General features: G+C 47.1%; 3 protein-coding genes across 25 annotated transcripts in view; all 3 read left to right on the top strand.

The window, feature by feature from the left end:
* Positions 1-3,225: 3,225 nt before the first annotated feature.
* Positions 3,226-10,880, top strand: ARRDC1 (arrestin domain containing 1). Its single transcript, XM_044778237.2, has 8 exons — positions 3,226-3,405; positions 8,472-8,582; positions 9,020-9,070; positions 9,175-9,329; positions 9,557-9,739; positions 9,837-10,013; positions 10,090-10,525; positions 10,599-10,880. Exons 1-8 carry the CDS (start codon positions 3,288-3,290, stop codon positions 10,664-10,666), a joined length of 1,299 nt encoding a protein of 432 aa, XP_044634172.1. The 5' UTR covers positions 3,226-3,287; the 3' UTR covers positions 10,667-10,880.
* Positions 10,881-14,353: 3,473 nt separating this feature from the next.
* EHMT1 (euchromatic histone lysine methyltransferase 1) lies at positions 14,354-211,384 on the top strand. Of its 15 annotated transcripts, XM_070518208.1 has the most exons (29): positions 14,385-14,438; positions 55,132-56,389; positions 59,757-59,941; positions 116,771-116,837; positions 126,646-127,202; positions 134,979-135,156; positions 138,967-139,103; positions 139,442-139,630; positions 144,905-144,982; positions 146,944-147,064; positions 150,671-150,802; positions 154,127-154,272; positions 162,156-162,299; positions 163,386-163,612; positions 164,800-164,973; positions 166,236-166,318; positions 167,574-167,680; positions 174,356-174,478; positions 182,097-182,198; positions 183,897-184,001; positions 190,037-190,191; positions 191,093-191,260; positions 191,478-191,622; positions 192,307-192,384; positions 193,684-193,799; positions 195,141-195,227; positions 195,724-195,802; positions 209,647-209,822; positions 210,059-211,384. In XM_070518208.1, exons 4-29 carry the CDS (start codon positions 116,810-116,812, stop codon positions 210,234-210,236), a joined length of 3,813 nt encoding a protein of 1,270 aa, XP_070374309.1. In that variant the 5' UTR covers positions 14,385-14,438; positions 55,132-56,389; positions 59,757-59,941; positions 116,771-116,809; the 3' UTR covers positions 210,237-211,384. The 15 variants fall into 15 exon arrangements, with proteins under 15 accessions (XP_014683588.3, XP_014683587.3, XP_070374303.1 ...); XM_070518209.1 differs by lacking the exon at positions 55,132-56,389 and having other exon boundaries at positions 14,378-14,438; XM_070518203.1 differs by lacking the exon at positions 59,757-59,941 and having other exon boundaries at positions 14,399-14,438.
* Positions 211,385-239,467: 28,083 nt separating this feature from the next.
* The window catches only part of CACNA1B (calcium voltage-gated channel subunit alpha1 B), a 198,276-nt gene continuing 194,421 nt past the window's right edge, over positions 239,468-243,322 (top strand). For all 9 annotated transcript variants that reach the window (XM_070518200.1, XM_070518198.1, XM_044778229.2 and 6 more), the window contains exons 1-2: positions 239,468-239,892; positions 240,820-240,925. In XM_070518200.1, the coding sequence (XP_070374301.1) occupies positions 239,609-239,892; positions 240,820-240,925 (390 nt within the window). In that variant the 5' untranslated portion in view covers positions 239,468-239,608. The remainder of the gene's footprint in view (positions 239,893-240,819; positions 240,926-243,322) is intronic.

Here is a 243,322-nt window from a genome sequence, read left to right as displayed (position 1 = left end):
TATTTTAGAATTTTGGAATGGCAGTGCCTCACTTCTAAGTACCAATGTCTGTTGCAGTTATTTATTGCTGCATAATAAACCACCCCAAAACTTAGTGGCTTAAAACAAAAGCTATTTATTTTCTCATGATTCTGTAACCTAGATTGGGCTCAGATGGTTGGTTCTGCTGTTGTTGGCTGGTGTGGTAGGTTCTCACATTGATACCATCAATCCTTCCCTCCCTGTGTGTGTGATGCTCCACCCACAGCAATCCTGTGACTGTTTTGATGCATTTAAGGTGGTAGAAAGTTCCGGGACTCCTGAGCCCAGGCCCGAGGACTGGCAGCCTCACCTTCCTCTCTCTTGGGGGCATGCTGCCAGGTAATCAGTATCACTCTCTGGAGACCATCATGCTGTGCAGAAGACCAAACTAACCTTGTGGAGAGGCCTTGTGGAAGAGATACCTCCAGCCAAGGTGGCAGATGTATAAGCAAAAAAGACACCTTGGACATTCTATCCCCAGCAGACAACACACAGAGCAGAACCTCCCAGCTGAGTGCAGTCTAGTTTTCATAATAAGTAGGGAGTTGGGGTGGTTTGTTATGCATTGACGGACAGCTGAAACAGCCAGGGTCACTTGTGCAGCCACAGACACCGGGTGTGTGATTGAGGCAGGAAGTTCGAGGTGGTTTCACTCACGTGTCCAGGCATTCTCTCTCTCTGTGTGATCGCTCCAGCAGGGTAACCAGATATTTTTACCTGGCAGCTCAGGACTCCAAGGGAATGAAAACAGAGGCTGCCAGGCCTCCTAAGAACCTGCAACTGGTATAGCATGTCTGTTGCCGCAGTTCTACCAGTTAAAGCAAGTCCCGGGGCCAACCCAGATTCAACGGGAGGGGATGGAGCCGCCTTTTGACAGAGGAACAGTGCGAATGTAGAGGAATGGGACAAGTTGTTGGCAGACATCTTTGCAGACAAAGGAAGCCACAGGAGGGAGCTGCTCAAGTCAGCTGGAGAAGCTTCTTTGAGAGGAGGCACAGGAATGAGAGCTGTTTGGTCATGATTTTTATTTTCTGTATCTTATGATGCTTTGAAATCTTGGTGGCCTTGCTAGCTGGGGAGAGACTGCCTTCCCCAGGGCTAGCTAATTCCTAGAGATCGCAAACGACTTGCCTGTGAACATACTTTTCACATACAAACCAACCAATCCAGAGCCCACACTGCCAACCACCTTCTTTACCTAACTCACGCACCAAGTCAATATTCCCCTGTCCTAAATCACTGCAGGGCCAGGTGTGGAGCAGATTCTGGGGACATCTTAAGACAGAGGCCAGGAGCTTGGAAGGATGACCTGTGTGGCTTTTGAAGTCAGGGAGAGTTCCTGCGAGGGTGGTACTGATGGGAATCACAGTGAATCAGGAGCTTGGGCCTGCCCTGCCTTTTGGAGTGCAGTGGATTATGATTCTGAGAAAATGAGAGTTAAAGCTGGGAGCTTTTTTTGAGGGGAGGGATGGTCTAGAAGCGGTGATAAGGAACCAGACCCAGAGGTACAGGGTTGTGTGAAAGTAAATATCCAGGGGAAGCCAGGTTACATGGGAGCAGAAAGAGGAAAGGGATGTTTAGAAATAAAAGCAGCAGGGCATGTGCGCTGATGGTGGTTATGAGGGCACAGCAGCAGTTTCCAGAACATGTGATGCCTGCGCAAGGGGGTCGGAATAAAGGACGTGCAGAGCGGTGTAGGGGTCCGATTGTGGGAGATGAAAGGTGATGTGGGATAAAGGCCACACATTTTCTGTCCTCATTTACTCCATCTCAGCAGCAGCAGCACAATCTCTCTCCCTACTTCCGGAAACACTTCCTTCTTGACTTCTGTGTGGAAGATGACATTTGGCATTTTTGGGCCGCTCACAATCCTCCCCCTTCCCACGGGCACCCTGAACTCCTCGTTCAGGAATTCCCCCATTTGTGTACTTTTGCCAGGAAAGTGTCTTAAGCCTGGCCGATCGGAACCTCCCTCCCAGAGCAGCAGATGCCCAGGAGCCTGGTGAGGCCTGGGGCTGCCCATTCCCCTGGCCGTCCCTTTCCTCAGCCTGGCCCGGCGGAGCCCTGCCGCCTCTCAGTTCCTTCTCCTGCTGGAGGGCTAGATTAGGTTTCTGTGGCTTTCGCCCCAAACTCTGACGTCATCAGCACCTTGACTTGAGTTACCATCCACCAGCAAGGGTTTCACAAATCTCCAGTGTCCCGAGACACGCGTAGAAGAGCCTAGTCCGCTCGCGTGCCGAAAGGGCGTCTCGGACTCTGCTGGTCACCACTTTCTCCCATCCTCAAAGCAGCCTGTACCACGGCCAGGCCTCTCCAGCACGAAACGCCACCCCATTCGCCCAGCTGTCTGGACCAACGCCTGGCCTCCCCTGGCGCCCACCTCGGGCGCCCGCGGCCGCTTCTCCCAGCCGCGCGCCCCTGCCGCCTCCCAGGCACCTCACGCTGCGCGCGCGCGCGCGCCCCGGGTACTGAAGCCGCACGCCCCGGAGCTCTCTCCCCACCGAACGCGAAGTCGGCGTGCGCCCCGTCTCGGAGCCCTGCACACCCCGCCCCGTGGCGTCCGCCCTGCGCTCCTCCCGTGCGCTGCGGCGGCAGCGGGGCTCCGCGACGCCCCGCCGCGGCCGGGGGGATCCGCACTCTCGGCTCCGGCGCCCGGGCCGCGTCGCTCCCCTGGGACCCCGTCCGAGCGCCAGCACGGCGCCCGCGGCGAGCAGAAGGAAGCGACGCCGAGACCCGGCGGGGCCTCCAGGGGCCTCGCGCCCCCGCCCGGACACCGGCCCACCCCTCGTGACGTCCTTCCGTGCCGCGATGCGGGGCGCGGGAGACCCGGGGCGGGCCGGCCGGCCGGAGTGCACCCTCCCCGCGAGCCCGCCGCGCCCAGGGCGGAGAGTGAGCAGCGGGCGCCGTCCCGGCCAGCCCCCCGGCCCCTCGGCAGGTGAGCCGGCCGCGCTCCCCGGGCAGCAGGGGGCGCTCGTGCGCCGGGTTCCCGCGAGCGCGCCCGCCCTCCCCGCTGCGGGCCGGGCGGGGCGGGGCCGAGGGCTGGGGGCGGGACTGGGTGAGATGGGCGGGGGCCGAGGGCTGGGGGCGGGACTGGGTGAGATGGGCGGGGCCGAGGCCTGGGGGCGGGGCTGGCTAGGATGGGCGGGGCCGAGGGCTAGGGGCGGGACCGGCCCTGGTGGGCGGGGCCGGCCGTGGGCGGGGCGGGCCGGACGGGGAGCGCGCCGGCGGGCGGGGGCCAGTGCTGGGCCGCCCGGCCAGGGCGCGGCATGGGGCGGGTGCAGCTCTTCGAGGTCCGCCTGAGGCACGGCCGCGTCGTCTACAGCCCGGGGGAGCCGCTGGCGGGGGCCGTGCGCGTGCGCCTGGGGGCGGCGCTGCCCTTCCGAGGTGGGCGCGGGGTCCCAGCGGGGGAGGGCCGGTGGGGCGCGCTCAGGTGGCCGGGCCCGCACCTGCGGCGGGGCCGGGGCTCCCGGAAGCAGCTGCTGGTGGCCGCCGGCCGCCCTTTTCTGCCCCTGCTCCGGCCGGGGGCGCCTGGGCTCCGCTCGGCCCCGCCGACTGCGGGCGGGTCGGGGTGGGGCAGGCCGGGCGGCGCAGACCCGCCGCGGGGAGGCAGGCGGCGGTCGGGGCGGAGCGGGAGGCCCGGCTAGCCCAGTCCTTCCGCATCTGCCCTTCCTGCCCTCTCTGCCTCGCGGCGGTCGGAGCCGGGAGCGAGGGCTTAGATCTTTCCCACCTGCTGAAGACCCCTCTGACCTGGACACTCGCGCGCCTCCGACCTTCCCTGTCGCTCCAGAATCCGCTGCGCCCAGCGCCTGCTAGGTCCCCACCTGGGGCCTGGCCCACGCCGGGCTTTCTCTGTCACACACCCAGGCTCCTGGCGAGGCCCTCGCTCTTCACAGACAGTCCGCCGAGAGTGCTGGTCCCCAGTAGAGCCCACCGGGCACCTGCTTACTAAACCCAGCCTAAGCTCGTCCTCGCCGCCCTGGCCCAGCGGACATTTAGGAGCTGAACCTGAGCCTCCTCTGGCTCAGTCCCTCTGCTGGTGCAGACATCTGGGACTTCGGGATTGGGGATCGGGTTGCTGGCAGCTCTTGCTAGGGCTCTCCGCAGGTGCTGGCCTCATCTGCCCACTGAGATGTGAACAGGGATCTGGACGGGACTTCACGGCCCGGCGCACAAGAAGGGTGGGCAAAGTGCAGCCCAGGGCCTCTCTGCTTGATCACTGGCTCCAGGTTTGAGGTTGTATGGCACGTCCCTTCTGGGGCGCTTCTCCACCTTGGGGTGCTTGGCCCTTACCACAGCTGCCGGCCCGGCTTCCCTCTGGACCGGGCCTCTCCTGGCCCCTGCGTATTTCATGGCTCAGTGCTTTTGGTGCCCACTGAGGATTGAGGGCCACTGTCCTCCTCTCTGGGTAGCCTCTGCCTTGTCCGGGATGGGTCTCACCCCCGACCTTGCCACTGTTTGAGACTGCAGGGGTCTAGGAAGAAGCTGAGTGTAGGTGCCTCTTGTCAGGCGTCTGGCCTTGTGGAGCCTTCTCCCGGTAACTCTGTCACCTCCTTTCCTGTCTCCCTAGTTGGCGTTGGGTGGGGGTAGGTGCAGCTGTGGCAGGGTGCATGGCAGGGCAGTGCAGCTGTTCTATGGGGCACGAGCCAGAGCTGAGAGGTGACCTGATGCTAGAAGGCTCCTGGCTGAGGGGAGAGCGAGATGCAGGGGCACAGGAAGGAGGGGCAGGCTCGTGGCTGGTGGGACAAACAGCCGTGACAGAGACCCCACATAAGGCTCACCACCTGGCTCATCTTCCCTGTTGCCCTGCTGTAGCTGGGACCCAGGGTGAGCAGGCCACTGCTGACCACAGTGAAGGGATGGCCCAAGCTGTGCGTAACTGGCCTGGGCAGAGCTCCCCGGCCTCCATGTGGCAGATGGGATATAGATGCATGGATAGCTGGGCCATAGGAGGCCAAGGGAGCCCCCGCTATGGTCCCAACTATAAGAGTGCTAGCCGGGACCCTGAGTAGGGGAGGAGAGGGTGCCGTGGGCTGGGGAGCAGATGGACGACCAGCTGGGCCAGAGAGGGTGTTATTCAGGTTGCCTCCAGGGGTAGAGGGGATGTGGGTGCTGGGGCCGTGCTGGGGCTTCCTCCAGCCCTGCCTGGCTGTGGGAGAGGAAACACCATGGGTTTTTTGTTTCTTCTTTCATTCAAAAGATACTTTTTGAGCTCCCACTACCAGCCAGTGATGCAAGGGGGAGGCTCTCCACCCCACAGGAGGACAGAGAAGAAGGGAGAACAGCAGGCCTGCCCTGCGGGGCTCCCAGTCTTGCCTACTCAATACCTGTCTGGGGGGTGACAGTGGTATCTGCACTCAGCCGTGAGGGCTCTGTCTGCCTCTGGAGCTGATGCGGAAGAAATCTGGGGAAGGAGCCATTTCCTGGAGCCCAGGTCCAGCCCAGCCTGGGGCTGGGGGTCAGGCAGTCCTGCCCTGTGTTCTGCTCTCAAGGTGAACGACAAGGCAGGGTGATGCCCCGACAACAGCAGCAGCCGGCCGCCAGCTCTGCCAGCTCCCTGAGCTCTCATCGTGGGCCAGGTGCCATTCTCCCCAAGTCCCATGAACCAACTCCATGAATCCTCATAGCGACCGTGGGAGGTGGGCGCTGTTCTTATTCTCTTGTTACAGATCTAGGAATAGGACAAAGGGAAGTGGCTTGCAGGCCAGAGCTTCACTGGGAGGATATGGCAAAGGCCAGGCTGCCCCAGGTTTGTGGGCATTGGCTGAAGGTGGTCCAGGTGAGAGACTTTTGGAGCCAGCAGAGGTCTTCCCCGTCAGACAGCAGGTGCAAGGGAGGAGGGCTGCTGAACAGGTGGGAGTGCTGGCTCGAGAGGAAATTTCCAGAAGTCATCTGGAACACAATCCACATGATGATTTTCTTTAGAGAACGGGGCAGCCCCAGATCTCCAAAGATGAATGTCTGTCAGTTCAGTGCCTGCCTTTCGTTATGCATCTGGACACTGTTACAACTAACACTCGTTTTAAACCTAGATGGCACAGCATGGTATGTTGTTTTGCAGCCTGTACTTGGTGCTGTGCAGTAGGTGGAGGCTGCACCTGCCAGAATGCACTTACCCCGTCCTGTGGCCAGGCCACAGGGCGTGCATGCTGGTGCCATGGTCATGCTCACCTCTAGGAGCAGATACCCCCCTGCCAGGGGTAGGAGGGACAGGCCCACTGTGTGTGCCCAACCCCTGTGCCTCCATTGTTCCCCAGTGGAGGAGAGAGTGGACAGGAATGGGATGGTTTGACTCCAAGATGGTGATTGGAGGCTGCTTGTTGAGGCAGGGTCCCGGAAGGGGCTTCAGCATGTGTGCAAAAAGGGGCTCTTTGCATGGGCATTGGGAAGGTCACAGAGCTTGGGCCCCTCTGGGATAACCCAAGGATCGGTTTGACAGTGTTTGTTTTTCTGGGGTCAGGTGCCCGATGGCTTGTTCACCTGAGTTCTGGGGGCCAGATCCAGGCTGGGTGGGTCACTGTTTTAGCCGCCCTGCTGTTGGACACGTCTGCTATGCCTCAACTGTTTGATGTTATGAGAAGTGTTGCTCGAGGCTCCTGGGTGAAGAGGGTGACATTCTCAGGAGAGCTGCTGGGTGCCCTGGTGTTGTGTGTAAAACTGCAGCAGATCTGCCTCCTTCTCCAGGCCCCGTATCAGCCCACAGTTTGAGCACCATAAGGGAGTGTCTCTTTTTCCACCTTCTCACCAAACATGTCAAAATATTTAATATTTGCCAGTCTGATGGGTTAAAATGGTAAGTCATCAGAGTTTCCCTGATTCCTAGTGAGGTTGGACACCTGTTCCTGTTATCTGCTGCAACGTAGGTCAACCCTAAGTAACAAATCACCCTTCAACTAAGTGGTTTAAAACAACTATTTCATTGTGTCTCACACTGTCGTGGGTTGAGAATTCAGGCAGAGGTGGGCAGGGCGATTCTTCAGCTCCATGTCCCATCCACTGGGGTCACTTGACAGCATCGGCTGGCACTGGACCTGTCTGGGGACCACCACTGTGCCCCTTCTGACATTCTCTGTAGGTCCCGGCGTTCACAGGGCAGCCGATTCTGGGGGTGTGCGCCCTCCCCACAGAGACTCTTAAAGTGGTGTGGCACCTGGAATCTCCCAGACGTCCTTTCGTTGGTTCACAGTCACGTCCCCTTGTCTGCCTGTTCTCTCTCCTGTTTCTCTTGGGTTGTGTTGGTCTGTAGGAGAACCACTGGTGTCCCAGATTTCTGGGGTAGGAGCAACTCCAGTTCTGGCCCTGGGAGGGGATGGCTGACACAACATGGATTAGAAATAGGGGCTGAGGTCTGGGTGGTGTGGCTGGTCTGGGACCAAGGCTGAGGGCCGGACACTGGCAGTGCCAACAGAGGTAGAAGACCAGCCAACGGTTTGTGGGCAGGGATGCCCGGTGCACTGTGTGACCATCAGGAGGTGTGCGTCAGCAAGGTGGGGCCAGCCTGGGGAAACCAGGACATGGCTGGTGTGGCTGACCCCGGCCATGGGCACTTGGGACACAGCTTCTTCCTGCCTGGCGGCTCTGTCAGGAGCTCATCAGATGCTGAGTCATCTGTCCCTCACCTGACCGTCAAGTCCGAGGAGGGCAAAGAGGGGCTGGGCAGGAGCTGGTCTTTGGCTTTGACTCAGCCCTGCAGGGAGAGGAGGGGTGGAGCCGCAGGGCTACCTGTCACTGAGCTCCCACCTCCTCCCTACTTGGGTCTCCAGCTGTGGTCCCCTCCCTGGTTGTCCAGCCACGGCCTTCTGACCATAGTGGGCTCTAGGCACACATCTGCTGGACTAAAGAATTCGAGTTCCTGACCACAGAACAGTGGCAGCAACCTCTGCTGTAAATGGTTCCTGGTCTGGGGAGTGAGGGAGAGGACTCAGAAAATCAGCCCTCTTGGGCAGTACTGGCCCAGGAAGTCAAGGGTGTCCCCACCCTCCAGTGTACCACACGGTTGGATACCTTATCTGCTCAGGCGGGTCTGACCACATTCCTGCAGCGTGAGGACTAGCAGTTAGCTTCCTGGAGTGGGAAGGGCTGCCTCCCAGCCTGACTGACTGGCCTGTGAGGCAGCACAAAGATGGGGTCGGAGGTCAGCTGCCCCATAGGTCTCTGTTCATCATCGATGTCCCAAGGATCTCCTATAGGGAACTGGGTTTTCACAGGTCTGCTGGGCCCAGGGGTAGCTGGGAGCCAAGGTTATCAGTTGGGGGTTGCCCAGGGGTAATCTGGGTGACCACAGGGGCCCTCTTGTTATGAACTGCAGGATGGATGTAACTCTGTGCCTCACCATCCTGGCTCCCTGGGAGTACCCCAGGGTGCTGCTGGCCCTGCCTGAATCCCTGTGCTGGGGTCAGGGACAGACCCAGGCCAGCAACTGGCTGGAACTCACACCACCCCCACCTTTGCAGCCATCCGAGTGACCTGCACAGGTTCCTGCAGGGTCTCCACCAAGGCCAATGATGCGTCATGGGTGGTGGAGGAGGGCTACTCGAACAGCGCTCTGTCGCTGGCCGACAAGGGTGAGTCCAGGAGCCTGCCCTCGCCTCACCCCACACAGTGACCCCTTGCTTGAGTGGGACCTGTCTGTCTACCCCACCTCCCCATCTGTACTGGCCCATCCTCTCCCAGGGCTGTGCACCTGATGGATCTCTCTCCCTGGCAGGCACAGGGCATCACCTGATAGGGGCTGGGTGGCCCAAGGGGGCCCGCTTCCCCTAGTGCTGGATTTGGGTTGGAACAGCCCTGCCCCCCTGCCCCTCTTTGGGCAAAGCTCTTGTCCCGTCCTTTGCTCAGGCCACAGCCCGGTGCTGCTGTGGTGCTGGAGTCAGAGGCTGGGAGACCCAGCAGCCAGACACAGTGTAAGCTTGTAAGGTTGGCTGCAGTGCCTGCTCCTGTCCTGGGCCCTGTGGTGCTCCGGAGGTCCCCTCTCCACCACACCTCCCTCCTATCTCTGCAGGGAGCCTGCCTGCTGGAGAACACAACTTCCCATTCCAGTTCCTGCTTCCTGGTAAGAGCCCAGCCTGGCCGGGCCTGGTGGGGACAGTTGGTGGGGTGGTGAGTGGGAGGTAGGGGCGGGTGGCAGTTAGGTACCAGTCTCTGGTCTCTCTCCAGCTGCAGCGCCCACGTCCTTTGAGGGCCCCTTTGGGAAGATTGTGTACCAGGTGCGGGCCACTATCGACACGCCGCGTTTTTCCAAGGATCACCAGTGTAGCCGCGTGTTCTACATCTTGAGCCCCCTGAACCTGAACAGCATCCCAGACATCGAGGTGAGGATGGGGCCGTAGCCTCCTGGATGGCCTGCACCTTTGCCCTGATGCCCCATCTCCAGCCAGGGTGAGGTGGCCAGGGTCTGGAATAGCAGCAGTCTGTCTGTCCTGAGCTGACTGTGCTGTGTCCAGGGGCAGTGTGTGGCAGGGCTGTGTGGGCTTGTCCAGCGGCTTCAGGGACCCAGCCTCCCACACCCACCAACTCCCTTCCTGGTTTTTCCCCTAAGCAACCCAACGTAGCCTCCACCACCAAGAAGTTCTCCTACAAGCTGGTGAAGACGGGCACCGTGGTCCTCACTGCCAGCACTGACCTCCGTGGCTATGTGGTGGGGCAGGTGCTGCGGCTGCAGGCTGACATCGAGAACCAGTCAGGCAAGGACACCAGCCCTGTGGTGGCCAGTCTGCTGCAGGTCAGAGTCCCCTCTGGCTGCCCAGGCGTGTCCTCACGGGGCTGGAGGAGAGGTAAGGGGCTGGCTTTCCCAGGCTCACAGGCTGGCCCTTCCCCAGAAAGTGTCCTATAAGGCCAAGCGCTGGATCTACGATGTGCGGACCATCGCAGAGGTGGAGGGGGTGGGCGTCAAGGCCTGGAGGCGGGCACAGTGGCAAGAGCAGATCCTGGTGCCTGCCCTGCCCCAGTCGGCCCTGCCCGGCTGCAGCCTCATCCACGTGGACTACTTCTTGCAGGTGCTCAGGGTAGAGGGAGAGGTGTGGGGGGGTGGGGGGTGCACTGGCCTGGCCACTCACGCCTCCTCCTCCCCAGGTCTCCCTGAAGGTGCCTGAAGCCACAGTGACCCTCCCGGTCTTCATCGGCAATATTCCTGTGAATCACGCTCCGCTGAGCCCCCAGCCAGGCCCAAGTCCTCCTCCTGGGGCCCTGTCCCGGGTGGTGCCCTCGGCACCCCCCCAGGAGGAGGATGAGGCCATGGCCAGTGGCCCCCACCTTGAGGACCCCATCTCCCTCTTCACCAAGAGCCACTCGCAGCAGCAGCCACCACAGGCCGCCTTCGGCTCTGTGCCTGGCGCCCCTGAACTCCGTCCTCAGGATGGCAGCCCTGCTGCCCACCCTTTGCCCCCTCCCTTGTGCATCTCCACAGGTGCCACCATCCCCTACTTTGCAGAGGGCTCAGGGGGCCCGGTGCCCACCACCAGTACCTTGATCCTCCCGCCAGAGTACAGCTCCTGGGGCTACCCCTGTGGTGAGTGGGGGTCTGGGGCCTGGGGGGCAGGGAGTGCTGCGGGCTCCATGCAGACCTCGCTCTCTCCTCGCAGAGGCCCCGCCGTCCTATGAACAGAGCTGCGGCGGCGGTGCGGACCCTGGTCTGACCCCTGGGAGCTGACCCCTGGGAGCTGGCTCCATGCTGCCTTCTCTGTGCGGGCGGACCTCTGCCCTGGGATCGGGCGCCCAGGGCCTCGTGCCTTTGCTCCCGGCCTGGCCCGGCCCACTCAGGACCCTCCGTTGCCGGGCCACTGGCCCCCCCAACCCCTCCTGCAGTCAGCCTCGCCCCAGGGGCCTGGAGAGACGCCATGTAAATAAAGCGCTTCGTTTGTAAAGCTGGGCACAGGCCGGCTTCTCGGGAGCCCTCCTCCTGGTGGGTGCGCAACAGGCCGAGCCTGGGGGCCTATCCTCGCCCGGCTCCCCTCCTGGGCGCGCGCACCCCCTCCGCGGCCCCCTCTCCCCCTCTCCCCTCCCGGATGCGCGCACCCCCTCCCCAGCCCCCTCTCCCCTCCCGGACGCGCGCACCCCCTCCTCGGCTCTGGGCCCCTACTCTTTGGAGGTGTCTTGGGCAGGAAGGCGGGCCTGCTGCGGGCGCGCACAGGGCTGGGAAGTTGCGCATGTCGGTTCCCTTTAACCCAGGGCCAGGGCTGGAACTTGGTCTTCTGGTTCTGATTAAGGATAAGCCCTGGGAGCCCAGCTTGCATGTCTGGAGCCTCGGTGTTAATTTAAAATGTATTTCTGACATGAGGAGAAGAGAGCCCCCCCTCCCCCGACCCCCAAATCCATTTCCTGAACGCACACCTTGGGCTGGCCCGTCCCGCATCGGTAGTTCTGGGCAGCACAGTTTAGACCTTCTGCCCAGAGGAAATCCCGTGGGGGTGAGGGGGAGGGCTTGCTGAAGTCCCCTCCACCTGTGGAATTCCCTTACCCTTACCCTCGAGTCTCAGGTCCCTGCTGGCATCACTGCCACGTCTGGCCCTGAGGGATGCTACTTCTTGTCTCCCCTCCAAGTGCCAACACACAAGCCCGCTCCTGACTTCTCCTGTATTTCGAAAGACTGTCGTCAAGGACCCAAGAGCCAATAAAAAGTCCAGGTTCTGCACAGCAATGATTCCCAAAGGGACATCCTGCATGTGTTCCAGTGCAGGGGAGGGCCCGTAAACGCCCAGCGGGGCCAGTGATCCTGGAACCTGCTTTGGGAAACACTGGAATTGGGGTTAAGATAAGACTTTGGGTTCAAATTCCAGCTCTGCCATATGGTGAAAGAGTGACCTTGGGTAGGTGTCTCAGTTACCTTAATCTATAAGAAGCTCATGTGACTATGAGGGAACAGGTCAAGGTCCCCTCCCACCAGTAACATGATAAGTTTATTTCTTGTACGTTTAACAGTCCAGAGGTGGAAGATTTGGGTCTCGTGGCATAGCTGTCATTCTTAAGTTGAGGCTTCCACCTCTGGGTCCAGGGTGGCTGTTCCAATTCACCATCACCCAGCTTATTCAGCCTGCACCTCCCAACTTTTTGGGGGACAGACTGGGAAGTAGGTTGTATCACTTTTGCACACATCCCACTGGCCACTCCTTACAGTTGGAAACGTGCTCTTTAGCCAGGCAACCATGTACCTAGAACCTGTAGCCTCATTGTTGAACGGAAAATCTGCCTGGGTTCGAATCTTGTCTCTGCCTCTTGACAGCTGTGTGTTCTTGAAGGCACTCCCTTGCTTCAGTTTGCTCAGGTACAGAATGTGGATAAAAACAGTGTCCGCCTCTCAGGACTGAGCTGATGATGCTAACAGAGTTAACACGTCATGCTAAGAACAGCACCTGACGTGAGTGATCAGTGATCACACAAGGGTAGGGTGAGTTAGGCTGATGATGCACAATGAGGGCGTAGCCTACTTCTGACACATTCACTTATGGTTGCTATTTGCCTGTTAAACAATTTTTCTCCACATCTAAACTCATTTATTCATTCAACAAATACTTATTGTGTCTCCTCCACGCCAAGATTGTTCTACACACAAGGGAACACAAAACAAAACCCCCTTACATCCTAGTGGGGAAGACAGACACCACTACCATGGAGGATCATGGAGTAAAACAAAGAGGTTCTGGGGTGCAGCATCCTTTTAAAGGAGGTAGGAAGGAAAGTCTTTCTGTGAAGAAGTGGTATTTAAGATCCAAGGACAGTGGAGAAGTGAGCCACACAGATACCTGAGAGAAAAGGGACAGACTAGGGCCCAAGGCAGGAGTGGAGAGGAGAGGATGGTGCCAGAGAGGTAGGCGTGGGTGAAAGCAGGTCAGGTTGGGCTGTGCAGGCCACAGAAGTCGATTGCTCCTGAGCCTCCTGTCCCGAGGCTCCAGACAGAGCTTGGGGTCCCTAGCCTGTCATCAACTGACTTTGGTTGCCCCAAAGAAACCTGGGAAGGTTTCCTTGGTACCCAGGGTAGTCCATTCCCTCCTCTGCACCTGTGTGGATCATCAATGCCCAAGTCAGTGGAATAATTTTCCTAGAGTCTGTCTCCCATGAGACTGAGCACTTGTGGGGAGGGGAGCGGTTCACAGATTATCCTTTGAGTCAAGGCCTCTTCAGCTCTTCTTGTGAACATTGGCTAGAGAACCCCAACTCCCAGGGTATGGGAGAAACAGGTCTGGCAGTGTGGAGCGGGTGGCCTAAGCCAGTTTATGTGCTGCTGTCCAGTGAAGGCTGCATGGTCTGCAGGAAAGGTTTTGCCCTGTGCATAACTGGCTGGCAGGCAGGGAGCTTGGGGCGCTCAGGGAGGCCGCCCAGCACCCCACAATGGGGGCAATCCTCCCATTGGGACATTCCCCACCCCACCCTCGGCCTTCCCAGTCAGGACACTGTCCCCAGCCAGGGCACACCCTCCTAGTGAGGCACCTTCCCTGATCAGGGCATCCTCTCCCACAATCTGGACATGCCTCCTGGCTGGAGGATTCCCGACCTGGGGCATTCCCCCTAATAGGGGCAGATCCCTACCCGGAGCACTCCCAATGGAGGCAACCCTTCCCCTTGACACATCCTCCCAAGCTGGGGCAGTCCTCCCCATTGGGACATTACCCTCGCCCTCCTTAGGGCAGCCTTTTCCGTCAGGACATTGTCCCCAGCAGGCACGACCCCCGCCCCCAGCTGGAGCAACCCTCAGTTATGGCATTCCCCTAACCGGAGCACCCTCAGCTACCGCTGTCTCCCTAACTGGGCACCCCCATAACTGGAGCAACCCCCAGCTAGGGCATTCCCCCTAACGGCACCCTCATAACTGGAGCACCCCCCCGCCCAGCCGAGCACTCACACAACCGGAGCAACCCCCAGCTTGGGCGTTCCCCCCAACTGGGCACCCCCATAACCAGACCACTCCCGTAGCCGCGCACCCCCAAACCGGGGCAACCCCCTCGCTGGGCACCCCCGTAACCGGAGCGCCGCGTCCCCCGCCGGGCACTCCCCCCAACCGAGGCACCGCCCTCGGACGCAAGTCAGGGTCCGCCTTCCGCGAAGGCCGAGGAATCGATGTGTGTCCGGGGTTAGAGGTCAGGGGTCCTTCTCCACCCCGGCCAGCCCACCAGAGTGCCTATGGAGAACGAGAGGACGTTGACGAAAGCCCGAGGACTACGTCCGGCCGCCGCTACGGCTCCGGAAGGCCGCCCCTCCCGGCCCTGCCCCTCACCCAGCCGGCGGCGCACCCGCTTCCGGCCGGCGCAGGCCCGCCCGCGGACGCTGCACGTCCGGCTGCAGCGCGCAGGCGCGGGCGCGGGCGCAGGCGCAGACGCGCGCGGCCGGCCCCGCCCCGCCCTGGGCCGCGAGGCGCGGGCGGGGCGATGGCGCGCGGGAGGGGCGGGGCCACGCTGCGGGCCCGGGCCATGGCCGCCGCCGACGCCGAGGTGAGCAGCGGGCCGGCGGCCGCGGGCGGGGGCGGCGGGGGCGCGGGCCGGCGCGGCGGGGGGCGCGCGCCGGGCGGGAGGGGCGCCGGGCGGCGGGGCGCGGGCCGGCCTCCTCCCCCGCCTCCCCCGCCGACGCCTCAGGCCGAGGCCGGGCCGAGGCCGCCGGGCGTCCGGGCCGCGCTGCGCCGGGCGCGCTTTGTGCGGGGCGGGCGGGCGAGGCCGGCGGGGAGGACCAGCCGCCCGCGCCGGCCCGCGCCCCGCGCCGGCCCGCGGAGCGCGGAGGACAAAAGGGAAAGTGGGGCGCGCCGGCCAACTTGGGGCGCCGCGGCGGCGAGGCTGCGGTCCCGGCCGCTCCCGGCCCGCTGACCTTCCGCTCTGCTGCGAGCGGGATGGCCCCGTCTTGCCGGAAAGTTGGCGGGCCCGGCGCGCTGCTGCCCGGCGGTGCCGCCCGGCCCGGCCGCTGTCAGGGCGGGAATGCGCGACTCGGGCTCTTGCCGCCCAGCCCGCTCGCGCGGCTTCGGGTGTGAAAGTTCGCGTTCTTTTGTTAGTGCTCGTGGCCTTCGCCCGCCGCCTGTCCGGGGACAGTTTGTTTCCTTGCTGTGGCAGCGCAGGAACCGAACTCCTCTGAGCCGGACCGCGAGCGGGAGGCGCGTGCCCGGGAGGGCAGCAGTCGTGCGGTCTTGGGGCTGACATAGGGACCAGTTTGGGAAAAAGTGATGACCCAGCAGTTTTCTCGGAAATTGCTCCATGTGTCCTAGTATCGGCAGGGGCTGCTAACGGTGGGAAACCTGAGACGTGGTAAAGAGCTCTTACGGTAACCTGGTGCGTAGACTTAACACTGTATTTTAACCCACGTAACGTACAGTCTTTTATTTCTTTCTCTTTGTCTCTTTTTGGGAGTGTTGATATCAGTAAACTGGGAAGGTGCAGGGGAGTTCTTAAACCCACTGCAAGGAGTATTTATTGAGTACTTACAACATTCGAGGGACATCTTAGGCTCTGGGCACAAAAAGGTAAGTTAGGTAACCCCAAGTCCCTTCCAGGCTTGTGGGAGAGATGTGTGGTGAATGATGAGGTCGCTTGCTGAGCACCCACGGTGTCCGGGGCACCGGGTGAGCCCTGTAGAGAAGTCCTCTCGCTGAGCTCTCTGCCCTGTGGAGCAGGTACTATTTCCTGCTTAGCAGAGGAGGAAGACGAGACTCGGAAGAGACTGAATGACTTGGCCTAGTCAGTTACAGGACTAGCACTTGTCCTGTGTCTGGCAAATAGTAGGTTTTTAGTGTAAATAATTGGTGAGCAGATGGCCCCAGTTGTCTGTGATTCCGTAGGAGCCTTGAATAGGGGCTTGACTGAGCCGATGATGACATTCTGTGCTTCCTAAGCCCTTACCTGTGTCCAACCTGCCGACCTGCCGTAGCGCTTTCTGCGAATTCACTCAGTAAAGCCTGACAGCAGTCTCACGAGGAGGTAGGTGCTGTTAAATCCTCATTTGCGGATGAGGGGCTAGGCACAGTGAGGCCCAGCGTTACAGAACTTGTGGCTGAGAAGATGGGTGCACGTGGTCTGGCTCCAGAGCCTGCGCCCTAGCAACACGTGCTGTTAATGAAAGCTCCGGGTTTAGGCTTGTGATTCTAAGTATTATGGACGCAATTGATAGGGTGAGGGGCCTCCTGGACAGTGGGAAGGCATGGGGTCATCTGTCGCCAGTACATCTGGGAAATGGTTACTGGGCTCACTAACTTCCGAGTGATTAAACCAGCGAAGTAGACGCTTCACCCTTACCTAATTGCATATTTGTTATTCTTTTTGTTGACCTAGAAAGATAGTCACCACTTTTCACACTAAAGAGAATTACTTGGGTAGTGGAATACATCTCCCACCACCATTTTGTGGCTCGAGGCTTTCGAGCCAGAAAATGTCACCTTTCAGCAGAGGCTTTTCCCAGCCAAATTCTGTGCTTTGCTAGCAGGGTGGCTACTGTGTATCTTTTTCTTTAAGCTTATTTTTTGTTTCTTGGAATAATACATGCACGTGCATATAGATTAAAAAGTCGAATTGTGCTAAAAGATGTTAAAAGAAGGCTGCCATCCTCTCCTGCCTTTCCAGAGAGGCAGCAGCCACTTGATGCTCTGTTGTGTACTTCACATTTCTAAATAATATGCCTCTGCTGTCCTGTCTTCATTCAGCAATTTTAGGGGTTATATGTTGGCTGCCACTAGTAGTAGATGACAATTTCAGTTCTTATTCTTTCTTAGGTAGATTACTCACAGTTTTGGTTAAATCCATATCCAGAATCTGTCAGTCTATTCAGGGCATTATTATGCCATGCTGAGCTGGATGGTAAACTACAATTGTTTTCTTTTTTGTACAACCTTTTTTTCTTTCCTGAAGTTAATAATTGCCTTGTTTTTCACTTACCTGGTTTCCTTTGAAGCTCAGAATAATGTTCTTGTACCTTTCATTCTGTAAAATGATTCCCAGTTGAAATTTTCGTCCTTCAACCCTGCCAGCACACCAGTTGCCTCCTCGGTCCCCGGCCTGGGTCAGGAGGCCTGTTCTCTTGGCCTGGTGCACATGGCATGCTGAGAGTTCTCCCCACCTTTCTCGAGGGCTGAGCACCGTCCTTGCGTCTAATGGCTCCCCTCTGTGTTTACTTGTTCGTGGTGGTGAAACCCATTCTCCAGTAGCTTCCCAGTAGTTTGCTGGGAGGCAAACTTTTGGGACTTGCACGTCGAAAAATGTGTTCATGCTGTCACCACACTTAAAGAGTAAGTTTGGCTGCACTCAGCATTCCAGAGTGAAAGTGATTTGGGTTGTCACTCCAGTATCTTGTGGTTTTCACTGTTGCTGTTGGCAAGTCCAGTTTGATTCTTAATCCTTAGTAAGCATTATTCTCCCATCAAACTTTTAGGATCATTGTGTCCTTGATTTTCCTAATTTTCGTGATATGCCTCGTGGTAGCCTTCTTCATTTATCAGTCAGGTTACTGAGTCGCCTGAAATCTGGGGATGGAGGCCTTTTCGTTATAGAGAGTTTGTTCTCTATTATTTTCTCTGTGTTCTCCTTTTCCAGTTCCTTTAGTTGAACGTTGGACTTCCTGTACTCAGTATTCTAATTTTAAAATCTTTCTCCTTGTCATCTCTTGATCTTTTTGTTCTACTTTTTGGGAGCATTTTTGACTATTTTCCAATTTTTTTACTGAATTTTTAACTTTTGCTTTCACATTTTCATGTTCTTTACTGTTCTCTTGTTACTTTTTAAATGCCTCCTGTTCTTGTTTTATGTGTACAGTATCTTTGCTTATATCTTACTTTCAGCTAAATATTTAAGATTACAGTTAAGATGTTTAAAAAATTATTAAAAAAATTTTGTTTCCTGCATTTTTTCTGTTTCCCCTGCATCCCTCTTTGCTGTTGTATTTTTTAGTCTCTTTCTTTCATGCTGGAAACCTTCCACTGTGTGGTGATCCTTGGCTTTTTATACACCTTGAAGAATAAAGTACTAAAAATGGAAAGCTGAGTGTTTCGGGGGCTGGTTTACTTGTTGCTGTCACTAGGGGGTGATGACTAATGTTTTTTTTGTTGGCTCTCCTCCAAATGTTACTGGTTTGGTTTCCTTGGAGAAGGATCTTTTGGTCTCTTGCTTTGTGGTGTAAGCTAGATGTTCTGGAGCTAGTTTAAGGGACAGAGGGAAGAGGTGGGTCTTCCCATGGTTGGATAGGTAGCGTTTTTACCTGATCTCCCTGTTTTACTCCTGTTTTCCCTTGTGCCCGCCGTCCCCAAGTGCGGTACGTTTCTGGTGGAGCCTTTACAGAGCAAGCCCTCTGGTCTCCTGTGGCTCAGAAGAGGAGGCTCGCCCCACTGTGCAGGAGGGGCCTGGGGACCTGACAGTCCAGTGTTCCTTGCGAGGACTTTCAGCTCCAACTCCTGAGCCTTTCCATGGTTTTGTGGGGTCAGTCAGCCTGCTTCTCCGTACTAACTCCCTTATTTAGTTGCTGCTTCCTCTGCTCTGTGGGGTGATTTGGCTTTCCTCCATCCGCCATCTTCCTCTTCATGTTCTGTGTACGGCCTCTGCTGTCTCCTACTTGAGTCTATGTTTCTCTTTCCTGTTCCTGTCTTTGGTTGATATTTGATATGAGAAAGAGGTGGAAAGTCGCTTCTGCCATCTAGAAATCAGAAGCATTTACTGTAAATGTTGAGAAGTGGATTTTCACCTACCCTAAAAGCACAGCTTTCCTGTGGAAAAGGGCTGCTGGTCTTGGGATCTTTCTGTGTGGTGTGTGGTTCTGGAGTCACAGCAACGGTTATCAAGGGCAGTAAATGTACCTCAGCCCTCATGTGCTTTTGGAGACGTTGGAGACCCCACATGTGGTCAGTGCCAGAGTGGGGGCTGGAGCCCTATTTCCTGCTTCTGGTTTCTGTCATAGCACAAACCAGTTTGTATGTTTAATCACATTTCATTGAGTTTGTCTTTGAAAATAATTTATCTTATAAGAACCGTGTTTTGGGCTCTTCTCTTTAGGAACTTTAAGTTCTCTGTCATTTCATCGGACCTCCCGTGTTTGATGGATGCCCTTATCTTACTGTAGGTGGCCATTTTGGTTTCAGCTTCTGTTGCTTGCTCAGCAAATCACGCAGGGAATAGTTATTGGAGCCCAGTTATTTCGGCCTACTGCAAGTGTGATGCAAAAAGCATCAGTTCCAGAATTGAGAAGTCTTCCCATTTACTTTACGTAACTTTTGGTATTTTCATTTATTAGAAAAAAATCTCTTTGAAGGTTTTGGATTTTGAAAAACAAAAGTTGAAGTGGTTCTTTTAACTCTTCAAAGGTAATATTTCCTTTGAAAGAGTGTCTTTCTAGATAGGAGCTTTTCCCAACAACGTCACTGTCAGTTGATATTTTATTTTGGAAGAGTTTTTGGACTGCTTTCTGCATCCCACTTTTAATAGGTTTATAAGTTCCTGGTCAGAGAATATTAAAAATGCTCTTTCCAAGGGGTCTATAAGCGTTTAATTGAGCACCTTCTGTTTTTGAGGTGTTATTCTAGATATTGTGTAGAGGATATACAAGTTTTTGAGATTAGTACCTGATTTCATAAAGTTTAAGAGTGTAATAGAGCAAACATTACCAAGCAGGACATGAGACGGAATCAGTTAAAAGTGAGCAAGATCAGGCTTGTTTTGTTGCACAAATTGCTGCAGCCAGACTATTTGGGGAGAGGCTCCTTGAGGAAGATTAGTTAGTCCAGGCCTTAAAGGAGGTGAGGCGTGAATTGGCATGGCTAGGTATGGTATGTACTTTTCAAAAAAGGAAAAAAATAGGCATTTTAGCAAATTTAGAAAATTGAAACCTAGAAACCTAAGAATGCCAAATATTTGTCCTCAGTTTTTTTCTGATGCTTATAGAGTGTGCATGTTCATGTTTTTAAGTGGCTGTAATCAGTGAGTATGTGCTATTTGCACTCTTCTCTTTCACTATCTCATGTGCATCTGTGCCTTTGACATTTTTAATAGCCACATGGTGTTTGTTATGTAGATGTCCCCGTGTCCTTGGTTATGAATTGGGTGAGTCTGTATCCTTTGGTACACGGTGAAATTACTAAGTCAAAAGGGGCAAGTGAGCCAGCCCTGATGGCCTAGTGGTTAAAGTTTGGTGCACTCTGCTTCGATGGCCTGGGTTTGGTTCCCAAGTGCAGAACCATACCACTCGTCTGTCAGTAGCTGTGTTGTGGTGGCGGCTCACATAGACGAGCTAGAAGGACTTACAACTGTACACAACTATGTACTGGGGCTTTGGGGAGAAAAAAAAAAGAGAGGGAGAGGAAGATTGGCAACAGATGTTAGCTCAGGGTGAATCTTTCCCAGACAAAAAAGAAAAGGGGGCAAGTGGCATGAGGTGAAGCTGGAGAGGTGGGGCCAGGTCACATAGGGCCTTGTTGCTGTGGTGAGGAGGTTAGGCACGGAGTGGGTGCTGCTGTGTGGAGAGTGGATTGAAGGGATACCGGTGTGGAAGCGGGGAGACCAGTGAATAGGTTTCGGCCCATGGCATGATGGGGATGCAGAGAGGTCAGGGGATTGAGTCAAGGTATATTTGTTTAAATTTAATTTTTTGAGTAGATGAGACAGTTACGTGGTTCAAAATTCAAAAAGTATAAAAGAGTATAAAGTGAAACCTCTCCCTCCTTTGTCCCCTCGCCACTCAGTTCTTCTCTGGGCAGGCCACCACTGCTATAATCATTGAGCATATGCAAGCAAACGCTTTGTAGATGTTTTATTATCAGACTTTTTCAAACATACTCAGAAGTAGATATGGTGGTAGACTGAGCCCCAAGTACCTCTCCCTGGCATCAACAGTTATTTCCTCATGGCCAGTCCCCACACCATCCTCAGTGATTTTGAAGCAGTTATCAGACGTGTTTCATCTGTGAATATTTCAGTTAATCTGAATATTTCAGTCAATAGATATCCAGTCACTGTTTAGATTTCTTATTTCATTTCACATTAGGAAGAAATATGGTTTATTTATTGCTCTTGATAGACATCTCTTAAATCTCAGTATATTGATTTCTATGTCTTTATTTTTCTCTTGCTTTTAAGTTTTGAAGATAATGGTTCATTTGTCCCAAAGTTTCCCATAATCTTGATTTTGCTGGTTGCATTCTTATGATGTTGTTTGACATGTTCCTCTGTGTTTCCTGTCATTGATGTTTAAGAGCTAGAGCTGCTGCTTTCCAGAATGATGGCCGGTAGGCACATGTGCTCTTGGGCGGTTGAAATGTGGTTAGTGTGAATTGAGATGTGCTGTAAGTGCAAAATACACACAGGTTTTCAAAGAGTAAGTGCAAAAAAGAGGATGTAAAGTATTACATTAATACTTTGAAAAAATGTTGATTGCATGTCGAAATGTAATATTTTGGAGATATTGGGTTTAATAAAATATTACTAAAAGTAATTTGTGTTTCTAATTCCTTTTTTTAAATGTGGTTACAAGAAAATTTAAAATTACATACATGGCTGACATCTTTTGGTTGGACAGCACTGGGCTAGGAGCTCCATCACATGTAGGTTTGTCTTTAAAAAAATTTTTTTTAGCAAGAGTGTGTCTTACCTGGTATTGAGGTCTTTTTGTCAGGCATAGTAAGTCTGATTAGCTTGCTTTGTGATGATCACAATCATTGATACTCATTGCTTAGAACATTAACCCATTAGGGGTTGTAAAGTGGCAGTCTGGCTTCGTTTATTAACTCGGGTACTTCTACAAAGAAAAACTGCTTGGTTCCTATGAAGTACAACTCCCATGGGAAAGGAGGGACGGAGTCTTGATGCTGTATGGAAAGCACCTGACACCCAGAAGCTCCAGGGAGCGCTCGCTGGAGAAAGGCTTAGAGGGCTGGCTGTCCCGTGTAATCTGAAAGTTGTCTGCTCAGCTGGTGAAGAGGAATTCTGTTCTTGGAGTCTTGGTCCTCTCCTCCTCGTCAGATGCCATGGCTAGTGTTTAGACTTAGAGAGTCTTGGTTGCTTCCTCCTCCTTGCAGGTTGCCTATGTTCTGTGAACTCCTTGAACTCTAGGGTGAAACAAAATGCCAGTCATCTGGGTCAGTGAATGGTCAAGTGTTCCACTGCCTCCGGCTCAGTCAGCCCTTCTATTTTCCTTCCCTGATGGAAGCAGTCTGCTAGAATCTGTCTTTACCGTTTTATAGTATCTGTCTCCATACCATAACCAGATTCAGTAACAGTAAGACATTTAACTAAAGCATGAAGACTGTATTTTTTTGTAAATTTTATTAAGGTATGACACAAATGCAGAAAAATGCACGTTATGTGTGTATTTTCATACATGTCCCCAGTACCTAGATCAAGCAGGGAATATTACCAGAACTGCTGAAGCATCTTTGTGCCCCTTCCAGTCTCACTGTTCCCCAAGGGTGACTGCTTCCCAGACTTCTGATACCTTGATTAGTTTTGCCTGATTCTGAACTTTATGTCGGGGACGTTGTGCAGTGTGTACTCCTGTCTGTCTTCTTTTAATCAACATGATGTTTCTAAGATTCATCTGTGTTCTTGCAGACTATGGAAGTGTGTTTATTCTCATTACTGTAGAATATCCCATTGTCTGTTTCTTTATTGATTGTACTATCCATGGACATCTGAATTGTTTCCAGTTTTGGGATATTCAGATAAAGATGATGTGAGCATACTTGTATGTGTTTTTTGGTGAACGTGGGTACACATTTCAGTTGGTGTATACCTAGGAATGGGAACATCGAGTCGTGGTATGTGCAAGTATAGCCAAATTGGTTGTACTCAATGACAAGTGTAAGAAAGCACCAGATGCTCCATATCCTGACCAACACTTGGTATTGTTTGTCCTTTTCTTTTTATCCATTCTGGTAGGTGCGTAGCAGGTCATATTGTGGTTTAATTTACATTTTCCCAATGACTAGTAATGTTAAGTGCCAGTATGCTTTTTCGTTATTTTGTTTAGCCACTTTTGGGATGTGCATATTTAAACTTCTGTATCTTTTTGGGGAGGGGGGGATTATTTTATTCCTTTATATAGGTGAGTAATATTCCATTGTATGGATATACTGCATTTTGTTTATCCACTTATCGGTTGTTTCCCTTTTTTGGCTATTATGACTAATGCTGCTATGAACATTCATGGACAAGTATTGTATAGACATATGTTTTCATTTCTCTTGGGTATATACCTAGGAGTAGAATTGCTGGGCATATGGGCATAGAGTCAGAGTTAGAAGACTGCCAAACTGTTTTTCACAGCAGCTATGGCATTTTGTGTTCCTACCAGCAGTGTATGAGGATTCCAGTTTCTCCATATTCTTGCCAACACTTGCTGTTAGCTGTCTTTTTGATTATAGCCATTCTGTTGGATGTGAAACAGCATTTTGTTGTGGTTTTTCCCCCCAGTTATTTTATTGCGGTCACATTGGTTGTGTAATTTCAGGTGTACATTATTATATATCAGTTTCTGTATAGACTGCATTGTGCTCACCACCAGTAGTCTAGTTTTTATCTGTCGCCATACATATGTGCCCCTTTACCCCTTTTGCCCACTCCTAAGCTCCTTGTCCTCTGGTAACCACTAATCTGTTCTCTTTGTCTATGTGTTTATTTTTCACATATAAATGAAATCATATGGTGTTTGTCTTTCTCTGTCTGGCTTATTTCGCTTAACATAATACCGTTAAAGACCATCCATGTTGCAAATGGGATGATTTTATGGGTTTTTTTTATGGCTGCATAGTATTCCATTGTATTTATATGTACCACATCGTTTTTATGAAGTCATCAGTGGATGGGCATTTGTATTGCATCCACATCTTGACTATTGTGAATAATGCTGCAGTGAACACAGGGGTGCATAAATCTCTTTGTATTGTTGATTTCAAGTTGTCTGGATAGATACCCAGTAGTGAGATAGCTGGATCATATGGTATTTCTATTTTTAATTTTTTGAGAAACCTCCATACTGTTTTCTATAGTGGCTGCACCAGTTTGCATTCCCACTGGCAGTGTATGAGAGTTCCCTTTTGTTCACATCCTCTCCAACGTTTTTTTCTTTTTTGTCTTGTTAATTATAGCCATTCTGACAGGTGTGAGGTGATATCTCATTGTAGTTTTGGTTTGCATTTCCCTAATGATTAGTGAGGTTGAACATCTTTTGCTGTGCCTGTTGGCCATCCGTATATCTTCTTTGGAAAAATGTCTGTTAATATCCTCTGCCCATTTTTTGATCGGGTTATTTGTCTGTTTGTTGTTGAGTTGTGTGAGTTCTTTACATATTTTAGAAATTAACCCCTTTTGGATATATGACTTACAAATATTTTCTCCAAGTTGGTGGCTTGTCTTTTCATTTTGTTGATGGTTCCCTTTGCTGTGCAGCAACTTTTTAGTCTGATGTAGTCCCATTTGTGTATTTTTTCTTTTGTCTCCCTTGACTGAGTAGACATGGTATTTGAAAAGATGCTGCTAAGATCGATGTCAAAGGGTGTACTGCTTATCTTTCCTTCTGGGAGTTTTATGGTTTCAGGTCTTACGTTCAAGTCTTTAATCCATTTTCGGTTAATTTTTTTTTTAAAATATTTTTTATTTTTTTCCTTTTTCTCCCCAAAGCTCCCCAGTATGTAGTTGTATATTCTTCGTTGTGGGTCCTTCTAGCCGTGGCATGTGGGTTGCTGCCTCAGTGTGGCTTGATGAGTGGTGCCATGTCTGCACCCCAGACTTGAACCAACAAAACACTGGGCCGCCTGCAGCGGAGCGTGTGAACTTAACCATTTGGCCATGGGGCCAGCCCCCATTTTGAGTTAATTTTTGTGTATAGTGTAAGATAATGGTGTAATTTTGTTCTTTTGTGTGTGACTGACCAGTGTTCACAACACCGTTTATTGAAGAGACTTTCCTTTTTCCATTTGATGTTCTTGGCTCCTTTGTCGAAGATTAGCTGTCCGTAGATGTGTGGTTTTATTTCTGGGCTTTCAGTTCTGTTCCATTGATCTATGTGTCATGTTTTTGTGCCAGTACCATGCTTTCTTTGTTTTTCTTTTGAGGAAGGTTAGCCCTGGGCTAATACCTGCTCCCAATCCTCTTTTCTTTTTGCTGAGGAAGACTGGCCCTGGGCTAACATCCGTGCCCATCTTCCTCCACTTTATATGTGGGACGCCTTCCACAGCTTGGCTTGCCATGCGGTGTGTAGGTCTGCACCCGGGATCCGAACTGTCAAACCCCAGGCCACCGAAGCAGAACGTGCAAACTTAACTGCTGCGCCACCAGGCCGACACCTTGATTTCAGCCTTTTTTTTTTTTTTTTAAAGAAGATTAGTCTTGAGCTAACATCTGCTGCCAGTCCTCCTCTTTTTGCTGAGGAAGAGTGGCCCTGAGCTAACATCCATGCCCATCTTCCTCTACTTTATGCATGGGACGCCTGCCACAGCATGGCTTGCCATGCGGTGCCATGTCCGCACCTGGGATCCAAACTGGCAAACCCTGGGCCGCTGAAGCCGAACGTACACACTTAACTACTGAGCCACCAGGCCAGCCCCATGTAGTATATTTTGAAGTCAGGGATTGTGATGTCTCCAGTTTTGTAATTTTTTCTCCAGATTGCTTTGGCAATTAGGGGTCTTTTGTTGTTCCATATAAACTTTAGGATTCTTTGTTCTCTTTTCATGAAGAATGTCATTGGGGTTCTGGTCGGGATTGCATTGAGTCTGTAGATTGCTTTAGGTAATATGGACATTTTAACTATGTTTATTCTTCCAATCCATGAGCGTGGGATATTTTCCCATTTCTTTATATCTTCTTCAATTCCTTTCAAGAATGTCTTGCAGTTTTCAGTGCATAGGTCTTTCGTCTCCTTGGTTAAATTTATCCCTAGATGTTTTATTCTTTTTGTTGTGCTTGTAAGTGGGATTGTATTCTTGAGGTCTCTTTGTGCTAGTTTGTTATTAGTGTATAGAAATGAACTGATTTTTTGTAAGTTGATATTGTACCCTGCAATTCTGCTATAGTTGTTGATTATTTCTAATAGCTTTCTAGTGGATTCTGTAGGGTTTTCTATATATAGAATCATGTCTTCCATGAACAGCGAGAGTTTCACTTCTTCCTTTACAATTTGGATACCTTTTTTTTGTTTTTCTTGCCTAATTGGCCTGGCCAAAACCTCCAGTATTGTGTTGAATAGGAGTGGTGAGAGTGGGCACCTTGTCTTGTTCCTGTTCTCAGAGGGATGGCTGTCAGTTTTTCACTGTTAAGTATGATGTTGACTGTGGGTTTATTATATATGGCCTTTGTTATGTTGAGATGCTTTCCTTCTGTACTCATTTTATTGAAAGTTTTTATCATGAATGAGTGCTGGATCTGGTGAAATGCTTCTTTATCTATTGAGATGACCATGTGATTTTTACCCCTCGTTTTGTTGATGTGGTGTATCACATTGATTTATTTGTGGATGTTGAACCATCCCTGTGTCCCTGATATAAATCCCACTTGATCATGGTGTATCATCCTTTTAATGTATTGCTGTATTCGATTTGGCAATATCGTGTTGAGGATTTTTGTGTGTATGTTCATCAGCGATTTTGGGCTGCGATTTTCCTTCTTGTGTTGTCCTTGTCTGGTTTTGGTATCAGGGTAGTGTTGGCCTCATAGAATGAATTAGGAATTGTTCCATCTTCTTCAATTTTTTGGAATAGTTTGAGAAGGATAGGTATTAAATCTTTGAATGTTTGGTAGAATTTTCCAGAGAAGCCATCTGGTCCTGGACTTTAGTTTTTTGGGACGTTTTTGATTACTGTTTCAATCTCTTGTGATTGGTCTATTCACATTCTTCATTTCTTCTTGATTCAGTTTTGGGAAGTTGCATGAATCTAAGAATTTATCCCACTTCTAGGTTGTCCAATTTGTTGGCATATAGTTTTTCATAGTATTCTTTTACAATTCTTTGTATTTTTGTAGCATCTGTTGTAATTTCTCCTCTTTCATTTTTACTTTTATTTATTTGAGCCTTCTCTCTTTTTTCTTAGTGAGTCTGCCTATGGGTTTGTCCATTTTATTTATCTTCTCAAAGAACCAGCTCTTAGTTTTATTGCTCCTTTCTATTGTTTTCTAAGGCTCTATTTCATTTCTTTCTGCTCTAATTTTTATTATTTCTCTCCGTCTGCTGACTTTGGGCATGGTTTGTTCTTCTTTTTCTAGTTAGGTGTCATTTAAGATTACTTATTTGAGATTTTTTTTGTTGCGGTCAGCCTGTATTCCTACACATTCCCCTCTTAGCACCACTTTGCTGCATCCCATAGGAATTGGTATGTTGTCTTTTCATTTTCATTTGCCTCCAGGTATTTTTGTTTCCTCTTTTGATTTCGTCAGTTATCCAATGGTCGTTCAGTAGCATGTTTAGTATCCACGTATTTGTGACTTTCTCAGCCTTTTCTTGTAGTTGATTTCTAGTTTCATAGCATTGTGGAAAATATGCTTGATATGATTTCAGTCTTAAAATTTATTGAGGCTTGCCTTATTTCCCAACATATAGTTTCTCTTTGAGACTGTTTATGTACACTTGAGAAGAGGGTGTATCCTGTTATTTTTTTATGGAATGTTCTCTATACATCGATTAAGTCCACCTGGTCTAGTGTTTCATTTAAGGCCACTGTTTCCTTGTTGACTTTTTGTCTGGATGATGTATCCATTGATGTGTGATGTTGAGGTCCCCTGCTATTATTGTGTAGCTGTCAATTTCTTCCTTTAGGTCTTTTAATAATTGCTTTATATACTTTGGTGCACCTGTGTTGTGTGCATATATAAGTGTTATGTCCTCTTCGTGAAATGTCTGTTTTATCATTATATACTGTTCCTCTTTGTCTTTAATTGCCTTTTTTATCTTGAAGTCTGGTTGTCTGATATGAGTATTGGCAATACCTTTCTTTTGCTTGCCATTTGCTTGGAGTATTGTCTTCCATCCCTTTACTCTGAGCCTATGTTTGTCTTTAGAGCTGAGATGTGTTTCCTGGAGGCAGCATATTGTTGGATCTTGTTTTTTATTCCATCCAGTCATTCTGTGTCTTTTGATTGGAGAATTCAGTCCATTTACATCGAGTGATTATTCGTATATGAGGACTTAATACTGCCATTTTATCTTGTGTTTTATGGTTGTTCTCTATTTCCATATTTTTCATTTCCCTTGTATTTCTAACTGCCATTTCAGTTTGGTCGTTTTCTGTAATAGTTTTCTCAGCTTTTTCTTTTTCTTTTTTTTTTTTTTTAAGGATTTTATGTTTTCTTTTTCTCCCCAAAGCCCCGTGGTACATAGTTGTGTATTTTTAGTTGTGGGTCCTTCTAGTTGTGGCATGTGGGATGCCGCCTCAGCATGGCTTGATGAGCAGTGCCATGTCCACATCCAGGATTTGAACTGGCGAAACCCTTGTTCACCAAAGCAGGGGGCACAAACTTAACCACTTGGCCGTGGGGCCAGCCCCCTCAGCTTTTTCTTTATGATTTTCTTTATGATTTGTGGCTCAGCTTTGAGTTTTTGTTTAGTGGTTACCATGAGGTTTGTATAAAAGATCTCATAGGTGAGATAGTCTATTTTCTGATAGCCTTTTATCTCCTTAGCCTAAGCAGGTTCCTTCCCTTCTCTCTTCTCCTGCTGAGTTATTGTTGTCACAAATTTTTCTTTTCTGTGTTGTGAGTTAGTGGCTAAATTAAAGTGTTAATTGTTATTTTTTATACTTTCTTTTCCTTTGTGTTTTGTGTTATAATTAAGTGTTTACTGACCTGATATAGAGCTGCAATTTTCTGATTCTTTCTGTTTATCTCCTTGCTCAAGGTGTTGTACACTTCTGCCTTTTTGTTACAGGTAGGAAGGCTGCCTTCATAATTTCTTGCAAGGGAGATCTAGTGGCTTTTATTTATATGGGGTGGCTTTTATTTCTCCATCGTATTTGATGGATAATTGCACTGGATAGAATATTCTTAGCTGAAAGTTTTTGTCTTCCAGAATTTTGAGTATATCATTCCATTCTCTCCTATCTGGTGAGGTTTCTGCTGAAAGCCTGATAGGATCTCCTTTGTAGGTTATTTTCTTCTGCCTTACTGCCATTAATATTTTTTCTTTGTCGTTGCCTTTTGCCAGTTTTAATATTGTAAGCCTTGGAGAAGGTGTCTTTGCATTGATGTCATTAGGAATTCTGTTTACTTCAAGTACTTGTAAGTCCACTTCTTTCCCCAAGTTTGGGAAGTTCTAAGCTGTTGTTTCTTTGAACAAGCACTCTGCTCCCTTCTTGATTATTCTCTCTGAAATACTTATAATCCTTATGTTTCTTTTTCTAATTGAGTTGGATATTTCTTGAACAATTTTTAAATTTTTTTAAAATTTTAGTTCTCTCTCCTCTTCCACTTGAGCATTTCTCTATTTCTGTCCTCTAAATTAGTAATTCTGTTCTCCAGAATGTCAGCTCTATTTTTTATGGGTTTTAGATTATTTTTATCTCACTAATTGTATTCTTTGTATCCAGAATTTCTGTTTGGTTTTTTCTTTTAGAGCTTCAGTCTCTTTGGTGAAGTATTTCTTCTGCTCATTGATTTTGTTCCCGGGCTCATTGAACTGTCTTTCTGAATTTTGCTGTAAATCACTGAGTTTCCTTATGATAACTGTTTTGAATTTTCTTTTATTTGGATTGTGAATTTCAGTGACTTGAGGATTGGTTTCTGTTGACTGGTCATTTTTCTTCTGCTCTGAAGTGTTGCTGCATTTTTTCATAGTGTTTGAAGTGATCCTTTTCTGGTGCCTTTGTGGTACTATTAGGTTGAGGGGCATCAGGAGCTGTGGTTTCTGATCCTGCTCGGTCTGCTGTAAGTTGTGGGTAGTGCTGCTCTGCCTTTGCTTGCACTATCTGCAGTGGCTCTCTAGCTTTTGCTTTGCTTATGTGGGCAGGGCCTCTCTACTGGGCAGGTGGGTTGACCACCGTAGGCAGGGCCTCTGTGCTCGGCAGGGGACTGGATGAGCTGCTGTGCACTAGGCGAGAAGGGCACCCACGCAGGGGCTGAGCTGCCACGTGGTGGGACCTGTGGGCTGCTGTGCTCCATGGGTGGGGTACTTTCTTGCCTGTGCTGCACTAGAGGAGATGGGCACCCACATGGGGATTGAGCTGCCACTTGGTGGATCCCGCAGGCTGTTGTGCTGTGCAGCTGGGTGTGCCTTTTGAGTGGGAAGGGCACCTTCTCACCTGCGCTGCGCTCAGCAGGCGGGCGCCCATGTAGGGGCTGAGCTGCTGCCACTTGGTGTAGAGTGTTCCTGCTGGTGGGGTCCTGCAGCACAGTGGGTGCTCCTGTGGACTGGGCAGCAAGTCCAGAAGGGTTTGTGCAGGCCGGGCTGTCCCTGCCTCCTCGTACAGTTGTGCTGGCCACTATGTGAGGATCTGTGATGTGGCTTGCTGCTACTGGGGAGGGAGAGTGGTGTGCTCATCTATTTCCATTGCCTCCTGGTGATCCAGTCCTACGACCTTCAGGTATGTAGCTGCATTGATCTCTCATGTCCTGTTGTGCTGTTCAAGGAATCTTCTGCTGGTTAATGAATGTCCATTTAGCTGTAACTCAAAGGGGAGACTAAGGGAACAAGTCATTCCGCCATGATGCTGATGTCACTTGGACCCTTGTGGTTTTGATTTGGATTTCCCTAGTAAGCAAGGATGTTGAGCACTTTTTTGTGCTTATCAGCCATTTGTGTATCTTCTTTCAGAAATGTCTGTAGTAGTCCTTTGCCCATTTCAATTGGGTGTTTTGTCTTTTTGTCATTAAGTTGTAAAAGTTTTTTAAATATTGAAGCTTATAGATACAAGTCTTTTATAGATATATGACTAGCAAATATTTCCTCTCATTCTGTAGGTTGTCTTTTCACTTTTTTGATAGTGTTCTTTGAAGTGCAATTGCTTTTAATTTTGATGAAGCCCAATTTATTTTTTTCTTTTGTTGCTTGTCCTTTTGGTATCACATCTAAGAGTCCGTTGCCAGATCCAGTGTCAGGAAGTTACCCTATGTTTTTTTCTAAGAGTTTTATTGTTTTAGCTCTCAGACTTTGGTCTGGGATTCATTTGACTTAGTCTTTATATACGGTGTGATGTAGGAGGCCAACTTTATTCTTCTGTGTGTGGAAATCCAGCTCTTCCAGCACCATTGGTTGAAAAACTGTTCTTTCCCCTTTGAGCTGTCTTGACACCTTTGTTATAAGTCATCAACCAATTGACCATAGATTTTAGGGCTCATTTCTAGGCTCAGTTCCCGTACATTGATTTATTTGTTTGTCCTTATGCTAGCACCACATTGCCTTGCGTACTGTAGCTTTGTAGTAAGTTTCAACATTGTGAAGTGTGAGTTCACCAACTTTGTTTTGCTCTTCTGTGTCCCTTGCAATTCCATATGAATTTTAGGATTAACTTGTCCATAGCTGCAAAAAAGCCTTTTAGGATTTTGATGGGGATTGCATTGAATTTGTAGATCACTTTGGGGAGTAGTATCACCTTAATGACATGAAGTCATCTGATCCATGAACCTGGGATGTCTTTCCATCTATTTAGGTTTTCTCTGCTTTCTTTTAGCGTCTTTTTTTCTCACTTGGTTTAGCTAAAATTTTGTTTTGTTATCTCTCCAAAGAATCAACTTTTGTTGATATTCTCTGTTTTTTGCTTCTCTATTTCACTTACTTCTGCCCTAATCTTTATTAATTCTGCTTGCTTTGGGTTTAGTTGCACTTTCTGGAATCACTTTTTCCATGAGTCGTATGAGGTGTGCGGATCAGGATTCATTATCTTCTGTATGGATCTGCACTTGAACCAGCATCGCTTACCAAAAAGGCCATCTTTTACCCACTGCGCTGCAGTGTCACTTTTGCTGTAAACAAGAAAAGCACATATGTGGGCCTCTAAAAGACTGTTTTTTTTGTAGTAACTCCTTAATATCTTTTGCTATTAGCATTCATCAACAGGTAGAAATTTCTCAGTAGTTTGAAGTCTGGTGAAGTTTTCTTCAGGCTTGAAGATTTCTTCAGTCCATCTGCACAAGCTGTTTTCCAATGTACGAGGTGATGAAGGGGCAAAGGAAAGTGGATGAGGTGTCTTGTAGCCCGTGCCTTGATAACATCATAGTTGTTAGCCTTAGAAGTTAAAGCAGGTGTCATGGAGAGATCATGGGCCGTTGGCCAGACAGTTGGAGTTCATCTGCTAGCCTCACCATTTACTTTCAGCACATCACACAGCTTCTCTTAGTCTTCTCCCTGTCACACGGGACAGTCATCCATTTCTCATGGACTCATGGTGACAACACGTGCCAGGTGCCTGGCTCAGATCATCATGTCCTCTTCCTCCTCCAATCTTGTCTTCTACAAACCTCATTTGGCTACCTGTGATGTGCATGGCATAGTGTTAGGACTTGTGGGGGACATGCTGGCAGAGAGAGGGCTGGGGCTGAAATGACTGTGGCTGATGCTGTGGGAGAAGCACACCTGGAATTAGCACCATGGGCGCCTACAGAAGGGAGGCTTGGCCAAGCAGGTAGTGTTGGGCACATGGGTGGGGTGAGGAGGTGGAGTGTGCACTGCTAGTGGAAGCCCTGGTGGAGTGTTGGGAACGGTGATCCAGCCGTGTTGTGCTTTGTTGTGAGACAATTAGAAATTTTGGGATGTGCTTGGAAGTTTTAGCAATGGATTTTTTTCTGTAGACCTGTTGAATGGTGGAGTGGCTTAGAAGAGTCATGTCAGGTTCTGCTCCCTGCAGCCTGTCTCAGGTGCCATCAGTAGATGGACAAGTTCAGTTGTTTTCCAGGAACGAGTCTTCTGTGGTTGCGTGACTCCCATCCTTGGCCCCTGCAAGGATCCTTTTATTCATGTCGTTGCACTTTTACTTTTTACTTTTTAAAAAGGCTTTTTTAAGGGACCCAGGAGCGTCATAATTACAATAATATCTAGTCACTTTTTTTCCCATTGCATATCGTGAGTCAGTTGCTAAGTGATTTATATGGAGTCTTTCACTTAATGCTTATAACAAGCCTGTCAGGTAGGGTTACTATCTCAATTTCTCCATTTCACAGAAGAGGAAAAGGAGGTGTTATGGTGTCTTGCCAGTGTTTTTAGACAGGTAGTCTGAGGTTTGAACCACAAAATAGCAAAAAAGTAAAACCACCTTAAAAGTCAGAGAAGCAGTTAAATTCAAGCTTCCTACACATAGACTGTCTTAGCTGCAAACCAGGGACGGTAGGAGGAGACACAGTTGTTCGTGAGTGCACTAGTGACGTGTCGTCTCACAGAAGTGCACTCAGTTCAGTTTGTGGAGCGGGCGGGTCGCGCCTAGGCGCTGGAGTCCTCTGCCTCCCCTTGCACAGCGTATTCCTGGGAAAATCAGGCAGCTCAACAGGGAGCATGTGACCCAATTGCTTGCTTGTTTTTTCGCTCCTCTCATTTCTGTCTCCATTTTTTTTTCCTGTTTGCTGTAAACTATTTGATCATCATGCAAAGCAATGCCTAGTACTTGGTGTGGTCGAGATGCACGTTAAGATTAAGCAGGTTAGATACAGGTGGGCTTGACCCTTATTCTTTATGTTTCCAGTTTCTGTTGTTTCTGATCATTTAATTTTGCTTTATAAGGTTGGTGTGTGTATGACAGGAACAGGTGAGCTACTAGCCTCCTTCTCATCTCTGTCCCCTCTCCCTCACTCTTCTGTGTGGCAGAGGTTTCTGCTGAGTGCCAGCTTTGGGAAGACAGCCTGGGTCTCACTCTCAAGGAACCCACTGTGGTGATGGACATCGCTGTATCATTATTTTTACTTATTTATTTTTTTTGTGAGGAGGATTGGCCATAAGCTAACATCTGTCACCAATCTTCCTCTATTTCTGTATGTGGGATGCTGCCACAGCATGGTTTGATGAGCCATGTGTAGATCCACCGCGTGGCTTGATGAACGGTGTGTATGTCTACACCCGGGATCTGAACCCATAAATCCTGGGCTGCCAAAGGGGAGCACGTGAACTTAACCACTGTGCCACTGGGCCGGCCCCCAGTTGTGTCTTTAGAGAAGCTGTCAGAGTCTCTCACGTGCTTGGCATTTGTTGTCTGCATGTGTGGGGAAGTAAGACAGGACAGCAGTGACCTTGGGGTGTGTGCAGAGGCCCAGTCAGAAACCCTTATTTGAGGATAATGCCCACCCTTGTGGCCATTCCGCTGTTCTGTTCTGTTTGTGCTGCTGTGTGGACTGACTTTCTCCCTGGTCTCAGGTTCAGACTTCTCTTCTCCAGGTGTGCAGTCCTCTCCTTTAGTTTCGTCAGCTATCCTTAAGCATGCTGAACTAAGATTTGGGGCAGCCTCCCCTTCCTGGTTCAGATCTCTGGGGCCAAGGTGCGTGAGTCAGTTTGACACCACCTGTGTGCACTGGCACCTCAGGATGGAGCAGCACAGCAGGTGTTCCAGAAGGTTCGGGAGACAGGAATCACGTCTATTGTCATGCTATCTGGAGGTGCTGGACACTGGGGTTGAAGGGGGAGGCTGTCTGTCTGAGGGGTGAGTGAGGACTTCGCCAAGAGATGCTGTTTGGGTAGGACGTGAAAGAATACATACATTTGCTGGGCAGAGAACTAGGGTGTTTGAGGTCCTTGGGGGCCAGGACTGAGGCTGCCCCCAGTAAGCAGTGGGACGGGGCTCCCTTGTCTGGAAGTGTAGTGGAGGCCAGTGGGTCCCAGATGATCCCTGTGTTGTGGTTCTGGAGACCCAGCAGGACACAGAAGTAAAGGAAGGGCTCACTTTCTCTCCTACTGCCCAGAGGAAGGCAGGGCCTGCTCTGTTTACCACTGAAGTTTCAAGGGTGGGTCAGCAAGAAGGGAGGACAGACGTAAGCTGGCTGGACATTATTAACCAAACACACCTACCTAGTCTTGTTTTTTAGGGTGAAATTTGTGACAATAGAGTATTTGTCTAGTGTGTGAAAATACTCTGTGGCAATCTTGTCATAAGACTGTTTATAAGTGGCAGAGCCTTCATTTGGTAGGCCTTCACTGCTTGAGTTATTTTAAGGAGTTGCCTTGTACTGATTTCTTTTATTTTATGAGCAATTAGCTGGTGAGTGCAAACTCTTGGATGGTACAGTGGAGTGAGGACTTTTTGGCATGGATTATAGAATCAGGATCAGAACTTTGAGATCCTGACGTTCTGGAACAGTTCACCCACATCCCAGAATGTGTTGAGGGAATCACTCCCCTTGTAGTTATCACATGTACGTTTTCTTGGTATACTGCTTTTGTGTTTGCTCTTCTTTGCTCTTGTATGATGTTCAGGATTGTTAAGACTTTGCAAGAAATGATGCCATCTGTTAGTTCAAGAGAAGACTGCAGCTAGGTAGCTTGTACTTTGAAATGAAGCAGAGGCTCTTCCCTAGTTACAGAACGTTTTCTCACCCTGTGGTGGGCGTCCTGTGCGCGCTTTACCTGTTTTCATTTGTTTACTTGTCAAGTAGGCCTTCCAAGCAGGAACTGTTAACCCAGCCTTACAGGTGAGACTGAGGCCAGAGAGGTGAGTCACTGGTTCACTGGAGAAGGCGGGGCACTGTGGCCTAGTGGAGATGTGGTGGACAGCAGGAGCGGCAGGCCATGTAATGCCTCATCCTTTGAGTGGACAGGCAGCCGCCAGAGGGGTTTGGGTGGAAGGGTGAACTCCTCTGGCTGTGTATGGGGCAGGGATGGGCACAGAAAGATGTTCAGGAGACAGTGAGGGAGTCCCGGTGAGAGATGGGAGCTTGGACGAGGGTGTTAACTGCTGAGGTGCTAGGAATAGGTCAGACTCTCCATGTCTGTGTGCAGGAAGAGCAAAAAATGAGTGAAGAAATGAGCACCTGGAAGAATGCTGTTGTAGTTTATTGAGATGGGGAAGACTGGAGGTGCCAATCAGACTTTCAGGTGTAAATGTTTGAATAGGAAGATGGATCCACAGAGTTCAGAAGAGAGGCCAGGGGTGCACCTGGTACAGAAGAGGGCTGTGGAGGCCGGACCCCCAAGATCACACTATGGCGGCCAGGGAAGCCAGCAGGAGAGACTGAAATGGCAGGAGACCTTGCGCAAGAATGTGAAGGAAGTGTTGTGTGAAGAAGGGAGCGAGCAGTGGGTGGTGCTGAGAGCCTGTGAGATGAAAACTGAGCACTGATCCTTGCTTGTGACAATGTGGAACTTATTGGAACCTTGGGAAGCGCTGTTATGCATTATCTAACTTATTGTTAGTATCACCTATATGAGGTAGATAAGATCATGCTTTCTAGATGTTTGGTGACTTCCTCATATGGCTGGTAAGTGTGAGAGCCAGTTTTGCTTGGACCTACGCAGGCAACGAGCTAGCTGAGGTAGCTGATAGAGTGATCAGAGGCCATGCTGAGGATTCCTGTCCTTTCTTAAGGTAGGGGGAGGGTTTTAGGGAGGGGAGTGATGTGATCAGATTTCCACTGCTCCTGTATGAGGGATGGATTATAGAGCAACTGCAGTCCTCAAGAAGGTGAGTGATGTCCCTTCCCTGTGTCGGCCGGTTTATGTGGCAGATGAGGAAGGGGATTGGGATGACTCTTTGGGAGCAGGCCTGGGCCAGATGCTGAGTTCTGCATGAACAAAAGAGTGATGGTTGTGTCATTCCTCAGACAGGGACAGACATGTACAGCTCAGCTCTGGGGATGGTTTGTTTCAGAGGTGGCACATTTTTTCTGCAAAGGTCACATAGTAAATATGTTAGGCTTTGTGCACCAGGAAGCAAAATCAAGGATGATTTCACAATATTTTATTGACAGAGGTCAAAATATAATATTAATAATTTACTGCTTTTTTTTCTTGGTAATATAGATCTAATCGGAAAAATGGGAATTTTGGAGGGATAAGTTTTGCTTACTTGGGGTTCAAAGTGAGTGTTCCCTCTTGTCAAAATCTGTTGGAAATGTTCATCTCTTAATGCTTATCTTTGATACAGTTTTCCCTGTTTTATCTTTGAAAATGTGTTCACACTGATAGGTATTGCCAAATTCCAATATCAGTCCAGGAGCATATGATCTTTTAAAAAATTCAGATATAGTTCACATACCATAAAATTCTCATTTTTAAGTGTACAATTTGATATTTTTTCCCTATATTCACAGAGTTGTGCAGCCATCACGACTATCTGATTCCAGAAAATTTCTTTCATCTTGAAAAGAAACCCTGTGCCCATTAGCCCTATTCTTACTTCCCTCCAGCCCCTGGCAACCACTGATTCTACTTTCTGTCTCTGTGGATTTGCCTGTTCTGGCTATGTCATATAAATGGAATCATACCGTAAGTGGCCTTTTGTGATTGTCTTCTTTCATTTACCGTACTGTGTGCACAGTGCATCCATGTTGTAGCTTGTGTCAGTACCTTGTTCTTTTTATGGACAAGTAACGTTTCGTTGTATGGGTACAGCACATTTCGTTGTATGGGTATAGCACATTTTGTTGTATGGGTACAGCACATTTTGTTTTTGTTTGTCTGTAGATGGACATTTGGGTTGATTTCACTTATTGCCTGTTATGAATAATGCTGCTGTGAATATTCGTTTTTGAATATTGTGAACATTCGAAGTTTTTGTGTGGATCTCTGTTTTCAGTTCTCTTGGGTATTTACCTAGCATTGGAATTGCTGGGTCATATGATAACTCTGTGTTTAACTGTTTGAGTAATTACCGCACTTTTCCACAAGTAACTGCACTATTTGACGTTCCTACCAGCAGGTGTGTGAGAGTTCCAATTCCTCCACATCCTTGTCAACGCTCATTATTGTCCATGTTTTGTAGTAGCCATCCTACTATTTCGCATTTTGATGATGAGCTTTTTAGGCATTCATATATCTTTTTTGTAGGATTGACTATTCAATTTTTTTGCCAGTTTTTAATTTGGTTGTCTTTTTATTTTTGAGTTGTAAGAGATCTTTATATATTCTGGATACAAATTTCTTGTTAGGTAAATGATTTTCAAATACTTTTCCCCATTCTGTGGGTGGTCTTTTCACTTTCCAATTTTTATTTATTGAAGCACAAAAGTTTTTTTTTTGGGGGGGGGGGGAAGATTAGCCCTGAGCTAACATTTGCTGCCAATCTTCCTCTTTTTGCTGAGGAAGACTGGCCCTGAGCTAGCAGGCGTGCCCATCTTCCTCTACTTTATATGTGGGACGCCTACCACAGCATGGCTTGCCAAGCAGTGCCATGTCCGCACCCGGGATCTGAACGGGTGAACCCCGGGCCGCCAAGAAGTGGAACGTGCGAACTTAACTGCTGCGCCACTGGGCTAGCCCCAGGAGCACAAAAGTTTTTAATTTTTGTGAAGTCAGGTTTTTCTGTTCTTTTTCTTTGGTTGTTTGGGCTTTTGGTGTTGTATGTAATTATCCAATCCAAGTCACGAAGTTTATGTTTCCTTCTAAGGATTTTATAACTTAGGTCTTTACTCTATTTTGAGTTAATTTTTGTGTATGGTATGAGGTAGCTATACCTTTCTTTTGCATGTGCTGTCCTCTTGGCCCACCACTATTTGTTGAAAAGACTGATCTTTCCCCATTGAATAATCTTGGCATCCTTGTTGAAAATTAATTGACCATAAATGATAAGATTCTCCAATCGATTCCATTGACAGATATGTCTATCTTTATATCAGTGCCACCTTCTCGTCATTATTTTAGCTATGTAGTAATTAAAAAAACAAAGGAGGGAAGCATGAGTCCTCCAACTTTGTTGTTGTTTTTCCAGATTGCTTAGGCTCCTCTGGGTCCGTTGCGTTTCCTTATGCCTTTTAGGATCAGGTTGTTAATATCTGCAGATGAGCTCTCTGGGGGTTTGACGGGGATCGTGTTGAATGTGTCGATCAGTTTGGGGCATCGCCATCTCAACAGTGAGTCTTCCAGTCCGTGGAGTGCAGGGTGTGCTTCCATTTCTTTAACTCTTGAATGTCTTTCAACAATGTTTTCGTGTACAAATCTTGTAATTCTTTTGTTAAATATATCTCTGAGTATTCTTTCTGATGCTTTCGTAATGAAATTGTTTTCTTAATTTCATTTTTAGGTTGTTCATTGCTAGTGTATAGAAATACAGTTGATTTTGTATTTTGCAAACTTGCTGAAGTTGTTTGTTAGCTCTACTGGTTTTTTGTAGATTCCTTTGGATTTTCTGTATACTAGGTCACGTCATCTGGGAATACAGATAGTTTTACTTCTTACTTCCAAGTCTGGATGCTTTCTGTTTCTTTTCCTTGACTGATTGCTCTAATTAGAACCTCCAGTAAAATGTTGCGTAGAAGTTGTGAAAGTGGCCATTCCTGACTTTGGGAGAAAACTTTCAGTCTTTCACTGTTAAGTATGATGTTAGCCTTGAGTTTTCATAGATGCCCTTTATCAGGTTGAGGAATTGCCCTTCTATTCCTAATTTGTTGAGTGTTTTTATCAGGTAGCGGTATTGGGTTTTGTTAAATGCTTTTTCTGCATCTGTTGAGATGATCATATGGGTTCGTCCTTTCTTCCGTTAATATGATACAGTACATTGATTTTCATATGTTGAACCAATTCTGCATTCTGCAGTAAATCCATTTTGTCATGGTATCTAATCCTTTTTACATCTTTCTACTTTTGGTTTGTTAGTATTTTGTTGAGGATTTTTATATCTATATTCATAAGGGATATCATATTGGTCTATAGTTTTCTTTTTTTGTGTATGTGATGTCTTTGTGTGGTTGGTGTCAGGGTAATACCAGCTTCATAGAATGAATTGGAAAGTGTATTCTCTTCTACTTTTTGCAAGTGTTTATGAAGGATTGGTGGTGGTCTTAAATGTTTGGAAGAATTTACCTGTGAAGCCGTTTGCTTCTGGGCTTTTCTTTGCTGGAAGTTTTTTGGTTATTAATTAACCTCTTGTTATAGGTGTTCAGGTTTTCTGTTTATTCTCGAGTCATTTTGATGTTTTGTGTCTTCCTAGGAATTTGTTTCATCTAGGGTATCTACCTTGTTGGCATACAGTGGCTTATAGTATTCCTTTATAATTCTTTTTAATTTTTAGAGAGTTGATAGAAATATTCCCTCTTTGATTCCTGATTTTAGTAATTCGAGCCTTTGCTCTTTTTCTTGGTCAGTCTTGCCAAAAGTTTGTGAGTTATGTTGAAGTTTCAAAGAAATAAGATTTGATTTTGTTGATATTCTTTGTTGTTTTTCTATTTGCTATTTCAGTTATTTCCACTCTAACCTTTATTTCCTTTCTTTTGCTTGCTTCATGTTTAGTTTGCTCTTTGTCTAGTTTCTAAAGGTGGAAACTTAGGATCTTGGTTTGAGTTCTTCTTTTCTGATATAGAATTTAAAGCTATACATTTCCCTCATAGTGCTTCTTTAGCTGTGTCATAGGTTGAATTGTGTCCCCCCAAAAGATAATATTGAAGTCCCACCCTCCCATTACCTTAGAATGTGACATTATTTGGAAATTGGGTCGTTGCAGATGAGTTTGGATGAGGTTGTCCTTGAGTTAGGGTGGGCCCCTAATTCACAATGATTGGTATCAGCGTAAGAGAAGAGGATGCCTGGTGAGCACAGACATGCAGAGAGGGAAGACGCTGTGAAGAGACACCGGGAGAAGATGGACATATGACTGGAGCGATGTGTCTACAAGCCAGGGAATGCTAAGGATTGCTGGCAAACACCAGAAACTGGAGAGGCAGGAAGAAGGCTCCCCTAGAGCCATCAGAGAGAGCATGGTCCATCTGGCACCTTGATTTTGGAGTTCTGGCTTCCAGAACTGTGAGACAATGAGTTTCTGTTGTTTTAATTTACCTTGTTTATGGTACTCTCTTATTGCAGCCCTAGAAAGCTAAGACAAACTGCCTCCTATAAATTTTCTTTTAAATTTTATTTTATTGAGGTCATAATAGTTTATAACATTGTGAAATTTCACTTGTACATTATTATTGGTCAGTCATCATATAAATGTGCCCCTTCACCCCTTGTGCCCACCCCAACTCCCTTCCCCTCTGGTAACCACTAAAGTGTTCTCTTTGTCCAACGTGTTAGTTTATCTTCCACATATGAGTGAAATCATATGGTGTTTTTCTTTCTCTGGCTTATTTCGCTTAACATAATACCCTCAAGGTCCATCCATGTTGTTGCAAATGGGAACCAAGATTTTTGTCTCTCTTTCTGGCTGAGTAGTATTCCATTGTATGTACATACCACATCTTCTTTATCCAGTCCTCAGTGGTTGAGCACCTGGGTCACTTCCACGTCTTGGCTATTGTGAATAATGCTGTAATGAACATAGTGGTGCATAAGTCTCTTTGAATTGTTGGTTTCAAGTTGTTTCAATAAATACCCAGTAGTGGGATAGCTGGGTCTTATGGTAGTTCTGTTTTTAATCTTTTGAGACATTTCCGTACTGTTTTTTCCATAGTGACAGTACCAGTTTGCATTCCCACCAGCAGTGTATAAGGGTTCCCATTTGTTTCTTTTTTCTTTTTTTTCCAAGAAGAAGATTAGCCCTGAGCTAACATCTGCTGCCAAGCCTCCTCTTTTTGCTGAGGAAGACTGGCCCTGAGCTATGATCCGTGCCATCTTCCTCTACTTTATATGTAGGATGACCACCACAGCATGGCTTGACAAGCGATGCGTAGGTCTGCACCTGGGATCCGAACTGGTAAACCTGGGGCTGCTGCAGCAGAACATGCAAACTTAACTACTGTGCCACTGTGCTGGCCATTAGGGTTCCCGTTTCTCCACGTATTCTCCAACATTTGGTATTTTTTGTCTTGGTGATTATAGCCCTTAGTATAGTTTTGATTTGCATTTCCCTGATGATTAGTGATGTTGAACATCTTTTCATGTGCCTGTTGGCCGTCTGTCTGTCTTCTTTGGAAAAATGTCTGTTCATATCCTCTGCCCAGTTTTTAATTGGGTTGTTTGGTTTTTGTCTTTCAGTTGTGTGAATTATTTATATATTTTGGAGATCAATCCCTTGTCAGATATGTGATTTGCAAATATTTTTTCCCAGTTGGTAGGTTTTTTCATTTTCTTCCTGGTTTCCTTTGCCGTGCAGAAGCTCTTTAGTCTGATGAAGTCCCACTTGTTTATTTTTCTTTTCTTTTCCTTGTCTGAGTAGACATGGTATTTGAAAAGATCCTTCTAAGACCGATGTCAGAGAACATACTGCCTGTATTTTCTTCTAGGAGTTTTATGGTTTCAGGTCTTACCTTCAAGTCTTTGATTCATTTTGAGTTAGTTTTTCTGTATGGCCTAAGGTAATGGTGTACTTTCATTCTTTTGTGTGTGACTGTCCAGTTTTCACAACACTGTTCAAGAGACTTTCCTTTGGCCATTTTATGTTCTTAGCTCCTTTATTGAAGATTAGCTGTCTGTAGATGTGTGGTTTTATTTCTGGGCTTTCAATTCTGTTCCATTGATCTGTGTGCCTGTTTTTGTACCAGTACCATGGTGTTTTGGTTACTATAGCTTTGTCCTGTATTTTGAAGTCAGGGATTGTGATGCCTCCAGTTTTGTTCTTTTTTCTCAGGAGTGCTTTAGCTATTTGGGGTCTTTTGTTGCCCCATAGGAATTTTAGGATTCCGTGAAGAATGTCATTGGGATTCTGATTGGAATTGCATTGAATCTGTAGATTGCTTTAGGTAGTATGGACATTTTAACTATGTTTATTTTTCCAGTCCATGTGCATGGAGTATCCTTCCATCTCTTTATGTCATCATCAGTTTCTTTCAATAATGTCTTATAGTTTTCAATGTATGGGTCTTTTACCTCCTTGGTTAAATTTATCCCTAGATATTGTATTCTTTTTGCCGCGATTGTAAATGGGTTTGCATTCTTGAGTTCTCTTTGTGTTAGTTCATTATTACAGTATAGAAATGCAACTACTTTTTGTGAGTTGATTTTGGACACTGCAGCTTTGCTGTAGTTGTTGATTATTTCTAATAGTTTTCTGATGGATTCTTTAGGGTTTTCAATATATAAAATCATGTCATCAGCAAACAGCAACAGTTTCACTTCTTCATTGCCTATTTGGATTCATTTACTTATTTTTTTGCCTAGTTCCTCTGACCAAAACCTCCAGTACTATATTGAATAAGAGTGGCAAGAGTGGGCATCCTTGTCTTGTTCCTGTTCTCAGAGGGATGGCGTTCACTTTTTCCCTGTTGACTCTGATGTTGGCTGTCAGTTTCTCATATAGGTCTTTTATTATGTTGAGGTACTTTCCTTCTATACCCATTTTGTTGAGAGTTTTTATCATAAATGGATGTTGGAACATGTCGGGTTCTTTCTCTGCATCTATTGAGATGATCATGTGGTTATTATTCCTCATTTTGTTAATGTGGTGTATCACATTGATTGATTTGTTGATGCTGAACCATTCCTGTGTCCCTGGTATAAATCCCACTTGATCATGGTGTATGATCTTTTTAATGTATTGCTGATTTGGTTTGCCAATATTTTGAGGATTTTTGTGTCTATATTCATCAGCGATATTGGCCTGTAATTTTCCTGCTTTGTCTTGTCCCTGTCTGGCTTTGGGATCAGGGTGATGGTGGCCTCGTAGAATGTGTTAGGAAGTGTTCCGTCTTCCTTGACTTTTGGAATAGTTTGAGAAGGATAGGTATTAAATCTTCTTTGAATGTTTGGTAGAATTTTCCAGAGAAGCCTTCTGGTCCTGGACTTTTATTTTTTGGGGAGGTTTTTGCTTGCTGTTTCAAACTCTTTACTTGTGCTTGGTCATTCAGATTCTCTCTTTCTCCTTGGTTCAGTGGTAGGAGGTTGTATGAGTCTAAGAATTTATCCATTTCTTCTAGGTTGTCCACTTAGTTGGCATGTAGTTTTTCATAGTGTTCTCTTATAATCCTTTGTATTTCAGTGGTATCTCCTTATTCATTTCTAATTTTATTTATTTGGGCCTTCTCTGTCTTTTTTTTAGTGAGTTTGGCTAAGGGTTCCTCTATCTTGTTTATCTTCTCAATGAAGCAGCTCTTTGTTTCATTGATCCTTTCTACTATTTTTGTTTGTTTCATTTCTGTCTGCTCTAATTTTTATGATTTCCCTCCTTCTACTGACTTCATGCTTTGTTTATTCTTTTTCTGATTCTGTTAGGTGTAGTTTAACATTGCTTATTTGAGATTTTTCTTGTTTGTTAAGGTGGGCCTGTACTGCTATGAATTTCCCTTCTTAGGACCACTTTTACTGCATGCCACAGGAGTTGGTATGGTGTATATTCATTTTCATTTGTCTCCAGATTTTTTTTTTTTTAAGATTTTATTTTTCCTTCTTCTCCCCAAAGCTCCCCAGTACATAGCTGTATATATTTTAGTTGTGGGTCCTTCTAGTTGTGGTATGTGGGACGCTGCCTCAGCATGGCCTGATGAGCGGTGCTAGGTCTGCGCCCGGGATTCGCACTGGTGAAACCCCGGACCGCCAAAGCAGAGTGCGTGAACTGAACCACTTGGCCATGGGGCCAGCCCCTACAGACTGCTTTTTTTTTTTAAAGATTTTATTTTTTCCTTTTTTTCCCCAAAGCCCCCCGGTACATAGTTGTATATTTTAGTTGTGGATCCTTCTAGTTGTGGCATGTGGGACGCTGCCTCAGCGTGGTTTGATGAGCAGTGCCATGTCCGCGCCCAGGATTCGAACCAACGAAACACTGGCCGCCTGCAACGGAGCGCGCGAACTTAACCACTCGGCCACGGGGCCAGCCCCAACCCCAGATTTATTCTTATAGTTGATTTCTACTTGCATAGCATCGTGGTCAGAAAAGGTACTTGATATGATTTCAGTCTTCTTAAGTTTATTGAGGTTTGCCTTGTGTCCCAACATATGGTGCACACTTGAAAATGTTCCATGTGCCCTTCAAAGAATGTGGTCTGCTTTTTTGGATGGCGTGTTCTGTGTATATCTATTAAGTCCATCTGGTCTAGGTTTTCATTTGAGTCCACTATTTCCTGTTGACTTTTGTCTGGATGATCTATCCATCAATGTAACTGAAGTGTCAAGGTCCTCTACTATTGTTGTGGTGTTTGTTGTCAATATCTCCTTTGAGGTTTGATCACAGTTGCTGTATGCACTTCGGTGCTTCTGTGTTGGGTGCATATATATTTATAAGTGTTATGGCTTCCTGGTGGAATGTCCCTTTTATGATTACGTACTGCCCCGCTTTGTCTCTCATTGCCCGTTTTCTCTTGACGTCTACTTTGTCTGATGGCAGCACCTGCTTTCTTTTGTTTGCCATTAGCTTGGAGTATCGATAGTCTTCCATGCCTTCACTCTGAGCCTGTGTTTATCTTTAGAGCTGAGGTGTGTTTCCTGGAGGGAGCATGTTGTTGGGTCTTGTTTTTTAGTCCATCCCTCCACTCTGTGTCTTTTGATTGGAGAATTCAATCCATTGATATTTAGTGTGATTATTGATATATGAGAGCTTAATGCTGCCACTTTATTGCTTGTTTTCTGGTTAGTCTGTATTTCCCTTTTTTCTTGTCCCAAGTATTCTGTATTCCCAAGTATTCCCAAGTATACACCAATTCAGTTTAGTAGTTCTCCATGATGGTTTTCTTAATTTTCTCTTTATTTATCATTTGCGTCTCTTTTCTGATTATTTGTTTAGTAATTACCATGAGGTTTGTAAAAAAAAAAAATCTCGTAGATGAGATAGTCCATTTTCTGATATCCTCTTATTTCCTTGGATTAAGCTGATTCCATGCCTTCCCTCTTCCCCTCTTAAGTTGTTATTGTCACGACTTATTCCATCTTGTGTTGTGAGTTTGTGGTTACGATGATGAGATTATGTTTACTTCTGGTGTTTTCCTTCCCTTTATCTGTATTCTGATAGCTGCAATTTTCTGATTTTGTCTACCTCTTTATCTCCTTGCTCAAGGCTTTGTAAGCCCTTTCTTTTTTTTCAGGTATGAGGGCCTTCCTGAGTACTTCTTGCGGCGGGGGCGGGGGGGGGGGTCTTGTGGCTACGAACTCCCTTAGCTTTTGTTTATCTGGGAAAGTTTTTATTTCTCCATCATATCTGAAGGATATTTTCTCTGGATAGAGTATTCTTGGCTGAAAGTTTTTGTTCTTCATAGATTTGAATATGTCGTTCCACTCTCTCCTAGCCTGTAAAGTTTCTGCTGAGAAACCTGCTGAAACCCTGACAGGGGTTCCTTTGTAGGTTACTGTCTTCTGCCTTGCTGCCCTTAATGTTTTTTCTTTGTCATTGACTTTTGCCAGCTTTACTACTGTATGCCTTGGAGTTGGTCTTTTTACGTTGATGTAATTAGGAGATCTTTTGGCTTCTTCTTCATGGATTTCCAACTCCTTCCCCAGGTTTGGGAAGTTCTCAGCTATTATTTCTTTGAACAAGCTTTCTGCTCCATTCTCCTTCTCTTCTTCCTCTGGAATGCTTAGAATCCTTATGTTGCATTTCCTAATTGAGTCAGATATTTCCCAGAGAGCTTTTTTGTTTCTTTTCAGTCTTAGCATTTCTATCTATCTGTCCTCCAGACTGCTGATTCTCTTGTCCATAACACCAGTCTGTTATTCAGAGAGTCCAGATGTTTTTTTAGCACATATATTGTGTTTTTCATCTCCAACATTTCTGCTTCGTTTTGCTTTATAGTTTCCATCTCTTTTGTGAAGAAGTTCCTGATTTCGTTGAACTCTCTTATCTGTATTTTCTTGTAACTCGTTGAGTTTTTTTATGATAGCTATTTTGAATTCTCTGTCGTTTAGATTATAAATTTCTGTGCCTTCAGTATTGATTTCTGGGTGCTTGTCATTTTCCTTCTGTTCTGGAGTATTAGTATATTTCTTCATACTGTTTGATGGTGTGGATTTGTGCCTCCGCATAGTGATAGCATTTGATTGTAGCTTCTGCCTGCCGACAGTGGGTAGGGGTCAAGAGCTGTGTACTCTGAGCCTACCGTGACATCTGGCTCACTGGCTTATGGCTGTTGCTTTTCTGACATATTTGTGGGCGCTCTGGACAACTGGCCGAGCCGGAGCGCCAGGCAGTGGGAGGGGTTTGTTGTCTTTGGACTGCGTGATCCTGGTGTCGTTCTCTCTCTGCCCTCTTTATCTGCTCTCCTGGGGTGCTGGCTTGATGAAGAGCACCCCACAATAGCTTTGCTGCCTCCGTGTGGGCCTTTCCCATGGCTTGAGAGGGAGCTTGGAGAGCGAATGTGTTCCTGCAGAGGGCCGCCCCACCACCCTCCTCTCAGAGCCGCGCACAGTACCGCCCCCTGTTTTGCTGACGTTGGGGGAGGGAGAGGAGATCCCCTTACCTCCTTCCACTTCGTCTGGGGAGTCCAGCACCTCCTCCTTCAGACATGGCTGTGTGCGTCTCTCAGACGACTTTTGTGTTGTGTGACTGTCCTCTGTTGGTTTATGAATGTCCTTTCTAATGTCTCTTAGCGGGGAGAGTCTGAGGGAAGCGCTCACTCTGCCATGATGCTGAATGCATCTTATAAATTTTGATATGTTGTGTTTTCATATTTTTTTCAGTTCAAAATACTTTCTATTTGCTCTTCTGATTTTTTTGACCCTTAGCTTATTTAGAAGTATGTTGTTTAATTTGTAAGTGTTTCGGTATTTCCTAGATTTCCCTGTGTTGTTGATTTTTAAAATAATGCCATTATGGTCCCAGGACCTGATCTGTTTAATTTCCGTTCGTTAAATGTTTTTCCATGACTCAGACTATGTTCTGTCTGGGAGAGTGTTGCAGGAGCCCCTGCACAGAACCACGTGTCCCGTGCTGCTGTTGGGTGGTCTGTTTCCTCTGGGTCTGATAGAGTTGCCCTGTGGTACTGAGTCTTCATTAATCTTACTCATTTTCTTTGTAGTGGTTTTTTTCAACTATTGTCAAGTTTTTCTTTCCCTTTCAGTTTTGCCTTTTTTTGCTTCATGTATTTTGAGGCTCTGTTGTTAGTTGTGCATATTCATAGTTGTTATGTCTGCCTGTTATTTTGACCCTTTTATCATTGTGAAATATCCCTTTTTTGTCTTTAGTCATGTTTCATGTTTTAAAGTCTGTTTTGTCTGATATCAGTATAGCCCTTTCTCTTATGGTTTCCCTTTGCATTGTATATCTTTTTCTGGCTGTTAATCTCTCTGTGTCTTTTAGTCTAAGGTGTGTCTCTTGTACACAACATGCATTTTGATCATATTCTTTTATTCATTTATTCAGTGTCTGCTTCTTAATTGGAACAGTTAATCCATTTAAATTTAACATAATTCCTGAAAGATAGAATTTACATTTTTAGTTTGGTGTTTGTTTTCCATGTCTTATGTCTTTTTGTTTCTCTCTTCCTGTTTTACTTTCTTCTTTTGTGTTAAGTAGATATTTTCTAATGTACCTTTTAATTCCCTTGTTGTTTGATTATACTTTTTATTTGTTTCCCTGCGGATTACCATTTAATATTTTAGTTTATAACAGTCTAGCTTGTATTAATGCCAGTTTTATTAAAATAGTGTGCAGGAACAGGCTCAGTGACACAACGGTTACTTTCACACATTCCGTTTTGGTGTCCTGGGGTTCGCCAGTTCACATCTCAGGTGCAGACCTACAGACCACTTGTCAAGCCATGCTGTGCCAGGTGTCCCACATATAAAGTGGAGGAAGATGTTAACTCAGGGCCCGTCTACCTTGGCAAAAAAGAGGAAGATGGGTGGCAGATGTTAGCTCAGGGCTAATCTTCCTCAAAAAAAAAAAAAAAAAATAGTGTGAAAAAAGTTGGCTTCTATGTACTTCCATTTCTTTTCTCCTTCTTGTGTTGTTATTGTCATACAAATTCTATCTTCGTGTGTTGTATTCTTGTCTGCACCTAGTGACGATTGTTGCTTTAGGTGGTCTTGTGAAAATCGTATAAGTGTAGAAAAGAGTTACAACTAAAAATATATTTACGTTGTTTTTTATATTTACCTGTGCAGTGCCTTTTATTTGGTGTTGTGTATCTCTTCACGTGGATTTGAGTTACTGTCTAGTGTCCTTTCATTTAGTCTAAAGGATTTCCTTAATATTTCTTGTAGGGTAGGTGTGCCAGTGACAAATTCTCTCTTTTGTTTATCTGGGAATGTTTTAATTTCTCCTTCATTTATGAAGATATTTTGATGTATATAGAGTTCTTGGTTGACAGTCTTTTTCTTGTAACACTTTGTGTGCCATCCCAGTGCCTTCTGGCCCTCATGGTTTCTGGTGAGAAATTGGTTGTTAATCTTATTGAGGGTCTCTTGTACATGAAAAGTTGTTTCTCTTGCTGCATTAAAGATCCTCGGGGGCCGGCCTGGTGGCACAGCGGTTAAGTTTGCACGTTCCACTTCTTGGTGGCCCGGGCTTCGCCGGTTCGGATCCCGGGTGCGGACATGTCACCACTTGGCATGCCATGCTGTGGTAGGCGTCCCACATATAAAGGAGAAGAAGATGGGCATGGATGTTAGCTCAGGGCCAGGCTTCCTCAGCAAAAAGAGGAGGACTGGCAGTAGTTAGCTCAGGGCTAACCTTCCTCAAAAAAACCCACAGCATCCTCTGCCTTTAGCTTTCATCAGTTAGATTATGTGTCTAGGTAAAGATCTTTTTGAGTTTATGTTACTTGGAGTTTGTTGAGCTTCTTGGAATTTTCTGATTTTTGCTTTTCTGTGAGTTGTGAACTTTGTGATGAGTGCTTTGTCGTAATATTGATGTATATTGTCATCTTTTACCCTAGCTAAAGTGCTTTGCATGATAAACACAGTGCTTTGCCGTCTTAGTCATTAATGCAGTAATCCGTGGATTAAAGGCACCTCATTAAGTATTCAGAGTCCACTGTTCTCTTCTCTTGTTTTTAAGTCACGGCTGTGCACTGGTTACAGCGACAGAAGGTCCAGTGCAGTGTGGTGATAAGGCGGCACTCGGTGCAGGTGTGTTTGCCTGGCTTTGTTTGTAGCACGAAAGCAGATCACAGACCATGCGTGGATAGGTGAACCTGGCTGTGTGCTGCTGGAGGTATGGCTACTGGACTCGAAATTCAGATGAATTTTACATGTATTTAAAAACATGGAATCATCCTTGGCTTTCTGGCTGTACAGAAACAGGTGGTGGGCCATGGTTTGCTGACCTCTGATGGAGATGTCAGAATACTTGTGTTTTAATCACTCATTTCTTTATATATAGATATTTTTATTATTGTCTCAATGACTAGACTGTAAAGTCTTTGAAGGTGGAGCTTTTGCTGTTATTAGTATCCCAACACCTTGACTATTACCTGGCACGTTAAGTGATCTACAGATGCCGTATAACTTAATGTACAAGGGGATGGAACCAGAATTGGCTTATGGATTTTCTCTTTTGGTTGTTGCCTAGGGTGAATCCTTTTGTAATTAACTGGCTTCCGAGTGTAGACAGGAACTATTTATTCATTCGTTTGTTCATTTTTGTAACAAACTTATAATGACTTCCGTGTGTCAGGTTCCAAACTGGGAGCCGGATGAGAAACATGTGGTGCCTGTCTTTATGGAGGTCCTTGTGTTCTAGTTTTGAGGACATGCAGTTACACAGTTTAATAAGTGTTATTAAGAGAAGTAAACAAAGTGTTACAGAAGCAGCAAAGAGGAGATGCTTAACCACTTGGGGTGGTTAAAGGAAGGCTTCCTGTGTGTTCATTTCTGCTGCAGACTGAGACCCCAGGGGTCTTTGCTCAGGATTCCAAATGGAATCTTGGAGAAAGGTTGGCTTCTGCACATGTGCAGACTGGAGTGGAGAGGTGGCTGCCGTCTCCAGCAGGCTGGCCACAGCCCCTGTGGTTTTTGAACACTTCAAATATGGCCACACCAAACTGAGATGTGCTTGAAGTCTGAAAATTTCAGAAACTTACTGAGATATTTGGTATTATTTTTTTGGTACTAATTATTTTATATTGCTTACATGTTGAAATGATAATATTTTGGACATGTATCGGGTTAAATAAAATTTATTAAAATTAATTACTCCTATTTCTCCTTTTATAATGTGTCTGCTGGAAAATTTAAAATTACACTTGTGGCTCATACTGTGTATTCTATTGGACAGTGCTGCCCTTGCCTGAAGAGCATTTCTATTTTGTGTTAACTTTGGGCCATCTAGGATGAGAATCCTGTAATTTAGCAGAGAAGATGAGAGATTAATTATCCTTAAAAGAGGCTAAGGAGGAAGAGGACTGAATGAAAGGCTGGAGGAATGCTCCCACTTTGTGGATGAGAGAAGTGAGGGCGTAGAAAGACTAGTCAGCCGCTGGAAAGCAGGCTCGTAGGGCTGCCCAGACTTGGAGCTTGAGTGTAGATGCACATGTGTGGGTCAGAGCCGCCAGAAAGCAGAGCAGTTGTGGGCTCATGTTGCAGTTCTCTTGTCTTTGTGTCGGCAGTCCTGCAAGGTGTGTGTGGGAAGGAGCTCTGGCTTAGCTGGAGGTCTGAGTCTTGGTCCAGCTTTGCCACTGACCTCTTGAGCATAGAGATGGCTGGAGCATCAGATGTCTTAGCTGCTTTTCTACTTGAACATTCTCTCAGCCTGGCTTTGAAAACGTGGGGTGTTTTTGTTCGCATGCTTCCTTACTTTTCTGTAAATTGAATCCCAGTTACTGAGACCTCCTTCTGCCTTTGCTGTGTCCAGGACTTGCGAAGCCTGCCCTTTCCCCTTGTCTTTGGTGTTGCCAAATCCACTGGGTAGTTTTTAGCCTCCTTACTAGACCTTTCGACAGCATTTGACATAGTAATTCAGGAAAAAAGGAGTGATTTCCTACCTCATTGGGCCTTTCTTCTCTGTGTTGTTTGCAGAACCCTCCTCTTGAGCCTGACTTGTAGATACTGAAGCGCCCCAGGGCCCTGTCTTGCTCCCCCTGTTCTGTGAGTCCTTATTCTGTGTGACCTTAGCCAGTGCTGTGTTGACCTCAGCCTCACCTTTGCCTGGCCTCCAGGTTTAGGGATGGATTGACTGCTTGGAGGGCTGTTGGCCACCTTCAAGCCAGTGTGAAACCTGTGCTCTCACTTGACCTCTGAGCCTGCTTCCTATGGCCACTCGTCCTGCAGTGGCAGCACCGTCTGTAGAATGTGTTCCTCAGGAGATGTTCTTGGCTCTACCTTTAGAGTACGTCCTCCACCAGGGTTGTCGCTGGGGACGAAGCCTGCCTCTTCTCCCTGCTTCACCATGGCCCCTGTGCTCTGCCAGGAGCCTGGGCGTCTGTGAAGTGTTTCCTTGCTGCGTGCAGACTCCCTGTAGCTTCCCAGCTCTTCACCATGGCCGACAGGCCTTGGGTGGCATCTGGCCCTGGGCTCACTACCGTCTTTTCCTGCTACTTCCCTAGTCTTGCTGCCCTCCAGGCTCGGTGGCCTCCTGGCTGTTTTCAGATGAACCGGCCTGCACTCTGCCTCTGCCTGGAGGGCTCTTTGCCCATGCCTCCAGGAGTGTATGTGGATGCACCCTCCTCTCCTGCTTTCTTTTCTTAGCAGCTCTCCCCCTTTGTATTTGCTGTGTGCTGGGAAACCAAGTCTCCATGCCTGGTAAAGTTGTGGGTTGACGAGACCATCTGGTGCTTGTGAAGACCTGAGGGCTGTCCCGTGGGATTTTGTTCTTGGACTTTGCAGTGACCATTTTGGCCCTATGAGTCTTTTATTAGATTCCTTGACTTGTTTTGCTTGTTGGTTAGAGACTGTGTCCTGAAGGCTGTTTGCAGAAATGGGACTAATTGAGAAATTTCCGTGCTGACAGTTCTGTTGTAGTAGTTTCTATAAGAGGACTTAATCTGGTTTGTTTGTTGTTAGCTTTTCAGCCTTTATCACCTGACCTGCTGAATCTGTTGATTAAAAACGAAGGTAATCTTTTTTCACAGTGAAGTATTTCATTATTTACTTTAGCTTTTTTAACAAGAAAGTAACTTAAAGTTCTGAATGTAAACTTGGATGATGAAAAGCTGAAAATTAAATTGTACGTCATAGTAGTAACTCTAAAGATTTTTTACCAACTTATTTTGAAAAATTTCAAACCTTTGCAAAATGTCAAAGAATATTCAGTGAGCAGTCATATACCCTTCACCTAGATTCATCAGTTACTTTATTCATGCTTCTCTCTCTCTGTGATGTGTTGTTAGGATATTAATGAACCATTAGAGAGTAAGTTGGAGATGTCATGACCGTTCACTCTTAAGTTTTTCAGTGTCTGTCTCCTAAGAACAAGGAAATTCTCACATAACCAGCACAGTAACTAAATCTAGGAAATTTAATATTGATACAGTACTGTTAACAATCTATACAATAGAGTATATTGTTCAAGTTCAGATTTCCCTGTGTCCTTTATTGACTTAAAAATAAGTCACAAGTAACATGTAGCATTTGATTGACCTGTTCCTTTCATCCTCTGTAGTCTAGAACAGGGCCCCAGCCCCTCTGCCCATTAAATCTTTCACGACACAGACATTTTTGAAGAGTCTAGGCCATTTGCTCTGTAAAGTGACCTGCAATCTGGATCTCTCTGCTTCGTTTCTTCATGATTAGAGTCAGCTTAAGCAATTTTGACAAGGATACTATGCAGGTCGTCTTGTGGGCTTTTTCATTACATCAGGAGTCACTTGTCAGTTTGTCCCAATATTTTTGAGCCACAGTTGGGTCAGCTGGTTAAGATGGTGTCTGCTAGATCTTTCCATTGTGCAGGTGCCTTTCCCACTTTATAATCAATAAAGTAATTCTGTCATTCCTTCTCATTTATTAGCTGTCTCTCTTCTTCTTCTTTTTTTTTTTTTTTGAGGAAGATTAGCCCTGAGCTAACTACTGCCAGTCCTTCTCTTTTTTGCTGAGGAAGCCTGGCCCTGAGCTAACACCCGTGCCCATCTTCCTCTCCTTTATATGTGGGACGCCTACCACAGCGTGGCGTGCCAAGCAGTGCCATGTCCACACCCGGGATCCGAACCAGTGAACCCTGGACCACTGAGAAGCGGAACGTGCGAACTTAACCACTGCACCATTGGGCCGGCCCCTGACACTCTTCTTTAAAGAACTTTCTTTTGCCCTTTTTCCCCTTCACTTTTTTGGTATTACTGTAGAATGAATTATTATTTATTAAATGTGTTACGACCTGGTTTCACCATTTTTCTTTTTGATGCTCTAGTTATCCCAAATTTGGCTAATTGGAGTCCTTCAAGCAAAATTCTGTCTGTTTGACCTGTCCCCATTAGTCACTGAGTACCTTCTTGCTTTGTGGAATAACAAAATTTAAGAGACTATTTTGTACAGTTCTTGGCAAATAAATGTGAAAACCTAGATGAAATGGAGACTTTCCTAGGAACACATAGCTTGCTAAAATATACTTTTGTATATTTTATCTGTTGCTGTGTAATAAATTCCCTGAAATTTAACAACTTAACAAACAACAGACATTTATTACCTCATGGTTTCTGTGGTCAGAACCCCAGGCTGGGCCCTCTCGGTCAGAGTCTCTTAAAGAAGGCTCCAGTCAGGATGTCACTGTGGCTGCAGTTGTCTCAAGATTCAGCTGGGGCCAGATCTTCTTCCAAGCTTGCAGTCTGTCTTACATATCCATCCTACCCATCTATCTTACTCCTCTCTTCTTCCTCCCTGCCTTTCTTTCTCTACCTGTCTCTCTCTCTCTCTCTCTGTCTGTGGGGAAACCCTGGAGGCATTTCCACCAATGTCTGTAACAAAGTTAGACTGCTTTTCATCTCCACTAATCTCTAACATTTTATTGGTGGAGTTAAGCAATTTAACAGACAAGAGAACTATTAAAGACAAAAGAATTAGAAAATAGGTAGTAAAACTATTTGCAAGTGAGATAAGATACCTGGAGAACCTGAGAGTCAGTGTTAAAATGCAGACAATGAAATCACTCAGTTAAGGAACTGGATGTAAAATTGTCGTATAAAAATCAATCGGCTTTGTATCTACAAAACAGTAACTGCGTTTACAACAACAACACAAAAGATAAAGAATACTCTGAAATGAGTTTAATAATGTGCAAAACCTATATGATGAATGGTGTAAAACACTCCTGAAACAAAAGACCTGAACCGTGGAAAGACACTGCTTGTTCTTGGACATCATAAAGATGTTAGTTCTCCCAAAGTAATATAAAAATTTACCTTTATCCTTGTAAAAATGCTGGCAAGGAATTATTCATATTCTACTCTTTTTCTCACATCTCACATTCAGTCAGTCCATCAGAAAATCCCGTTGGCTGTGGCCTCAGAACATCTCATTTATCTCACCACTTGCATCTCGGCCAGGAAGTACTACTTTACTACTGAGGGAAGACTTCTCTCCTACGGGGCAACAGCCCAGCCAATCAGAAATGCTGCAGCACAGCCAATCAGCAACTCCGCAGCCCAGCCAATCAGAAATGCTGCAGCACAGCCAATCAGCAACTCCGCAGCCCAGCCAATCAGAAATGCTGCAGCACAGCCAATCAGCAACTCTGCAGCCCAGCCAATCAGAAATGCTGCAGCCCAGCCAATGAAGAGACGTTCCTGCCCTGATGTGTTCCTCTCCCCTAATGGACTTTCCTTTAGAGCAGCCCCTCACTCTTCTCCTTTTCTCTATAAAGGCAGCTCCCTCCTGTGTTTTCCGGATTTGCCTGTGGTGTAAGTAGCAGGTACATCCTGAATTGGGATTCTTTTGGCTGTTCCTGAATGAGCTCACTTTGAGGCTTTTTGGATCAACAGCATCCATGTCAGTTCAGTATCCTGGTTATGATATTATACTATAGTTTTGCAAAATGTTACCATTGGGAAAAACTGGATATTGATAGATTGAATATCATCCTCCCAAATTCGTGTTCATCTGGAACCCTGGAATGTGACCTTATTTGGACATGGGATCTCTGCTGATGTAATTTATTGGGGATCTGGAGATGAAATCATCTTGGATTTAGGTTGGGTCCTCAATCCAGTCACTGGTGTCCGTATAAGAAGAGGAGAGGACAGAGACACAGGAAAGAAGGACATGTGACAACAGAGGCAGAGATTGGAGCACTGCATCTGTAAGCCGAGGAGTGTCAAGGATTGCCACAGCCACCAGAAGCCAGAGGAGGCAAGGAGTGATTCTTTCCTAGAGCCTTCACAGGGAGCATGGCCCTGCCAGCACCTTGATTTTGGACTTCCCGCCTCCAGAACTGTGAAAAGATAAGACAAGCTTATTTTGTTGTAAGCCATCCAGTTTGTGGTGTTTTGTTACGGCAACCCTGGGAAACTAAGACACTGGGCAAAGTGTCCCAGGGCCTCTCTGTGTTATATCTTACTTTATGTGAATCCACAGTTGTCTCAAGAAGAGCGAGCCGTTTGAAGAACTGCCAAAATGTCTTCCACAGTGACTGCACTGTTTTACATTCCCATCAACAATGGACGGGGGCTCCAATTTCGCTGTACCATCACCAGCACTTGTCATGGCACATCTTTTGATTATAGTCATCCCAGTGAGTGTGAAGTGCTATCTCATTGTGGTTTTGATTTGCATTTCCTTAATGGCTAATGATGTTGAACATTTTTTCTTGTGCTTGTAGGTCATTTTCATGTTGGAGAAATTTCTATTCCGATCCTTTTCCCATTTTAAAATGTTTTATTGAATTGTGTGTGATTCTTATATATTATAGATGCAGGTTCCTTATCAGATATATGACTTGTAAATATTTTTTCCCTTTTTGTGGATTGTGTTTTCACTTTCTTGATAGTATTCTTTAAAGCACAAACATTTTTAATTTTTGTACAGTCCAGTTTATTTTTATTTTATTGCTTATGGTTTTGGTGTCATATAAGAAGCAATTGCCAAATCCTAGGTCATGAAGATTTATGCCTATGTCTTCTTCTGAGAGTATTTTTTTACCTCTTATATTTAGATCTTTGATCCATTTTAAGTAATTTTTGTATGTGGTGTCAGATAGGGGTCCAACTCGATCCTTTTGCATGTTGCTGTCCAGTTGTCCTAGCACCATTTGTTGAAAAGACTCTTGTTTCACTATTGAATGGTTTTGGTGTCTTTGTTGAAAATCAGTTGACCATAGATATATGAGTTTATTTTCCTGGACTCTGTTATGTTCCATTGATCAGATAACTGTCTTTATGCCAGTACCACGTTATCTTGATTACTGTAGCTTTGTAGTAAGTTTTGAAATGGGGAAGTGTGAGTTCTTCAACTTTGTTCTTTTTCAAGGTTATTTTGGTTATTCTGAGTCTCTTAAGTTTCCATCTGAATTTTAGAGTGAGCCTGGGAATTTCTACAAAGAAGTCATCTGAGATTCTGATAGAGATTGTGCTAGGTATTCTTTTAAATACAGTTGTTGGATGGACACTCACCAGGAGATGTTTTTGTAGTTGGAAAGTGTAGGGAATGTGCACATGGGGCTGAGCCCACAGGGTGGTCAGAGTCTTGGCTGGGTGGCGGGATGCATCTGAATTGGATGGTGACGATGATGGTTCATACAAGCTGGTAGTGGGGAGGGCACAGAAGAAGGTGTCAGGGACCCTCGGTGTGAGGGAATGCAGCCTGAAGGAACTAGCGTTAATTTTTTGAGCACTGGGCTGGCCACCTTGGCACGGGAGGCTGGTCAAAAAGACCAAAAACTATTGTTAGCCACGGACCCAGGAATCTTATTTATGGGGCTTTACCTAAAGAGAGGACACTGCTTTGCATGTATTAGGTGGTGTTGAATATTCAATATTGTTGAATAATGAATGGATGAGTTCATAGTAATTATCACTTATGAAGATGTTAATAGTGTTTTGTAAAGTCATGATGAATTGAAAAATCACAGATGATCAGTGATAGGAAAATCCTTAAATGCTTTATGGTATAGCAACTTGATGGAATATTATATTGCTGTTAATGTAATTGGGAAGGCTGTAGAGACACAATGGAATGTTTAAAGGAAAAGTTATTGATACAGCTCACAATCATGTAAAATTTATACGTATGAAGAGAAACTGGAAGGAAATGAAAATTTTTGAGTTAAGGTGGTTATACTTGTTTTGAAATTTCCCTTTAATATGTCCTCCCTGTGCTTATCTGTAGGGGCGTACTCAGACTCGACTTTGCTTTTTGTGACTGCCTTAGCCCCAGGCTGGGCCCAGAGGATGGGCTGGAATCACACTGTTAGGCAGGGGGAGTAGGAAGGGGCCCTGCTGAGCCTCTGGTCACTGTTCCCACGTGGTCTGCACGTCCTCTGCCTCCAGAGTCTCAGTCAGCAGGTGCTTACAGGGTGCCTTCCTCATGCTGTTCCTGGGACATAGTGAGCCAAATGGACAGGAGCTTGTATCCCAGCAGACGATGCAGACAAGGAAGAGCAAACAGAAACGGGTGTGGGAAGGTGGGTGGCGTTGCAGTCTTGGAGAGCCAGCAGGGAGGCCTGCGTTGCTGCAGTGGTGTGAGGGTTCAGAGGTCAGAGGTCGGCCTCTCTGGGTGAGATGGAAAGTCCTGACTTATATTTGAATAGGGGCCATTGGCTGAAGGGAACAAGGGTGCAAGCAGATGCAATGAAAGGCTGCTGCATAGTTCAGGTGACAGAGATGTGGCTTGGTAAGGCAGTGAGAAAAAACGTCAGACTCGGAATCTGTTTTAAAGATGGAACATGCAAGATTTAAAAATAAATTGCATGTGCACATGGGAAGTGAGAGAAGTTGAGGACAATGTCTTGAGAAGTGATCAGATTATAGAAATATTTAGAAGTTAGAGCCAAAAGGTTTGCTAATGGATCAGGTGTGGTTTGTGACATGGTGTAGGATGTGTTAAGGTTAAGGTATCTAATAGTCATCGAAGTGGAGATGTTCAGGTGGAAGGAGATCTGAGCTGGAAATACAAATGTGGAAGTCTCCATATTCTATAGAGTAAATTAAACCAGGAGATGGCATGAGTCACCAAGGACGGCGTCTAGAGCAAGTTTCTCAGCTGTGCATTATGGTATCAACAGTGTGGCCCTGGCCATTCTTTGTTGTAGGGCTACCTGTGCAGTGTAGAATGTTTAGCAGCATCCCTGGTTTCTTCCCACTAGATGCCAGTCACTCTCCCCCACAACCTCGTCATGACATTGAAAAATATCTTGAGGGAGCAAATTGCTCCTGATTGAGAACCACCTGTCTAGAGAGAATGTAGCAGGAATCTGACCCCTTCATTCGGCTTGATGCAGGGTACACCCTCAGGCTTGGGACCGTTGCAGGATTCTGGTTACTCACTCTTGCCGGTAAGATTCATTCTCTACCAGGAATCCAGAGGGATCCTTAAACACTAGAACAAACAAAAAACACTCTCAGGTTGCTCCCCTCCCTCCATTCACATCACTGGGCCTATCAGAAAGTGCAGACCACTGTTCTTCAAGGCCACTGGAATGGCCTCTCCCTGGATGCACAGCCCCCTCTCCCTGACCTGAGCTCTTCCTGTCCTTATGCTCACAGCTTTCTAGTTCAGAGACGCTTTTCCTGAGCATCGCATCTAAGGTGGCTGCCCCCTGCTTCTCTGTCCCTTTACCTTGCCTTATTTATCTAAACTTACCTTTTGTTTTTTCATGTTTTTGGGGGGTTTCAACGTCCTGTCCTCTTCCCTTTAGAATGTATGCACTTTGAAGGCAGGCTCTTTCTGTGTCTTGTCTGCCTGCTGCAGCCTCAATGTCTGTCCTCTAGTAGGGATTCACTCTCGAATAGGACTGACTCCATCTAGACTTTTCTGCATCTCTACATGCATATGCATATGTAGATGTGTATTATGATATTACAAATTTTACATATAAATGTTAGTATCCAGTACGTATTTTTTTTTTTTTAAAGATTTTATTTTTTTCCTTTTTCTCCCCAAAGCCCCCCGGTACATAGTTGTATATTCTTCGTTGTGGGTCCTTCTAGTTGTGGCATGTGGGACGCAGCCTCAGCGTGGTTTGATGAGCAGTGCCATGTCCGCGCCCAGGATTCGAACCAATGAAACACTGGGCCGCCTGCTGCGGAGCGCGCGAACTTAACCACTCGGCCACGGGGCCAGCCCCCCAGTATGTATATTTTTAACTGGCTTTTTTTCATTCTTCTCATTGTTTTCTAAAAATTGTTTTACTTTTCTAACATAGGGTTTTATCAAGTTCTAAATACAAAGCCTTCTTAATGGTGCTTTTTAGCATTTACAAATTTTAATGTCCCAGTACTTTCTTGAAAATTGAGGCCTAACAAGTTTGTCATTGAATTGAAACAAAGTATATGATTTTTTTCACATAAAACAAATGTTTTAATTATAAATATTTGAATGAATGTTCAGAAAGTGACATGTGGGTTTTTATAAATAAGATTGCATAAAAGAAATCTCAAAGTGATTCAAAAAATATAGATATTTAAGTGGCAGTTTTTATAAATATTAGTACAAAGAAAATGGCTCATAATTTCATCACCCAGGTAACATCTGTTGACACGTTTAAAAAATGTACACTGACATGCACATATGCATCTGTTTGGAAGATTCAGTCGTCCTGAATCTTATGTTCCTCATACTCTTCTTTTTACACAGTTTCATTGTACATGCATTTCTAAAAAGTACATATTTTTATTTTAATAGTTTTTAACTTGATAAAGAGAGTATCATGCTATAAGTAATATATTCTGGAATTTCCTTTTTTACTTAATGTGATATGCTAAGATTCATTCATATTACAAGTTGCTGTAATTGATTTATTTTGTCTCCTTTCTAATCTTTCACTGTGTGAAAACACCCCAATGTTTTATCCACTGTCCTATTGAGGGACATTGCAGTTGTTTCCAGGATTCCCCCCTTTAAAAACTTGTGTATGCTGCTGGGAGCGTTTCTGTGCTCTTCTCTTTCTTGAGTGTAAACCTAGGTGTGGCATTGCTGAGTCACTGGGTGTGCAAATGTTCAGCTTCAGGGAGACTGCAAAGCCTTTTCCAGATGCTGTGTTGATGGACTCTCACCAGCAGTGTGTGGAGACCGTGTGTCCACATCCTCCTTCCAGTGTCAATGCTGTTTTTGGTCATTTGAATGTGTGTAAAATGGCATCTCATTATCATCTTAATTGGTATTTCCTTTATCTCTAATAATGCTGAACATATCTCATGTCTTTATTGGCTGAATGTATTTCCTTTTTGTGAAATGTCTGTAGATGCCATTTGTCCATTTTTTGGTGCTTTGTGCTTTTCTTATTATTTTGCAGTTCTTTGTATATTCTTAATACTAATTCTTTGTTAGTGTGTGTATTGTAAATATATTTTCCTGTATTTCCTATATATCCTATATTTCCGCTTAATCGTTTTTGCATTTTAAGAAACCTACCTTTATCTCGCAGTCTAAAATATATTTACTTAGGTTTTGAAGTCGTAGCTTAAGTTTTGTTTTTGATGTTTAATTCCTTACTTCTTCTGGAGTTGGCTTTTTTCTTGTATTTAAATTTTTTTTTAAATAAATGGTGTCAATAGAGATTCAATGTCATCTTTTTTTCGTATGTTTATTCATTTTTTCCTAGATTTAGGCATTGAATAAGCCTTTCTTTCTCTACAAATCTGGCACCCACATCCCAGAGTTCACGTGTACGTGGAATCTCTTTCTTGATTTATGCCTTTCCTCCGCTTGTCTCTACTACGCTTCTTAAGTACCTAGTTTCATCATGAATCCTGGAAACTGGTAGGACAAGCCTCTCCTCTAACCTCCTCTACTTCAGAAGCATTCTGGATAATTTTGACCATTTATTCTTCAATATAAACTTCAGAATCATCAAATTTCATGAAAAATGCTGTTGGGATGTTAATTGGAATTGCATTGAATCTGTAGATGATGAGAATTGATGTCTTCCCAGTATTATGCCTTCCTATTCACAAATATAGTCTCTCTCTCTCTGTTCATCTAGTTTTTTTTAAAAAAAACTCAATGGAATTGTATTTTTCCTGTAAAGGTCTTGCCATCTTTTGTGGGATTATTCCTAGAAAACTGATGATTCTCTCTAATGCCGTTGTAAACGTTGTCTTCTCTTTCATTACCATGTCTGGTTGTTCACTGCTGGTATACAGCAAGGCATCTAGCTGAAGATTGCACCTTAGGTACAGTCACCTTGCTAAGCTCTCCTCTTATTCCTAGTAGTTTGTAGGTCATGTAATGTGCAAATAACAGTTTTATCTCTTCCTTTTTGATCCTCAGGCCACAAATTTGTTGTCTAATTGTGCTGGTTAGGACTTCTAGTACATTGTTGAATGGAAGTGATACTGGTGGACATCCTTGTTCTTGGTTTTATTTATTTTTATTATTTTATTAACTTTCCAGTTTGAGATAATTTAAAACTTAGAAAATCTTGCAAAAGTAATACACAGAATTTCCGTCTGCCCTTTACCTAGATGCCCCAAGTATTAACAATTTACCACATATGCGCTTATCATTCTCTGTCTAGTTTGTATTTGCTTTTCACGATCATTCTTGATTTTGAAGGGAATGCTTCCAATATTTCCCCATTTAGGATTATGTTTATTAGTTTTTTAATACTCTCTATCAGAGTAACAAAAATCCTCTTCTATTCCCTAGTTTTCTGACTTTTAAAATCATGCTTGGATATTGAGTACCAAAAACTTTTTCTACATCTTTAAAAAAATCTATCAATGTGGTGAATTACATTTATGAAATTTTCTTAAGTTAAATCGTAGCTGCATACCTGGGAACACCCAATAGTACCTCGTAGTTTTTCTATACTGTTGAATTCAAGTTGCTGATACTTTGTTTAGAAGTTTTCATCTATATTTATAATAGAAATTTCCACTCATTTAATTGTTTCCTTCCTTTTCCTTTGGATTTGTTTTGTTGTTTATTTGTACCTTCTGTAGATGGATCTGTTGTTAGCCCATTAATTTAGGGACTTTTTTCATGAACCTGCAGCCCACAGGTTCTGTTTTGAGAGTTACTTTGGTTGTGAAGAGGCAGAGAGATCGTGTGGCTGGTTAGGTATAGCTTATTGTCAAGATCCTAGTTTTGTTGTGGCTGGTGGGTTAATGGGTCCTTATTACATGATTAAAAGTAATTGAGGGGGCTGGCCAGGTGGTGTAGTGGTTAAGTTCGCATACTCTGCTTTGGTGGTCTGGGGTTTGCAGGTTCGGATCCCGGGTGTGGACCTATATACCACTCATCAAGCCATGCTGTGACAGCATCCCACCTACAAAATAGAGGAAGATTGGCATAGATGTTAGCTCAGGCCCACTCTTCCTCAAGTGAAAATAAAAAGTAATTGACTAAGTGAAGAGAAGCATGGTCCAGTGGGGCGAGTGCATCAAGTACAGAGTGGGATTGGTCACAATTCTTAGTATACCTGAGATCGAAAAGAAGGAAGAAAGAGAAAGAAACAAAGTTAAATAGTAAGACAAGGTGCATGTTGCAGAGTAACTTTCTACCTCCCTTTCTGCTCTTAATCTTACTTAGAAAGGTCATGCTATTAATAATTTATTACAATTCCTTCCAAAAAGATTTTTATGCACATGCTAGCACTTCTGTGTTCTTATAGGGATCTTACGGACCCCCCATTCTGTACCTTACCTTTGGCTTGTCTCCATGGCTTTCCTACAGTAGCACAGCAGCTGTTTCTTACACTTCTCAAGAGCTTTTTAGTATTTCTTTGTAGGGATATAATAATTTCTGTAACTATTTGGTGGATACTTGGATTGTCTAATCGAGAAAGAAGGCTGAGTGAATGTCTTTGTTAGGTTTGATTTGGAGGACTTTTGTAAGGATATCTTAGAATAAAGTAAAAGTTAGAATTGCTCTGCCAAGGGGTATGTATCTTTTAAATTTTTATAGATATTGCCAAGTTGCCCCCAAAGAGGTTTCATTAGTTTTGTTACACCAGCAGCATATGTGAGAATTGTCTCTTTATCCGTATTCTCATGTCAACAGGCTTTAAAATTTTTTGCCAATCTGATAGGTGGAAAATGGTATCTTTGTTGCTTTAAGTGCATTTTCTTAATACTGAGTGGTTATATTTATTTTTATTAGCATATGCATTCATTTCTCTTTAGTCTGCCTTTTCTTTCCTTTGTATGGTTGGGGAGAGGGAGCTGGGCAGGGGCAGGACTGTCTTACGTGCTCTGTGTGAGCTGCAGGTGGGTTTGTAAATGGCTGTGGATCTGTTGACACTGTGTTTTGACATGGGAGCTTCTAGTCTCGTCTGTGTATTCGTTGTTTGCTCTTGGCTGAGTGAAATTTGGGTATTTAAAGAGGAACAACTTGTCATTCATTTTTCTGACTTGTCGATGGTCTTTGACTTTACCTCCTCCCTGTGATGGTTCTAGGGTTCAGCCACAGCCCACTGGCCCAAGTCAACACCAGCACCCAACCAGAGAGACAGCAGGGCAGGGGGGTGGTTTACAGAGAGCATTTATAAAGAAAAGTTAGTATTGTTTACTTTCGTATAACCTTAAAAATAGGAAATAATAATTGGTTTTATTTTGCAGTTTACATGAAATCTGAATACTGTATTTTTAAGATGTTACTTCCTTTTAAAAAAAGAACTTCAAATATTTCTTGTTTTGTGTTAACTACAACTTGGACTTGATTGGAGGGCTGGCACAGCTGTAAAAGGGTCTCTTCCCTAAAGGGGAAGTTTTGGGAGTGAGGGGTGGGTGGAGATGTTTGGGAGGAGGCCAGCTGCCCTAGAATCTGCTCTGTGTACATGATCGGGGCCGGAGGGCGGGGGGGGGGCGGGCGGCTTTTTCCTCGTGGTGGGCTCCGGGCCTGAGACCCACCCTGGGGCACGCCCGCAGTGGGAGGACAGCACAGCGGGGAGGGTCTGCTGTGTGTGGTGTGCTGCAGGTTTGCTTCTCTGTGATTCCAGCATGTGGGCTCTTGGCTCTGGAGGCACCTCTCCAAGGTGAGTTCCTTCTGAGAGGGCTGGTAAAGTGACTCTTGTTCCTTTAGACTTGACCTTAGGTTCCTTGCCTAGGTTTTTATTTGTTAATATCTTGTAAGCAAAGTTGATACCTAGACACCCTCAGAGGAGTGATTTGTATATGTGTGTGTGGGATGAGCTATATTGATGGTTTCTGTAGAAGGACCCTTCACCATTTTTAAGGTGAAGACAATACATGTACAAACGGTTTCCTTCTGAGAAAACTCAGGTTATTTAAAAATGTTTGTTAATCTGAGGGTTTCAGGTGCTCTGTGGGCCTGCAGCTCCAGAATGCTCTTTGCCTGGAGCTGCCTCCATTTCACGAAATGGTTGCGCTGCCGGAAAAGGCCACTGAGCATGCCCAAGGACAGCCCTGTGCAGCCAGAGTAAAGCTACTGTAATTTCTCTGCAGTGGCTGCAGCCAACAACTGCACTAAGCAGGAGGGGAAATTGATAGAGGTCCATGCAGGGAACATGGTTTTGAATGTTTTTCTTCCCTTGTTTAACCCCATTCTTTCCCTGGGTGCACCTAGGCTGGGATCAGGGCCTCAGAGTTAGGGGGTATCTATTGTGCTGGTGGGGTCACGTCCTCATCCACCTCACCCACCCCCATCCCCACTCCCTGCAAAATAACCCTGTTTGGATGTCTTGCCGCCGGACTTGTGCGTTTTTTTGGGAGTAGGGGTGGGAGGTCCTCCCAAAGCTTTGGGTATTGAAAACCAGGTAAGGCCTGTTCTCTTTTGGCACGAAAAAGCTCATAACTTTTCAGTTATGCTGATGATAAACCAGTATTTTTACTCTTGCTCAGTTGTGTATAAAGAGTACTGGAACTTTCTTGCTGACTAATGATGTTTCCTTGTTTTCTCCTTCCTCGCCCCCATGGTAGCCTGGGTGGTGATGGGGAGTGAGGCTGGGAGGGCCTGAGTGAGAGAGAGACTGGTTGGGGTTGTGCAGGAAGAGCTGGCCATGTTACTGTGCAGTTTGCTCATTTTCCACGCGGGCAGCAGAAAAAGAAGTCTCTGAGTTCTGGGCATGAGATGGCAACTACCACTCACCAGGACTGCCTCTTGGAAGGCCATGCCTTGCCTAACAGGAGCTGTCTGGGGCACATGTTGAAGCTATGGGGTGACCTGTCTGCCTTGACGATTGGGAAACTCCATTTTTCTTGGAATGACAGAGGAAGGAGGCTGCAGAGAGATGCAGAGACCCAAAGCAGCAGAGTTTCTGCTTGGGTTTTCTAAGCGATTCCGTAGAACAACAAGACAGTGTATAAGCAAGTACTAGACATGTCTTGGGGATGACCTAGTCGGGGGCTGTGATTTTATTATTGTAAATAGCAGAATTAGAACAGGCTGGTTCATAGGCTGCCTGTTCTAGAACTGTTTTCTTGGAACAAAGGGGTGGGGGAGGGTAGGTAGGCTGCTCTCCTAGATCTGAGGAAACTCCAGCTCAGCTAGTGGAATGAGGGAGAGGGGACAGTAGGGACAGCTCCTTTGTGCCTGCCCTGGAACGCAGGGCTCCTGAGCCCCTGCCTAGCACGCTGGGAAATGGCGCTGTTGTGGGTGGTAGTCCCGAGAGGAACCGTTTAACCAGGTGTGCAAACACGCTTTGAACACCTCTTCTCGTCTTTTCTGAGTAAAAAATGTGCTTTTAGAGATGTTTCCCTGGGCCACGTTGAGGTCCTGCCCTGTGCATCCGCAGGTTCTGGCCTCCCGCCCTCCTCTCCCTCCCCTTCTCTTCTTTCTTCCATCCCCTCCCCACATCCCCTCTCCCACTCCTCCCCCTGCTCAGATGAGGGGTCCCTCTGTGGAAGGGTGGACTCGGGGAGACCATTGGCAGGCGCAGGCTGCAGCCTGGAGGTGAGGCAGAGGCTCGGTGTGTGGGGAAGGGCAGGGCCCGGGGTGGGGGGGGCTTCTGCTTAGGTGGACATTTGCTTTTCATTTTACGGGAATCTCGAGATGGAGGTGTTTTTTGGCATTAGAAGATTTTTATCTTTTCTTGGACCAGTATGAATTGTCTCAATCATGGCATTAAGAGAAAAAGAACCATATGACCAAAGGGAAAAGCTTATTTAAGTGAAGGAAAAGTTTGGTGGCTTTTTAAAATTAAAAATATATTCGGTCATTTTGTCTTCTCTTTAGAGAACTAGGGAAGGAGAGGTTATGCTGTTTATCACAATGGTCCAGCCTTTTTGGCATCTGAAATCTTGTAGGAATTTGTCTTCTGTATATTGTATGATGCTTGATGGGTTTCACGGAATCCAGAAAAGAGCCTATCCAAACAATCTCATCTTTAGGATAAGCCACTTTCTAGAACTGTAACAGATGGCTTGTGGAACCTCTTATAGGTCCATTTCCTCTAACGCATTTCTGTTTCATAGACTTGTTTTTAAAAAGAAAAGTGAGAGAGTGCTGTGAAGGAGAGCTCGTATCCACTTTATAGACTTTTGAAGAACACGTTTCTTTTTTTCTGCCTTGGAGAAGAGGTGGGGCCGGTGGGGATGCAGCCAAGCAGGGGAAGGAAGACCAAAGGAAGAAGGGGTGTCGACAGGAGAGAGGGCTTTGGGTGCCCTGATGTACACCTCTAGGAGCCTGATTGACATGGGACTTCCAGGCTCCCTCTAGAAGAGGAATATCCCTCCCTCCCTCTCTTGACCCATCCATCCACCCATCCTCCTACTCACCCGTCCTTCCATCCACCCACCCATCCATCACATAGTAACTACCCGTTATATACCAGAATTACTAGTGTGGAAACGAGTATGTCAATGAACAGAGCACAGAAAATCCAGAACATTTTCATCATCCCAAAAAGAAACCTTGTACCATCAGCAGTCACTCCCCATTTCCTCCTCTCCCTAACTCCTGGCAACCACTAATCTACATTTTGTCTCTGTACATTTGCGTATTCTGGACATTTCATGTAAATGGAATCATAGAATATGTGATCTTTTGTGACTGGCTTCTTTGACTTGTCTTATTGTTTTCAAGGTTCATCCAGTTCATTTCGTTCCTTTTTATAGTTAAATCATAGTTTATGGTGTGGATAGACCTCACTGTTTATCCATTCATCAGCTGATTGACATTTGGATTATTTCCACTTTTTTGTCTATTATGAATAATGCCAATATTATTTTTCATAATATTGATATGAAAAAATACTATTTTTTCCCATTTTTGGGTTGACTTTTCACTTTCTTCAGAGTGTCCTTTGAAGCAGGAAAGTTTTTTGTTTTGATAAAAGTCCAATTTATATACTCTTTTTGTTCCTGATGTGAAAGTGATACTTGATCAAAGTAGTAAAGGAGGTAAGGGAGTGAGTTCTGGGAAGAGAGAAAACCCAGCGCAAAGGCCCTGTGATGGGAGCCTGCCTGATGTGTTCGAGGAGTCCTGGATGGTTGAAGGGGTCAGCTGTTGGAAATGGGTTGAGAGAGTAACAGGCCCTTTGACTGGAACTGGAGTGAGGGTTTGAGCAGGCTTCTGGGTCCCTGGCTGCTGTCCTGTGAGAGGGTTATAGGAACCAGGGAGACCAGTTAAGAGGCAGTGAGGAATCAGAACAAGGGATGAAGGTGACTGGAGCTGGGTGGGAGGAGGTAGGTTCTTATGTGTCCCTCATGCCTTTTATTCTCTGTCACACCCTCAGTGTTGCCTCTCCCCTGCTCACTGTCCACCAGGACCTTGTTTCCTCCTCCCCTGAGAAATTGGGGCCAGCAGGAGAGAAGCGGATCCCAGCACGTGCATGTGTGCTTGCCTGCTCCGCCCACACCTGCAGGCAGGTGTTCAAGGCTCTGCCTCAGGTGGTCCTTCTGTGTTTGCTGCTCAAACAGATCTCTGTCCCTCCCTGTCCCCTCACCTCCCCTCCCCATCCCCTGTCCCCCCTAACCGCTCCTCTTTCCCCCCACCTCCGCTCTCCCCCTCCCTCCCCTTCACTGTTTTGCTCTCTTGGGAAAACTTCCATCAGCACACAAACATGCTGACCCCACCATTGTTAAGACAACTTTTCTTTATTCTGCTTCCCCACCAGCTCCCACACCACTTCTCTGCTTTTGTTGCACCAGACGCCTGCAGAGATCTGTGTTCATGGTGTCTGTGCGAGTCCTCTCCTGCTGTCTCTTATATCCTCCATCAGACATTGCGTCCCCCACCCCCCAAGTCTGACAGAACCCCCGCACGTCAGGGCCCCTGGCCCTCCCTGCGGGGCCCCCTACTGGCCTTCTCTACCCCAAGTCTGGGGCTCTCAGCGCCCGCCCAGTGCTGCTGATGCCCAGTGTCTATCAACAACCTACAACTTGCATGCTCACCACCCCTCACGGACACCCTTTCCTTCCACAGGGAAACCTCATGCCCTGTGGCGTCTCCTTCTCCTTCCCCTTCCAGAGCTCCTGCCGTCTGACTGGTCTCCTAATCGCTGACCGGGTGCCCCACCTTGGTCTGCTGAGGGCAGGCACTCCGGACTGCTGGCCTCCCTCTTCACCTGCGGTCACCCTGCCTCAGGGCCCAGGGACCTCAGGGCCCAGGGAGGGGAGAGTCGTCCTTCCATGCTCATATTTGCTGCTCTCTTCCTTCCCAGGGCTTCTCTGGGGTGCGGGTGGGCCTCCCTGAGCCTTCTTGGCATCCACATGGCTGGACTGCCAGGGCTGGATTGAGGCAGGCACTACAGCCTGGCTGGTAGCTCCTCTCTTGCCTTGTCCTCAGCCACTGTTGGTAACTCTGTTCCAGAGCCGGTGCTGGTACACGTAGCTGGGTGCTGTGGGGACAGCTCCGTCCGGTGCACGATGTTTCCCGCATTCAGTCAGAGCTCTTGCAGGGCCCACCATGTGTTTGCACGGGGGATTGCTTGTAGAGTTTAAATAATGCATGAGTGAGGGTTTCCTGTCTATAATTATTCTCTTAGCACCTGTATACTTTAGAAATGAGCTTACGTTTTAGATATTTCCTATTAAGTTTAGGAAAAAAACAGGGAAATATACCAGTGGTTAACTTGAGTATTCTGGATTGTGGGATTGACAGTAATTTTTGTTAAATTTTTTGGAATATAATAAGTTTTTAAATAATGAGCATGTATTAGTTTTACAGTAAAATAGGTTACTAGAAACTCTCATTGATTGATTGATTGATTACTGTAGATGGAGTGCAGGAGCCGTGAGCACCCAGCTCTGTTTAAGCCAAAAAAGATAATTGCAAACATGTAATAGTACTGTTTGTCTCTTTTTTAAATGTCTAGTGTTATTTTTAAAAGAAGTGACAGTGCTTTTAAGGTTTTCTTAGTTTTAATCTCTAACATGGTAAATATCAACAGCTGTAACCTATAGGGACAAAAACTCTTTGGGGTGCTCAGTAATCTTGAGTGCTTAACGTGGTCCTGGGACTGGAAAGTTCGAGAACTACGGTTTATTGTGAACTGAAAGACTTGGTAGGACAGTAATGAACCAAATTCCCATTTCTCAGAGAGCTTCCATTACTATGGAGGATCCATTTCACATTTTTATGTCACCTGCTTCAAAATATTCAACTCCTGTGGTTTACTGTCTTTACTATGCTCACTCTTTGTCGCAATGGGGGTTTTGAATGAAATTCAGCTATAAATTTGTTTTTCCCCATGTTATTTCCATCCTATTACAAAGCAGTATTGTGGAAAGATGAAAAAAATTTCCAATGTGATTAGGAATGTAGTCTTCTTCCAAGAACCTTTCTGATTATAAGCGAAAATCTTTGAGTATATTTCTGTGGCTTTCTGCATGTAACTGCACTTACTCTGTTAACCACCAGATGGTGCCATGTCCTAAAAAGCCAGAACGCCAGCTCCGTTTGGAGATTTCCTGGGAATGAGGCACTGTGGTTCTACGTGGACTGTGTTTTTGCCAATTTAGGGTGACCCCTTTTAAGTCACAGTGCTTAGCAAGGGTGCGCCTGCCTTTCAGGTCAGTGCAGTCTCACGTACTACAGAGTGACATGCTGGGAGGAGCAGAGCTCTTCCCCCAGACATAGACTGAGCTCCGCTGTGTGCTCGTCCTTGGGTGGGTGTTTGGTGACCAGCAGACATGCAGTGTGCTCTCATGGCTTTACAGTCTCTCACCCCTTTCTGCTGCTGCTTTTATATTTGTGGTGTTTCAGCTAGGATTGCTGCTCGAGTTCCTCTTCTGATCTCAAGAAAGGAACAGGCCTCTCTCTTTTCTTGGTGTGTAAATGCTATCCAGCCTTACGTTCACCTCCCACATTCTTCAGAAGAGAGGAATGCCCTCAGAGGAGAGCTGCGCTGTGTAAGCTGCACTGTGGTGGGTGGTAGAGCTGGGGCTGGGTTTAGCTCTGGCCCTGAGGATGTGCCCAGGGACTGCCCTCATGTTGTGGTCAGTTACTATTGTCCCTCCCTCAGGCTAGTGTTCTTAGACTGTGCACGTGACCTCCTAATGCTGTGGGGTCTCTTCAGAGAAAGTGGACACCAGACAGCTCCGATTAAACTGGGCTGCTGCCCTGCCGGGGCTGAGGGCTGGTGAGCTTCAGGACCTGGAGAGGCACACGTCCTGCCCTCAGGGAGTTTGTATCAGAGACTGCCAGTGTTTTCAGTTATTAAAAACTTTTCTCATGTCAAAAAAATTTCAAGGCTCTTCATCTCATGGCGGTAATTGTGAGAAGTATGTATTAATTGAGATGATAAAAATGACAAAATTACTATGAATCTAGTAACACTACCTACATGAAAAAATAGCTTCTATATATGGTGACATATTGTTTACTTAGCCCACAGCCAGTCGTGGGAGTGGCTGTGAATTTGTGGGTCCTTTCTGGCGACTCCACTGTTCTCAGGAGCCGGCAGTTGAAACCATTGATCTAGGGCAGAACCATCTTTTGTCCTGGAATAGAGCCCACAGTCTGACCAACCCAGGGGCTGTGATATGGGTAGTGACCAGGTAAAGCTGCTTTATCCTCACTATCTTTGACATATAATTAGAAGAAATGGACGATAGGGAGATGGAGGGGCCTGGCAGGGAGAATTTCTAAAACACCCAGTCATTTCTCACAAGGATATGGATCTTAGTCCTGGAGCATAGAGGGCTAACAACATTAGCCACCATTTATGGGACAGTAGCAGAAGCCATGATGAAAACTGTCCATCTGTAACTCGTGTAAATCCCAGGGCTTCATGAGTACCAGTCTCTTCGTAGAGCCATTTTAAGTAGCAAATTTTAGGAGCCAAAGGAAATTAAACAGGACTACAGTGTTTACTGGCCTCTATCAAAGAACATTGAGTTGATAGAAATTAAACCCCACAGTAAATCTCCAAGCTCCCCCTCCTTCCAGTTCTCTCACTGAAGCCTAACTCGGAATCGTACTTGGCAGACAGCCCAGCGTGCTTCCTGACTCTCAGCTCTAGAGCTTTGTCTGGTGGTCTCTTTGTTTTTCTGTCCAGTGTTAGAGAGCAAATTTGATCAACAGTGGCACCTCATGTGCATTGCTTTGTGCAGTCTTTCCATGATTGCGTGACTTATCTCTTGATGTTAGAGGCCTGCGTTTTATATTGAATCATCATTTTAAAATGTATTCTTCAAAGATTCGTGGAATACATATTATGTGCCAAGTCGTATGCTAGGTGTCAGGGTTGCAGAGATGAATAAACAAAAGCCTGTGTTTCTTAGGGCTTTGCTTCCAATGAGGAGACAGACATGTGCAGGCAGTCCTGGTGTAGAATGTGGTAAGCTGGAAGAGCCATGGGGCCTGGCAGTGTTGGATCTTCAAGGATGAAAGCTGGGAGAAAGACAAGCGCAGTGGCCAAAGACTCAAGGGCACTCTTCAAGGAATGCTTTTTTAAGTTTTATGTATGTATGTATGTATGTATGTATCTATGTATCTATGTATGTATGTATTTGCCAGTCCTCTATTTTGTATGTGGGTCGCTGCCACAGCATGGCCACTGACGAGTGGTGTAGGTCCACAGCTGGGTACTGAATTTGGGCTGCCAAAGTGGAGCGTGCTGAACTTAACCACTAGGCCACAGTGCCAGCCCCTCTTCAAAGAATTCTAAGTAGCTTGATGTGGTTGGCATATAAGGATGTTTGACAGCCAGTTTTTTGGACCTGAAAATTGTTGGGCTAGGTTAAAAGTCAACAGACGTTTTCTGTAAAGGACCAGGTGTGCAGGCCACATATGAATGAATATTCTTTTTTGTTTTTATAACTTAAAAAAATTTACAAAAACCATTCTTAGCTTGTGGGAAGTACAAAAAAGGATGTGGACTAGATTTGGCCAGTGGGCCATAGTTTGTGGACCCCTGGCCTAGATTGTTGTAGTTCCCTCTGTGCTGTGTTATGAAGTGTGAACTTGAGCTTATGGACAGTGGGAAATACTGGATGTTTTAAGAAGATTATAGTAAGATCAAAATTCTGGAAAGATAATTTTAACTGCAGAATAGATGTTAGACTGAAAAGGAGAGAGACTGGAGTTAGAAAAATGAGTTAATACACTATTCCTACTCCCAGTGACTTAAGGGATGATATGGCTTAAAATAAGAAGGTAGCAGTCGAGTTTCGTGGAAAATGTAGGAGGTGTAGAACTTGGTGACTGCACAAGGAGTGAAGCTTGACTGAAAATTCTTAATTAAGGGTGTGCACAGTTAGCCACAGTGGTGTTTATAACAGCTAAAAAGAGTCAGTTGTGACTATACAATACAACACTATGCATATCTTAAAATTAATGTTGTAAATATCTTTATTATCAAGTTGAGTGAAAAACAGATTAAAACCCCAGTGTATTATATAATCCATTAATGTGAAAACCCTGTAAGAGATATACTAAGGTTTTTGCTGTTGGTGGCAGGATTATGGGCAATTTTTATTTTTTCTTACTTGTATTGACACACACGTCCCCCTCCCCCACTGCACTGGCTGGAGCCCCCAGTGCCTCATTGCAGTGTTGAATGGAAGCAGCAAGAGTGGACCTCCTGGACTTGTTCTGATCTTAGGGGAAAGCATTAAGGCTTTCACAGTTAAGTATGGTGTTAGCTAAGAGTTTTTCTTAGAGGTCCTTTATCAGATTGAGAGTTTTTATCTTGAAAGAATTTTGTCAAATGCTTTTTCTGCATCTATTAAAATGATCATTGTAGTTTTTTTTTTTTTGAGGTCATAATAGTTTATAACATTGTGAAATTTCAGTAGTACGTTACTATTGGTCAGTCACCATGTAAATGTGCCCCTTCACTCCTTGTGCCCACCTCCAACCCTTTCCCCCCCTGGTAACCACTAAACCGTTCTCTTTGTCCACGTGCTAGTTTATCTTCCACATATGAGTGAAATCATACGGTGTTTGTCTTCTCTGTCTGGCTTATTTTGCTTAACATAACACCATCAAGGTCCATCCATTTTGTTGCAAATGAGACAGTTTTTTGTCTTTTTTATGGCTGAGTAGTATTCCATTGTATGTACATACCACATCTTCTTTATCCAGTCCTCAGTGGTTGAGCACCTGGGTCACTTCCACGTCTTGACTGTCGTGAATAAGGCTGCAGTGAATATAGGGGTGCATGAGTCTCTTTGAATTGTTGATCTCAAGTTCTTTGGATAAATACCCAGTAGTGGGATAGCTGGGTCGTATGGTATTTCTATTTTTAGTTTTTTGAGGAATCTCCATACTCTTTTCCATAGTGGCTGCACCAGTTTGCATTCCCACCAGCAGTGTATGAGGGTTCCTTTTTCTCCACATCTTCTCCAATATTTGTTATTTTTTGTCTTGTGATTAGCCATTCTAATGGGTGATATCTTAGTGTAGTTTTGATTTGCATTTTCTTGACAATTAGTGATGTTGAACCTCTTTTCATATGCCTGTTGGCCATCTGTGTCTCTTCTTTGGAAAAATGTTCATATCCTCTGCCCACTTTTTGATTGAGTTGTTTTTTCTTTTGTTGTTGAGTTGTGTGAGTTCTTTATATATTTTGGAGGTTAACCACTTGTCAGATATATGATTTGCAAATATTTTCTCTTAGTTGGTGGGTTGTCTTTTTGTTTTGTTCCTGGTTTCCCTTGCCTTGCAGAAGCTCTTTAGTCTGATGAAGTCCCACTTGTTTGTTTTTCTTTTGTTTCCCTTGCCTGAGTAGACATGGTATTCAAAAAGATCCTTCTAAGACTGATGTCAAAGGGTGTATTGCGTATATTTTCTTCTAGGAGTTTTATGATTTCAGGTCTTACCTTCAAGTCTTTGATCCATTTTCAGTTAGTTTGTATCTATCTGTATGGCATAAGATAACATAACAGTATACTTCTTTTGCATGCGGGCGTCCATTTTTCACAACACTGTTTATTGAAGAGACTATCTTTTCTCCATTGTATGTTCTTGGCACCTTTGTCAAAGATTAGCTGTCCATAGATGTGTGGTTTTATTTCTGGGCTTTCAGTTCTGTTCCATTGATATATGTGTCTGTTTTTGTACCAGTACCATGGTGTTTTGATTACTATAGCTTTGTCGTATATTTTGAAGTCAGGGATTGTGATGCCTCCAGCTTTGTTCTTTTTTCTCAAGATTGCTTTAGCTGTTCAGGGTCTTTTGTTACCCCATAGGAATTTTAGGGTTCTTTGTTCTAATTCTGTGAAGAATGTCATTGGAATTGCGTTGAATTTGTAGATTGCTTTAGGTAGTATGGACATTTTAACTATGTTTATTCTTCCAATCCATGTGCATGAAATATCTTTCCATTTCTTTATGTCATCATCAGTTTCTTTCAATAATGTCTTATAGTTTTCAGTGTATATGTCTTTCACCTCCTTAAATTTATTCCTAGATATTTTATTCTTTCACCTCCTTAAATTTATTCCTAGATATTTTATTCTTTTTGTCACAGTTGTAAATTAGTTTGCATTCTTGAGTTCTCTTTGTGTTAGTTCATTATTACAGTATAGAAATGCAACTGCTCTGTGTGAGTTGATTTTGTACCCTGCAATTTTGCTGTAGTTGATTATTTCTAATAGTTTTCTGATGGATTCTTTAGAGTTTTCTATATACAAAATCATGTCATCTGCAAACAGCGACAGTTTCACTTCTTGATTGTCTATTTGGACTCCTTTTATTTATTTTTCTTGCCTAATTGCTCTGGCTAAAACCTCCAGTACTATGTTGAATAAGAGTGGCAAGGGGCCGGCCCAGTGGCGCAGCAGTTAAGTTCGCACGTTCCGCTTCTTGGCGGCCCAGGGTTCGCTGGTTCGGATCCCGGGTGCAGACATGGCACCGCTTGGCAAAAGCCATGCTGTGGTTGGCGTCCCACGTTTAAAGTAGAGGAAGATGGGCATGGATGTTAGCTCATGGCCGGTCTTCCTCAGCAAAAAGAGGAGGATTGGCAGTAGTTAGCTCAGGGCTAATCTTCCTCAAAAAACAAAAAGAGTGGCAAGAGTAGGCACCCTTGTTTTTTACTTTATTTTGTTTTTTAGTTTTTATTATTTATGTATTTATTTATGAGTAAGATTGGCCCTGAGGTAACATCTGTTGCCAGTTGAACCCTTTTTGTTTTAGGAAGATTGTCATTGAGCTAACATCTGTGCTAATCTTCATGTACTTCATGTGGGATGCCGCCACAGTGTGACTTGATGAGCAGTGCTACTTCTGCATCTGGGATCTGAACTCCCGAACCCTGGGCCACTGAAGTGGAACGTGCGGGTATAACCAATACCTCATTGGGCCAGCCCCTATTTTTAGTTTTTAAATTTTATTTTATTTTTTTCTGAGGAAGATTGGCCCAAGCTAACATCTGTTTCTGATCTTCCTCTTTTTGCTTGAGGAAGATTTTCGCTGAGCTAACATCTGTGCCAGTCTTCCTCTACTTTATGTGGGATGTTTGCACAGTGTGGCTTGACAAGCAGTGCTAGGTCTGCATCAGGGATCTGAACCTGTGAACCCCATGCTGCCAAAGTGGAGTGTGGACTTAACCACTATGCTACTGGGCTGGCCCTGAGGCACCCTTGTCTTGTTTCTGTTCTCAGAAGGATGGTGTTCAGTTTTTCCCTGTTGAGTCTTACATTGGCTGTGAGTTTGTCATATAGGGCCTTTATTATGTTGAGGTACTTTCCTTCTGTACCCATTTTATTGAGAGTTTTTATCATAAATGTGTGTTGGGTCATGTCAGATGCTTTCTCTGCGTCTGTTGAGATGATCATGTGGTTATTATTCCTCATTTTGTTAAGGTGGTGTATCACACTGATTGATCTGTGGATGTTGAACCATCCCTGAGTCCCTGGTATAAATCCCACTTGATCATGGTGTATCATCTTTTAATGTTTTGCTGTATTCGGTTTGCCAATATTTTGAGGATTTTTCTGTCTATGTTCATCAGCAATATTGGCCTGTAATTTTCCTTCTTTGTGTTGTCCTTGTCTGGGTTTGGGATCAGGGTGATGTGGTTGGCCTCATAGAATGTGTTAGGAAGTGTTCCGTCTTCCTTAACTTTTTGGAATAGTTTGAGAAGGATAGGTATTAAATCTTTGAATGTTTGGTAGAATTTTCCAGAGAAGCTTTCTGGTCCTGGACTTTTATTTTTTGGGAGGATTTTGATTACTGTTTCAAACTCTTTACTTGTGATTGGTCTATTCAGATTCTCTATTTCTCCTTGGTTCAGTTTTGGGAGGTTGTATGAGTCTAAGAATTTATCCGTTTCTTCTAGATTGTCCAATTTGTTGGCATATAGTTTTTCAGAGTGTTCTCTTATAATCCTTTGTATTTTTATGGTATCTACTTTAATTTCTCCTCTTTCATTTCTAATTTTATTTATTTGAGACTTTTTATTTAGTGAGTCTGGCTAAGGGTTTGTCAATTTTGTTTATCTTCTCAAATTACCAGCTCTTTGTTTCATTGATCCTTTCTAGTGTTTTGTTTGTTTCAATTTCATTTCTTCTATAATTTTTATTATTTCTCTCCTCCTGACTTTGGGCTTTGTTTATTGTTTTTCTAATTCTGTTAGTTGTTGTTTAAGATTCCTTTTTTGAGATTTTTCTTGTTTGTTAAGATGAGCCTGTATTACTGTGAATTTCCCTCTTAGGACTGCTTTTGCTGCATGCCATAGGGGTTGGTATGGTGTATTTTCATTTTCATTTGTCTCTAGATATTTTTTGATATCTCTTTTAATTTCTTCAGTGATCCATTCGTTGTTCACTAGCATGTTGTTTAGTCTCTACATGTTGTCACTTTCCAAGCTTTTTTCTTGTAGTTGATTTCTAGTTTTGTAACATTATGGTCAGAAAAGGGACTTGATATGATTTCACTCCTCTCAATTTATTGTGGCTTGCCTCGTCTCCCTACATATGGTGTAAACTTGAGAATATTCCATGTGCACTTGAGAAGAATGTGTATTCTGCTGGTTTTGGATGCAGTGTTTTAAATCTATATCTCTTGAGTCCATCTTGCCAAGTTTTTCATTTGAGTCCACTATCTCCTTGTTGACTTTTGTCTGGATGATCTATCCATCAATGTAACTGAAGTGTCAAGGTCCTCTACTATTGTTGTGGTGTTTGTTGTCAATATCTCCTTTGAGGTTTGATCACAGTTGCTGTATGCACTTCGGTGCTTCTGTGTTGGGTGCATATATATTTATAAGTGTTATGGCTTCCTGGTGGAATGTCCCTTTTATGATTACGTACTGCCCCGCTTTGTCTCTCATTGCCCGTTTTCTCTTGACGTCTACTTTGTCTGATGGCAGCACCTGCTTTCTTTTGTTTGCCATTAGCTTGGAGTATCGATAGTCTTCCATGCCTTCACTCTGAGCCTGTGTTTATCTTTAGAGCTGAGGTGTGTTTCCTGGAGGGAGCATGTTGTTGGGTCTTGTTTTTTAGTCCATCCCTCCACTCTGTGTCTTTTGATTGGAGAATTCAATCCATTGATATTTAGTGTGATTATTGATATATGAGAGCTTAATGCTGCCACTTTATTGCTTGTTTTCTGGTTAGTCTGTATTTCCCTTTTTTCTTGTCCCAAGTATTCTGTATTCCCAAGTATTCCCAAGTATACACCAATTCAGTTTAGTAGTTCTCCATGATGGTTTTCTTAATTTTCTCTTTATTTATCATTTGCGTCTCTTTTCTGATTATTTGTTTAGTAATTACCATGAGGTTTGTAAAAAAAAAAAATCTCGTAGATGAGATAGTCCATTTTCTGATATCCTCTTATTTCCTTGGATTAAGCTGATTCCATGCCTTCCCTCTTCCCCTCTTAAGTTGTTATTGTCACGACTTATTCCATCTTGTGTTGTGAGTTTGTGGTTACGATGATGAGATTATGTTTACTTCTGGTGTTTTCCTTCCCTTTATCTGTATTCTGATAGCTGCAATTTTCTGATTTTGTCTACCTCTTTATCTCCTTGCTCAAGGCTTTGTAAGCCCTTTCTTTTTTTTCAGGTATGAGGGCCTTCCTGAGTACTTCTTGCGGCGGGGGCGGGGGGGGGGGTCTTGTGGCTACGAACTCCCTTAGCTTTTGTTTATCTGGGAAAGTTTTTATTTCTCCATCATATCTGAAGGATATTTTCTCTGGATAGAGTATTCTTGGCTGAAAGTTTTTGTTCTTCATAGATTTGAATATGTCGTTCCACTCTCTCCTAGCCTGTAAAGTTTCTGCTGAGAAACCTGCTGAAACCCTGACAGGGGTTCCTTTGTAGGTTACTGTCTTCTGCCTTGCTGCCCTTAATGTTTTTTCTTTGTCATTGACTTTTGCCAGCTTTACTACTGTATGCCTTGGAGTTGGTCTTTTTACGTTGATGTAATTAGGAGATCTTTTGGCTTCTTCTTCATGGATTTCCAACTCCTTCCCCAGGTTTGGGAAGTTCTCAGCTATTATTTCTTTGAACAAGCTTTCTGCTCCATTCTCCTTCTCTTCTTCCTCTGGAATGCTTAGAATCCTTATGTTGCATTTCCTAATTGAGTCAGATATTTCCCAGAGAGCTTTTTTGTTTCTTTTCAGTCTTAGCATTTCTATCTATCTGTCCTCCAGACTGCTGATTCTCTTGTCCATAACACCAGTCTGTTATTCAGAGAGTCCAGATGTTTTTTTAGCACATATATTGTGTTTTTCATCTCCAACATTTCTGCTTCGTTTTGCTTTATAGTTTCCATCTCTTTTGTGAAGAAGTTCCTGATTTCGTTGAACTCTCTTATCTGTATTTTCTTGTAACTCGTTGAGTTTTTTTATGATAGCTATTTTGAATTCTCTGTCGTTTAGATTATAAATTTCTGTGCCTTCAGTATTGATTTCTGGGTGCTTGTCATTTTCCTTCTGTTCTGGAGTATTAGTATATTTCTTCATACTGTTTGATGGTGTGGATTTGTGCCTCCGCATAGTGATAGCATTTGATTGTAGCTTCTGCCTGCCGACAGTGGGTAGGGGTCAAGAGCTGTGTACTCTGAGCCTACCGTGACATCTGGCTCACTGGCTTATGGCTGTTGCTTTTCTGACATATTTGTGGGCGCTCTGGACAACTGGCCGAGCCGGAGCGCCAGGCAGTGGGAGGGGTTTGTTGTCTTTGGACTGCGTGATCCTGGTGTCGTTCTCTCTCTGCCCTCTTTATCTGCTCTCCTGGGGTGCTGGCTTGATGAAGAGCACCCCACAATAGCTTTGCTGCCTCCGTGTGGGCCTTTCCCATGGCTTGAGAGGGAGCTTGGAGAGCGAATGTGTTCCTGCAGAGGGCCGCCCCACCACCCTCCTCTCAGAGCCGCGCACAGTACCGCCCCCTGTTTTGCTGACGTTGGGGGAGGGAGAGGAGATCCCCTTACCTCCTTCCACTTCGTCTGGGGAGTCCAGCACCTCCTCCTTCAGACATGGCTGTGTGCGTCTCTCAGACGACTTTTGTGTTGTGTGACTGTCCTCTGTTGGTTTATGAATGTCCTTTCTAATGTCTCTTAGCGGGGAGAGTCTGAGGGAAGCGCTCACTCTGCCATGATGCTGACGTCACTGATCATTGTGGTTTTTGTCATATATCCTATTAATGTTTGTTACATTAATTGATTTTTAGATGTTAAGCCAAGCTTCCATTCTTGGGATAAATCCCATTGGGTCAACTATATAAACATGTATAATTGTTTTTACAATTTGTTGGATTCATTTCCTAATTTTTGTTAAGGATTATTGCATCTCTGTTTATGAGAGGAGTGATCTCTGGTGGTCGTCAATCTTCGACTTCCTTTGTTTTCTTTGTAATCCTGTTCTCAAAGAATGAGTTGTTAAGTGTTTACACCTCTCCTTACCCGTCCACTATTACTAATGAGGTGGAATATCTTTCTATAAATATCTAATTCTTTTCCCCAGTTTATTTTGTTGGTTGTATTTTTTTTTCTTTTTTTATTAATGTTATGATAGATTACAATCTTGTGAGATTTCAGTTGTACATTTTTGTTAGTCATGTTGTGGGTACACCACTTCCCCCTTTGTGCCCTCCCCCCACCCCCCCTTTTCCCTGGTAACCACCGATCTGATCTCCTTATCAATATACTAACTTCCACCTATGAGTGGAGTCATATAGAGTTCGTCTTTCTCTGACTGGCTTATTTCGCTTAACATAATACCCTCGAGGTCCATGCACGTTGTTATGAATGGGCCAATTTTGTCTTTTTTTATGGCCGAGTAGTATTCCATTGTGTATATATACCACATCTTCTTTATCCAATCATCAGTTTCTGGGCATGTAGGCTGGTTCCACGTCTTGGCTATTGTAAATAATGCTGCGATGAACATAGGGGTGCAACGGACTCTTGAGATTTCTGATGTCAGGTTCTTAGGATAGATACCCAGTAATGGGATAGCTGGGTCATAGGGTATTGCTATTTTTAACTTTTTGAGAAATCTCCATACTATTTTCCATAGTGGCTGTACCAGTTTGCATTCCCACCAACAGTTATGAGGGTTCCTTTTTCTCCACAACCTCTCCAACATTTGTCGCTCTTGGTTTTGGATGTTTTTGCCAATCTAACGGGTGTAAGGTGATATCTTAGTGTAGTTTTGATTTGCATTTCCCTGATGATTAGCGATGATGAACATCTTTTCATCTGTCTATTGGCCATATTCATATCTTCTTTTGAGAAATGTCTGTTCATGTCCTCTGCCCATTTTTTGATCGGGTTGTTTGTTTTTTTGTTGTTAAGCTGTGTGAGTTCTTTGTATATTATGGAGATTAAACCTTTGTCAGATAAGTGGCTTGTAAATATATTTTCTCAATTAGTGAGCTGTTCTTTTGTTTCTGTTGGCTGTATTTTTTTAAAGTAATTGATTTGTAGTTATTATTTATCTCTTCTGTCTAAAGTTGAGTAATATTAAAGCTATTATATTTAGCCACATATGTTGCATATATTTTCTTTGTCTTTTAAAGTATATTTATTTATTTTGCCACATAAATGTTTAAAATATTTTGGTAGTTAAATGAATGAAGCATTTCTTTTGTGATTCCCATTCTTAGTGTTATGCCTAGGATCAAGATTTCCTCATTTCAGTGTTATCAAGCATTTTCTCCTAGTGCTTTTCTGATTTTATTGTTTTGTTTTTAATCACTTCATTTATTGATTTATGTTTATGATAACCTTTTCCCCAGTGGTTAGCCAGTTGTCTCAATGACCATTTTATTAATTCTTCTCTCTTCCTACTGATTTTAAATGCCCGTTTATTCTGTATTGTATTGCTATCTTCATATGTGATTGTTTGTAGTGCTGTGTTAAATATATTTAATGGAAAATTTAAGAATTTCCATAGGCGGTAGTAGGTTTTCTTACACAGAATCGTGTCATGACTGATCAATATACTTATCATCTGTCCTACCAGATGTTTAAAAGTCTTAACTTGTGAGGATTTGTGTTGCTTACAGTGTAAAAAGCATGAAGCGGATCACCATTTGTGTGGATGTGCCAGAAAGAATAGTCCATTAAGAAAGGCGGAAATTACACTGTTCGCACTCTACATGAGATATCGGTGTGCTTAATCAGTACCATTTCTCCATCATGAGATTATTCATCATCCAGTTTTCTTAGCCACCGTGGTAGATGATAGATAGAAGTTATGACCTGACAAGTTACAGAGAACCCTCAATGTGAGGAACATGTGAAATTTTGTCTTTCTAGTCAGAATCATGCCACAGTTTCATTGTTTTTGCCAGACGTATACCCAGCATCCCAGTGTCTAGGCATCAAATTGGAATCCTGAGAACTGTATTCAGCCTGAAGCTTCAGGATTTTGCTAAAATTTTGTAGTATCTGCATTTTACATCATAGAAATTCTTTTGTCCTATAAATAATTGGTCTTCCTAAGGAACTGTATTTTGACTTAATATATTTTGGATATAAAATAGTATAAAACTGCTTCTACTTAAGTTTCTTCATTATCTGTGGTAGCAAAAAACTACCAGCTTTTTCTCCAAAAAGTCAGGATCGTAATCTACCTTGCTGTTCATTAATCCCCCTTCTTAGCCAGGCCATCGGTTTGATTCTTGCATGTCCACAGCTTTCCTGTCCCTGGGAAGCTTCCTCATCTGCTTGCTTTTCTGTCCTTGGTCTCCCTTCAGCCTCCTAGCCTTGGAGCGAGGTTAACCGCTGTGTTCTGCTTTCCCTACAGGATTGTGAGCAACCAACCCTGACTTCTGCTATTTGTGACCACAACGGCTTTTGGAGAGTGCGACGTTGTGCTCATTCAGTCCCCAAAAAGTTTATAGTGCAAGTCTGGGATTAAGTGTGACCCCAGTGGCTGGCCTGTGTTTGTGCCAGCCCCTGTGTTTGTGCTGCAAGAAGCTGTCAAAACAGTAGAAACCATCTTCCTTTAAAGTAGTCGCAGTGAGCTTCAATCAAAGAAGGTAATTTATCACCTCACATAACCAGGAACTTGGAGGTTAGGGTCTAGTTGGTAGTGAGAACGCTGCCTTCCTTGAGTGCCATTGCTTCCTTTCTTAGGCAGTCAGTGGCCTCTAGCAGCTGCAAGCTGTCCATGGGGAGATGGCTTGAGGTCAGTGGACTGGTGTGGTAGGTTCAGGGCGCCACTCCAATTCCCAAACCCCAGGCCTGGAGAGTGTCCAGGGGTGTGGTTTCTGGGCAGCTTAGAACAATAGGTTCATAGTTGAAAGGAGGGCCACCCTACGTGGGTGATGCCCCCAAACTAGTGCATGAGTCATTTTCCCTCATTGCACTGACAGAAATACCGATCACAAATGAAAGGCTCTAAATGTGAATTTTCTATATTTTCTCATGCCACTTTTCTTTCATTTTCAGTTCTATACTGCAACTAGATACAGTTATATTAATAAGCATAAAAGCCATAGTCATGTTTCTGTTGCATTGGTTTACTTTTACATGAATTAGTGAACTCATCATTTGACAGGCATTCTCCTTTAATAGACTTTATTAAAATTAGAGCAGTAAAGCTGTTACTGTGGGTTACAAGCTGGGATATAGAATATGTTACATTAATTTGAATAGTTAAAATAGCATTTGTAGAAAGAGATAGTCTCTGTAGAAAGGGCTGACATTCCTTCTGCCTGGAGCTGCAGTGAAGCCAGACAGCAGTGAGGGAGCGTGTGTGGAGCTCCAGGGCACTTGGGTTGTCAGATGCTGGCCATCCTCATCATAGTAGGAAGGGATGTTGTGGCTAATGGCGTGTCACATAGATGTCTTTTTGGTAATGAAACCTACTTGGCTAGAGTTTGGACTTCAGAAAACAGATCTCGTTTCTATAAATCAGAGTTGTATAGTGCTGCATGTCAGTTAGCTGACCCCTGGAACCGGGGAAAACAGTGGAGGTTCATGTGCCTTTGTGTTCTTCTCACTTACCTTGTGAAATTAAGAATCAACTCAGTAGCTACTTTATTATGTAGTCTAAAAACAGGTAACATTCAGTGATGTGAATGATGCGAATTTAGCTAGGAGCGAGGACTTCTCTATCAGTTTTGTGGTTCATGTCTTTACCTGCTTCAGCTCTAGTGTCAGCTCCTTAGGTGTGTGATGCAGCCTGCAAGACCAAAGGCAGGGTCATGCAGTGTGGCCTCACTGCAGTTGTTTCTTAGGCCTGGGGGCTCCTGCCCCTGGGAAAAAGTGGGGCTGGGTCAGGGGAAAGTTTCTTTTCTTTTGGAGTTGAAGTTGAATCCTGATTAATGGATTTAGCATGAATCAACATGAAAAGGATCTGGAGTTATTTTTCCAAAATGATTTTAAGGTGGTTCAGTCTTCAAAAAGAAGGAGGAGGAAAAAACCCTCTGTTTAGGACCCCTGCCGAGACGTATGACACACCATTTGTGTAAGGGAGAGGATAGCTTTATCTTCTAGTTTATCCTTTATTTTATAGCTATTTCCTAGAGAAATTTACAGAGAACTACATACAAATGAGTGTATTAAATGCAGATGTTCACTTCAAGGTTGTTTATAACATTGAGTTGTCGTAAATGCCCTGGGTGTCTTCAATGAGGTCCTGTGAAGGGGTATCTCATGGTGGACACTGTGTGCCTCCACAGTGGGGGCTCTGCAGCCTGTGATGAGGTTGGTTCATCTGCTTGTGTTGGTTAAGGGGAAAATGGTTACCTAACTATGTGTCGTATCCCATTTATATAGTCAATTATACATTTATGAATGTGTTTGCACAAAAATGGAAGGTTATACACAAAAGTTAAAGTAGTTAGCTTATGGGTAGTTTTCACTTTTAATTTTTCCCAGTTTCCTTTACTTAAAACAATTACAATTATATAATAATATATGAATTTTTCTTTTGAAAATCACATCCTTTTCAGGCAGAATCTACTCCTCTCACACTCCATCCCCACAACTTCTGTATGTGTAGCCGTCCAGAGCTTTCCCTTGAGTTGCTTGTTTGCTTTTTTGAGGGAGATTAGCCCTCAGCTAACATTCGCCACCAATCCTCCTCTTTTTGCTGAGGAAAATTGGCCCTGAGCTAACGTCTGTGCCCATCTTCCTGTATTTTATATGTGGGACGCCTGCCACAGTGTGGTTTGACATGTGGTGTCTAGGTCTGTGCCCAGGATCTGAACCGGTGAACCTGGGGCCGTCGCAGTAGAGCACATGAACTTAGTGCTGCACCACTGCGCTGGCCCCTCCCTTTACTTTCATAGAGATGTATTTGAACCCACCAAAAGTATACAGTTTTGTTCTGTATATTTTATCTTCTTCTGTCGATAAAGCTGTTTTTCTTTTAAAATATTTTCAAACTTAATAGAGAAGTTGGAAGCATGAGAGAGTTTTTTTAATGAACCATTTGAGATTAAGTTGCCTCCTAGATACCTCATGGGAGATGAGTTAGAGAAACCTCAACTACGCTGTGCAGGGAGGCCTGCAGGGCAGCCCCGGCCCCAGCACATCCTCGGTTACTCCAAACCGGAAGTACAACCACTTTACCTCTGAGGGAAGACGTCTCTCCCACCCGGGCAACAGCCCAGCCAATCAGAAACGCTGCAGCCCAGCCAATCAGAAATGCAACAGCCCAGCCAATCAGAAACACTGCAGCCCAGCCAATAAGAAACACCGCAGCCCAGCCCGGGAGGCTTTCCCGCCCTGATCTCTTCCTCTCCCTAGTGGACTTTCCTTTAGGTAAAGCAGCCCCTGTCTCTCCCCTTTTCTCTATAAAAGCAGCTCCCTCCTGTATTCTCTGAATTTGCTTATGGTTCATGATAGTATGCACATCCAAAATGGCAATTCTTATGTCTGTTTCTGAATAAACTCATTTTGATGGTAAAATAACTATTGAATTTGCTTAAGTTGACACCTATCACTCCTAACTGTTAATGTCTATTTCCTACAAAGATGTTCTTTTCTTGAACATAATATATGCGTCAACGCCAAGAAATTTGTATCTTTAAACATATGTCTATATGATGTCATGTTGTTAGCACTATTATCTATGTACTATTTCTTTAGCATACAAAATATTGTTTTCTGATTTGTATTGTTGCATATATGTGTCTCCTTTTAAAGGAGTTCTTTCTAATACTCTTGTTTCATTAAAGAAGTTCATGATTGCATAAGGCTGTTGCCCTAAAAAATAAAACCACCAGTTATTTTACAAGCGAAATGGGTTTATTTGGAATAGCAGAAGAATCCCAACGTAGGACAAGCAAGCTATAGCAAACACCATAGGTAAGAACAGCAAACAAAAGAGAGGAATGTTACTTTATAGAGAAAAAGAAGCAAGTGGGGAGGGGTTGTTTTGAAAGAAAGTTCATTGGAGCAAAGGCAGAGTTCAGAGTAGTGACAGTTTCTTACAGGCTGGGCTTGTTGGACAAGGAGAATTTTTCCTGTTGGGGTCTGTAATTGATGTCAGATGGCAATGTGTGAGGGTTCTCTTTTCTAGCTTCCTGACTCCATTTTAAATGAAGTCTCCTTTACTGTTTTTCACATTTTCTCCTTTTGATCAAGATTTTTTTTTTTCTCTGAAAGCATCACTGATCAAGAGTCAGGACTTCCATATTTATCAGCCTTTGTTTCTTGCTTTCCTGGGTGTGTTGGGTCCCATGTCAGGGGGAAAGTGCACAGAGTGGAAACCTGTTGAGATCACATTCAAGTAACGAGGTGTAGGAGGGAGAACTCTCAGACATTCCCATCTAATGTCTGTATCTTATCAGGGTCGTCAGCGTGGGAGATCATCTTGAAGTGTTGAACCAGCATCACCTTATTTGGTACAGTGTTTTATAAAGGATTGGCAGGCACCAGATACAAAACTTAAAAAGCTTAATGGATCAAAAGGCCATGAATCATTAGGTGAAATCTGTTGTAGCCAGTGTTCTTGTTTTCTAATTTTATGCAATTGAGTTTCTATTTCTCCAGAGGAGTTAGAAAATAGAACAGTGAATACAGCAAGAGCACACCCCAACTGAAAGAATTGACTGAATGCATTGGGAAGACACAGTGCAAGAATAAACACGAAGCAATAGCTGGTGAACTTCTTGCAAAAGTAGCAAAACTTCAAACAGCATTCTTACCTCACAAGACTTGTTTGGAACTAATTGTGTATTCCAGTAATTTAGCCTGTAAGGGTGCAAATTCAAAAGCCATGAATTTCATAAGAATCCAATTAGTTAATAGTTCAGAGGAAAGAAAGACTGAATTCTGAACCTTCTAACCCTTCAGGAAAAGCAAGTAAAAGGATTGATTTGTTATAGGGTCACAATGAGGGTGTACCTGGAAGGCCATAGTTGGAAGAATAGGTTTCCCCTTTTGTCAAGGGATTGGGAAATGTAGACAAGAGTGTTGCGTCCAAGGAAGAGAGGGACAAAATGAAGTAAGAAGCAACAGGGAGAAAAGGGTATACAGGCCTGGCCCAGACATCTTGGGAAAGCTGTCTCATCAGATGTTGTTTGTTTCAGTTCTGGGAAATCTTTGTTTTGAGGCCACCAGATGGTGTGCAGGTCCAGTCAGGCTTGGTGTTTTCTTTAGACATGATACGTGAATCCAAGAGTCTACTCCCTGGAGTTTGGTGGCACAAGGGTTGGTTAGAAGTATGTGATAGGGGCCTTTCCAGTGAGTTTGTGGTCTTTCTGAAGGTGTCTTTTCCAATAGATGAAATCTCCAGGTTGTAAGTTGTGATGCTTAAGGTCTTCAGCTCCTAGGAGTGCACTGTGAAAAACTACTGTCCTAAAGCAAGGTTATTTTCAACAGAAGCAGTCACACCTTTGCAACATTGAGGTATATCTCCTCCTATCAGCTGCAGAGCAAAAGAGGTAGAGGCCAGGAGCATTGGATGTCTTCTGAATGTCTCAAAGGGTGAGAGCTTAGGAATTTTCAGAGGAGGTGGATCTGAGATTTAGAAGGACCAACGGGGATGCTTTTGGCCAAGGTGTTTGGGGAGTTTCTACAAATTTTGTCAGTTGAGTCTTAATAGTGCCATTAGTGCATTCGACTAACCCTGAGGATTGAGGGTGGTAAGCACAGTGAAAGTCTTGTAAAGGTGGCCAAACAGCACAGATTTGTCAAAGTACCTGACTGGCACAATGGATTCCCCGATCACTATGAAGTTTGAGAGGAGTTCCCCAGGTGGGATAATCTTTTCTGAAAGGACGTCAGCCACAGAAGAGCAGTAGCCTGTCTGCAAGGGAAGGCTTCAGTCCAGTGAGAAAACATGCAGACCAGGACTAAAACATATTCATCTCCATGAGATGAGGAGGGTGTATGAAATCCATTTGCCAAACCTCGTATGGCACGTTAAGCAATTCAAAGTATCTGAGAGCAAAGGATCTGTGAACAGGTTTCCCTGGATTGTATTTTAGACAGGTGGGATGAGTGAAGTAGGCACTTTCGTGGCCTTATTAGTATTTTCCCACCAATATTTGTTCATGAATGCTGTCATTTTGTCAGTAAATCAGTGGGTTAATGCATGTACAATGGTCAGTAGTGGGCATTTCAGAATTTCTGGTAAGAGTGGATTATTCTTTGGCCCAAATCAGAGTTCTCTTTTTTTATCAAGCCAACAATTATTAGATTTCCAATATTGTTTTTCCTTTTCTGGGGCCAATTGTTTGGCATCTTTAGTAGTCAGTTTTTCCAAATTATCCTATGGGGAAACAGCCTTTTGGACCATGACAGAGGCTTGGCTATTGGTTTCCTCGAGAGCAGCATTTTGGGCAGAAATGTCAGTGAGGTGGCTTCCTTTAGTGTCTAAGCTGTCAAGTTTCAATGCCTAGAGATCTTAATAATAGCCAAGGTGGCTGGAAAGAGTATGGCATCTAAAAGATTTTGGATATAAGAGCCGTTTTTAATCTTTTCACCATTAGAGGTAAGGAAACCTCGCTGTTTCTGTGGCATCCCAAAGTTGAAAGGCATACCGACTACTGAGTGTTGGTATGAATGTTTGTGGTTTTGTCCTTGGCTAAAGTACAAGCCCAAGTATGAGTGCACAGTTCAGCTTGCTGGGCTGCGGCAGCCAGAGGTAAAGGTGCTGCCTGATGACTTCAAAAGCAGTGGCCAAAGCACACCAAGCACGACTTTTGCCACTGTCATCCTTTGAATACAAACCGCCAGCAAGCTGTGAAAAATCTGCCTTGGCTAGGGGAATTTCCTTTAAGTTACTACAGGGAGTCAAGAGGTGAGCTGTCAGCGTTAAGCAGTTGTGAGGGGTTTGTCACTGAACGAGGGCAGAAGAATAGCAGGGTTGAGGTTATTACAGTGAGAAAGAGTTATGTGAGGACAGTTAACAAAGGGATTTCACAGGAGGTGAGATGACTGACTGAAAGGTGTTGAGTATGATGAGAACTTAGAAGGGCCTCTCCTGCATGGGGTACAAAGATGGTTAAGGGGGATCTCATGCCTGTTTGTTTGGTGGCCTTAGCCAGAAGGACAGTGGCAGGAATGGCTCTAAGACAAGGGAATATCCTTGTGCCACAGGATCCAGTTGTTGGCTCTAATATGCTGTGAGTTGGGGTGGTCCCCATGTTTTTGGGTGAATACCCCAAGGGCATTCTCATGCTTCTCACATACCAAAAGAAAAAAGGGAAGGGCATCATCTAAATCAGCTTTTTTTTTCTTTTTTTTGAGGAAGATTAGCCCTGAGCTAACATCTGCCACCAATCCTCCTCTTTTTGCTGAGGAAGACTGGCTCTGAGCTGACATCTGTGCCCATCTTCCTCTATTTTATATGGGCGACGCCTGCCACAGCACAGCTTGATAAGTGGTGCATAGGTCTGTGCCCAGGATCCGAACCGGCGAACCCCAGGCCACTCAAATGGAGTGCGCGAACTTAACCACTACACCACTGGTTCAGCCCCCCAAATCAGCTTTTAAGGTTTGTCAAAAGTAAGAGGGACTTTTCTGTGAAGCCCTGAGGCATTGCTGTCTAGGTATATTGCCAGTCTTCCCAAGTGAAGGCAAAAAGATACGGCCAGCCTTATCAGCTGGAATACTTAAAGAATGCACTACACAGATCAATTACAGTGACAACTTTGCTTTCAGTGGGAATGGATATCAGTAGCACATGGGCATTAGGAACAACAGGGTGCCGAGGGATAACAATAGTGTTTATTGCTTGGAGGTCCTGGACAAACCTCCATCCCTGGTCATTGGGTTTTCTCACAGGTAAAATAGAGGTATTACAGGGACTAGTAGAGGGGGTAATGAGGCCCTGAGCCTTGTAAACTTGTGTTATAGGCTTGATGCCTTGAAGGGCTCCTTTATTTACAGGGTATTGATTAATTCTGGGGAGAGGTTTTAAGGGATCTATTTGAATCTTGATGGGAGGTGCACTGTGGATTCTGCCAATGTCAGTTGAAGATTTTGCCCATAAAGAGGGTGGTGGCTGATCCAATAGGGACAAATGATCAGAGTCCCCAGAGTCAACTATAGTGCAATTGGAGACAGCAAATAAAAGATGTTGAAGGGTCATTTAACTCACCTGGTTGGTATTTTGGTTACTAGTGTCAAATTCTAGAATTGTTTCCCCCTTTTGGGAGAAAGAAATTTCAGCATGATACCTTTCTAAGAAGTCTTGGCCTAAAAATTGAATAGGGGCAGAGGAACTAAGATGTGTCAACTTAAAAAGCAAATTCGCCTGTTATTTTACCCTCAAAATGAGTTCATTTGAGAATAGCCAAAAGAATTGCTATGGGAGAAAGTATCAGTTCAGGGAGGCAGCTGCTTCTCATTGGCTGAGCTGCTTCATTTATCATTGGCTGGATGGGGAGAGAAATCTTTCTTCACTGTTAAAGATGCAAGCATATGTCTCTTCCTGCAATTGATGATGTGTGATAGGGCGTGAGGGCTGTCCAATTTACTTGAGGTTTCTCTTGTTCATTTAACATTTACCCCTTTTGATCAAGATGTTTCTCTGAAAGCATCACTGATCAGCAGTCAGGTTCTCTGCTTGTAGTGGTCTTGTCCCTTGGTGCCAGGAAGGACCCTTCCTGGGTGTCGTGTCCGTGTTGGAGATAAAGTACATAGTGGTTGGAGACCATTTAGGCCACGTTTGAGTAACAAGGAAGGTTAGGAGGGAGAACTCTCAGGCATTTCCCATACGAAGTCTATATTTCTCCAAGGTCATAGGTGATGGAGATTATCTCGAAGTGCCTTATTGGGCATGTCAGTTTTACAGAGGTTCGACAGGCAACAGGTAAAGAATTCACAACAAGTGTACAGAGTGAGATTAAGAGCAGTGCTATAAGCCCAGTCTGCAGGACGGTTCTGAATCAGGAGCACAGGCCTGTAGCTAACCAGCTGAACCAATCAAAAGACTGGATAGTGAGGTGACATTTGTTGAGGCCACTGTGCTTGCTCTCTAGTCTTTTGTAACTGGGTTTCTACTTTCCAAGAGGCATTCGTCCATGGGCAACAGGAGGTGTTCACCCCTGCACAGACACCTCCTTGCTCAGCACGTATGTGATCCGGGGCTATACGATTATCCAAAACTACCTTGATCAATGAGTTAAGCGACCATTATTGAGCTGAAATTGCTTTTGCTGAGGGGTCAGCCAAGTGTCAGGGAGAGCAACAACATTTGTTTGTTGACACTCACTCTGATCCAGGGGAAGAAAGCTCTTTCTTTGGAGGCAAACCCAGACTCGCATAGGCCTCCTGGGAGTTCTCATTTAGGGCGACTATGGAGATTCAATGGGAGAGATCAATGGAAGCTCTCTTTGGTTATACAGAGAGAACAGGACATTGAATCTGGCAAAGGCACACCATCCTTGTATTCTCCAGCTGTCAAGGTAACGAGTTGCCCAAGCAGGAAGGCCATTACTGAAACCTCCACGTAACCAGGGGTGTGCATAAGCCTCCCACATAAGTGACATCATCTATAGACTCGTTCATCGGCCTAGGGTGTTAGCGTTATATGACCAAGGCTCAGGTACTGTGTTGTTACATACCGAGAGATTGCCTAAATAGGACGTTCAGAAATATACGAACAATGTGACTTACATTGATGGTCCCGTAAAATTTTTCATACAAATATTCAAAAGATCTTGTCTTCTCCACCCAAGGCTGGGTCAAATTAAAGCAAGGAATGAGTTTAGACAGGCTTAGCACCCTGACTCTGTCAAATGAGCGAGCAGAGCAATTAGACAAACAGTAGTATCTGGAATCCTAGTGAAATTACTTGCTGGGTGCACTAAGGGGTCATTACTGCCTTGGGCAGCCTGAGTTTCTGATGGCAAATCCAGCAATCAGAGAGGTTTCCCCCTTTCGCAAGGGACTGGGAAATGTGAACAAGGGCATTGTATTTCCAGGAAAGGGAGGGAGAAAATAAAGTTAAGAAACAATAGCGGGAAGAGGGGATACAGGCCTAGTCTGGTCATTGTGGGAAAGCTGTGCCTCAGATGTCAGCTGCTTCTCTTCCTAGTCAGTTTGATTTGGAGATCTCCAGTGTTTGTACAGGACTGTATGTCAGGTGGAACCTTCTTTAGCTATGAGATGTGTACCCAAGACTCAAGTCCCTGAAGCTAGGCTGCCATCTGGGTAGTGAGGAGGACCTGGTATAGTCCCTTCCAAGGAGATTTCAGGGGCAGTAAAATTGTAAGTGTCAGTTTAGAGTATTGTAACCAGATATGTAAGGTCACTAGAAGAATTTAGGATCCAGTCTGGCTTACAGGTATAACAGCACTTTAAAGACATTCTAATAGAACTGGAATTTAACATCTGTAAAGATACAAGCATAATTTCTCTCTCCATGGTTACCCTCATTTTTATTAAAAATAATCATAGTAAAACTAATTTGTTTATATTAAACTTGGCTTGATTATTTATTTAAATGTAGCAAAAATAGTGATTGGCCGTATAAATGCTTTTTAAAGATTGCTTTGATGAAACCTTGTAAGCAAGGTACTAGACCGATTTTTCCAGGCAGTTTCTTAAAGGTGTTTGGTCATTTCTGAGTCCATGTACAAGTTTCTTGGATGTGACGTTTTAGTCAAAGCCTTGGTGATGTAGCCAGTATTTCCAGTTGTGTCCTGTTACAGGAACAGGGCTTCACTGGACCCATGCAAATATATACATTGTCGTGAAAAGAATACTTAAGAATTTCCAAATTCTGGAGGGATCGGGTAGAGAGAAAAAAAATATATATTTCAACCCTTGTTATAAAGATAGATTTTACCAAATTGCTGTAAGTTCTCGATAGCTTAAAGGAGAAGAGAAAAAGGGGTGCTTTACATCTGGAAAACAAAACATGAAAGCAATCAGTCTTCCACTCAAATTCCAGAAATTCCCACCCAGTTCAGTGTTATGATCTTAAAGTTATCAAAACCTATACTCCAGAGTACTTGTCTAAGTCTTTTCCATGAATCTCTTTGAAAATGAAACATATTTATAAAAGCATCAGAGTCAAACAGTAACTGTCTGTAATGATAAAAGACCTAAAAAAAGTCAATGGACAAGAATGCAATTGACAGGAAATTTGGGTATTTTTGTTACATACATTTTAGGTATTTGACCATGCTGCTCACATAATCTGACAAACCAAATAAGCCTAATTAGTGTAATCTCTCTCTTTTTATAAGGAGAAAACAACTCTAGGTGCCCTCTGGAAAATCCCAAAGTTAAATTCAGGTCAAAAAGATGTCATTTAGAATTTGAATATTTTGGGAAGCTTGTCAAAATATCAAAAGTTTTGGATACTTGACCAAATAGGATCAAAGGTCATTATAAAGTAATATTTACGTATTTGACCAATGTAAAAATAAAAGGTTTCAAAGGCAGATACAAGAGGTTATGTGGTTGTAAGCAAAATTGAGCTCCTTTAATACTAAGAAGACTCAGTTTTCCTAAGTAATTAAAGACCTGATTTTAAAAAAAGCAGGAAATGACTTTGATAAAAAACAAAATCTCTGTTTTCTAGGCAAACTACTTAAAGAAGCTTTCACAGTCTGTTATCAAAAACAGACCAAAAGCCCCCCAAAACCTTGTCCTTTCAACAGAAAAGAAAGCCAAGTTTAATTTTGCGTCAGCTTATTTTTGATATTAAAACTCATTCATTCCAATCGTAGCCAGTCCTGACTGTGCATAAAATTCCTGTCCCAAGATTTCTTTCCACAAATCTCCTACAGCTTTCTTCTTGCGTTCAGATTTTGTCCTATGTTTTTCCCTCTGTCCCATTCTGCAATAACCAGCCTCTCTTTAGGACAAAATTACTTTCTTTTTCCTCAAGAAAATACATTTCCATTCCTTATACCTTCCTTTACCAAAACACACATCCTACTTTTGTTGCATGTGGAAATGTTTTCCTTTTTGTTTCTAGTAGCTTTACTTACATATATTAAAATTCTTAACTCTTGGAATCCCCAATCCTAGTGAAAACCAAGAATTGCTTGCTTTTAACAGTCATGCTTGGATTAGACATTAAATAGTCAACCATCATCTTAAGTTACTTTTTTTTTTTTTAGATTTTAGAGCTTTGTGCCCGTCCAGAAACCGCCAGGCACCAATGGAAACAGACGTATCGTTCATTTTGCTTAATTTTAGAGCTGTGGTCTTCCAATTTGGTTTTAAGAAAAGTGATTTCGGGGCGATTGAAAGTTCCCCATAGTGGCCATTGCAGTTCTGGACTGCTTTTGGTCTGTTTGGCCCACTTACTTAAAAATGGACATGTAGGGGGCCCAAAGTTCTTAAACATAAACCCAGCAGGGTCCCCGAAGGAGAGTTGCCCTCAGAACATTTAGATGACTGGGATCCCATTTCTGAAATTTTTTCTGAAAACCCAAGAAAGTTGCTATCGTCCTAGCCCTGATCCCCAAAGGAATCTAAAGATAAAAGAAAGTTGCTGGATTCCCATCCTTGATTCAAAAGGAATCTGAAAACTAAAGAAAAACTCCTGGATTCTCCGTAAGCTGGAGTCCCAAAAGGAACTGTGCTGCCTTCAGAAAACACACAGCCTTGAACCTGGAGGACAAAGTTCCTCTCCCAATCCCAAATAAAGTGAGAGAGCCCAGAACACACGGAGAGTGGAGAGCGGAGCTCGGAATCTGAGAGGACACTCACCAGGCCGAAAGCAGGCCACAAGTCAGAGACACGATAGCACAAGGCACTCAGTGTGGGTACCTCGTTCAGTTCTGGGGGCTGCCATCTCTCAGGGGTTCCCTCCTTTGGATCCCACTTCTGATACCATGTGGGTCAACTTAAAAAGCAAATTCGTCTGTTATTTTCCTCTTAAAATGGATTCATTCAGGAACAGCCAAAAGAATTGCAATTCAGGCGGTGCGTACTATCCGTGAACCACAGGAAAATCCGGAGAACACGGGAGGGAGCTGCTTTTGTAGAGAAAAGGGGCCGAGGGTGGGGCTGCTCTAAAGGAAAGCCCACTGAGGAGAGGAACAGATCAGGGTAGGAAAGGCTTCCCATTGGCTGGGCTGCAGTGTTTCTGATTGGATGGGCTGCATCGTTTCTTACTGGCAGTGCTATTGCTGGCCAGGGAGAGAAGTCTTTTTTCAGTAGTAAAGTAGTTGTACTTCTGTCAAAGATGCAAGCATATGTTTCTTCCTGTGTGGAATAATTGACCATGTGTGATGGGGCTGAGAGTTCCTCCTACAGGCCTTCCTGACTCTAATTTAGTTGAGCTTTCTCTTATTCTTTTCACAGGCGAAAAGGGTGGGTATCTCTTAAAGGGCATAAACAAAAGGGAATAGGTTCAGAGATAGGAACCTGTCGAGGTTTATTGGAGACTCTCATTTGAACTATTTTAGTGCTCTTGAGGGAGGGGCTGCTTTCTAACAGTGGGGTTGAGCCACTGAGAGCGCCACTAAAGACAGAGGGAGGTTTGTTTCTAATTTGGAGAGTTGTTTCTCTAAGCCAATTAAGAGGGAGGATTGGGAAGAGCCTCTCTAGTTCCTCGGAGCCCCATCATTGGGAGTTAGGAGGACATTGGAGAGGCTGGCTGGACTGCTGGACACACCTGGAGTGCTTAAGCTTCTAACAATCCCTTTTCGAATGTCCTGGCTTTTTGCAATAATAGCAGAAACCAGAAGTGTTTTGGTTTTGTTGAGGGGCCTCCATTTGTTGAAGTCAAAAATTAATTTTAGTGGTCTTCCTTTTGGTTGAATCATCTAGGGTGAGAGTAAGTTGATTTGCTAAATTAACTAAATCTGGAGTGGACACAGTTTCCCATTTCATCCTGGTCCTATTAGCTAAGAGAAAGACCCCAATTCAGCCTGTTAATAAACATGATGGAGTTAAAGACTCCAATCCACTGAGTGGATTCAGCATCTAAAGAAGACCAGAATTTTCTTTAAAGATAATTTGGAGTCGATTGTAACAATGAATGGGTTCATCAAAGTTTTATGTGCAAGCCTGAGTTTTGTTTTAATCCACAGGCTCAGGAAAAGCTACTGTAATTACCCAGTGGGGTTCTCCTCAGTCTTCTGGCATTTTGCTAAAAGTTAGAGGTTTTTCTAAATCCCTTTCAGGATGTTTCCGTTGGGCAAGTTTCATCTAATGCTGGGCCTGACCCTCACCAACAAGCGTGTGGACTAACTGATACCAATCTGAGAAAGCAGGTTGATAGATTTAAACAACTATATGAAGTTCTTCAGCAAACCTATCAGAATCTTCAGTTACGTTAGAAAACTCTTTTAACTAGGGCTCACAATTTGGCCTTAGTCCAGGGAACATAAGAAATGTGGGGTTTATTTGGAGGTTCAGAGGAAGAGGTAGGGAGGTGAGTTTCAGAGAACAAGGGAAGTTCTGCGAGAGAGTTAGAATAGTCTCAAGACTGAGGGTGTTGAGGAGGTGGAGGTGGTGCAGAAGGGAAGGAGGAAGATGGTGTCTGAGTTGGGGCCTGAGCACAGGATGGCTGCTTTGGGAAACAAAACAGGAGGGAAAGAGAGGCCTCGGAAGCCATTTTGTTTTTCTTTCCTTGTTCTTTGCCTCACTTAATCTAGAAATTGTATTTTGCAGAGAGGCAATCTTAGAGTCCTGGAAACACTTGGAAGCCTTAAGAGTTTGCAGAGATCGAAAGTTCCCCATAAGGGCCATTGGTGTTTTGAGTTACTTTTGATTAAGTCAGTCCATTTAGTTAGAAATATGCATGAGGAGGGACTGTAGTTCTTAAATATAAAACCGGCCAGGGTCCCTAAAGAGGGGGGTCCCTCAAAGCATTTGGATGACTGGGATCCCATTCTTAGAGGTTCTCTAGAGGCAAAGAAAAGTTCCTAAATTTGGCCTTTGGAATCAGACCAAAACCTAGCACACTTCCAATAGGAATTATACCAAACCAGTACTCACAGAAAGGACAAAGCCTTTACAAAAAACAGATCCAAAGTAAAGCTGGAGGGCTCAAAATGCAAAGAGAGCAGAGCTCAAATCCAGGAGGAAACCTGCTCTCAGACTCGAGTGTCACTAAGAAAGCATTGAGCCCATTGGGCTCTCTGGGTACCAGCACCTGTTTGCTCACCAGCCTCGGGGCTCCCAGGTCTTCTCTGGATCCCGCTTCTCTGATGCCAAGTAGTGTTGTCCTGAAAAACAGAACAGCCAGTTACTTTACCGGCAGGATGGGTATACCTGGGAATAGCAGAGGAATTGCAATTAAGGACAAGCGAGCTGTAGCTTAATGTTGGCAAGGAGAGTCCTTCCTGTTGGGTCTGTAGCTGACCATGAGTGGTAGTGAGCGAGGGCTGCCCTTTCTGGCCACCTGACTCAATTTTAAATGAGATCTCCTTTATTCTTTTTCACAAGGTTATGTCTGCACACCTCTTAATCTTTTTTTCCCTCCTGTATTTTTTTTTATTGTGGTAAAATATACTTAAACATGAATTTTATCATTTTAATCATTTCTAAGTGTAATTTTTGATGGCATTAAGTAGATTTACAGTGTTGTACAACCATCGTCACTATCTGTTTCTAAAACATTTTCAGCACCCCAAGCAAAAACTCTCTACCCATTAAGCAATAACTTCTTTCTCCCTCCTGTCTGTATGAGTTTGCCTAAACTAGATATTTCATATGAATAGAATTATACAATATTTGTCATTTTGTATCTGGCTTATTTTACTTAGCATAGTGTTTTCAAGGTTCATCCATGTTGTAGCATGTGTCAGAACTTCATTCATTTTTCTGGCTGAATAATATTCCATTGTGTGTACAGTCATGTGCTGCATGATGACTTTTTGGTCAATGATGGACTGCATATACGATGGTGGCCCCATAAGATTAGTACCGTATAGCCTAGCTGTGTGTCAGGCTATACCATCTAGATTTAAGTACACTGTATGACGTTCACACAACACTGAAGTCTAACGGTGCATTTCTAAGAACGTATCCCTGTCGTTAAGCAGTGCATGATTGTACATAGCGCATTTTATTTCTCTCTTCCTCTCTTGATGAACGCATGAGTTATTTCCATCTTTTGACTATTTCAAATAGTGCTGCTGTGAATGTTTGTATACAAGTATCTGTTTGAGTGCCTGTTTGCGTTCCCACCAGCAGTGCATGGGGGTTTCAGTTGCTCTACATCCTCACCAACAAGTGTTATGGTTTATCTTTTTGATTCTAGCCATCCTAGAGGGTGTGAAATGACGTCTCACTGTAGTTATTGTGATTGGTGTCATCCAGCAGTCCTGTGCTCTCCACCAGGGACTGTGGCTCTGGGCCTGCTTGCCTCTGGTTGTTTTGTTCCCTTACTCCTTTAATGTAGGAGCTTTTAAAATTGTTCTCTTTGCCTGAAATATAAATGAAGCACAGTTTACTAAAATTTCACAGGGAACTGCTGATTCTATTGAGGTGCAAATAGACAGAACTAATGAGAGGTTGACTGGATTCTGGAAGAATTCGGAAATGGCGTAAAATGAGAGTCATAAAAAATACCAGACCAGTATTGCTCAAGGTGCCAAAATATTGTCAGGGGAAGGACCCCTCTGTTGGCATTCTTAAAGTATATTTATATGTAACTTGGGCTATTTCTAATGGCCTTTCGTCATTTTGTGTTTTTTCTCATTGAACTTTTCTTACTTTAGAAGTGAGTTCTTACAATAGTAAAAAAAAAAAATGAGAAAACATTCTTCTAGATATAAGTATCTTTTGCATCTGGGAAAGAATCAGATACAAACCTTGTACCTTCGCCTGGAGTATGCCCCTGCTGTGTGTATTATAGAGCAGTCAGTGATGCTCTTGGGCTCCAGGTAAGTGAGGCCTGTGGGCACTTGGGGAGGAGCTGACCTCAGAGCTGGCTGATGAGGGAATGGACATGTGTGGACAGGGGCAGGGCATCTTTCAAAAGAGGGTGTGGTATGTGTAGACTCATGGAGGACCTTAGGAAAAGTCCAGAATTTGAGAGCTGAGGTGGACATGGCAGACCAGAAGGAGATGGTCTGTGGATGGGGCCGGACCGCACCTCTGCCCACCTTACTCAGGGCTTTAGACTGTCCAGCCTTTTGGGAGTGGGTCCAGCAGAGCTTTTAAGCATGGCAGTAAGAGGATTTTTGAAGAAGGAGAGTGGCTGCTGCTGTTTTGGAGGGTGGGTGGGAAGAAGAGGTCAGTGGAGACAGTCTAGCTCCGGCATTCGTTTGGGGAGACAGGGTGTGTGGGGTTGGCCAGGGGACAGGGAGGCCCCAGAAACTGGACTTGTTTTTGAACAGTTGAATTTTGGGGGTGACTGACAAGACGGAGTTTATGTCTGGTACATGTCAGATATTAACAAAATCTTTATGATATATTTACTGAATATATTGAACAGTAAGAATAGCCAGTGTTTACCGGGCACGTAGGTGTCGCCCACAGTTGGAAGCGTTGTGCAGCCTTCTCACTGCTCTCTGAGCTGGGTTTTGTGTAGTTCTCATTTTAGTCAAGAGGAGGGTGAGGCATCGAGAGGTTGACTGACCAGGGTCCCACATCTGGAAATAGTAGAGCTGGGATTCGAGCCTTGTGGTGTGTTGGCTTCTGATATGGAGTGCAGACCCAGCACAGCAGGGCTTGGGGTGACTGTGCCTGCTGCTGGCCTGGGGTGGGGCTGCTGGGATGGGGTTTTCCTTTTTGAGACAGCTTTCTTTTGATTTTAGATCTGGGTTTTCCGTAGAATTTTATGAAGAATTAAAATTTCCATCATGTACAAAAGGAGACAACTTGTATTAGTGTGATAATTGTCAAAATTTTGCTGCCTGGTCCCTCCCTCCTTTCTTTCCTTCTTTCCCGTTCCCTTTTTTTTTGCTCAGGTATCTTAAACCACATCATGGACGTCGTGAAATTTTCACCTCTAACCTCTTGAGTATCTGTCTTTAATATCTTGGTGTTATCTAACCATTTTCAAATTTCCTTCCAATTTTGTCAGAATGTCATTTTATGGTTGGAGTGTTCAGATTAGGATCCCAACATGGTCCACATTTTGTGTTCGGTTGTTATGTTTGAGTTTCTTCTCTGGAACAGTTTCTTCCCCTGCTGCTTTGTCTTTCATCTGTAGACTTGGTGAGGAACCGTCAGTGGTCTTGCAGAATCACCCACGTTCTGGATTTCTGTTACTGATTTGTTTTTAGGGCATAATGTGTTTATGAGCCATGGATAACGTGAGGTGTAACAAATGACCTCATACTGAGCAACACACCCCCTGTGATAGTTGGCACTGTAAACAGTGTGGTTGAAACTGAGAAAGTGAGCGCCAGCTTTGGAGTGGGGCAGAATTGCCTGGTTCTGTAGGTGACTCTCAGTGTGCCGAGTCCCTGGTACAAGCGGGCCCATCCTGGGGACAGTCTTGTGTGAGCCTGCACCTGGATGAGGTGCTCAGCTGACTGACTGTCCTGTGGCCCCCTGCGCCCTTCTGCTTGTGAGGCGCTCTGATTTCTAACAGTCCGTGCATTTTCGTCTCCATTTATTCCAATTTAAATTAAAGGAGAGAGTGGATGCTTGCCAGTGTCAAACCCTGCAGGTGAAGGTCATGCGTCTCCACGCCGTTGTGTTGAGCTGTGTGCCCGGTGAGCACCCAGCGGAGCCAGCTGCACAGCCACGAGGAGGACTCCCCTGCCCCCCACTGGCAGTGCTCTGTAAGGTGGGGGCCATCAGCATGATAACCAGGCAGAAGGGCCCCGAGGAAGGTGCGTGTCATCTCTGAGGGTTTGGAAACTTGATTTTGTCAGTAAACCAAATTGTGGCGATCATACTATCCAAATTCATGAGAGACTGATGTCTAAACTGGAAAATCAGTGTATTTATTGGCAGTAAGAAATGCGTGTGACCATCTTCACTCCAAGAAAAGTCAAACTAAAAGTAAATGTCATGTAACTCCGCTCCCTGGTGTGTGCCCTCAGAACAGACGCTGCGCTAGCCTGACACTCGCCAGTTCCTGCTCAGGAGCCTGTCGGTCATGGCTGGGTTCTTTTGGTTTTGCTTTCCTCCACTGACCTGGAAGGGTCCAGATAACTTGGTTTAACTCATAGAAGCTTAGGGTGGGTGACGTGGGGTCTGTGGAGCGCAGGGGTCAGTGTGGGAGAGGCCCATGCTTCCCTGCGAGCTCCCACGGCTCCTGGTACATCTCTGCGTGCTGCATCTATTCCGTGGATTGTGTTCCTGGAGGGCACGAGCTCCGCTGTGAGGCCCAGGCCTGGGCGGCCAGGGACCATGGGAGCTTGTGTGGTTAGGTTGCTTGCTCAGGGTTCGCTTTGTGCCGGGCCTGGGGCTGTGTTTGTGCTGACACTGGAGGGTCGCACTGGCTGGGGCGGGAAGGAGGGGAGCACTGGTTCAGTTGTCTGTTGCACCCAGCACACGGCCCTGAACTTAGTGACTTCAAACAGCAGTGGCTGTTTGTTATCCCCATGGGGCCAGCGACTCGGGAAGGGCTCTTTCCTCCTGCGTGAACCTAGGGTGTCAGCTGGAAGACTTGAACACAGCAGCAGGTCCATCTGAAGGCTCCTTCAGTCCGGCAGTGGATGCTGGTTATATGGGCTGCCATCCAGGGCGTCCACAGGTGACCTCTCCTGTGGTCTGGGCTCCTCACAGCATGTGGCTGGGCAGAACTGTGCTGATGTTGGAGCTCACTTTAGCTGCAGTCTCCGTCCAGGCAGTACAAAGACCCACCCAGTACAAGGTGAGGGCGCACAGAGCCCACCTCTCATGGAAGAATGTCGGCATTCCTTATGGGAGGGACATGTAGGATGGAGTATGTGCTGGTCTGACCATCCTTGGAAAAAAACAGTGGCTGCGGGAGTTCGAGATCAAGGGAACAGCAAAGATGTAGTACCTTTGGCTTCTTCTTTGCAGAGAGGCCAGTTAAGGGTTAAGTAGAAGATGGAGAGGGAATCTGTTCTGATATTTCAAAATCCCTTAAATGTAATTTCTGGGACTACTTTGGATATTAATTGTTTTTTCCAAATTTAGGAACTAACTCTCCTTTTTCTGCCAAGGGGAAAAACAAAAAGACAAAAGAGGGAAAAGGAAATCTATCAGATATTGAAAGGATTTGTTCTTTTTCTCCCCTCTCCTTTTGATAATTAGCTAGTGAAATTGGTATGTGGAAAATAGTGTAAAATTAGAGGGTGCACAGATAGTGCTCTTCATCTTGGAAGTTTCCCGCACTGAGGATGCGTCCCGTCTTTGAGAATCCGCGTGGTGTTTAGATCTTGCAGTGGCACTGATGCAGTGCTCGAGGAGAGGACACCATCTCTGGTCCAGATCTTGGGCACAGATCTAAAGCAGAGAGGAGCAAATGGCAGGTTGGAATTTGACGTTTTTCTTATTTTGGCCAGAACCACACATCTCTGCCTGTAGGGAGAGCTGGCCATCTTTGTCTGCCCTGTGTATTGGATGCTGTGAAGCGATCTCCCGCGTGTCATCAGAGGAGGCCATGTGCTCTTGTTGGAGGAGGGCTCTCTTCCCCCACGGTCTGCCCAGTTGTGAAGCGTAGATGCAAGGTTGCTGTGGGGTCATGAAGATAACTTTAGTGAGCATACACTTAGCACGAAGATGAGTGTTTAGAGAGTTTTTTTCTTCCTTTTTCTTAATATCTTGCCATTGTCGGGTATCTTTACAGCTCAGGTAGATGATAGGTGAAAGCTCACACCCCCACAACACGAGTGGTGGGATAGGAGTGCTTTGAGGTCAGATGGGAAGGAGAGCAGTTCCGTGGGCAATGTGTACTTCATCCTTCCTTCTCTCCCTCCCTCCTGGAGGAACTTTTTTACTTGCTCCACCACTTGCAGCCATACCCTTCAAATCAAGTTCCTCTCAAATTCTGAAATGGCTTTGACTTTTTTTTTTTTTATATTTTGGTTTTGATTTTTAAAAAATTTATTTATTATTTATTTTTTTCAGGAAGATGGGCCCTGAGCTAACATCTCTTGCCAATCTTCCTCTTTTTTTCCACCTTTCTCCCCAAAGCCCCAGCCCTTGTATATTCCAGTATCAAGTCCTTCTAGTTGTGCTATGTGGGCGCAGCCTCAGCACAGCCTCACCACAGCCTGATGAGTGGTGCTCGGTCCAGGCCCAGGATCTGAATCACTGAAACCGGGGCTGTTGAAGTGGAGCGTGCAGACTTACTCACTTGGCCGTGGGGCTGGCCCTGGCTTTGACTCCTTTTAAGCAGTTAGAGAGTTAACTTTCTTGACACTTGTGCTTGAAACAGGAGGTCCATCTAAAGTGCTTGGTTACCCCGTGTCTTGAGTGCTGAGGAGGGAGCGTATCTGTAAAACAGCTGAGGCTTTCACTGGGAGATGGCTGGGGACGTGGTGGGGAACTTGGCCTCTGGTCTCTTCTGGGCCTGTCACTGAGTCCTGCAGCTTTCAGGCCCGAGATCAGACCACAGAGCAGACCGCAGACGTGGCAGAGGCTGAGATCTGTGTGCCAGAATGTTTCTTTCCTGGCCTTTTTTTTTTTTCTGAGGAAGATTCCCCCTGGGCTAACATCTGTTGCCAATCTTCCACTCTCTCTTTCTCTCTTTTTGCTGAGAAAAGTTTGTCCTGAGCTAACATCTGTTCCAGTCTTCCTCTATTTTGTATGTGGGATGCTGCCACAGCATGGCTTGATGAGCGGTATGTAGGTCCGCACCTGGGCTCTGAACCCACGAACCCTGGGTTGCTGAAGGGGAGTGTGCAAACTTGACCACTATGCCACCGGGCCAGCCCTACAGCCCCTCTTTTGTGGTTTAACCTGAGTAAATGGGATTGCACAGCCTGCTCCAAAGGGGGAAGGTGCTTCTAGAGGGTTCACTGTCTTGTTTTGTTTTTGTGAGGAAGATTCGCCCTGAGCTAACATCTGTTGCTAATCCTTCTCCTTTTGCTGAGGCAGATTGTCCCTGAGCTAACGCTTGTGCTAGTCTTCCTCTGTTTTGTGTGTCAGTCACTGCCACAGTGAGGCTGATGAGCAGAGCAGGTCTGCACCCAGGATCTGAACCTGTGAACCCAGGCCTGCGAAGCAGAGCACGTGGAACTTGAACCACCTGGCCACGGGGCCAGCCCCTTCACTGTCTTGTTTTAACTCACCTCCCAGTGAGCGAGCAGACGCCCCACGGTAGGGAAATAAAGACTGCTTTACTGGGCTCACTCAGAATTATCATGATACCATGGTTTGTTGACATGACGTGGACAGGATTCGTCCTGACTGATCCTATCTAGGACATGTGCAAAGGGAGGGGAATTCGGTCTGTTTTTTCAGACTCTGCTGTGGAAATCTTAGGCTTTGTTACATTTGACTAGGAAAAGCAGTAAAATGATCCCTTTCGAACTTGTAGATGAGTTACTGTAGATTTTGTAAACTCTCCCATTCATCTTTGTGTCTTGGTGATGACTGGCTAGGCGGATTATAAAATGCTGCAATCTGTGCTGTCCTCAGTAAGCCTGAGTGCCCTGTGGTGGGCAGGACCCTCTGGAGACCACCAAGACCATCTGACGCGGGGAACAGTGGGGCAGGTGGAGGTTAGTCAGCGGGCTGTTGAAAGGTAGCCAGCCATGGGTGAGGGTGGCGAGCCTGGCGTGTGGGGTCTTTGTCTTCATCTGGACGGTGATACTTGGCCCCCTCCCCTTCCTGGGTTCATAGGCAGCCGTGGAGCAGTGGAAGTCCTTTCTTGCCCATGAGCCAAAGGCCCGTCCTGGTTTAGAACTGGCACAATGGCATGGTTCTTTCTTTCGTGTCTTTAAAATTTAAATTGATAAAATTATTTAAATATTCTATGAGCTTGTGTTTGAATAATTTTAGAACAGATTATACAAACTATAGCTAGCCCCTGTCTGTCTTTGAATTTTAGGAATGCTCTAAGGGGTGATGTCAGAGTCCCTATAATCTTCTGCTACCAGCCGGTGTTTATTTTAACAACAGAGAGAAGTCAGCAGTGTGGTAGAAGCTGATGGGGCAGGTGCTGGGAGGCCAGCCTGGGGCACCTGGGTTTGGAAGCTCATCTGCAGGAGTGCTGTGTGGCCCTGGGCGTGCTCCTGACCCCAGGCTCTTTACCTTTGCTGACAGTTACACACGAAGATGTATTGTCATTGTTCCTGGAAAGGTAATGAAGGTTCTTTGCAAAATCTTAATAATTTATACTGTGTGTGTAACAGAAACTGTCCTTTTATAACGCATCTGAAGTCAAATGTAAAATTGAGGTTAACTGTGTTATGACAAGTTATATTTGATGCCTAATCATTTCACATTAAATGACAAGGGAGAAATGACTACCTGTGGATGAGAAGTCACGCTGTCCTGTGAGTGGCAGATAGAAAGCCTTTTCTGCCATGAGAAGAAAGCTCATTCAGTTGAAAATGTCATGTCTAGGTTGTGTTTATTTTACCTACAAATTATGTTATTTAAGTTTTAAGTGATTTTGCAGGCATTTTTTTTGTTATATTTTATGATTACATTTAGAGGGAGGGACATACGAAATAAAATGATAGTGCTGTAAAAACTTATAAAGTTATTTTAGTCAAGAAAACTGTGAGTGAAACCTAGGTGATACAAATATATACCCCTGTGTGGAATAAAAGCGCTGCTACTGTCTTGTGTCCTGTGTTGCTAAAAAGCTCTGTGATGTAGTGAGAATGAATATAACTATATGTTAATTTTCACCTAGAGAATATATATTACTTTTGTGGCCTTTCATCTGGGTATTTTCTCTTCTCCCTATACCCCGCTTTTTTGTTAGATTAGAAAACAAAAAACTGTAAATTTTTCTTGGGAAACACTCTGTAAAGATTGTAGTTGTGTGGCTGGTCGCCAACTGTATTTCAGCTGCTGCTTGTTTTTCATGGAGTAGAGGGGTCTTGGCTGTGCCAGATGTGCTGTCTAGGACTTCAGATGGGTGTGTGTCCATCTGCAGGTCACACTGACCGTCCTGGATGTGGGGAGCAGGCAGGGTCCAGGCCAAGGCACAGGGAGGCAGGCTTCTTGGAGCGGTGGCCTCAGGGGCCTGTGGGAATCTGATAAAGTGTTGTCAAGGGCTACTGATTGGAAGTTAACTTGATAAGGACATTTGAAGACCTGAGAATAAGACTTTATAATTCCTTCATTTCTCTGTTTTCATTTTCTTCTATATTCTGTTCTCTTAACGAAGAAATTGTTTCATTAATAATTCTTTTTCTTTTCAGGAGTCTGATTTCACAGGCCACAGAATATTGCCTTTTAAAAATGCAAACATTGTCATTTCAGAATTATGGAAATCTACAGTCCATTGTCCTTTGCTGATCCTCGTGAACTCAGTGTAGGGTTGCCAAATTCAGCAAATAAAAATACAGGATCCCAGTTACATTTGAAGTTTGAATAAACAGCAAATCATTTTTTGGTATAAGTATGTTTACCCGAACTTCGAATGTCTGGACGTCTATGTCTTGGATAGCTTGTAGTCCAGTCGCTCTGGTGCTGCAAGTGCACTTGGCCTTATGAGTTCAGCGTGGGGTCAGGTTCTGCCTCACCTCCTGGGACACGTTTTCCCTTTAGATTTTTGTGTGTGTTGAAATCTACCAATTTGCATTTAAGGAAGAAACTTCACAAACTGGAAAGTTTTCCTTCTTTTTTCTCCAGCTTCATCAGTGCCTTAGACCCTACATTAAAATAGGCGTTTAGAAAGGCAGAGATTGGTTTTCTAGAAGCAGCGGTAGAAGCCAACTCTGGCACATTGAGCATGTGCAGAGATGGACCCTGTGACTTGTTCTGCGTTTCCGACGAGGTGTGCTCTGTTGCTGTTGTTTATAACCTGTTCTAATTGCATACAGCGTAGACTTTGTGTCCTCCTTCCCTGGTGGCATTTCAGCCTTTGACAGTTACAGTACTCTTCTAATTGGGATTTTATTATAGGCTGTGACATGGAATGAGGCTCTGGATGGGCTGGTGAAGGAGCTGGTTCTCTGAGCAGTTATGGCATGGCAGGTCCCAGCTCAGGTTTTATGTCAAAAACAGCAGGTCAGGGCTGGCCCCATGGCCAGGTGGTTAAGTTCATGTGCTCTGCTTCGGTAGCCTGGGGTTTATGGGTTCAGATGCTGGGTGTGGACCTACACACCACTCATTAAGCCGTACTGTGGCGGTGTCCCACATAAAAGAACTAGAATGACCTACAACTGGGATATACAACTACGTACTGGGGCTTTGGGGAGGAAAAAAAGAAGTGAGAGAAAGATTGGCAACAGATTTTAGCTCGTGGCCAATCTTCTTCACCAAAAAGCATACTAAGAAAGAAACCCCACCCCCCCCCCCCCCCCCCCCCCCGGCAGGTCGCCATGTGTGAGTAAGTGATGAGGTTAGGCCCAGGTGGCAGGGCTGAGCCTAGAGGGAGGTGGTGGAGGAGGAAGAGCCAACCCCCCTGGAGGAGCTGACCCCTCCCCTTGCTTTTTAGTAGCCCAGTGGAAGCGAGGTCAGGGATGACAGCCTTCGCCATGGGTTGCAGATTCTGAGAGTTTTCTCTGGTCTCAGTTTTGTTTAAGGAACCTGGACACTGAAGAGAGAGCTTTGTTTTCCTGGGTTGAAGAAGAGTTGAATCTTAGGGCTGTCAAGATTTGTGTTTCTGTGAGGAGAAGGATGTCCTTGGGTACAACCCACCCCATCCCACAAGACCCACACCCTCCTAGTTTGCAGAATCATTTTGCTGTGCCTGGTGCCCTCTCTACTTGTTGCTTTTCACCCTTGAGACTATCTTTTTATTTAGAATTTTGTGTTTAAAAGGCTCTCTGGTTGAAAGAAGCCCCAGAATTCCTGGAAATCCCAGGCTCTGGGATGGATGCCTTTTTTAAGTTGGGTTTGGGATTTAGATAGGAAGTTTACTCCTGAACATTCTGGAGTTTGGGCACATGTGCCGAGGATAAAGAGAAAAAAAACTTCCAAAGAGCCCTTTTTCTGGAATTGTCGTTTTTAAATAGAGAGGGTGACACCAGCATTGGGTGAGAATTGGAGTGTGTGTGCGCTGTGTTCACACTTGGTTAGCAGACACTGCTTCCTCCTGTTCCTCTTGGACACTCAGTTGTGCACAAGTTTGTGGCATTTGAAAAACAGAAGGTGTGATGCTTTCGGAGAAGGTCAATGGGTTCCGTGTGTTTTTGCAGTAGGATTTGACCCTGGGCTGTCTGTCCTCCAGGGAGGAGGTACAGGGGGTCTGGATCCCTCCTGCCTTGGGAGATGTGGTCTTGGGGTGGAGATGGAGGTCCCCGGCATTGTGACTGTCGTGGTTAGAACCCTCGTGATTCGGTCTGCATGCCTTGGCACTCAGTGCAGGGGAACAGGTGCAGCCTGCATCGAAGGAGAGGAGGGACTGGCCTTGTTTGGAGTGGGGGCCCTGCTCTTTCACCTGTGTCTTCTTGAGGCTGGGGGCTGGCACCAGACCCTAGTACTGATGCTTCCTGGGCATCGGTGTCAGGGCCCAGGACTGTGAGGACCATGGAGTGAATCATGGGGTTCCCAGGTTAAGGGGGCCATGGGCTGTGGGGGCTCCTGGATTGTGGATGGGGTTGCCGGGGTGGGGTTGCCGACTGAGTCAGCTCCCAGGACTTGAGGTGGAGGTGGGCCCTGCCTTTAGGGGGAGCCAGGTGAAGGGAGCTGACCCTGTGACATGCTGTGTGGGAAAATTTATGATTTTATTGGAAGTGCTTCCAGGAAAGAGTCCAGGCTTTTGGGGAAATGATTTAACTGAATGGTGGACCTTAACCAGTGTCAGTTCTGTTGTCCATGTGTGAGTGAAAGAGTGGCCTTTGGGTTTATGTGTCTGCTGCTGTGTTAACTTAAGATTGAATTGCTGGGAAGGTATTCCTGTGCATTAGCATGTTTCACCCCTTACAGCTGGAGTATCACAAATGGAAAGATCTTCATTTAAAATAAATAATTAACACAAAATTTTGTTTTAACGAATTACTTTGTTTGGCTTAGATCATGGAGAAAGAATAACCTGCTAGGCTAGACAAGGTTGAGATAAATCACATTTCTTTGCTACGGGATTTATGAATATGGGCTGTTCTTTTTATTCAAGAGAGGCTGGTCATTTGCTGTGCCCCTGTTTTAAAGGAACACCAAGTGTTAGGGAAGGCTTAGGAAAAGTTTTGTCAAATAGAGGCTTGTGTAAAAATTTTAGAGCCAGAGAGTATTCCTTTTCTTTGATACTTGTTTTTTTGTCTTCGTCTGATAAGCTAATTTGTCTCTTCTTCATTTGGAGATGTCATAGCATCCTAGGAATCCATCACCTGTAAAGACACTTAGCAGTTATATGGGAGTTACTCAGAGTGGCTCCTGCATACTGTCCTCTGTCCTGCTGTGAGTCAGTACCTCTGGGGCGGCCTCCTACACTGAGACTGCCTGGGCATTCCTGGGGCCACAGAGGCATCCTTGGGAAGTGAGGGGCAGGGAACAGAAGAGGGTACAGGGTGGGAACCCTGCCACGCCACTCAGTGCCTCCTCCTCTTCCTCTGTTCGTTCCCCCAGCCTTGCCGACCCTTCCTCCTCCCTACTCCCCTTTCCTTCCTCCTGCTCCAGTATCAGTGGTCACTTAGAGAAATGAGCAAGGAGGATGCTTGGGTTTTAAGAGGTACAAAGAAGGCAGATTGGTGGTTTTTCTTGGCTCTTCTGCTTCTCCAGGGCCTGGCATGTTGGTTAGTGCTTGTCAGAGGATTCCTGAATGCAATTGAATAGATACAGAAGAAAATAGTGGATAATTCTGGCATTATTTGAAAGTGTGTTACTAATATTGTTAAAACAGAATCTTTTTGGGAAAAAGTCATGAAACTTAATTTCGTGGGTGGGATATGTGGCTGATGATGGCGACAAGAGATAGGGGTTTGACAGATGTTAGCTCAGCGACAAACATCCTCAAGCAAAAAGAGAAAGATTGGCAACAGATGTTAGCTCAGGGCCAGTCTTACACACACACAAACCCCCCCCCCCCCCCCCAGTTTATAGGTGCATTCGTGAGAGTTCCAGGGGAGGCCTTCCCTGCTGTGCCTGGCCCTGGGCTCATCTCAGGGCAATGAGACTCCAGAAGCCTGGAGGTGTTTCAACAGGCCTGTGACATGGTGGGCTTTGTGTCCTTGGTGTGGGGCAGTGGCCATAAGGCCCACTGATTCTCTTAAAAGCTATTGAGGACCCCAGAAGCTCTTGTTTGTGTGGGTTCTACCTATTAGTATTTACCAAAAACTCACTTATTGGGGCTGGCCTCATGGCTGAGTGGTTAAGTTCATGTGCTCTGCTTTGGTGGCCCAGGGTTTCCCCAGTTTGAATCCTGGGCACAGACATGGCACCGCTTATCAGGCCATGCTGAGGCAGCGTCCCACGTACCACAACTAGAGGGATCTACAACTAAAATATACAACTATGTGCTAGGGGAATTTGGGGAGAAAAAGCAGAAAAAAAAAAAGATTGGCAACAGTTGTTTGCTCAGGTGCCAATCTTTTAAAAAAAAACTTCATTTACTTTAAAATAACAAAAGTAAACATATAACATGTTATTTACATGTTAAGGTAAATGTTAATGTCTGTGAAAAGTAACTATTTCTGAAACAAAGGCTTAGAAGTGGCATTGCTGTACGTGTTGGTACATCGCTCTCCTGTCTGGCTTCTGCATTCTGCCTGAGGTGGTGAAAAGTTTGGTTGAAATAAATGAAGACAATCCAGCCTCACACAGACTTTGAGTCTTCCCAGATTATGGCTGATGTTTTCTGTAATGGTATACCAGAACTCAGTGAGGGGAAGCTGTACCGGTAGCCCTTCTTTGTGACTGTTAAGCCCATGGTCCACCTTTCGTCTTGAGTGCATATTCTACCCATGCGTGGTTTTCACTGACAGGCACTGGGCATTTGGCTCACTAAGTTATGGCGATCTTCCAAATGTTGAATTTTCTTATCCAATATCAAAAAAATCATATTCACTTAACACCTCCCATGTCGTCAGAGAAGTCTTTAAGTATTGGGAAGCTGTGAAGCTTGGGGGCAGGTACACCTTTACCAAAATTCCAATTTTCACTCAAAAGATAGAATTTTAACATTGGCAACAAATACTGTTGGTTTCCTTTGAGGTGATAAGTTCACTTTGTTTATTTTGAGGAAATGTCTGCCAGATACCGCCGTCTGAGTAACTGTAGATTTCTTCAGGCCTTCTTCCAAGAGCACATGCTCAGTGAGCTCAGCCCGGCTCCCACGTGGTGCCCCCAGCAGGCCTTGGACGGCTGCTAGTGCCCCTCCCTTCTGCCTGGAGTGAAGACTCCTTACTCAGAGGCTGACAGTAAGATTGATGCAGTCGTGCCCCCTTACTGCGGGCGACACCTTCCAAGATCCCCAGTGGGTACCTGAAACCGCACGTAGTACCAAACTCTTGTCGACGAAAATAATCCATAACCAATCTATAAATGAAAATTTGGGTGAGTTTATTCTGAGCTTAAATCTGAGGATTATAACCCGGGGCCTTTCTTCCCGAAGAAGAAAGGGCACCAAAGAAGTGGGGTGCACAGAGTGGTTATATACTCCCAGAGAGGATGTTTCACATAGGATTGAAATGTCCCTTTTACAGTAGTCGCGAGACTGCTCTGTCGGCACAGCAATTGATGGAAACAGCAGGTAGGTCTTCTGTCTCAGTGAACGCAGCAGGGTGGCAGTCTGTTGTCTCCAGCTGAGTGGTCACAGGTGAGCTGGGTGGTCAAAGGTGAGTGCAGCAATCAGTTCCTAGCCTAAGGAAAAATGCTTATCCCTAAGGAAATGCTAATGTGGGGGGAAGTTGCACCTTTATCTCAAGGGCTGTTTGTTCTGGCCATAGGAAATGTCTAAGCAGATATGCAGTGTGCGCTCAATAGCCACAGTCAGGCCCTTTTGGAAAAAACAAAGTCAGGCCGAATTAGGTTTATACCAAATGGCTTCCTCATATACTCCAATATATCCTATTGCTTGCCATTTTTATTTGTCACCCTGTATATACTATGTTTTTTCCTATACATAAATACTTATGGTAAACTTTAATTTATAAATTAAACTCATGTTCTAAACTCACCTTGGGCCTTTTCTCGCCCCCACCCTGGAAGTGGAAGTGGGCCTCTTCGAGGAGCCTCACTTCTCTTAATGGGAAGTAGCATATAGTGACCAAGATTCTGCTCCAGCTGTGCTTGCTGCTGCCAGGGTGTCCTTGCCTCTGGGCCCTGGGTGTGGCCAGAGCTCCAACTGTGCATGCTGCCGCTGGCTGGTGATTTCTCTGGAGGTTTCTCCTCCCCATGGTGTTCCTGTTTCTAAAGCCAAAGTCCCTGTCCTCATCCTGAGTTTAGTTTAGTTAAGGCTCTTCTTGCAAAGCAGAGACTCAGGCCACCCATCTCCCTTTTACTGTCAGGATTTTCACAGCCTCCTGAAGTCTCTGCCAGCAGTTCTGTTTGGTTCTGCTGTTGCCAGCCAGTACAGGATTTTGTTGTTGTTGTTGTTTTGAGGAAGATTAGCCCTGAGCTAACTACTGCCAATCTCCCTCTTTTGCTAAGGAAGACTGGCCCTGAGCCAACATCCATGCTCATCTTCCTCTACTTTATATGTGGGACGCCTACCACAGCATGGCTTTTGCTAAGGGGGTGCCATGTCTGCACCTGGGATCCGAACCGGCGAATCCTGAGCCGCTGAGAAGCAGAACGTGCGCACTTAATCGCTATTCCACCTGGCTGTCCCAGTACAGGGTTTTTTTTTTTTTTTTTTTTTTTTAAAGATTTTATTTTATTTCCTTTTTTCTCCCCAAAGCCCCCAGTACATAGTTGTATATTCTTTGTTGTGGGTCCTTCTAGTTGTGGCATGTGGGACGCTGCCTCAGCGTGGTTTTGATGAGCAGTGCCATGTCCGCGCCCAGGATTCGAACCAACGAAACACTGGGTCGCCTGCAGCGGAGCGCGCGAACCCAACCACTCGGCCACGGGGCCAGCCCCCCAGTACAGGGTTTTGTTACTGGTTTGGGCTCTATGTTCTGTCTTTAACCCTGTTCTGATTTGATGTCGACTTTTTAGGTTGCTGGCCCTTTTGAAAAGTTCGTGAAAACCATGTTTCATTTGGCTAGATAGTTACTTGTAGGTTCAGCCACAGAGAGCATCTGAATTCGGGAGGTTTCTGTTCTTCCTGCTCTGGTTGTGGGCCGAGGTCATCACCAGGCTCAGTGTCTGGGCCTTTGGCCTTCCAGACACACACCTTGGCCACGCCCTGCTCTGCCCTTCGCCCACAAGGAGTCAGTGTGGCTGCCACTCAGCCTTTCCTTTATTCATGCAGCAGATGCTGATGTTATAAAGAACCAATCCAGGCATGTAGCCATGCGAGAAGCAGACAGAAGTGGGGATAGGGGCTTGTCCTGTACCCAGTGGCCTTTCTTTACTTAGTCCTCTTAGAAAGGCCCCATTCGTGCTCCTGCCACATACTCACTCAGCTCCTTCTGCATGCTGGGCACTGCTGACATTGTGGGGATATATTGGAGAACAGGACAGGTCCCTCCTGTGGAACCCAGAGTTTGCATGCTAATGGAGCAGACAGACAGGTTGAGTGATGTGTCTGATGGTGGTGGGCACCAAGGGGGCAACGAGGCAGGGTCCAGGAGAGGCTGTCTGATAAGGTGGAGCTTGGTCTGTTGAGAGGCGGCAGGGTCCGGGGCACGGAGGCTGTGGTCAGGGTGTGGAAGGGGGTGGCAAGTAGGAACAGAGGCCAGGCCCCGTCGCTTTGCTGTCCGTGGTGAAGACCTTTTTCTCCTGAAGGGGGTGAGAAAACCCTGGGGTTTGAGGAGGGAAGCATTCAGGTCTGACCCCTGTAAGGAAGTGCTCCCCACCTTCTGGGAGGAAGGCTCCAAGGTCCCTGGATTTTTCCTTAGTGCCTAGCACCAAATCCCAGCTCCCTAGGGTGTAAGTGGTTACGAGAGGGATTATAGAAGGGGCAGCCCCCGAAGGGACTTTATCTGGAGGATCCCAGTGAGGAGCAGGAGCTGGCCAGCACAGACTGATAATGGGTGTTTAATCCAGGCCCCTTGATGGCAGGAGCATGAAGCCATTAGGAGGGACTGGCCCTCCCTCATGCTCCCCGCCCTAGCCGGCCGCTCCTCCTTCTGCGCTGCAGCCTGTTTATCGACTTCACAGCACCCCACTCTCTGAAGTTAACGTGTTTGTTTCTTCTCTACCAGTTAGAACAGGGATCTGCGAACTTTTCTGAAAAGGACAACAAATGGCTTTGACCACAAAGTTCTCTGTCACATAGTGTCTGTGGTTGTTTACAGGCCTCTGATGATGTAAGAGCCACTGTAGGCTGACCTGGCCTGACCCTTCTTTGCTCACTGAGGTCTTGTTGGGCTGGCAAGTGCCTGGTATATGACAGGTGCTCTGTAATAGTGGGTGGCCTTCATCCACATGACCACAGAGACAGCTGAGCTCTTCAGCTCCTCGAAGAGGGACTGTGTGACCAGCTAGGAGCAGATATCTACCCAGCTGCTGTCAGCTGTGATCTGGGGTCCAGGACTGGGCAATGCCAACAGGACCCCACCCCTAAGTGTGTGTGTGCGTGTTTGTCAACAAAACAGGTCCTTTCAAGTCCCCTGAAAGAATCTCAGGACCCCAGGGGTCCTCTGCTTGTACTTTGAAAACCACTAGTGGGGCCCCATGCAGAGCTCCAGGGTAGGGGCGAGGGTGGCAGCCTGGAATTGGCAGAAGGAAGCTGGGCTGTGCTTGGCCCTTTCTTGGCCTGTGTACCTGGGGCAACGAAGTCAGCTCCTTTCAGGAAGGCTGCTGGTGGGAGCATTCTGGAGGCGCTGAGGAAGGAGGGGCGTTGTGGGGGTACGGGGCTGCTGCGCATCCTTGAGGTGGGCTGGTGGTCCAGGGTGACAGGGCAGGGCACTGCCACTGCTCTTGGGAGCCACACTTGCCATTTATTCCATGAGATGAGCCGTGAGCTCGAAGTTCAGTAGGAATGCTCTGAGAATATTCTGCGGTGTCTTTTGAAGAAAACATTCCGGAAGTTATAGAAGTGTTGTCGAAGTTATTCCCTTGGATTCTGAAACTCTAAGCGGGAAACCTGGAGAGTCTGCATCACCCGGCCCCTGGGTGGGCAGGGCACTTGCTGACCATTGTCCTCCTCCTCTGTGGACTCATGGAGGCCCAGGGCACTTGCCGACCACTGTTTTCCTCCTCTGTGGACTTGTGGTGGCTCCTGTGCCTGCCGAGACCCCAGATAAGGGCATTTTGTGTGTTTATGTTCACGTCTTCAGCCACATGCTGACCTTCCAAGACCTTCCATGTATAATTCATGCCTCCACATAGTAGACCAAATATTTAGTGGTTCAGGTTGTTACTGAATTTTCTTGATTTATTCCTTTCTGTAACTTTTTTGTAGGTCATTGGACGTTTTACGTACTTAGATGAATTATTAGCAGCAGCAGAATGCACTTTGAAATAATTTGTAACGTTCCTATAACAGAGCCAAAACATTTGAGATTTCTAATTACATAAGTAATGCATGGACACGTTCTTCTTATTAAAAAGCTGTCTCCAAAAACACAGACCTAGTAGGAGTTCCTTGGACTGTTTTCTGAAAGCCTCGCCTTGTGAGGTGACTGTGTTGTCCACTGGCTTGAAGGCATCCTGACTGTCTAGGCATCTGATGATGTGTCTACCTGTGATTTGTTGTTGATTCAGATGTGACGTCCACTTAGAGAAGTTGTGTTGGTGCATTGCTGAGTCCACCAGTTGATGAACCCAGGCTGACTGTTGTCTGTTTTTCGCAGGCAGTTCCGGCCAAGGGGGAGACTCAGCAGGATTGCTGCATGACAACTGAGCTGCTGGGAGAAGAAGGTAAGGGCTGCGTCTGCTCCCATGCAGATGTGACGGGAAGGCCTGCCACACTTTGTGTCTCCTGCTTGTCCCCGCTCCTGACTTCCCTGCTGAACCCAGGTTCACTGTATACTTTCTCACGCCTCCCGTTCCCAGACAGAAGCACGTGTGCACAGAGAGCGGCTGTGGGAAAACCTTGCCAGAGAGGGACGGCAGTCACCCTGTAGGTCCCCATTGCAGGCACCCCCAGAAAACGGAAATGGGTCGTCACATGAGTGTTTACAGCTCCTTTATTCATGTCCCTTAAAGCCAAAACCACTTGAACAGGGTCCTTCACCTGAGGACCATCTGTGGCATGCACCCAGCATGCTAGAAGAACAGCATGATTCCCACAGCCACATGGTGACGCTTGGGTGTGTTTTGCTGAGTGAAGGGAGCCAGACCCACATGTGTGACTCTGCTTGGGTGACATTCTGGACAAGGTAAAACTGAAGGCTTGGAAAACACAGCATAGTTGCCAGGAGGTGGGGGGAGGCTGGTGAAGGAGTGTCTGTAGAGGGGAACTTCTGGGCTGCCCTGTAAGGGCTGTCGTGGGACCACTTAACTCTGTCGGTTAAGTTGCGGGACAGACTGTGACAAAGGTGTCTCGTGTGTCACACGAGCCACATGGGGGCACTGACCAGGTCACTTTGGAGAACAGTGTCACACCTGGACACCATGAGGCTGATGGCCCAAGAGTGGTACAGACACTGCATTCTGCTTGGCTGTGTCTGTCACGGGAGATGGACGAGTGGTCCTGAGATTGACTGATGCGTAGCGTGTCGTCCTGTCGTCCACTAGCCCCTGAAGTTGGTACCGCCCCAGTTGACGCAGGAGGAAATTGGCTGTCTCGCTGATGTCAGTCATAGTTCTAAGCACTTCAGATGTTCTAATGTGGTCTAGCTGCACATCCATGGTGTCTAGTTCCACATGTCATTGAAGGAGGAGGAGACTGAGACAGAGGTGCTAACAGCTAGTTGCTGTGACCCCCGAGGACACAGAAACCAGGGTGTGCGGTGGCGGAGGCCATGGCTGATGACATTGCTGTGTGTGCCTCAGTGGGAGAGGGGAGGGCTGCCGCTCCAATGAGCAGAGAATTGGGGTCTGTCTTACGAGGCACTGTGGGTAAGCAGAGGCCTCTACCCAGCGTCCCAGTGCAGACCTGTGTGTCTTGGTGGGGGCGACTCTGAGTGCCCCGGAAGTAGCCTCACATGGCCTGGTGGGGGAGTGCCTGCTGGGGATCGCCTCACATCCCACTCCGGTGCCTGCCTGTAGTGTCCTTCCTGAGCTGCAGGACAGCTCCTGCCATGGATTGCTGCAGTCCCTGTCCACTTCCCAGGCAGCCCCAAGAGCTGCTGTGACACCTCTTTGCATCCACATGGTCATATTCTTTTGTGACTGCTGCATGCACACTTGTCGTCCACTGTGAGTAAAGGCAGAGCGTGGGCACTCAGCTTGGGAGCAGGTGGCAGGGCAGCCTCATCTCGGGAGAAGGGACCCAGTGGCCAAGCCAAGGGCAAGGCTGCCTTCTCTGCATGTGCCTCCCTTGGTGTTGAAGTGCACATCTGTAATAGAAATGCTTCTGACTGCGGTAGAGTCGTCAGGGCTCCGGGAGCAGGCTGGGTTGGGAGGTTGGGTGGTGGCCTGACTTGCTGCCTAAGCACTGTTTCCAGACCCCACTCCCTCCCTGGTCAGAAACCTGCCCTCTGGGGAACTCCTGGCTCAGATATGCCCTCCGCCCTTGGAGGTCTTTTGCACACTGAAGGACCAAAGGCGTGGCACTGCCCTGTATTCTGCCCTCACCGTGGACCTCTGTGTCTCTCACTCAGGCTGCCGGCTCCCGTCTGCTGCACCACTTGGCCCCTGGGGTGCGTCACCTCCACAAGCTGTCCCATGCACTGCTCCACCCACACCTCCACACATGGTGACGGGTCTCTAAGATCTGCCTCAGGTTTCTCTTCCTGGCATTATCTTCCTCTCCTTTCCTCTGTGGCATTTTGAAGCACAAAAGTTTTTAATTTTGATGAAGTCATTTATCTGTTTTTTTCTTTGGTTGCTTGTGCTTTTGATATAACATCTAAGAAATCATTGCATAATAGAAGGTCACAAAGGTTTATGCCTAAGTTTTTTTCTTAGAGTTTTATAGTTTTATCTTTCATAGTTAGATCCATTTTGAGTTAATTTTTGCATATAGAGTGAGGTAGGGATCTAACTTCATTCTTTGGCAAGTGGATACCCACTCGTCCCAGGACCATTTGTTGAAAAGACTGTTCTTTCCACGTTGAATTGTCCTTGTACTCTTGTTGAAAATCAGTTGTCTGTAATAGGAGGGTTTGTTTTTGGACTCTTATTTCTTTTCCGTAGATCAAGGGTCTTTTCTTATGCTGGTACCCCACACTCAATTAATGTTGCTTTGTAGTAAGTTTTGAAATGGGGGTGTGTTAGGCCTCCAACTTTATTTTTCTTTTTCAAGATTGTCTTGCCTATTCTGGGTCCCTTGACTGCAAATAAGCCAGCTGGAATTTTGATGTGAACTGTCTTGAATCTGCAGATGAATTTGGGCAGTATGACCATCTCAGCAATGCAGCGTCTTTCAATCCATGAACATGAGTGTCTATTTATTTAGGTCTCCTTTAATTTCTCTTAGTAATGTTTTGTAATTTTCAGTGCACAAGTCTTATACTTTTTCTATTAAATATTTTCTTAAGTATTTTTGATGCTATTTCAAATGGGATTTTTTTTAAATTCTTTTTCATTTTGCTCATTGATGCTGTATAGAAATACAATTTGTTTTGTTTATTGATCTCATATCTTGCAACCTTGCTGAACTTGTTTATTATTTCTAGTAGTTTTTTTGACTTCCTTAGGAATTTCTATACACAGTCATGCATTGCTTGATGGTGGGGTATGTTCTGAGAACTGTATTGTTAGGTGATTCCCTCATTGTGTGAACATCACAGAGTACACTTACACAAACCTGGATGCTAGTGCCTACTGCACACCTAGGCTCTATGGTGCTAAACTTATGGGACCACTGTTGCATGTGTGGTCCATTGTTGACCAAAACATTGTTATGTGGTGCATGACTGCATAAGGCCACATCATCTACAAATAGACATCGCTGGTCTGAAATCAGCTGAGTTTAGTTTGTATGTAGTCACCTCGGCTTTCTTCTGCTTAGGGTCTGCATGATACGTGCTTTCCTGTACTTTTACATTTAACCTGTGTGTGTTTTAGGCATAGTTACAGTGGGTTTGTATAGACACTGTATCATTGGGTCTTACTTTTTTATCCAGTCTGACAATCTTTGCCTTTTTATTGGAATGTTCAGACCATCAATTTTGTTTTGGTTTAATTGGACCATGTTGTCATTTTTTTGTTTTTCCCTTTTTTGTTTTCCTTTCTCTCTCTGTTAGTGTGTTCTTTTGGACTGAATAGTTTTATCATTCCATATTGTCTCCACTATTGGCGTATTAGCTATATCCCTTTGTTTTTTTTTCAGTGTTTGCTCTTGGGCTCACAATATTTATCTTTAATCAGAGTCTGCCTTTAAATATTATTATGCGACTCTGTGTACTTGTGTTCCTTTAAAAATAGTGAATTTTGGGGGCTGGCCCAGTGGCATGGTGGTTAAGTTCGTGTGCCCCACTTTGGTGGCCCAGGACTTTTGGGTTCAGAACCTGGGCACAGACTTAGCACCACTTGTCAGGCCACGCTGTGAATCCCACATAAAATAGACGAAGATTGGCACAGATGTTAGCTCAGGGCCAGTCTTCCTCAAGAAAAAAAAAATAGTGAATTCCACTTCTCCCTCTTGTCCTTTATGCTCTTGTTACAGATTTTACTTCTTCAGATGTTAAAGAGCCAAAATACGTTGTTACTATATTTGCTTAAGCATTCATTTTTCTTTTAACAAAAATTTTTAAGTGAGAAAGTTTTTGAATATTTTCTTGCCTGTTTATCATTTCTGGTACTCTTAATTCCTTTTTGTAGATGACTTTCCATGTGGTATCACTTCCCTACCACCTGAAGAACCATATTTAACATTGTTTGATGTGGTTTTCTGTTGTGACTAATTTTCTTAGCCTTTGTTTGTTTGAAAAATGTTGTGTTTGAAGGCTATTGTGTTGGCTACAGAATCCAGGAGAATGGTTTTTCTCCAGCAGTTTAAAGATGTTGCTCCACTGCTTTCTGGCTTGCTTAGTGTTTAAACAGAGATCTGCAGTCGCTCTTGTCTTTTTTTCTGTGAGTAACGTGTCTTTTCCTCTCTGGGTGCTTTAGGATTTTTCTTTTATCACTGATTTTCAGCAATTTGGTTATGTTGTGCTTTGGGCTGGTTTGTTGTGCTTAGCTTGCTTGGAGCTCATTAAGCTTCTTTGTTCTCTGATTTTTATCATTTTCATCAAATTTGGAAAATATTTGGTAAAAAATGTTTTTCAGCCATTACTTCTTCAAATGTATGTTTTCACTTCCTCCCATTGTGGGCACTCCAAGTATGAGAAAGTTAGACTGCTTCAGATGGTCCCTCAGCTCACTTAGGCAGGATTTGTGTACCCTTCTGCCTTTCTTCTCTCTCAGCTTTATTTTGTTAGATTCTAATGGTATGTCTTCAGATTCTGCAGTTGTTTTTGCTGCTGTCTCTGATCTGCTGTTAGTGTTGTATCTGATAGTTTCATTGCAGATATTCTATTTTTCATCTTTAGAAGTTCTGTTTGGATGGATGGCTGTAGTATGGATATCTGTGTCTGTGTCTCGTACTTCTTTCATGGTTCTGTTTTCCTTTAAATACTTGATAGTGCTGTAATAGCTATTTTAACACTTATGTCTGCTGGGTCCATCATGTCTGCCATTTCTGGGTGTTTTATTCATTGAGTTTTCTCTTTATTGTGGATTCTTCTGCTTTCTCGCATATCTTGTAATTTTTGGTTAGATACTTTGAATAGTATTCTTAGTGGGTTGAATATGACGTTGGATTTGGTTATCTTTTTTTTCAAAAGTAGATTGTTGAGCTTTTCCAAGCTACTTGATTAGTTAACTTGCCTACAAGTTTGGCCTCTTCTCAGCCTGTTTGTAGGCGTTTTTAGCACTGAAATAGTGTAAACTTTGATCAGTGGTTGGTTTTTTGTTGTTATGTAAGAAATTTTACTTAGGAGGTAGATATGGTTCAGCCTTACTGCTAAGGTTTAGCCGTTTGGAATCTCTACTGAATGCCCATCACTGAGAGTTCTTCTTTTCACCTGGTCAGATTTCTATTGTTTGACTTACATGTAAGACTCAACATTGAGGCTTCTGACTTGCGAACAAGCTCTGTCTCTCCGTTTATTTAATTTTTCGTAGCCACAAAAATACTTCGTATTTTCTTATGCTGTTGTACATGGTGTGTTTAAAATCTTACTTTTCGGTTTTTCATTGCTGGTATAAGGGTTTGCGGTGTATCTTTTGTAATTGCGCTTTCTTTTGAGAGTGTAGGTTCAGGTGCAGGTGTAAGAACTAGTGCAGAGACATCCCTGGTGCCCTGCACCCAGTCTCCCCGAGTGGCAACGTCTTGCAAGACTGCAGCACGGTGTCACACCCAGGATATTGACAAGGATACAATCTACCCTCTTACTTGGATTGCCCCAGTTTTACTTGTTCTCGTGGCTGTGTTTATCTCTGTGCATTTTATCACACCTGTAGCTTCGTGTGTCCCCATTACAGATACGGTGCACTTCCATCATGCAAGGACCTGCCTGTTGCTCTTTCGTAGCCACCACCTCCCGTCCCTCCCTCCCCAGCTCCTGCATTTAATCCCTGGCAGCCACTGATCTGTTCTCTAGTTCTGTAGTTTTGTCATTTCAGAAACGTTACGTAAGTGCTGTCATACAGTGTGCTTCCTCTTTTCCACGCAGCGTCATTCCCTGGGGATCCATCAAGTTGCTTAAGTCAGCGGTCTGTTCTTGTTTGTTCCTGAGTGGTGTTCCGCAGCACGGATGTGCCACTGTTTAACCATTCACTCTCTGGGGGACGTCTGGGTTGTTTCCAGTTTTCATCTGTTAGAGAAAAGCTGCTGTGAACGTTGTGTCCATGTTTGTTTGGGCATAACTGTTCATTTCTCTGGGATAAATGCCCATGAGTGCTTTATGTGTCATATGGTAAGTGTATGTTCAGTTTTATCAGACACTGCAAAACTGTTTTCCAAAACAGCTACACCCATTAACATTCCCAGCAGCACTATATGAGAGTTCCATTTCTCCACGTCCTGTCAGCGTCTGTCTTTAATTAGAGCCCTCTCAGTGGGCATGAAGTGGCATCTCCATGTGGGTTAGATTTGCTGTTGATTAGTGCTGAGAAGTTTATAATTTTGATGAATTCAGTTTAGCAATTTTCCTTTTAGTGATTGTGCTTTTGGTGTCAACGATAAGAGTCTTTGCCTAGCCCTAGATCGCAAAGATTTTTTTCTGTTTTTTTTCCTAAGAGCTTCATGATTTTACATTTTACATTTCTTTTCCATTTTGAGTTAATTTTTATATAAGCTATGAGATTTGGACCAGTCACTGGGCCTAGTAGCTTACATACCGGTGACTTGGGTTTTCTGCATACAGAGTGTGTCGACTGTTGAGTAGATTGTGCTGCTGCTTTCTGACCTGAATGCCCTTTGTTACTATTTCTTGCTTGTTTGCTTGCACTAGCCAGAACTTTCAGAGTAATGTTGAATATCAGTAGTGACAGCAGGGAGCTATAATTCTGATGTCTAAGAGGAAAACTGTTGTTTCCTTCTTCCCGCATACTCTCACGGCACTCTGACACTAGAGGTATGGGGATTTCCTCACGTCAGGCGGTTCTCCAGTTCTCTGCAGACACCAGCTCAGGCGTCCTACAGTTCAGTTAAGTCCCGACATGATCTCCCTGGAGTGAAGGGTTCCATCCATAAGGCTGCCCCCACTTCAGACGCCAGTCACAAGTAGAGGTCCCCAGGGCACCCACACTTCTGACCAACTGGCTATAAGTTGGAGGTTCCCATTACCCTCTCCTCATGTGTGGTAATTTCCCAGAACACTCGCAAAACTTAGGAAAACACTTTACCACCTGTTACTGGTTTGTTGCAAAGGATGCAACTCAGGAACAGCCAAATGGAAGCGATGCATAGGGCAAAGTATGGGAGAAGGGGTGTGGGGCATCCATGCCCTCTCTGGACGTGGCACCCTCCCCTTGTGGATGTGTTCACCAATCTGGAAGCTCTCTGAACCCCCCGTAGTTTAGGGTTTTTATGGAGGCTTCATCATGTAGGCTTATTAGATAATTAACTCCGTTTCCACCTCCTCTCCCCTCTCCGGAGGATGGGGAATAGGGCAGAAGGGTCCAAGCTTCTGACCATGGCTTTGTCTTTCTGGTGACCAGCCCCCATCCAGGAGCTCATCCAGAGTCACCTCTTTAGAACAATGGACATTCCTAGCGCTCAGGAATTTCAAGGGATTTAAGGAGCTCTGTGTTAGGAACTGGGGGCAGAGACCACATATGTGTCTTGTTATGTCACACCACCTAATCAAATTTATCTTTTTCTTCTTATGACGTATGCTTTTGATGTGTAACAAAATTTTTCCCTGTTTATAGACCAACAAATCTATTTTTCTACGTTTTGCCTTGTTAGCTTTGAGGTTTTCAGATCATCTAGGACAGTATTTCTCAAACTTAGGTGTGCACATGACTCACCAGACATTTTGGTGAGTCCCAGACGTGTGGCTTCACCTTCAGAGGCTCAGACCGCAGGTCTGGGCTGGGCCCAGGACTTGGCCTTTCCAGTCAGCTTTCGGGGTCTAGCCCGCTTGTGCTGCTGTCCATGAGCCTGCTGTGCGTAGTCCGTGACCATGGTGTGCCTGTGCTGGTGAGAGGCCTGTTGTCGGGAGCCTGTGTCCCCTGTTCCTTTGCTGCTGTTTTTCATGATTACTTTGCTACTTGTGAAAATTCATTTCCCTGCATTTTATTTTTTATTTTTACTTTTTTTGAGGAAGATTAGCCCTGAGCTAACTGCTACCAATCCTCCTCTTTTTGCTGAAGAAGACTGGCCAGGAGCTCACATCCGTGCCCATCTTCCTCTACTTTATATGTGGGACGCCTACCACAGCGTGGCATGCCAAGTGGTGCCATGTCCACACCTGGGATCCAAACCGGCGAACCCCGGGCTGCCGAAGCAGAACATGTGCACTTAACAGTTGCCCCACCGGGCTGGCCCCATTTCCCTGCATTTTAGAATAAGGCTTTGGAGTTCCTCAGTATACTGATTGGCGCTTCGATTGGGGTATTGTTGAATTTGTAGATTTAATTTGAGGCGACTTGACAGCTTTGCATTTTTGTCATCCCATTCGAGATCATGAAATGCTTTTGTTTAAATTTTTTTCTCTCCACAGAGGCCTTGAGTAATCTCGGTTAGAAATTTATATCCTTTACAGTTTTTCCTGCTTTTGTAAACAGTATCTATTTTTTTCTCTTATATTTTCTAGTTAATACCAGTGTAGAAAAACTTGATTTGAAGTTTAGCTGTCTTGACGTGCTCTTGTGTTTTGATGGCCAGTTGATTCTGTTTTCTAAAGTAAATGACCTTGTGGGTGCAGAGGGGAAGCTCTGTCTCTTAGCTCCCGCCCTTGCGCCTCGTTCCTTTCTCTTCCCTTTAGTGTCACCCGGTTCTCCTCCTGTGTTGAACACTTGTGGTGTTAATGGACGTCCTGATGGTATTTCTGGTCCCTATGGGATTCAGTTAGTGTGTCTGAACCAGTGTGTATTTGCTGCAGATTGTGGTTTAGTAGCCTCTCCGAGTTGTCAGTTTCCAGCTGTTCTGTTTTGCTCAGGGTTTTAAAAAATATTGAAATGTTTAATAGTTTATTTAATTTATTATTTCAGTCTGTTCATTCATTCAGAAAGTGTTGACTGCACTCGTGATGTGCCAGGCCCTGTGTCTGTGCGCAGGAAGCAGTGGTGCACAGACAGGCAGCACCCTGCCTCGCAGGCTGTGCCTCCTTGGGCAGCGGGACAGGCAGCCTGTACAGTCGCTGGTGAGGTCTGTTGAGGGTTAGGTGATAATACTCTAGAGATGGAGTGAATCAAGGAGGCTTGTGCTTGAGCAGAGCGCTCTGCCTCCGGCTGCGGTGGTGGACACCGCTGCGCTTAGATGTGTCATGTAGAGCTTCTGATGTACAGGGCATTTACTGACGGCTGGTCCCGGACAGGGTCTTTCAGGGTTCTCATGTGAGACTGAGCTTTCGTGGAGAACAGGCTCGTAGGCCAGGGGTTTGTAACGAAGCTTCCGACTGATATACTGAAAATGCGATTCTTTTTCTGGGTTTATTACCCATTTTCTTGACGTTTGTTCTTGTGAAGCTAATTCGGAAGCCTCTTTCTGTCTCTGTATCATGCGAGTTTCATTTCGCAGTGGTGAATTTGTTCCTGGTGGATATGTAAATCTGCAGAGCGTGTTTTGAAATCTTTCTGTCTTTTAAAAATTAACTTGCTTACCAAGAGGGGAGTGTTTGTTTGGTGCCTCTGTTCTTTGACGGTGTGTCTCTCGAGGCAGGACTGCGGGCCTTTGCCCGCAACTCGCACGCAGGATGGACTGGCAACCGATGTGCTTGAGCTCAAAGCAGGCTCCCCTTCTCAGGATTTGGTCTTCCCCAAACTTAACCCACTGACTTTCCAAATTAATGTCTAAGGCATCATTTTATATTTAATTTTTTTGAACTTAAATGCTTGTTTGCACATGAAATAAGTGATTTTTCCTTCGTTTAACGTTGCGCCACTGACCCTTCTCCTCTGTTCGCAGAGCCCTCTATGGCTGCTGATGAAGGCTTGACAGAGAAGCAGGGGGGAGAGGCCCGCACGGCTGCAGATGGCGAAACCAACGGGCCCTGTGAGAAGAGCGATGCCGGCAGCCATCTAAATGCGGCAAAGCACACTCAGGAAAATACAAAAGCCAGCCCACAGGAAGGTACCAACAAACTAACCCGAATAGCAGAAAATGGGATTTCAGAAAGAGACACTGAAGTGGGGAAGCAAAACCATGTCAGAGCTGACGACTTCACACAGACTTCTGTCGTTGGAAGCAATGGATACTTCTTCAGCAAGCCGTCCCTGCAGGAGCAGCCCTTGCGGATTACCAGCACTTTGGCCTCTTCACTTCCTGGTCATGCTGCAAAAACCCTTCCTGGAGGGACCGGCAAAGGGAGGACTCCTAGTGCTTTTCCTCAGGCACCAGCCACAGTGCCAGCCAAGCTCGGGGAAGGGAGCAAAGACACAGAGGACAAGAAGCCTGGGGCCCCTGGCCCCGATGTCAAGGTTCACAGGGCACGGAAGACCATGCCGAAATCCATCCTGGGCCTGGTAATGCTTCTCTCTCGGGGCGGGCCTGCTTTAGTGTCTGTCTTGCTGTTTCTTTTCTGTCTGTCCTCTCTTTTGTGGTAACAATGGCAGATGGACTTCTGTGCGTTAAGAAGAAAGGCCAGTAAATGGCAGTGGTCATTTGACAGTGGCCACCTGTGGGCCTGTGAAGGGTTGGGAAGTGCTGCTGATGGTTCCTGCATGAGAGAGATAGCAGATGACCCTCAGCCTGCCTTCTGGGCTCCACCTCCTTGTGGGTGCCCAGTGCCTGCTGAGTAAAGGCGGGCAGATGCTTGCATGGAGACCACTCCTCCTCTGCTCTGGGCCTGGGGCTTTCGCTCTGGCTCGGGAAGCTCAGCACCTGCTGCATCTCTTTGGGAAACGAGTGGACATGAGGATGGTTAGGTCCACGGTGCGACGGAAGGGAGGGGGCAGCAGACCACCTTGGAGACACGCAGGTCCAAGCCCCTGGGCTCAGGGTTTTGTGCTGAGAGCAGGCAGTGCTTCCCTACTTGACTGCTGAGCGAGGTGGTGTGTGCCGCCACCCTGGATCTGTGCCTGTGCACGATGCGCTTCCTCAGGATGTCTGCAGCGTGGTGTTCTGCTGTCCTGGTTCTGTGTGGATTTGGCCAGGGATGGATTCTAGGGGTGCAGTCCTATTCCCTTGGGGTTTCTTGCACCTGGTGTTGCAGGTGAGCATTCTGAAGCCAGTCTGATTGTCCGTCACTAGGAGGTCACGTGAGGCTTCCTTCTGCTACCCTCCACCCTCCAGGGCTGTGCACACAGACCCCTCCGCCACTGTTGTGTGCGACGGCCTCTTCCCTCAGCCCTGGACGTGGGCTTTGCGCAGCTTCCCTCTGTGGGCTGGGTCTTCTGTCTCCTTGGATGGCACCTCGCCTGTCTTCCAGCTTTCTCAGTGGTTCTTCAGCACTTTATATTCTTTCTGTTCAGTCCACATATTGATGTTTTTAACTCTGGCAATTATTTTTTTCACACCCCGTATCTCCAATTAGTTCTTTTCATTAAAAAAATCTGTATGCTTAGTTATATTTCATCTTTTCCTTCAAAGACATTGATGATAATTCTTTTATAGTCTCTGCCTTAAAGGAGACTTATCCTTAGGTGGGAATCCTCTGTGGGCTTGCACCTCTCATTTGTGGTGATTCTTCCCCGAGGAGTGTGCTTGTCTCTGCTTCTGTGATTGCGTCTTGCCCGACTGTGAGCTCACTCTGTGTTTTCTGTGGCCCCTGCAGTGGTGGTTGGGGAGCCGCGGGTGTGCTGTGGTGCTGGATTGCTGACTGTCTCCGGGGCCACAGCCACCTCGCCATCTGCTCTTCTAGAGTAGCCAGGGTGGGTGCCCCAGACGCCCATGTCCCCCTGCACAGTTTCACCCCTGCCCAGCCCGCTGGCCCTGACTCAGCCTCCTCCTCTACAGCACTCTCTCTGCGTGCCAAAACTTGAGCAGGATCATGTGGATTCACAAGAAGCTGCACAGACAGTGCAGAGAGACTGTTTGTGCCCTTCGCCCGGCTTCCCCCAGGTGACAGTTTGCGTAACCAGAGCTCAGTGTAGACTTATGTGGCCTCCTAGCCCTGCGAGGTTCCTAGTGTCCCATCAGAGTCACCCGCCCGTCCCTGACCATGCGCTCCATCTCTGTGGTCTGTTAGTTCATCCTCTGTAAGACAGGACTATAAAGGAGGGCCCTTTGAGAGTGGCTTTTTCACTCAGCACAGTTCCTTCAGCCAAGCCGTAGCCGTAGTCTCTTCCTCTTAGTGCTGAGGAGACTTCTGTGGCGTGCACGTGCCAGAGTTTAACCACTCGCCGCTTGAAGGACACTGCGGGGGTTCCCAGGTTTTGACTGTTACATTAAAGCTGCTCTGGACATTTATGTACACGTTTTTGTTTGGTCATAAGTTTTCATTTCTATGGATAGATATCCAGAAGTGCAATTGCAGGGTCATAGGGTAATTGGGTGTTTAGTTTTGTAAGTAACTGCCAAACCATATTCTAGGCAGGCTATAGCATTTTACATTCCCTCAGCAAGGTGTGAGCCATCTAGTTTCTCACATCCTTGCCACCGTTTGGCGTTGCCATTATTTTTTTATTTTAGCTGTGATATGTCATTGTGGTTTTAATTAAACTTCCCTAATGACTGATGGTGATGACATCTTTTCGTGTGCTTATTTGCCGTCTGTATGTCCTTTTTGGTGAAATGACTGTCATACCTTTTGCCTGTTTTACTACTACAGTCTTATGTTGCTCAATGATGGGGACATGTTCTGAAAAATGTGTTGTTAGGTGATTTTATCATCGTGCAAACATCACAGAGTGACTTTGGGAAACCTGGATGGTAGCGCCTACTGCACAACTAGGCTCCACGGTGCCAGTCTTATGGGACCACCAGTATATGTGTGGTCCGTCATTGACCGAAATGTCGTTGTGCAGCCTGTGACTGTATGTGTTTTGTGAGCTTTGAGAGTCCTGGATATGTGAACTCTTTGTCAGGTGTTGGTTTGCAAATATTTCCTCCTGGTTTGTAGCTTGTCTTCCTTCTCTCAAGAGGGTCTTGCACAGAGCAGAAGTTCTTCATTTTGATGAAGTCTAGTTTATCTAAATTTTTTTCTTTTATGGCTTATGCTTTTGGTATCATGTCTAAGAATTCCTTACTTAGGCCTAGATCTTGAGAGTTTCTCTCCTTTTATTTATTTATTTTTTAAAGATTTTACTTTTCCTTCTTCTCCCCAAACCCCCTGGTACATAGTTGTATCTATTTTTAGTTGTGGGTCCTTCTAGTTGTGGCATATGGGATGCTACCTCAGCATGGCTTAATGAGCGGTGCTAGGTCCGCACCCAGGATCCGACCTTGTGAAACCCCGGGCCACCAAAGCGGAGTGGGTGAACTTAACCACTTGGCCATGGGGCTGGCCCCTGTCCTTTTAAAAAAGATTTCTTAAGTTTTATATGAACTTTATGTGATTTTGAGTTAATTTTTAATTGGATGTGAGGTTTAGGGTGAAATTCATTTTTGATCCCACTATTATCTATTTTAAATTGCATGTGAGAAATTTTTCGTTATTTATTGATCTCCTTGAAATTTAGACTTTTGTTTCATTACTGCTACTTCCAAGATTTTATTCTAATATATTTTTCTTCTTAAGGATCTTTTATTGTTACCCTGTCATATTCCCATAGGGGAAAAAAGCAATTTGAAATTTAATTTCAAGAAGTTTCTCTGACCATCAGGCTTGGTTAAGTGTTGGCTTTGTCCCGGGTTGAGTCGTTATCAGCAGTCATTACTAGCAGTGTGCAGTCAGCTGCACACACACGATCTTGTGGGAAATTACTGAGCGTTCTCAGGGTGGTCAGCTGCGCGGAAGGGTTTTGAGGCTTCAGAAACTGATTTCCTCAAGACTGTCTTGCCTGCTACACACCTTGGAGCTGTGGGGTCCCTGTGGGAGGAGGGAGGAAATAGTCACGCTGCAAGAAAAGACCGAACCAGGACAGGCAGAGTCCTCAAGGGTCCCTTTGGTGTGGTGCCCTCCTCGCTCCGGGAGCCGCGCAGTGCCTGCGGCCAGAGCCTTCTGGCCTCCCCTCGGGGTTCTCCTCTCCAAACCTAGTCCAGCCTTGTTTGGTTTTCTTAGGAAACCATGTTTCGTTGGAAATTGTGTTTTAAAACCAGTTGTTCCCATGATAAAATCAGTGTCGTAGGCTTATAGTTAGTGATAGCTATTTCCTTTTAAGAGCTTCAAGTGAAGGTGTTCCTGCAGCGGCACAGTCTGCCGTCCCTTGGCAGTGCAGGGCGGCTTGCTCCCCTGCACCCAGTGTTGGTCCTGCAAAAGCACCAGCATGGGTGTATGCATCCACTGTTTGGGCAAAGAAGGTGGAAGCTTCTGGAAAGGAACCTTTTTTGTCTGCATTGAATGCTTGTTACTGTGGTTCCTGTTGAGGCCCTTTCCCTGATTGCACTGTGCACACTCCAGGGGTGTCAGCGCGCCCCTTTCCCGTCTGTTGCCACATTCCCCTCTTCTCCTTCCACACATACCCACCGGTATTCTCTAGGTTCCCAGGAAAAGTCGAGGCCCCATTCTTGTGCTCTCGGTCCCGCCCGGAGAGGCAGTTCCTAGTACAGTAGTTGTACGCATCCTCGTCCTGTTGCACCTGGAATTAAGTGCTGAAAGGAGAAGTAGGCTGGGCCAGGAGAACTCACGTTGAGTGGATACACTGAATGGGTCTGGCTGCCATTTCAGGGAGTGGGTACTGGGCAGAGGCCTGACAGTCACCAGAGTGGGGAGGGGAGAGCTGCTGTGCGGAGTGCTGGGGGCAGGGAGGGCCCGTGAGGGCCAGGCGCTGTCGGCTGCGGGTGCCTCAGTCGTGGGTGGTGATGTGGGCACCGCCTCTGCAGCTGCGACACTGCAGTGCTGCCGGTGCCCCTCCGTCCGTGTGGGGGGTGGCCGAGGCTCTGCCGACGAGCCTCCCTCAAGGCATGGGCGCACTGTGAAGTCAGAGGCCAGCGTCTCTGCCTCTGTGAGGAGCAGATCTTGTCTCTCATCTTTTTGCCTTGTCAGATAATAGAGCCCTAACAAAATCAAGAATCTTCACCCAAGTTCTTAATTTTCTTTTTTAGATTTTCAAAACTAACGTCTTGAGTCAAAGGATGGATTTTATACCAAGTGGGAATTAGCCTTATGTGGCTCTTTCCTTCTCAGGTTTTATTTTCACCCCTCATTTATGTATACTTTAAAATCCGATTTTGTATTGGTCCACGGGCGCTGGCTGAGGTTGATAGCCACTGTGGGTTGCACAGTCTGCTTGGTGGTCTGTAGGAGGCATCAGGGAGCAATGTCTGATTCCTGGGTTCAAACAGTGACTTCATTAGAGACAAACCTGGCATATTTGAGAAAGACTGAAGAATTTTACAGAGCTAATGAGTTACATTTAAACAGTGCTGTTTGTGCCAGGGTCAGTTAATTGTGGAGGTGTAGGGAGCAGTTGTATTTGAGCTGTGCTTGGAGGAGGCAAGAGAGCCTCAGTTGTTAGAGGGAGAAAAGGAAGGGCACTCCAGGGTGGAGCCATGTTCAGAGCCCACGAGTTCAGGGCCAGAGACATCCAGTTGCCACAGGCAGGCGGCCCCTGAGCTGAGGATGGGTGGGCCCACTGGAAGAAGCGAAGAGAAACTGCTGCAGCTGCACGAGCTTGTATCCTGGGTGGGTACACAGGTGGCCTGTGGTGGGAGCCAGCGTCTCCCTAATGTTGGCCCAGGGCATGGGGATGCCTTTTTCTTTATTGTCATAAAACACACGTGACATAAAATGTACCATCTTAACCATCTGAAGTGTTCACTTCTGTGGCACGTTCTCATTGTTATGCAACCATCACCATCCATCTTCAGGACTTTCTCATCTTCCCAAACTGAAACTCTGTCCCCATGAAACACCGTCTCACCGTTGCCCTCCCCCAACCCCTGATACCACCATCCTATTTTCTGTTTCTGGATCTGACTCCTCTAGATGACTCATTTAAGTGGAGTCCTATGGGACTTGTCCATTTGTGTCTGGCTTATATCGTTCAGCATGATGTCCTCCAGGTTATAGCGTGTCAGGATTTCCTCCCTTTTTAAAGCTGCATAATATTCCATTGCACATTTACCACATTTTGTTTATCCATTCATCTGTCCATGGACACTTGGGTTCCTTTCACCCCTTGGCTATTGTGAATAATACTGCTGTGAACTGTTGTGTACAAATAGCTCTCTTTTTTTTTTCAAAGATTTTATTTATTTTTTTTCCTTTTTCTCCCCAAAGCCCCCCAGTACATAGTTGTATATTTTTAGTTGTGAGTCCTTCTAGTTGTGGCATGTGGGATGTTGCCTCAACATGGCTTGATGAGCGCTGTCATATCCGCGTCCAGGATCCAAACCAGTGAAACCCTGGGCTGCCAAAGCAGAGTGCGTGAACTTAACCACTTAGCCACGGGGCCAGCCCCACAAATAGCTCTTTGAGACTCTGCTTTCACTTCTTCTAGATGTATCCAGAAGTGGAATTACTAGATCATGTGGTAATTCTGTGTTTGGCTTTTTGAGGAACCGCTGTCCTATTTTCCACAGTGGCTGCACCATTTTGCATTCTCACCACAGTTCACAAGGGCTCCAGTTTCTCCACATCCTTGCCAACATTTGTTGTTTTCTATTTTTTTTTAATTTTATTTTTCCTTTTTCTCCCCAAAGCCCCCCAATACATAGTTGCATATTTTTAGTGTGTGTCCTTCTAGTTGTGGCATGTGGGATGCTGCCTCAGCATGGCTTGATGAGTGGTGCCAAGTCCATGCCCAGGATCTGAACCTGCGAAACCCTGGGCTGCCAAAGCAGAGTGCACAAACTTAACCACTTGGCCACCGGGCCAGCCCCCTCTTTTTTTTTTTTTTTAATTGAGGTATAGTTGACAATTTTCTAGTTTATTTTTTTTTGATAGTAGTCATCCTAATGGATGTGAACTGATACCTCATTGTGGTTTTGATTTGCATTTTCCTGATTATTAGCGATGTTGAGCATCTTTTTATGTGCTTTTTAGCCACTTGTATATCTTCTTTGGAAAAATGTTGAGATCCTCTGCCCATTTTTTAATTGGGTTGCTTGTTTTGTTGTTTGAGTCATAGAGTTCTTTATATATTCTGGATATTAATCCCTTATCAGATATATGATTTGCAAATATTTTCTCCCATTCTATGTAGGTTGCCTTTTCATTCTATTGATTGTGTCTTTTGATGCACAGAAATTTTTAATGTTGATATAGTCTTAACTTATCTGTTTTTTCTTTTGCTGCCTATGCTTTTGGTGTCATATCCAAGAATTCATTGCCAGATCCAATGTTGTGAAGCTTCCCCCTATGTTTTCTTCTAAGAGTTTTATGTCTTTGATCCATTCTGAGTTAAGTTTTATATATAATGTGAGGTAAGGGTCCAACTCCATTCTTTTGTGTGTGGATATCCAGTTTTCCTAGCACCATTTTTTGAAGGATGCCAGTTTCTTCACTGTTTATTGCACCTGCTGTGTGCACAGTACAATTTGATTAAATTGAATTTGATTTGAGACCTAACTATGTGAAGGCTTTAAGGAAGTAGCTGGAGGGGAGAGGGTTGGTGGTGCCTGGGCATCTGGAAGAAAGCAGGGCCCTGAATTGGCCCTAGGGGTTTCATGTCGATATTACAGGCTGCTGGAGTCTTGGGAGGCTGAGACTGAAGACAGACGGCAAAACTGTGAGCAAAAGACAGTTTTAAAAGTGTAGTGTGATTATCTGTCGTGGCGTGTCTCCCATTTGGGGGATGTCGCAGAGTGTGGCTGTGATAAACTGTGAAAGCGCTTTCCGAGAGGTTTCCGTGCTGCCCGTTTTGAGTGTTTTTAACTTAGTAATATTTTATTACCTAAGTCATGGGTTGGCAAACTCTGTCTGTAAAGGACCAGGTAGAAACTGTTTCAGGTTTTGTGTGTCACATATGTCGCTGCTGCTGCTTCCTTCTTCTTCTTCTTCCTTTTGCAAATGTAAACACCAGTCTTTGCTTGTGGATGCTGACCCCTGTCTTCAAGGGGGAGCTGGGCGCACGTGCTTCCGTGCCAGGTGCTTCTGTGGTGACAGCACGCTTTCGAACTTTCTCCTCCTCTCGTGGCAAGTCATCTTTCGGTTGAGGGGAGTTCCTGGGGAAAGGAGCTGTGTTTTGTAGGGCATGTTGTTTCAATGACCATCCGCTTGTGCGTAATTATAGTGATTAATTGTGTTTGTTTTGAAGCATGCAGCCAGTAAGGATCCCAGAGAAGTTCGAGAAGCTCGAGATGAGGAGCCAAAAGAGGACATCAACAAAAACATTTCTGATTTTGGACGACAGCAGCTTTTACCCCCCTTCCCGCCCCTTCATCAGTCGCTACCTCAAAACCAATGCTACGTGGCCACCACAAAGTCACAGACAGGTAAAAGGAGGCACGGCAGCTGTCCTTGCTCTCTGAGTGTGTGTTAGGGCCTGCGCCTCGACAGATGGAGTCTGTCTGACAGGGTGTGTATGTACTCTCATGAGGGCCACTGGAGCCCCAACCTCCTCCGCTCACGCCCACCCGCAGAGGGGCGTCGACCTCTGCACTAGAGCCTCGTCTGAACCCTGTGTTGATTTCTTCGCTTATTGTCAGTCTCAGGGCGAAGGTTGTTTTCATTACTAAGATCTTACTGCCTTGGTCTAATTGGGTGAAAGACTGTCTGGGTTTCAAAATTCGCCCAGTTTACAAATCAGGTGCTGTTGGAGGAAACATCACGGTGCACTGGGGAGACCCGTGGTTTGGTTCCAGCTGTGTTACCAACCACGTCCCTGTGAGCTGCTCTCCTCTCTCTTCTGAGCTTGCTTCTGTTCCTGGTCAGTTGGGAGATTGGATGGACATTTGCCTCCTCACTGGATCCTTTTGCAGGAGGTGGGGGCTGCATGAGAGCCCCACAGGGAGAATACTGGTATGGGCTTGCCTAGAGTGAGGGGCCTCCCTCTCGAGACTCTAGGACACAATTTCTACAGAGATGAGATGCCTCCCTCCAGTACAGAAAGGCCCTTTGCACGAGGCCTTCACACATGTCAGGTGGGGGCTCACAGATGCAAGTGAGGTCAGCCTGGTGGTTGGTATGCTGGGGGCTGTCCATCTGAAAGGCTGGACCAGGGAGTGTAACCCCGTGATAAGTGCATGTCTTCTTCTGGACTCATAAATACTTTTTATTTGTAAGTAATTTCAGACTTCCAGAACAGTTGCACAAGTTCTGTGAGAATTCGTGTGTGTCTTCCCGCATTTTACCACATGTGTATAGCTTTGCCTGCCCTTAAAACTTTTTATTTCTGAAACTGGAAGGTAAATTGCAGGCATTGGGCCCTTTGACCTCTAAATACTTCAGTGTTGTTTCCTAAAAATAACAATGTAATGTTCCTAAAAATAAGGACATTCTCTTAGATAACTGCAGCACAGTTGTCAAAATCAGGAAATTAACTTTGTCGCAATACTGTTATCTAATCTTCATGCCTCGTTCAGCTTTGCCAGTTGCCCTATTAATGTCCTTTATAGCACAGGGAAGCATTTCTGGTCCAGGTTCCAGTCGAGGGTCCTACAGTCACTTAGTGCTGTGTCTCGTTAGCCTCTGTTAATCTGGAGCATTCCTCTGCGGGTTTGCTGCCATTTCCCCTGGTCAGTGTCAGGTCATGGAACGTCACTGAGGGGCGTGTCCTCACTGCATCTCCTCAGGGTGTATGTGGTGGCCATTTGTCCGTCCATGGCCAGGTCGGGTCTGCAGGTCCGTCGGTCACAAAGCTGCTATTCCCTAAATTGTGATCAGCGTGTGTCCTTTGCAGCTCTGCACATGTCCTGCTTCTCCTCAGATCCGACTGGTGGCTTCAGCATCTGAGGATGCCCGCCCAGACTGGTGGCTGCAGGGTGGGTTCCTGACTCCGTCACTCCCTCTTCATTTGTTAGTGGAGTTTCTGCTGGAAAGAAGTGCTTCACCTTCCCATCTGTGTATCTGTCTATCTATTTTTAAGTCTCCACTCATGGATCCTTGGTTGAGTCTCTGGGCTCTAATCGGTCACCATCTTATCCGCTTGTCCCACTTTGCCCCTCTGGCTGGTTCCCGAGTCCTCTGACGTGACCTCTTCACTTGATGAGGACTTTCTGACTCAGCCGGATGGTCCCAGCTCGTCTTGTCCTTCCCCGGTCTAGTCTGGAATTGGCTGTCTCTCCAGGAAGCCCTCGTTCTGTTTATTGGAGTGTGGTAGTTAGAAAACAAGATCAGTCTGCCTCCCCTGCCCCAGCCTTCTGCCTGTTTTGGCTCACTATTGCTTGTTTTAAACAGTCAAACCGGGTACTCTGCAGAACTCTCTGGAATTGCACCCATGTGTGTGAGGACTGGCAAGGATTGTCGAAGTCAGTGTTTCTGTTAATGTAAGATTTTCCCTATTTTAGCTTTATTATTTCATCTTTTTAGTATAAGTTGTCTTAAAAGAAGTGCTCAGTGTGTTTAGCAGTTTCCCATAATCAGCCCTTCCACATCCTTCTTCCTTTCCTCACCCGTAAGCTGGAAATGGCGCTAAGCTGGTGCATTACTTTGGGACAGTGTGTGAGTCAGCCTCACAGCATGGACGCACCTTCAGCAGCGCACTGACCTTGTTCTTTGCTTATGGATATGCCCTGAGCTGGGCTGCTCCTGTTGTTGTCACCTCCCAGGGAAGAAGCAGAAGTCACAATTTCTGCGCCTACAGAGGGGAGCGCCGTTGTGGCCCCCTCACCTCATTGCGTAGTTGCTAGTGTACCTTTCAGTATTGGGGGAAGGCAAGGGGTGTCTGGGCTGGGATCGGACACACGTAGTCTACTCAGTGTGGTGGATGTGGACACAGCCCTTTGTGACAGTGTCCAGGGAGCCAGAAATGGTTTGCCCACTTTGTTCTTCAGATCTCACTCCTTCCTCTGCCTGTTAGTGCTGTCTTCCCTGTAGGAGGGGTGCTTAAGCCGGTACAGTAGAAAGTTTGAGATTCCAGCTCATCTCTTGTCACTAATATTTTAAGTTACTGTGGTCATGATCTCAGAAGATTCTGTTCTCTTCCATCTTGCTGCACCACAAGCAGGAGCCGTGAGCAGAGTCACAGGTTGGTGACAAAGTGCATTTTACTCTCCCTCCTGTGACCACAGAGGACTCGTATCTCAGCTTGGCTCGCCTGTCCCTGCTGCCCAGTCACCTCATTCTAGCATGTGACGGACAAAGCCGTGCTTCCTCGTGATGAGGACATGTAGTGTCCTCGAAGCCATGTGCTCGTGGGGCTGTCAGCATGACCCATGCAGTGTTTACAGTCCATACTCATGCATTCTTTTTCTACATTTTGTGGAACTAAAACATAAAGTATTTTTTTCAGCCCGTTAATAGAGTTCCTCTATGTTAAAGCAGTGTTTTTCAGATTATTTTTAAGCCCTGAAATGCTTTTAAAAAATGAAGTATTGTAGAGAACCTCATTCTATAAAGCCAGTCAACCTGGAGGAGCTGCTTCATCCAGAACTGGGTCGGGTCCCCAAGCCCCCATCGGTCTCCTGCCACTGCCGCTTGTCTGAAAACGTGCTCCAAGACCCCCTGGGCCTTTGCTCCTCCCCATCCTCCCCTTCCTCGCCCTTGGGTACCTCGATAGTTCGCTGGGCCGTGGCTTCAAGGACTTCTTTCCTCTCAGTTGGAGGGCGGCTGAGTGAGGAGGCAGGTGATGGGGAAAGGGTCCTGGTGGTGGTGGACTGTGGTCACTGTTACGTGGTCCTGCTTTAGAGGTAGACATGTCCAGAGACCATGCGACTGACTTCTCGTTGTAGATAAGAGAAGAGGGTCTCAGGAAACTTGACGCAGCCCCATCCCAGGGATTGGCAGGGAGGCCTCTTCCTTCGCAGCACTGCTCGTGTTCAGAGGCAGGGGCTGGGTGTGCGAGGCATTCCAGGCCCTGCTGCTGAGGTGGTGGGTTCTCCTGCCTGTGGGGGCGTGATTCATGCTGCCATCTGTACAGCTTAGCGTTTCATTGTGAATAAAACAAATGATCTGTGAGGTATTTTCAGCTTTCCCTGTGCAATTTAGGACAAGTAAGAAATGGCTATCACTGTGTGGCATGCTATGACTTTGGTAATCAGATTTGTGAACTGTCACCTACCTTTAAAAACACTTGAATGTGTTTCTTTTCCTTTCTTGTCCCCTTTTGACTTTTTTTTTTTTAGCTTGCTTGCCTTTTGTTTTAGCAGCTGCAGTATCTCGGAAGAAAAAACGAAGAATGGGAACCTATAGCCTGGTTCCTAAGAAAAAGACCAAAGTATTAAAACAGAGGACGGTGATTGAGATGTTTAAGAGCATAACTCATTCCACTGTGGGTTCCAAGGTAAGAGGGACGCTTGTGTCATTTGTAGGTGTGCTTGGAAATAAAGAGTCTGTATCCAGGAACTCTTTGGCCAAAAGAGCACCATGTGAGGTTGCCAGTCATTTGGGTGACCTCGATCCCGTTTGAAGGAACCCAGGCCTAAAGTGCCTCTGCTCTAGGGTGCAGCCTCCTGTCCAGGTGGGTTGTTGGAGGCCTCCTCACCCCGCCCACTGCCTACTGGCACTCCCCCTGTGGCTGAGTCGCTGTGTCTAGTCCCGCAGGCCACGCCCTGGTGACGTTAGCAGGTTGTTCCTCATGCTGGGGTTCTGCATGATGGACGTACCCCTGCCATGTTCCAGGGCGAGAAGGACCTGGGCGACAGTGCCCTTCATGTGAACGGGGAGAGCTTGGAGATGGACTCGGAGGAGGAAGACTCGGAGGAACTTGATGAGGACGAAGATCAGGGAGCTGAGCAGGCCGCTGTGTTTCCCACGGAGGACAGCAGGACTTCCAAAGAGAGTGTGTTGGCAGCTGACCACGCCCAGAAGGTAGGCCTTTCTCACCTCCTTGGGTGAAGAGTGTTGCAGTGTGGACCGTCGGTGCGCAGTCTGGGCACTTCTAGGCTTTAATAAAGCCCCTACCTACTTCTGACTTGGATTTTTGTATTTTATTTCTCTTGAATTCTAGATTAGTTTATTTTGAATGTACAGCATTCGTTGAAGTTAACATCTTGAGCTTTTTTTAAGCTCTAGACTGATGAGAATCAATCGATGGCTGGCTGTGTGCCAGTCATGCTGCTCGTCCTCGGCCTGTGGGACGTACCTTGTTCTGTCCTGGGCACTCTCCTCAGGGGCAGGTCTCTTCCTCCTATAGGCAAGGAGCTGACCCTGGGGAAGCCTCTGTCCTCCTGGCTGGAGCAAGCACCCAGGCCTGCTGACTGGGCCTGTGGATGTGCAGTCTGTCGAGGCCTGGTGTATCCTGGATGGGGGCCGCTGAATACTTGATCCATGTCTGCCTGAGAACCAGCTCTGGGAGGTGGCAGTGCGGTGGCCTCTGCTGGCCAGGCACTGTCTGAAGGTGGTCCCAGGGCGTAGTACTGGGCTGGGGTCTCCAGGGCACGGGGTACAGGCCTGAGTAGAATGATGCTGACGTCTGGGCCTGTCTTGATGCTCTTTCAGTTCTGAGGGGGATAAATAGATGGGGAGTTGAGAATCATGCTGATATGGATACGTAGTTGCTGTTTTACTATTCGTAGCCTATATAGCAGACTTTTTTGAGAAAATTTTTATTATATCTAATGAGTTATTCTAAAACTAAGAGCAGGCAGAGAAGTTCCAGGTGAGTTGGTTAAATAGTGACTTGTTTGAAATGCATAATTTTGTTGATAAGCATTTTACACTTTGAGTCAGCTCTGTGCTCTGTAGGTATGGCCTTGGCATGTGTAAAGCATTTTCCTTCAACTTTCAGAGTTTGGGGATGTCTTTTCTTGTGTTGCTTAAATTTCACATTCATTTTTAGGCAATTAATGCCTCCTCTACTTATTTAGCAGGTTTCGGGGCAAATTTTAAAATATTGTCCCCAGCTCTTATGGTAATTGTTCAAAAGTAAATTGGTGGAAAGTGCTAATATTAGAGATGTAAAGGGAATTAAAAATTCATTTATTTTAAATATCATTTATTAGTTTTTTTCCCTTTCCTATAGAGAAGTATAAGGAAGGCAGCCCTCAGGGTCCTGACTCTCGTGGTGGCTTTTAAACGGTGGCTACAGTAGGCTTGGTGCCCTCACATCCTGTGACCAGGAGGAGTCTCATTCTCACCACGCCCCGCTGCCTCTTGTAGCTTTGCCCACGGCCGCAAACCTGCTGCCAGGCCTCCCTGTCTTTTTACGGGATGCGCGCTCCACTCCACGTGTTACTGTCCTCTGTTGTTTCCCGCAATACGTGGGGGCCTTCAGTGTCATGCTTCGTGGAGTGTGATTGTGGTCATGCATGTGATCTGCATTTAGAAGGTAGACTTCGGTGCTGGCAGGTCACCCGTGGGCTCTGCCTCCTCCTGTGGGAGCTGAGATGGCTTTCTCGCCTCTCCTGCAGTCTGCGCTCCTGGAACTCCAGTGTTTAACTGATGTTGTGAATGGAGCTGAGCAGCTTCTCACGTGTTCACTGGCTGTCAGTATTTGTTGTTCTTTGAGCGACCTGCTAAACATCCTCTGTCCGTTTTTCTCCTGGCTTGTGCATCTGTTAAGAAGGTGGTCTTTGGAGCTTTGTGTGAACGTTGAGTTGCTCTCGTGTGAGCTTTGGTTACCTCCCCAGCCTCGCCCGTGATGTCAGAACCCATGGGGACTAGTCTGTTTCTTGATGATTTCTGCATTCTCTGTTCTAATTATGGTAAACAGACCTTTCTTAGTAGTGATTTTGAATAAATTGATGTAAGCCATGTTCTAATACTTCACTGATTTCTTCTTTATGTATAGGTATTTGATTCATATAGAATTTATTTTGTGGTAAAACATGAGGTAGATACATTCAAAATGGGTGAATTTTATGATATATAAATTATATCTCAATGAAGCTTTTTAAACAAAATGTAAGGTCAGGGTACATGGCTTCCCTCAAAGTGGTTAGCCATATATGTCATCACCGTTTATTGACTGTTTCTTTCACCTACTGATTTATAATGTGACCTTTATTGTATACTGTGTGGCATACGGAGTTGAGTCTATTTCTGGGTTCTTTATTGTGATCAAAGATCTCTCATCTTCCAGAGAGAATCTAGACACTGCATAACTCTAAGCGATAGCACTGCATAACACCCTCAGCTCCTAGCCCGAGTCTGTAGCTGGGCCGGTGACCAGAATTGCGTCGTGTTGGGTCAGGGTCCGCTGCTTCCCCTGGCCTGCTGAGTGCCTGCCCACCCTGTGTGAGCTCGCCCTGGCTCACTCATGTTTCAGCTCCGACTCGAGTATGTGGGCAGTTGTCCCTTCTCTTTCTGATTTCCTCGGCTTTTCAACTTCCACCTTACTCTTTGTACCTGTTCTACATGCGGTTAGCGAGGACCCCTTATAAAGTAACTTTATTCCTTCCTTTACAGTCACTTTACAGGAGTTTTGGAAGGAACTGGAGTTAATTAAGTTGTTAATGTGCCTATTTTAATTGGTAGTTTCATTGCTCAATCTTTTTAAAATAAAAAATTACCCACTAAAATTTAAAGATAACCTACGTTAAATAAAGCTCATTAAAGATATCAGAATCCTACAAAAAAGGCTATAGTGAATGGTGAAAATTTTGAGGCATTTCTAATATCAGTGATGAAAACAGGGAGGATTCACTGCTCTCTCCTAACAGAAGCACTGCAGCTCTGTCGTTCCAGCTGTGACGCTGGACCAGAAGGAAACATTAACATTTAAAAGGACAGGGGAGAAGAGTTTGCTGAGAATGTAATCATCCATCTAAAAGAATTGGAGAAAACCAGCTGAAAAAAAGCCAGCTGAAGAGCTGCCTCAGCTCGGAAGCTGACTTCAGGCAGGGCGGCGTGGCCTGTCTCCTCCTCGCTGCAGCAGCCAGTCTGGGTGAAAGGTGGCGACAGCAGCGGCAGAAGCATCAGTAAATGCCTGGGGATGTTTTTTAACTTTTCTAAGTAGCAAATATCAAGATATGCAAACATAAGGAAAACAGTGAATAGTCAGCACATGGCCAATCTTGTTTATTTGTACACGGATTGTCTTGAGCAGAGATTTCAGTGTGGATGTTTAAAAGATAAGTACTCTTTGAAAAATAAAACCATAGTATCACACGTAAACATTAGCTGTAATTCTTTAATATCACTGGAGTATTGTGCAATAAATTTAACCAGAAATGTCTGAGAGGAAAACTGTAAAACTTTGCTGAAAGAGGTTAAAAAAAGACAGAAGTTCATGGAAAGACCCATTATTTGTCTGAATGAGAAGATCTCTTATTTTATTCCCCCCGTGTTATCCGTAATTCAGAACAGTCCTCCTCAGAATCCTGACAGGACTTTCTGTGGAGCAGCTGACAGGGGGCTTGTTCACAGCGAGAGCAGGGAGGGAGGACCGCAGTGCTAGTCCTGGAGTGTGAGTGCAGCGGGTGTGTGCAGGAACAGGAAAGCAGTGGGAGTGGAATAGGGACCCGCGCACACCCGTTTGGACAAAGATGGGGTTTATTGTAAGAAAGGGGTTTTCAGTTAGTAGTCAGGGGATCATGAACTTTTCAATTGATGTTATTGGGACAACTGACTGATCTTTTGGGGGAAAATAGAGGTCAACTCTTGCATCACAGTGTCTAACAAGTGAAAACTGCATTCTGGAGTTAGATGGGATGATGGTTGTACAAATCTGAGGTACTAAAAACCACTGGAGTGTGTACTCTAAATGGATGAGTTTTAGGGTAGATAAATTATATCTCAGTAAAACTGTTATTTAAAAAAGTAAATTCCAGAAGATTTAAAGCGTCAACACAAAAGATTTAACTGTGGAAGAAAATGATGGAAATTATTTCTCAAATCTCAAATGAAGAAGGCCTTCCAGTGCAGGACACAAACCCAGAAGCCACGAAGGGAAAGATGGACACATTTGACTTGTCCAGATGAAAATCTCACAGTTTTATTTGAGAAGAAATACCAGAAGCAAAGCTTAAAGAACTTGATTGGGAAAATATTTATAACAGTTAACAGACGAAGAATTACTATCCTGTATGTGTGTAGATTCTTCTACAGATTAATAAGAAGCACAGATCTACTAGAAATATGGACTGAGGATATGGTCAAGGCAGACGTAGTGGAAGAAGTAGAGAAGTGCGCTGAAGTTATGGAGCACACGGTTCCTCATGTACGTGGGGAATGAAGACCCAGGCACGCACGCGGCACCTTTGGAAGGCTGGTCGTGCTTTTGTGGGCGTGCTGGTGGCAGCATTCCTGGAACTCCACGTCTAGAGAATCCTATACAGAGAGTAGCGTGTCTCTCCGTTGTCCCGGAGAGTCTTGGCTTGTCTAGGGGGAAGTGCAGGGGGTGTTCATCGGCCATGGAAGAAGTTACTGTGTGCAGCCTCACAGTGTGGATGACCACATCCCTGCCTCAAGGAGTGGTGGGAAAGGGCAAATGGCACTCACGTATGTTTTAGGATCTTTTGCAGTGGAAATGTCTTCATGTGTCACCTGCATGGATAGAAAAGATAAATACAAAAGAAAAAATAAGGTACTTCTGTTGTTCATATGGAAAGAATTCCAAAAAGTACTTTTGATTGGCAGAGAATAACATTCATAGAAGTGTGTTGGTGTCCTGCCGTCTGTACAGACAGAAGCATGCTCTCGCGTCCAGGCAGACACTGGCTGGAAGCACCATGAGCAGCAGCCATAGGATGGCCCTGGGGCTGGCGGGGGGTGGGTAGGGTTTGCATTTTATATTATTTTGTGGGCTCGGAAAATCTTTTTACTGTGTGTGTTTTGTTACTTTTTAATTGCATTCTACCACATGTAAAATGCATCAAGTGCACTAAATCTTGAGCATACAATTGACGACCTCTTAGACTCCAGAGGAGCTGCCTCCCAGATCACTTATAGATCAGTAGTGCAGATCTGTATGTCCAGGCAGTATAGAAATACAGCAGAGGAGCAGCCGCCTGGGATGGGGGCTCTCGAGGGGAGCAGAAGGGGCCTAGAGCGGGTGCTAGAGACAGCGTCCAGCGTATGCACATGCATCTCCAGCGTTCACTGCCAGTGTGTTTGGTAAAATGTATTTTTGATTGAATCACCTGCCACTGAAGGGTCTCATTAGTTTTTGTTTTCTTTTTGGCTTGTTGTGCGGCTCGTCAGTTGGATGGCGAGTCTGAAGAGGAGCAGGAGTCGGCCGGCACCGGGGAGGAAGAGGAGGATGGAGACGAGTCTGATCTGGTAAGCCCAGCGCTGCATTCTACTTCATTGTTTGATAACAAAGGAAATAGAGGAGACGCCGTGGACCGACTAGTACCTCACTCAGCTGTCATTCATTGCGAGATAGTGTGTGTTTGGAAGCCAGGGCCATGACTATGGCCAGGCAGATCTGGTCCTGGCCCTTGGAAAGGAGCGTGAGGGACACCTGTGCAGAGAGCCGAGGACGATGGGGCCGGGCTGGGCAGGGCAGGCGAAGAGGCTGTCGCAGTGGGTGATGGGGACTCAAGTCGAGGGGGGGCCATTGCCTGCCGTGTGTGGTTGGATGGGACAGGAGCTGGTGACAGGGACGGCAGTCATGATTCTGTCCCTGTGATTGATGTGCAAGGGAAGGAAGGAATTGAGGTGTCTGAGGTAGAACTGGCAGGACCTTTGGTGGGCTGGACATCACATGGAGGTGAGGGACAGGAGTGAGCACAAGGCTATTATCACTAGTGGGCAGCCAGGTGGAGGTGTCATGGAGGCAGAGGCCAGAGGCCAGGGCCGGGGGTCCAGGCCAGGGAATGGGAGAAATGGCTGAAGAGCACAAGGCTCCAGGATGGAGCCTGTGGAAATGCCCCACAGGTAAAGCATTAAGTAGAGAAGGATGAGTAGGCTCTGAGACTGGAAAGGGGGTGTTCGTGCTGTGGGAAGAAAGCTCAGAGAGTCAGGGGCCACGTGAACTGAGAAACTCTGTTAAGAGGGAGGAAGTGGTCTATGGCGTCAGCTTGCCGTGTGGGCCAAAAACGGGACTGTTGGGTTTGGTAGTAGACTGTCACTTCTTTGGGACAGTGGAATGCAGTGACAGTGAGGTTTGGGTGCAGGGCTTACAGAAGTTCCACCTGAATTTTTGCTGTAAAGGGGAGCACAGGGGGCCGGCCCCATGGCTGAGTGGTTAAGTTCGTGTGCTCTGCTTTGGCGGCCCAGGGTTTTGACGGTTCAAATCCTGGGCGCGGACATGGCACCACTCATCAGGCCATGCTGAGGTGGCATCCCACATGCCACAACTGGAAGGACCCGCAACTAAAAATACACAAGTCTGTACCAGGGAGCTTTTGGGAGAAAAAGGAAAAATAAAATCTTAAAAAGAAAGGGGGTAGCACAGGACTGAGGCAGGTGGAGTGGAGTGCAGGCTGCAGTGGGCTGTTTCCTTGGAGGGAGCCTGATGCTCACTGCTGGACGACCGCCAGAGCCACCTGCCCTGCCAGATGACTACAGGCTGACCGAGTGCCCAACGCGAGGGCTCGTCCCAGGCGGTCGGGAAGGCCAGTGCCTGCGCTGGTGCCTCTTTCTGTGTGGTGAACACATTCTTTTAACTTTGTGTTTATATCCATCGTAAGCAGGAGTCCTGAGATCCTTGTGTTAGACTAATTGGAAGGGGCTGGTGGCCCATGCTGTGTGTCTGTAATGTGTGGCAGTCAGACACCTTTCTACGCCTAGACTTTAGAAACAGATGCTTAAAAAATCTTGAAATGTTATAAATTGATTACAACCTCTTTCGTTGTCCTTCACATAGATAATTAATATGACGTAGATTCTGAAGCAAATTGAGCCATTAGTTCTTCCTTTTCTCATGAGCAAAACGAATGGATGCATCTGATTAGGAGTGGATTCTCTCCCCACTGAGCTTATTTATTTAGTCCCGAGTAGAACTTTCTCATTTATTCTTTCTTGTGCCAAACTCCAATAAGATATATAAGTTCCTTTTTAGTTTTCTTGCCCCTTTTTTGGCGTGTAAAGTAACTGAGCTTAGAGTGATGTTTAGGAAAAAGCATGGCTATCTTTAAGAATGTGACTGAGAAAAATGTCTAAAAGTAAATTAATCTTCTAGTGGAAGAAACAGGATATAGTAGGTATTTTACTTTGCAAGAAAAGAAAGCTCGTAGTCCTTGTTGCTTTCTGGAGCCCCTGTGCTTTGCTTTTCTGTCCCTGCCCTTGGTCCTCAGAGCTCTGAGTCCAGCATCAAGAAGAAGTTCCTCAAGAGGAAGGGGAAGCCTGACAGCCCCTGGGTCAAGCCGGCGAGGAAGAGGCGGCGGAGGAGCAAGAAGAAGCAAGGCAGTGGGCCAGGTACACGTGATGCGCACACGCGGGCCCGGGTGCCCTGTGGTTGTGGGCTGATAGGACTCCGTTTGAAAAGAGGGCTCCGCTGTGTAAGCACCCCGGAGAGGGGCTGGCCCGGTGGCGCAGCGGTTAATTCTGCACGTTCCGCTTCTCGGTGGCCCTGGGTTCGCCGGTTCAGATCCCGGGTGTGGACATGGCACCGCTTGGCAAGCCATGCTCTGGTAGGTGTCCCACGTGTAAAGTGGAGGAAGATGGGCACAGATGTTAGCTCAGGGCCAGTCTTCCTCAAAAAAAATAAAAGTATAATAAAAAAGAAAAAAAGCCTGGAGAATGTGTGGAATGGCTTTGTTGGAGATGCTCAGGTTACCCTGAAGGGCTTTGCTTCTGCCACACCTGTGGTGCTGGCCTCATTGCTCTTTGCTGAGGGGTCGTTCATCGCTCCTCGTTTGGCTGGGCCTCTGCGGCCTGCATGGATGTTTCCTCGTGGCTGTAGCTGCCCTCAGTGTCCTGTGTGGGCAGTCTCCTCGGTCCAGGTGGTACCTTTCGGCACTTCGGTCCGTTTCCCCTGTCCTAGAAGTAGTTTTGTAAAGGGGATGCAGGGAGGGAAGTGACTGTCAAACCCAGAAGGTGAGCAGGGGTCGCTTTTACAGCTTTGTTGCAGAAGACTTGGTGTGTGATAAACTGTATGTAATTCAGGCATATGGTTGGTGAGTTTTAACCCATGTGTGACTGTGAGACTTCCACCACAGTCAGTTGTGAATGCCCCAGCACCGGCAGGGTCCTGTCCCCCGCCACCCCTTGGTGAGCTACCCTCGCCCCAGCCCTCCTCCCTCCCCAGGCACGTCTGCACCGCGCTCTGCCTCTGCACCTTGTTAGCACTCGTAGAACTTCATAGGAATGGGTCACTGGATAGGTGCCCTCTCTCTGCCTGCTTCTTTGCGCAGAGCTGTTGGAGAGCCATCTGCATTGTAGTGCGTAGTGCGTGTGGATAGTTGGCCTCAGCGTGTGCAGGATGTGACTGTCCGTGGTTTGTTTATCCTTTGCCTGTCGATGGACATTGGCCTGTTTTCAGTTTTTGGTTACTACAGATGAAACTGCTATGAATGTCTGTGTACAAGTCTTTATTGAATGGATGGTAAGTATTTAGGAGTGGAATGGCTGAGTTGCATGCTGCATGTCTGACTTCTTAGGAAACTGCCAAACTGTTTTCCAAAATACTTGTCCTCTTAACATTCCCATACAGCACATAAGTGCTCCAGTCCCTCTGTGTCCTTGCTGACACTTGTGGTCAGTCTCTGGAGTTTCAGCACTGCTGGGGGTGTGTAGTGGTGTCTGCTGTAAGTTCGCTTTGAGCTTCCCTAACGAGGAATGAGATTGCACATCTCAGCTCTTGTATAGCTTCCTTAAAGTGTTTGTATCTTTTTCTCATTTTTAAGTCTGATTGTAAGTCTTCTCATTGAGTTAGAAGAATTCTTTCAATATTCCTAGATGTAGGTCTTTTGTCAGATACATGTTTTGCAAATGTGTGCACCTAGTAAAAGTTTTAAAAATTTTGTTGAAGTCAATGAATTATTTTAAAATTCACGCTTTTGGGGGGGGCGGGGCGCGGCAGCCTAGTGACGTACCAGTTAAATTCTTGCTTTCCACTTTGGCAGCCCAGAGTTTGCCAGTTTGGATCCTGGGTGTGGACCTACACACTGCTTATTGAGCCATGCTGTGGCAGGCGTGCCACATAGAAAGTAGAGGAAGATGGGCACGGATGTTAGCTCAGGGCCAGTCTTCATCAGCAAAAAGAGGAGGATTGGTGGTGGATGTTAGCTCAGGGATAATCTTCCTCAAAAAAAGCAAAAATCATGCTTTTTGTGATCTCAGAAATCTTTAACTCAGGCCATGAAGATTCTGTCCTGGTTTTCTTCATGAAGTTTTACAGTTTTGGCACTTACCCATGGGTCTCTGATCCATTTCCAGTTAGTTTTTGTGTTAGGTGGGGTCAGGCTTGCCTTTTCAGGTGTGAATAGCCAGTTGATCTGTGCTATTGGTTGAACTGACTTTTCTCCATTTCGCCCTTCAAACCTTTATCGATACTCAGTGTGTGGGCTGTTTCTGGACTTTCTAGTCTGTCTCCTTTATTTGTTTATCCTTACACCAGCACCACAAAGCTGCAGGCCTTTGTTCATTTTTCACAATTAGTTTAGCTGTTCTTCTCGATTCCGCTGATATAGAAGTAGTTTGCTAGATGGATGTCGGGGAGGCAAAGCTGTCCCCTGAATTGTGGAGGGCTGCAGGAGGCCTGTGTGTGAGTCGCAGTTTCAGACTGGAGGTAGGTGGCAGGTGGGGCTCGCTGACTCTCCAGGCGCACGGGAGCTCCTGTGAACTTCGTCTCCATCTCCTTCACTTAGGTTTCCTTTTCTCTTTACCTCGATGCTCACCTGAGATCAGAATACTTGATGTAGCTTTTATTGTTGGCTCACAAAAGCATTTGTAGATCCAAGACTAAGTTGTTTTGGGGTAGAGGTTTCATCTTTGCCTTCTTGTGCATAATGTGTAAAATGTGTGCTTAAATATTTATCCGCAGAGGGGTGTGAATTTTATTTTTTTTCTGTAGTGTTTAAAATTGCACAAAGATCTCTCGTGTTCTTCAAATTGGTGGTGATGATTTCTTACAGCTGGTTGGCTCCTTTCTGTCTGTCTAAGATCTAGGTGCAGAATATGGTATGAATTCAAAGACTTTGGATACCATGAGTTTCTGTATTATGGCTTACTTATTTCCGATCATTGAAATAATATCAATGACTAGTATTTAGAAGCTTGGCTATGAAATATGGGCATTTGTGCTTTGCTGGTGTTGGATGTTATCCCATGTATATGCACACTTTTCACAGGCTTCCTCAGTAAAATGCCCTTACAATAATAGATGCCCAGGTGGGCCCTCCTGGGACGTGTGGACAGGCTGGCCTCGGGCTCAGTAGGCCTGAGTCTTGCAGCCCCCACTACACAGCTCCTTTTTTGCACACACGCCTTCTCTTTGGCATGTGCAGATTGTGTTGCTCTCTGGTGAGTGATGCACCTGGTAACCCACCTGTGTCCGACGGGTGGCGCCTCCTTGCAGTGCTGCGTCCTTTCCCTGTGAAGCCTGAATCCCCGGTGCCTGTGAGGTTGGGCAGATTTCCTAGCAACAATGCACGTGTCTTTAGCAACTTTACATCAGGTGGTCTTTCAAACCTGCAGGTCAGACTTTTCTGTTTTATTTTTAAAGTAATATTCACAGAACATAACACATACCAAGTTTTTATCCATTTCCTTGATTATTTGATCAGCTTTTGTCTAGCTGTGTAGTTACAGAGAAGGATGTTTTCACATCTAAGTACCTTTGTTTCTCTTGACACACTCCTCCTTCCTCCCGTGAATATTACATAGAAATGGGGGAATTAGCAAAATGATGCACAGGAAAGAAAATGATGGTGAAGTTGTAGCGACCTGGATGACAGTGACCTTTTAGTTTGCTGTTGGAATGAGTTGATCAGCATTCCCCGTGGGCCCGGCCCCCATGCATCCTGCTGGGGAGGCCTGGCCCCTGGTGCAGAGTTTCACGTGCGTGCCCCTTGAATACAGGTTCTGAAGCATACACGTCGTCATCAGGAAGCACAGAGCAGACGGCGCCAGGAGACAGTACGGGGTACATGGAAGTTTCTCTGGATTCCCTGGATCTCCGTGTCAAGGGGACACTGCCCTCACAAGCAGAAGGTGAATGTGGGGCTGTGACCAGGCCAGGTGCCATCTTGCTCATTGTTTCCTTGGCGGCTCCTGCGTATCAGTGGGATGCCCCCTGGTGGGTGGTGATGGAAGGTTTGAGTAAATGCATCCCTGCAAGGTGGCCAAGTGGACTCGACACAAGGTGTGTGTGCCTGTCACCACAGAGTTCAAGTGAGGGAACCCTCAGGGATGAAGCAGCAGACCTATCCCCAAGGGTCAGATTGTTGGTGGTCGTGCATCATTCCCCATAAGTCAGACACGTTTTTGTGTGGAATTCCTGGTAAAAAGACGTCCTTCTGTCCTGGCTGTGCTCCAGGAAGTACAGAGGTGGCATGATTTTGAATAATGTGGCTTTTTAAATCTCTCTGGTTCTAATTATGATTGGTTGAAATATGTCTTCTGGTTAGTGTTGAGCTAACAGTGCTCAGATGCCTCTGTAATGGAATATAACGTGTAGTGCTGCTTTTAAACGAGCCTTTAAATCACAGATGCATCAGCAACTCCTGTGGGAAGACCCGTGGCCCTGGAACTCGGTGGGACCGTGGGCCACCTGCACTGTGCCGGAGCTTGTCAGCGTCACTCACACTTTGTTTCCACAGCGTTTCCTCTTCTTCAGCCATATGGAAACCTGTTATCAATGAAAAGTCACTAATAACTGACTATTTTGGAAAATCTATTTGAAACGTAATATGGGGAAAATGTGAAATCCTAAAGTTATTTACATTGTATGTGGATTTTGCAGCTGTTGGGTTGTGGACTACTATAGGAGTTTAGGAGTTTGACCAATCATTTTTTAAAGGACAAATAACTAGCTTCTTAGAGTTTTGAACACTAGAGAAATCTTTAGCTCAAGATGTAAATTGTAGGCTTGTCCATCAGAGAAACAACTGTTTTTATTCTGGCACCAAACAGAGGAGAAACCCCTCTCCATTATCAGAGTTCTCAGCGTAGAACCCTCATGTTTTTTTTCCAGATGGACCAGAACACTGTGTGTCTAAGTTTTCTAAACCTGCTTTTAGATTTGTTTCAGGAAGTTACAGAATTGGACATAAGCATAAAGTGGTGTTTCATTTTATCAGGTGCCTCCTCCCCTGTGCCCTGGTGTCAGAGGTGAGGAGGCAGCACAGCGCCCTCTGGACACTCATGGGCGCAGCAGGCTCTTGCCATGATTTGTTGTTTTAGCTGAGCCACAGGAGATTGAGGGAGATGGCGGGAGGTGGCGTCTAGGGGCCCGCCGCCTTCAGGTTTCATACTCTGTCTGGTAAAAGTAAGGACCAAAGGTGGTGGTAAAGGGGTGGACAGAAAAGGACCCGAGAGAGTAACCGAAGGAGCGGCAAGGCGAGGGCCCCCTGGGAGCCGAGGCAGGCTCCTGAGATCCCAAGACCTCTTCTAAGGTGGCTTCCCCAAGGGTTTTTCCCTGTGATTGGTCACCACTTATGGATCAATCCTGCTTTGATTTAGAGAATCAGCACAGAGAAGAAAGAAGCCGCATTGCTTGGCTGTGTTCATGCTTTTTAGCACTGGAGCTCCAGAAGCTTGTGGGAGGTAGCCGTGGAGCCTCAGGCGGGACAGGAGGGGTGCAGTGCCTCAGGCTTGCTTGGGACGTGCGTGGTGTATATCTGTGACAGGTGCAAAGGGTGGGCGACAGTTCTGGGTCATGGTTCAGCATGGTCCAGGCTTGAGCCTGGAGAATGTCTGTGCCAAGATCAGAAATCACGGTATGTGGGCATGTCCATCTTCTCGTTGTCCTGGCTCCTCGGTCTGCTGAGTTGAGGTTGAGTGATGTTGTGATCCCCTCAGGTGACGAGGGAGGTCAGGAGCCCGTGATGTGGAAATGTGAGCCGGCAGGCAAGCCAGAGCTTAGTGGGAGGGGACACTCGGGTGGGATTTGCTCGCACTGTTCACGTGACGTCCGTGGTGGCTCCCACCTCTGGAGACGGGAGCACACCCGAGGTTCAGGAGACGTCTGAGCCACTGCCCCGTTGTGCACGTGTGTGGGAAACTAACTCTGCAGAGCTGGGCCCTTGCCCCCTCCCCTCAGCCTTCTCAGCTGCGTTGGCAGCACCTTTGCGTAGTCTGTGTCTTCCTCATTTAAAAATCAAGTTGCTGAGCAGGTCCCCACAAAGGCCCTCCCAGTTTTAAACTTGCAGTGATTCTGATGTGAGTTCTACCTCACCGTTCCCCTGTTTCTTCTCGGAGAAGTCTTCCCTCACCACAAAGGAAAGGTGTCCAGCCCTTGGGGTGTGGGTACCCCAGAGGCTTGGCTGCGCCGGGCGATGGTGACATCCCAAGGCGGAGTTGCCTCCGTCTCACGCTGTGCAGAGCACCCAGGGTCCCGCTTCCTGAGTGCGTCCTGGCTGTGCCCAACCTCAGGTTACAAACAGGGTGGAGGAAGACAGTCAGGGCATGTCTTCCGACCAACGTGGGAATGTTGTAGACGTGAAGATGAGAGTTCATTATTCTTACCCAAGAGAGGTGGGGGTGGGACACACTGATTCATTTTATGTTTCTACTCTGTTTCCCAAGGAGAACGTGAAAGGTGCCTGCCTTTGGATCAGCAGTCCTTGTAGTCGTCAGTCGGATCGAAGGGTCTTTCTGGGCGGGCCTGGCGTGGGCTGAGGCAGAGCTGGCTGTGCTCAGTGTGGGCTGCAGGCCCCTTCCTCCCCGTGCCGCTGGACCCGGCGGCTTCACTGTGACCCCGGGGCTGAGAAGACAACCCTGAGTGCTGCTCACATTCCTATTTTTATCCTTGTCCTGCTTTCTTCTCTCTGTTTCCCCAGCTCTTCCCTCCATCAGCTAATAAATGGGCCCTTTGGACTGTTGCAGTGGTGAAAACCTTCTCGATAATAAACTGTTACTAAATTCTTCAAAATTGAATTGATTGTGTCTGTGGCTGCAGTTCTAAAAACAAGTGAGGAAAACAAGGTCTCAACATACAGTAAACTTTTTTTGTGTGAAAACCAAAAGATTTAGGCATAGCTGGTGACAGTCTCTCTGAACTTACTGCTGGCTCCTGAGAACGTGGGTTTACCAGGTCACTCTCGAGAGCCCGGTGGGTGGTAGCTGGCTGGAGAGGCGCTTGCCTCTCCCGCCATGGTAGGTGCTCGACGGGCTGGGCCCTCCCCTTGGGGGGCTGCTTGTGCTGACGGAATTCCCAGTGCTGCTTTTGTTCCAGAGAGGTCTCTGCAGAGGCTGCCTGGGCGCTTTCTGGCCTGCCCTCGTGAGGGGGGGAGTACGCGTCGCTGAACATCGTGAAAGCCCGTCTGGGTGTGCGCACCGCTGCTAGTGACGCTCGCCATGTCTGTGTGACTTTAGGGTTGGCCAACGGGCCCGACTCAGTGGAGACGGATGGCCTTCAGGAAGTGCCCCTCTGCAGCTGCCGGATGGAGACCCCGAAAAGCCGAGAGATCACCACGCTGGCCAACAACCAGTGCATGGCCACGGAGAGCGTCGACCACGAAGTAAGCATGCTCACTTCTGCTCGCCACCATGGGCCGGCCGTGCCTGGAGCAGAGCCTTTCCGGCGAGCGTGGCCTCACGTGACCGGGAGCTCCAGTAGACTTTGCACAGAAGCAGCCAACAGGCACCAGCAGGGACACAGCGAGATAGTGGAGACCAAACACGGGTCTGGAGCTTTCTAGAAAGATAGGTACCGTGCGGTGCGTGGATAGAAGTACCTGTAGGCTTTATTTTTCCGTTACTGTCGCACTTCTGTGAAGGTTTTTCTGCCTTGCCGCAAATTCAGGTGTGCACAGGTTGAGACAGCAGAGTTGAGCTGAGACATGGATGTTATTTGCCACGCATTCCGTCACTCGCAGCCTCCACAGACCCTGTCCACCGTTTTTTAAAAAAGAACTTTTCATGTTGAAAAAGTGCACTCATCCTTTTGAACCTATTACTCTGTCTCTGCCTTTACCAACATTTCGGTTCCTCCCTCTTGTCCTCTCTTGGTTGTGAGCTAGCATTTTAAACCAAACCCCATTTTCCCACTAAATATCCCAGTACGTATCTATCTGAAGAGAAAAGAGAACCTTTTCTCATGTAACAAAAAGAGCAGCAGTTTGCTATTACTGTGTAATGCCTAGTCGATAGTCACATGTCCGTGAAAAAAATGTCTCTTTACCACATTTTTCTCTAATTGAATCAACAATGTTCCACTTGCTGTATTAATTGCAGTGTCTCGAGTCTCTTCGTCTCTTTTAGTCCAGAGCTCTCCCTCAGCCGTCCTCCGGTCCCCGTGCTGTCGGCTGTTGAGGGAACCGGCTGTACGCTGCCCCAGGCTCTGGGTGTGTCTGATGGCTCTCTTGTGTTAAGTTATCCCTTCCGTTCCTGTAGCCTGGAAGTTATGTCTGAAGACTTGAGTAGATTCAGGTACTTAAGATTTTAGTTTTATTTTGATTTAATTTTGGCAAGAATGCTCTGGGTGCAGTGAGGGGGTGCAGTGAGCTCACCATGCACCCCATCAGGAACAATGCTAAGATGAGCGGGGCTCTCTCTAGTCGCTGCCTGTGCCTTCTTCGTCAGCGCCTCACCAGCTTCACTTGGTGGTGTTACTGTCGTCAGTCACCACTGCCTGAATCCATCATCTCATTAGAAGTTGCAAAATGGTGATTTTACTGTTTTGTTGTTCCTTCTACAGTTGCTAGCTGGAATTCTTTGGCACAGAAGAACTTTCCCACATCTGCTGGGGCTATTTGGTGCCCCAGAAATACACTTCATAGTAGACAGACAGAATAAATAGCTACTTTCTGACCTTTTTTTCACTTCCAAAATAAGGAGTTGGTGCCCTAGCAGCTTCCTGTGGCAAGCAGTGGGCTCAATTGATCTTGCCTCCCACCCCCAACATCTCTTAGGAACTCACGGTCTTTTTTGTATTCAATGTGTTACAAACTTTTTTGTTGTAAAATGAAGCATAGATCCAGAAAACAATCCAAGGTGGCCTAATGAGTCTGTCCAGGGCGAGCAGTCTGGTAGCTACCACCAAGATCAGAAAGTGGACCTGGTCCCACCACCCCAGTCCTGCCTCCTGTCTTGCTCACTCCATCCACACGATTCAGCATCCACACATGTGTCCTGAGACCCTGTTGCCCTCTGTCTTCTACTTTACACACACCTCCTCCCTTTTGCTTCCTTTCAGTTTATCTGTGGAGCAACCTGGGCCTTTGGCCTTGTCATCCGAGTCTGTGGGTCCCACATTCACAGTGCACACAGCATGCTCCTCAGTGCTTCTGCACGTTGCAGCTGGGTACAGAGGCTGGGCCAGACTCAGGTCCATCCCTTTGCTAGACTTGTGGGGAGTTTAGCCTGAGACAAGAAGCACTATTATCTGGTTGTCTCTCTTTTTCTGATGTTATCAGCTGTTGATTCTTAATGCCCGTATTTATTAATTCATTGGAGGTTTCAGAGTGGTGATATCCTGTCATTTGTTGTTGATTTATTAGTTGGAATGGCTTCATAAAGAGACAAGTCATCTCATTGCTGTTTCCTTTGCCAGTTGGCACATTTAGAGGAAAGACAGGGTGAAAGTTTGAGCCTCTCTCTTCATTTCCCAGTCTTTCAGATCATGAGTTTATTCTCTGTCATCCTTTGAGGTTGACCAATTCTTTCTTTTAAAATAACATTATGAACTCATGTATTTAAACATATTTGATGGATTTTAATTCTTGGTGTTATTATTATTATTGAAGCTCAGATCACCCCAGCTTTGGCCCATGGGACCCTCTTCATTTTGAACTCTTTCCTGGGGTCTGCAAGGTCAAAACTATTTTCATAATGGTACTAAAAAGTGAGGCTCCTCCTCACTTATTCTTTCAAAGTGGACAGTGGCATTTTGTGCATTTAGAAGATCTGTATCACTCATGGAATTAACAATTTCCACAGTATTACAGAATCATTCAAAGTGCAAGGCCTGCCAGTGGGTTTTAATGTAACAGTACTAAAACTTTGTGGACACTGGCTTTGGATTTCACATTGCAATGAGTCTGTTTCAGCTATCACTTGTAGAGTTTTGATGTAGGGTCAGGGAAGAATGTCCAGTTATCTGCTCTGAATGCCAAAGCAGAGATAAGAATCCAGCCATCTTGTTAAACCAGATATTAAAGAGTTTTGTAGACAATCTAAAACAATGCCACTCTTCTTATACATATTATTTGTTTTGGAAAATAATTTTTTTATTAAAGTATGTTCTTTACCTTAACATGTGATAAGTTTACAGTCACTTGCTGCATAATGATGTTTCAGTCAAGGATGATATATATATACAATGGTGGTCCCATGAGATTAGTCCCATAGAGCCTAGGTGTGCAGTGGGCTCTGCCATCTAGGCTGTGTAAGTGCACTCTGTGATGTTCACACACCGACGAAATAACCTAATGGCGCATCTCTCAGAACGTTTCCCTGTTGTTAAGTGATGCATGACTGTTTACTATTTTTAAATAAATTAATATTTAAAAGTTTAAAAATTTCCAATATGGTAAATATCAATAGATATACCCCACTTGAACAAAAGCTGTTTGGGACACTAAATACTTTTTAAGAATGTAAAAGAACCCTGAAACCAAAGAGTTTGAAAACCACTGGGCTCTGTTTTCTTCATTCTCTTGTCCCTGTTGTGTTCAATTTTGGTTTAGTTTTAGCAGCTTTTCCCTGGTGTCCTTGTGCCCCGACCAGAAGGCAATCCTGGACCCCAGCTCGCAGGCAGCCCCATGACTCCCTTGGATTGAGAAGGGCACCCCTCTCCCAGCTCGCCTGCTCTTCTCATTCCCTCCTGCTGGGTGCCCAGTGAGGACCTCTTGGTATTTTGATGCCCTCCTGTCCTTGGGTCCATGAGACGCTGTCGGTCTTCCTTCTCCTCCCACCCAGAGACACCCGTGTCACGCACATCTCAGGGTTGCCTCCACCCACTTGCATCTTAGGTCTGTGGTCACTTGGTTTTATTGTAAATGTTGTTTGTGGGTTTTGGTTTTGCTGACTAGTTGCTCTGTCTGTTTTATGTGGGATTCCAGAAATTCTTAGGCCGCTGCTATTTTCCCAAGAATACTTGTCTTTTGATGTTCAGTCGGTCTCATCTTTAGCTGGTAGCAACCCTTTGAGAAACAAGCTCCCTTGTCTCTTTGTTTTCTTTTCCAGTCAGCTTTATTGAGGCACAATTCTCACACAGTAAAAGTCACCTTTTTTGGGTGTACTTCTGAGTTTTGACAAATGCATACAGTCAGTCCTGTGACCACCAAGACGGTCAAGAGCCTGCTGTTGAGGTCTTGTGGTGCCTTTCTCTTGTCCTGTCTGTCACTGAGGGAAGAGTGTTGACTCTTCAGTCCCAATCTTGGGTCTCTCCTTTCAGATCTCTCAGGTCAGACCCTTGTACTTTGAGCCTCTGTTGTTAGGTGCACTCGCACGTCTTCTCAGGGAACTGGCTCCTGTAGTCTTATGCAGTTTCCCTGCACGTCCCCATGACACTCCTTGTTGTGAGATCCATTTGTCTGATGCTGAGATGGCTGCCTCACTGTCCTCTGAGTGCTGTCTCATGGCTCTGATCCCACCCTTGGTTTAACCTGCCTCTGTCTTCATGCTCACAGGAGTTTCTGGAGACAGCACATGGCTGGGTTCTACTCTCTTACATGATCTGACATTCTCTTTTTTAATTGCTGTGTTTAGATCACTTCCATTTAGTGTAATTATTGATATAGCTGCATTGCAATCTAACATTTGAATAGTGTTAAGATTTATGCCATTTGTCACTCCTTTTTCTTCATGTTCTGCCTTTGGGATTGAATTTTTGTGATTCCAGTTTATTCCACTATTGGCTTTATTATTTACATCTTTTTCTGATGTTTTTAGTGGCAGCACTGGGTTTGCAATATACATCTTTAATTTATCACAGTCTACTTCAATTGATATTATACCCCTTAACATATAGTGTAAGGATCTTTTGTCATACGTTTTGATTTTGTGTATGCTGAAACCCCACAGTACATTGCTGCTGTTTTTGCTTTAAATGGTCAGTTATCCTTTAGACTTACGAAACGTGACAGCAGTCTTTGCTTCACATTCATTTAGACTGTACTCAGAGAGCTTTATTGTTGGTTTAGGTCCAGACTTCCCTCTGGTATCACATTCCTTGTGCCTGAAGACCCTTCCATTATTATTTATATGTTTATTTTCCCATAGCAAAAGTCTGCTAAGAATGAATTCTCTCAGCTTTTGTTAGAAAAAGTCCTTGTTTTGCCTTCGTTTTTGAAAGATAATTTTGTGGGTCTAGAATTCTCAGCACTTGAAGATGTCGCTCTGGTGGTGTTTCCGTAGTTTCTAGTGCGAAATTGGCTGTTGTTCTTGTCTTTGTTTCTCTGCAAATGATGTGAGTTTTTCTTGGTCTGGCTCCAAGATTCTCTGTTTGTCTTTGGGCTTCGATGTGGCCGTTTTTCGGTTTTCTTTTTTCTCTTTTAGTATTTATCCTCTTTGGGTTTCTCTGAGCTTCTTGGATTTTGATCTGAGATCTCGTTATTCCTAGAAAGTTAGTTCTCACATGGTGGCTCTTTGCTCTTCAGCCTGTCCTTCCTTCTCCTTCTGGGGCTGCACTCACACATGTGTTAGGTCCTTTGATGTTGTGGATGTTCTGCTTTTTTTCCCTCTATTTTAGGTTTAGATTGTTTCTATCGACCTTTTTTCAAATTCAGTAATTTCTTCTTCCCTGTTGAGTATACTTAGGAGCCGATCAAAGGCATTTGTCGATTGCCGTATTTTTTTATTTCTAGCATTTCTATTTGACTTTGTAACATCCCCCCGATAGTACAACGTCTGGTCACCTGTGAGTCTGCTTCTGTTGACTGTTTTGTCTCTTGGCAGCAGGTTCAGACTCCTTCTGTGCAGGACTTCTTGACCACAGTACTGCTGATATTTTGGACCAAGTGATTCTTGGGGACAGGATGGGGTAGGGGGGCTGTCCTGTTCGTTGGTGGGTGTTTAGCAGCATCTCACCCCTACTTGTGCAGCCGTAGCTGTCTCTGATACTGACAGATAGCAGAGATAGCAGGTTGGCCTCCTGCCAGCCTCAGAATTCCTGGTGGTGCTCACACCAGCTCTTCTCTCTGGCTTTCCCAGCCCCTCCCCGGAGGCAGTTTCTCTGACCTCTTTTAGTTTTTCTTTATGATATTTTTCTCTGTACTTTAAATAATCTGCTTCCTTCTCTTATTTGTTGGCTTCCTGCTTTGAGATGTTGTTGTTGGTTTCTTCCTGTGCAGGAGACACTTTCCGTTTTTGTTCCCCTCCTCATTGCCCTGTCTGCAGGCTATGGGCCCTCATTGTTTTTGGTTAAAACAGCTGTTTGCAGTTTTCATAACATGCTACAGAAGCGTTTGTGGCCGAACAGCACTGTTCTTGGATTACATTTCCTTTCCTGAACAACTTTTTGTTCTCCTCAGAGTTAATAATTACCTGATTTCTCATTTTTTGTTTTCTTTCTACCTACTACAGATTCAGTCCCAAACTGAGAGGTTGCTTATTTCCTGGGTGTTTTCAGACACAGTGAGTCTCTCTGGGTCACAGACTTTTTCATCTTGATGCTGTATAACCTTCAGTAGCTTCTTAAGAAAGGCTGCTGGGGCGATAAATGTCTGAGACTTTGTATTTTGAAAATGTTTCATCTCGTTTAGCTGACGCTCTGGCCAGTAAAGCACTCTGGGTTAGACTTGTTCCTTTTGAATGTTGAGATCACTCTTCTGTTTTGGTTTTACTGCATGGGCCTGCGTTGTCCTCTCTGGGGACTTTTAGTCCCGTCCTCGCCCATGTCCTGGGCCTGGTGTCTGTTGGGACCTGTTTTCGCCCGTGTCCTGGGCCTGATGTCTGCTGGGACCTGTCTTCGCCCACGTCCTGGGCCTGATGTCTCCTGGGACACGTGTTTGGTTGTTCTGGGTTGCTGGTGCTCATCTCAGGAGCACAGACGTGCATATCCTTCACTTCTGGAAATATCACTTTAGTTCTTTCATCATTTGCTCCTCTTCCTTTTTTCTTTATTTTAGATCTCCTTGATGGAGCCTCCAGTTTTCTTATCTCTTCTCTGTTTTCCATATTTTTGACTTTTTGCTTTACTTTGAAAATTCCCTCTATCTTCCAGCATTTCTTTGGAAATTTTCATTTATTCTACCTTATTTCTAATTTCTGAGAGTTTGTTTTTGTTCCCTGAGTGTGTCTTCCTGATAGCTTCCTGTCCCAATTTCAGAGCTGTCATGAGGTCTGTTTCTCTAAGGGCATCAGCGACAGTGTTCCTCGCATGCTCTTCTCCCTCTGCCCCATCTCTGTGCTCCTCGGAGTTCTTCTCACATTGGCTTGTTTGCACTAGTTTCTGTCTTTCGTCTTAGCTTCTCCTGTGCAAGCACCTTTCTGGAGAGTGCAATCCTCGAGCAGGAGTTGGGTGAGGAAGATGGGACTGGGGTGTGCTGGCCACAGCTCTGTCCCTTAGTGCTCACTGACCCTCTGCATCCGCTGTGCTTGGTTAGGGGGAGGGCTGCATCAGCTGTGCAGTTGCTGAGCAGGAAGGGAGGCTCGGGGGCTGGCCCGGTGGCGCAGCGGTTAAGTTTGCACGTTCTGCTTCTCGGCGGCCCGGGGTTCACTGGTTCGGATCCCGGGTGCGGACGTGGCACTGCTTGGCAGCCATGCTGTGGTAGGCGTCCCACATATAAAAAAGTAGAGGAAGATGGGCATGGATGTTAGCTCAGGGCCAGGCTTCCTCAGCAAAAAGAGGAGGACTGGCAGTAGTTAGCTGAGGGCTAATCTTCCTCAAAAAACAAACAAACAAACCAAAAAAAACAAAAAAAAAAAAAGGAAGGGAGGCTCATTGTCTGAGGCCTGAGGTGGGCTGCTGTCGGAAACACACCTGGGCTACCTGACAGGTGTAGGGACGAATCCCAGGCCCATTGTCTGTGTGGCTACCTGTCAAGTCTTTGTGTAGTTGACCTCACTGGCATTTTGCTCTGGCTGCCCCAACCACTTGCGGTTCCATGGATTCACTGTGTGTTCCCCACTGCTGGTCTGTGACATCCTTTCTGTCCAGCCTGGGTTGTCCTGCCCGGCATATCTCCATTTTCTTCAGTACCCAGCCCAGAACCCAGCTTGCCTAGGATTCTTAGGTTCTCCTTGTTTTGCGAGGTTAACCACTTGCTCCTCTAACATTGTGCAGGCGTGGCTACCCTGTCACCCTGTCCTCTTTCAGTGGACGTGCAGAGGATGGTGCTCTGCCTTCCCTCTTTACATTCCCGACCCTACACAGGCACTTGAAGTCTGCCTTGGACTCACACTTGCTGAGCTCCCTGCCCACGGCTCTGTCGCTGACCCTGGTCTTATCTGATTGCAGCTGGGCAGGTGCACAAACAGCGTGGTCAAGCATGAGCTGATGCGCCCATCCAGCAAGGCACCACTCTTGGTACTGTGTGAAGACCACCGGGGCCGGATGGTGAAGCACCAGTGCTGTCCCGGCTGCGGCTACTTCTGCACGGCGGTAAGTGCCCAGCTAGCCCAGCCAACCTTCGTGTCCTCGGCGAGGCACACCATCTGCTCATCTGTGCTCACTCCCTCTGCTGGCCAGCAAGCGTGGCAGACACGTCCCAGCAGCTCTGAAGTCTGGGGCCCACCTGGAGGTTTCTAGCTCTGCACAAGCCCTACCTGTGAGACTTTGGCCTCCCAGGGACAACTGGGGCATGTGAGGCAGCACCCTCGCTTCCCCTCCTGCTGCTCACTGTGTTTGAAAACACAGCGACCTCTGCTGGGCAGGGTGCACCTTGCCTCTGCTTCACCCTCATCTGCTCCTTCTCGGATTTTCTTCATCAGTTACTTCATTCCACACTTACCTGTGCCCACCGGGGCCTAGGGCACCTTCCCTGTGGGACCCTGCAGTTCACTTGGCCTGCAGCTCAGGCACCCACCTCGGTCCAGACCTTCTCCAGGGATGTCTCCTTGGATTTCACACCTGTGTGCCCTCCCCCGTCTTGAACATCCTTTTTTTATCTCTGCTAAAGAAGGGGGAAGCTGCTGCTCTCTGTCCATTGGCCTCTGGCTTCCTGCGAGAATGTGCTGATCTCAGGGCTTCTCACACTCGAGCTCCCCTTTCTGCCAGTGAGGGTTCTTTCCTCATGTCATCAGGGGTTTGCCTGAAAGGCCACAGGGATGTTTGGTGTCCTCTGCAGAGCACTGTTGACAGCGCCTTCCTCCCATGCTCTGTTCTGAGATTCTGTTTTCTGTCTGTCCTCCCTGGGTCCTCCTTGGGACCTGGTCTTCTGTACAGCCTCTCCCCTGGTTAGGACAGATGAGGAGTGAGGCCTCGGCCTTCTTGGGGCACGGGGTGTGGGGGGCAGTCAGGTAACCTCTCCCTGCTTTACCTTCTCTGTCTGAGACAGGGAGACATGTACGCTCTTTGTAAAGTCCACGCAGATGTAGGGCGGTGGTCTTCTCCTCACCTGGCTGGCAACCGGGACCCTGACTGGCCTCTGGCCTCCCACCCCCATCCATGCTCACTGATGTGCCTGGTTTACTTTTCTGCATATTAGCCCGAATTTTAAAAAGTGATTTCTTGTCTTCCCATTTTTAGGGTAATTTTATGGAATGTCAGCCTGAGAGCAGCATCTCACATCGTTTCCACAAAGACTGTGCCTCTCGAGTCAATAATGCCAGCTATTGTCCCCACTGTGGGGAGGAGACCTCCAAGGCCAAAGAGGTGACGATCGCGAAAGCAGACACGACCTCCACCGTGACGCTGGCCCCAGGGCAGGAGAAGAGCGCCGTGGCAGAGGGCAGAGCTGACACCACCACGGGCAGGTACGGTGTCCGGCTGAGCCTCACGTCATTCCCCTGAGGATGTGGCTGTTTAATTGTTGTTGATTGCTGCTGTTTCATCCAAAAGTCTCCCTGCTGACTTGGGCTCACTGTGATTTCTGACGCTTAAGACGCGCTGAAATTCACACACTCGTTGCCGTTTGTGCAGAGGCCGCTTTCTGCAGCAGTTTGCTTTTGCCTGTTTTTGAGCCATGTCACAGGACCCTAATTGATGTGGCATTACAGTATTTTCTGTCAGTGGCACAGTGCTCCCATAGGGAGCTGTTTGTCTGCAACTTGGACTCCTGTGAACATGTCTGTATACATCTAAACAAGTTGTATCTGTCTGTACACACTTGTAACTCCATGTATGTGTCCATATACATCTATACATCTATGTGCATACATGTATAATATGAAACATTAGCATGAGCTGCTACAGTTTGCTATTACTGCATTAGGTTTTGAAGGCACTAGCTGAAAAAGTGACCTAAAAGAAAAGGATTCACATTGGAAACATAATTTTCTTCCTAAAAGAATTTGGTAGAAATAGCTGAAAAACTTGTAGAGCTAAAAGGAGTCAGTAAGAGATCAGATAATGCAGAGATATCGGAAGTCACTTGCCTTGTGCCCTACCAAAAGTATGCAGCTAGAAAATGAAATGATGAAAGAGAGCCTTTCAGAACAGCAACAAAACCCACAACTACCAGGAAAAAGCAATTAATGCTTATCACACTAATATAAAGAAAACTGTAAAACTTCACTGAAAGTCAGACTTGAGCAGTAGGCATAGCAGAATTGAATATTGGAAGGGTGTCTGTTCCTTCATATTACTGTATCTTAATCATATTAATGTATAAATTTAATGCACTTTGAATCAGAATTCCGATGGATTTCCTTCTGTTGGGAAGGGCAGCGGACTTATTGATAGATTTAACCTGATTTTGAAATTCACAAAAGCAAATTTGAGCACGTGGCCCAGAAGTCCTGGAGAAGCTGCCCATGTTTTGAATGTCAGTATTCTGGGAATTTGATTCTGAATCCGGACTCTTTGATAAGTGAGAGCTCAGTCCTCTCCCTCTCAGAAGACGGCTCCGAATGAGTCATGGTTTGTTTTCATTGGTCCCACACGAAGGGAGGTTTCTCATGTCTCTAAAACCCTGCGTTTCGTTTATTTCCTCCTCCTGAAGCACTGCTGGACCACTGCTCTCAGAGGATGACCAACCGCAGAGCACGGCTCCCCCGGTGCCTGAGGGCTTCGATCACGTGGGGCCAGCCGGGCTGGTGAAGCCAGCCCCTGGCCTTTCCCAGGGACCAGGGAAGGAGACCCTGGAGAGCGCCCTCATTGCTCTGGACTCGGAAAAGTAAGCACTGGCCTGCGTGTTCAGACCTGGCTCAGGGCTCCGGCTCCTTTGCGTCTCCATACCGGGCCTCTTCCCTTCCACACATTTCTTTTCCTCCTGTTCTCTCTCCATACCTGTATAAGCCAACTGCTGGGTCGTTTATGTGTGTGTCCTTCTGTCCCCCATGGCTTCCAGTACTTGCCAAGGTCTTGCTTCTTAGGTGCCTGCACCCTGTCAAGGGTGTGGGGTCTCCCTCCAGGGTGCCAGGCATCCCAGGAGATCGCTGTAGCATTTTTCATCCTTTTCATTAACATTGTTCATCAGGACGATTCATGTATTTTTATATTATTTTGGAAAATTATTGCAAGTTATTGTCCATTATAGTGGACAAAAGGTGACCTCTTTGAAGTCATCAGTGAGGACAAACATCCCCCCGATACTGCTGACCATGGCATTGACCTCAGGGCATTAGGACAGATGCAGCTCGGCCAGTCCCTCATCTGTGAAAGGAAGGCTTGGACGAAGTGGCCCCGCAGGTTTACCCACCATCTCCCAAATCCTGCAGCCCGACTTGTGGCTCTGTGGGAGGCAGGGCCCAGTGTCCCTGACCCATGAGCAGGCATGTGTCCTCTTGCCAGGGACACCACGGTCCCCTCAGGGACGCTGAGCAGCCCAGCGCATCAGGCCTCGGGCCAGGCCACGTGTCCCCTCCCTCAGGATTGTGCGCCATGTTGCTCTTTTGCTTTGCTGGAAGTTCTAGTGTTGGGACACATTTCTGAGTTCTCTGTAGTGTTTTCTCTGTCAGTCTACAGCCTCGTCTCTGGCCCTGTTCTTACATTGACTCTTCTGTCCCCTGTGCTGCTCACCAGGCCCAGACTCTGTGCTACTGAAGGGGTGGGGGCAGCTGACTGTAGTTGTGCTGCCTTGACACCTCGGGGCCTCCCTTGCCCTCACTACAGGGAAGTGGTTCGCTCTGTGCCCCGAGTTGGTTGTGTCGTCACAGTATACTGGAGCCTCAGGAGCCGTTCTCCTGTTGTGGATGAAGAAGACAGTTCCTCATCTTTGTTGTTTTTCCTGTGGGATGCTTCAAGCCTGGGGGATGTTGGTGCCCTTGACCTTGACGAATTGGCAGGTGGCCGTCATCCAGGCCCTGCCAGCCTGCGTGTGTGTGTGTGTGTGTGTGTGTGTGTGTGTGAGTGTGTGTGTGTGTGTGGCTGCGGGTGGGCCTGGATCCAGGGTGAGGGGAGCCTGCTGGCCACAGCTGTGCTGTGCTTTCCCCGCAGACCCAAGAAGCTTCGCTTCCACCCGAAGCAGCTGTACTTCTCCGCCAGGCAAGGGGAGCTGCAGAAGGTACTCCTCATGCTGGGTAAGTGGGCTGTCGCTTCCATGGGGTCCCTGCCAGCCTGTGTGGCCCCCAGGAGCAGGTGTTGGTTGGTCACTCTTTGCTTGTGAGATCCGTCTTATTTTCTCTGTTTATCTGTCTCTAATTTCTGTGATCTGTGTAAATAGGTTGCCCAGTGGTGTTCAACCTATTTATGATGTTCATATTCAGTTATTTGTGGTAGTAGAAATATTCTCTATGAATTTCTCATTTTTTTAAAAAGAAATTACGTGCATGATTATTAAATTAAGAAAAAATGTAAATTCAAAGAAAATCAAAATTAATGAGCTGGGGCCTGTTGTGCTATATGATGATGTGGATGCAGGTGTCTCTAGAAGAAGTGACTGTGTGAACAGAGTAGGATGCAGTTAAATTACACTTAAATTTGGAGCCCACTTTTGTATTTGTATTTTATAGTAGATAAACCACTTGGTGTAGATTTCCGATATCCAAACATGTGCTCGTCAGATCTTCCCAGCTTCATCTTGTGCTGAAGAAAGGGTAGTAATTTCATTCTGAGTTCACAGCTCTAGGCTTGATTTCTCTGGGTTGGAAAGGGTAATTAAAAACCCCTTTACTTGGCAGTAAGTCAAGAAAGAAGCTTAACGGTTTGTGCTAAAAAAAAAAAAAGAAAAGTTTTATTTAATATTGACCAGAATGGTGATTTTCCTCATTTTCCACATAGACTCTGGGTGGTGCTGAGGTTGGCCGGCTGCTCCAGGGCTGGACACTTGGCTGAGTGTCCCCGTCAAGCCTGCTGAGAGCCTCTCTCCCGAGCCGTGCTTCTCTTAGGGCCATGCCCTGGAGGCACCTGCTCCCTCGGAGCCTCTGTCCTCTGAGGTCGGCGTGCACAGTGGTCCCTCCACCCAACCCTCAGGGCCTCAGGAGGCTGTGACCAGGACGCATGAAAACACAGAGGGAGCCCCAGAGAAATGACTAGAGCCCCGAGTTAGACCAGAGAAGGGAAGCGTTTGTGTTGTTAGGTGATTTCCGACAACAGCCTTACCTACTGAATCCACGTGACACGAGGATGCTTCCTTTTGAATCTTACTGGTGAAGTTGGGGCTTGGTTCATCCACTGGACACAGGATGGTGTGTGATGATCCTTCACGGCTCCAGCGTTGGCTGTTGGTTCAAGTTGGTTGTCCATGTCTGTCTCTTGTCAGCCTTTCTAACCATCCTGCAGTGGTGGGAATCAGTGGCTGCCTCTGAAATAACTGGTAAAACTGTTTGTTCACAGTTGATGGCATCGACCCCAACTTCAAGATGGAGCACCAGAACAAGCGCTCCCCACTGCACGCCGCGGCAGAGGCCGGCCACGTGGACATCTGCCACATGCTGATTCAGGTCGGGCAGCGCACCTCTCCACAGAGCTCCACCTGCTCTCTCGTGTCTTCATCAGTGTAAAATAGCTCAAAATTTGTATTTCTGAGAGCTAAAGAGTTGAACACTGCTCAGAGGCTTCAGTGGAAACCAGCATACCTGTCCCTGCCGTCCTGGCACATCCTGGTGCCTGCTGCCTTGCCCTCGGCAGGCCCTCTGGCCTTTCCCACTGTTGGAACATAACATGCTGCTGAGGCAGCGTTTCCTGATAGGTGGTTTCCACTGCTGGTGTCGTTACTGATTTCCTCGTGTGGAAGGGCCTAGCCCAGGCGCACACTTCCCTCTCCCCGCTCCTTGTTGATTGCGTCACCTTTGCGTTTAAGTCAGCGGTGAGAATTTGCCCTGCTGACGACCACGTCAGTGGTTTCTGAGCTGAGACGTGCAGCGTTCGTGGCTGTCTTGTGCTTCCGTCGGCTGAGGGGAGTCTGCACCCTGCTCATTCCTCTCACCCTCTGAGCAGAGTGGGAGGCTTGTCTCCGTTTCACACATGAGGTGCCCTGTGCCCCCTGGAAAGCCCTGGCTTGTGCTCGCTCCGCCAGCACTCTTTGGGACGTCCCTGACGCCTGTGTTCACGGGGCCCGCGTGTCCTGGAGGCCACACTTTAAGTCTGATCCTTCGCGTGTGGTCCGTTCTTGATCTTGGAGACCGCAGGAAACTTCTTTGACCTGCTGGTCTGACAGTTCGTCTCTGTGCACCATGGTCTTTTTTAACCCCCAGGGCACGTGGCTGCCTTTCAGCGTAGACACCCCATCCCTCGATGTCGGGGGGCTTTCTCGTCTGGTTGCCTGGATGCCGTCTTCCTGTCCATCTGCCAAGCTCTCCCTGGGTACCTGCTGTTCAGACGTCGTGCCTTTGGGCCTGGCGCTCTGGGCTCCTGCTTCTCTCTGCCATGTCTCGTCTCTTCATCTTTCCGTTCTGTGTTCTAGGTGGTGTTCTCAGGTTGCCCTGCCCGCTCCTCTGGGGGATTTTCAGTCTGTGCTGCCACATTTTGAAACCAAGCCCTTTCTTGCTCCTGAGAGTTCCTTTTCTATAGTCTCTTGTTATTCCCTTGTTTCTCTGAAAATGTTACCCACAGCAGTTTTGAAGTTTTATGCTGCTCTGTTTGTTTTGGTCTTTCTTATTTAAAGATTTCCACAAATGCTTGATGATTCCTGTTTGTTTCTGTTTAAAGTGAAGGACTAAAGTGCTGGCAGTAGGTTCTAGGTTGGAGGGCCTTGTCAACGGCTGGTCTTCACTGTTGGGGGTCTGCAGGGACGGCTCTTTGTTGGGCCCAGACATTGCTGTGTGGACACATGTGTGCAGCTGTCACTGCGTGTGCCTCTGTTGGCACCATGGAGTGGAAATGGCTGACCATCTCCTGTTCCCAGCCCTTCTTTCCCCCCACTCCTCTCTGTCTCCCATTTTGTGTCACAACTGCTGCCATCGAGTCACTGTCTGCCTGGAATATTTTCTTCATCCTTTTGTTCTCACCTTTGCTGGAAGAGGAAGCAGCTGTGTTGACAGAGTAGGATGCAATGAGATTTAAATTTGGAGCCCACTTTTGCATTTGTATTTTGTAGTAGATACATGTATCGGTGTAGATTTCTAATATCTGAAAGTGTACTCGTCTGATCCTTCCCAGCTTCCGCTTAGCCTGAAGACCCTTCGTTTTGGACATACCTCTTTTAAACAGTGCATAGCTAGATTTTAAAAAGCTCAGTCTGACAGTCTTGGTATTTTAATAGGAACCTTTAGTCTAGTTAATACTTACTGTAATTTCTGACATTTGAATTTCTCATGTCTTATATTATGGTTTTGATTCCCAGCCTTTTAAGACAGATATTTCTTTTTCACTCCCTTTTGTTGTCTCCTTTTGGGTTGATTTTTGTTTTAATTGTCTTGTTTCTTTTCTCGTTATTCTCTTGCAAGTTACATACTTCTCTTTCTTGCCCCCAGAGGTCACTGTGGTTCTAACATGCAAACATTCCTTACAGTCTGGAGACTGATGAGATCCTCATGGAGCGAGCTTCCGAGGCGATTGCAAGAGGGTCCTGGAGGCTGAGGGAGGGAGAGTGTTGGCATGAGAAGACTTTGAGCGGTTTTGGTGGGGAGGCCCACAGAGGCCTGCAGGCGCAAGTTCAGGGGAGAAGCTGAAAGGATTTGGAGATAGCAGATGGGGAGTGCTCAGACTGAGCACACGGGCATCTGTTCTCAGTAGTGACCGTGGCGAGGATGACTGACCAGACAGAGGACAAGCTCATTGAGGGAGGAGGTCAGGAGACTGGCTGGCGGGATCATTGGTATGGACATGAGGCAGTGTTGGAGGAAGTGACCTTGGGGAGCTGGTGTTCTGAGGGGCTCAGGAGAACAGTATTGAGAGGACTGTGGGGCGGCCGGACTCCAGCGACGTCCCGTTCTCCTCCTGGCGCTGAGAAGTCGAGGAGGGCATGCGTGTGGTTTCTGCTTTTGCTGAGGGTGGACCATAGGGTCCAGTACACTGTGGGATTGTTGCAGGACGGAGACGAGGCAGGAGATGGGGACGGAGGGATGTGCAGAGCCCCAAGGCTCCCCTGGTGTCTGTGTGCTGTGGGGCTGTGGTGGGGGAGCAGGGGAGTGGCAGCCCGGTGGCTCTTGGCTCTTGGAGATGGTATGCAGGCTTCTCGGGACGTGCTTTTTCTCAGTCTGGAATTCTGGGTTGCCAGTTGTTTTGTCTCCCTTCCTGAAAGGGGCAGTCCCGCTGTCTCCTGACCTCAGTGTTCCTTTGGACCTCAGCTTGTCACTCCTTTGAAAGGACCTGTTTTCTCTTTGTTTTTGTTGAGTTCTTTTTGTAGGGGAAGATTCACCCTCAGCTAACATCTGCTGCTGGTCTTCCTCCCGTTCTTTCGCCCCAAAGCCCCAGCACATAGTTATGTATAGTTTTAAGTTCTTCTGGTTCTTCTGTGTGAGCAGCTGCCACAGCATGGTGCTGACAGACGAGTGGTGTGGTTCCATGCCTGAGAACCGAACTTAGGCTGCTGAAGCAGAGCATGCCGAACTCTAACCACCAGGCCATTAGGGCTGGCTCAGCTTTTTTGTTTTTTTACATTAAAATGTGTGTGTGTGTGTATGATGCATACAGAGAAGTCCTTAAAATGTAAACATCTGTTAACAGATGATTATAAAGGTAGTAAACCTTACTGCCAGGTCGGGACATAGTTCTGCTTGCTCCCCAGAAACACTGTGTGTACCTTCCCCAGAGGGAGCCACTCTCTGGGCTTTATTGTGACAAGCACATCTCTGCGTTTCTGAATCATTTTACCACTGTGTGAGCGTCTTCCAACAGTACGGCTTAGCTTTGTCTGCCTTGAAACTTTATGCTCCTTGAGTCACACAGTGTGAACCCTTTTGTGTCTACCTTCTTTCAGTCAAAGACCAAAAAACCTGATGAGTGCGTGCAGACCCTGGGGAAACCGCGTGCGGTGTGTGGTCTGGTCAGTGGCACCGATGTCCCTTTCCTGCTTCTGCCCACGGGCTGTGGTTGTGTAAGATGCTGTCATGGAGAAAGCTGGGCGAAGGGAACGAGGGAGCGCCGTGTTCTGTTTTGCAACCTCTTGTGAGTCTTAAACTATTACAAAATACAATGTTATATATTTTGAAAAAAAATCCCTTTTATATACATAGGCGTTCTGTGTGATCTGCACTGACGTCTGTCCACCGCCTGGAGGTCTGACTGGCCTGGCACCACTTCAGATTAGATCCTGAGCCTGATGTTTTAATTTGATGACCCAGGCTGCAAACGCCCTGAGCGTGAGGGCCTGCGGTTGTGTGTCTTTTTCTTCCCCCAGAACCCAAGCAGCTCTCCTGGATCCCCCTAGGGAGAGGGAGGGAGCGGGGGCATTTCTTGTCTGCCCTGAGCCCAGGGTGCTGTTCCCTGGAGGCTGACTTGTGTGTCCAGGCCGTCCCCCTCACAGCCCTGCACTGGGCCGGCTCTGGCTTCGTGATCTCTCCCCAGCCCCAAGGCAGCACTGGAACTGCCTCCGATGTCACCAGCCGCACGCCCTCACTCGCTCTTGGCTCTTGGCCCACTGGGTCTGTGATAGTTCTCTCCCAGCAGGGACGCCTATGAGGGTGGCTGTGATGCTGCTTCGTCCTGTGTAGTGTTCATCCCGAGGGCCTGCTGAAAGCAGCTCTCTTGTTTCATTCGGCCACCGGCCCCTGCAGCGCACTGGACCCTGCCACATGGGCCATTTGAATTCAAATGGCAAAATTAAAGGAAAGGAAGGATGTGCTTCTTGGGCACTCAGCTGCGTTTTGACTGCTCACTGGCCACGTGGTCAGAGTGGCTGTGCTGTTCACAGATGGAGAACATCCCGCATCGGTGGGTCAGCCCCAAACTTTGGCGACACTGGGTCGTCTGTGGTCTGTGTGTCCCTGCCACTGGTTGCTCACGGCAGCTGTCTGTCCTGGGCCCGGGGCTTGTCTTCCCCAGAGATTACTGCTGTGACTTCTCCTGCCGCTGGGCTTCTGTCTGCCCAGCCTGCGCCTCCCTCTGCGGCGCAGCACAGGACAGCCGCCGCCTGGGCTTCGCGTGGTAGTGTTTGCTGCTGTGTCTGGGCTTTCCGTCCCGGCTACTTCACTTTGAACGACAGCATGCTGTGAGCCTGGCAGGCATTTTCTGGTAGAAAAAGGCACATTTTCTAGTACAGAGCCTGGAGGGGAGGGACAGAGCGATGCCTGCTGCACTGACCCCCTGGAGCTCGAGGACCTGCTGTGGGCTGCACACACCCCGCACACCTCTCCAGGGGCCTGCTCGGTGTCCAGCACTCCCGCCGTGGACCTGCGTCAGGTCCGTCCTGCTGGACGCACTGGGCCTTTTCCCTTGAAGACCTGTCTCCCTGTGCTCTCCATGCTCTGGTGGAAATCCTGCTGGTCCTGGGGCAGCCTCCTGGTTTGACTCTCTTCTCCACCTCCCCCTGTTCTCCAGGTTCTCAGAAATTGGGTGTCTCTGTCTCTGGGATGCCCTGCGCTTTCCTGCTCATGGCCACTTTCCTCGGGGGCTCTCCTGGAATCCGTCCTGGGTTGTCTGTGTGTCCCTCCAGTGGGCCTCTGTGCTTGTGTGTGGAGCTCTGAGTTGAGACGAACACACTGAGTGTGCTTGTGGGGCCGCCCAAAGCAGTCCTCACACCTACACCCCAAGTCTCAGGGAAGGCCTGGTCCCCCAACCCCTGACCTTCAGGCACTGCCCATCCTTTGGCTCTGCTCTGCGCCCTTGCAGACTGGGCCCTGTCCAGTGGCTGCCCAGCGTGGTGCTGCCCCCACCTCCCAGACTATCCTCTGGGTTGGCTTGTGGTCACTGTCCTCGAGCCTGCTGTAGCTGCCCACCCCCCGCAGCCTTTGTTCTTTGACTGAGATTCCCAGGGGTCAAGGAGGAGCATTGCCAAGTGCGTGTGCCCAGTTTGTGGGCAGCGCCTGGCCTTCACCTGCAGAAGATGCGTCTTGCTCCGTGCAGCCCGGGCTGAGTGTGGCCCAACTCCACACTGGCCTCATGAGCGCTGTGTGAACCCCTCACTTTGCACCCTATCTCGAGTGGTGTTTTCATTTGTTAAGATTGGCTGCTGTGGAATCCTGGCTTGGCTTTGCCCTCATATTGGGCCACTGACCTTGGCTTTGAGTTTTGTGTGTTAAGAGTCGACGTTGCATCCCCTGCCCCCATTTTCTGCCTTAAGGCTCCAGCCCATTTGACCTCTGACTACAGCTCTGGCCCAGTGGCTGTGCCCTGTGAGTTGAGGAGGCAACTCTGAAATCGTTGCGTCTCCTCAGAGCTCCCTGGACCCTCTCTGCTCCCAGGTTTCCATGTGCACCATTCTCTCTCTCTTTAAAGCTTTCTTACTTAATTGTGTTACTTTTATTTCTTAATTGCAAATGGTGAAAACAGTACTGTTTTCCGATATTCCATAGTAAATATTTCTTTTATAAACTAAATATTAGCTCTTTGGATGTCAGTCTAAGAAGTCAGACGTTTTCTCCCCTCTGGGGAAAGATTTCAACTGCCAGACAGCTGGTTTGCTTTTAGCACACAACCCGTGTTCAAGTTGGGACTTCTGACATTTTAAACAGACAGAAGTTTACCCATGTAAGCCTGCTAGCTCGCCCGTGTTTCAAGTACACACTCTACTGGGAAAACTAAAGATTGCTCCAAAATACGTACCACTAGAAATTAGTTTTTGTTCTGTTTATTTTGGCAAACATGAAAATAGCTGGAGACAGAGGCCACTCGGGCTACTGAGCCAGGGTGTCCTGCGGTCCCTGCAGGCCGGGTCTCTGCCTGCCTCTGGGCTGGCCCTGCTGAGGGGCCCCCATTGCACCCCTTTTTTGCCTCGTCTAGAAGGTTATCACCTTCTTTCTTGTTTCTAAAGGTGTTGTCACTAATGTGCTGTAAACATTTCCTATCAAATTAATTTAGAAATAGAAAATGCTCTTCTTGAACTAAAGCTTTGATAGTAATAGAATGATCATGTCTTTGAATTCAGTTTTGGAAGACTCGGACATAGCTGGTCGACAGAGACAATTGGACATAGCTCGTGAGGTCTTTCCGAGTGTCTTAAGCCCGCGAACACTTCCTCACTGGGTGTCGGCTGCAGCAGCAGCTCCACACGCCTCAACTGTCCCTTGTCTCCCTAGGCGGGAGCAAATATTGACACCTGCTCAGAAGACCAGAGGACCCCACTGATGGAGGCGGCAGAAAACAACCATTTAGACGCGGTGAAGTACCTCCTCAAGGCAGGGGCCCTCGTGGATCCTAAGGTACGCTCACTGCTCAGAATCACAGTCTTGTTTTGTGTAGAAATTTTTCCTAGAGATGAACCAGGGGCCATCAAACATCCACCTGGTTGTCTGGGAGTAACTAGTTCACCTTGCTTGGTTACTGCTTTACTTGTAGAAAATGCTGGTGACACTGGGTCCACTGTGCCTGACAGTAGACAAAGCACCTCGTCAGGGGTGTGCCACACAGAGGCTTTTAGGTCCCTTCACTCTCTACTTTCCTGCTCCTGTCTTCTACCTGGAGCAATTAGGCAAAAAGGGAAATAGAAGGCATCCAAATTGGAAAGGAAGAAGTAAAATGATCTCTGTTCACAGACAACGTGATCTTATATGTAGAAAACCGTAAAGAATCCTCAAAAAAATTGTTAAAACTAATAAATGCCTTCAGGAAAGTTGTAAGATACAAACTTGGTACAGAAATCACACTGTGATGAACCTTCCAAAAAGGAAATTAAGACAACAGTTCCATTTACAATAGCATTAAAAAGAGTAAAATACTTAGGAATAAACTTAACCAAGGAGGTGAAATGATTGTCTACTGAAACTACAAAACGTTGCTGAAAGAAAGGAAAGAAGATGTAAATAAACGGAAAGACGCCTCGTTTGATGGACTGGAAGACTTGCTATTGTTAAAATGTCAGTGCCACCCAGAGCAGCCTCTGAATTCAGTGCAATCCCTATCAAAATCTCAATGTCGTCTTTTACAGAAATAGAAAATCCCATCCTAAAATTCGTATGGAATCTCAAGGGACCCTGAACAGCCAAAAGAATCTTGAAAAGGAAGAACGAAGCCGGAGGACTCACGATCCCTGACTTCAGGACCTACCACAAGCTCCAGGATTCAAAACAGTGTGGCACTGGCATAAAGACAGACATGGACACCACGAGATGGAATAGAGAGCCCAGAAATACACCCTCCCATACAGCAAGTGATTCTTGACAAGGGTGCCAAGACCATTCAATGGGGAAAGGACAGTCTTTTCGACAAATAACTAGTGCTGGGAAATCTGGATCTCCACCTGCAAAAGAACAAAGGTGGACCCTTACCAGACACTATATACAAAAATTCACTCAAGATGGATGAAAGATCTAAACTTGAGAGCTAAAACCATAAAACTCTTAGAAGAAAACATAAAGGAAAATCATCATGACATTGGATTTGGCAGTGATTTCTCAGATATGATATCAAAAGCACAGGCAATAAAAGAAAAAATAGATAAATTAAACTTCATCAAAATTTGAAACTTTTGTGCATTTAAGGACACCATCCAAGAGTGTGAAAAGACAACCCACAGAATGGGAGAAATATTTGTAAATCCTATATGTGATAGGGGATTACTGTCCGGAATATATAAAGAACTCCTGCCAGTCAAGAACAAAAACGCAGCCCAGTTCAAAAATGGGGAGAGTTTGAGTAGACATTTCTCCAAAGACGATATGTGAATGGCCAATTAGCACATGAAAAGATGTTCAGCATCATTAGTCATTAGGGAAATGCAGATCAAAACTATAGTGAGATACCACCTCATACCCCTTAGGACAACTGTTATCTAAAAGTTGGAAAATAAGTGTTAGCAAAGATGTGAAGAAATTGGAACCCTCATGCATTGCTGGCGGGAATGTAAAATGATGCAGTTACTGTGGAAAACAGTTTGGTGTTTCCTCTAAAAGTTAAACATAGAATTACTATACAATCCAGCAATTCCAATCCTAGGTTATGCCCAAAGAAACCGAAAGCAGGGACTCAACAGATGTATTTGCACACCCATGTTCATGGCAGCGTCATTCACAGTAGCCAAAAGGTGGAAACAACCCGTTGTCCATCCACAGATGAGTAGATAAACAAAATGGGGTCCATCCACAGTGGAATATTATTCAGCCTTAAAAAGGAAGGAAGTACTGGGGGCAGGCCCCGCGGCCGAGCAGTTAAGTTCTTGTGCTCCACTGCGGTGGCCCAGGGTTTTGCTGGTTTGGATCCTGGGCGCGGACATGGCACCGCTCATCAGGCCACGTTGAGGAGGCATCCCACTGCCACAACTAGAAGGACCTGTAACTAAGATACAACTATGTATGGGGTGAAGGGCTTTGGGGAGATAAAGCAGAAAAAAGAAGATTGGGAATAGTTGTTAGCTGCCAATCTTAAAACAAAAAGGAAGGAAGTTCTGACACATGCCACAACATGGGTGCACCTGTAGGACATTGTGCTAGTGAAAGAAGCCACACACAAAAGGACAAATACTGTATGATTCCACTTATGTGAGGTCCCTAGAATAGGCAGATTTAGATTAGAGGTTACTAGAGGCTAAGGGAAGAGAGATGTTATTTCTTACTGGGTACTAAGTTTCTGTTTGAGGTGGTTAAAAAGTTTGGGGAAGAGATAAGTGGTGATGGGTGCACAATACTGTGAATGTAATTAATGTCACTGAATCATACACTTAAAAATGGCAAATTTTGTTATATATGTATGTTACCACAATAAAAGAAAATAAAAAAGATCTTATAGCCTTTCACTTTAATACACATTTTTCCACTGATTATACTAATTTATCAACTCCTTTTCCCCATCAAATTCTATTTTTCTGTCATTAAATATTACCCTCTAACATTATTTCAAGTGGCTGCGTTGTATTTCATGATAGAATTGTATCATTTTTTGTTCAGATTTGCTTATTCTTTAATATTTATGTCATTTTCACATTTTTATTATACACGGTGGTTCGGCAAACATTTTCATAGCTAGATCTTTGCACATTTGATTTCTTCAGGATAGATTTCTGGGTACAGAATTGCTAGATCAAAATACATAATCATTTTTAAGGCTTTTCATCCCTCTTTCTGAATTGCACCCAGGAGTGTCTGAGCACTCATTTCCTACACTCCTACCAATGCCAGCTATTACAGATTATTTTTTAGTATTAATAATTTGATATGCAAAATGGTTGCTTTTAATTTATTTTTTACTATTTTAATTTACTTTTCTTTAAGTGAACATTTTTTCGTATGTAGTTATTCACATATATTGTGAATATTTTTTCAACCTTGTATTTTGTCCTTTGGTTTTGTTTTTGGTGGTTTTTGAGATCTAGAAAACTTTTTTAATTTTTCTGTAAACATCTATAGATAATTATTACTAATCCTCTCCATTATGATGGGTGGGCGAATTCTGCATTTACCCAGTTCTCTGCCTGGGGACTATTTCCCAGCTTCGTCACAGGAGCCAGCACCCAGGCAGAGCACCACAGAAGCGGCAGGAGGCTAGGGTTCAGGGTTTATGGAAGCAGCTGGAGACAAAGAATTGGAGGAGTGGTGGTGGTTTTGAGGTGATCAGATGTGAGGTGGACAATTCATGGGTGAACTTAACAGCCGATTGGGTGCAGTAGAGGACAGGGTCACTGAAACTGAAGACCGAGCATAGAAATTACTCAGTCTGAAAAACAGGTTGTAGGACAGCAACAAACTGTCTGGTGTGTAATTGGAGTCCCAGAAAAGAGAGAGAAAACCTGGTAGAAAAAAATATTTTGAAGAAAAAATGGTCATGTATTTCAAATTTGGTGGAAAACAACCACGGGTCCAAGAAACTCAGCAAGCCCCAGGCTGGGTGAAGACAAATACCACACCTGAGTACATCATAGTTCAGTGTTGAAAACCAGGAATAAGGAGAAAATGTTAAAAGCTGCAGAGAAAAGTAATACCTGTATGCAAACAACATTGCAAAAGATTGGCTACTTCTCACCTGAGATGATGGAGTGATATTTTTATTGTGCTGAAAGAAAAAAAACGTTGTCAACTCAGAGTGCTACATCCAGTAAAAGTATCCTTCAAAGAATAGTTGTGAAAGAAAACATTTTCAGGTAAACAGAAGTTGATAGGATTTATCAGCAGATTTATACTAAGGCTACCAGAGGAAGAATCAACCTTCGGGAATGAAAGAAAAGTGCCAGGAACGGTAAATAAGAAAGACTGTTGTTTTCTTTAAATTGCTTAGAAGACAAAAGGCTCTGTGTAGCAGAGGTAGTGCCATTCTAAGGCGGAGGTTGCACACATTTGGAAGTGAAATGTACGACAGCAGGAGCGGAGAGGGCAGCAGTGGATGCACTTACCTGGCCTGTTGTCACATTATTTTATTTCTGTTGGGGAGCTGAGAAATATTAATGTAAGTAGACTGATAAAGGCAAATATTGTAATACGTAGAGAAAGTAATAAGAGAATAATTTAAAAGAATTAGAGCTTTAAGGAAACTCTTTAAAAAGCTAGTAGAGGAAGTAAAATGGAATACTAAAAAGTATTTGTAACTAAAAGGCAGAAGAGGAGTAAGAACAGATGGGATAAACAGCAAGGTGACACACTTAAACCAGGTCAGTGATTACGTGAAATATGAAAGACTAAACACTCCAACGAAAAGGCAGGGATTTGCCTGAGTAGATAAAGAAGCAGGAGCCAGCTCTGTGCTGCTTTAGCGTTCTCTCGTTAACTGTAAAGACACAGGTGGGAGTAAAGAGGCTGGAGAACATGCATCGTGCAGATGGTAAACAGAAGAATCAAATGTAAAAGCAAATTACAACACTTTCAGAAGTTAAGAGGAAGGATGGGGCCAGCCCGGTGGAGCAGCGGTTAAGTGCGCATGTTCCACTTCACGGCAGCCCGGGGTTCGCCGGTTCAGATCCCGGATGCGAACATGGCACCGCTTCACAAAAAGCCATGCTGTGGCAGGCATCCCACGAATAAAATAGAGGAAGATGGGCATGGATGTTAGCTCAGGGCCAGTCTTCCTCAGCAAAAAGAGGAGGATTGGCAGTAGTTAGCTCAGGGCTAATCTTCCTCAAAAAAAAAAAAAAAAAAAACAAAGAGGAAAGATGATCTTTGTGATTCCAGCATAGGGAAAGATTTCTTCAACAAGGAATAGAAAATACAAAAATGATTGATAAAGTCAAGTGCATTCGAATTAAGAAGTTTTGATCAATAAAAGATGACGGAGTATATGAAAGGGCAGGCTACAAACTGGGAGAAGATTTTGTAACACACTGGCCAAAGATTAATGTCCAAAAAGTCTAAGAAACTACTACAAATAAAAGAACCCAAAAGGAAAATGAGCAAGAAGCAGGAGCAGGCAGTTCCAGAAGAGGAAGCAAAGTGACCAGTAGACACGTGAGGGTGCTCAGCCCTTTAGGACACTGCTCAGGTGCCACATTGTGGCCACTGAATTCTGTGGAGCCCAAAGGTCGAGACTCCCTGGCAGCACGCAGCAGCACTGTGGGGCGGGGGGGGGGGAGGGGAGGGGTCTCCCTCACCCAGAACCCAAAGCGAGGGAGCAACCTTCCTCGGGCCGGGAGAAGCCTGCGGTCAACTCTTGCACGTGCACACAGGAAGCATTTTGCAGTATTCAGCATGTCTTTAAATAACACAAAGTCAGAAACAGCTGAATGTTCCTCAACCAGGAATGTGCAAACTGGAAATAGTTTCACATGAGTTGAAATAAATGAATTAATGCTACATATTATATACAAAGATAAATCTCAAAAGCATCATGTTGAACTAAATATGAATTGCAGAAGGATATACAATATGATATTTCTAGACAATTTAAAAACACGTAAAACCATCATTTATAGATACATAGATATATAACAGAAGTAGCAAAAGATGCTTCAGAATGATAGCTGTTGAATTCAGGATAGTGATTACCTCTGAGGAGGAGGGGAGGAGAAATGGGACCAGGCGCTGTGTGGTTGTTCCTGAGATGGTGGTGGGGTTGTGGGGGGACAGTCCTGTGTACTCAAGTTTGTGTGCCTGAAGATTTCCTAACTGAACGCTGGGTGAACCACCCATGCACCTCTCCCTGCCTGCAGCTCCCACCGTTTCCCACGTTCACATCATTTTCTGTGGTGCTCCCTTGGCTGAAATACCCTCAGTCCCTGCTCTGTACTCTGGTTGTTTTGTGGATGAACTCCCTAGCTTGTGAACCACACACTGCCACCTCTTCTGTGCCTGGGCCCTCTCCGCTCCTGGTCCCTTCCCACTCCTGTTCCCTGCCCACTCCCAGTCTCCCCGCTCCTGTCCTCTCCCTGCTGCTCTCTGCCTGGGCCCTGCCCCCTCCTGTCCTCTCCCTGCCCCTGGTCCCTCCCTGCTCTTGTTTTCTCCTGGCTCCTGTCGCTCCTGTTCTCTCCCCGCTCCTGTTCTTTCCCCACTCCTGGTCTCTCCCTACTTCTGTTCTCTCCCCGCTCCTGTTCTCTCCCCGCTCCTGGTCTCTCCCCATTCCTGGGCTCTGCCCAGTCTCTCTCTGCTTCTGCCTCAAGTCCTGGGGCTCAGGGCACCTATGATCTCACTCATTCAGGCATATTCTACTGGCAGGTGAGAACCACATTGCATTTGTCCTTTATCTGCCTGACAGAAATGCAGTGGCTCTCTGTATTTGGTGCACTCAGACCATCCCACTTAGCACATCTGTTTTGTGGTTTCTGTCCTCATAGCTGTGACATCTTCTCATATTTCGAGGACCATCAGACTGTACCTATTCTAATGATTGAGAACACTTAAAAATTAGGCATGCCTTTAAATGAACAACCATACATTTTGTATTTATAATAAAAGTTTAAACACCGGTAATATGGGATTTGAGTGGTTTTCTTGAGAAAAGTGGGTTTACTGATTAACTTCAGAAATATGTTTAGTGATGTGTGTTAAAATCTGGGTTTACTGCTCTGAGAATAGAAATGAGGGAGAGAAGTGGGGTACTGAGTGTGGTCAGTACAGACCGGAGTCGGGGAGGAGTGGGAACAGCCCCTGCCAGGAGGAGGTGGTGGCAGGGCGTCCGCGTAGTCCAGGGGTGGCTGCACGAGGAGGTCCACCTATGGGCATTGGAAGCTCAGGTCAGCCACGGCCCGCTATGGCAACTGGGAGTAGTGTCCTAGCCGTCTGGGAACCCGGGTCTCTCCTGGAGCTCCGTGGGTCTGGTCTCAGACTGGCTGGGTTGTTTTTGTTTTATTTTGAGATAGTTCAAATAATGTGATATATTTAGTGTGATTTAGGAAATAGACAAGGAAATGTGCCCGGCACCTCAGGAAGTGAAACGGAGGCAGTCGACGGCCGTGACGTGTGTCAGACTGCAGGGCAGGCTTGTGGTCCCTGCTCTTCTCTGCCATTTGCCATTGTGAGTTCTGTGGCACATGGACAACTTGTTTTGGGGCATTGGCACTGTTTTAAGTGCGCCGTGGTAACCGTTAACGCACAGAGGGCCCAGGCAGGCAGGTGGTTCTCTTGTCACGTGAGGAGCCCCAAAGGCCTGGAATATTCCTGGGAGTCCTGTCACAGCAGCTTGTAGAGGGACAGGGCACTGCACCCTGGCCACATTGAGAAGCCCGTGGTGTCCCTCAGCCGGTCTGTACCATGGCAGGTGGAGGGGACAGGGGTCAGGAGCTGGGGGTCTGGAGCCCGCCGGACAGGGCTTAGATCCTGGCTGTGTGACCTTACTCTGGGTCCCTCATCATTCCTTACACACCTCCCTCGTGGGGAATGAAGGTTCGCCGTGGTCCTGCACTCAAGGCCTGGCATTCTGTGAGTCACAGTGTCGTTTCTCTGGAGCTAAATGGCATTTGCATTGCAGGATGCAGAGGGCTCCACCTGTTTGCACCTGGCTGCCAAGAAAGGCCACTATGACGTGGTTCAGTATCTGCTTTCAAATGGACAAATGGATGTCAACTGTCAGGTAAAGCCACACCCTCCACTTACTGACATTCCATCTGATGGGCTGGCCAGAGACTCACTTCTCCTTTGTAGTAGTCCTGGTCCCACACCCATCCTTTGTGGCCTCCCCTCTCAAGGCCCTGGAAGGCCTGGCCTGGCCCCACCTGTCTGCTCCTCCCCTGGCCTGCTCACTGGCTGCTCTGCAAACTCACGCTCCCATGGTCCACCTGGGCCACCCTGGCCTCCCTCTGGCCTGTGTTCAGGTGTTCCCCACCTGAGTGGGGTCCCCAGCCTCTTATGTGCCATGGCCCCTTCCCAACTCCCCGTGGCATCCCATCTTCCCTCCTATGATTGGCCATTGTCTGATGTTCCACCTCTTTCCCTGAGTGTTTGCTTATCATCCGCATGTCTGTCTCCACCCTGCTGTCAGGGTCCTGGAGATGGGTCTGCGTGTGGCACGGAGTGCCTGGCGTGGAGGAGGCCCATGCATGTCTGTTGAGCGAGTGAGTGACTGAAGAGAGCAAGGGTGCTTCCTCCTCCCTCTCACCCAGGACCCCTCCTGCTCACCAGGGCCCCCTCCCACATGACTCTGTCTTCACTCACAGGCTCCACCCTATTAGCCCAGTCACGGCTGCCAACCTGGCTCCCTGTGCGCCACCCTGACTGTGAGACCCTCCCAGAGGTCCAGACAGCAGCCCCTGTGGTCTGGTGTGTGGCCCACTTCTGCTCTGACAAGGCCATGGCTGGACCCCTGCCCTGTTCACTCGTCTGAGCATACCCTTCCCCGGTTTCCTTTGTCGTCTCCCACGTGGTTGGGTTTGTGAGTTTCTCTCCAGGACTGGGCTGGCTCCACAGGCAGACTTGTGTCATCCTTACCCTGTCCCCAGTGCCGCCCACAGTCGACCCTCAGGGATGATCTTGCTTTAGTTGTGGAGGCTGTGTGTCCACCAGAGAAGTGTGGCACCTGTGATGTGCAGGACATTGTGTGAGAGAAGCTGGGATGGAGGAGCCTTCTGCCGCCAGAGTAGGAGTTGGCAACATGATACTCATTTCCTGAAGGGTTGTCTTTTTCTGATTTAAATAAAGCTACCCAGGACCACTGAGTAGGAAGACAGCCTGGGTGGGCAGAGTGGTAGAAAGCCAGCTCGTCAGAACCGCTGTCGACCTACGAATGGAGTCATCCTGAGTGGGCTTTCTGCTCCCTGCTCTTCAGGAATAGGCCAAACTTTGCATGGCTGCTGTTGCTCTCTGGGCCACAATGTCCGTCTGCAGTTCTTGGCTGCTGCTCTTGCATGGTGTCTCTGTGACGGGGACGAAAGGATAAGCAGACACTGTCCCTTTTAGTGCTTCCCACACCGGCCTCTGGTCTCTGAAGGTCGATGTGGTCCTCTTCTTATGTGATTCTATCACATGTCTTCAGAGGTGTAGAGTTGTCCCTGTGGGTCCTGCCCAGCGGGCTTGAGCGGGCAGGGTGACCAGCGGTTCTGTCCGTCCCCCTCAGAGCAGAGGTTTGTGTGGTTGGACTGGGCTGGTTCTGGCTTGGTCCTACAGTTGCGAGGTAGCTGGGGCAGCTCTGAGCCTCGCTTCCTTGTCAGCAAGATGGGAACTTGCACTGGCTCCAGCCTCCCAGGCCGCCTTGCAGGTCCTGAGCGAGGTGGTTCTTCACGTTGCTCATCTCTAGGAGCTGTGATGGATTTTTGTTTCTTTCTTTTCGAATTAGGATGATGGCGGCTGGACACCCATGATTTGGGCCACCGAGTATAAGCACGTGGACCTCGTGAAGCTGCTGCTGTCCAAGGGCTCCGACATCAACATCCGGGACAACGTGAGTCTCTGGCCGTCGCCACCCTCAGCCGTGCCTTCCTCCCAGGGAAACGGGTCCTGGAGGAGGATGGAGGAACCAGGGCGTGCAGGGGCGACAGCTGGAGGTTCTTTTTTCTTGGAAGCGCGACCCTAGTGCCTGGCTGTGGCTCTTCTCTCTTCTCGTGTCGTCAGCGGCCCATTGTTCACATGGCTTCCTGTCGGTATCTTGTGTGTTGGCCAATTGCTGGATATAATCTGTTTTTAGAGACACATCTGGACTTGTGATCACACCGCTGATTCCCGTGTCCGTGTTTGGGACTGAGGAGCCCCAGGGTGTGGCCCCACCTAGGCTGGTGGAAGCGTGACCCTGGTTCTTACCACTGTAGTTGCCTTGGAAGGAAGGAAGGAAAGGGAACAGTTGACCGTGTCCTGTTCTCTGGACTGTGATTTAAGATACTGCATTGATGTCAGTTTTGTAGGACAACTGTTTGCCCAGAGAACGGGGTTTGGGGTCCCCGTTGGAGGCCTGGCTAGGCCTCTGGGAACAGCCCTCCAGCCAGGGGTCAGTAGGCTGCTTGGTCAGAGGCGACAGCAGGCGCCTCGGATTCACCTCAAGGGAGTTTCTCGGAAGGTCTTCTGGGCCCCCCAGAGCCAGCGGGGTGGTGGGGCGTGCACGGGCAATCTGCTGGGGCCCTGCTCGAGCATGAGCCCTGTGCTGCCTCCCAGGCAGAGGGACGGGGCTCCCGGGACACAGTGTGGCCCGCAGAGCTGTGTCCCCCATTTCAGAGAGCCACCAAAAGCCATAAAAGGAAAATCCAGCCACAGACTCGACTCGTTAGATTGATAACGAAATAAGAAAGCGGGCTTGACACTAAGAGATTTCGAAAAGCACGCTGTTAGATACTATGTGCATCAGCACGGAGCCCGCGTCGAGGTAGGAAGGTAGATGCCACCTCTCAGCTCTGAGCCCTTAGCGAGCCGGGGCTCTCGAGACAGACCCATTGGAAGAAATGACGGGAGCAGTGGGCACCACCTGGTCGTTCACTGCGGCTGCTCAGCATTGGGAACCCCTCCCTGCCTCTGTGCGCAGGTCCTGCCTCCCGCCCAGAAAACAAGAACAGCAGCCAGGGTCTGGGCACGGCTGCTCCTGGGGTGGCAGTGGTGTGGCACGGCTCAGTGGGCACGGCTCGGCTGTGAGCTGTTTTCCACTGGTTGTGTCAGAGCTGGGCATTAGGGCGATGACTGTCGTGAAAGGAGCTGTGAGCTGGGAGGCGCTGGGGAGAAGGTCTGGATGAGGATGAGAGGGAAGGGAAGGGATGAAGTCCAGCACGCTGACAGCAGGTAGCTAGACACGGTCACCATCTGCCTCGCTCGCGCATCGTCCCCCCCTCAAGAATTGCCTCCTGAGAGCATGGCGTGGTGGGCAAGAGCAGCCCCAGCCTTGTTTCGGTGCCTGTGGCTGTCAGGGGGAGGATGGTCTGGGCGTGGGCGCCGTCCCGTGGGTGTTAGCTCTGGTGCTGGCCGTGGTTCTGATGAATTGGAAGAATTGATTAAATTGCATGTTTGTCATTTATATGATGAACCAACGTTAATATTTTATTTTAACAACTTTATTGATGTATAGTTGTCAGACTGCACTATTTAAAGAGTGCAGTGGGTAAGTTTTAACCCCAGAAACCATCACCATGATTACCATAGTGAGCGTCACTTACTTCTCAGGTTTCCTCCTGCCACCAGAGCCGTCCCTGGGTACCCACTGCTCTGCTTTCTGTCACGAGGGATTAGTTTGGTTTACTTAAATGGATCCATGCTGTGTGGACGTCTCTCTCAGCATCACTATTCCGAGTGTCAGTAGCTCCCTCCTTTCTGTGGCCACGTGCTTATCCTTCACCTGTGGACGAACAGTGGCTTCTCTGGCTCTGGGCTGCTACACTCAGAGTTGCCATGAGCATGGAGGACACGCTTGCGAATCCCTCACAGTCGAACGGCTGGATCGCGTGATGGGTGTCCGTTCAGCTTCTTTACAAAACTGCCCGACTCCTTGCCAAAGTGATGGCGCCGTTTTCCAGCGTGAGAGCCTGGCTCCCACCGGCCCTGGTCCTGGGGTGACCAGTCTTTTTCTTTGTTGGTGAAGGGTCTGTTCTCATCTATCGCTTGTTTTTCATTGGATTATTTATTTTCTTTCTCTTGAGTTTTGAGAGTTTTGTTTGTTCTGGGTTCAGGCACTTGCAGGTATGTGATTTACAAGCCTTGACACTTGTCTTTTGAGGAGCAGGTGTTTTAAATCGTTAAAGTCCAGTTTATCAATTACTTTCTTTGCGATCGTGCTTTTGGTGTTCTTTTCAAGAATCCTTGCCTAACCCAAGATCCCAAAGACTCTCTCTCCTGTTTCCTTTCAGTGGTTTTGTAGTTTCAGGTGTTAATTTTGTGTGTGGTGTGAGGTATTGGTCAGAGTTCCTTTATTTGCATGTGGACGTCCAGCTGTCCCAGCACCGTTTGTGTCGAAGGCTGTCCTCTCCATGGAATTGAGTTTGCACCTTTGTCAACAGTCAGTTGTCATGACGTGGGGTCACTTCCTGGGCTCTGTCTTCCGTGCCACTGACCCTGTGTGTCTGTGTTTATCCCGCACCGTACCTCCTTGATTTATGCTCTTTATGGGAAGTCTTGAAATTACAGACAGCACAGGGACCTTCGTTTCTGCCTCCCAAACTTCATGCCGTTCTCATACATTTTACTTACATCTGAACATGGAACGCAGTGCTATTTTGTTAAACATTCTTGGTCTTTTGAGAAGAGTGTAGGAAGTCGAGTCTCATGTATCAGCTCCTGGTGTCACTGCCTCCAGTGCTTTGGTCGCTGACCCAGGTCCCTCCACCTTCTCATCGACTCTCTGTAGTGTTGGTCTGCTTATGAAGAGTTCTTTTAGCTTTCTCATGCCTGCAAAATCCTTATTTTGCCTTCACTTCTGAAAGATGTTTTTGCTGGATACAGAATTCTAGGTTGACAGTTTTTTGCTTCCTGCTTCACTTTGAACATGTTACTTCCCTGGATCCTCACTTGAAGTGTTTCCAGTGAGGAATTCTTGGTACACCCTCGTCTACTTCTCTGTATATGACATAGATTTTTTCTTTTAGCTTCTTCTAGGATTTTCTTTTTATCACAATTCAGTATGATGTGCCTGGTGGGGTTAGTGTGCGCACGTGTGCTTAGGGTTCATTGAGCTTCTCAGATACGTGGATTTAGGGTTTTTGTCTCATTTGGATGTTTGTCAGCCATCGTTTCTTCCAGTGCTTTTTCTGCCTGCCTGCCTTGCAAGGGCCTGGTTCTTTGTGTGTCGGGGGCTTGTGGTGGCTCTGTAGTCATGGAAGCTGTGGTTTTTCTGAAATCTTCTTCCCTCTGGGTTTGAGTCCAGCTGGCTTTATTGCTGTGTGTTCAAGCTCACTGTTCTGTTCTTTTACAGTGTCTGTTATACTTTAATCTTGTCCAGCACGTCCTCATGTCAGGTGTTGTGGTTTTCAGCTCTGAAAGCTCTCTGGGTCTGTGTGGCATTTTCTGAGCTGCGTCTCTGCGTGGCTCTGGAGTGGTCGGATGCAGTCAGACCAGCGCCCTGATGCCCTCGCTTGCTGATCTCACAGCTGTGTCCGGTCCGGGTTTTGATTGCTTGGTTTTTCTCCTTGCATGGGTCACATTTCCTGCTTCTTTGCATGCCTGTTACCTCAGATTGGACACCGGATGTTGTGGATTTTACCTTGCTGGGAATGCCTGTGGTCCTGGAAATGTCTTGAGCCTTCTTCTGGGTGCAGGAAAGTTACTTGGAAACCACCTGGCCATTTTGGGTTTTGGTTTCTAGGTTGGTTAGGTGGGTCTGAGCCAGTCTCTGTCTAGGGCTGGTCACTCCTCCTGTGTGAGTGCCAGCACTGAGCCCTGTGCACCTTGGCCTCAGGGTGTGTCCTCCCGGAGGTCCACGGTGGGAATGTACAGATCTCCGGAGGCCTCTTTCCCAGCCCACACCCTGACCTGCAAACCTTGGCTGCCTTGGGCCCCAGCTCTCAGTGACCCATCTTGGGCTCCTCCCGTCTCCTCCCCGCACTGAAGCTGGGTCTCAGGACCGTGAGCAGGCGGTCACAGGCCCCCTTGTGGGTTTCTTGTCTCAGGGATACAGTCCTTCATTACCTGATGTCCACTGTCTTGAAAACGGTTACTTCACATATTTTGACTATGGTTGTTTTACTCTTTTGGTTCTTTCGGGTGGGAGGGTAAATCCAGTCTGGTCTCTCTGCTCCACCTTTGCTGGAAGCAGCAGTCGCCTCTGTCATCTCAGATGTGTGGGCCAAGCTTCTAATGTAGCAGGTGGACCTCGGAAAGGCTGGGATGACACAGTCCTACGATAGCAGGAGCTCAGGGGGACTGGGAAGTCTCAAAACTGTCATTGTGGTTATAAAATCATTACTTGTTCTGATGAAGGAAAGAGAAGAGAGGCCCCTGAGGAAACTGCATTTTGCTCAGGAGCTCGCAAATCTGTGGATGATAGAAACCAGAAGCCAAGATCAGAGGGGTGGAAAGCTTCTAAGAGTGACATCAGGAAAGGAAGCCCAGACAAACAAAAGGCTTTTCAGAAAACACTGAGGCAGACAGGGAATGTGCTCTTAGTTTTCCCGTTAGAAACAGAGGGGAGGCAGTAAAGCCCGTGCTTGGAGTGGCAGTTGTTGACGAGGATGACGAAGACAGGACCACTTAGTCCTAAAGGTCTTTGAGCTGGAAGTGTTGGAGGCACCAACTGTGGAGACTGGAAGGCGGATCATCTGAGAGCACCCAGTGTGACAGAGAGATGCTGGGCTTCCCATCAGGTCCCCGGGATGTGCTGAGCCTTTGCGCCTCGGTGGGAGTGGGGACAGGAACTGAGCCATGTGGAGTCAGCCCACAAAGGCCGATGTGGGGCAGGCGTGCCCTACGATGGGCTCTGCCTGGGTGACAAGAGTGGATATCAGGCTTGGCTTTTGTACTGGTGCCCATGAAAGTTCTAGTGAGGTTCCCAGGGGTTGGGGCCGCAGCGAGCTGGCCCTCTCATCCTGCCAGTAGAGCAGAAAGCACTTCGAGAGCAATAATACGTGTGTCTTTTAACCCCGTAATCCCACCTCTGAGGGTTAGGCCTTGGGACTAGTCCAAAACAGAAAAGTAGCCAACCTTAATCTGCATCAGGATCCAGAGGAAGAAGTGGAGACAAACTGAGGTTCAGTGAAGGACAGGGCCAGGCTGAGCGAATCCCCACACAGGAGGTAGTGCACTGGCTGCCTGAGAGGAGCCCAGAGTGGGGTCGGGATGAGGGGCGCGGCGACAGACGGACAGACCAGCCCTGTGTGGGGGTGGCACATTTCTCCTGTGTCTGTCACTCCTTCATTTCTAGTGTAATAGCTTAAATATTGCTCTGTTGTTCTAATTTACATTGATCAGCTGTCGGGCAAAGTTGAACATTCTCTTGTATTTATGTGTTCTCTTCGTCTTTTATCTTATATAACTTGTTTTTCATTTTCATATCCTTTGCACATTCATTTTTTCAAAATTTTAGTGTTCTAATAAACTTTGTGGTAATTGTAAATCATATATTTTTTATACAGCATGAGTATTTTTTCAATTTTGCTTTATTTAAGATTTTTATTTTGCAGAAGTTTTTATGAAGCAGAATTTTAATTTAATCAAATTCATGTATCTTTTTCAAATCTTGCACAGCTATTACTCTATTCTGCATTTATGACCCTGTTCCAAAGTGAATATAATTTTAAAAAATAGATAAAGTATGCACAAATGTTATGTTAATAGTTTGTTGTGTTTTGGATGGTCTGATTCCAGATGGTTTTTTTCCTGTTTTTAAAATATTCCGTACTGTGACTATGTTACTTTTATAATGACAACAAAAGGAAACAAGAGGAAGCATCCTCGGGCTTGCGCATGGTGTTATGCTCTGCTCTGCTGTGTTTTCCTCGCAGTGTACCGCAAGGTCTTCCCTTGGGTCCCACCGTCTTCACGGCTCTTGCTGTCTGTCTGTCTGTCTGTCTGCAGGAGGAGAACATCTGCCTGCACTGGGCAGCCTTCTCGGGCTGTGTGGACATAGCTGAAATCCTGCTGGCCGCCAGGTGTGACCTCCACGCCGTGAACATCCATGGGGACTCGCCCCTGCACATCGCTGCCAGGGAGGACCGCTACGCCTGCGTTGTGTGAGTGGCTCTGCGGTACACAGTCCCTGCAAGGCTCCCGGGTGGGAGAGCACCCTGATGCCCCCGGTCCTCCCAGGGAAGTTCGTTCTGTGAGCAGACAAGTCTCCGTCTGAGGTTGGCTTGGTTATTTCTAATTCAGGGAGGATCGTTGTGAAAAATCCTGAAATATGTAGGTTAGATGTGGAGATGAGTCCTGCCCTAACACCGTCAAGGGTGATGGGACAGCCCGCTCCAGGAGCCCACTGGGAGCAGTGCCCCCACAAGGTGGGCTGGAGATGTGGGCTGGATGTTGGCCACTCAAAGCCCTTTCCAACCTTGAGGCCCTCTTTCCATGTCACTAACACTTGGGGGCGGCCGGGTCCTAGGCAGTCTCTTTGCTCTGCTTCCAGTGGAAGTCAGAGAGGTGTGGCCCCTTGTTCTCATTAGCAGGAGGGATGTGGGGACAGGACCCAGCCCCACCCAGTGCTGTACCCTCAGGTGACTCCTGCCTCACCTGGAAGTGAAGGGACGCCCCTGCAGTGGTGCGAGTACCCTCCAAGATTTGCGCCTCAGCAGCAGCTCAGCCAAGTCAGTTGTGTTGGCGTTGGGCCCTGGGCAGGGTGCACTTGGAGTGGCATGCTGCAGCCCTCCATCTGTCTGACTTGAGTCAGGTCTTGGGATCACCCGCTGGAGTGCTGACTGGGTGCACGGTGGGCATGGTTAGCCTCCACATCACTGCCCTTTTTATCATTGAGGGTGCATTTGAGAGCAAATGTGGGAGAGTGGTGAGCAAGCTTGTTAGTTTCAAAACAAATGACGTGTTCTCTTTATTTTTACTGGTGATGATCATTTCGTAAATCCCATCTTCACGTTTTTTAAATTAAGATCTGAATGTTCTGTTGGCTTACATTTTTCCTTTTAGCCTCTTTCTTTCTCGGGATTCAGATGTCACCTTGAAAAACAAGGAGGGAGAGACACCTCTGCAGTGCGCAAGTCTCAACTCTCAGGTGTGGAACGCTTTGCAGATGAGCAAGGCGCTGCGAGACTCCGCCCCAGACAGGCCCGTCCCGCTGGAGAAGACAGTGAGCAGGTGAGGAGCTCTGAGTCCACGACAGCTCTGCAGCTGGTCACTGATCACAGGGCAAAAGGGTTTGAGATGAGAGCTTCTCTCCCAGCTGAGACGTCCCCTAGCCTGGATCAGAGTCGCCTGGCCCCGGCTCATCAGCTGCCCTCTTGTGCTTTTTATCCGTCCCTGTTGGGGCAGCACTTGTCACAATGAAAGGTAATGTCCCCCTTTCTTGTGGCAGAGACATTGCTCGAGGCTATGAGCGAATCCCCATTCCATGTGTCAACGCCATCGACGACGAGCCGTGCCCCAGCAACTACAAATACGTGTCTCAGAACTGTGTGACGTCCCCGATGAACATCGACAGAAACATCACCCATTTGCAGGTCAGCGATGGTGGGAGGAGGCCAGCTTCCGTGGGGAAGACAGCGGACCTCTGGAGCAGGGTCTGTGGGGGTCTCTGCAGGAAGATCTGGTGCTCTCAAGTCACCTCCCACCAAAGAGCTGGAAGGCAGATAAAGATCCTTCCAGAAAATGGGCCTGAGTCCTGTGTCGAGTCCTAGCCCCTAGAGCATCATCGAGTGCCCCTGGAAGTGGTGGTTTGGGGACTGCACCAGTGAGAGGAGCCCGTGGGCAAGCCAAAGTCCTTCCTCCCCAGGCCAAGGCCAGACGCTTGCCCTCAGGCTGGGGCTCGGGGCCCCAGCTCCTCACCTTTTCACTGCGTGTCTGGCCTTGAGTGCAGCAGGCTTTCTCTAGCGCTCTGGGGCTGCGCCCCACTCGGCCCCGCGTCATGCGCTCTGTGTCCCCACCTCCCCCTGCCAGAGCCCCTTGCGAGAGCTCTCAGCAGCTTAGCAACTGAGCCTTCTCTTCTGCCCGCACGCCCTCCTTCCAAGAGGCTGCGCACGCCTTTGTTGTCCTTGAGAGAGAAGAGAGAGAGAAGGACCTCTCTTCAGGGCGAGCACATGTCAGACAAGAGGCAGTTTTGAGAATTCGGAAGCGAGGCTGTAAGTTGAAGGGTGAGAAGTGGAGGCCACACGCTGGCCCCGTATGATGTGCCTCTCCCTCCACAGTACTGTGTGTGCATAGACGACTGCTCCTCCAGCAACTGCATGTGCGGCCAGCTCAGCATGCGCTGCTGGTACGATAAGGTGAGCGCTGTCTCTGCCCTGGTGTGCTGGTGCGGTAAGTTCCGTGAAGCAGAATTTGTGGAAAGGGCAGTTGCCCTGATTCTGAGACTGTTCGGGGCCAGCTTTGTGGAGGAGGAGCCAGGCGTGGGAACCAGTGAGGGAGGAGCAACAGGTGGGAGGAAATGGGAGGCTGGATGGAGGCAGGGTCGTGAGGATGCAGCCATCTGTCTTTGTGGCCGCCTGGAGGTGGTGGGGCAGCCATGGGCTTTGGAGTGGCCAGGGGGTGGTGACTGGAGGGACAGAGGTGGTCATTGGCGAGCCCAGCCTGAAGGCAGCTGAGGAGAGGAGAGAAGGGCTCTGGAGGCCAGCGTCCAAGAGAAGAACCCTAAGCGTCCTTGGTTTAGGAGTTGAGAGGTCATTGATGGGGATAGGAGCCAGGGTGTCCTGCCGGGAGAAGAGATGCAGGCTAAGAGTGGGGGCCGGGGATGGATGATTCTTTCCAGAGTGGATGTTAGAGGATGGGGCGTGAGGGCGGGTTCTGTGTCTTCAGGAAGAGAGGCTGAGAGTGTCATGGGCGTGGCAGGTGTGTGAGTGAGGGGCTGGCAGGGCTCGCAGTTCGTGGGGTATGTTCTTTGCAGAGCATGGCTGTGCTGGGCAGGGGGCAAGAATGAGCATCTTGAGGCAAGTTCTAGCTGCTCAAGCAGCCTAAAGCTGCTGTGGCCTCAGGCTCGGCCCTCTCAGGCCTGGCGCAGTGCCTCATAGCTTTGCCGTGTCCAGGCTGTAGGACGGGAAAGCAGGTGGCTGGGTCTCTCCGGAGCTGGGGGTTTGCAGGGCAGCAAGACCGAGAGTACAGGCTGGCACTGCACATGGGTGGGTGGTCCCCGCCGGACAGGAGTCCATGGGGTGCTGACCCCTTGAAGGAAGTGGAGGGGCCCTCGTGCCAACAGCCTTGGCGAGGCTGAGCGAGGGCAAGGGGAGGGAGGGAGGCTGACGGGAGTGGATGGAGACTGGCCACAGTGGGGGCCGGGGAGGGCTGTCCGGGAGGTTTCTGAAAGCCGTGCGGACTGCTGGGCCGAGGCTCCCGTCCACAGTGGGGGCCGGGGAGGGCTGTCCGGGAGGTTTCTGAAAGCCGTGCGGACTGCTGGGCCGAGGCTCCCGTCCACAGTGTGAGCACAGGTCTGCCCCACTTCCCCAGGTAGAAAGTGTGACCAGATGTCGTGGTTTTTATGTCAGTTTTTAGTTCGTAAAAATGCATTAATGTGGGTGTGTTGAGCGAGAGCGCTGAGCCCCCCTCAGCCCTAACTGTGCATCTGTCCCCAGGATGGCCGGCTGCTGCCGGAGTTCAACATGGCCGAGCCTCCCCTGCTCTTCGAGTGCAACCACGCCTGCTCCTGCTGGAGGAACTGCCGGAACCGCGTGGTGCAGAATGGCCTGCGGTGAGCACACAGCAGCCTGCTCTGTGCTCCCGAAGCCTTGTGTGGGTGTGGGCTCTGAATCCCTCAGTCCAGGGTGATGTCAAGGTCCCTGTTTCAAAACTTTGGAAATGACTCAAGTTTCTAGAGAAGTTCGCGGTGTGTTGCGTATTTCACGGCGACAGGAACATGATGTGGTGAAGTCTGTGTGTGCTTGCACGTCAAGATGGCCACTGACTTTGAGTCCTTTAGCCCCTGGCAAGGGTACAGGGTGACGTAAATAGCAAAAGCTTGCTTCCTACTACCTCACACTTGGGTCTGAGGCCTGAGAGGTCAGTCAAGGTCAAGTGAGCCGAGACCAGAAAGATGGGCTTGACACGAGCACAGCCTTTGTCTCCCAGTTCACATACGCACTCCAGCCGTTGGGGCCACCGTGACTCTGTGTTAGTGCTCAGTCACTTTCTAAGTGCTCTGTGCTCTGTGTTTCTCTGACACGATGGGGTGGTGGCGTTCTGGTGTAAACCTTTTCAGGTTGTGTGGACTCTGTTGCTAAGTCACTCAGGGCAAGAGAGGCCCTTCCACAGCCCTCTCTTGGCAGGGCCCAGCATCCCCTGATGGCCCAGAACCAGACACTCAGTTCTGGTTATGAACCTACCCTCTATGAATGTGCCCGAGAGTTGAAAGAGCTCGGAGTCCCTCTGAGTCACGAGGGAAGGTCTGCGTACAGTGTCAGTAGCTGGACACCAGTGTTCACAGTATGAGGGTGTTCTTGTACCAGTGATTCTAGAGTGCTGGTGATCAGCCCACATTCTCCGTCCTCATGCCTGGCAGTGGGTCCTTTGGGTGTGAAGACAGACACGCTTGTCTCCCACAAGGGCCACTGGACACAGAAAGGGGCAGCCGGCATGCCCGTGGCTGGCGGGCCCTGCAAGAGTGCCCCATGCCTGCTCCGAGGGGCCAGCTTGGCTCCTGTGGCTGACCCACTGCTCAAGCTAACCTGCATCGTGGCCTGGAGCCAACAGAAGTGTTAGCCCCTTTGATCCTCATCACAACCCAGTGGCTCAGCCCACACTTGTCCCTGTGTTGCAGGTGAGAAAACTGAGGCACAGTGAGGATCAGGGGTTGTGTTCCACACGCTGACAATCAGGCTCTTTTCTGAGATCTCTCAGCTTCCTGAGGGCAAGTGCCTCAGCGCCTGCGGGGTTTCTCTGGGAGTCGCTGCTTCATGATGTGTGAAGACCTAAGGCATTTTCAGACATGGAAGCAGTATTTCCTGTCTCCTTTACTCCTGGCACTCATGTTGTAATCTGAGTGTGAGCTGGGTGTTGTGGAATGTGGCCCTAAGTTGCTGACCCTGTTTTCTAGGGCAAGGCTGCAGCTCTACCGGACACAGAACATGGGCTGGGGTGTGCGGTCCCTGCAAGACATCCCACTGGGCACCTTCGTCTGCGAGTAAGTGAGTGCCTGGGTCACCCAGGGCTGCCGGCTGCATCTCTCATTTTGGGGAAGGATGCAGCAGTGTGGGGTGAGTGCACACCTGCTGGGTGGGGCGCCCAGACTCACCCGGGAGGGGGCTGCCAAAGCCCTGGCCGCACCTGGGACCCACTGGGTGCCCCCGAAACCAAGCTCCCGCTGTCTTCAGTGCCCTTGCCACCTCTCTGGCTGTCTGCCTGCACTTACTCTCTCACCAGCTCACGGCTCGTTTAGGAAGATGTCCTTAGCCATCAGTGATTTTCAGGGGAGGATTGTTCTGGATCCCTGATCAGATGGGGAGGTTTCTGTGCCATCATCTTTTGGAGCCTAAAGTTAAATCCCACTTCACTCACGGGCAAAGTTCTCCAAAATGTTGGCCCCCGTTGTGTGAGCTTCGTCAGCTCCTGAGCACTTCATCCTGTAGTTGAGGGTGGCGACCTGCTGTCTTCACTCTCATCCGCTCTGCCCCCCACAGGTACGTCGGGGAGCTCATCTCTGACTCCGAAGCCGACGTTCGGGAAGAAGATTCTTACCTTTTCGATCTTGACAACAAGGTACCGTGTTTTGAGGGGTTGGTGCATAAAGAGCTGATTGCAGCTGCACAGCGTGGAAGTGTCTGTTCTGGTGGGGTCTGGGCTGGTAAGGGGGCTCACCCATCCCTGTTGAGTGTCTCCCACCATCCAGCACTGGCCTTGCTTCTGTGCTCAGGGCTCAGAGGGCATCTTCAGTTGGGACCCCTGACCTGGGAGGGCCCTGAGTTTGTGTAGCAAGCAGCTCCCCTCGTGTGGGAGCCTGGGGCCTCAGACACGTCACTCCAGCCCTCTGAACCCCAACTGCTCACCCCAGCTTAGAGCACACAGCCTCCACAGCCACCGAGAGGCTAGGGGTCTGTGTGTGTGTGGTGACCGAGGATGCAGGAGTGAGCCTTGAGTGAGGGGGTGGGGGATTGCACGCGTAGAGAGGGCGGTGCATTCCTCATGTCCCTGGCCACCCTGCTGGGTGCTGGGAGAGCAGCCAGGCTCCGGCCTTCATCCACTGCAGGACCCTGGTTTCCAGGGCGTTTCTGAGACCAACCGTCGTACATCGCGCTTTCTCTTAGTGTGGGTCCCACTGTTGCTCCTTAGTTCAGAAATTGCCTATTTAAGAACTTCCCAGAACTTCTCATCATGACCAGTGGGGGCGAGAGTAAGGTGGAGATGGGGAAAAGAGGATTCTCTCCTCTGTAGCAGCAGCCACAGACCTGAGTATCTGTCCCTGTAGGTGAGGGTGGAGCCAGGCAGACCCTCCTGCTGAGAACAGGGCCCTCCTGCCCCTGCAGTCACCTTCTGTGAGATCAGTGTTTGTGCTGAGGGCGCGTCACCAAGAGAAGCCTTCCTTCTGGGAGGTGGCAGTGCTCGGGCACCGCTCCACATGGGCAGACCTTCCCCACGGCGCCCCAGCGAGCCTGGCCTGGGTGTGCGTGTGCAGAGCTGCAAGCTCTGTCGGCCGTGGGGCGTCGTCTCCCACACTCCGCCTGCTCGGTCTTCTGCCTGTCCATGCCTGTTGAGCTGTTGGCTTCCACGGGTTTCTAGCAGCTCTGCCTGTTCTGGACAGAGGCCCTTCTGTGACATGTGTCTTGCAGAAATTGTCCCTCTGTGGCTTGTTTGTTCCTGGTGACGTCTTGTAATGAACAGAAGTTCTTATTTCTATCGTAGTCCAACTATCAGTCTTTTTCTACGTACCTTTAGGGTTTTTGTAACATCCTAAATAAGTTTTGTTAAAACCCAGGTCACAGAGGTGCTCACCTCTGCTGTTGCCGGAGTTGCACGTTTGGCTCACATTGATCTGTTAGCGTTTGCTCTGCCAGTCAAGCCTTGTTCTCGCCTGTGTCCATATCTGCTTGACTCAGCACCGTCTGTGGAAAAGACTGTCCTTTTCCTGGCACTCAACTCGGTGGCCCAGCATGTGCCTGGGCCTCTGCCCGCCTTGTCTGCTGACTGTCCTGGGCAAGCCACGTGTGTGCCTAGCCTGGTTGGCGTCCTCTTGCCGGCCATTCTTTAGGACCATCTTGCTCTTGGTCTCTTGCCGTTTCTGTGTGAGTTTTAAATTCGACTTGATGCATTCTACCAAACGCCTGCCGGGGTTTGATGGGGAGCGGTGAACTGTGAACCAGGCTGGGCTGTCGAGGCCACCACACCTCCTTTTCCAGTCCATGGACGTAGCCTGTCCCTCCCTGTGTTTAAGTCTTGAGTCACCCATGATGCTTCATGCTTCTCTGTGCTGTGATCTTGTGTATCTTGTTGGATTTTTTTTTTATCCAATAGGTTTTTGACATTTTTTTCTTTTTGGATTAACTTTATTGAGGTTAATTGACAAACAACAAACTTTTAAGTGTATATTGTTAGTTTTGACAGACCTGTTTACCGGTATAATCACCACAAGCAAGATAGGGAATGGTTCCATCACCCCCAACGTTTCCATCCTATTGGCCATGGAGATGCTTTCTGCCTCTGCAGGTGTTTACCTGCATTAGAGTTTCTGTCGGTGGGGTCAGAGTGCATGCCTCTGTGTCCACCTGGGTGGTGGTGTGTTGGTGGTTCACTCCTGTCTGTTGCCAAGTGGTGACCCGCTGATGGCTGTGCCACTCACCTGTCGATAAACCCAGCTGTTGCCATTTTTGCTGTTGCAAAGAAACCTGCTCTGAGTCCACGTAGACTTGTTTTTTGTGGATGTGTGTTTGCACTTAGGTAAATTCTGGGAATACAAGTGCTGCCATCTGCTAAGTGTGCGTGTAATAACTTTAAAAGAAACAGCCAGCAGTTTCCAAAGTCTTCGTGCCCTTTACATTGCCACCAGCAGTAAATGAGAATTCCCAACACCGTAATTTTAATTTTAATTCAGTTTAATTTAAATTGATGATTATTGATGGGAACATTTTGTCATGTGCTTATTGGTCTCCTTATATCTCCTTTTGTGAGGAAACTTAGAAATCATCGGTGCTGCCTCCCTGGGCTGGTGCCTTGTGAGTTGCAGAGCCTTCGTGTTCCTTGGCTCAGGCCTCGACAGACTTTGTGTGTTTCCTCCCAGCCTCTGTCCGTCAAGGAACAAAAAAATATTTTTGTTATTTAGTGTGTGTCCTAAGAAATGTTTGTCTACTGCAGGGTTGTGAAGATTGTCTCCATTCTCTAGAGTTTTTGTCTTTAGCTTTCACATTTAGATCCACGATCTCCTTTGAGCTGACTTTTGTGTCTGGTTTGAGATAAGACTCAAGGTTCACTTTTGTCCATGTGAATCCACACTTGTTCCAGCACTTTGATCTGTTTGCTGATGCTCAAATCTACACCACTCTCTCCTGATTACCATTGATTCAGAGTAAATTTTGAAACCAGGTAATGATGAGTCTTCAGACCCTGTTCTTTTTCAAAACCATTGTAGCTTTTCTGTGCTCTTTGCATTTTCATGTAAATTTCAGAACTGATGTGTCAATGCAAAAAGCGGCTGCTGGGGTTGGGATTGGGGTTGAGTCAAATCTGTTGATCCATTAGAGGTATTGGCACCTGCATAGCTCTAAGTCTTCTCGTCCTGGTGTCTGTCCCCAGGTCTCCGCTGAGTGGGGTCTTCTCGTCGTGGTGTCTGTCCGCAGGTCTCCACTGAGTGGGGTCTTCTCGTCCTGGTGTCTGTCCGCAGGTCTCCGCTGAGTGGGGTCTTCTCGTCCTGGTGTCTGTCTGCAGGTCTCCGCTGAGTGGGGTTAGGTCTGCAGGGCTCTGTAGCTTTCAGTGTATGGATCTTATTCAGATTCCCTTGAATTTTTTCCCAAGTATTTCATGCTTTTGTAAACAGTACTGCTGTTTTGTTTCATTTCCAGCTGTTTGTTGTCAATAAATGGAAACAATTGGTTTTTTCCATATTGACCTTGCTCAATTCACTTACTAATTCTAGTAGCTCTTTTGAAGCTTCTTCACAGTTTTTGTGCACGTGCTGTTGTCTGTGAGTGGGGACCGTCCTGCCCCTTCCTTACCTGTCCGTGTTTGTGCCTGGCTAGGGCCCCGTATTTGGTAGGAGGGCACGCGCTCGCCATGCTCTGTCACCCAGGACGAGTGCTTATCCTTTGACTGTGAAGTGCACCCTGCGCTTGGGCTTTTTATAGGTGCCGTTATGGAAGTGTCCTGGTTTGCTGAGTCTGTTTATCATTAGTTTTTTCAAAATTGGGTTTATTGAGGCATAATTTGCACGCAGTAAATCCATGCTTTTATGTGCACAGTTCGTTAGTGCTCTGTTGCTGCACCAGTTACCACAAGCCTGGTGGACGAAGCAGCACCGTCAGCGGCTGAGTCTGCGGCTGCTGCCCACACTCTGGGTGGAGCTCTCTGCTTGGGGCCCCCAGGCCGTCCAGCGTCACCAGGCCGTGCACTGTCTGTACCTCGGAGTTCAGGTTCCCAGGCTGTCTGGCGTTGCCAGGCCGTGTACTGTCTGGACCTGGGACCTGGAGTTCCTGAGGCTCATTGGTGGTGTCCAAACTCAGTTCTCTGCTGTGAGACTGTGGTCCCTGCTTTCTTGCTGGGTGCCAGCCGTGCACTCTCCCAGAGGCCCCATGGTTCCCTGCCTGGGGCCCACCACATGGCGCTGTACTTCTTGAAGGCCAGCAGGAGAATCTGTGTTGGAGCCTTACTCAGTGTGACGCAGTCACGGGGGTGACACCATGCTCTTTACTGTGTCGTCAGCGAGAAGCACTCACGGGTTGTCCCAGACTGAAGGGCTGGGGTTGTGTTCGAATTCTGCATTCCACTACATGTCAGTATGGACCAGCTCCCTGCCCTGTAGCCCCAAGGGTGCTTCCTGTCCTCTCAGCTTGCGACGCCCGGGTATCTTTCTGACCCTGCAGGGTTGCCTTTCCTGGCACGTCATGTAAGTGGAATCACACAGCATGTAGCCTTTTGTGTCTGGCGTCCTGCCCTCGCGCAGGGACTCTGAGGTTCCTCGAGTTGCTGCATATTTCAGCACAGTTATCCCTTGGTATCTGTGGGAGATTGGTTCCAGGACTCCCTCTAGGTTTCCCAAATCCACAGTGCTCAAGTCCCTTAGTTGGCCCTCCAGATCCGCAGGTTCCACATCTGTGGATTATAACCATAGCACGCACAGACTGGGGTTGGTTGACTCCGTGGGGATGAAGAGCTGACTCTTTGGTGGTTGTTGGGAGTCGTGCTCCATTGTGTGGATGCCCCTTGATTTGCTCATCAGTCCGCAGTTGCCAGGCGCTTGGGCCTGTTTTCGGTTGTTGGCAATTGATAAAGCTGCTGTAAACATTCATGTAAGGTTTTGGTGGGCGTGTCTTCATGTTGTTGCTGGGCCACGTGTAAGTGGTCTTCCGCTTTGTGAGGAAGAGCAGTGTCCTGAGGATTTTGCCAGCCGTTCTGGTTGGTTGTGGCAGGAGGGCCAGTCCAGTGCCAGCTGCTCCATGGTGGTGGGAAACAGGATTTCTGGTGCCGGGATATTTCGATGGTCTTTTAAGTGGTCTTTTTTCCCTAGCTTAATTGCTTGATATGTAGAAATATGGTTAGTTTTTTCAACTAACTTTAAACCTGTGACCTTCTAAACTCACTGACTAAATGTGACCTTTTATTTGTGAGCCTTTTGGTCTTCTGTGGATGTAGTTGTGTCATGAACAGATGGCCTTGCTTCCCATCCTTGTAGCCTTTGCTGCTCGTTCTCATACCCCCCTGGCCAGGCCACTGCTGCATGGGGTCAAGGGGGCAGCCGGCTGGCCTGTGCCCATCTTCTACCCTCTGGGAAGCTTCCAGAACCCTGTGCTTATGTGGGGTGCTGGCGCTCAGTTTTCTCGAAGTCCTATCCCTAGTTCACTAGGAGTTTCACGAATTGATGTTAAATTGTGTGTTTTTCTGAATCTGTTGAAGTAACCCTATGATTTTTCTCCTTGTTCTAGTACTGTGGTGAGTAGTCTGACTTCATGTGCCATTGTTCCTGGGTGTGTCATCCCGTGCACATCTTCGCCCTCGAGACTTCATTTGTGGGTGGGTCTGGACCCACCCACACAGCTGCTGTTCCCAGGGCCCTTCCCTGCCGTCTAGCGCCTGCAGTGCGCACCACTGTGGGTCCAACACTGGCTGCTGCTTCCTTATTTTCATTATGTTTTCCTCATCTCCTCATGTTCTCAATTAGTTTTCGTTCGGGTGCCAAACATTGTATTTGCAAACCTGTTTGAAGAAAGGCGTTGAGGCTTAGGATCCTCGTCCATCAGGGTCACTCCAGTCCATTTGCAGGAACTAAGATGATTCAGAGCTGTGCTGCAGCCCCTGGCCTCTGTTGATTCCATCTGACCTTTACCCTGGTGACCCTTGCGCCTGTGTGACATTTACCCCTGGGTGACCCTGGCCCCTAGCCCTGCAGTGCTGCTAAAAATGTCAATTTGTCTCTTGGCCACCCTGGGACTCAGCGGGTCCTCATGGAAGTGTGCCCCTGGGGCGGCCCTCATGGGCGGATTCCTGTGGAAGTGTGCCCCTGGGGCGGCCCTTGCAGGTGCGTCCTTGTGGAAGTGTGCTCCACAGCCAAGGAGGCCTCCGAGCTTCAGGCAGACCTGTTTTTTCTGTCTGTGTTTTTTAAAGATGCCCTCAGGCTTCCTGGATGTCCTCAGCAGACCCAGTTGGCGGGTTTCATCAGGGTCTGCGCTGGCCCTGCGTGCTCCTTGTAGCGGGTCAGCTGTGACTCTCGCCAGCGTCCTCTGACTGGGTCAGGCACGGGGTCGCTGCCCGAGGAAGGGGAAGGAAGGAGGTTTCCTGGTTACCCCCAAACCACCCCTGAGCAGTAGTGCTGGCTCTGTCCCACTCAGATAAGTTTCCAGGAACCAAGTCCGAGACAGACCACTCTTCACGCCCCGTGTACCTGCCTGGAGGAGCGGCTTTCTGTGTCCCAGTCCACTCAGACGACGCTTTTGTGGACGAGGCTGTGGACTCCACATCCGTTTGCTCATTAGCAGGCTCAGCAGGCATGAGCTGCTCTGTCCGACTGCTGTGCAAGTTTCTCTTTCCCTCAACTGAGCAGCTCCTGGATGCCTGCCAGCCCCCAGCCCAGACGTGGACTCTGTGCTCCTGTCGGGGCTGACCGGCACCAGCCCCCAGCCCCCTCACAGGGACGTCACGCCAGGGCCCTCCCTTTTCTCATATGCGGTTGCCCGTGGCTGCTCCCTCTGATTCCTTGCCTTCTCGTCTCTCTTCAGCCCAACCCTGCGGGGCTGTGCCCCCCGAGGGGTCCTGCAGCCTTCTTGCTGTTCACTCTGGGCCCTCGGCCCCCCGCCTGGAAGCATCTCTTCCTCACTCTGCTCCAGCCACTGCCTGGGCTGGGCATGCAGCTCCCCTTGCCCTCACTCCTGTGGCTTGTTTATTCTGGGCATGGAAGAAGCCACAAATAACCAGAGCTTCTCAGGGTCCACTCCAGCTCAGACCCATGTGTCCCTGAGTGTTGGTGTCTCAAAGTGACCGTATTGTGGGGCCTGTCTGCCCACACCTCGCTCCCTCCCTAACCACCATCTATGGCTTCAGGAAACTTCCTGGCTCTGCCTTCAAAATGTTTCCTGGATCTGACTATCCATCGCCATGCCGCCTGTCCTCTCCCCAGCCTGGACTGTCCCTGAGCTCCAGGTCTGCGCTTGGACCTCCGAGTCTGTCCCTCTCCTTGCTGTTCTGGAACCTTCTGAACATCCACCTGACATGCCTCTGTCCCTGCCTCCTTCAGGCTTTTGCCTGTCTTCCCTTGGTTAACACCCCCTGCCCCTTGGAGTTGTGGCGTGCAGGAGGGTGTTGCAGAGTCGCCGGGCACGGCATGGCTCCCTGCCATCGTACTTTCATCTCAGAACTAGGTGTAGGTGGCATCTCGATCAGAGACACTTGGAAAGAGCAGCAGATGCATGTGAAAGGACATGTTTTTAAAGACCTGAGCAGTGTTCATCATGAGAGGGATGCAGCATTCACGTGGAGACGCGTTAGCCGTGACCAGGCTGAGTGGCGGTCGGGTCTGGAGGAGCTGTTTGCTCCAAGAACAGGTGGCCCTCCTGCCCCTTCATTCCTGCACCCTCACCTCTGTAGGGTCTCTGAGCTGGGTGCAGGCAGGTGACCAGAAGCTCAGGACAAACCACATAAGAACGTTCCGGTGTGAAAGCCACTGTGCCTCAAATTCAATCCAGGAGTGGGCGCCCCAGGCAGAGGCCACAGGATGTGCAGGTGGCACGAGAGCCAGGGACCCGTGGGCAGAGGACACCTTTGTGGTCTGCACCCGAGGGGCACCTTGGACCCACAGCTTGTCCCTGGGGACCCCTAGTCTCAGTGTGGGGTGCGTGTCTGGCAGGGTCTGGCAGTCTTCACCCGGGACCAGGGCAGGGCGGGGTGCTACCTCCCATTACGGAGCCTCGGCCATCCTTGGTGGTGGGGTCAGCCCCCTGCACAGGCGTCTACAGGACTGAGCGCACTGCTGCCCCTGGCAGGAGGCGTCTCCTCTGAGGAGGTGGCCCCTTCCTGCCTCTCCTCCCCCTCCTTCTTCCTTCACTGTGTCAGGGGTTCTCCTGTGTTCACACGTCAACCTGCCTGCCACTGCACGGTCTCCTGTGCAGCCTCATTTCCTCCTCTCTTCTCTGATGCCCCTTTGGGCTTTCATTTAGTTAAAAAAAAAAGAGGGGCCAGCCCTGCTGGCCGAGTGGTTAAGTCCAGCACACTCCACTTCAGTGACCTGGGTTTGGTTCCCAGACACGAATCTACAGCACTCGTCAGCTGTGCTGTGGCAGGGACCCACATATTTTAAAATAGAGGAAGATTGGCACAGATGTAAGTTCAGTGCCAATCTTCCTCAGCAGGAAAAAAAAAAAGTGTTTCACTTCTCTCCACTTCCTCTAGTAAGTGCTTTGTCTTGCCTTTATGGGTAATTTCTTTTTTAATTTATACTTATGAAAATTTTCAAACACATAGAAAAGTAGGAAAAGTCAGTATAGTTGAGACCCTTACCCATCACCTAGATGTAACAATGGTCAGCATCTTGTTTTATTTGTTTTATCTGTTTTCTTGCTGATATTATGTAAAATTAATTACAAATGAGCTATTTCACCCTTAATTATTTCAGTATGCTCCTCTAAATAATTATATTTCTATCAACAATCACAACATCATTATCACTCTTAACAGGATTGACCACCATCTGACACAGTGTCATTATCACTCAAACAAGATTGACCACCATCTGACACAACGTCATCACCACACAAATGAGATTGACCATCATCTGACACAGCATCATTACCACCCAAATGAGATTGACCACCATCTGACATAGTGTCATTACCTCCCAAACAAGAGCGACCACCATCTGACACAGTGTCATTATGACCGAAACGAGATTGACTATCATCTGACACAAGATCATTATCACACATTGAGATTCACTGTCATCTAACAGTGTCATTATCACCCAAATGAGAGTGACAATCATCAGAAACAATGTCATCATCATACCCAACAAGATTGAACGTCATCTGACATAACGTCATTATCACACTTAACAAGATTGACCATCATGTGACATCTAGTTCATATTCACATTTCCCTCGTTTTCCCCAAACATCTTCACTGCTGGTTTGCCTAACCCGGGAGGTGTCAGAGAGAGCAGCTTGCTGTTGATGCTACATCCACACGTTTCTTCTCATCGAGAACCATGTTTCTAGCCCCTCAGGTGGACCCTGACTGAGAGACCAGCCGTTGTCCTGCAGAAATCCTGCCGTCTGGATTTGTTAGCATGTTCTCTCCTGGGTCACTTCTGTTGCTCTCTTTCCCGATATTTCCTGCAGACTGGGAGTGAGGGTGGAGCCTGGCCACATTCTCCTGGGTGATGCTATTGTGTCCCGTGAGGACCTAGAGGATAGTGTTCCCTGGTCAGCAGTAGGGTGAACCTCGGCTGTTTACCTTCTCCCCCATGTCTGGGCCTCAGTGAGTCGTGTGCTTCATTGGGTGTCGCATCATGCCTTCCACATTTAGTGACGAATTCTTCTGTATACAAAAAACGTTTCCCACCTGAACACGCCCCTTTGAGTCCCCTGTGGAAAGGCAGGGTGAGTGCCACGTGGCCGCCCCTTTGAGACCCCTGTGGAAAGGCAGGGTGAGTGCCGCGTGGCCGCCCCTTTGAGACCCCTGTGGAAAGGCAGGGTGAGTGCCACGTGGCCGCCCCTTTGAGACCCCTGTGGAAAGGCAGGGTGAGTGCCGCGTGGCCGCCCCTTTGAGACCCCTGTGGAAAGGCAGGGTGAGTGCCGCGTGGCCGCCCCTTTGAGACCCCTGTGGAAAGGCAGGGTGAGTGCCGCGTGGCCGCCCCTTTGAGACCCCTCTGGAAAGGCAGGGTGAGTGCCGCGTGGCCGCCCCTTTGAGACCCCTCTGGAAAGGCAGGGTGAGTGCTGTGTTGCTGCCCTTGGCTCCTCAGGTCTCAGGGTCACTTACTGGTGGTGAAGGACTTCTGGCCTTCATTCCCCTGTCTGTCTTTGTGTTGTTAGAACTCACAGCATTTGTGATTTTTATAGTCGGTGTTTTGATCCATTATCACCATTCTTCTTTTCTGAAGTTTTTTTAAACTAAGAAAATAAGTTGGGGACCAGCCCTGTGGCACAGCGTTTAAGTTTACACGTTCCACTTCGGTATCCTGGGCGCTGGTTTGAATCCTGGGCACCGACATGGCACCACCTTGCAAGCCATGCTGTGGCAGGCGTCCCACATATAAAGTAGAGGAAGATGGGCACAGATGTTAGGTCAGGGCCAGTCTTCCTCAAAAAAAAAAATTTATTTTTGATTTGCACCTGAGCTAACATCTGTTGCCAGTCTTCCTTTTTTTTTTTCCTTTTCTTCTTCTCCCCAAAGCCCCCCAGTACATAGTTGTATTTACTTTTAGTTGTAGATTCATCTGGTTGTGCTATGTAGGATGCTGCCTCAGCCTGGTCTGATGAGTGATGCCATGTCCGCGCCCAGGATCCGAACCAGTGAGACCCTGGGCTGCCAAAGCGCAGCACACAAACTTAACCACTCAGCCACGGGGCCGGCCCACCATTCTTCTTTTTGATGCTCAACTGTCCCATCTTTGGTCAGTGGGAGCCCGTTCAGCCCAGCTCTGTGTCCCTGGGCTTCGCTGTGATCCAGCCCCATGAGGTGGTCCCCTCGCTCATCTGGCCCAGGCTCGGCAGCAGCGCTTCTCTAAGGAGTCCCTGCTCCTCACAGTGGAGTGATTTGCACATGCCCACTCAGCATGCGGTTGCCCATGCCATCCGGCTGCCATTGGCTCTGGACTCAGTCTTTTTTTTTTTTTCTGGGAAAGATTCACTCTGAGCCAGCATCTGTTGCCAGCTGTCCTCACTCTCTCTTTTTTTTTTCCTCCCCAAAGCCCCAGTACGTAGTTGTGTATAGTTGTAAGTCCTTCCAGCTCGTCTATGTGAGCCGCCACCACAACACAGCTCCTGACCAGACGAGTGGTATGGTTCTGCACTTAGGAACCGAACCCAGGCCACCGAAGTGGAACACGCTAAACTTGAACCACTAGGCCATCAGGACTGGCTCTGGACTCATTCTGGAGAGGACAGGACTCTGGAGTAAAGGGACTTTTTCAAATGTGTTCTTGGTACTGTTTCCAATTCCAATTTATCATTACAGGGTTTTGCCTAACTTTCTTGATTTTATGCTTGTATCTCTTAGATATAATATATGCTTTTATCTTTTAGATTTATGGTTATATCTCTTAGAGTGAAAAATCTTGGCTCCTAACAACATTAAATAGTTTCATAATAATGTTACTAATATTGCTGCCAACAGCAGACAGCACCACAGCATTGAGCAACTAGACTGTGGCTCTTTGCTCAGAATGTGTCCGCTGAGGATTCCAGACTCTGCTCTGCCATCCTGGAAATGTCGTATCTCTCTGCATTTGTGTGACCAGTTTGATATGCAGTTATGTTCGTTTTGTTTTAGTTCATTTTAAATTCTAGGATTAAAAATTTTTTAATTATTTAAAATATTTACATGCTTTAAAAGTAAAAATTACCTATGAAGATTACACTCAGGAAGACTCCCCTGTCCTCGTTCTCTGTCATCCGTGACCTGCCCCAGGGCACCGTTCGTGGGAAGAGAGGAAGGTCTTTGCGCTTGTCTCATCTGCTTTCGAAAGAAGTCTTCCTGGAGTAGGAGGTGCCCCCGGCCACAGAGCTCGGGGTCACTGCCTCACTCGAGGACGCTGTCTCGCTCTTCCTGGGTGTGGCGTTCAGGGTGAGCTCAGCCTGTGGCTGGACGTCCGCCGTCCTTACAGGTCCCTGGGCGCTGCTTGCCCGTCCAGCAGTGGCTGTCACAGCCAGGGAATTTCCATGGTGTCTCCGGTCCATCCTTTCCTCTCATTTCTGGTTCTCGTGGACACCTCCCATTTCGCTGAGGCCATCATGTGCTGGCGGCAGGCCTCGTTTCCTTGGTAGGGCTCGCCCCCCTGGCCTTGAGTGCCCACCTGCTGGACGGCATCTGGCTCATCCCTGGCTGGCCTCCGCTGATTCTCTTTCTCTTCAGGATGCGTCCATTTTCCTGGTTCTTTGTGTGTTGTGTGTTTGGATTGTTAACGTGAATGTGTGGGATGACTCCAGTGTTTCTCCTCTGTGTGGTCTCCGCTGTTTCACGATCGCCTGAGGTCCTGGCTCCATCCACGTTGTCTCCCCTGGCTCGGGGTCAGGCAGACACTATGGACAGAGTTGGAGCCCCGCTCTCTTCTGCAGCCATGTTTCCAGCTGCTCTCTCCTGATTCTGCACACGAAGGTCATCCCTGTGGGTCCTCGGCCCTATGCTCTGTCCACGTGGGCTGGAGGCTGGCCTCAAGGCCGCCAGGCAGTCTTGCCCCTTGCCCAGGCTGAGCTTCCCCCAGAGTTTCCTTGTTACCTGCCAGTGCCTTCCTGTCACGGCTTCTCGTGTCCTTTCCAGTTTCAGAGTTGCCTTTGAGCGTGGGGTTGCCTGCAGATTTAGTTCATCACAGCCAGAGGCAGAGGCCAGAATGTGGCCTCGTGAGGGTTGGGACATCTGCAAGTCTTGGGGCTGCACTAGGAGGCAGGAGTGCTGGTCCGACCTGCTTGCCTTTGGTCTGGTGGGTCTGCCCTGGCGGGGTGCGAAGGATCAGAGATGACCCGCCTTGTCCAGACTAAATCCTTCATGGCAACTCGAGCTCTGAGCATCCTTTGGCCTCCTCAGTGCTTGTAATGACACTACCAGGTGTGGGTGGAGTGACTTCTGGGTGCCCGCCCTGTCCTCTGTGGGATGCACGTCCTGGAAAAGCCATCTGCTGCTCATCGTCCTGGCCTTTCCTCCCAGACCCTGCCTTTGATTTCTGTGGCTGTGTAGCAGGTCGCCACACACTCAGCGTGAGATGGCCCCTCGCGACTCCCCCTTGTAGGGGTCAGAAAACCCAGGGCCGGGCTCTCTGCTCAGGGCCCCACAGGCTGATGTCGTGCGCTCCGGGGAGAAGCTGCTTGCTGCTTGTTTGGGGGGTTGCGGGACTCAGCACCTTTCAGTCTAGGACGGGTGTCCTGTTTCCTTCCTGCTGCCGCAGGCCGCCGCATCCCTCTGACTTCAGGTCGGCAGCAGCTTGTCACACTCTGGGTCTTTCCAGAGGAAGTTGTGCTTTTAAGTTTTAAAGGCTCTTGTGGTTAGATCAGGACCCGGATAACCTCCCTTCTCACGGTTCGTGCAGGGTCCCTTCTCTGTGTGTCGCAACCACAGGTGTCATGCCAGGGAGGGTCTTGGGCCCTGGTCCTGGCTCCTGTCTGTGCCCGCCCGTCACCAGGATGTCCTAGGATTCGTGCTTCCTGGTTGTAACCATGCTCGGACAGTGCCGCAGACGTTGTTCTCTCAGTCCCCTCGTGAGCGGCCTAGCGGCCCTCAGCTCGAGTGCAGCTTCCTTCCCTCTGTCCATCCTGTCCAGTGTGTCCCGCATCTCCCAGCCCCTCCTGGGACCCTCTTCTCCGTCCATCACCAGGCCTCTGAGGAGCGGCACAGCCCCCTTGGCTGCCCGCTGCCCCATGGGCTTCCTGCAGCCCTGCCCCTGTCTCCTGATACTCATGGCCTCAGGGCCCTGGGAGGGGACAGTGCCGTGCGCCTGCATTGTTCCTGTTTGTGGTTGTCTTCACCACCTGACTGCAAGCCCCACAAGGGTGCCGTGTCCACTTTGGGCTCCCTCATCCTCGACCACCCCGGGGAGGGGGTGGAGTGGGCGGTGTCTGCCAGCAGCGCACAGCCTGCCCTGCGGAGCCCCAGGGGTGCAGTGGGGGTGTCGGCGCCCTGCCCTGTCTGGGGACGCGGCTCTGCCTGGTGGGGCTGCATTGCTGTGCTGTCCCCACTGCCTTCAGTGCGTACTGTCTCGCCTGCAGGACGGGGAGGTGTACTGCATTGATGCACGCTTCTACGGGAACGTCAGCCGCTTCATCAACCACCACTGCGAGCCCAACCTGGTGCCCGTGCGAGTGTTCATGTCACACCAGGACCTGCGCTTCCCCAGGATCGCCTTCTTCAGCACCCGCCTAATCGAGGCTGGGGAGCAGTTGGGGTAGGTGCCATTGTCCCCTCCCGGGCCCAGGCGCTCGTGCGACCTGGTTTTGGGACCAGGGTGAGCACTGCCTTCCGGGTCACACACATGTGCCCCTTGAAATGGGCCTATCCTCATGGTTTTCCCTTTTCTGCAGTCCTGACCTGGAACGTGCAGCTCAGATCGGGCAAGTTTAGCCAGCTCCCGGCAGCACAGCTGAGTTTGGACTCCTGCCCTTAGTTCTGCTCTCTCCCCAGGTTTGACTACGGGGAGCGCTTCTGGGACATCAAAGGCAAGCTGTTCAGCTGCCGGTGTGGCTCCCCCAAGTGCCGGCACTCCAGCACAGCCCTGGCCCAGCGGCAGGCCAGCGCTGCCCAGGTGGCCCAGGAGAACGGCCTGCCTGACACCAGCTCTTCCACCGCTGATCCTCTATGAGACACAGGCCACCATGGGGCGCCGAGGGCTGGATACTGTCCGCACTGCAATTTAGAGAGGAAAAGAGAAGTGCACGTGATGGCGGAGGGTCCTGCTCTGGGGCTAGAGGGTCTGAGCCGAGGCTACGAGGCCTGGCATGGCAGCCTGTGGGCAGGGGCAGGCGGTCCGGACCCCAGGCCTCTGACTGGGAGTAGACACTTTGGAGCACCCTGGGACTCCGCACTGGCGTGACCTTGTGAGTTTCTGATGGTGGTTTTGTTGTTTCCACGTTTCTCGTCTCCCCCCTGCTCTCCGTGGTTCCCACTCCACCACTGGGCTTGTTGGCAGCATCCTGTTGGCCCAGACTCCTCTGTGTGGCACCACGAAAGCCACTGTCACCCGCAAGCTGCTCCGTTAGACCTGCCCGTCCGCAGCCTGTGTGGCTGTGCCCGTTCCCACGCCACGCGGCACCGTCTCCACGGCGATCAGAGAGAAGTGGGGCCAAACCGCCATCACTTTGGAGGAAATGTGGGTTTGCTTTTTAAAGAAATCCTATATCTAGTCCTATGTATCAGACCTCTATTGTGCTTCTTTTTGAGGAAGCAGTTTGGTGGGTGCAGGAGGGCCACGGCCCATGGAGGACCCCGCACCAGCCCCGCCAGTGCAGCGACACTGGCACCTTCTGTCGATTTTTAAGCCACATGCTATGATGATGAATAAACTGATTTATTTTCTACCATTATTGAACATTAGGACAAACAGAAAATAAAAAACACAAAACACAGACAACGGTGCTGATTCTGGTGTGGTTTCTACTCACCATGTGAAATAAATATCAACTGTATAAAGAGAACAAAGTGATTTTAGAATAAAATGCAGGAGAACACTTTTTTAAATGTTAGTCTTGTAGTGAATAAATTTGCCATCACCTTTTGTGTGACGGCCTGGCAGGTCATATCCTTCTTTTTGGCATATACTTTTTTAAATACTGTAATTAGTGCAGTAACAGTGGGGTTTTTTTTGTGCGACTCTTCTAAAACATTCATAATGCAGTCATGTTTATTTTTTTCTGTTAAAATGTTTTTGACAGTTTTAAGAGCAGTCTTTTGGCTCAGACCATTTCTTGTTCTGTTTTCAATGAAATCAATAAAAAAAAGTACTTTAAATGAGGTTTTTTTATTATGATATCATGTTTCAAGTGGTTTCTGCAAAACGCCTACGTTTCCTGTGGGGCACAGTGCTCATGGGCTCACACGTGGCCCTGGGAACTAGTGGGCCCGGCCCAGCCCTGTGCCCCAAGTCTGAGCAAGGGGACCTGGAAGCACACACACACCCCAGACTTGTCCTTGAAGAGAGACCTGCACCCTCCCCAGGCAGGCATCAGGAGAGCCTTGCGTGTTGGCACGTGTGTGTGTGTATCCATGTGCGTGCACATATCTGTTATGCATGTGCATGCCTGTACGTGTGCATGCATGTGTCTATTATGTGTGTGCATGCCTGGGTACATGTGTGTGCGTGAATGTACATGCACATGTCTTTTATGTGTGTGCATGTCTGGATGTGTGCGCGCGTATCTGTTATGTGCGTGCATGCATGTGCATGCATGTCTGTCCATGTGCGTGCACATATCAAGTGTGTGTGTACGTTTGCATGTGTGTGCACGTGTCTATTATGTCTGTATGTGTGCATGCATGTGTCTGTTATGTGTGTGTCCATATCTGTTGACATGCATATGTGTGCACGTCTATTAGGTGTGCATGTCTGTGGACATGTGCATGTGTGTCTGTGCATGTGCGTGCATGTCTGTGTGTCCACGTGTCTGTGTGTACATGTGCATGCGTCTGTGTATGCATGTCTGTACGTGTGCATGCACGTCTCTGTGTCCATGTGTGCATGTTTATCATGTGTGTGCATGTCTGTGTATGTGTGTGCACCTGTCTCTTATGTGCATGCATGTATGTCTGTGGCCAGCGCCAGGCGTCGTTCTGGAGGCTGATGGGGTATCACCAGGTTAGGCCCCAGAATCCCATATGTCATATATGCGTTTGCATTCAGTGGAGCTGGTGACAGCAAAGCTGGCACCCTTTCTGTTTTTTCATACACAGAAGTTATTCAATTAGATGTTTTCAGACGTTTATCCAGGGCGGTAACGACTCTCCTGCGCTTTGTAAGAGCCTCGCTTCCATGGGCCCTTCTAGCTGTGTCGCGCCAGGCAGGTGCCCCAGGTGCTGTTGTGCGCAGCCTCAGGGACTGAGTGGGACGGGCACCAGGATCCTACAGAAAGGCAACACCCTTTCTTCCAGGAGGACTGTGGCTCGGCCCTCAGGCTGGTCGCCTTCCTCTTCTGTGTGATTCCAGGACCATGAGGAGGGGCTGTACCAGCAGGAGGGTCCAGCCTGGCCTGGGCTGGGGCTTAGGAGGGTTTAGGGCTGTGGGCAACCTCATCCCGGAGACAGTGGGTGGGGTGGCAGAGGTCACCTGGAACTTGGATTTCAGGCCCTGTGATCCCACCAGCCCTGTGTGGCCCCTCCTTCACAGCCCACATGGGCTCTGAGCTCATTGCCTTGAGGTCATTTGCATTTGGTGGTCTGCCTGTTCTGCCCTGGGCACTGGGTTGGGTGCTGGGTGTACAAACTGGTATCCATTGGACCCAGTCTAGTCGCAAACCTTTAGGGTGTTGGGGAGGGAGTAGGACAAGGGAGCTCCCTACTGAGCGCCATGATGCCAAGTTCCAGCTGCTTAAAATGAGCCCCTGCAGGGTCTGGCTTTCAGGAGCCTGACCTCAGTGCCAGGCTGCTGTGTGTCTCACCTGGTGCTGGAGGGCTCTGTGGTGACGGCCTCAGCACTGGCCCGAACCAAACCTGTGAGTGGGGCTTGGGAGGAGAGGCCTCATGGGATCTCTGCTCCAAGGAGGCAGCCATTGCAGCTGTGTGCCCAGCGATGCAGGTGTGGGCATCTCTGGGGTGAGGGCTGAGGCCCTGAGGGGGCCAGGCAGGTGAGAGACCCACTCTGACTGAGGCCCCACACAGAGGAGCAGCCACCAACACGTGGCTGGAATGTGAGCAGGTCACACTCAGGCTACAATTATTTTTATAAAAGTCTCACCTTTCATGACCAAAACCCAAACAACGCATAAGCACTGGAATAAAGAATGTGAGGCCCACTGGAACCCCCCGCCCCCATCTGGCTGCCTGCTCCACGCCTTCGGGATTCACACCCACGGGCTCTGCAGCTGCTCCACATCAGGAGAAATAGGCTCGCCTCAGACTTCAGCAGTCCACGTGCCTTCAGGGACTATACCAAAGTTAAAGCCTAGCTGGGGTGTGTATGGGTGTTTCCAGTTTTCCACTAACGTGAACACTGCTGGAAAGAGGAATTCTGTGTGTCATCTTCTTCCGCTTGTGCAATTATCCTCTCAGAGGAGGGTCATAGTGTCATGTATGTTTGGGATCTGTCACCAGAACCCCATCCATGAAACACAGGCCGGTCTTTGCCTCCACCAACAGCATCTGTGTCCCCAGGTCCTGCATGGAGCTTTATGATACTTCTTACTTTTTCTAATCGTCTAGAGGAAAAATGACACCTTAGTGTGTTACTTCTCTCTTTGATTATTAGTAAACTTGAGTGTCTCTATTGTTATAGATTGGCCTTTCCTCTCGTGTGAATTGCCTTTGTGCAAAATTTTATTGTGTTGCGTGTTTTCCTAATTGATTTTTTTGAGCTTGTTATATTTTGTAGCCTTAAACCCATGCTGAATTTAAATTTTTTATGTGGTAAGCTCTGTCTTGTGACTTCTGATTGTGTACTATATTTAGAAAGACCTTCTCCACCTCCAAATTATAAAAATATTCTCCACCACTTTTTCTAGTATTTTAAGTTTAGCTCTTGAATCCAGGTGGAAATTATTTGGTGTATCATGTGAAATAGTATAAATTTAACATTATTTTAAGTTGGCGTATGATTTACATGCAATGAAATGCACGGATCTTATGTATACAAGTCAGTCAGTTTTGACAGATGCATCAGCCTTACCAAGATACAGAACATTTCCGTCACTCAGGAAACGTCCTTCTGTCCTTGCCAGTCGGTCCCACCCCAGGAGGCGCCCCCTGCTCTGATTTCTTTCACCGTCAGTGGGTTTTTCCCGTCCTAGAACTTTACACAATAGAACCAGGCGGTCAGTTATTCTTTCTGTCTGGCTTCTCTTGCTCAGCTGCTTTTTTGCTCACATTTTGTAAACATGAGTTTGTTGATCTCCTTTGTTGCTGCAGAGAATTCCATAGTAGTAATATACCAAGTTCGTTTATCTGTTCTCCTATGCTTGTACATTTGTGTTGTTTCCAGTCTTTGGCTGTTATCAGTAAAGCAGCTGTGAACATTCCTGCAGAGGTCTGTTAGTGTGCATATGCTTTTGTTTGTCTGGGGTAAACTCCCAGAAAAGAACTCGCTGAGTGGGGTGGTGCCTCCATGTTCAACATTCTGAGACTCTGCCTGGGGCTCCATTGTGGCTGCACCGCGTCAGTCACACACATATGAGAGTTCTTGCTTTGTGTCCTCACAATGAGTGTTTCCAGTCTTTTAAATTTCATCTGTTCTGGTGGGTGTGTAGTGGCATTTCATTGTGGTCTTAATTTGCGGTCCCCAGATGATTAATGACGTTTGAGCGCTTTTTCAGAGGCTTATTGTCCACTCTATACTTTCCTTTGCAAAGTGTCTGTTCAAGTCTTTTGCACATTTTTAAATTGGACTATCTTTCTTTATTGAGTGTAGGAGCCGTTTATGTATTCTAGATACAAGGCCTTTGTCAGAAAGACAAATTTAAATATTTTCTATCAGTGTGTAATTTCTTGTTCATTGTCTTCAGGGCAGAAGTTTTAAATTTTGACCAAGTCCAATTTATCTTTTTTCTTTTTTTGGTTCGTGTTTTCTCTGTCCTAAGAATCTTTGCCTATCCCAAGGTTGAGAAGATATTCTCTCATTTTCTTCTGAAGTGTTACAGTTTTAGATTTTATATTTTGGTATCATCCATCTTAAACGGATTTTTGTCAATAGAGTGAGGTAGAGATCAAGATGCATTTTTTTCCAATATGGATATCCAGTTGTTCCAGCCTCATTTGTGGATTTTTTAAAAAGATTTTCCTTCTCCTGTTGAATTGCATTGGCTCCTTTGTAGAACATTAATTAATGTATGCATGTGGACTCTTTATTTCTGGACTATTCTGTTCCATTTGTCTACTTGCCTATCTTTATACTAATAGCATACTATCTTTATTACTGTAGCTTCATTTTAAGTATCAAAATCGCATGTAGTGTAAGTCCTCCAACTTTGTTCTTGTTCTTAAACACAATTATTGACTATTTGGGCTATTCTAGACCCCTTGTATTTCTATGTAAATTTTTATGTAAATCAGCATATCAATTTCTACAAAAAAGACTGATGGGACTTTTTTCACTTTTAAAATCAACTTTATTGAGATATAATTTACATATCATAAAAGGTACCCATTTTAAGCATTTCATGAGTGTTGCCAAATGTATAAACTCGTGTAACCATCACCACAACCAAGAGGTAAAGAACGTCTTCGTCACCCCACAGACTTTTCTGGCACCCCTCTGTGGTCAGCCCCACGCGGCCCCAGGAACCGTTCGTCTGCCCTCGTTGCCACAGATGAGCATTCCCTGCTCTGAGATTTTCTATAATTGGAACCACACGGCATGCACTTCATTGCATCTGGCTTCTTTGGCTTAACGTGTATTTTTAAATTTTGAAACAATCTCAAACTTACAGAAAAACTTCAAGTACAGTACAAGGAACTTTTTTCTCTGAACCATTTGAGAATAAATTGCCAACCTAATGCCCCATCATCTCTACAAACAAGGACGTTCTTTTACGTAACCATGGCACAGCCACCAGCACCAGCATCACGTTGCTCTGTGCCCCGCCCTGGAGCCCGCAGGCCCCATCCAGTCCTGCCCTTTGTAGCAAGTGGGTCCAGTTCAGCATCCTGTGTGTTTAGCTGTCATATTGCTTCAGTCAATCTGGAGCAGTTCTGTCTCCTTGATTTTCATGACCTTGACACTTTTGAAGGGGATGGGTCAGTTATCTTATAGAATCTCCTCGATTTGGATTTGTCTGTTCCCTCAGGATTCGATTCAGGTTGTGCATCTTTGGCAGGAACATCCCAAAAGTGGGGACGGTGTTCTCAGTGCACCCTATCAGGTGACTTGCGAACTGTATTTGGTCTGTTTATTGATAATGCAAACTTATCATTCAATGAAGACTGTGTCTGCCAACATTTTCCGCTGTAAAATTTCAGTTTTCTCATTGTAATTCATAAATATTTTGTGGGAAAGCATTTTGAGACTAGGTAAGATCCCATCCTTCAACAAATTTCAGTTTGTTTGTGGAGTATGCCCTCCTGATTTCCTCCTTCATTCAGTGGGTTGTAATCTGTTACTGTCATTATCTGGGTGCTGAAAGTGTCAAAGATTTGACATAGTGGGCACCCTTTCAAGACTGCTGCTGTCTCTTTTTGACATGTCCTGTCATTCATTGAGCACAGCTTACTTAATGGCACAATAAAACGTCCCAGGCTCATTCGTGCCTTCCCTGCCCCCATCCAGGAATCAACCAGTTTTCTGAAATTCAAATCCATGATTTTGCTATTTGGTTTCTGTTTATCTCATCTGTTCTTTGTAAATTCTCCCCTCTCTTTCTGCCTTCTGCTCTATTGAGTGTATTTTCACAACCCATTCTCCCTCCTCCGTTGGCTTGTTAGCTACGCCCTTTCATTCTTTGTCTTTCAGTAATTGCTCTAGGTTTGCAACAAGCATCTTCAACTTGCTGCGTTTACCTTCGTGTATAGACACCACTTCACATCTAAGGTGAGATCTTCACAGCAGAATCATTCCATTCCCCCAAACCTCTGATATTGTCATTCATTTTACTCCCTATTGTTCATACCCCCAAGACATTGTTATTATCTTTGCTTTAATTAGCCAATTATTGTTATTATTAATTTGTAGCTTGTCTATTCATTTTTTCACTCGTTTCTTTTTTTGAAACAGCTTTATTAAAATATAATTACATACTATACAGTTCCATACCCTTTTATAGTACACCATTCAATGATTTTTAGTATACTCACAGTTATGTGCAACCATCATCACAATCAATTTTAGAACATTGTCATCACCCCCCAAAAAGCCCTGGGCCCATTAGCAGTCATTTCTCTTCAGGTACCCCCTCCCCTCCAGCCCTAGACAACCACTAATCTACTTTCTGTCAATGTAGATTTGCCTATTCTGGACGTTTCATGTAAGATTGTGGTCCACTGTGGCTTCTTGCACTTAGTCTAGTGTTTCTGTGGTTTATCTGTGTTGTGACGTGTATCAGTACTTCATTTCTTTTATGACCAATTAATATTCCATTGTCTGTATTCTCCATTCTGTTTGTCCACTCATCAGTTGATGGACATTCGGATCCTTTCTACTTTTTGGCTGTTATGCATAATGCTGCTATAAACATTCATGGACAAGTTTTTGTGTGGCGATAGGTCTTCATTTCTCTTGGATATATACCTAGGATTGAAACTGCTGGGTCATATGGTAACTCTTGTGTAACCTTTTCAAGAACTGCCAGGCTGTTATCCACAGTGGCTACACCATTTTACATTCCCTCCAGCAGTGGATGAGAGTTCTGATTTCTCCCCATTCTCACTAACACCTGTTATCTGTATTTTTCATTCTAGCCATCCTAGTGGGTGTGAAGTGGTATCTCATTGTGGTTTTGATTTGCATTTCCCTGATGACTAGTGATGTCAAGCTTTTTTTTACGTGCTTATTGGCCATTTGTATATCTTCTTTGGAAAAATATATACTCATATCCTTTGCGCATTTTTAAATTGAGCTATTTCTCTTATTATTGAGTTGTAAGAGTTTTTTTCTATATTCCAGATAGAGCTCTCTTATCAGATATATGATATGCAAATTTTTTCTTTCATTCTGTAGGTTTTCTTTTCACTTTTTTTTGTTTTTTTTGAGGAAGATTAGCGCTGAGCTAACATCTGTTGCCAATCTTCCTCTTGTTGTTGAGGAAGACTGTCCTTGAGCTAACATCCATGCCCATCTTCCTCTATTTTATATGTGGGACTCGTACCACAGCATGGCTTGCCAAGCGGTGTCAGGTCTGAACCCGGGATCTGAACCAGTGAATCCCAGGCCGCCGAAGTGGAACATGAGAACCCAACCACTGCGCCACCAGCCCAGCCCCTCTTTTCACTGTTTTGATGGTGTTTTTTGAAGTACAAAAAACTCTAATGTTGATGAAGTTCAATTTATCCATTTTTTTCTCTCATTACTTGTGCTTTTGGTGCCATATTTAAGAAAGTGTTGCCTAATCCAAAATCACAAAGATTTACACCTTGGTTTCCTTATAAGTATTTTACAGTTATAGCTCTTGCTGTTGAGGTCTTTGATGCTCTCTGGGTTGAGCTTTGTGTGCGATGAGAGCTCAAGGTACCTTCATCCTCTTGCGTGTGAATGTGCAGCTGTTCCAGCACCATTTGTTACAGAGACTCTGCTCTCTCCCCGTGGAGCGGCCTTGGCTCCCTGGTCAAAAGTCAACTGGCCGCAGATGTGTGAGTTTATTCCTGGACTCTCAGTTCTAACCCGTTGGTCTATATGTCGGTCCTTATGCCGGCACCACGCTATTCGATCACTGTAGATTTTTAGTAAGTTTTGAAATGGAAAAGTGTGAGTACTGCAAATTTTTTTTCTTTTTAAGATTGTTTTGGCTATTTGGGTCCTCTGAGTTTCCATATGAACTTTAGGATCAGTTTATCAATTTCTACAAAGAAGCTGGCTAGGATTCTGACAGGGATTGTGTTGAATCAGGCCAATTATTCTTTTTAAAATAGACTTTTAAAAGAATATTTTTGGATTTAGAGAGAAATTGAGAAGATAGTACAGAGAGTTCCCAAATACCCCGCACCCAGTTTCCCCTAACATTAACAGCTTCTTAGTAGCATGGTATATTTGTTATAATTAATTAATTAATATTGATACATTATTATTAACTAAAGTCCATAGTTTATTCAGATTTCCTTAGATTTTACCTAATTTCTTTTTATTGTCCAGGATTCCTTCCAGGATATCACATTGTGTTTAGTTGTCAGGTCTCCTTGGGCTCCTCTTGGCTGTGGCAGTTTTACTTGTTTTTGATGATCTTGATGGATTAGAGCAGTTCTGGTCAAGCATTTTGTGGGATACCTCACCACTGGAGTTTGTCTCATGTTTTCCTCATGATAAGACTGAAGTTACGGGTATTGGGAGGAAGACTACAGAGGGAAGCTGCCATTTTCATCCTGTCATATCGAAAACACATCCTGTCAACATGATTTATGACTGCTGATGTTGACCTTGATTTCCTGGCTGAGGTGTGTTTGTCAGCGTCCTCTGCCGTCAAGTTCCTCTGTCCCGCTTTCTGTCCTGTCCTCTTTGGAAGGAAGGCTCTAGGCGCAGCCAGACCTAATGTGTGGGACTTATGCTCCCCTTCTTTGGGACGGAGTATCTTCATGAATTATTTTGAATTCTTCTGCATTGGAGATTTGTCTCTTCTGCCCCTTTACTAATTTATTTCAATCATTTATAACAGTATGGACTTTTGTTCCAGCTGTGGCCATTTCACTTTCACTTGGCTCCTTTTCGCTTTGGCCCACCCCATCAATGTAGGTGGTGGGTGTGTGGTGTTTCCCAAGCACTTCTTTACTTTCTGGCACTGTGAGATGCTCCAGGCTTATTCTGTATATTTTCTACTGCAGTCCTAGAATCAGCCACTTCTCCAAGAAGCCCTGGTTCCTTTTATTGGAGAATGGTGTTAGAAACCAAAATATGGGTCCTGATGTGCTTGCTGCTACTGGGGTGTCATTTCTAAAAGGCCCTCTCAATTGACAGAGCAAAGAAATATATGTGTTTACATACACACATATCTATAAGTATTTCTATATGTACCCATCTGTGCCTACATTAGGATAAGCACAAGTTCACAATGATGTCTCCAACTCTAATTCATTAACATATGGATCATTCTAGCTTCCTCTCCTTGCTTATCTCTAAGTTCCTGCTCCAATAGCAAGAAACCTGGCTCCCACTATTTACTTAATTGCTCAGTTCTAGTGCACATGTACAGCTGTATCAGAATTGTTAGCCTCTTTCCCTGTGGGAAATAGCTGTTGTCTTGAGACCGTGCTTGTGTGCATTTCCATTTGCCTTTAGTCTTGCACACCCAACTCATTTCCAGAGTTGCTTAGGTCAGCCCCTTTCCCCCAGCACTCAGTGAGGTCATTTTATACATTGTGATAGATTCTTTGTCACAGTCTACATTCCTTCTTGGGCATCTCATAGCCTTTTAAGACTGGCTTCTTTCACATAGCAATATACATTTAAGGTTCCTCTATATCTTGTTTTGTGGCTTGGTAGTTTATTGCCCTTTTTTGCTGAGTGATATTTCGTTATATGGATGTACCACAGTTTGTTATCTGTTCACCTATTGAAGGACATCTTGGTGGCTTGGAGTTTTTGGCAATTATGAATAAAGCTGCTGTAAACATCTGTGTGCAGGTTTCCGTGTGGACATGTTTTCAAATCAATTAGGCAAATACCTAGGAGTAAGCATGCTGGATCGTATTGTAAGATTATGCTTAGCTTTGTAAGGAACTGCTAAACTGTCTTCCGAAGCAGCTGCACCAGTTTGCGTTCCCACCAGCAGTGAAGGAAGGTTTCCATCGCTCACATCCTCACCAGAACTTCGCAATGTCAGCTTTTTCTCCTAGTCTAGTATTCTAATAGTTGTGCGGTGTTATCTCATTGTTTTTTTAATTTGTAATTCCCTGATGACAAGTGATGCTGAACATCTTTTTATATGTATATCTTCTTTGGTGAAGTGTCTGTTCAGATCTTTTGCCATTTCTTCGTTGGGTTATTTGTTTTCTTATGTTGAATTTTAAGAGTTCTCTTTGTATTTTTTGGATACGAGTCCAAACTATATCAGATATATAGTTTGCAAATATTTTCTCCTAGTCTGTGACTTGTCTTTGATTCTCTTAACAGTGTCTTTTTCAGAGCAGAAGTTTTTAATTGTTTAAAGTCTAATTTATTAATTTTTTTCTTTGATGGACTGTGCATTTGGTGCTGTATGTAAAATAACTCATCATCAAACCCAAGGCCACATAGATTTTCTCCTATGTTTCTTCTAGAAGTTTTATAGTATTACATTTTATATTTAGGCCTATGATCCATTTTGAGTTAATTTTTGTAAAGAGTGTAGGTAAAGTCTGTCTAGATTGCTTTTTTTGTTTTTGCGTATGGATGTCCAATTGTTCGAGCATCATTTGTTGAAAAGACTCTTTTAATGCTGACTTACTTTCCTTCCTTTGTCAGAGTTGAGTTGACTCGCTTTGTGTGGGTCTGTTTCTGTGCTCTCTGTTCTGTTCCATTGATCTGTATGTCTCTAAACCACAGCGTCTGCTGTAGCTTTACAGTAAGCCTTGAAGCTGTAGTGTCACTCTTCTGACTTTCTTCTGCTTCAACACTGTGTTGACTATCCTGGGTCTTCTGCCTCTCAGTGTAAACTCTAGAATTAGTTTGTTGACATCCACAAAATAATTTACTGGAATTTTGATTGGGATTGGGTTCATTCTATAGATCAAGTTAAGAAGAATTGACATCTTAACTATATTGGGTCTTGCAATCCATGAACATGGAATATCTCTCCATTTATTAGATCTTTGAATTTTTCTTTAGTTTTATAGTTTTTTGCATCTAGATCCTGGGCATATTTTGTTAGATTTATACTTACTTAATTTTCTTGATGGTATTATCATATCTATTACACCTTCTAAAAAAATTTAGTGGTTGCACTAGAGTTTGCAACATACATTTATAACTAATCTAAGTCTACTTTCAAATAATATTATACCTCTTCACAGGTCATGCAGGTGCCTTATAACAGAGCATTCCCAACTTCATCTTCTCATTCCTTATAACGTTGTGTCACTTATGTCCCATATCCTTCTACTATAATCACCCAATACACTGTTACTATTCTTTATTTGAACAAACATACGCCACTTAAGAATAATAACATTAAAATATTTTCTTTTCCCTTCATTTATTTCTTCTCTGACACTTTTCCTTTCTTTATGTAGATCTGAGTTTCTGATTTACATCATTTTCCTTCTCTCTGAAGAATTTCTTTTAACATTTATTGTAGGAAAGTCTGCTGGTGATGAATTCCCTCTTTTTCTGTTTCTCCAAGAAAGTCTTCATTTCTCCTTCACTTTTGAAGGATAATCTCACTGGATATAGAATTCTAGGTTGGTGGGTTTTTTTCTTTCAAAACTTTAATGCTTTCACTCCGCTCTCTCGCCTGCATGGTTTCTGAGGAGAAGTCAGATGTGACTCTCATCCCTGTTCCTCTGTAGGTAAAGGATTTTCCCCAACCCCTTTAGCTACTTTTAAGATTTTCTCTTTTTTTTTAGTTTTCTGCAGTTTGAATATACCTAGATATAGTTTTTTTGGTATTTATTCTGCTATGTTCTCTGAGCTTCCTAGATCTGTGGTTTGGAGTCTGTCATTAATTTTGGAAACTTCTCAGTCATCATCACTTCAAATTTTTCTTCTAATACATTCTCTCTGACTTCTTCTGGTACTTCAAGTATGCATGTGTTACATCTTTTAAAATTGTCCCACAGTTCTTGGATATTCTGTTCTGTTTCTCTCATTCTCTTTTCTCTTTGCATTTCAATTTGGGAAATTTGCATGGCCATATATTCAAGCTCACTGTTTCTTTTCTTGGCCATGTCCAATCTCCTGACAAGCCCATCAAAAGGAATTCTTCATGTCTATTACAGTGTGTGTGTGTGTTTTTATTTCTAGCATTTCCTTTTGATTCTTTCTTAGCGTTTCCATCTCTCTCCTTACATTACCCACCTGTTCTTGCATATTGTCTACTTTTCCATTAGAGCCATGACATGTTACCATAGCTATTTTAAATTCCCTGCTAACAGTCCCGACGTCTGCCACAGCTGAGCCTGGTTCTGACGCGGCTCAGTCTCTGCTGACTGTGCTTTTTCTTGTTTTTTTGGAATGCTTCGTAACTTTTGTTGAAAGCCAGATGTGATGTATTGGGTAGTAGGAATTGAGATCAATAGGCCTTTAGCACGAGGTTTTATGTTAATCTGGCTGGGAACTGGGCTGCGTTTGGTGGTGATGAGATAGAAGTGTCAGAGGCTTCAATTTCCTCTAGTGTCCTTGTGTTTATCTCCTTGTCATTTTCTCTTTTTTTGAGGATGATTAGCCCTGAGCTAACATCTGCTGCCAATCCTCCTCTTTTTGCTGAGGAAGACTGGCCCTGAGCTAACATCCATACCCATCCTCTCTACTTTATATGTGGGATGCCGCCACAGCATGGCTTGACAAGCGGTGTGTAGGTCCACACCTGGATTCAAACTGGTGAACCCTGGGCCACCGAAGCAGAGTGCACGAACTCAACTACTACGCCACTGGGCCTGCCTCTCTCTGCTGCCATTTTTGAGTTTCCCTAAAAACTCCTTATTAACTAGAGTCTGTACCTTGTGTCTGTTTCGGCTGTGATCCACTGTGATGGTGCTGGAGCCTTGTTGATGCAGTGGTAATATATAGGGGAGGGGGACGTGTTCTGTAATCCCGTGATTAAATCTCTGTTTTTGTGGGCCTGTGTCCCTGGACTGTGCCCTTCACAAGTCTTTGTCAACTTTTTCTCCCCCTTCGGTGATACAGGGAGACTAGAGTGGCCGGAGCTGGGTCAGTCCCTTCCCCCAGACAGGAAAAGGCTCTGGTAAAGTCTTCCTTCTGAGTAGGTCTTGGTTATGGAGAGCACAATGGTCACTTCCCCCTCCCCCTGCCAGAAACATGAGGGGTTTTCTTGGCTCTTTACTGTGAGAACGTGGTGGTGTTCCAAGCGGTAAAACCCATAAAAGTGTGGGGGCTCTGCTACAACCCCAGCCCCCATCAGTTTCTCGCTTTCATAATAGTCCATACTCTGCCTCCAGCAATTTGTCCTAGTTACTGTCTGAGTGTTCCAATGTATGACTCCAGCAGTTTCTGCTCCAGGTGTGCTGCTCTTGGCTGCGCTTGTCTATACTGGCCTCTCTCCAGACTTCAGGGGAGTGGCTTGTCCTATGACCTCAATTCTCTGACGGGTCCAAAAAAAGGAACTGATTTTCAATTTGTTCAGCTTTCTTCTTATTGTAATGATGGGAGCGATGACTTCCAAACTCTTTACATTTCAGACCTGAAACCAGAAGTTTAATTATCTTTTAAAGAAATTAAAGAATGAGAGAAAAGTTATTTTATATTTACACAGATATTTACAGTTTCTGGTGCTCTTCCTTCCTTTTGTAGATCCAAATTTCCAACTGCTGTTGCTTTTCTTTAGCCTGAAAGGAATTTTAAAAATATTTCTTTTGCCACAGATTTTCTGGCAATGAATATCTCATCTTTTGTTTCTTCAAAAGTGTCTTTGTTTCATCTTAATTCTAAGGTTATTTCAATGGGTCTGAGATTCTAGGCTGAACACTTACTGTCCCTTCTCAGTCCTGTGAGGATGTAATTGCATTGCCTCGTTTCTGATGAGAAGTCAGTGGTGGTTTTGAAGTGTCACGTCTTCTGTTAAGCCCATCCAGTGAATTTTCATTTTAGATATCATAATTTTCTGTTCTAGACATGCTATTTTCTTCTTTTTTATAGTTTCAATTTCCCTTTTGAAATTTACTGTTACCTCATTATGTTCCTGTTTTCCTTTAAATCTTTGAACATATTTGTAACAGCCCTTTTTATTCTCTATGCATTAATTCTATCATCTCTGTCATAGCTGCGTTTACTGCTGTTGACTGATTTTTCTCTCAGCTGTGTCACATCTTTACACTTCTCTTCATGTTTGATAAGTTTTAACTGGATGCTGCACAGTATGAATGCTACGCTGTTGTGTCTGATGTTCCGTCTTCCTTGGAGGGCGCTGGGTTTTGTTCTAGTGAGTAGTTACTTTACTTGTAGTTCAACTTGATAGTCTCAAGTCTTTTTTTTTTTTTAAGCTTTTTTAGGGATGGTCTAAAATAGCCTTTACTCTGGGACAGGTTTGGCCCTAAACTTAAGATGTGGCCTTTCTGGGGTGAATGGCCCTTCACCCAGAGTATTCAACAAGGTTTCTCTACTCTGCTTGTCAGAACTCGGGTGTCTCCCAGTCACGTGGGAGCGGGGTGGTAGTTCAGGTCACAGCTCCTCAGTATCCCATCCCCAGCTTTGTGGGGTCTTACCCGACACGTGCCCAGAGTTGTTTTCAGCCAAAGACTCAAATCCTATGCAGATTTCTGGGGGCTCCTTCTCTGGTGTCTGTGCCTCAAATTCCAGCCACCTTTGCTTCCCTAAACTCTGACATCTCTCTTGGACTCTCAATAGGAGGACTGGGCTCTGCTTAGTTTCCTCCTTCTCATGGGATGGTTGGGAAATTATCCCCTTTAGACAGCCAGGCTGGGGCGATTTGAACAAATGTGCTTTGTTTTTTCTTTTTTCAGGAGTCCATGTCCTGGATTTCCTGTTGTGCAATGTCTGAAAACAGTTTCATGTATTTTTGCCCAGTTTTATAGTTTTTATGGCAGGGTAGTTACCTAGTATCAGTTACTCCATCATGGCCAGAAGCAAAAGAATAAGAGAATTTTATTTCTTCCAAATTGAAAGCCAATTATTTGAATACTTTTAATTTACTAATCTTTCCTTTCCTCACAAATCTTAAATCTCATCCACTAGATTTGTCTACACCCACACACCCTTTTATTCTGTTGATTCTATTCGATTGGTTTATTCCTTTCATACATGTATCCTATTTTCATATGATTTTGTGTTTTTAAATAGAAAATGTCAATTATAAATACAATACAGAAAAGATAAAGTTAAAACTCCACTCACTTCCAATATATTCCTCAGATTAATCACTGTTAATGGTTTCATGAATATTCTTACAAAAATTTTATATAAAAATATATTGATGGGGGCTGGCCCATAGCCAAGTGGTTAAGTTCACATGCTCTGCTTTGGCGGCCTGGGGTTCGCGGGTTCAGATGCTGGGTGTGGACCTACACACCGCTCATCAGGCCATGCTGTGGCGGTGTCCCACACAGAAGAACTAGAATGACGTACAACTAGGATATACAACTATATACTGGGGCTTTGGGGAGGAAAAAAATAAGAGGAACCTTGGCAACAGATGTTACCTCAGGGCCAATTTTCCTCATCAAAAGGAAGCATACCTTTAAAAATATATGTATTGATAAAAAGAACAATACCTAACGATTTTTAAGCTCTTACTGTCTGTTCGACAAACATGGTGCTTACCATGTCCAGGCAGTTTAAGTGCTTTACAGACGTGGTCATTTAGTTCTCATCATAACTCTATAGGGTGGGGATTGTCACCCCCTTAACAGATGATGAAACAGATGTTAAGGACCATGTCCACAGTCACACAGCTAAAGTGGCAGAGCCATGATTGGAGCCCCAGAGCATCTGATTCCAGAGCCCATACTGCCCACTGCTGTTTTCTTGTTCTCACAAATGGTCCCAATGGTGCCAGAAAGCATCTAAGCCTTTGCCCAACTGAAATACTGTCTCACTGTTGTGTCATTGCAGGTTCTTTCATGATTATGTATGACTTTCTCTGTGAGGCAACTTTCCATGTCTTTTGCCTATTTTCAGGGCATTCGTTAGTCTTTTTATTATTGATCTGAAAGAGTTCTTTGGACATCAAGAAAATTCACCCCTTGTCTTACGCATTTATAATATTTTCCAAATGTGTTTATTTACTTTGTTTATGATGGGTTATTTAAAAATATATGTTAGCTTTTGAGTGCTTTTTTTGCTTCTTCTTTACAAGAATTTCGGTCTCTTGTAATCCAGTTTGGCAGCCTCTTCCTTTAAGTCGGGAGTTCTTAGCCATTGGCTGTGCCAGGTCGGTGGCGAGGCCCCCAGGCAACTCCCCAGGCAGCTGCGAGGAGGCTTCCGGGCTGCATCTCACTTGGGTTTCCTACACTTTGAGATTATAAAACCCTTTTTGTTCCCCTGGTAATTTTACTTTGTATGTGCATCCACACATCTAGGCTTTCTTTTCAGGGGCATACGTATTGCACGGTTTGATGATCGTCATTTTACACAGGTTTTTATTGTTGGGGTTGTTCTTTCACTGTTCTTCTCTATTTGTGCTCATATCATTTTATTTGTTTGCTCTTTGAGATTAGCTTTGTTATAAATTTGTCAATTTCCCTCCATCTGTCTTTTTAAAAATCCCATTTCTCGAGGGGAAAATGTCCAGAAACAAATGGATCCCCAGGTCTGAAACTCAGGAGAGAGATCTGTGGTGAAGATATGGCTTTGGGAACCATCTGGATAGAATAGCAGTTCTCAACTGGGGACGACTTCGTCCCCCAGGCGAACTTGGCAAGATCTGGAGACAGATTTGTTGTCACACTGAGGAGTTCCATGGTGTTTAGTGGCATCCAGCAGAGTTGCTGGTCAGCGTTCTGCTGTGCACAGGACAGCCCCAGGACGAAGACTTCCCTGCCCTCAGATGTCAGTGGCGCCGGGGTGGATTGATCCTGTGGTGGGGAAATGGACTGAAATGGTGGAGGCATGAAAGCCAGAGCGGAGGCAAGGGAGGGGCCGACCTACCACAGAACTCCAGGCCGTCAGGGAGAGCGAGTGCAGAACTGCTTGGAAAGACGGCTCTGGACGCTGAGGAGAAGGGATGGCAGAGTGGTGTGGTGGGCTGGGCCAGGATGGAGAGAACTGAGGGGCCAAGAGTGGTTCTGGAGGTGGAACTGTCGGGAGAGGGTGATGCACTGGGCGCAGGGAGAGGGAAGAGTCTTAGCAAACAGTTCTGTGTCCCTGTCACCAGCGCGGTGTCCGGCTGAGACCCACAGGGAGGACGTGGGCTCGTCCCATGGGCCCATTCCAGTGAGGGAGGCAGATGTTCAGCAGTCACGTGAGTAGATGCACCAGGATGGTGTGGACGCTGTGCTGGAGAAGCAGAGGTCATGACAAGAAGGAGCTTCTCTGGGGAGATGGCGTCTGGCTGAGATCTGAGGGGTGAAGTGACTTGTCCAGGCACAGGCCAGTATGTGGCCCCTTTTAGGGACTATTGGGCAAGAAGGGCTGACAATGAATGAGCAGCAAGGCCAGAGAGGTAGGCAGGGCCGGCGGGCATGAGAAGACTGTGGATGGGATTCAGGCAAGGCAGCGACGGGGTGAGGCTGCACGTTGATCTGAGCACTCTGGCTGCAGCGAGGGACAGCAGTGGGCGTGGGACAAGCCCACTGTGTTCACCAGGTGAGGGACAACCCTGCTGAGCAACTGGAGAGTGGCCTTGTGATGAAGAGAGATGGAAGAGGCCCAATATCTTTATTTTTAGAATTATTTACATTTCTCTTTTAGTTTTTTTTCCCTTAAAGATTGGCACCTGAGCTAACATCTATTACCAGTCATCTTTCTTCTTCTTCTTTTTCCCCAAAGCCCCGTGGTACATAGTTGTGTATTCTAGTTGTGGGTCCTTCTAGTTGTGGCATATGGGACGCCACCTCAGCATGGCCTGATGAGCGGTGCCATGTCCATGCCTGGGATCCAAACCGGCAAAACCCTGGGCCGCCGAAGAGGAACACGCGAACTTAACCACTTGGCCACGGGGCCGGCCCCTATTTACATTTTTTATTTAAAATTTTTTTATTGAGGTAAAATTTGCATAACATAAAATTCACTATTTTAGTCATTTAAAAATGTACAATGGAGTGGCTTTTTTTTTTGGTAGTTTTTTTTTTTTCAGGAAGATTAGCCCTGAGCTAACTGCTGCCAATCCTCCTCTTTTTGCTGAGGAAGACTGGCTCTGAGCTAACATCTATGCCCATCTTCCTCTACTTTATATGTGGGACGCCTACCACAGCATGGCTGCCAAGTGGTGCCGTGTTGACACCCAGGATCTGAACTAGTGAACCCCAGGCTGCTGAAGCAGAACATGTACATTTAACCGCTGTGCCACTGGGCCTGCCCTGGAGTGGCTTTTAATACATTCACAATGTTGTGCAATCATCACCACTATCTAATTTCAGAAAATTTTCATCAATCCAAAAAGAAACCCCATACCCATTATCAACTGCTCCCTGTTCTCCCCTCTGCCACTGGCAATCTCTGATCTCCTCTCTGTCTCTATGGATTTCCCTATTCTGGAAACATTTCATAAAATAGAATCATGTAATAGTGGCCTTTTATGTCTGGCTTCTTGCACTTAGCATGATGTTTTTGAGGTTCATCCAAGATGCAGATGGATTAAATGTGCAAAGATTTCATCAGATTTTATTAGATGATGAGTAGATATTATTGTTATTATTAGACATAGATGGGGAGGGGGTGGGGAAGCCTGGGACAGCTGTCAGCTGTGATGCGGCTCTAACTTCTGGTGAAGGAGAGAGGGACAAAGGGCTGGATGGGAATGCTGGAGGTCAGGAGCAGTCATAGTGGCTCAGTAAAGCCGCTGCTCAGTCCTCAACCCCAGGAAGTGCAGCCTCTGTCAAAGGCTGATTGGCTGCAAGCACAGCGGCCAGGCCTTTGTCCGTCAGGACTCCTGTGGTTGGAGGTCTGCAGGGCACATTTTCATGGCACCCACAACTGTTTAAATTAGTAATAATGTCTTGTGTGTGTGTTTTTAAAGAAAGGCTGAAAATTAATTAGCTAATCATCCATCTGAAGAAGCAAATAAACCTAAAATGAAGGAGAAGGGAGGAAATAGAAAGAGCAGCTATTAGAGAAATAGAAAACAAGCATACAATAGAAACAAATAATAAGGCCAAAAATTGGTTCTTTGACAAGATTAATAAAAATGGCAAACCCCAGGCAAAACTGACACAGAGAGAGAGAGAGAGAGAGACAGAGAGAAAGAGAATACATAAACAATATTAGGAATTTAAAAGCCAATACAGCCACAGCCAATACAGCCAGAGACATACACAGATTAAAAAGATAAGGTGAACAACTTCAGGCCAATACCTTTTTAGAACAATACAACTGGACTAACACTGACCCAAGAAGAAATAAGAACCTGAATAGTCTCACAACCTTAAAGAAACAGAATCAGAAATCAAAATCACAGAGAAAACACCAGCCCAGGTCAGCGAGTTCTGCTGAACTTTCAAAACACGAATTCGGGAGCCAGCCCTGATGGCCTAGTGGTTAAAGTTTGGTGCGCTCCGCTTCGGCGACCTGGGTTCGATTCCTGAGCGGGGAACCACACCACTTGTCTGTCAGTAGCTGTGCTGTGGCAGCGGCTCACGTAGAAGCATGAGAAGGACTGACAACCATGCCCAGCTATGTCCTGGGTCTTTAGTGGGGGACAGGAAGAAAAAAGGAGGAAGATTGGCAACAGATGTTAGCTTAGGGCAAATCTTCCCCTGCCAAGAAAAGAGAAAAAGTATGAATTCCATATAGAAATGCTCCCCAACTTGTTTATAAGGCCAGCATTACCTTGATACCAAAGTCTGATGAGAACAGTGCCAGAGAGGAAACAATAGGCCACCATCCTTCAGAGACCCAGCTGCAAAAACGCTAGACAAGTTACTAGTGAACTAAACCTTACCAGTGTATAAAGACAATAATCAATCAGGACCAAGTTTAATTTGCCAGGAATGAGAGGTCACTTTAACTCCAGGAAATCAATTAATGTAAAGCACCACCTTAACACAGAAGGAGAAAAAGTAGACGATCATCTTAGGCAAAAAAAGATTTGATAGAATTCATTATCTATTCATGATGAAACCTCCTAAAACTTAAGACTAGAGGAGAGTTTCTTAATCAGATAAAGGGTATCCATTTTTTTAAAAGGACATAGTGAACATCATAGTTAATGGCAAAAGGTTGAAAGTATTTTGTTTAAGACGAGGCACAGGACAGGTGCCCACTGTTACATTTCTGGACATCATTGTACCACAAGTGCAGTAAATCCCAGCCAGCATAGGAAGATAAGAAAAAGAAACAAAGATGTAAGAATTGGAAGAGAAGAAATGAAACATTTTTTCAATGTTATCTACATAGAAAACATAAAAAAAAAATCTAACAAATTATTAGAATTAATCAGAAAATTTAGCAATGTTGCTGTATACACAATCAATATGCAAAGACAACTGCATTTCTAAACATGAGCAACAGGAAATGTGACTTTAAGAATGGAACCCTTTCCTGGGGCGTGAAAGCATAAAACACCCAGGCATGCGTCTTACACGAATGTGCAGGGCCTTTAGGGAGAGAAGCATAAAGCTATTGAGATAAACTAAGACCACCCAAATAAATGAGGATTATATTTTGCTCATAGATTGAAAGTCTCAACATTGCAAAGATGTATATTTGTCCCAAATTGATCTATTGATTCTATGCAATTCCTGTCAAAAGCCCACTGTGTGTGTGTGTGTATAACCTGACAAGTTGATTCTAAAAATTATACACAAATAAAAGGTCAAGAATAGCAAAAATTATCCTAAAGAAGAAAACCAGGTATGGATATCGACCTTATTGTAAAGCTTTAGTAATTAATACAGTGCAGTGTCGGATTAGGCACAGACAGGTAGATCATCTGAGCAGAATGGAAAGCCCAGAAACAGACATATCAAAATGTTGCCATATGACAGTTGGCTTTGCAGTGGGGAAAGGATGTGTTTCAATAAATGACGCCCTGACAATTTAATTATATAAAAACTGAAAGTGCACTCCTGCCTCACATTTACAGAAGAACTAATTGCATGTGGTTTAAAGTGCAAATTTTAGAAGAGACTATGAGAAGATATTCTCAACATTCCAGAAGAATACGCAAAAGAATACCTTCACAACAATGAATTAAGAAAGAGTTTCTTATGATTCAAAATGCACCAAACATAAAGGAAAAGTTGGATATATTTAAAATTACATTATAATTAAGAACTTCTATATATCAAGAGTGAGAGAAGATTTTGCAACACATGCCTGACAGAGGTCCATACCTAGAACATATAAGAACGTCTACAAGTCAATAAGAAGGAGAAAAATGATCCAGTTGAAAAGTGGATGAAAGATTTGAACAGGAACTTTGACAAAGGGGAAGATATGAGTGGTAATAAATATATGAGATGCTCAACTTCACTAGTAATCAGGGAAATACAGATTAAAAACCACAGCGAGATATTTCAAATTTCCTCCAGATTGACAAAAATATTAAGACCCGATAATACCAGAGTGTTAGGAAAGTGTGGAGCCACTAGGGTCTGTGTGCTGCTGAGGGAGTGTTCATGGATACACTCTGGCACCAATGTAGCATATCCAGTGAGGCTGAGACCCCATCCTGAGGTCCACGTACCAGGAGAACTGAATTAAATGTTCACTGGAGAACTATTTGAAATAGCAGAAAACGTAAAGTAGCACAAATCTGCATCAAAGTAGAATGGACAAATAAGTTGCCATACAACCGACTAACACATGTGGTGACCACAAACAATTCCAACCCTGTGCGACGATGAGAGCACATCGCAGCAACAGCGTGTAGAGTGGAAAGTGAGTTGCAGAAAGACGCATGCAGCGCAGTCCTATTCATGTGCAGTTCACAAGCATGTAAAACTAGGCAAATATTGTTGCAGGGATACAGTAAGGAAAGAGGGGAATGGTGAGCCCAAAACTCAGGACCGTGGTGGCCTCTGTGGGAAGTGGGTTTGGGAGGGGCACATGGGCTTCACAGGGTCTCCTGGGTCTGTTTTCTGAGCTGGTTGGTGAGGGCACAGGCATTTGTTGTATTGTCATTCTTTAAGCCTTATACACATTTTATAATTTGCATGTACTCATTGTTTGATTTAAAAAAGTAAATAGGGATGTGAGGCCATTAGGGAGGGTGTCAAGAGCAGAGGGGCAATGGCGGGCTGGGGCGGATGGGCAAAGGAGGCCAGGGGGACACTAATTCAGAAGGGAGTTTGAACACTGAGGGGACACCGACCAGTTGGAGGTGAGGAGCCCCTCCTCCAAGTCTCATGAGCCCTATGTGCTACTTACATTATTATGTTAAATTAAACATTAATTTTATACGAAACAACAAATTCCTCCTCCTTCTCCCTTCCAACTCCCGATGTAGGCGCACACACAGAATGGCAGAGTGGGATTTAGAAAGGGAGGCACATCCCATTCACGACGGCATCAAAAACAGTAAAATACTTAAGAATAAACTTAACCAAGGAGGTGAAAGACCTGTACACTGAAAATTATGAGACATTGAAGACCACACAAATAAATGGAAAAAACACTCCCCCACACCCATGTTCATGAATTGGAAGAGTTAATATTGTCAAAACATCCATACTACCCAAAGCTATCTACAAATTCAAAGTAATCTGGATCAAAATTCCAATAGGATTTTTCATAGAAATAGAAAAAACAACCCCAAAATTCATATGGAACCACAAAAGACCCCAAATAGCTAAAGCAACCCTGAGAAAGAAGAAAGCTGGAGGCATCCCACTTCCTGATTTTAAAAGATCTTACAAAGCTATAGTCATCACAATAGTGTCGTCTTGGCATGAGAACAGACACATAGACCAATGGAACAGAATCGAGAGCCCAGAAATAAACCCATGCATACTTGGTCAACTAAATGCAAGGGAGCCAAGAACACTCAATGGGGAAAGGACAGTCTCTTCAACAAATGGTGCTGGGAAAACTGGGTACTCACAAGCAAAAGAACGAAATTGGACCCCTATCCTACATCACTCACAAAAATTAACTTGAAATAAATTAAAGACTTACATATAAGACTAGATGCCATAAAACTCCTAGAAGACAATAGTGAAAAATCTCCTTGACGTCGGTCTTGGCAAAGATTTTTTGGATTTGACACCAAAAGCACAAGCAACAAAAGCAAGTGGGACTATATCAAACTAAAAATCTTCTGCTCAGCAAAAGAAACAATCAACAAAATGAAAAGGCAACCTATGACTGGAAGAAAATATTTGCAAACCACATACTATCTGACAAAGAGTTAATATCCAAAACCTATAAGAAGCTCATACAACTCAATAGCAAAAATCCCCAAATAAACCAGTTAAAAAATGGGCAGAGGACCTGAATAGACATTTTTCCAAATAAGTTGGATTTTTCCGACAAGTACATGAAAAGATGCTCAGCTTCACTAATCATCAGAGAAATGCAGATTGAAGCCACAGTGAGATATCACCTCACACTGTCAGAATGACTATTATCAAAAGTACAAGAGACAGCAAATGCGGGTGAGGATGTGGAGAAAAGGGAACCCTTGCGCACCGTTGGTGAGAATGTAAATTGGTGCAGCCACTATGGAAAACCGTATAGAGGTTCCTCAAAAAGTTAAAACTAGAACTATCATATAATCCAGCAATCTCACTTATGGTATTCATCCCAAGGAAGTGAAATCAGTATCTCAAAGAGATATTTGCACCCCATGTTCATTGCAGCATTATTTACAATAGCCAAGATATGGAAACAACCTGAGTGTCCACTGATGGATGAATGGATAAAGAATATGTGATATATATAATGAAATATATGAGTAGAGCCATAAAAAAAGAAAGAAATTCTGCCATTTGCAACAACATGGATGAACCTGGAGTGCATTATGCTGAGTGAAGTAAGTCAGACAGAGAAAGACAAATACTACATGATCTCGTTTGTACGTGGGATCTAAAAAAGCTGAACTCACAGAAACAGAGAGTGGAATGGTGGTTGCGGGGGCTGGAGAGTAGAGGAAATGGGGAGCTGTTGGTCAAAGGGCACACACTTCCGGTTACAGATGAGTAAGTTCTGAGGATCTAATGTACAGCCTGGTGACCATAGTTAATCATCTGTATTGTGTACCTGAAAGTTTCTAAGAGAGTAGATCTTAAACCTTCTCATCACAAAAACAAAAAAAGATAACCCTGTGAGATGATGGAGGTGTTAATTAACCTTATTACGGTAATGGTTTCACAATATATACATGTATAAAATCATCACATTGTACACCTTAAACTTGCACAATGTTATATGTCAGTTTTATCTCAGTAAAGCTAGAGGAAAAAGAGGGGGAGGAACACCCACAAGAGGAGTTGAAGAGGTGCTGGGTGCACAGGTGCAGCGGGGGGATGGTGGGCAAGGCCCCACCCTCCAGGAATGGGCAGGGGGCTGAGCTAGAGGACTGTGGAGGGTGGTTACAACGCCGTCACCAAGCACCAGCGCAGGACCAGCTCGGGGACACCTGAAGACCTCCTGGGGGACTATGGCTGACCCAGTCTGCCTTTTGCAGTGTGTGGCCTTCTGCAGTGGCTGGAACCTCATGGGGGTACCCCTGGAGGTTTGAGGTGGATGTGTGCCAGGTTGAGTGGGACAGAGGGTGAGGGACCAGGGAGCCCTCCAGGAAAGGAGGGGAGCGGGGGGCAGGAGACACTGAGGTCCTGGGCAGGGCAGCAAGCTGGAAGGGCCAGGAGGGAGAACAGTGTCATTGAGGGGTGACAAACTCCAGCCTCCTGTCCTGGCTCCCTCACTCCCAAAGGCGCCTCCCTCTGCTTCCCACTCGGCCTCAGCACTGCCTGTCGCGTCTCTCCAGTAAATCCTTACTCGCTCCCCTGGATGAGCATTTCAAACCTGCGCCTCCTTCTTCCAACCTGCAATGCCCCTTCTCACTGTCAGTTGATTATCTTGTTTCTTATTTCACTGAGAAAAGTAGAGCAATCAAAGACAGTCCTCATCTTCCCCAGTTAATCTACCGACCCACCTGTGCCTACAGTCATGCGCTGTCTTCCCTTCTGCTGCACGAAGGAACTGACCTGAGTCCTACACCCTCTCGCCGAGACTAGGCAATTACATCCTTGTTCCTGCATCAGCAATGCTTCTATTGAGTCATTCCAATCACCGTACAAGGTCCAACGATACCCCCATCTTTGAAAATAGCACCCACGCCCCCTTCATGCCTCATCTGCCTGGCTGTTCTTCCAAGTCTCTGCTTCCCTTGCAGAAAAACTCACTGAAGAAACCACCTACCCTACTGTATGCACTTCCTCAGTGAACCAGCCCCGTGCCCCTGCTGTATGCACTTCCTCATGTGTCATCCTCTCCCTCCACTCCCCTCAGGCTGCTCCCCACTCCTCTATGGAAACTGCTCTTGCCCATGTGCAGCACCTTTGTCTCCTATGCTAACGGTTTAATGCTGGCCCTTGTCTCCCTGGATGTTCGCAGTATCTGGCCGATGACTCTGGGCTGTCTCTGGACGTGTGCTCCTCGCAGGGCCCCGGAGCACTGTGCTGTCCTGATCCCCTCCCAAAAGGCTGCTCCTTCTTGGTCTCCTTTTCATTCACTTGATTCTTGCTGAGTGTCCCAGAGTCCTCTTCTCTCTGTCTGCACTCACTCCCTCAGTGATGATTTCTGATTCAGGCATGGATCTGACAGTGTGGCACACTCGAAGGGAGTGCAAGGTGTGGTGAACCTTGAGGGTGAACACTAATAACCCCTCGGGCGTGGGCACCACTCCTAGGCCTACAGAAACAAGGGGAGGGAGCTGCACCCAGAACCTGAGGGAGAAAAAGTAGTGTGGAAAGGGTGCTTGACAGCAGCTGGGACCTTCCGTTGAGACTTACAGCCAACCTCTGGTGACCCAGCAGGAGGCAGCTGTGGGATAAATGCCCTGTGCTGCTCTTTTCTTCTTCCAGGTGCCTACCGGTGCTCCTCATGGGCCCAGTACAACCAGGAGCCAGAGGTCAAGGGAGCGAGGTGATGTGGTGTACGCAGGTCAGCGCGTGGCATGGGGCAGAGTGGGGAGGATGGAGGGGCAGATGCGAAGTGTTCAACACAACTTCCAGATTCATCTCTCCAGCTGTGACCTATCGCCTGAGCATCCCTTGTGATATCCAACTGCCTAGTCGACATCTCCACTTCTGTGTCAAATACAAAATTCTTAATTTCCATCCTGTGACCAATAAGCTCTTCTCCTTATCTTCCCCATCTCAGTAAAGAGCACCAGCCAACGCCTGCTTAGGTCAAAAACTAAGAGCCTCCATTTTTCTTTCTTTCACATCTCCCAACCAACACATCAGCAATTCAGTCAGCTCTATAATAGAGCCTCTTTGCATGATGCTTCTTATCCAAACCACACCATTGCTCTCTCAGGCTGCTGTCAAAAACCCCTCTCTGGTCTCCCTATTTCTCTCTGTCACAGGCCCACTGGTAGCCTCCCCCACGGTATTCCACTTCCCAGCTAAGTGAACCCTGGTTTTGTTTGGGGCCACTGTGTGCCCTTCTCAGTGGGTGGTGGGGGTCCTAGTCCCCTTGGCCATACATTCACTTCTCTACCCTCTTGAAGCCAGGAGCAGTCACATGGCCCAGGTCTGCCCAACGGAGTTTAAGGAGAAATTTTCTAGGGGAGCTTCTGAGACAACTCTCCTTTGTTATAAAAGGACATCATAGGTTTATTTTAAAAGATGGATGTCCTTTTAATGCCTGCCCCTTCCTTCCTATTTGAGATGGTGTAAAGATGTGATGCCTTGTGCTATGGCAGCTGCCTTGGGCCTTTAGGTGATAAGCATGAGGACAAAAAGTATACGTGGTGAACATGGGAGGCAGGAGGGATGGAAAGAGTCTGTGTTCCTGAAGTGGCATACTTTATGACTTTTTAACAAGGGAGGTTAGAACTATTGTGTAAGCCACTGATAAGTAGCTGGGAATTGGCTGCTTACCTCTGAAAGCATCCTCCGTGATCACACTCTGGCCCCTACAGCCAATTCCCCACTCAGCAGCTAGAGGGACCCTTTCAGACCAGGAGCCAGATGACGACCTTTCTGCTCAGAACTCTCCTGATTTCCCATCACACTTGGAACAGAAGCCAGAGCCAACCTTGGTCTGCACAGCCTGGAGATTGGCGCCCTGGGGCCTCTGCACTCAGTGTCCTGGTCTCGCCTTGCATAGCTCACTTCTCTAAGACATTCAGGTCCATGTCCGCTTGGGGGTCATTTCCTGAAAGAGATCTTTCCTGAGTGGTGGTGCAGAAGCCCTCCGCCACCGTCGCTGGTGATGTTGCTTCCTGGTTCTCTTCTCCCACTGCTCACTGCTGCCTGGTGCTGCCTGTGGTCTGATTTGCTCTCTGTGTACTGGCAAAGGGGAGTGCCTGGCAGTTGCCTCACCTCCTCTGTCACTCCCCAGGGGTGATTCCCAGAAGTCTTTTTATCCGAACGTTGTGAGGACGGAATGAGCTCCTTGGGTGTGAACCGCGTAGAACAGCGCCAGGCAGAAAGTAACCACTACGAGAACACTTGCCATTCCTTGTATAAGAATGTCAGCTCCTTGAAGGCAGAGCTGGGAGCCTAGCACCCCGCATCGAATCAGGGATTAGTGGAGAGGCTGAACTAACGGATGGATAGATGAAGAGCACACAACAGGCTCTCTTTAAATTTTTGTTGAACGAATCGTGGAACGATGGAATCTCTGAACTGAGATTTTGGAGCTGATTCAGTGTGTGTTGATGGGAAGGCCTAGGATATGATCGAGGGCCGCGGGGCCCCACGACGGGGTTGTGCATCCTGAAAACCCGAGACCAGGAAGTTGAAAGCATCGTTCATAAGGACGTGGAAGACACCGAAAGGCTGGGTGGAGAGGGGCCGGGAGTCAACATCTTGGAAGAAGCCCGTGGTCCGTAGCGAGGGAAGGGGGCCTGACGATGTGCGGCTGGGAGCCGTGAGGTGTGGAAAGAAACTGGCAACCAGGGGCCTAGCCCTCCCCTATTTGGGCTGAAGCATCTCGAGACTGGTGATGCCGCCTGGGAAGAAAGGAGGCGTCCGTTTGGGCCGCTGAGCACGGCCGTCGATGACTCCCAGCCCCGCCCAGCTCCTGGCCACAGCCGCCCAGTTCAGCATCTGGCCAGCGCCGGACTCCGGCGCGGGGCCGGAAGCGCGGAGGGCGCAACCTTACCACCCGCCCAGGCCTGGGGCGCAGCTGGAAGCACCCGGGTGCCGAGGCGCAGCCCCGAGGGCGGGCTGCTGGGACCTGGCGGCTGGGGCAGGGCGGGGGCGGCAGGCCGGGGGCGGGGCGGGAGGGAGCCGGGCGGGCGGGGCCGGCGTGGATTGGGCGGGCTCCGCCACGTGACTGGCCCCTTATAGGGCGTGGTGCGGGGCGGCGGAGTCGGGTGCGGCGGCGGCCGGGCCGGGCGAGGTCTGGTGCTGCTCCGGCGGCTCCGCGGCTGCTCCGCTCCGAGTGCCTGGCGCGACCCGCGCCCTCCCTGCCGGGGCCGCCGGGCCGGGGGATGCGCGCGGCGCCTGGGAGCCATGGTCCGCTTTGGGGACGAGCTGGGCGGACGCTATGGGGGCGCTGGCGGCGGAGAGCGGGCCCGGGGCGGCGGAGCCGGCGGAGCGGGCGGCCCCGGCCCGGGGGGGCTGCAGCCGGGCCAGCGGGTCCTCTACAAGCAGTCGATCGCGCAGCGCGCGCGGACCATGGCGCTGTACAACCCCATCCCGGTCAAGCAGAACTGCTTCACCGTCAATCGCTCGCTGTTCGTCTTCAGTGAGGACAACGTCGTCCGCAAATACGCCAAGCGCATCACCGAGTGGCCATATCCTGCCAGGGGCTGGGGGCCGCCCGAGGTCGTAGGGACAGTGACGGGGCGGCGTCCGCGCCCCGCGGGGTCTGGGAGGGGCGGCCTGGGCGGGCGGCGGGGCTGGGGCCGGTGGCGTGGGGCGCCCAGTGGCCATCTTCCCTGGGCCGGGTGGGGGTGCGACCGGCGAGAGGGGCAGCGGGACGCCGCGGCTCACCGAGGAGGGGGTGGGGCGAGGCTCGAGACTCCTCTCCGCTCGCGTGTGCGTGCGTGTCTGTGTGTGTGCGTGCGTGTGTGTGTGTGTGTGTGTGGTCGTGGCGGCGGCGGCGGCTGCAGGAGCAGGGTGGACCCTGGGCGGAGCCCCCTGCCCTGGACTTGGCCTTTCGCTCCCTCGGTCCAGGTGCAGCGTGCGGCCAGCCTCGAGGGCACCCGAGGGCGAATCCGTGTCTGTGTAGGTGTGAGCACCGTGTGGACGCGAGCCCGTGCGCGTGCCTGGCTGCAGGTGCTTGCGCGTGTGTGCGGGCAGTACACGAACCCGGTGCTGCGCGTGCGTGCGTTCGGGTCTCTCGGTACATGCATGTTCACGTGCATGTCGGTACATGTGTCTAGGTCGGCGTGTGTGCCTGCGGGTCCTTCCTCCTGCCTCGCGGGGGACGCGCAGCCCCCTCTCCAGGGCGCGGGCGGGGCCGCGGAGGAGGCGCTGTCCGCGGTGCTGACGCCCCGGGACGCGCCGAGAGGCTGGCGGTGGCGACTACAGAGGCCCCGCCTCGCGCGGCCCCCGAGGATGAGGGCGGGGAGGGAGGGGAGGGCTCCGGACTGGTCATCCTCAGCTCCTCCGGAGGCGGCCTGAAGCGGCTGCTGCAGTGCGAGCCGTCGGCCTTGGCCTCCTCCCTCCCTCCCTCCCCTCCCCCTCGGCGCCTCGCGGCCGGTCCTTAACCCACGCACTCCTTTTGAGTACATGATCCTGGCCACTATCATCGCCAACTGTATCGTGCTGGCACTGGAGCAGCACCTCCCAGACGGGGACAAGACGCCCATGTCCGAGCGGCTGGTGAGTGGGGTGGCTGGTGGGGTGGCAGCAGCTTGTCTGATTCCAGACCCTTAGGATCTGTGGCTGAGGGCAGCTTCCCCAGGCGGGGCAGTCTGGGCAGCTGCCTCTCCTTCAGTGGAGGAAACCGGTAGAACCCGGCAGCTGACACCTCCTTCAAGGGCAGGAGACCTGGGGCAGCCAGCTCAGTCCCTGATGGAGAAGGATGGCAGAGGCCATGTAAGCCAGCGGCTGTTCTGCTCTGTGCCACTAGCTACCCCCACCCCAAATGGGCCATGGCCTTAGGCCTAGGGTGGGGGAAGGGCATTCCTAATGACCCAGGGTCAGGACTGTCAGGCTGTATGTGGGCCCTGGTGAGGGGTGGGCTGTCTGCTCACCCTTCCCCGCTGGGCTCTGATAGTCTTTGGCCCACGTGGTGCAACCTCTCCTTCAGAGTTGTCTTCCCTGCCCCTGCTTGAAACCCTTTCTCCATGGGGCCATCCCCTCCCATGGGGAGCTCTCCTTCCCAGGCTTTCTTCCCAAACATCCTGAATCATTTTCACCCACTCCTGCCGAGAGGTCCACAGCCTTGTGGTGTCCCCCGTTGAAGCACAGAGCCCATGAGAGTCAGGGTGCCAGGGCAGGGTCTCTGGAGGGGCTGAGGCAGAGTGGTGTTTGGAGAGCTGAGCCCTATTTCAAAGGTGAGGCCATGTTCCCTAGCCCCCATCCCTCGCTGCTGCTGTGGCCCCTTTGTGTGGACTGGGTGTGGGCTCCTGGAGACCAGAGAGCCTGAGCCTCAGAGCAGAGAGAAGGAAAAGCAGGTGCAGGCATCCAGTGAGGTCCTGGGGCCTGGCTGGAGAGCTGCTAGAGGCCCTGAGGCCCCCGAGGAGACAACCTCTCCTGGGGCATCCGGCATCCAGAGGCTGATCCCTCTCCCCACACTCTGGCGAGTGGCTGGTCTTCTCCAATCTTCTTTCCCTTGCTTCAGCAAAGACAAGCATTGATGAAACAGGGCCTGTTTGGTGCTTAGTGTGGGCTCTGAACTCCCCTCCCCCCAGCCATCGCAGGCCCTAGATGGGGAAAGGGAGACAGATAAAGCTGCTCTGGGGGTGCTCACAATTGGGCTGGGCACCAAGAGAAGGCAAGGAAGTGGACAGCCAGGGCAAGGGAGGTTTCATGGAGCAGCCGTTTCTTCAGGCACAGAGAAGGCTGGGGTGGGGGCCACTTTCAGCTGTGGGGCTCAGGGGAGGAGGAGTGAAGGGCAGCACGGCCATGCCACGAGGGAAGGAGTGGGATGTGGTCCCTGTGGGCGACTTGCCTAGGTGTGGAGCCAGACGAGGTCGCTTGCCTTCTGTGGGCCCCTTGCCTACTGCATGCTGGTTTTGAGTGTCCACTCTGGAGGCCGGAGAAGAGGGCAAAAGTGAGAGAGAACTGGGGGTTCAGGCAGGGAGCCTCTAATACCATGCCACAGGGCATCGTCCTGTCTCCAAGGCAGTCTGGCTGGCGTAGGGCCGAGGGAATAGGCCGGGGGTGGGGGAGGGGCCACGGGGGCAGGGCAGGCAGGCCAGTGTACGGAGTAGGCTCAGGCTTGTGCCTGCTGGGCAGCAGGCTCGAGTGGGCCAGCCTGGCATCCTGGCAGCTGAGGGAGAGCATCTTTGTGGTGATGGGGGTGGGTACACTTCTAGGCGCTGGGCACTGAGCTGCCGGGAAAACAAGAGGAATGTGCCCCTGGGCTTGGCCTCGGGGCCTGAGGAACCCCAGCTGACCATAGTCCTGTGTGCAGGCAGAGGCCTTGCAGGCCCCTAGAGTGGACAGGAGGTGGAACACAGAGAGTCGGGCCTGGAGAGGAGGGGCAGCGGCGAGTGCAGGGTTCAGGTCTGGATGCTGGTGCTGCTGCCGGGGAGCAGGTAGGGCTGCATAGTGCAGGGGCAGCCTCGTGGATGGGGTGGGGCCCCCACAGCTCCCTCTCTCTGGGAGCTCCACTCCCCACCCGCCCATCAACTCCCTGAGTGACCTTTGGCCTCAGCCTCTAGCTTGCAGTCCTCTCCCACCCCAAGCCCATGGCTGCCTGCCCACCCACCCCTGCCCTAAGTTGCCCCTTAGGCGCTGTGGTTACGGGTGGGGCTGAGGGGAAAAGCTGTGAGGAGAGGGGTCTCCCAGCTCTGGCCTGCTCATCTCCTGTCTGTCCAGAAGCTTTCTGTGAAGATCTGTTTGCTGGGGCCCAGCTGTTCCCCCGGGGCAGTTAGTCAGTAGCCTCTTCCCTCGAAGAGAGGGGACACTCCAACTAAACTAGACCAGAAGCCTCTTGGGGGATGATCCCCATCATGAGTCAGCATCAGGGTGGCAGGATGGGAGAGCTGGGTTTTGAGGGGCACTTGACTGCTTGGGCCCCTGGGGGCGGAGGCTTCCGCTCAGGCTGAG

The sequence above is a fragment of the Equus asinus genome, chromosome 10 (genome assembly GCF_041296235.1).
Source record: "Equus asinus isolate D_3611 breed Donkey chromosome 10, EquAss-T2T_v2, whole genome shotgun sequence".
Taxonomy (NCBI): domain Eukaryota; kingdom Metazoa; phylum Chordata; class Mammalia; order Perissodactyla; family Equidae; genus Equus; species Equus asinus.
The sequence above is the reverse complement of the archived record's forward strand: the minus strand, read 5'-3'. Positions and strand labels throughout refer to the sequence as shown.

Coding starts and splice junctions, on each gene's coding strand:
- ARRDC1 (XM_044778237.2), top strand. CDS start 3,288: ATGGGGCGGGTGCAGCTCTTCGAGGTCCGCCTGAGGCACGGCCGCGTC. Junction 8,583..9,019: donor TCTGTCGCTGGCCGACAAGG/GTGAGTCCAGGA, acceptor CTATCTCTGCAG/GGAGCCTGCCTGCTGGAGAA. Junction 9,330..9,556: donor ACAGCATCCCAGACATCGAG/GTGAGGATGGGG, acceptor TTTTCCCCTAAG/CAACCCAACGTAGCCTCCAC.
- EHMT1 (XM_070518201.1), top strand. CDS start 56,315: ATGGACGGGGGCTCCAATTTCGCTGTACCATCACCAGCACTTGTCATG. Junction 163,613..164,799: donor GCTGACACCACCACGGGCAG/GTACGGTGTCCG, acceptor CTCCTCCTGAAG/CACTGCTGGACCACTGCTCT. Junction 166,319..167,573: donor GAAGGTACTCCTCATGCTGG/GTAAGTGGGCTG, acceptor GTTTGTTCACAG/TTGATGGCATCGACCCCAAC.